Source organism: Schistocerca piceifrons, chromosome X, assembly GCF_021461385.2.
Source record: "Schistocerca piceifrons isolate TAMUIC-IGC-003096 chromosome X, iqSchPice1.1, whole genome shotgun sequence".
NCBI lineage: Eukaryota > Metazoa > Arthropoda > Insecta > Orthoptera > Acrididae > Schistocerca > Schistocerca piceifrons.
In genome coordinates this window covers 849,945,887-850,234,244 of record NC_060149.1, presented here as the reverse complement: position 1 = coordinate 850,234,244, position 288,358 = coordinate 849,945,887, and the positions used below count along the sequence as shown (strand labels likewise).

At 41.8% G+C, this 288,358-nt stretch overlaps 1 protein-coding gene across 1 annotated transcript; it reads left to right on the top strand.

The window, feature by feature from the left end:
* Positions 1 to 59,527: 59,527 nt before the first annotated feature.
* LOC124722936 (sodium channel protein Nach-like) lies at positions 59,528 to 234,064 on the top strand. Its single transcript, XM_047248097.1, has 11 exons — positions 59,528 to 59,543; positions 65,339 to 65,509; positions 106,134 to 106,358; positions 118,781 to 118,934; positions 129,740 to 129,876; positions 168,049 to 168,139; positions 174,374 to 174,650; positions 178,330 to 178,383; positions 213,397 to 213,484; positions 228,733 to 228,827; positions 233,137 to 234,064. The coding sequence occupies exons 2-11, from the start codon at positions 65,367 to 65,369 to the stop codon at positions 233,496 to 233,498; spliced, it is 1,626 nt and encodes a 541-aa protein (XP_047104053.1). The 5' UTR covers positions 59,528 to 59,543; positions 65,339 to 65,366; the 3' UTR covers positions 233,499 to 234,064.
* Positions 234,065 to 288,358: the final 54,294 nt, after the last annotated feature.

Genomic DNA, 288,358 nt, shown 5'->3' with positions numbered 1-288,358 from the left:
AGGTGATTTAAATTAATAAGTGAAGTTTGCAGAACTAACAGACTTCGAACGTGGACAGGTGATTCGGTGTAACTTGTGTCATACGTCTGTACACGAGATTTCCACACTCGTGAACATCCCTAGGTCCGCTGTTTCCGATGTGATAGTGAAGTGGAAACGTGAAGGGGTACTGACAGAGACAGCCGACAGTTGAAGAGAGTCGTAATGTGTAATAGGAAGCACGCCGGAGTGGCCGAGCGGTTCTAGGCGCTACAGTCTGGAACCGCGCGACCGTTACGGTCACAGGTTCGAATCCTGCCTCGGGCATGGATGTGTGTGACGTCCTTAGGTTAGTTAGGTTTAAGTAGTTCTAAGTTCTAGGAGACTGATGACCCCAGAAGTTAAGTCCCGTAATGCTTAGAGCCATTTGAACCATTTTTTGTAATAGGAAGACATCTATCCAGATCGTCACACAGAAATTCCAAATTGCATCAGGGTCCACTGCAGGTACTATGACAGTTAGGCGCGAGGTGAGAAAACTTGGATTTCATGGTCGAGCGACTGCTCGTAAGCCACACGTCACGCTGGCAAATGCCAAACGACGCCTCGCTTGGTGTAATGAGCGTAAACATTGGACAATTGAATAGTGGAAAAGCATTGTGTGGAGTGACGAATCACGTTACACAATGTGACGATCCGATGGCAGAGTGTGGGTATGGCGTATACCCTGTGAACGTCGTCTGCCAGCGTGTGTAGTGCCAACAGTAAAATTCGGAGGCGATGGTGTTATGGTGTGGTCGTGTTTTCCATGGAGGGGGCTTGCACCCCTTGTTGTTTTGCGTGGTAGTATCACAGCACAGGCCTACATTAATGTTTTAAGCACCTTCTTGCTTCCCGCTGTTGAAGAGCAATTCTGGGATGGCGATTGCACCTTTCAACACGATCGAGCACCTGTTCATAATGCACGGCCTGTGGCGGAGTGGTTACACGACAATAACAACCCTGTAATGGACTGGCCTGCACTTAGTCCTGACCTGAATCCTATAGAACACCTCTGGGATGTTTTGGAACGCCGACTTCATGCCAGCCCTCACCGACGGACATCGATACCTCTTCTCAGTGCAGCACTCCGTGAAGAATCGACTGTCATTCCCCAATAAACCTTCCAGCACCTGATTGAACGTATGCCTGCGAGAGTGGAAGCTCTCATCAAGGCTAAGGGTGGGATAACACCATACTGAATTCCAGCATTACCGATGGAGGGCGCCACGAACTTATAAGTCATTTTCAGCCAGGTGTCCGGATACTTTTGATCACATAGTGTATATCAAAATTTGCGCAACCTGATAACCACATTTCAACATGTAATCGATTTAATTTTGAAGATCAAGTTATAGGAGTAGATCTAAACTCTCTCCTCGTTCACAGCAGTTCCTGTTAGCCACATTTATAATTATATTATATATGTTTCATATTGTGTCAAGGGCAAATGCAAATGTGTTACTACCTCAGTAACTGTTGTGGTGTTAAGTGAACGAGTGCGCTAGGAAATCAGCACAACATGATGTTTGTTTTATATCTGTGGTATTTTATGTTTGACATGCTTATGTTCCTTGCTACCTTTTATTGAGAAACGACTCAGAATCACTGTGTGACTTACAAGTTTGTAAAAACCGTGAACGTCCGTTAAAATGTTACAAGACCCAATTATGACAGCACAGGTCTGTCGAAACCGGTAGTCAGTAAAAGGATATACAAGCGATCATGGTGTATCTGATGTTTCAGAATAATATTTGTGATTAGTTTAAACGTCTACATAAGAAACGAAGGAAATAATATAAATATACAGGTAAGGATGAAAGATTCACTTAGTTTACAAGCACTGATCTTCCCTGTTTAGAGTCCAGGCTGTTCCCTCTGTTTCCACCCCAGATGCGGCCTCTTGGTCTGCAGAGTACGTTAACTGGTGCGATACAAGTGGCAGCTATTAATTGGGAACAGCGTGGTCTGGGCGCTAGACAGCAGACAGCCAGCGTCGCTGATGGCCGGAAACTGAGCCCTGTATGATGTTGCTTCTTCAAGGGCAACTCTGAACGCAGCCGTGCGTGTCTCCGCAAGGACTAACAATAGGCCAGTCGGCCCTCCTGAAACACAACTGATTCAAATATAGCGATCTCATCTGCACCCACGCGGCTCTGTACAAAAGGGACGAATGTTGGTTACTGAAATTTGACGTTTTTATTGTAAAAAAATATCTATTCATAATATCAAAAGGAAAACACTTTCCTGCCGTTTTGCAACCTTCATTTACGTAATCACAAATCGGTTTTCGGCTTGTTATGTCATCGTCAGGTGAAAGCTTAAAATGGGAACCACAGATAAAACGCTGTGCGACTTACAGAGATATTAGCGAATCAGGGATAGAGATTTTTTACTATGATAAAGGAAATTGTTATATTAAAAAGAGACATGAGTAGTAAAGTTGATTTTATTTTTGTTGTCGAACATTCTCCTTACTGACGGGGGGAGAAGGAAATTGTGTTCTGTCAATGAAAACTAAAGTGACATTCTGTTTCATACATTTACTGATTTAAGCTATGAGTTGCGACCTGCAGTGTTACCCACAGTTAAACATTTGTTTATAAAAACGACTGGGTATGTATCTATTCCAATTTTCTTTTAGCTCATCTCAACATTCCACCTCTCCGTATCCATCCCGTCCTTCTCCCCTCTCTGTCCATCTCCTCCACTCCTTCTCTCTGTCCAACCCCCACCCCCCTCCATCTCTCTCTGTGCATCTCCCCCTCTCCAATTCTCTCTCCACGTTGTCAACCCCCGCCCAATAGGAGGCTGGTGGTTGTCACTCCCGCAGTATTTCTTTCCAGATCCTAATTAATACGTGTACTATCTTTGACTGAAATCATTCCAGGGGTTTTGTAGGAGCTATTCGTGGCTTTGAACACGTACTCACATGCCAAATATATTTCACATATATTTAGCATATTTGAGACGTGTTTTTACACATACTTCACCTATATTCTAGCGAATTTCATCCTGAACTTTCATTTTCACTTAGCTCAATCTTTGTGACGTCGTATCTCCCCGACTATATGTAGCGCAGTGATATAATATTGCAGGTACATCGAGTGATATATATGGCTAGCGTTAGCGAAATGCGCTGGATGCAGTGTAAAGCTATATATATGGATCACGTATTGACGCAAACATAGATAAATCACTGGAAGTTTGTCGATAGAGTATAAAAGGGTCTCTGTGCACAACATGGATAGCATTGTTTTTTTCATCTACATGACTCAGATTAGCACCTAATACTACGGTTCGTCGTTTGTCTAGTTTTTAAACTGTTTATACTACATTTAACCATTTTTTTTTTTTTAGATTTTCTCTCCAACAGTGTCCCTTGTGGGAAATTTACTGCTTTCGACATATATACAACTGAGTGTTTTGGAGGAGATTCAACGTACAGTGGAGAGAGAGAGAGATAGTGAAATTTATAGTCAGTGCAGATACTGTTTCATATCTCATCACCAGTCTCGGAGCACTAGGTACGTCTCAGATAAGTCGTCTGGATCGTCTGATAGTTCCATTTATCATCCTGAGATCTCCTGTCTCCATCTTCTCGCTAACATTTTCAGTCATAAATTACTATTGTTATTGATATTTAAGCACTTAATCCTTTGCTGGAAAGTGGTGTGGATGTCGTTAAAGTAAATTTCCACCATTGGTATCGTTTTGCGTAGTGTCACACATACAGAGAAAAAATCACATCCACGTGCCCCTGGTCTTGGGGTATTCTTGTTGCAGCACACACGTAGAAGAGTGTAAATACATCCGTTCTTAGAGGGTATGGCCAAAAGTGTTGTCTTCTTGAGTGCATGTTACTTGTTGTTGGTGAATCCATGTCCTGTCCATTGGTCCTAGGGTATCTGTGTCACAGCACACACACACACACACACACACGCACACATACACATACACACACACACACACACACACACACACACACACACACACACACACACACACACGCACACGAACACTGTATTTTGATTGCAAGTCCATTCACATTTACAAGTTATGACAAATTATGAACAGCGGAGCTCATGACTGGTATTGTTGTCATGATGATCTTTATCCGATTTTTTTTTTTTTTTTTGCTACTAGGGTGAATAACCATCATTTGTAAAAAGCATATTCTGTTGGTGGTCATACTGCCATGGTAAGATGCATTCCAGACTCTGTTCTACATTTTCACGCATACTAAGGAAGACTGACATGGGGTCTAAACCAGCATCTTCTAGTGAATTAAACTATTGTTGAGTTCCGGTGCTATGCTTACATTCCATCTAATCAGGATCGATAACTGGTTATTAATCTATGCTCTGTATGTCTATAGCTTTAATTATTTAGCCTGGAAATCGATGCTGTTGTGCTGATATAAAATAATGTATTCTGACGCGTTTACTACTACTATAAAGACAACATAAGTGCAGGACTAAGGACCTAAGTCTAGATTATGTGTATTATTTTATCTAAATACTTTAAACGATATCAAAGTCATCCATATGTTATGACGACATCCGATGCGAGGGTAGCGTTATCACATTCTTCTATGTGGTTGTCAGGCTTGGGAGCGACATCTCAAATTTTTGTAAATATCTGGGCTGATACTTTAATAAATATAAACCTCTAAGTACGAGGTTTTGGTGTGCAGATTAGCACCATGCATGTTGCATGACATGGCTGGACCCAGCGCCCCTTCTCCCCCACCCCCTCCCACCCCCACCCCCACCCCCACCCCATATCCCTGGGTAACCATGTCACAGCACAAACAAAGTAGTGTAATTGGATTGCATACGCAATCACATTTAGAAGGTATGACCAGAAGATCACAGGAGTGAAAGTCTTGTCAAAATGGCCTTTATCCGAAATTTTTTGTTGCTAGAGTGAGTGATCATCAGTAAAAAAGTGCATTTTCTGTAGGTGGTCATATTCCTACACTAAGACACATTCCTGTGTTTGTCCTATACATTTACAATTACTAAGATAGACTGATGTGGGGTCCAAACCATCATCTCCCTGAGCATTAAAATAAATACTGTTGACTTGCGTGGATGTGCATGCATTCCATTTAATTGGGACCGATAAATTCTACATATATAAATTCAAGTCGTCACCTCGTGTCCGTTGTATGTACAGGCTGATCTCAAACTCTCCTGTAGGGAGTTTGTTCTGGTTTTCACTAACAGATACACTGATTCGCGAGGAAGACTTTTGTATGTAATTTGTAAATATTTCATACAAATTGTCTGAATTATGATCAGTTAAACTCAAGATGTGAAAACGATGCCATTGTCACCTAGAGTACAGCCGCCATAACTCGAAAGAATAGCAGTGCCTTGAGACTGCAGAAGGCGTGATCAAATTCGCATCTGATGTGCTGCTCTAGTTGTCAGTCCTCCTTGAGCAGCGACAGCAATCAGATGTTTCCAGAATGAGATTTTCACTCTGCAGCGGAGTGTGCGCTGATATGAAACTTCCTGGCAAATTAAAACTGTGTGCCCGGCCGAGACTCGAACTCTGGACCTTTGCCTTTCGCGGGAAAGTGCTCTACCACTTGCCCGCGAAAGGCAAAGGTCCCGAGTTCGAGTCTCCGTCGGGCACACAGTTTTAATTTGCCAGGAAGTTTCATATCAGCGCACACTCCGCTGCAGAGTGAAAATCTCATTCTGGAAACATCCCCCAGGCTGTGGCTAAGCCATGTCTCCGCAATATCCTTTTTTTCAGGAGTGCTAGTTCTGCAAGGTTCGCAGGAGAGCTTCTGTAAAGTTTGGAAGGTAGGAGACGAGATACTGGCAGAAGTAAAGCTGTGAGGACCAGCCCCGAGTCGTGCTTCGGTAGCTCAGGTGGTAGAGCACTTGCCCGCGAAAGGCAAAGGTGCCGAGTTCGAGTCTCGGTCAGGCACACAGTTTTAATTTGCCAGGAAGTTTCAGCAATCAGATGTGTTTACTCCTTAGTTCCACTGTAGTGCTTCGAGTGCAGCAGTTAGCTCTTGCCGCTGTGTGTGTTCATTTATGAGTGTACTTCAGTCACAGAGTCGTCCTTGTCTATCCTTTTGTGGTGTCTTCTTTTAGTGGCGGATTCGTATGTTTATTCGTGTCCGTGATGTCCAGGATGATTCTGTGTGAAGATACAGTCAGTTTTGAGTTTGATAAGTCCACCCATAATGTGCAGCCAAGTTCCTTTAAGCTTCATGATTGGTTAGGGGAAAAGTTTGGTACTTATGAAGATCGCGTTCAGAACACATATTTTGACACTCAGCTTTATGTCTTCTTTGTAAAATTCATGAACGCCTTCCAAGTAGACGTGTTCTTACTTAAACACGACAATCGGGTTTATTTTCACCATGGCGTTGGGTCAGTTCGTATTGTCCTCTTTGCTAATGTTGATGTTGAATTTACCAATGTATAGGTTTTTCACTTACCGTCACAGGTAGATCATCAGTATCTTAACGATGTCTTGCTTAAATTTGGTGATGCTAAGGGCATACGCTGGGAACAGTGGTCGAGTCAGCATCACCTACATTGATACAGTAGTATACACTAAGATGACAAAGCTAATGGGATAGCGATATGCACATACAAAGATGGCGGTAGTATCGCGCAACAAGGTGCTGTATAAAAGTGCAGTGCATTGGCGGAGGTGTTATTTGCACTCAGATGATTCATACGATAAGGTTTCCGACGTGATTATGGCCCGCAAGACGGTAGTTGAGAGACAATGAACGCCGAGTGGTAGTTAGTGCTAGACTTAACGACCGAGAGTAGTGGCGCTTGCGTAGCGTTTCAGTGTTACCTAACAAGTGACACTCCGTGAAACAACCGCACAAATGAATGCGGAACGTACGACGAACGTATCTGTGAGAACCAAGCGGCGAGAATTGGCGTTAATGGGCTATGGCAGGAGACGACCAACGAGAGTGCCTTTCTATCAGTACGACATCGTCTGCAGCGCCTGTCCTGAGCTCTTGACCAAGTCGATTGGACCCAAGACGATCGGAAGACCGTGTCCTGGCCAGATGAGCCCAGATTTCAGTTGGTAAGAGCTGATAATAGCGTCCAGGTCTAGTGCAAACCCCTCGAATCCATTGTTTCAAATTGTCAACAAGGCGCTATACAGGCTGCAGGTTGGTGATCGCTCCATTACTGTTGCGGGCTGTGTTTACATGGAATGGACTGGGTCTTCTGGACCCACTCAACCGATAATTGTCAGTAAATGGTTATGTTCAGCTATCTGGAGACCATTTGCACCCATTCACGAACAATGGTGTAATTTTTGTGGACGCAATGCCCCACGTCACGAGACCACAATTGTTCGCGAATGGTTTGAAGAACATTCTGGACAACTCGAGAGAATTATATGGCCATCCAAGTCGCCCGCCATGGAACATAATCGAGAGGTCAGTTCGTACACAGAATCCTGCACCGGGAACACTTTCGACGTTATGGACGGTCATAGAGGCAGCATGGCTGAACATTTCTGCGGCGGACTCTCAACGACTTGTGGAGTCCGTGCTTTGTCGAGTTGGTGCATTAAGCCGGGCAAAATGAATGTCCAACACCATATTACAAGGTATCACCTCTGTGTACACTCCGTCGAGATGTACAGTCGTGCTCAAAAGTATCCGAACGACCTGAATTGCATTTCGCCTGATTCGCATTCAACCGGCATAACGCAGCAGTCTAGCAGGTTCTCTAATCGCTCCTTCGTACAGTCGTTTGACTATTGAAAATGGTTCCGACAAGTCACCACTAGAAAACACAGCTCTGTATCGCAGTAACTCAAGATGTAAAGTAATACCACGATGCTAAAAATATCAGGAAACACTTTATCACAGATAAGACTGTCTTTAAGGCTTGTAAGCTCACATTTATTACAATAAGTGATATACCTGAAATGTTACCACTCTCATTATTACGTCAGATAGGTAATGCAAGTAGTAAGTTCGTCGTATTCATGATTTACTCTTCAAAGTAACATACCGTAGTTATTATTTAACACAATATGACATTAAAAATTTAAGTTATTCACGAGCAGTTAGTTGAGAATATTTATGAACTTCAAATGACACGACGAACCGTCTCGTTCTGCATATGGATTCAAACCCAGGTCATGCAGACTAAGCAAAGATTTCGTGACTGACGCAAACTAACAGTCATTCCTGATTAGGCATACAAAGAGTGATATACCTCGATTTTAGACAGTATCGGTTAGCAAATATCAACTTTAAATTAGATAACGCAAACATTTTTAACGGACGCGAATTCCTACCCAGCATCTATTGTCCCTGTTAACGAACTACGAAAGATGTTAAATATTGCTTCTTCACAAGTAACTTACTTGCGATGCCGTGAGGTAAAGCTTTGTGTTGGACAGGGATTCGAACCCAGAACCCAATCGGATTGACATCGAAGCACAACCAACTGTGACATTATATAGCGGTTTATGAGTTCAAGCTACTATTGACCTCATAAGAGGAAACTTCGCCAGCTCTGTGGTAACTTGCTGATCTGCGAAGAAGCGTCAGTTATAGTTCGCAGTTCCAGTACCACTGACAGCAACGTTTTTATCCCTTCTGTGAAAGAGCTACAAGCAGTCAGATCAAACGCCAATAAGGAAATCGCAAGAAAATACTTTCAGCTCATAGTGCAATGGTGAAAAACTTACAATGCTGCACAACAGGTAACGACTCTTTCCACTGCTGACAAGCAAATTTAGGGTTTCTAGAAATACGTAACTATATTTATGAAATGCCACATTCGCATACCTCTTGAGTATGACACAGCATACAAATTAAACACAGACCCAATCAAAATCAAAGTGAGTAGTATTTTACTATTTCGTGTCGATAGAGGCACCCTTGTGTACAGATACTCAGTTTTATTAAAACAGACTTTCATCGTAAGGTTATCGTGGGTAGTTTTATTTCATTTCTTATAATACAGTGCACAATTTGCGCAAGGTTTCCTTTAGTGTTGTTAAAACAATAGAAAACATGAGAGAGAAATTAATCATCAACGATATATGCGAATTCTCTGATGTTATCTATAACAGTCTGACAATGCACATGCAGTTTATTGATTACATGCATGCAGAAAACTTGTTCTGAGTTAAAGCTGTCAAACAAGGTTTGAAGAGGAATAAAATGCCACTACCACACGACAGCTAATGTAGGTAATACTTTTCTGACGTATTTGGGCACGATGCGCTCTCCCTATACATAATACAAAAGCTTCGAGATGCGTCTGCTGCCGGGCTGTCTATTAAACGTGAAAAGAACAAAATGTCACAGAAGTTTGCCCCTTTTTTCACATTTTGGATTGAGAAGTGAAGGGAATTATGTTCAAAGTTCCATTAGATTGGTAACTTCAGCAGAAAGCAGAATTGCGTTTTAAAAAATTTAACAGTAAATGTATTCGATCTAACGTCATCTTATCTATGTTGCACGACACTGTTAGCTGACACACTTCTACAACAGCTCCAAAGCTCAACAACAATTCCTCCAGAACTTCTCCATACCACAGCGCTGTGAGATAATTCAAATGGCCGGGTGTAGACTTCTGAGAGAAACAGTTACAACCGTTCTTTTGCGCTGCACGACGTTTGCTACAAACAGAGAGCGCAATAGAATAGCTCAAGTGGAAAGGAACTCTTCCTATTTAAATTTCTGCATCTTACACTATTGGCAGTTCTGCGTAGGTGGCAGTTATGTGATTTTATTTCGGTGATTACAAAATAGAGTCGAAGGTATGAACTTGGTAGCCGAAGCAGCTAGTTCATGGTGATTCGGTCAACCAAGTAAATGAATTTACTGAACATGCTGCAATTTACTACAGGGAGCCTGTGTGTCAGAATTCTCATCCAGTGTGCGCAAAAGCTTTGCGATAGAAAAATGTCTCATAGGAAAGAGGATTTGGTGGTCTGTTGGACTGATGATGGGTTCTTATACCTATGGTCTGGGTTCAAAACAATGGTTCAAATGGCTCTGAGCACTATGGGACTTAACATCTGAGGTCATCAGTCCCCTAGAACTTAGAACTACTTAAACCTAACTAACCTAAGGACATCACACACATCCATGCCCGAGGCAGGATTCGAACCTGCGATCGTAGCAGTCGCGCGGTTCCAGACTGAAGCGCCTAGAACCGCTCGGCCACACAGGCCGGCATGGTCTGGGTTCGATTCCCACTTCTGTCAATGGTTTTAGATAGGGAGAGAAAGATCCCATTCTCTTCTGCTTACACCAAGTGAAGAAGATATAATGGCAGTGTGGTCTGAAATTCACATTAAAGATGATATTCCTTCTCTACCAAGTAGACGTTAGGTTGAACCACAATAAAGTCTGGAGTGGCGACATGTAGAAACTGTATCACCAGTAATCATTCTTATTCTAAGTTATTTATTTCTAGTGACGAAACAAACGCTATGTAAGGTACAGGACACTTATTCCATCTTTTATCTGAGCTTCTGTCTGTCGATAAAATTGGTTTTGAACTGAGAATGCAACTCAGACCGCACTTAACGTGGAATTTGATCCCTTCGTGACAATACAGCTCGGCTACAATTTGTTGTTTGTCCGAAACTGCAGATTCCTCAACATCTCCACATATTACACGTGAATGGGTTCGAATCCTGGCCCGGCACTAAAGATTTCAGTACGTATTATCAAGCACTAGCATGAGATCACCTATCTGATGGTGGATAATAATTCTGATTTTTAATGTATTTTCATTCGTTGTCAACACTAACGATATCTGACGTTTTTGACTCCCAGTGAGACACGGAATTATTTACGAGATCACTGTAAGTTCAAGATGTTGTTCCGAGTTGCTGGTGGAGAAAAAGTGGGTAGCTGACGTCTCTTTGTGTGTAGTCAACAAAGATATGTGTGGGGCTCTATTCCGAGTGAGCACTGAACTCTTCGTCATATTATTTCTAGTTCAAACATGCTCACATGTCGCTGCTGGTGCAACAAACCAATATTTAACGTTCGTTTTCTCTAGAATATATCAGCGATAGGTGTCGGGTTGGAGTCCTGGGAAGGAAAAAATGAATGTTTCGTCTCGTCATTTCAGTTTAAACATCTTGCTACTGCCGATAAAATCCGACATGTCACAGTTGGTTGTGCTTCGATATCAATCCGATTAGATTCTGGGTTCGAATCCCTGTCCAACACAAAGCTTTACCTCACGGCATTGCAAGTAAGTTACTTGTGAAGAAGCAATATTTAACATCTTTCGTAGTTCGTTAACAGGGACAATAGATGCTGGGTAGGAATTCGCGTCCGTTAAAAATGTTTGCGTTATCTAATTTAAAGTTGATATTTGCTAACTGATACTGTCTAAAGTCGAGGTATATCACTCTCTGTATGCCTAATCGGGAATGACTGTTAGTTTGCGTCAGTCACGAAATCTTTGCTTAGTCTGCATGACCTGGGTTTGAATCCATATGCAGAACGAGACGGTTCGTCGTGCCATTTGAAGTTCATACATATTCTCAACTAACTGCTCGTGAATAACTTAAATTTTTAATGTCACTTTGTGTTAAATAATAAGTACGGTATGTTAATTTGAAGAAGAAATCATGAATGCGACGAACTTACTACGTGCATTACCTATCTGACGTAATAATGAGAGTGGTAACATTTCAGGTATGTCATTTATTGTAATAAATGTGAGATTACAAGCCTTAAAGACAGTCTTATCTGTGATAAAGTGTTTCCTGATAGTTTTAGCATCGTGGTATTAGTATACATCTTGAGTTACTGCGATACAGAGCTGTGTTTTCTAGTGGTGACTTGTCGGAACCATTTTCAATAGTCAAACGACTGTACGAAGGAGCGATTAGAGAACCTGCTAGACAGCTGCGTTATGCCGGTTGAATGCGAATCAGGCGAAATGCAATTCAGGTCGTTCGGATACTTCTGAGCATGACTGTACATTAAACAGGACATCCCATCACATCTTCAAACTAGTGGTTATCAAGTCCATGTTGTTTAAAGTGTTCAGGCGAGAACATACTTCTTATGTAATGAGGGTGGTCACCAACATTTCAATTGTCAGAAGCGGGTTTTTGTTCTCTTCTTTTGAACATAGACAGGAATTGACGATCTCGTTCCGCCTGGTGTGAATTCTAGCAGCAATTGACAGTCGAATTTGAGTTCAGCTGCGGGCAAAGTTCCCCTGTTAAAATCGAAGACGGATTCTGTGGCGTCTGCTCCCCACGCTGATGCTCAGGTGCTGCAGCGAAACTGATGACGTAGCCAGGATGCAGATGTTCCACATGTGGAATTCCCCTCGTTATTTCCTCCTGCATGAAGTGTCTCTTTTGGTGATATAAACTGCGTAATAACCTCTCGTATTCCTGTGGAGGCTTTGGGGGCGGTTGAATTTGGCGTTCGTCCGGCCTCTGGTGTGAATCATATGGAGTCGTGTCAGAGATCGAATGTGTCTGACCTACCCCCTTCGAATCACTCCCCATCCGTCCTCAGATATCGCAGTCTGGTGACCAGCGACGCCTCCCCGTCTTTGCGTAGACCACCTTGTAGGGCAGAAGTTGCCCCCGGTTCTACTAGTTTTGTCGCCTGCTGAACCTGTTATCCCGTCGCTCTCTGTAATGACAGCGCAGCAGGTAACTTTAGTTAGTCCAGTGCTGGCAGATTCAGGTCTTGCGCTTGATCCCCCTACTCTTCCGGCTGCTGAGGCTGAGGGGATTTTGCCTCAGCGCTATCATACACAGCGTGACAAACCAGATCGTGCTGTCTCGCGCAAGAAGTCACGAAGTGAATGTTCCTGCAAGGGCGCGGGATTAGTCCCCCTCTCGCTGACTCTTCTGTGGATTGATGCTCGTAATATGGCACAGATGGATTCCACTTTCGTCCCACTTTAGTAGGTGACTCAGGCTTACACCCTTGTTACTTTGAATGTCAACGGCACTGAATCTACATCTACATGACTACTCTGCAATTCACATTTAAGTGCTTGGCAGAGGGTTCATCGAACCACAATCATACTATCTCTCTACCATTCCACTCCCGAACAGCGCGCGGGAAAAACGAATACCTAAACCTTTCTGTTCGAGCTCTGATTTCTCTTATTTTATTTTGATGATCATTCCTACCAATGTAGGTTGGGCTCAACAAAATATTTTCGCATTCGGAAGAGAAATTTGGTGACTGAAATTTCGTAAGTAGATCTCGCCGCGACGAAAAACGTCTTTGCTTTAATGACTTCCATCTCAACTCGAGTATCATATCTACCACACTCTCTCCTCTATTACGTGACAATACAAAACGAGCTGCCCTTTTTTGCACCCTTTCGATGTCCTCCGTCAATCCCACCTGGTAAGGATCCCACACCGCGCAGCAATATTCTAACAGAGGACGAACGAGTGTAGTGTAAGCTGTCTCTTTAGTGGACTTGTTGCGTCTTCTAAGTGTCCTGCCAATGAAACGCAACCTTTGGCTCGCCTTCCCCGCAATATTATCTATGTGGTCTTTCCAACGGAAGTTGTTCGTGATTTTATCACCCAGGTACTTACAAGGGGAGGCCGCCAATTGTGAAATTCAGATTCGATTCATACTGCGCATAATAAAAGCTCATGGCCAGAGGTGTAATGTGGCAAAGCACCAAGATGCACTTCTCAGCCGTTGTCGAGAAAATCGACAGTTAAAAGAAACCTTTGCGGTGAAATACTCCCTACGATTAATAGTTTCCTACAGCGTCGTGGCGCAGCGGTTAAGCGCTCGGGTTCGTAATCCGAAGGTCGCCGCATCGAATCTCGCGCCATGCAACGTTTTTTTATTATCTTGGTGCTTTGCCAGATTACACCTCTGGCCATGAGCTTTTATTATGCGCAGTATGAATCGAATCTGAATTTCACAATTGGCGGCCTCCCCTTAGAATTGTACTACACTCCTGGAAATGGAAAAAAGAACACATTGACACCGGTGTGTCAGACCCACCATACTTGCTCCGGACACTGCGAGAGGGCTGTACAAGCAATGATCACACGCACGGCACAGCGGACACACCAGGAACCGCGGTGTTGGCCGTCGAATGGCGCTAGCTGCGCAGCATTTGTGCACCGCCGCCGTCAGTGTCAGCCAGTTTGCCGTGGCATACGGAGCTCCATCGCAGTCTTTAACACTGGTAGCATGCCGCGACATCGTGGACGTGAACCGTATGTGCAGTTGACGGACTTTGAGCGAGGGCGTATAGTGGGCATGCGGGAGGCCGGGTGGACGTACCGCCGAATTGCTCAACACGTGGGGCGTGAGGTCTCCACAGTACATCGATGTTGTCGCTAGTGGTCGGCGGAAGGTGCACGTGCCCGTCGACCTGGGACCGGACGGCAGCGACGCACGGATGCACGCCAAGACCGTAGGATCCTACGCAGTGCCGTAGGGGACCGCACCGCCACTTCCCAGCAAATTAGGGACACTGTTGCTCCTGGGGTATCGGCGAGGACCATTCGCAACCGTCTCCATGAAGCTGGGCTACGGTCCCGCACACCGTTAGGCCGTCTTCCGCTCAGGCCCCAACATCGTGCAGCCCGCCTCCAGTGGCTTCGCGACAGGCGTGAATGGAGGGACGAATGGAGACGTGTCGTCTTCAGCGATGAGAGTCGCTTCTACCTTGGTGCCAATGATGGTCGTATGCGTGTTTGGCGCCGTGCAGGTGAGCGCCACAATCAGGACTGCATACGACCGAGGCACACAGGGCCAACACCCGGCATCATGGTGTGGGGAGCGATCTCCTACACTGGCCGTACACCACTGGTGATCGTCGAGGGGACACTGAATAGTGCACGGTACATCCAAACCGTCTTCGAACCCATCGTTCTACCATTCCTAGACCGGCAAGGGAACTTGCTGTTCCAACAGGACAATGCACGTCCGCATGTATCCCGTGCCACCCAACGTGCTCTAGAAGGTGTAAGTCAACTACCCTGGCCAGCAAGATCTCCGGATCTGTCCCCCATTGAGCATGTTTGGGACTGGATGAAGCGTCGTCTCACGCGGTCTGCACGTCCAGCACGAACGCTGGTCCAACTGAGGCGCCAGGTGGAAATGGCATGGCAAGCCGTTCCACAGGACTACATCCAGCATCTCTACGATCGTCTCCATGGGAGAATAGCAGCCTGCATTGCTGCGAAAGGTGGATATACACTGTACTAGTGCCGACATTGTGCATGCTCTGTTGCCTGTGTCTATGTGCCTGTGGTTCTGTCAGTGTGATCATGTGATGTATCTGACCCCAGGAATGTGTCAATAAAGTTTCCCCTTCCTGGGACAATGAATTCACGGTGTTCTTATTTCAATTTCCAGGAGTGTATTTATCGAGTAATCGAATTCCAACGAATTTCTTTTGGAACTCATGTGGATCACCTCAGACTTTTCGTTATTTAGCGTCAACTGCCACCTGCCACACCATACAGAAATCTTTTCTAAATCGCTTTGCAACTGATAATGGTCTTCAGATGACCTTACTAGACGGTAAATTACAGCATCATCTGCGAACAATCTAAGAGAACTGCTCAGATTGTCACCCAGGTCATTTATATAGGTCAGGAACAGCAGAGGTCCCAGGACGCTTCCCTGGGGATCACCTGATATCACTTCAGTTTTACTCGATGATTTGCCGTCTATTACTACGAACTGCGACCTTCCTGACAGGAAATCACGAATCCAGTTGCACAACTGAGACGATACCCCATAGGCCCGCAGCTTGATTAGAAGTCGCTTGTGAGGAACGGTGTCAAAACCTTTCCGGAAATCCAGAAATACGGAATCAACCTGAGATCCCCTGTCGATAGCGGCCATTACTTCGTGCGAATAAAGAGCTAACTGCGTTGCACAAGAACGATGTTTTCTGAAACCATGTTGATTACGTATCAATAGATCGTTCCCTTCAAGGTGATTCATAATGTTTGAATACAGTATATGCTCCAAAACCCTACTGCAAACCGACGTCAATAATATAGGTCTGTAGTTCGATGGAGTACTCCTACTACCCTTCTTAAACACTGGTGCGACCTGCGCAATTTTCCAATCTGTAGGTACAGATCTATCGGTGAGCGAGCGATTGTATATGATTGCTAAGTAGGGAGCTGGGTTACACCATGTGATCAAAAGTATCCGGACATCCCCAAAAACATACGTTTTTCATATTAGGTGCATTGTGCCGCCACCTGCTGCAAGGTACTCCATATCAGCGACCTCAGTAGTCATTAGACATCTTGAGAAGACAGAATGGGGCGCTCTGCGGAACTCACGGTCTTCGAACGTGGTCAGGTGATTGGTTATCACTTGTGTCATACGTCTGTACACGAGATCTCTACACTCCTAAGCATCCCTAGGCCCACTGTTTCCGATGTGATAGAGAAGTGGAAACGTAAAGGGACACGTGCAGCACAAAAGCGTACAGGCCGACCTCGTCTGTTGACTGACGGAGGCCGCCGACAGTAGAAGAGGGTCTAATGTGTAATAGGCAGACATCTATCCAGACCATCACACAGGAATTCAAAACTGCATCAGGATCCACTGTAAGTACTATGACACCTTTGGGATGTTTTGGAACGCCGACTTCGTGCCAGGCCTCCCCGACCGACATCGATACTTCTTCTCAGTGCAACACTCCGTAAAGAATAGGTTGCCATTCCCCAAGAAACCGTCCAGCACCTGACTGAACGTATGCCTGCGAGAGTGTAAGTTCTCATCAAGGCTAAGGGTGGGATAACACCATACCGAATTCCAGTATTACCGATGGAGGGCGCCACGAACTTATAAGTCATTTTCAGCCAGGTGTCCGGATACTTTTGATCACATATTGTAGGTCTCGCAGCTCGCTGTCACTTTAATTACAATTCCAGTGCAGATATTATATTCTTGCAGGAAGTATGGTTTATCACCTTTACTCTCCCAGCGTTTCAGACTTTTTTTTATATAGCGCCTGAAAATTCGAGGGGTACTGTTTTTCGTGAAGGTATTCCTGTCACTGGCACTGAAGTTCGCATTCTGGTCGCGGGCCTGGTTGCCATCTTTTTGACCTTACCCTATTTGTGTTTTCTGCACTGTCTGGCACGGGTCGAACAGTGGTGCGCTTGAAATTTTACAGGTAGGAACTCCATTATCTTTTTCGTGATAATCCTCGGAACCTTATGCTGGGTGGTGATTTCGGTTGTGTGTTGCGTCCTGTTGACCAGTCTCATCATTTTAATTTTAGTCGTGATCTCCATGAATTGGTTCGTACGATGCAATCAAGGGCTGTTCGGGGAACATAAATTTTCCGAAGCTTGTGAAATTCACGTTTTATAATGTGACAGCTCGTAGCAGACTTGACAGATTTTATTTCTCCAATGTTTTTTGTCATCAGATTCTAGCAGTCGACGTGATTCCTGCGCCTTTCACTGATCACTGTGCTGCTGGAATGAGTATCAACCTCGCCTGACAGTCCATAAAATATTATCGTGCTGAGTGGACGCTCAATGTTTCCCATTTGCTGATGTGTCCGTTGATGCCGTGATTTGAGCTGAGTTGGAGTTTAGCCTCCGCTCGGCAGAGCGTTACCAATCCTTATTGGGATTGTGGCCTGAGTATGCAAAGCTGCGAATCCGTAAAACACTGATTTGTTATTGTGCTGCAAAGAGGAGAGACTTTCGGAACAGATACGAGATTTATTACACCATTCTTCATGAATTATGTGCACGAGCAGGTGATTCTCCTATGAGGATAGCTGACAAGGATAGTTAATAAGGAACTGACGTCCGTGTACCACCTGCCTCGCCATGACACTCGTAGTCTTCGCTCTCTTATTGCCTCCCTCACTGCACGTGATGGCCGTCAGTGGCTGCTCAAGGTGAGACGAGTCAAGATTTACATCAGTACTATGCACATTTGTGCGCAGCGAATGATACCGTGGACCCCCGTTCCTTGCTAGTTTTGCGATCCTCGGTGGGATGATTACGTCTGACCAGAATGTTGAGTTTCTAGGAGATTTTCAGGAGGCTGAAGTGTTTGATTTTATTGCTAATTCTCACCTTCCATAAACCATCCAGACGGTCTTTCGAAAGTATAGTACTTACATTTTTGCCACCTCATTTTAAATGAGATTTTGCGGGGGAGAGCTCTCTCTGCGCGATTTAACGTGGGGAAAATTATTCTCATTTCGAAGCATCATGGCCGTTTAACAACGGCTGTAAACTGTTGCACGAACTGTGAAAGTCAGATTGTCCTTATTGCGTCGTCGTATGATTGATATACATCAAACTTGCCTGCGTGGCCGTACAATTTTGATTCCGGTGGCAGAATGCAGGGATCTCATCATTATGATTTTGCCTTCTTAGACTTTTCTAAGGCATTTGATCGCGTTAGTCACACCTATCTCGATCGCCTGTTAGAGATTATTGGCTTTGTCTCTCCCACTCGTGTCGTTCTTTCTAACATCTACAAAAACATTGCGGCATCAGTGGCGGTCAATAGACGGCTGACAACACCGGTTGTTCTCTGTCGGTGAGTGCTGCAGGACAGTCCGCTCTCTATGTATTTGTTTGTCCTGTCTCTTGAACCGTCGGTGCGGCAAGCTGCTGCTCGGGTGTCAGTTTCAAAACTCTCAGGGGAGAACCTAACAATTCAGGTGTATGTCGAGGAAGTGAGAGTCCTCCAAAGTGAGGAAGCTCCCTTGTTAAAACTGATAATCGATGGTTTTTGTGTAGTTCAGGTTCGCGCTTAAATGAAGACAACTGCAAATTCCTCAACCTGTTCGCCTTCAAGGTCGCCTTCCTGGGTACATTCAGTGGATCGGCTTACATCTCTGGAGGGTGTCGTTGATCGTTACCCACTAAAGAAGGTGGCTTTGAATTGGAAATTTGTTACTGATAAAATTCAGCGTGCCACGCTTGTTTTCACACCACCATTCTATGCGCCGCTTAATAATCCTTTTCATTATATTCGCCGAACACAATAGTAAGGCGAGAGACCGGTATGACTCGGGTTTATCACATCATTTTCGTGATTTGTGGATGTGGATGACACGAAAAGTTTTTAGCGAGTCGATTTTGATCTTTTGTGTCCATACACTACTGCAAATTTGGAGCAGTAGCAGTTCTTATTTGTGAGGGATATGTCGTGGCATTGGGTAGTCAGTATAATCCGGACTAGATGCAGTACCCTTCCCTTCAAAGGGCGCAATCCGGAGTGCTACCAGCGAAAACGATTGTCTAGTGACAGTGTTGTCCTCTGTCCTGTCTTCGTTATCCAGAACGTCAGATGGAGCTACCACACACAAGACCGATTCTAAAAGTTCGTCGGATGACGGAGGTGTGTGTATAGCCACTAGCAGACCGGTTTTAATGTTCTGGATTACATTCCAGATCCTGGTTAATGGAGTTTCTTTGCATACTGCAGAGCAGAAATTGTGCCACGATTTTCTTTTTTGTGATTGCATATTTTCTGAGCTGAAGCTTGTGCTTTCTTAAGGGCGGGAAAGTTTATATTATTAGAGAGATTTTTGTATTTTCTTAATGCCTCCCATCGTGCCTTGAGGACGGCGTCACATTCTGAATCCCACCTACAGGGCGCTTATGTCCTTTTTGAGGTATTGAGACTTCCGCTGCTAAAGTGATAAGCGATACCAAGATCTCATAGTCTCTTTCGGGATTCCAAGCTTCTACGATCGATTCCAGTTTGGCTTCCAGTGCTGTTTCGTATAAGTTCCAGTTGGCTTTGGTTGTGCTCCATTTCCGGCTGATCGCGTGTTTTACAGTCTCCCTAGGTTGTGAGTTTATTTTAATTTGAGCTGATAAGTGATCCGAACCTCAGCGGATATTATACTCAATCTACTGCCGTCGGTGCTTCATTTCTTCGGACAGTTCGTGTGGATGGGCCATCAATTACTACTATAAGGTTTTCTGAATCTAGTACATGCATAAGTACTTTCCCCATTGCGTTGGCATTTCTAAAGCCCCACAGTGCATTGTGGTCGCTAAATTCACCTAGTAGACCTAGTAGCAGAAATGGTTTTCCGAGGGAGGCAATAACTGCTGTTAACTGTTGCTTGGAAAGCCTATCATTCGGTGGTTTGTATGCTGAGATCAGAGTCACATGGAGGTTCTTAATCCGAAGACGGATATCCACTACTTGCGATGAATCCTGCTGAGTGCAGGTACTGACAACGAAAAAGTGGATATCTTGTTTTACCAACAATGCTACGCTGCCGTATCCATCATCTCTATCTTCTCTAATGACAGAGAAGTGGGAACGGTTCGTTCGGTTTTAACCATGTTTCGATGATGGCACAAATGTCTACATAACTTTTGAGCAGAAGGTGTCGAAGCCCATCTTTGTTTGTCTTCAGCGATTTTGCGTTCCATTGGATGATTTTATAGGCTATTTTGGGTTGCAAGGAGTAGGGACAACGTATTTTGGATTGACATCCGAATAGATTCTGTTTTTAGTACTGGAGTGGGCTCATTGCTAGCCTAGTGGTACGGTACAGTATTCTCCACTGCCATAATTATACTTAAAATGCTGTTAATGAGGTAGTTCCCAACAACACTCTGTTAGTTGAGTCTGTGAAACTGGCTGGGTCGGTGTTGGGATCCACTGGAGCAAGAGGAAGGCAGAGATCTCGTTGGTGCAATTGGCCCTGCAGGACTACGTTTGGGTGGGGTCCTCTATGTTCTACAGAAGTTACGCTTTTCTGGTGGAATAGTTGTGCATGCTGTATTGTAGGAGGAGGCGGTGGTATCTGCGGCGAATCCACTAGGGCCACCGTCCCTGACGTCTGCGGCATTAACGTCATGATATGCTGCGGATCGTACGTGGTGGTGCTACAGTTGCATTGAGCCGCTCGGTCGGGAGGGGCGGGAGTTCTGTACCCAGTCTCGTAACGCTTGGGGGAAAAGTAACTGCATATATAGGGTCCACCAGCTCGTTCTGAATTGTTTTGGAAAGCCACAAAAATACACTATTATTGGTTTTTTCAATATGTTCCTTCAACCTAGAATCCAGTTCTACCATCAGACTGGCCAAACCCTGAAGAATAGCAGGATTCTCTGAAATATCTGTTCCGTCATGTGCCTTCAGCGCAACAGTGCTTGATAACGACGCAATGATTTTTAGAAATATCTTTATTAAGCTCATTAACCCTCATTCTGTAAACTATGTCCGTCTAACATTTTATACCAGCTTTGCCGAGCATAGCAAACTCGATGCTACTGTCTATGTGTAGCTCACTCATATTCCGCTACACACACATGTAACAGAAGAAAGCATTTCTTATTTCGCATCCACACGGTCCGTCCGCATGTTTATTTAAAGTAGGAGTTAATTTTCTGGTAAAACTACTTTTGCTTTTGCACGCATTTTGAGCCTGTACAATGTTTAAATCAGGTCTTGGTGATCCTAAACTTTTCAGTTCCATCTTTTCTCAAAAGTGAGATACTGACTATCAAGAGTTAAAATACTGTGTCACAATATACACCATTCATTCTAAACAGGAAAACAGCACTTCACTTCGACACTAGGTTATACTTGCAAACAACCCGATGCGGCCGGCTGTTGCGGCCGAGCGGTTCTAGGCGCTTCAGTCTGGAACCGCGCGACCGCTACGGTCTCAGCTTCGAACCCTGCCTCTGGCATGGATGTGTGTGATGTCCTTAGGTTGGTTAGGTTTAAGTAGTTCTAAGTTCTAGGGTACTGATGACCTCAGAAGTTGAGTCCCATAGTGCTCAGAGCCATTTGAATTTGAATCCGATGCGAAACAACACTATTGAAGCTGTGCAAAGAAATGCTTCACTTGTCCTCCCTGCTCGTGTACTTTGCCCGCTTCGCACAGACGCCGTCCTAACCAACCCTAACACAACGCACTACCCATACCCAACTACCAGGGCCCCCACTATTCCACACGTGTCCACTGCTTGCCTTTAAATCAGAGGAACGTTTCGCTGAGAGCCGACGGTCGACCCATTCTTAAAGCGCTTATACGGGCTGGTAGTATAGGAAAATCAAACCAGTCGATTTGTGATTCACGGTTCGCATATAATACAACTTCTCCCGTGACATATTCCTCAAAAAATAGGCGTGCACCACACACACAGTTAGCTACTTGGGTAACTGCCTCCGATGCGTAGTGCATACCTGACCTATTTGGGCGGACCCTACAACTCTCAACCCACTGGCGCAAATATAGGAAGTCACAAGCCTAGCTTGTCACAGAACCCTCCGTGTCTCTGGTTAAAGCCTTCCACTCGACTTAGAACCAGGGGGCCACAATCTGTTCGGTGGACAATGCTGCAGAGTGTGATCTTGTTGAAACGCCGTGAGCAAGGCCCTTATTCTCAACCTTCTCTGCTAGTTGCTGGAATGACCGAAATATGACCACGGAGCCTAGACGACAGGCACCGTTTTACGCAACGTGCGCCACAATCTGTAGTTGGATGCACCCTGTTCCCTCAGTGGGTGCCGAACAGCCTTTTCAACATGGAGAATGAGGCCTCCAGGCATATATATTGAGTATACCTCATGTTCTTTCCCATCTCTTGCTCCCTTTTTCCTGCTATTATTCGCCGTATGTTGGAGTTGCCGACGACCCCTATCCTTTTGTGTTTGCCTCCTCTTGACACAAGTCAAAGCAGGTTTCCCCAAAACAGGTGAAGTGAGTTCCACTCGCTCAGTTTCAGTTTCGTTGAAAGACAACGCCCGAATTTGTTTGTTACAGGGGTCGGTATAACGCTTTCAGTCCAACTTCGTCCCTGTCTACGCTGTACAGAACGCCTAGACTTCATTGACACGTCATGCACAGTCAAGTGGACCAGTAATGATTGGGCTTGTATTCCCTGTGGGAGAGACAGTATCCATAGGAAAGGATAGTACTTAAGGTACTTTTGGTACCAGTAGGGGCCAACTCTTCGTGGCCGTCCAACCACATCCATTCGCAGCAGCTTCCAATCGCTTGACCGTAGTCAGAGAATTTACAGCTACTTACGAACAGCAACCAACTCATCTCTTGCCTGAAAACAGCAAATGCAGTGGGTCTGCATTATAACTGGTACAATATTTTATAGGGGAAGTAGAGATTCGTGCGTCTGTGAGAAGAGCTATACGCGAAGCATACAACAGCTATCACCTTAGCAAAAGATCTGGAGGAGAACTCGAGAAAATTCTTGTCGTATGTAGAATCGCTAAGCGGGTCTAAGGCTTCCATTTAGTCCCTTGTTGACTAGTCTGGTATGGCAGTTGAAGATAGCGAAGCGAAAGCTGAAGTTTTAAGTATCACGTTCAAGAAATCGTTCACACAAGAGATCCGCACAAACATACCGGCATTTGACCATCGCACAGACTCCCGTATGGATGACATAGTAATAATCATACCTGGCCTAGAGAAACAACTGGAGCATTTGAAAGCAAATAAATCACCAGATCCGGATGGAATCCCAGGTAGATTTTACAAAGAGTACTCTACAGCATTGGCTCCTTACCTAGCTTGCATTTGTCGTGAATTTCTCGCCCAGCGCAAAGTTCCAAGCGACTGGAAAAGGCGCACGTGACTCCAGTATACAAGAAAGGTAACATAACGGGCCCGAAAGATTACAGATCAATACCTCTAACTCAGGCTCGTAGTGATGCACCCACGTTTCATCTCCGGTGACAATTCTGCTCAAAAATGTATCACTAAGAAGGTGCTGATAGACCCTAACACGGGTGAGCTTATGTTCGTCGGTAATCTTTCTTGGTACCCACCGTGCACAGACCTTATGGAAACCAAGCTCGTCGTGGAGGATGTGATGGGCGGAGCAATGGCTGATGTTCAAAGCGGATGCACCTCACCGATAGTCATTCGCCTATTCGCCAGAACCATCTCCCGAGCTCGCTGAATGTTGTCATCTGTAGTGGAGGTTCATGGCTGTCCCACTTCATTTTCATGCGTTACACTTGTTCGACCACTTTTAAACTTCTCGATCCACAAAAACACAGTTTTAGGTGATAGTGCGCTTCTCCCATTTTGCGATGATAGTCTGCGATGAATGTCTGCCCTTTTGACACCCTCCGACCTGAGGAATCGGATCACCGCCCGTTGTTCCTCTTTGGTGCACACTTCTAATGGAGTTGCCATTCTATATCGGCAACAGAAGGAAGAACAATGGCGGAAATGAGATCAAACTATCACAGCATTACAACAACAGTATAACAACGACATGTGAAGAAGACAACGTGCGCAATGTAACAAACGTTATGGCAAAAGTGTAGACAATTTTTGACTTGCCCTCCTATTTTCCTTACACAGTTACGCGTAAATTGCTAATGTTTTAGGAACCAGCGAGAAAAAATGGTTCAAATGGCTCTGAGCACTATAGGACTTAACTTCGGAGGTCATCAGTCCCCTAGAACTTGGAACTACTTAAACCTAACTAACCTAAGGACATCACACACATCCATGCCCGATGCAGGATTCGAACCTGCGACCGAAGCGGTCGCGCGGTTCCAGACTGCAGCGCCTAGAACCGCTCGGCCACTCCGGCCGGCGAAACCAGCGATTCCCAGCTCTATGATACCGCACTTTTTTGCTGATGCGAATTCAATTTTTACCTTAGGATCGAACACCAATGAAAAAGTGGAGTACGAAAAATCTGTTTTTTTTTCGTTCTCTATTGCCACTGCAAAGGAGCAGAGTGAAATTCGGTAATACAATCTGCAAAAAATCTCTGATTTGGTATTGCAGTTTTTGTATAGACAGCACAGGTAACTTTTGACAATCATCATTTAAATGATGGAATCTGTCAAACTTCATTGGTTATTGCTATAACAGAGTAAAAGGAGAACAACCAGCCAGAAAAGCTGATAACAAGGAGCCGTTACTCTGAGTATAAACCTACAACTATTTATGATGATTTATCACTGTAACAGAAAAGTAAATCACGTTAGAGAAGGCGCCCTACGATGAAATGAGTAAATGCGCTGTAACTAGCGGGAAGCCACAAATACGCGTTCATGATTGGCCTAGAAGTCTTTTCTGTTGTTTCATTTGTTGGCTCCAGTGAATTAACTGAAAATGGCAGAAAATGTTTCGTGAGGCTGGGATTCTAATGAATGTGTAAAGAAATACGAAAAGGTTGAAATACCGACTTCTTCTGGTTTTTGGGACAAAATCCCAGAGTTATCGGCTAATAATTATTGGTATGACGTACGATACTGAAAATAATTTAAAGATCGTCTGGAAACCATGGCTCAGATTGTTGTGTGAGTATCCATAGTTGACTGCTTTTGGAATACCGAGCTATTTTGTAATACTTCGTCTACAATGCTATAGGAAGAAACTGGTGGAGAAGAAATTTTTCCTGATTAGTTTACTGTTCGTAGCAAAAAAGTGATTTCGCCTAACCACTGGATGAGCTGTGAGAGCTTCATCGAATTAAACAGTCTTGGAGATGAGGGTACACAAGATGGATACATCCATATGTATACTGCCATTAATGCTAAGATACTACATTTGTCGCCTGTTCTGCAGTTGATGTAAGGGTTTCCCGTGATTATTCTAATATTCACGGAGGGGTGTTACTTGAGCTTTGTAGGGCAGTGCTTTTAGTAGCAAAGACCAATAGGAGATACAAAATGCCAGTGAAACTGTGCCTACAGAGCTGATTAGTGAAAATGAGTAGACCATAAACAATTCGGGGGCCGTTCTCAAGTCACGGTTTACCACGTCGAGGATAGAGTAGACGTCCTAGCGCCCTGGGGGTCGCAGGACATGGTAATTGCCTTTTAGAGTGTATCAGTACCATACGGCAGAAGTATGAGATCTGTAGGGAATTGCCCAACTTATTTCGAGTGCGGAAAGACAACAAAACTTCGTTATGTTTCTGTGTGTGGGATTACAATTTATGGGAAATCCACTACGGAGTTTGTGGGTGGCGGAGTGATGGGTATGTATGAAGTCTGTGATAGTCTGATGGCCTGGTACTCTTCTGTACTCCCTCCAAACTGAGGCGACTGCGTGCTACGAAGAAATTACATCGTCAACAGAAAGGTGTAAGCATAGATTATATTACTATGATTAATTAGACTGTGAGAGGATTGTATTGTGTGTGGGATACAAAGGTGTTGATGATGTCCACGCACTGTCTGTACAGTTTGTACACATTCAAGCACCGCCTGCCCATCTATACCGACGCATTCGTATCCCCACATGTTGCTGTGGGTCGCTGTGTGTAAACATCACTCCTGGAAACTTATTTAATTTCTTTTTATTTAAGGGCTTTCTGTCATTGAGCACTTCATTAGAAAGAGTGCTCATTACTATGCTATTTAAACTTGACCTAAAAGTTTGTTCTAGCAATTACTTCTCGATAATTCTCCTATCAATATTCAGATAACCTACAAACTAAACCAGAGATAATATAATGACAGCTAAGAAGAGAAGGCTATCTACTTGATTTCCCATGCTCTTAATTTGTGTTGTTTCTGTTCACTTCTACACATTTGCTTACATCTGTCGCATTTGTGGTATCTGTCAATTTGAACTCAGTTTCACCTGGTTCTTTGATGCGAAAGCTTTACTCCTGGATTCCTGCTGCTCCGAAAACAAACCGGTAGTGAAAATGCATTCCTCCCTACTACGAGGATGATTGGGACTTGGCAACATTGGAGATTAAGTCTGGTTACCCTGAAATAGTTGACTTACTTTCGGGAGTACCACAGAATTATCGTACTAAATTTACTTTATATTGTCTTGGTATTTCAATTAAATATTATGAACGATTTGGTGTGTCATTTGTGAAATGTATTTCTTTAGTCCAAGATGGTCATTAAAGGTAGAAGCTCCAACTAATTCCTCCTTCATTGAGAATTACCTGTCTTAGCCATGACTAGGACTATGTGAGAGCACTGAATGCTGCAGTGGGTCGCTAGGTCAACGAAAACGTAGTCACATGAAAAAACAGAAGTTTCGTTGGTTCTAGGTTCCAACCTCACAGGAGACTAACGTTCTACCTATTACGGAACGGAGCTACAGCCGTTCGGATTCGTGAGGTGGCAAATAATGAGGCCAGAAAACTGTTATCTGATTTGATTTCTGCGATAGCACTCACGCCATACAGGGCACAGATGCTCGAGCTTCCTGCTTTTACCACAAACCTATGCACCAATCTCTTTTTTTCCAGGTAAATTTTGCCGTCACTGGTAGATTACATACTTCGTGTTCCCCACGTCATCTGCTACACGAATATTGATTACAACATCGTTGTTACTGCATGGTGTACACACAATTTATAGGAAATATTTCACGCGTAAGGCCAAACTACAATATTAAATGATCCTATTCTCGCCAGTGTGAGAATAGAGACTTCCGCTGTAGATCATTGGCTCAATGCACGATTCGTCGCAATCACCTGCGCTGACGCCGGCTACCGATGGATTGTAGATTGCTGTGATCAGGACGGTGTTTTGCTTTGGTTTATTTGGCCTCCAAAGTTTGTGTTCTACTTAGCCATCGAGAACACGAGTTTACACAGAATACATAATTGTACTAAGAAACTACAAAATGCGTATTTACAGAATCGAAATCTCAATCTTTTAACACAACAAATGTTTAACAAATAGACTGATAAGTAAACTAGACATATTTATGTAATCAAGTCACACTATTTCTTAAATTTAATGATAACTGATACACATAAATGAAAATATGAACCCTAGGGACTTTTCCCTACACTCTAAAGAAAACTGACCATCACAATTGATCAGGACAGACAGCCACGAGCTCTTCTTCGAAACGTTTTTTCCAATGGTTCGCTATTACTGGCGGGTTAGGAAATGAAGTAAATTATTTACCGACAATTTGTGATTTACTAAATTACAGAAGAATCAGGTTCATTATATCAAATTTTCTTTTGTACTGCGCGAAATTTACCATAAACAGACAGTGCAGCAGATTAGCTGAAGTGGAAGACAACACTTCCTGTGGAAAATTGCGCGCCTTGCAGTGTTGGCAGTTTGCTTGGATGAATGATACGTGCCGGCCGGTGAGACCGAGCGGTTCTAGGCGCTTCAATCTGGAACAACGCGACCGCTACGGTCGCAGGTTTGGATGTGTGTGATGTCCTTAGGTTAGTTAGGTTTAAGTAGTTCTAAGTTCTAGGGGACTGATGACCTCAGATGTTGAGTCCCATAGTGGTCAGAGCCATTTGAACAATTTTTGAATGATACGTGATTTCATTTCAGTAATTAGAAAATTAAGTCCAAAGTATGCACTGGGTAGCCGAGGCAGCTCGTTAATGGCGATTCGATCGAGCAAGAAATAAATCTATTGAGCAGAGTGAAATTAACTCCAGGGAGAAAGGAAGCGAGAATTCTCGTTCTGTGGTCACACCTGTGCTACGACAAAATCATGATATAGCCATATGTGGAGTTCGGCGATCTGAGGACTTGACGCTAAACTGGTATACATTTGGTCAGGGTTTGATTTCCACTTCAAGTGGTTGTTTTTAATAGGCACTAGAAGATCCTATTTACCCCTCGTTACGTGAAATGAAGAATGTACAATTTCACCGTGGTTGCAAATTCACATCAAACATGACGTCACTTCGCTACCGACTACAGATTGCGTTGGCCATGATAGAAGCGTAAGTGGTGACATGTAGAACTTTTGTCACCAGTAGCCTTCCTTACACTAGTCTTTATTTTTTATTTTTGTTAAAGAACCAAACGCCAAGTAAGAAGGTCGTAGGGCACTTATGCTCTCTTTTATTTCAGCTTGAGATATTAAATACATTTGGCCTGGTTTGAGATTCGAACTTGGATCTCCTTCCCTTTCGAGGGATTTGATCCGTTCGTGATGACATAGTGTCATCATTTCGTTGTTTGCTGAAGATTCCAAACTCCTCATGTTCTCCACGTAAAGTGTGTTAGCGTTCTAATCGTGGTTCGACACAAAAATTTTCATGATGTCCTTTCAAGCTGTAGCGTGAGCACACCTAATTGTTGGTGGAAAATTATTTTGATTTTTAACGTCTTTCCATTCACTGTCAATAATAATATTTGACTGTTGGACTCCCAGAGAGACACAAATCTTTTCGTCACATCATTTCAAGTACAAACATGCCACTTCTGGCTACTGGTGACCAGTGGAGGATACAGAAAAACCTCAAGAAGGGGACGCTAAAGATATCTTGAGCTACCTCTAATTTTACCATAATAAAATAATAATCAAGTCACATGCACATCGAGATCACTAGAATGGCCGCGACTTTTCTTGTAGCTATCTATGAGCCAGACAGAAATGTATAAAATACGATGACTCAGACGCGCGTGCTACATAGGAAAGTACAACTACGCGATAACTCGAATCAGTCGAGTCGACTGACGCGCACGCCCTGCGCGCCCCCCGTATGTAACCACCACTGCTGGTGACAGAGAATTTGATAGTTAGCGTTTCTTCGTGTGTAGTCAACGACGGTATGCGCGGGGTTCGATTCACAGTCATCGCTGTACTTTTCGTCACGTCATTAGTAGTTGAAACAGGCGTACCTCTCACTGCTGGCGAAAGAAACGTGTTGTTAATGTCTATTAGTATCTAGAAAACAATGGCAATAGGTGCCGCCTTCGAGTCTCGGGAAGGCAGAAATTATTGGATTGTCTCATCATTGCAGATCCAGCCATCTCGCTACAGGTGAGAAATTCGATATTTGATTGTGCTTACGTAATGATCAGATTAGGTGCTGTGTTCGAATCGCCGTTCAACACATACATAACGTCATTTCAAGTTTTTTACTTGTGAATGAAACCACATTTAACTTTCATGGTTGGTTAACAGGAGTCCCAGTCCAGTACAAAAACTTTCGTCGTGTATTTCCGAGTTCAGATTTACAAACTGATACCGGCTAAAAATGTCACATATCACGTCTGTAAATCGTTACTCAGCTATGACGATAAGCGCTGTAATTGAGTCTCGCTCATACTGTGCTTTACTTAGTATTGTGTTTCAGTTCATATCGAGAAAAAAAAAGTTCATCATGTCATTTAAAGTTAGAACATATGCACAACTACCTGCTCATCTTTAATGTCACTTTGTGTTAGATGTTGTTGTCGTTGTGGTCTTCAGTCCAGAGATTGGTTTGATGCCTCCTAGTCAAGTTGTGCCACAAATTTCTCTTCTCCCCAATTCTATTCAATACCTCCTTATTAGTTATGTAGTCTACCAATCTAACCTTCAACACTCTTCTGTAGCACCACATTATAATAGCTTCTATTCTCTTCTTGTCTAAACTATTTATCGTCCATGTTTCACTTCCATATATGGCTAAACTCCACACAAATACTTACAAAACCGACTTCCTGACATTTAAATCTACTCGTAAACTGGATGTTAACAAATTTCTCTTCTTTAGAAACGCTTTCCTTGCCATTGCCAGTCTACATTTTATATCCTCTGTACTTCGACCATCATCAGTTATTTTGCTGCCCAAATAGCAAAACTCATTTACTACTTTAAGTGTCTCATTTCCTAATCTAATTCCCTCAGCATAACCCGATATAATTCGACTAAATTCCATTATCCTCGTTTTGCTTTTGTTGATGTTCATCTTATATCCTCCTTTCAAGACACTGTGCATTCCGTTCAACTGCTCTTCCAGGTCTTTTGCTGTCTCTGACAAATTGACAATGTCATCGGCGAACCTCAAAGTTTTTATTTCTTCTCCAAGGATTTTAATTCCTACTCCGAATTTTTCTTTTGTTTCCTTTCCTGCTTGCTCAATATACAGATTGAATAACATCGGGGATACGCTACAAACCTGTCTCACTCCCTTCCCAACCACTGCTTCCCTTTCATGCTCCTCGACTCTTAAAACTGCAATCTGGTTTCTGTACAAATTGAAAATAGCCTTTCGCTCCCTGTATTTTACCGCGACCACCTCCATAATTTGAGAGTATTCCACTCAACGTTGTCAAACGCTTTCTGTAAGTCTACAAATGCTAGAAAAGTAGATTTGCCTTTCCTTAATCTATTTTCTAAGATAAGTCGTAGGGTCAGTATTGCCTCACGTGTCCCATCATTTCTACGAATCCAAACTGATCTGCCCCGAGGTCAGATTCTACCAGTTTTTCCATTCGCCTGTAAAGAATTCGTGTTAGTATTTTGCAGCCGTGGTCTATTAAACTGATAGTTTGGAAATTTTCACATCTGTCTACACCTGCTTTCTTGGGGATTGGAATTATTATATTCTTCTTGAAGTCTGACGGTATTTCGCCTGTCTCATACATCTTGCTCACCAGATGGTAGAGTTTTGTCAGGGCTGGCTCTCCCAAGGGTATCAGTAGTTCTAATGGAATGTTGTCTACTCCTGGGGCCTTGTTTTGACTCAGGTCTTTCAGTGCTATGTCAAACTCTTCACGCACTATCATATCTCCCATTTCATCTTCATCTACATGCTCTTCCGTTTCCATAATATTGTCCTCAAGTACGTCGCCCTTTTAAAGACCCTCTATGTACTCCTTCCACCTTTCTGCTTTCCCTTCTTTGCTTAGAACTAGGATTCCATCTGAGCTCTTGATATTCATACAAGTGGTTCTCTTTTCTCCAAAGGTCTCTCTAATTTTCCTGTAGGCAGTATCTATCTTGAAACTTCCTGGCAGATTAAAACTGTGTGCCGGACCGGAACTCGGGACATTTGCCTTTCTCGAGCAAGTGCTCTACCAACTGAGCTACCCAAGCACGACTTACGACCCGTCCTCACAGTTTCAATTCTGCCAGTACCTCGTCTCCTACCTTCCAAACTTCACAGAAGCTCTTCTGCGAACCTTGCAGAACTAGCACTCCTGAAAGAAAGGATACTGCGGAGAATTGGCTTAGCCATAGCATGGGGGGATGCTTCCAGAATGGCAGATTAAAGCTGTGAGGACGGGTCGTCAGTCGTGCTTGGGTAGCTCAGATGGTAGAGCAAATGTCCCGAGTTCGAATCTCGGTCCGGCACAAAGTTTTAATCTGCCAGAAAGTTTCATATCAGCGCACACTCCGCTGCAGAGTGAAAATCTCATTCTGGATTATCTATCTTACCCTTAGTGATATATGTCTCTACACCCTTACATTTGTCCTCTAGCCATCCCTGCTTAGCCATTTTGCACTTCCTGTCGATCTCATTTTGGAGACGTTTCTATTCCTTTTTGCCTGCTTCATTTACTGCATTTTTATTTTTTCTCCTTTCATCAGTTAAATTCAATATTTCTTCTGTCACCCAAGCATTTCTACTAGCCCTCGTCTTTTTACCCACTTTATCCTCTGCTGCCTTCACTGTTTCATCTCTCAAAGCTACCCATTCTTCTTCTACTGTATTTCTTTCCCCCATTCTTGTCAATCGTTCCCTAATGCTCTCCCTGAAACTCTCTACAATCTCTCGTTCTTTCAGTTTATCCAGGTCCCATCTCCTTAATTTCCCACCTTTTTGCAGTTTCTTCAGTTTTAATCTACAGTTCATAACCAATAGATTGTGGTCAGAGTCCACATCTGCCCCTGGAAATGTCTTGCAATTCAAAACCTGGTTCCTAAATCTATGTCTTACCATTATATAGTCTATCTGAAACCTTCCAGTACCTTCAGTCCACTTGCATGTATACAACCTCCTTTCATGATTCTTGAACCAAATGTTAGCTATAATTAAGTTATGCTCTGTGCAAAATTCTACCAGGCGGCTTCCTCTTTCATTCCTTACCCTCATTCCATATTCACCTACTACGTTTCCTTCTCTTCCTTTTCCTACTATCAAATTCCAGTCACCCATGAGTATTAAATTTTCGTCTTCCTTCACTATCTGAAAAATTTCTTTTATCTCATCATACATTTCCACAATCTCTTCGTCATCTGCGGAGGTAGTCGGTATATAAATCTGTACTACTGTGGTAGGCCTATGCTTCGTGTCTGTCTTGGCCACAATGATGCGTTCACTGTGCTGTTTGTAGCAGCTTACCCGCACTCCTATTTTTTATTCATTATTAACCCTATTCTTGCATTACCCCTATATGATTTTGTATTTATAAACCTGCAGTCACCTGACCAAAAGTCTTGTTCCTCCTGCCACCGAACTTCACTAATTCCCACTATATCTAACTTTAACCTTTTAATTTCCCTTTTTAAATTTTCTAACCTACGTGCCCGATTAAGGGATCTGACATTCCACGCTCCGATCCGTAGAACGCCAGTTTTCTTTATCCTGATAACAACGTCCTCCTGAGTAGTCCCCGCCCGGAGATCCGAATGGGGGACTATTTTACCTCCAGAATATTTTACCCAAGAGGACGCCATCATCATTTAACCGTACAGTAAAGCTGCATTCCCTCGGGAAATATTATGGCTGTAGTTCCCCCTTGCTTTCAGCCGTTCGCAGTACCAGCACAGCAATGCCGTTTTGGTTAGTGTTACAAGGCCAGATCAGTCTATCATCCAGACTGTTGCCCCTGCAACTACTGAAAAGGCTGCTGCCCCTCTTCAGGAACCACACGTTTGTCTGGCCTCTCGACAGATACCCCTTCTTTGTGGTTGCACCTGCGGTACGGCTATCTGTATCGCTGAGGCACGCAAGCCTCCCCACCAACAGCAAGGTCCATGGTTCATGGGAGGAGGGGGGGGGGGGGGAAGAGGTTGTGTTTTAGATATCAAGTACGATAGGTCGTTTTCGAATTGCTCGTAGAGCAACGTGCCATCATGATAGGTGAAATAGGTGACAGGTGAAACGTTGTCGATGGTGAGGTTTCGACAGAGCTCTTGACGCTGTTAATAATGGTTTTTCCTAAAGGGTTAGTTAGTTCATTAATCAGTTTATTCAAAAGCACTCGCTTAGTGAATGACGTTTACTATGTGGTTGGGAAACCTTTTAGACAGCAGTAATACTTCGAACTATCATAGGGATTTGGAAGTCCAGATATTCTTGAAAAATCTCTTATTCGGAAAAAAATTTGTTTTGCGTCACTTATTCTAATAAATTTGATTTTACAAGCGTTAATGACTGTCTCAGATGTGCCCTGATATTTTTAGTATCGAGGTTTTACTTTACATCTGGAGTAACTGCCATGTAGAGCAGTGTTTTCTACTAGTCCCTCGTGATTGCATTTTGTATAGTGAAGCGACTGTTCCGAAACGAGATTAGAGGACCTGCAAGACAGGTACTTTATATGGTCTGCATGTAAAACAGGCGGTATGAAATTCAGATCGTTTTGATACTTTTGAGCATCTACGCCCTTGTAACGAAGAAAGACGGAAGATTAGATTATACACCTTTCCGTGAAGAAGTAAATTCTTTCGTTGATCTGCAGAGAAATTATCACAACTGACAGCCAGATGACTAGCTACAGCGAATGGTGAACTGAATGTTTATGTTGAGAAAATGTGGATGAATTCACCGCACCGATTTACAGCACACAGAAAGCTAATAAAGTTGCGACGGAGGCGTTTAATTTCTGATATATGAGAAGATACGGTAAAGTGAATTCGAAAATATTTTCCTTCGGATCTGATCTCATGTGTTCACCGTCATTCCTGCTTCGTCGCGAAACGAGGACCAATACGATCTGCTGCTGCTTTCCGAACGTCACACACGCCATTCCTTTATAGTTAATTCATTTCACGTGTCGTGCGCCGCCACCTGTCTGTTGTTACGCACTTTAACTTTTCCAGTGTTGCTTATAAAATTTTTTGTGTTTACTATTCTTACAATATCGTCCTCTGGGAGTCTTTCTGCAGAAACTACAGTTTCTAAAACTTCAGCACGTCTCACACAAAACTGACTGGTGTCATTTCATTATTATGATTTCGAAAAAAGTATTTTACTTACCTGATTTTAAATCAAAGTCTCTTGAAACTCAAGTAAGAATCTGGGTGTCTTTGTGATATGTTAGCTACACTGAGTGAGGCTTTGTTTCTCACACTCACACGTACCCACCCCTCAACCCCCCCCCTCCAACATACGCGCTCTTTTTTCGTTTATGTAGTGTCTCCAGCTCACAGAGATGCCTTATGCAGTATCTGTATCTGTTATGCAAATCTGGTGGCTAGCTGGCTTCTCTTATAGTGGATTGCAACACCACATCTGCATAATGACAATAAAACACTTAATATTTGTATAATTTTCTTGTATTTTCAGAACTTATTGTTGTTTGCATGATTTTACTCCACTCTCCAGAAACTTTCGTACATAACCAGGAATATTAGTCCAGGTATGCAGGTATGTAACTGACTGTAGATACAAGGGACGGAGAAAGTTTACGAGCAGCACTTGTAATTTTTGATGAGGTCTCACGGTTTCTTCTGTAGCTCTCTCTACACTTCTCACATAGAGATAGTGTAGAAGATAAGGTTAATTTCGGAAGGTAAATAGTCTTTTAGATCTTCGTGGCTCCAACGTCCCATTTACAAATGAATGGAAAGCGCAGTTTACCTTAAGGTGCAAAGAAACATATCCTCTGTTACGCATTCGACAACCATGTTGAGAGACGTCCAGGCGTTATTGGATTTGTAAATGCAGAACGTAGCGTTTTTGTGTTTTGTTCCAATGCTCGATTCCTGCTGTACATTAGGATTTCTAATAATCAGTATTTGGTTACTGGCACAGTTAATCATTGCTCGTTGGTGCACATTCTGACATAATATACAGCACGTTTGCTTTTTGGCACACCAGAATTTGTATTGACGATAAACACAGAAATATTTAGAATCGTGTTCGAAATGAACATGACTTCCTGATATACGAGATATATCTAAAATGTAACATGAATTTGTTAATTTTGCGTTTTGTATTAGTCCCAGTTTTCCTCTGTTCTATTGGTAAACATGTCTCAAACGTATCTGTACAGTGTTAGCCACAGTGAATATTTATTCTGCTGTTAGCTGCAAAAACGTTACATCTGTTTTGGTAGTATCGGTGATTATTTATTTTATATAAAAATGAATCAGAGAATTTGTATTCAGATTTTCTTATAAGAATATAATAAAGTGCAGCAAACATGTAGAAATGTCAGATGTCGCTTTTGGTGAGTCTGCTATGAGCAAAACGTGGGTTTATGAGCTCTACCATGAGATGACAAACGTCATGGCATACCTCGTAACTATCATCATGTCGGACCTCCTTTTGCCCGACGTACTGCAGCAACTCGACGTGGCATGGACTCAACAAGTCGTTGCAAGTCCCCTGCAGGAATATCGAGCCATGCTACCTCTGTAGTCGACCATAATTGTGAAAGAGTTGTCGCTGCAGGATTTTGTGCAGAAGACGACCTCTCGATTACGTCTCATAAATTCTCGATGAGATTCATGTCGAGCGACCTGGGTGGCCAAACCATTACCTCAAATTATTGAGAATGTTCTTCAAACCAATCGTGAACAATTGGGCCCAGTGACAGTCGCCCACAAAGATTCCATCGTTGTGAAGTCCATTAATGGTTGCAAATGGTCTCCAAGTAGCCGAACACAATCGTTTCCAGTCAATGATCGGTTCAATTGGACCAAAGGACCCAGGCCATCCTATGTAAACACAGCCCACACCATTATGGAGTCACCACCAGACTGCAGAGCGCCTTGTTGACAACCTGGGTCCATGGCTTCGTGTGGTCTGCGCCACACTCCAACCTTATCATCTGCTCTTACCAACTTATATCGAGACTCATCTGACCAGGACGCGGTTTTCTAGTCGTCTAGGGTCCAACCGATATGCTCAAGAGCCCAAGAGAGACGCTGCTATTAGCAAAGGCAATCGCGTCGCTCGTCTGCTGCCATAGCCCATTAACTCCAAATTTTGCTGCACTCTCCCAACGGATACGTTCATCGTACGTCCCACATTGATTTCTGTGGTTGTTTCATGCAGTGCTGCTTGTTTGTTTCCACTGAAAACTCTACGCAAACGCCGCTGCACTCGGTCGTTAAGAGAAAGCCGTCGGTCACTACGTTATTCGTGGTGAGAGTAATGTCTGAAATTTGGTATTCTTGGCACACTCTTGGGACTGTGGATCTCGGAATATTGAATTCCCTAACGATTTCCAACATGCGTCTAGCTCTAACTACCATTCCGCGTTCAAAGACTATTAATTCCCGTCATGCAGCCACAGTCACGTCAGAAACCATTTCACATGGATCAGCTGAGTATAAATAACAACTACACCAATACACTGCCCTTTTATACCTTGTGTACGCGAAACTACCGCCATCTGTTTATGTGGATGTAGCTAGCACAGCACTTTTGTCACTTCAGTGCATAAGCATTTCGAACAAGGATGTGAAAACGTTGATAATGACGGGCGCTCCAACACATCATCAGCCGATGAAATGGTGGAAAGAGTGAAAGAAAGAAATATGAAATATCGGCGAATCACAATGCGAGAAGTCGCTGATGAGGCTGCAGTATCAACTGACTCGTGCCATGAAATGATTTCTGATGTTTTGGGTACGAAAACTGTGAAAGTAAACTTTGTTCCAAAATTTTGTATTTCGCACAAATTTTGCAGCAAATGCAAGTTGCTCAGGACTGGCTAGATGAAGTCAGTGACGATAGAGAACTACTGAAACGTGTCACAACAGGTGATAAAACATGGTTTTACGGATATGTCGTCGAAGCAAAGGTTCAATCACACGAGTGATGACATTCTGGGTCGCCAAACCCGAAAAAAACTCGACAAATACGATCGAATTGGAAGGTTATGTACATATTGTTCTTCGATTTTAAAGGCGTAGTGCACCTTAAATTCTTGCCACAATATCAAACAATCATAAAAAGAATTATTTACAAGTTCAATGGCGTTTGCATGACACAATCCGAGAAAAACCGCCCGGATTTGTGGCGAAACAGTTAATGTCTATCACACCACGAAAATGCGTTTCACGCAGACGCCTAGTCGAAGATCTGACCACCCAGCCTCCGTGGTTTCAGTTTATTCGGCGTTGCCCTGTCAATTACAGTACCCAGGTGTGAGTTCCAGTACAGGTATGACTGTGGGTTTTAAAAAATATCGTTTCTGCCTAAGCCCTATGTGTATCTTGCAACAAAATTTATTATCTACACTGGCCTTCAATTATATGTGAATTACAAGATAAGAATGATAAAGATAAGGAAATCATTTAACATAACGAAACACAATGATATTTATTTAAAAGAATTGTAGAAATTTCAAGACTGATGGCCGAAATAACGAAAGAAAAATTAAAAAGTACAATTTTATGCAAAAAAATATTTTCTTATGACCTCATTGTCATAAGTCACACCATATTATTCCGCTCATCGAGGAGACAAAACTGATATATCAGCACTATGTCAGCAATCCTTAGCTCAGCGCCTCATCATTATGCGTCACTTGGATTTCGAAGAACAGAAATTGAAAATCTTGTGTGTAATACGGCCCATGTGCGGAGAGTGGAAATGTATTAAATATCCTATGCATACTTTTTCATGTTTTAGCTATCGGCCGTTGTACATCTGAAAGTTTTTACGTGTATTTACGCCATACGTATTTTGATTTTTATTTCCAGATGTGTAATCAGTGGTGATTATTTCTAAATTCCTACGTTTACACTACTGACATTTCGTGTATGATTTCCACTTGTTATACTGCCTGGTCGCTGTATCCTCCTAGAGCACAGTAGCAGAATTTCGATACTCGAGTGCACTGTCTAAACAGAAAATTGTGACATTCATATTTCCCTGTAAACTCACTCACTCACTCACACACACACACACACACACACACACACACACACAACACTAACTACATGTTCTCAATAGATGATGGAACTAACCCAGCGATTTATTGAACACACAACTGTATAACCATCAGCTGATTAACATATATAGAATTCTCTTTCATTTATGCGCTACCACTCATAAACTTTGAATCAAATGTAAATTACAGCATACAATTAAAAAGCTACATCTAAACACTGTTACTTTAACAGCGAATCGACGATATTATTGTGTGGCATAAAGTTCATTTCAGTCACTTTCATCATCCTTGGTACTGTAAGTTTCAGGAATGTTGGGTAGCATTTCATCTTGTGATTGAAGCTCACTTTTTGTCCGTGGTTCCTTCCATATTTAATTACGGAAACAGGGTTCAGCACTGACCAATCACAATTTTCTTTCTTCGCGGAGATATGATCCAACAACGCAGCTAAATGAAAGGTTGTTTGTTTTGTGCCACATGCGTTTTCGATTCTTTTTATTTATGAAGTATATTCTGTGATCTGTAGTACGTGTTTGTTTTATGTATATGAGTGCATTGCATGACTATTCCAGATGAGTTACTACTGTATATAAGAGCTTTCTGTTATTCTCTTATTATACGAGCGCAAGTTTAGTAAGGTTAAATAACTGTTTGGTTCTACTTAACGGTTTGTGAGCTTGTTATACCATATGTGTCGACCTGTAGTTGTACTTAGTTGGTTTCCGTACATGAAGACGACCGATTTTCGGCTTTTTCGAACACATTTCAGTTGAGCACCTCAGTTTCAATAGGCACCGGATGTGTGTGTTTACTGTACACAGATCAAAAATATGTGGACACCAATACGTAATGCAGACTTCACCAGAAGATGACACAACAGGTTTCAGTGCCGGCCGCGGTGGTCTAGCGGTTCTAGGCGCGCAGTCTGGAACCGCGCGACTGCTACGGTAGCAGGTTCGAATCCTGTCTCGGGCATGGATGTGTGTGATGTCCTTAGGTTAGTTAGGTTTAAGTAGTTCTAAGTTCTAGGGGAGTGATGACCACAGATGTTAAGTCCCATAGTGCTCAGAGCCATTTGAACCATTGAACCAAGTTTCAGTGAATTGGGGATTCTTTGATCTCTTGCGTAAAATGACATGCAGATTACTAATTATATTGCCCCACGTTGGGTGCCAAAAATGTTCTGAATCCTTCAAAATTCTCTGTGGCATTACACAGCATGCAAATTACAGACGTGATTACCCCATCCTGGGAGCCAATAATTAAGCGACATCAATAATTAAGTGAACTGAAACAGCAAAAGGTTATGCGAGGAAGGGAGTGATGTAAAAATGGAACAGATTGATAAGATGATTAAAACATGAAATGACTGCATTTATTTCAGTACCTTTTACATAAAAAATACTAATCTCAGGGCCGATGTGTCTGGGCGTGACCACGACTCAGTTATAAAGGGGAAGGAGGGAGAAATGAATCAACTCACTGTTCTTCGTGGTCATTTGTCGTGTACTGATGTCGGCGGGAAACGCTGAGTCGATAGGGTAGGTCGCCTCGTAGCGGCAGCGGCGAATCGACAGCTGTCATCGGAAACCCGCGGCTTTACGGCGTGACCCAGGTAAGGTATGTGCGTTGTCGCCGTATGTTGCCGTAGCCGAAGTAGTGATATCACAGTCTCGGGAGGCGGATGTTAGGCAAGGAATTGCAACGCTCAGTCAAGTGTTTCGATCCCAAACACTGCACCACAAGGATTCGTCCATTGACCATGGAACAAGAAAAGAATCACAAAGTGACGATTAACATGAGGACAGGAGTCAGGATCAGATTCAAAGTCAGTAGACTAAGTCGGCTCTCTCTTGTATTCTCATCACTCTGCTCAACTCACTGACACCTCGAATTTTTCGTACCCTCAGCGTCGTCACTGGCGGAATAAATTTGCAATATCACCCAACGACTGATCGCCGTTTCATGACCACGCCTCCCAGTGCAGAATGGGGTTTTTCTATCTTGTGTGAACTGGTGTGTGACTCGACAACTGACGTCTTTCTCATGCTTCCACTGACAAGTTTTTTATAGCGTTGGTCGCTCATTGTTCCGACGGTTTCCTGCATTCCTTAGTTACTGTGAAAGCAGCCACTCAACACTTCTTTGTAACAACTATCTCTGTGTGAGGATATACAGTCTCACGTTTGTGCTTCATCTAAGAATCTGCTAGCGTTTATGATTTATAAGCAATCTCCTAACCGTCCATAAAAGAATTTTTCCACAGTTCTTTAGTTTCAAATGCCTCCCTGTGCGAATTCTTCAGCGCGAATTCTTTCTCCCTACGCTCCATCCCAATGCTTGCAGGGGTCCATTAGTTCTCGGCAGGTGTTTCGCTTTTTAAGACAGACGAAGACACGCTTCCAGGTGTGCAGTCCTGTCGCTTTTCTGTCTACGCTCTATCGTAGTGCCTGCAGAAGCCCACGGTCATCTGTACGCTTCTCTTTGTCCGCCAGGCTCTTCGCAAAGTGTCCATTCTTAAGCGAGGCGAGGATATTCGCTACACTGTCCCTTGCGTGGCTGCAGAAAGCCCCCGTATCCACGCCTCTCCCGAGCACTGAAAGGGATCCGACTTTCCCCACGTCCTGGGTTGCAGGGGCTGGAGACTGACGAAAGTGACAACTGGCGGAGGTACCACAAGGTGGATCCAGCAGTATAAAAGAAGGCTGTCAGTAGAGAAGCAGTTTGGATCAGTCAGGCGAGTTCAGTGACTTCAAAAATGGTTCAAATGGGTCTGAGCACTATGGGACTTAACAGCTGAGGTCATCAGTCCCCTAGAACTTAGAACTACTTAAACCTAACTAACCTAAGGACATCACACACATCCATGACCGAGGCTGGATTCGAACCTGCGACCGCAGCAGCAGCGCGGTTCCGGACTGAAGCGCCTAGAACCGCTCGGCCACCGCGGCCGGCCAGTGACTTCGAATGTGGGCTAGTCATGGGATGTCGCCTGAGTAACAAACACATCGGGGGCATTTCTACACTTCTAAACCTGTCCATGTTGGTAATATGATTGTGATAAGGTAACGCGAACAAACAACCAAAGTTAAATCGGGAGCAGGCAGACCTCGCTTACTTCAGGACAGGGACGGTCGAGTATTATGGAGTGGGTAGTTGTAAAAGATCTTATGCAATCAGTAGAAAAAATCATTCGTGCATACCAAAGTGTTACCAGCCGTCCAGCTAGCACAATGTGTGTACGTAGCTAGTTAAAAAGAATGGGGTACAGTGGCCAAGTGGTTCCACATAAGGTACTTGTTTCCTTTTGAAACGGCACAGTCGTCTCCGCTCCATAACCAGCAGGTTTCGCTTCTCGCTCGCAGTGGGAAATACAAACAGAGGCGGCTCAGTCGCCAATTTTATTGCACGATGCGGCCGGCCGCGGGTGCAACAGAACCCATGTGTACGGGTGGAAAGAAATGTGTCAGGCTTCATAATACGTATTTATATGTGTCGTGTATTATGGATTTCTTGTACGTGAATGTGAATCTGCACTTGAACTTTCCTAATCCTCCTCATACCTTTCCATAAAGCGTGGCCAAATCTTAGTCGGGAAGTAGTTCTGTAGTATAGTAGTGCCAACCTTACTCCTGGGTAGGGGATCAGAGAGACAGCACAGGCAGGTAAAAGTCAAAGACGTTCCAGTGTCACAAGATTTGGGGTGGTGAGGTTGGTCACGGCCGAGTGGTTCGACCATTCCCTCCACCGGGACCCAGGAAGACCTCTGGGTGCCCGCGATATTCTGGGAGTGTTACAGGAGACGGGTAAGTGAGCAGACATGCCCTCAATGCGTCTGTCTCGATGTTCACGAGTGGAAGAGAGGTATTTGAATATTTCCACTAATTCTTTTATTTCCAGTTTCGGATTGTGTAAAGAAATGAATGTTCTCGTTTAATTTCGGAAATTTGACCCCCTGTGTTAATGTATCTGGTCCCCAGTTTGCCCATTATTCTCCTCACATAGTGGATGTCCCATGTAAAATATTGGGAGACTTTGGCCAACGCAATTCCGTCCAACCCGTAGACATGTGCTTGCAGATTAGTATATAATACACCCGAGCTATAAGTTGTAAAATTGTAATATCTGTAAACTCGAACAATTGCTGCAATCGCTGTACAGTCGAGTGATAATGTGTAAAATAAATAGATAATCAATTGTCATCAATCTTTAACATACCCTAAAAATCACAAAGGTGTCAAGTTAAAGGAATTCATTTAAAATAAAAGATATAGAATGCAGGGACCCACACATCAGCGTGTGAGCCCTCCAGCCCCTTGCCTAATATCGTACAGAATAGGGCACCCTCTCTAGGTAGCGCTCTCAAGCTCCCCTCCCCAGTTATCCGTTGCGCGATTTTCATTCAGGACCTGACGACATCAATTTTCATCTGGCGTCCCTAGGCAAGGAGGTCTGACGGTAATCTTTGATATTGTCAATGCGAAGCGACGTTTGAGTTGGTGTAAAGAGCGAAGCCACTGCACAGTGGATGGCTGGAAAGAAGTGAAATGGACTGATGAATCACTCGATACTCAGTAGCAATTTTATGGAAGTGTTTTGGTTTGGTGAATGCCTGGAGAATGTTATCTGTCATCAATTGTAGTGAAAACAGTTAAGTGTGGAGGAAGGGGTGTCAGGGTCCTGGGATGTTTCTCGTGATTAGGGTGTTATTCCCTTCATGCGCTGAAGAAAACGTTAAATACGAAAGGATATGAAGACATTGTGTACTGCGTACAGTGAAGGAACATTTCGGGGACGATGGTTGTTTGTATCAATATGACAATGCTTCCTCTCATACAGCAGTATCTTTTAAGCAATGGTGTTTGGACGACAATATCCTTGAAATGGACTGACCTGCCCTGAGCTTTGACCTGAGCCCAATGAAACATCTTTAGGATGAGTTAGAACATTGACTTGGCTCCAAACGGCAGCGAATAACTTCATTGCCTTCTCTGGTTTCTGCCCTTGAGAAAGATTGTGCTGCCATTTCTCTACAAACGTTCAGACACGTCATTGAATGTGTCCTCAGCAGAGCTTAAGCTATCACAAAGGCGAAGAGGGAACAAACCCCATATTAACGCCCAATAATGGGTGTCCGGATACTTTTGCTCATGTTGTGCTCCTCAGAGACTGGATTAATGCAGCTCTTCACATTAGTCCATCCTGTGTAAGTCTCTTCATCTCTGCACAACTACTGCAACCTACATCCATTGGAACTTGCTTACTGTATTCAACTTTTGGTCTCCCTCTATAACTTTTATTCCTCACATTTCCCTCCAGTACCAAACAGTCGTTTCCTTGATGCTTCAGGAAGTGTCCTGTCGACGGATTCCTTTGATTAGTGAAGTTGTGCCACATATTTCATTTTTCCACAATTTGATTCAACACGTCCTCAAAAGTTATTCGATATACTCACCTAATTTTCTGCATCCTTCTGTAACACCAATTTCGAAAACTTCTATTCTCTTCTTGTACGAACTGCTTACCCTCTGCGTTTCCTTTAGTGAAAACTTCCTAACATTAAAATTTATATTCGATGTTAACAAAGTTCCCTTTCTCAGAAATTATTGTTTCGCTATTGCCAGTTTGTATCTTATATCCTTTCTACTTCGGTCATCGTCAGTTATTTTGCTGCCTAAACAGCAAAACTCATCGACTAGTTTTAATGTCTCATTTCTTAATCTAATTCTCTTACACTTGATAGAATTAACTTTGTCTTAATTCTGTTGATGTTCATCTAACAACCTTTTTTAAAGACAATCTACTTGAATAAACTGCTATTTCAAGTCCTTTACCGCCTCTGACAGAACTACACTGTCGCCGGCAAACCGCAAAGTTTGTATTTCTACTCCCTGTGCTTTGACTTCCTATCCCAATTCTCCTTTGCTTCATTTAATGCTTGCGTAATGTGAAGATTGACTAACACTGGGCAGTGGCTACAACCCTACCTAACTCCCTTCAGGAATACTGCGTCCGTTTCGTGCCATTCGACTCGTAACTGCAGTCTGATTTCTATACAAGTAGTAAGTAACTTTTCCCTTCCTGTATTTTACCTCAGCTATCTTTAGAATTACAAAAAGTGTATTCCAATCAATTCTGTGAAACATTTTATTAACGCCATAAACGTAGGATTGCCTTTCTTCGACTTGTCTTCTAAGACAGGTCTAGGGTCCGTATGGCCTCGTGGGTTCCTACATTTCACCCGAACCCAAACTGATCTCCCCTGGGATTGTCTTGTATCAGTTTTTCCATTCTTTTGTATATAATTCATCTCAGTATTTCTCAACTACGACATATTAAACTGATAGTTCGATAATATACACATCTATCAGCACCTACCTTCTTTGGAGTATGAATGATTACGTTATTCTTTATGTCTGAATGTATGTGGACTGTCTCATATAGCCGGCCGGAGTGGCCGAGCGGTTCTTGGCGCTACAGTCTGGAACCACGCGACCGCTATTTCAGTAGGCACCGGATGTGTGTGTTTACTGTACACAGATCAAAAATATCTGCACACCAATACGTAATGCAGACTTCACCAGAAGGTGTCACAACAGGTTTCAGTGCCGGCCGCGGTGGTCTAGCGGTTCTAGGCGCGCAGTCCGGAACCGCGCGACTGCTACGGTCACAGGTTCGAATCCTGCCTCGGGCATGGATGTGTGTGATGTCCTTAGGTTAGTTAGGTTTAAGTAGTTTTAAGTTCTAGGGGACTGATGACCTCAGAAGTTAAGTCTCATAGTGCTCAGAGCCATTTGAACCAAGCCATTTGTCTCATATATTTTGCATAGAAGTTGGAGTAGTTTTGTCATTACTGTCTCTCACAAGGATCTCAATACTTCTAAGGGAATTTCGTATACCGTAGGGCACGTTTTTCGGGTTCGGTGTTTCAGGGCTTTGTTTGTCAAATTCTTCTCGTGGTATCATATCTCCCAGCTCGTCTTCATCTACTTCCTCTCCTTTTTCTGTAATATTATGTTCAGATTTGTTTCCTTAAATAGATCTTCTACGTATTTCTTCAACCCTTCAACATCTCTTCTTTGCTTAATATTCTCGTGCCGCGTGAGTTCTTAGTACACACGTGTTCAGAAAAAAAACAGAACACCTTAAAACGACCAGAAATATGACGTCCATATTCCCAGGACATGTATATTATTATGCTCTGCATAAGTGATTAGAATTCCAGTCACCTTAGTTCAGCACGTGTCCTGTTGTGTATTAGGCACAGGGTCCGCCTTGGGTCCTGGTAACTTGTTCCATGCGTGATGGCATCGACGCGTATAAGACGCGAATGGCATCGCTGCTGCATTCACCTGGTGCTAAAGCTCATATGCGATGGTTAGCGTTGGGTCACACCACTGCACCCGCTGCTTCACCACATCCAACACACTTTCGATTCGCGACAAGTCTGGTGAACGGCAAAAAGCTAACATCCTATGACATCAGGAAGGCACGTGTTCGAGCAATAAAATGTGGTCGTGCATTGTCCTGCTGAACAGTGGCGTCTAGAGAGTTGTGCAGAAACGGTATGGCTGCGGGTCGCAGGATGTCATTCACGTAGGTCACACTAATCACACTACACCGGACATTCGCCAAATGTGATTTGTGGTTATACCTAATAGCACCCCACACAATAAGGCCTTGAGTTGGCGCTGTATGTCCTGTGCAAATGCAGTCACTGTCATGCCACAGACCCTGTCTGCGGATAACCAAAAGGCGACATTCATTTTCAAACAAACAGAACGTGGATTCGTCCGAAAACACTATCTGATGCCATTTCTGTACCCATTGACGTCGTTCCATACACAATTGCCGTCTAGTACGCTTCCGCACATTCGTCGAAGATAGGCGGAGAAGTGGACGACGCGCACGTAACGCATGCCGTAATAAACGGTTACAGACTGTCACCCCTGATAGAGCACGATGTGTTACATTGTTCCATTGTGTGCCAGAGCCGAGGAGAGCGCGGATCTGTCTTGAAATGCCATTCGGATCAGGTGTCAATCTTCTCGGGGGGTGGTCTCGATGGTACAACGTGACCCATATCGTCCTGTTCTACGGCCTTGCCGGCCGCGGTGGCCAAGCGGTCCTAGGCGCTTCAGTCGGGAACCACGCGACTGCTACGGTCGCAGGTTCGAATCCTGCCTCGGGCATGGATGTGTGTGATGTCATTAGGTTAGTTAGGTTTAAGTAGTTCTAAGTTCTAGGGGAGTGATGACCACAGATGTTAAGTCCCATAGTGCTCAGAGCCATTTGAACCATTGAACCAAGTTTCAGTGAATTGGGGATTCTTTGATCTCTTGCGTAAAATGACATGCAGATTACTAATTATATTGCCCCACGTTGGGTGCCAAAAATGTTCTGAATCCTTCAAAATTCTCTGTGGCATTACACAGCATGCAAATTACAGACGTGATTACCCCATCCTGGGAGCCAATAATTAAGCGACATCAATAATTAAGTGAACTGAAACAGCAAAAGGTTATGCGAGGAAGGGAGTGATGTAAAAATGGAACAGATTGATAAGATGATTAAAACATGAAATGACTGCATTTATTTCAGTACCTTTTACATAAAAAATACTAATCTCAGGGCCGATGTGTCTGGGCGTGACCACGACTCAGTTATAAAGGGGAAGGAGGGAGAAATGAATCAACTCACTGTTCTTCGTGGTCATTTGTCGTGTACTGATGTCGGCGGGAAACGCTGAGTCGATAGGGTAGGTCGCCTCGTAGCGGCAGCGGCGAATCGACAGCTGTCATCGGAAACCCGCGGCTTTACGGCGTGACCCAGGTAAGGTATGTGCGTTGTCGCCGTATGTTGCCGTAGCCGAAGTAGTGATATCACAGTCTCGGGAGGCGGATGTTAGGCAAGGAATTGCAACGCTCAGTCAAGTGTTTCGATCCCAAACACTGCACCACAAGGATTCGTCCATTGACCATGGAACAAGAAAAGAATCACAAAGTGACGATTAACATGAGGACAGGAGTCAGGATCAGATTCAAAGTCAGTAGACTAAGTCGGCTCTCTCTTGTATTCTCATCACTCTGCTCAACTCACTGACACCTCGAATTTTTCGTACCCTCAGCGTCGTCACTGTCGGAATAAATTTGCAATATCACCCAATGACTGATCGCCGTTTCATGACCACGCCTCCCAGTGCAGAATGGGGTTTTTCTATCTTGTGTGGACTGGTGTGTGACTCGACAACTGACGTCTTTCTCATGCTTCCACTGACAAGTTTTTTATAGCGTTGGTCGCTCATTGTTCCGACGGTTTCCTGCATTCCTTAGTTACTGTGAAAGCAGCCACTCAACACTTCTTTGTAACAACTATCTCTGTGTGAGGATATACAGTCTCACGTTTGTGCTTCATCTAAGAATCTGCTAGCGTTTATGATTTATAAGCAATCTCCTAACCGTCCATAAAAGAATTTTTCCACAGTTCTTTAGTTTCAAATGCCTCCCTGTGCGAATTCTTCAGCGCGAATTCTTTCTCCCTACGCTCCATCCCAATGCTTGCAGGGGTCCATTAGTTCTCGGCAGGTGTTTCGCTTTTTAAGACAGACGAAGACACGCTTCCAGGTGTGCAGTCCTGTCGCTTTTCTGTCTACGCTCTATCGTAGTGCCTGCAGAAGCCCACGGTCATCTGTACGCTTCTCTTTGTCCGCCAGGCTCTTCGCAAAGTGTCCATTCTTAAGCGAGGCGAGGATATTCGCTACACTGTCCCTTGCGTGGCTGCAGAAAGCCCCCGTATCCACGCCTCTCCCGAGCACTGAAAGGGATCCGACTTTCCCCACGTCCTGGGTTGCAGGGGCTGGAGACTGACGAAAGTGACAACTGGCGGAGGTACCACAAGGTGGATCCAGCAGTATAAAAGAAGGCTGTCAGTAGAGAAGCAGTTTGGATCAGTCAGGCGAGTTCAGTGACTTCAAAAATGGTTCAAATGGGTCTGAGCACTATGGGACTTAACAGCTGAGGTCATCAGTCCCCTAGAACTTAGAACTACTTAAACCTAACTAACCTAAGGACATCACACACATCCATGACCGAGGCTGGATTCGAACCTGCGACCGCAGCAGCAGCGCGGTTCCGGACTGAAGCGCCTAGAACCGCTCGGCCACCGCGGCCGGCCAGTGACTTCGAATGTGGGCTAGTCATGGGATGTCGCCTGAGTAACAAACACATCGGGGGCATTTCTACACTTCTAAACCTGTCCATGTTGGTAATATGATTGTGATAAGGTAACGCGAACAAACAACCAAAGTTAAATCGGGAGCAGGCAGACCTCGCTTACTTCAGGACAGGGACGGTCGAGTATTATGGAGTGGGTAGTTGTAAAAGATCTTATGCAATCAGTAGAAAAAATCATTCGTGCATACCAAAGTGTTACCAGCCGTCCAGCTAGCACAATGTGTGTACGTAGCTAGTTAAAAAGAATGGGGTACAGTGGCCAAGTGGTTCCACATAAGGTACTTGTTTCCTTTTGAAACGGCACAGTCGTCTCCGCTCCATAACCAGCAGGTTTCGCTTCTCGCTCGCAGTGGGAAATACAAACAGAGGCGGCTCAGTCGCCAATTTTATTGCACGATGCGGCCGGCCGCGGGTGCAACAGAACCCATGTGTACGGGTGGAAAGAAATGTGTCAGGCTTCATAATACGTATTTATATGTGTCGTGTATTATGGATTTCTTGTACGTGAATGTGAATCTGCACTTGAACTTTCCTAATCCTCCTCATACCTTTCCATAAAGCGTGGCCAAATCTTAGTCGGGAAGTAGTTCTGTAGTATAGTAGTGCCAACCTTACTCCTGGGTAGGGGATCAGAGAGACAGCACAGGCAGGTAAAAGTCAAAGACGTTCCAGTGTCACAAGATTTGGGGTGGTGAGGTTGGTCACGGCCGAGTGGTTCGACCATTCCCTCCACCGGGACCCAGGAAGACCTCTGGGTGCCCGCGATATTCTGGGAGTGTTACAGGAGACGGGTAAGTGAGCAGACATGCCCTCAATGCGTCTGTCTCGATGTTCACGAGTGGAAGAGAGGTATTTGAATATTTCCACTAATTCTTTTATTTCCAGTTTCGGATTGTGTAAAGAAATGAATGTTCTCGTTTAATTTCGGAAATTTGACCCCCTGTGTTAATGTATCTGGTCCCCAGTTTGCCCATTATTCTCCTCACATAGTGGATGTCCCATGTAAAATATTGGGAGACTTTGGCCAACGCAATTCCGTCCAACCCGTAGACATGTGCTTGCAGATTAGTATATAATATACCCGAGCTATAAGTTGTAAAATTGTAATATCTGTAAACTCGAACAATTGCTGCAATCGCTGTACAGTCGAGTGATAATGTGTAAAATAAATAGATAATCAATTGTCATCAATCTTTAACATACCCTAAAAATCACAAAGGTGTCAAGTTAAAGGAATTCATTTAAAATAAAAGATATAGAATGCAGGGACCCACACATCAGCGTGTGAGCCCTCCAGCCCCTTGCCTAATATCGTACAGAATAGGGCACCCTCTCTAGGTAGCGCTCTCAAGCTCCCCTCCCCAGTTATCCGTTGCGCGATTTTCATTCAGGACCTGACGACATCAATTTTCATCTGGCGTCCCTAGGCAAGGAGGTCTGACGGTAATCTTTGATATTGTCAATGCGAAGCGACGTTTGAGTTGGTGTAAAGAGCGAAGCCACTGCACAGTGGATGGCTGGAAAGAAGTGAAATGGACTGATGAATCACTCGATACTCAGTAGCAATTTTATGGAAGTGTTTTGGTTTGGTGAATGCCTGGAGAATGTTATCTGTCATCAATTGTAGTGAAAACAGTTAAGTGTGGAGGAAGGGGTGTCAGGGTCCTGGGATGTTTCTCGTGATTAGGGTGTTATTCCCTTCATGCGCTGAAGAAAACGTTAAATACGAAAGGATATGAAGACATTGTGTACTGCGTACAGTGAAGGAACATTTCGGGGACGATGGTTGTTTGTATCAATATGACAATGCTTCCTCTCATACAGCAGTATCTTTTAAGCAATGGTGTTTGGACGACAATATCCTTGAAATGGACTGACCTGCCCTGAGCTTTGACCTGAGCCCAATGAAACATCTTTAGGATGAGTTAGAACATTGACTTGGCTCCAAACGGCAGCGAATAACTTCATTGCCTTCTCTGGTTTCTGCCCTTGAGAAAGATTGTGCTGCCATTTCTCTACAAACGTTCAGACACGTCATTGAATGTGTCCTCAGCAGAGCTTAAGCTATCACAAAGGCGAAGAGGGAACAAACCCCATATTAACGCCCAATAATGGGTGTCCGGATACTTTTGCTCATGTTGTGCTCCTCAGAGACTGGATTAATGCAGCTCTTCACATTAGTCCATCCTGTGTAAGTCTCTTCATCTCTGCACAACTACTGCAACCTACATCCATTGGAACTTGCTTACTGTATTCAACTTTTGGTCTCCCTCTATAACTTTTATTCCTCACATTTCCCTCCAGTACCAAACAGTCGTTTCCTTGATGCTTCAGGAAGTGTCCTGTCGACGGATTCCTTTGATTAGTGAAGTTGTGCCACATATTTCATTTTTCCACAATTTGATTCAACACGTCCTCAAAAGTTATTCGATATACTCACCTAATTTTCTGCATCCTTCTGTAACACCAATTTCGAAAACTTCTATTCTCTTCTTGTACGAACTGCTTACCCTCTGCGTTTCCTTTAGTGAAAACTTCCTAACATTAAAATTTATATTCGATGTTAACAAAGTTCTCTTTCTCAGAAATTATTGTTTCGCTATTGCCAGTTTGTATCTTATATCCTTTCTACTTCGGTCATCGTCAGTTATTTTGCTGCCTAAACAGCAAAACTCATCGACTAGTTTTAATGTCTCATTTCTTAATCTAATTCTCTTACACTTGATAGAATTAACTTTGTCTTAATTCTGTTGATGTTCATCTAACAACCTTTTTTAAAGACAATCTACTTGAATAAACTGCTATTTCAAGTCCTTTACCGCCTCTGACAGAACTACACTGTCGCCGGCAAACCGCAAAGTTTGTATTTCTACTCCCTGTGCTTTGACTTCCTATCCCAATTCTCCTTTGCTTCATTTAATGCTTGCGTAATGTGAAGATTGACTAACACTGGGCAGTGGCTACAACCCTACCTAACTCCCTTCAGGAATACTGCGTCCGTTTCGTGCCATTCGACTCGTAACTGCAGTCTGATTTCTATACAAGTAGTAAGTAACTTCTCCCTTCCTGTATTTTACCTCAGCTATCTTTAGAATTACAAAAAGTGTATTCCAATCAATTCTGTGAAACATTTTATTAACGCCATAAACGTAGGATTGCCTTTCTTCGACTTGTCTTCTAAGACAGGTCTAGGGTCCGTATGGCCTCGTGGGTTCCTACATTTCACCCGAACCCAAACTGATCTCCCCTGGGATTGTCTTGTATCAGTTTTTCCATTCTTTTGTATATAATTCATCTCAGTATTTCTCAACTACGACATATTAAACTGATAGTTCGATAATATACACATCTATCAGCACCTACCTTCTTTGGAGTATGAATGATTACGTTATTCTTTATGTCTGAATGTATGTGGACTGTCTCATATAGCCGGCCGGAGTGGCCGAGCGGTTCTTGGCGCTACAGTCTGGAACCACGCGACCGCTATTTCAATAGGCACCGGATGTGTGTGTTTACTGTACACAGATCAAAAATATCTGCACACCAATACGTAATGCAGACTTCACCAGAAGATGTCACAACAGGTTTCAGTGCCGGCCGCGGTGGTCTAGCGGTTCTAGGCGCGCAGTCCGGAACCGCGCGACTGCTACGGTCACAGGTTCGAATCCTGCCTCGGGCATGGATGTGTGTGATGTCCTTAGGTTAGTTAGGTTTAAGTAGTTTTAAGTTCTAGGGGACTGATGACCTCAGAAGTTAAGTCTCATAGTGCTCAGAGCCATTTGAACCAAGCCATTTGTCTCATATATTTTGCATAGAAGTTGGAGTAGTTTTGTCATTACTGTCTCTCACAAGGATCTCAATACTTCTAAGGGAATTTCGTATACCGTAGGGCACGTTTTTCGGGTTCGGTGTTTCAGGGCTTTGTTTGTCAAATTCTTCTCGTGGTATCGTATCTCCCAGCTCGTCTTCATCTACTTCCTCTCCTTTTTCTGTAATATTATGTTCAGATTTGTTTCCTTAAATAGATCTTCTACGTATTTCTTCAACCCTTCAACATCTCTTCTTTGCTTAATATTCTCGTGCCGCGTGAGTTCTTAGTACACACGTGTTCAGAAAAAAAAAACAGAACACCTTAAAACGACCAGAAATATGACGTCCATATTCCCAGGACATGTATATTATTATGCTCTGCATAAGTGATTAGAATTCCAGTCACCTTAGTTCAGCACGTGTCCTGTTGTGTATTAGGCACAGGGTCCGCCTTGGGTCCTGGTAACTTGTTCCATGCGTGATGGCATCGACGCGTATAAGACGCGAATGGCATCGCTGCTGCATTCACCTGGTGCTAAAGCTCATATGCGATGGTTAGCGTTGGGTCACACCACTGCACCCGCTGCTTCACCACATCCAACACACTTTCGATTCGCGACAAGTCTGGTGAACTGGTGGGCCACGGCAAAAAGCTAACATCCTATGACATCAGGAAGGCACGTGTTCGAGCAATAAAATGTGGTCGTGCATTGTCCTGCTGAACAGTGGCGTCTAGAGAGTTGTGCAGAAACGGTATGGCTACGGGTCGCAGGATGTCATTCACGTAGGTCACACTAATCACACTACACCGGACATTCGCCAAATGTGATTTGTGGTTATACCTAATAGCACCCCACACAATAAGGCCTTGAGTTGGCGCTGTATGTCCTGTGCAAATGCAGTCACTGTCATGCCACAGACCCTGTCTGCGGATAACCAAAAGGCGACATTCATTTTCAAACAAACAGAACGTGGATTCGTCCGAAAACACTATCTGATGCCATTTCTGTACCCATTGGCGTCGTTCCATACACAATTGCCGTCTAGTACGCTTCCGCACATTCGTCGAAGATAGGCGGAGAAGTGGACGACGCGCACGTAACGCATGCCGTAATAAACGGTTACAGACTGTCACCCCTGATAGAGCACGATGTGTTACATTGTTCCATTGTGTGCCAGAGCCGAGGAGAGCGCGGATCTGTCTTGAAATGCCATTCGGATGAGGTGTCAATCTTCTCGGGGGGTGGTCTCGATGGTACAACGTGACCCATATCGTCCTGTTCTACGGCCTTGCCGGCCGCGGTGGCCAAGCGGTCCTAGGCGCTTCAGTCGGGAACCGCGCGACTGCTACGGTCGCAGGTTCGAATCCTGCCTCGGGCATGGATGTGTGTGATGTCATTAGGTTAGTTAGGTTTAAGTAGTTCTAAGTTCTAGGGGACTGATGACCTCAGATGTTAAGTCTCATAGTGCTCAGAGCCATTTGAACCATTTTTCTACGGCCTTCCGTGAACCATTCTGCACACACCAGTTGTACTGCCGAAACACTTGTCCCACACGAGCAGCATTTTCCCGGATGAATGCCTCTCGTTCTCTCATGATAACAATGCGCCCTCTTTCAAATTCACCGATTTGACGGCACGGTTCGGGCATACGTCTCCAAGGCATCCTGCACGTCTGCTCAAGTCACACTGATCCATTACCTTCGGTTTATGGTGACAATGGTAGCCTCAGGCATATTTTACCGGTAGGTGGTGTTGCACCGCGGTATCGATGATGACCTTGAACCCGCGGGCCAACGTGATTCAAACACTAATCATTTCTGCAGAACATAGTAATGTACTGTACATCTCCTGTGAATATTAACGTCCTATCTTTAGTCGTTCAAGTTGTTCTGTTATTTCTGAACGTCAGTGTATTTATCCAGATGCTTCTCTTTTCTCTAAGGGTCTCTTTAATTTTCCTATACGCTCCATCTGTCTTTTCCATAGTCATTCTCGCTTCTAAATCCTTGCATTTCTGGGTTAGCAATTACTGTTCTGCCTCTTTCCACTTTCTGTCAATCTTGTTTTTCACACGTCTGTATTCCTTTTGCCTGTTTCATTTGCTGCAGTTTTACATTTTCTTCTCTCACCAGTTAGAGTCAATTTGTCGTGCATTATCCAAGGATTTCTACTCTGCCTTGTCTTTTCGCCAATTTGATGATTTGCTGCCTACACTATTTCATCTCTCAAGGCTACCCATTCGTCTTCTACTGTCTTCTTGCCCCCCGTTTAAGTCAATCGTTGCCTAATGCTGCCTCTGAGAATCTCCCACAGCAGCTATCAACTTATGTATGTCATATCTCCTTAATCTCCTGCCTTTCTGCCATTTCTTCAGGTCTAAGTTGCAGTTCATCACGAATAAATTATGGACGCATTCCACATGTGCCCCTGGAAACGTTCTGCAGTTCAAAATCTGGCTTAGAAATCTCTGTCTTACACTTACGTTATCTATTTGAAATCTTCCTGTGTCTCCAGGTCTCTTCCATGTCTACAGCCTTCTTTCATCGAGAATGAATTTTTGCCCTGCAACGGAGTGTGCACTGATACGAAACTTCCATGAAGATTAAAACTGTGTGCTAGACCGCGACTCGAAACCGGGACCTTTGCTTCTCGCAGGCAATTGCTCTATCTACAGAGATGTCCAAACGCGACTCACGATGCACCCTCACAGTTCCACTTCCGCTAGTGCCTCATCTCCTTTCCTCCAGGGGTTCTAGTCCCACAAGGTCTGCAGGAGAATTTCTGTGAAGTTTGGAAGGTAGAAGATGAGGTACTGACGGAAGTAGAGTTGTCGGTGCGGGTCGTGGGTCGTGCACGTATAGCTCAATCATTGGAGCACTTCCCTGCGAAAGGTGAAGGTTCCGGTTTCGTGTCCCATTCTCTGTCAGGGAGATTCGAGTTTCATCCATGATTTTTAAACCAAGTTTTAATGATTAAATTTTTACCGGTGCAAAATTCTACCAGATGACTACCTGTCTCATTCTTCTCTCCCAGTCCATGTTCTACTACTATTTCCCTTCTCGTCCATTTCCTAATATCAAATTCCAGTCCCCAATCACAATTAAAATTTCGTCTCTCTTAACTAATTGAGTAATTTATTTTCTCTCATCATACATTCCCTCAACCTCTTCGTCATCTGTGGAACTAGTAGGCATATAATCTTGTACTACTCTTTTGGGTGTTGGATTTCTGTCTATCTTGGTTATTATAGTGGGCTCAGTATTCTGTTCGTTTCTGTTTCCGTATGCATTGTTAGACCTACTCCACCGGCCGTTGTGACCGAGCGGTTCTAGGCGCTTCAGTCGGGAACCGCGCTGCTGCTGCGGTCGCAGGTTCGAATCCAGCCTCGGTCATGGATGTGTGTGATGTCCTTAGGTTAGTTCGGTTTAAGTAGTTCTAAGTCTAGGGGACTGATGACCTCAGATGTTAAGTCCCATAGCGCTTAGAGCCATTTGAACCATTTGAACCTACTCCTGCATCACTCCTGTTTCATTTTGAGTTGAAAACCCTGTACTCACCTGTCCAGGAGTCCCGTTCTTCCTGTCATCGCACTTCACTAATTCCCAGTGCATTTAACTTCAACCAGTCAACTCCCCTTCATAATTGTTCTACACTACGTCTGTGATTTTCGCCGTGATGATATAGCGGCTCCCGCCTCGGAGATCCAGAGTTCAAACCCTGGACAGGTGGTGGTGGGTGAATTTTTCTTTGTGCCAATTCCTTCAGTACAGACAGGTCCACTCAGCCTGCTGTCAAATGAGTACTGGTGGCACCGTTCGTGGGGGTAAAAGGCGACCGGGGCGATGGACCCTCCACAATCCTCCTCCTGGTGTGTAACTGGGAAGAAAGGCTGCGCTCTACCTTTAGTCAGGCCAATAGTCCGGTCATGACCTTGCGCCTCCGACTTTATTTACCTTTACCTAACTGCGGAAGGGATTAACATTCCACGCACAGACTCGTAGAAAGCGAGATTCGTGTCTCCTGATATTCTCCGGAGTAATACTCATCCAGAGATCTAAATGTGGTATATTTTATCTCCGGAATATTTTACCCAGAAAGATGTAATCATCATTAAGCCATACAGTAGAGCTTCATGCCCTTGGGAAAAATAAACCTATAGTTTCCTCTTGCTTTCAGTCGTTCGTAGTCCCAACATAGCAAGGAATTTGTCAGTTGATGTTACAAGGCCATGCCATCAAATCATCCGGACCGTTGCCCTGGAACTGGAAAGGCTGTTGCCCCTCTCCAGAAATGCTATGTTTGTCTAGTCTCTCCATAAGTACCCTTCAGATGCGGTTGCACTACAGTACGGCTGCATGTATCGCAGAAGCGCGCAAGACACCATACCTTGAGAAGGTCCATGGTTCGTGGGGGTCATACCTCCTTAAAATCATCCACAGTGTATTTGTATTGCTTTTGGTGCGACTATAGAAAGCAGGTGGGTCCCCTGCTGTTGGAGTCGGTCAGGTTGCCTGCTTCTGTTGTAAGTGCATGCGAACACTAGATCTTGTCTGCATTGGAGAGGGATGGTCTTGACAACTTGAATCAGCTTTTACGTTGTTTCCCTAAGTAACTTAATGTGAATCTAGGAGTATTTCCTTTAAAAAGTGCATGGCCCATAACCGTCCACATCTTTATCAAATCCCAACGTTTGCTTTGCCTCTTATGAGTTCATAGGTGGAATCACACTTCCTTCACTGGTATTTGAACTGTCGTATGTGGATAACTGAAAGGAGTAAAGATAGTGTCATTAACCCCATGAGATCGTATTTAAGTACCCTACTGGTTGCTGTGAAATCGTATTTAATACAGATCAACTTGTATGATTGCTGGGTATGGTAGAATTGAAAACCACTCTTTGCACTAACATGAACTTTCGCTTCTTTTTCCTCTTGAGTAGCACACAAAACAGCGTTTCGAGACTCTTTTCCATCTTAGTTAGGGGTATGTGCATAAATAAGTGAGACCATGTTTTCGCTTGAAGACTCTTAGAGATGATATCAGCTGATGGTCGCATGCGCATGTTATTTCCTCTGTTTTGTCTTACAGAGCCTCCAGTATCTACAAAGACGTTATGGACGCCATTATCATCAGCTCAGAACTATATTCAGTTTGGACTACTGTTTGCGGCACTTCAGAAGCTGAATCACCGAAAGACAAATGACTTCTTTCATTATCACTGCTGAAAACACTGTCAACAAGCTTTTGTAAGCCTTCTTCATCATCACGAATGGCTCTTTTCACCATGTTAGTTGTTTATAATATCGGCTACTACGTGGCACACATGGCCTTTGCTTCTTTTTAGAGTACATTTAAAAGCTATGTATTAGCTAGAAATTGAACTCCCAGGGTTTATGTAGCATTTGGGATCTGAACTCGTCTTTGAATTTAAATGCCATATCAAATTCATGCGACTTCAGCTCGTCATTTGACGGGACTGGGCTACAATTTTTAACGAAATTAAGAGGCATACAGGGTGAGTCAGGTGGAAAGGTACATGCTTTGAGGGGTAATACTGCTGGTGATTCTGAACAAAAATCTTCAAATGAACATATTCCCTTTTTTTCATCGTATCCAACATACAACTGTTTGAAAATCACATGCGTCAGTCGCATATCCTTCTTCACCAGCGTTCACAGGTAAATATATTTTACTCTATTAGATTACTGTTTGTGGGGTTGGCTTAAGAGCGAAGTCTGCAAGCCCAGAGCGTACACAAAGGAGGAATTTCTCACTCTTATTTTACACGATGTGCTCAAGTAAAGGGTCGTACGAGTGAGCTCGGATCAGCAACACAGCAGTTGTCTACAAGAGCTCCAAAATGAGTTGCAGTTGACAGTGGAATTTTTTAACTACTCTTGTTAGGAAACGAACGCAATTAAACAAAACATTACATCACAGTGTTTCATTTACTATCACCTGAAGTTCTCCTGCTCCGCGTTGTTCTTATTACTTTACCAGGAAACTGCTGAGAGCAGTACATTTGTTCACATGACGTTTTCTGTTCGGGATCACTAATACTATCACCTCTCAAAGCGTGTAGCTACCTTTCCTCCTCACTCACCCTGTATAACTGTAAACCCGAATTTCAGTACCGTCCGTTTACCTGTAGACCATAACAGAGATAAAACATTCCACTATGCAATCATAGTACGAGGCTTTCAGAAGAACAAGTAAACTGCAAAAATTACTGCTTCACCAAAAAATGGACCTTAAACTGGAATAAAGAGACAGAGAGTATGACCAATCTCCTAGCATGAAACTGCGCTATTCCTCAGATGTCGGAGTTAATTCACATGCGAAGGAAAAGGACGTGTCAGTGAATAAAACAATTTTTATCGAACGTAATTTAATTTTAATGCTAGATTTATAAGAACAACGGGATCACGTCCTTTATTAGAAAAAAATTGGATTGTATTACAAAAACCTTTAAAGGAGATATATATAGTGTACTGCAGTCAGAGAATACATGTGTTTCGACAAACATTGGCATCGTACGTGCAAATGAGCAGTTTTTGAAGCACGCATGGCGTGTCGTTGTAAGGGACAAGCCCGCGCCTCAGGCCGGGCAGCACAATCATTATGTTTATGTTGCGTCACGGCAACTATCACGCAGCCATCGCAGGTATGGCCGCAGCACGCACACACGTGGCTACTCACCGCTCCGCCGTGCTTAGTCGCGTGTTGTGTAGCCGGCAGCGATTGCGGCTTCTGGTAAGTTCTGTCTCGGCGACGCTGCCGGAGCCCACTATTTATAGATTAGTAAAATAAAAATTTTTGCAAACCTCGCCTTAATCAGTCTAACACTGTTTTCAACTCCTTACGAAGACAGTTTGAAATGTTTCCAGAACGGATCCTGCTCTCTGTAACGGGTTGTGCGCTCTTTCCAAACTTCCTGACAAATTTAAACTGTGTGCCGCACCGGAATTGCAACACAGAACCCTGCCTTTCGCAGGTAATATCCTTGCCAACTCAGTTATCCAAGTACGGCTCACGTTGTTACCTTAAAAAGTAAAAGATTGGGGCTGGAAACAATCCCCTAGGTGATGGGTAACCATATCTCCCTTATGTTCTTACTTCCAGGAATGCTAATGTATTACTTGTGAGTGTGTGTGTGTGTGGGGGGGGGGGGGGGAGGAGAGGAAGGAGGGGGTGTGATAAGTCGCGTCTGCATTGCTCAGTAGGTAAAAACATTTCCCGCAAAAGATAATGTACCTAGTTCGAGTCCCAGACCGGAACACAGTTTTAATATGTCGAGAAGTTTCGGTCTGAAGTGTTCTTCGAGGAACAATGCAGACAACATTGCCTCCTGAGAGGCGATTTCACCCGCTAGAAAAGCCTCAAAATCACAACGTTTGACAATTCCCAGAGAACAGATGAACACTCCGTCAGTTTCGAAGGTCAACTGAAACGAGGGAAATGATGTAGTTCTCATACAGTAGAAGATACAATGGGCACTGTGCCTTTTTGACCGTGCTACAGATTCTTCATTTGTGTGGTCTTATTGTTGTTAGCTGCTTTATAATTATTGAAGATATTTTAAATCCGTTTCTCAAACTATAAAAAAATGTATACGTTTGTCACCAAATATGTTTCGTTTTATTGTAGTAAAACCCCGTCAGTGGCGGTATTTTATGCCCAGTTGTCGTTCGCTTCGGGAAACGCCGTCTGTTTGCACGTTTATAAGGTATTCCTTCGTTTTTCACGGTTAATTCTAGCCTAATGCGAGACCGTTTTGCAGTGCTACGTATTTATTTGCTGAAACGCAACATAAAGCAGCACCACTACTCTTGGCTTGAATCTTTCAAAAATGTAAAAGCGTTCAAAGATACAAACACTGAGTCTGCGATACAATGGATCGGATAGTAAACACTGCACCATTTGGACATAACCTCCATTTCTAGCACAACCGTACTATTTCCACGGTCCACAGGTAAAATAACAATATTCAGCTCCATTCCCATTAGGTATTTTACGACGGGCGTTCAATAAGTAGTGTAACAATTCTTTTCCTGCGTGCAGGTTGGTTCTGTTCAGGGTTCCAGTACACCATACGTGTAATTCTCCACTCTTTTTGCTACAAAACCCTAGTTTTCAACATAATCTCCGTTCAATGCGACAGCCTTACGCCACTTTACTGGAAGGGCCTGAATGCCCGCATGATACCACTATGCTGGTCGACGGCAGAGCCAATGCTTTGCTCCGTCAATAACGTCCCTATCATCCACGTAGTATTTCCCATGGAGTGAATCTTTCATTGGGCCAAACAGATGGAAGTCGAAATGTGCTACATCCGGGCTGTAGGGTGGATGAGGGAGAACAGTCCAGTGAAGTTTTGTGAGCTCCTCTCGAGTGCGTAGACTTAGGTGAGGACTTGCGCTGTCATGGAGAAGGAGAGGTTTATTTGCATTTTTGTGACGACGAACATACTCAGTCCTTTCTTCAATTTAGCACAGTACACTCCAGAGTTGATCATTCCACCATGAGGAAGGGCATCAGACAGAATAACACCTTCAGAATCCCATAAGACTGTTGCTGTGGCTTCACCGGCCGAGGGTGCGGCTTTGAACGTTTTCTTCGGAGGAGAGGTATTGTGCCGTCACTCCATAGATTGCCGTTTTGTTTCCAGTTCGAAGTGACGAACCCATATTTCATCGCCTGTGACGATGCTTGGCAAAAAATTGTCGCTTTCAGCCTTGAACCGAACAAGCAATTCCGCACGGATGATCCAGCGCTGCTCTTTATGATCTTCTGTTAGGCGGCGTAGAACCTGCAGAGCACACACTTTGGATACCCCAACTGGTGGATAAGTGTGTCAGCTCTACTAACAGAGATGTCTAGTTGTGCAGCGATGTGTTCTCGAATGAGAGTGTCCACACGTTCCAGTACTGCAGGAGTCACAACTGTGTGCGACCGGCCGCCACGGGAGAGATCAGACAGGTTTGTGCGACTTTTTTCGCTATGATGACAGATGCCTCCCCCACCGACTGACTCACCCTGCTTTCGTTCATTGCCATGTCTTCGTAGACATTCTGCAAGCTCCAATCACCGAGCGAGGTGGCGCAGTGGTTAGCACACTCGACTCGCATTCAGGAGGACGACGGTTCAATCCCGCGTCCGTCCATCCTGATTTAGGTTTTCCGTGATTTCCCTAAATCGCTCCAGGCAAATGCCGGTATGGTTCTACATCTACATCTACATTTATACTCCGCAAGCCACCCAACGGTGTGTGGCGGAGGGCACTTTACGTGCCACTGTCATTACCTCCCTTTCCTGTTCCAGTCGCGTATGGTTCGCGGGAAGAACGACTGTCGGAATGCCTCCGTGCGCGCTCGAATCTCTCTAATTTTACATTCGTGATCTCCTCGGGAGGTATAAGTAGAGGGAAGTAATATATTCGATACCTCATCCAGAAACGCACCCTCTCGAATCCTGGACAGCAAGCTACACCGCGATGCAGAGCGCCTCTCTTGCAGAGTCTGCCACTTGAGTTTGCTAAACATCTCCGTAACGCTATCACGCTTACCAAATAACCCTGTGACGACACGCGCCGCTCTTCTTTGGATCTTCTCTATCTCCTCATTCATCCCGACCTGGTACGGATCCCACACTATACTCAAGAATAGGTCGAACGAGTGTTTTGTAAGCCACCTCCTTTGTTGATGGACTACATTTTCTAAGGACTCTCCCAATGAATCTCAACCTGGCACCCGCCTTACCAACAATTAATTTTATATGATCATTCCACTTCAAATCGTTCCGTACGCATACTCCCAGATATTTTACAGAAGTAACTGCTACCAGTGTTTGTTCTGCTATCATATAATCATACAATAAAGGATCCTTCTTTCTATGTATTCGCTATACTTTACATTTGTTTATGTTAAGGGTCAGTTGCCACTCCCTGCACCAAGTGCCTATCCGCTGCAGATCTTCCTGTATTTCGCTGCAATTTTCTAATGCTGCAACTTCTCTGTATACTACAGCATCGTCCGCGAAAAGCCGCATGGAACTTCCGACACTATCTACTAGGTCGTTTATATATATTGTGAAAAGCAATGGTCTCATAAAACTCCCATGCGGCACGCCAGAGGTTACTTTAACGTCTGTAGACGTCTCTCCATTGAGAACAACATACTGCGTTCTGTTTGCTAAAAACTCTTCAATCCAGCAATATAGCTAGTATGATATTCCGTAGGCTCTTACTTTGTTTATCAGGCGATAGTGCGGAACTGTACCGAATGCCTTCCGGAAGTCAAGGGAAATGGCATATACCTGGGAGCTTGTATCTAATATTTTCTGGGTCTCATGAACAAATAAAGCGAGTTGGGTCTCACACGATCGCTGTATCCGGAATCCATGATGATTCCTACAGAGTAGATTCTGGGTCTCTAGTAATGACATGATATTCGAGCAAAAAACATTTTCTAAAATTCTACAACAGATCGATGTCAGAGATATAGACCTATAGTTTTGCGCATCTGCTCGACGACCCTTCTTGAAAACTGGAACTACCTGTGCTCTTTTCCAATCATTTAGAACCTGCTGTTCCTCTAGAGACTTGCCGTACATGGCTGTTAGAAGGGGGATAGTTCTTTCGCGTACTCTGTGTAGAATCGAATTGGTATCCCGTCAGGTCCAGTGGAGTTTCCTCTGTTGAGTGATTCCAGTTGCTTTTCTATTCCTTGGATACTTATTTCGATGTCAGCCATTTTTTCCTTTGTGCGAGGACTCAGAGAAGGAACTGCAGTGCGGTCTTCCTCTGTGAAACAGCTTTGGAAAAAGGTGTTTAATATTTCAGCTTTACGCATGTCATCTTCTGTTTCAATGCCATTATCATCCCAGAGTGTCTGGATAAGCTTTTTTGATCCACTTACTGATTTACCGTAAGACCAGAACTTCCTAGGATTTTCTATCAAGTCGGTACGCCAGCCTGGGTGGCCGAGCGGTTCTAGGCGCTACAGTCTGGAACCGCGCGACTGCTACGGTCGTAGGTTCGCATCCTGCTTCGGGCATGGATGTGTGTGATGTCCTTAGGTTAGTTAGGTTTAAGTAGTTCTAAGATCTAGGGTGCTGATGACCTCAGAAGTTAAGTCCCATAGTGCTCAGAGCCATTTGAACCAAGTCGGTACATAGAATTTTACTTTCGAATTCACTGAACGCTTCACGCATAGCCCTCCTTACGCTAACTTTGACATCGTTTAGCTTCTGTTTGTCTGAGAGTTTTTGGCTGCCTTTAAATTTGCAGTGAAGCTCTCTTTGCTTTCGCAGTAGTTTCCTATCTTTGTTGTTGAACCACGGTGGGTTTTCCCGTCCCTCACAGTTTTACTCGGCACGCACCTGTCTAAAACGCATTTTACGATTGCCTTGAACTTTACCCATAAACACTCAACATTTTCAGTGTCGGAACAGAAATTTTCTTTTTGATCTGTTAGGTAGTCTGAAATCTGCCTCCTGTTACTCTTGCTAAACAGATAACCCTTCCTCTCTCGTTATATATTCCTATTTACTCCCATATTCAGGAATGCTGCAACGGCCTTATGATCACTGATTCTCTGTTCTGCGCTTACAGAGTCGAAAAGTTCGGGTCTGTTTGTTATCAGTAGGTCCAAGATGGTTCCTTTGAAAGAAAACGGCCGACTTCCTTCCCTAATCTGATGAGACCGATGACCTCGGTGTTTGGTCGCCTCCCGCAAAACAACCCAGCAACACAAGCTCCAATGAATATCTTCCATTCTGTGGTTTTCCGCCAAAAGAAACTCAATGACAGCTCTCTGTCTAGAACACGCTTCCTTTACTGACGCCATTTTGAAGGCTACGTATAGCGCCGCCACCTATTGAAACTTCATGAAACTACAGGAGGGGAAGCGGGAATATTCTACGATGTCCCATAACAAATTCCGCAGGAACACAACACGCAAACACGTGCAATACTAATATACACAATAATGTTTACTCGCTTCATAGACAGACGGAGACTCGATTCTCCTCCCAAAAGGTAACTGATGGCTGTATTGACGAGGTGGTCATCCAGACACAGAATAAAAAAAAAAAAAAAAAAAAAAAAAAAAAAAAAAAAAAAAAAAAAAAGTTACATCACTTCTGTGTAGACGTAAAGAATCAATGCACACAAGAAAACATACAAACAAATCTACACGCTTCACAATGTGAAGACCAAAAGATAACGTAAGAACGTTCGGTTCTCGGTGTGAAAGTAAGAGTATTCAGAATATCTCCCGTCGGATCCAGTGATGTTATAAAGTTCGGAGCTGACTTACAAACAGCATTTAAAAAGCCCTGAAATGTGCAGTGAACACAATTAGAAATAAGAAAACTCAGGTTGCCAGGTGTGTCGCTACACTGGCTAAGGAAATGAACTGAGCAGCAAGTCACTCTCCTCAGATTCCAACTCTTAGCTTGGTCATTTTTCGTTTTACAGTAGTTTAATATGTGATTGCAGTGTTCAGTATATCTACACAGAACACTGAAATTTTAAGTGTCGTTTGTAGGTTCGGAGACGACACTCAGCATTTCATAATGGAAATAGCTACAAAGCCAAGAAGAAGTACCTACGATCTTCTCAAGACGAGTTGGACGTACCAAACACGACAGTTCTTCGATAAAAGCACTCTTCATGGGGTACGTTACATTAACGAAGAAGGACGACCTTTCTGTGAAAGGTAAGTACCTCACCAATTTTCGCACTTTCGCCTTTACTACATGTCTATAACCACTGTACGCATGCTTTATCCATGTAAAATTGCTTCAGAATCCATGTGGCTGACTCTAACTTACTACACTAGCACTTTTTCTGGAAAATGGTAGTCTTTTCTTTTTCAGGTAAAATGTGTTTAAAGCAAACCATTATAGACGGAAAGAATTTTGACTCTGCAGCTGAGTTTGCACTGATATGAAACTTTCCAGCAGATTGAGACTGTGTGCCAGATAGGGTTTCGAACCTGAAAAATAATCCCCAGACTGTGACTAAGACATGTCTCCGTAATATCCTTTCTTCCAGAAGTGATAGTTTAGCGAGTTTCGTAGGAAAACGTCTGTGAATTTTGGACGACAGGAGACGAGGTAATGGCAGAAGTAAAACTGTGAGAAGGGGCTGTGAGTCATATTCGGATAGCTAAGTAGGTAGATCACTTGCTCGCGAAAGGCAAAGTTCCTGGGTTCGAGGCGTGGTCCGACACACAGTTTTAATCAGCCAGGACGTTTCGTTATCACGGACTTAGCGGTTAACCCTTAGTAGGACTGAATTTTCTGTAAACTGGGGGGCAGCGAAGCCATCTTCTGAATTTTCGAAAGGAAAATTGAACTAAATTCGTAAGTTTGAATACTTCTCTGAAACTAAAAACTTTTTGCCTAGAACTTTTTTAATATTTGACTCGATTCGACCATACAATCAAAACAATACTGAAACTTTGAATGAACGTAAGGAGCGAAACAGAAGTGTTGTTGGATAATGGACGTGGTTAAAAATTTCCTGTTTTTCTGTTAAGGAAAGGATTTCCTATTTCAAACAAATGCGTTGACTTTAGCTGCCTATGCGGTTCAAATTAGTATCGAATACTAAAGATTTTCTGTAGGGAGCACATTGCGCTCATTTGGGAGCGATCTAGATGCTTGTAAAACAATAAACTGGTAGCCAAGATCGCAGGAATTCTTTTTATTCCATGATTACCGGTTTCGGCAAAACTAAAGCCGCCATCATCTGATCTTGGACACATATAGGTTACAACATCAAGACAAACAATGGTGATATTAATAGTTGCCTATAACACGCAGGCCTTACAAAATTGTCGTAAGTAGCACACAGGCGTCCAAGAGAGATGACATTATAAATGTTAAGTGTCTCCATCACATACAAGCGGACGAAGTAGTTGTACTTAGCTTGCGCTTCTGTGTGATGGAGACACTTAACATTCACTATCTCATCTCTCTTGGACGCCTATGTGCTACTTACGACAATTTTGTAAGGCCTGCGTGTTATAGGCAACTATTAATATCACCATTGTTTCCCTTGATGTTGTAACCTGCATGTGTCCTAAGATCCGATGACGGTGGCTTTAGTTTTGCCAAAACCGGTAATCATGGAATAAAACGAATTCCTGCGATCTTCGCTACCAGTTTATTATTTTCTATCCCCAATAAATTCTGGTCAGTTGTAAGGTGCATCCTGAAGTAAATTTCTACTCAACCTTTCCAGTTTTTTGCCTCCATAATATAAACAGTCCAAGGAAACGTCACTGAAGTGGTTTGCTTCTTTTCAATATCTTAAAACTAGCTGACCCGGATGCTTTCAAGTCGTCTCCTTCTACTCTTTCGTAAAATGCTTTGATTCTTCTCATTTTTTGACAGCTAACTGACCCGGATGCTTTCAAGTTGTCTCCTTCCACTGTTGCATACAGAGACCCTTTTCACCTCAATTTCGTCCCCATTCCATTAATTTATCTCGGATTCCAAGATCCCAGATAAAAACTTTTACCACATGATTTCTTCGCAGTTGTTACTGAAAACGTGTAGGACTGGCTAAACTCTTCCTCTGCTCGGCATAATCTTCCCTGAGAAATGTTGGAGCCTACTAGCCGCAAAACCCAAGTGTTGGGGTTCTTTGGCTGTGACTGAAATCTTTTCTCGACCCTGAGCTAAACCCACTTAGCTGTGTGTGTGTGTGTGTGTGTGTGTGTGTGTGTGTGTGTGTTCCCTAAATCCTTGGACTTGTTTATCTACCACACAATGCCGGTCTGAACACCAACGTGCACATGGGCTCAACTACTCTCTCGATCCGCGACGGCATGCAAACACGCACATTCTCTTTCAAACTCACCTGCGAAGAAACCACGCCACTCTTCGCCGCCTCTATACTGACTATTCACTCACAAATACACCAATGCACTATTTTGTTTAGTTCTCTAATCATCTCCTCGAATGAGACATTACAACTAATGTACGCAGTTGTTGGCCGCTTTATAAGAAATTTATGAAGACAGATATTAGTAAACAGATTTTGCGAATGTGCTTCTGACTGGAAGCTAACATATGCTAGCTTGATCTGGAAGTATTGTCGAATATGGGCCCTGGACCATGACTTATATCAAACACACGAAATTTACTACAGGCGTCAAGATGGACGACAACATTTGGAGCGACAATACAGTTACCAGACCGAAATGGCACTCCGTAAATAAGTTCACAACAATTCGCCAGTAGCACGGTCACAATCAATACAAATAAGATCCAAGAACATGAACCAGGCAGCGCAAATTTCGTTGTCAGTAATGCAGTACGGCGGATAACTTGAGTGAGTGGCGTGAACAGCAATGAGTACCGAGTGAATTGCTCGGAGGCTATTTGATCTTAAGGTAGTAATACTCCCACTGGGCGTAATGTATCTCTGATTCACTTATAAACTGTGTGCAAATGTTATAAGACGGTATTGTTTTTAAATGCGTGTGTCAGTCCCTAAAGCGTATCTTCAGGCTTATCTTGGGTGTTTTGTGAACAGAATTTGATGATTCTTGGCATAATGAGTTTATAAGGTTGTGGAGAGAATAATTTGTTTTAGCATGAAATTTGATGGTTTTCTGTGGGCGCAACGGTAGTTTTGCGGTTGTCTAAACCTTGATTGACGTGTGTGTCGGGATTATTTCAGCCAGCATTGATGATTTATTCGGAAAGGTTTGTTTCGGAAAGTCTGTAGACTATTCCGTGACAGACAGGCGTCATTGACTGAGCGCATGCCGGCTGTTGTGGCTGAGCGGTTCTAGGCGCATCAGTCTGGAACCGCGCGACCGCTACGGTCACAGGTTCGAATCCTGCCTCGGGCATGGATGTGTGTGGTGTCCTTAGGTTAGTTAGGTTTAAGTAGTTCCAAGTTCTAGGGGACTGATGATCTCAGAAGTTAAGTCCCATAGTGCTCAGAGCCATTTTTTTGACTGAGCGCATCATGAAACACCATATGGTCAGTTTTGCTACGTTTGATAGTTCATCACTTTTAAAGATCGGGTAAAACAGTAAAATGTGCCAAAACCTTTGTTGACGATACTGGTTATGTGCGATTACCAAGTCAATGTGTTACAGTTATGAGCGTAAGGTATTTGGCTGTTTCATACAACGTCAAGTCATTGCCTTCAGTAGTGAGTTGGCCGTTTGGATGCTTGAGCTTGGTAATGAACAGAAATTGGTGATTTTATCCATTAGTCTCTGGAGGTGCCTAACATTATAGTTTAGATTGCGACAGAATTTAAGTAACGCCATACCAGCAACTTACAGGGCAGTTCCCTCTGCTGGCTGATTGGATATGCCTCTCATGCAGATAGAGTACAGCACGAGTCCAGAACCAAACCATGCGGCAACCTAGCCATAATCGGTGTTAGTTGTTGCAATGTCTGAAAGAAGTGCTCAGGCCGCGGTGGCCGCTTTTAATGGCAGTATGGCATCACAGGGCACGAGAACCGTACGTGATGTGTCGTATCCCGCCGTGCCTGCTGCCAGGGGACTTTTCTACCTCTGGCCAGATATCAATCTCCCTGTTCGACGCTATGCATTAGTACTTTCATTTCCATTTAATCGTTTGCTCACATATTTATGAGAGCTAGGCTCGAATATTCTAATTTTGTAGTTCAACTTCCTGCTGCGGTAAACCTACTTCAGTTCTGTGTATTGACAACGTTAAGTTGTCTTTGGCAGCAGTCGCAGTATTTGATTTATCCGAAGCACCTAATTGTTTTACCTGATGCCACTTATAGACACTCTTTCACGTGCCTATTTAGTTACACCTGGTAGTGAAATATGCGTAGCGAGTTGGTTAGCTGTGTGTGGATGAGGTGGGGGTTGGCAGCTGACAGTAAACAGCGAGAAGCTCCACTGGCAACGACTGTTTGCTTTCAGGCTGCTGCTGCCACAAGCTATAGCTGTTCTTGGATCTCTGTGGCGACTCCTGGGATCTCTGACGGCTTTGCTCCTTCCAGGGCGCTTGATTTTACAGGTTAGTCTTCACCCAAAGGTGAATGATGAACAGTGATGGGATCGAAGATATCTGGGCGTACGACAAGTGTGGACAGAAACCACAAGGCTACCTCTGTACACCACAATAGCGGTTATGTGGTATTGACTGATGCCGATAAGTTGTCTGTATCACCAGCAGTCATTTCCTCTTTAGGAACTGGGGCCAATCTTCTTCTTCCTGAAAGAGAGCGGGACTGTACTTTGTAGGGACTTCCAATGTCAAGAAGAAGTAAGAGCCATTCAGGGAAATATCAGACAAATCGGCAAAGAAGACCACATGTTTGCTGGAGGGTCTCGTGCAAAATATGAAGGAGACTGCCGGCGACTACCGAAGGCCAGCTGCAAATCACCAAGCGATGGGGCGCAGTGATGGGACAGCGAACTCTTGTTCGGTGTAACGGCAGTTCAGATCCCAGTCTAGCCACCCAGATTTAGGTTCCCGTGGTTTCCATAAAATCTTAAATGCAAATGCCGGGATAGTTCCTGTGACAAGAACACTGCCGATTTCCTGCCCCATCCTTCTCCTACGAGATTGTGCTTCCTCTCTAACGGCCTCGATGTCTACGAAGCGTTAAACCTTAATCTTTCCTTCTTCAGCAGAAGGCGCTACAGATGTCGAGAAGAATATTGAATTGCAGCTGCTGCCCCAAGTCGTGAAGATGACTTCCTTCTCTTGTGACCACAGTCACGATTTGCAGCGGCGTCCCCAAACACCGACAGTGGGTTCTGGTTTAGAACTGAGAACAAAACATTCATCAGAGGTTTCATCGACACTCCGACGATCTCAGACCTGCGTTATCGAGTGTATAATTACAGGGTCCCCTCTCTATAGAACAGTCACGCACTACACTCCAGAAGATGTATTACGGCAGCAGTGTACGTGTGACGTACACACTACGTATTTGAGGTTATAAAAAGCTGTCTGCAGGTGTAATATCCCAAAAAACCAAGAACGGGTTACTTGTACGTGTCCTTTAAAGTCAGAAAAATCAAATTGTATCCTACTATTAGTTAAATGATGAAACGCTCAGATTAAGGTCCAAGAATTACTGTCACATGTTAACAGTAGTGCTCTGCACATACTAAGAGAAGTAGAGAGTTTGTTGAAACGTTGGAACTACATAGGCCCACCTTGGTGCAATAACTATGTTGAAAAGTTGCTGAAAACTCAGGGAGAACTGGTTGGTTGGTTGGTTGGTTTTTGGGGAAGGAGACCAGACAGCGAGGTCATCGGTCTCATCGAATTAGGGGAGGACGGGGAAGGAAGTCGGCCGTGCCCTTTGAAAGGAACCATCCCGGCATTTGCCTGGAGCGATTTAGAGAAATCACGGAAAACCTAAATCAGGATGGCCGGACGCGGGATTGAACCGTCGTCCTCCCGAATGCGAGTCCAGTGTCTAACCACTGCGCCACCTCGCTCGGTCAGGAGAACTGATTAGAACATTCGAAAGATATCGATTCTAACTTAACAAACAAACCAATCATAAGGACAGCTGTATGAGAAACATTTAATGAATTCGAAGATTAGGTCGTATCTTACTAGCTGTCAATAATGCTAAATTCTGTCTCTCCAGATTGCTTCACCAAAGAAGTCCGCAATACAGTTCCTACTTTCTGTCGTTGCAGACATGCAAAAATGACAAACATAGAGAGGAGTGACAGCGAAATTAAAAAGCAACTGACAGTTTTTATTAGAAGAAAGGCCCTTGACCTGTCAAACTCCCAGGTCGTGGGAATCTTTTCGAAACAAGTACACTCCAGGGCGACGTCATGTAGCAATACCTTCTCCTACTCCTCCTTTACCCTTTCCTTTGTGCTATCCTACCGACCATCGAACGAATCTTTTATAATCCCTGCAGCATGTTTCCTTCTGCCTTGTGGAGCTACCATTTCCTCTATCCTCCATACTCTCTTTAAAGATCCACATTTCTGTGAGATAGCTTTTGGCACTCGTGTGGGGCTCAACAAATGACGAAGGTTGTTAACGTGTGTGGCGCTAGAGTTTCAACTGTTGCCACGTTGTGTGCCCAGTCGATGTCTCAGCACAAGGGTGGAGAGACTGTGTAGCACCTTTCAGAGCTGCCTTCCGTGTATGTTAAGGCTCGAGTTTCTCCTGCATTATACTTTGCTCGTCGTCTGCATTCACGATAATGCACAGTTGCGTCCTTATGACGTCTTCTTCCTGATCATTCCGAAAGCAAGTGTGGAAATAGTAGATACTTTTTACTTTTTTACACTAAATTTTTCGCTCTAGAATAAAATTATGAAACTTCTGTTCCATGAAATATGTAACGTTCCTAGTAATTTAGTCACGTGTATAATATTAATTACAGAAATTCGCGAAGTAGGATAACTTTCTCACGTTTTCATCGTCAATTAGTAGTCTCACGTGGTGCAAAATTCACTGAAATTAAAGTACATAAAATACTAAAGTACTAAAGGCAGGTTTGAGTTGACCTTTACGTCGGAGTCATTAGAAGTGACAAAATAGCGTAAATCGAAACAGCTGGATGAAGGAGTCCGCTGTGGCCTTTCCTAGTAATCATCTCGACGTCAACCTCAACCGAGTCACAAAAAGTTATGCAGAATGACCTGACGGTAACCTGAACCCATCGCTTCTAGAATTAATCTCATGTGGTGTTCTCTGTTCAAATTGTAGTCACAGTGCACAGAGAAATAATTGGAGGGGGAGGAGATTAGTGTTTAACGTCCCGTCGACAACGAGGTCATTAGGGACGGAGCACAAGCTCGGATCAGGGAAGGATGGGGAAGGAAATCGGCCGTGCCCTTTCAAAGGAACCATCCAGGCATTTGCCTGGAGTGATTTAGGGAAATCGCGGAAAACCTAATTCAGGAGACAGGAAGCGGGTTTGAACCATCGTACTCCCGAATGCGAGCCCAGTGTGCTAACCACTACGACACCTCGTTCGGTAATGTTTCCCAGTATAAAACTAAACTACATTAAATTTCCTTCAAAAAAGCTACGATTCTTTTTTGCTCTAGGACTAATAGTTTCCACAGGACATGTGAAAATTACGGATAATTAAAAACATTGTTCTGATAGTATAAAATTAATGTTTATCTTTAGATGAAGTGGGTGAAAATCGAATATTAAATGTTTGTATCACATCTAAGTGCAGTACAGCCTTATTAAGGGATAAATTGTGTATCGGGGCTGTAAAAGGGTGAAGGGAGGACATGTGGAGGAAACGTAGGTCGCCGGATTGCGTTTATGCACTTGCCTCCTAAGTAACTACGGAGTGTTTCATTAAGTTACACGGGTGATCCACAGCGCGCCTTCTGAATCATAGGCGACGCAGTGCGTATACATGCCCGGGGAGTACCTGTTTTGCACAAAATGCATTAACACAACATGGAATGCAGAGATGACTTACTAATAACACTAACGCAGTTAATGCATATGGACAGAATCAACGTAAATCTCTACACACTGCTCTACGCTGCTAGAGGAGAAATTGATTCATAGTCACCCTTTAAGGCAGTGGTATTCTTTCGAGAACCGCAACTTCCCCCACGATGAGCGCTTCTCGCTTTTCAGTTTACGGACAATGTGCCTCCCCAGTATTTCTAGCCCAATTCTCTTACGCGAATAGACAAAATAACTTCACTGAGATCGCGATTAAACAGGGTGGTCCTTTGATAGAGACCGTGCCAAATATCTCACGAAATAAGCATCAAACGCAAAAACTGCAAAGAACGAAAGTCGTCTAGCTTGAAGGGAGAAACCAGATGGCGCTATGGTTGGCCCGCTAGATGGCGCTGCCATAGGTCAAACGGATATCAACTGCGATTTTTAAAATAGAAACCCCCATTTTTCATTACATATTCTTGTAGTATGTAAAGAAATATGAATGTTTTAGTTGGACCACTTTTTTCGCTTTGTGATAGATGGCGCTGTAATAGTCACAAACGTATAAGTACGTGATATCACGTAACATTCCGCCAGTGAGGAAGGTATTTGCTTCGTGATACATTACCCGTGTTAAAATGGACCGTTTACCAATTGCGGAAAAGATAGATATCGTGTTGATGTATGGCTATTGTGATCAAAATACCCAACGGGGATGTGCTATGTATGCTGCTCGGTATCCTGGACGACATCATCCACGTGTCCGCACCGTTCGCCGGATAGTTACGTTATTTAAGGAAACAGGAAGTGTTCAGCCACATGTGAAACGTCAACCATGACCTGCAACAAATGATGATCCCCAATTATGTGTTTAGCTGCTGTTGCGGCTACTCCGCACATCTGTAGCAGACAAACTGCACGAGAATCGGGAATCTAAAAAACGTAGGTGTTGAGAATGCTACATCAACATCGATTGCACACGTACCATATTTGCATGCGCCAGGAATTGCATGGCGACGACCTTGAACGTCTTGTACATTTCTGCCACTAGGCACAAGAGAAATTGGGGAACGATGACAGATTTCTTGCACGCTTTCTATTTAGCGACAAAGCGTCATTCACCAACAGCGGTAACGTAAACCGGCGTAATATGCACTATTGGGCAAAGGAAAATCCACGATCGCTGCGACAAGTGGAACATCAGCGATCCTGGCGGGTTAATGCATGGTGCGGCATTATGGGAGGAAGGATAACTGGCCCTCATTTTATCGATGGCAATCTAAATGGTGCAATGTATGCTGATTTCCTACGTAATGTTCTACCGATGTTACTACAAGATATTTCACTGTATGACAGAATGGCAATGTACTTCCAACATGATGGATGTCTGGCACATGGCTCGCGTGCGGTTGAAGCGGTATTGAATAGCATATTTCATGATAGGTGGATTAGTCGTCGAAGCACCATACTATGGCCCGCACGTTCACCGGATCTGACGTCCCCGGATTTCTTTCTGTGGAAAGTTGAAGGATATTTGCTATCGTGATCCACCGACAACGCCTGACAACATGCGTCAGCGCATTGTCAATGCATGTGCGAACATTACGGAAGGCGAACTACTCGCTATTGAGAGGAATGTCGTTACACGTATTGCCAATTTCACTGAGGTTGACAGATATCATTTTGAGCATTTATTGCATTAATGTGGTATTTACAGGTAATCACGCTGTAACAGCATGTGTTCATAGAAATGATAAGTTCACAAAGGTACATGTATCACATTGGAACAACCGAAATAAAATGTTCAAACGTACCTACGTTCTGTATATTAATTTAAAAACCTACCTGTTACCAACTGTTCGTCTAAAATTGTGAGCCATATGTTTGTGACTATTACAGCGCCTTCTGCCGCCGAGCAGTGTGTCAGCAGTGCGCAAGTAGCAGCATTACTGCATTTACGAGGCAGTCTTTTATTTTAATAACCGTTTAAATTTTGTGTCGAATTGTTTGTGCTCTCTGCAGATTAGTTCAGGCGTTCTTTGCACAACAGTATTTAGCATGGATAGGGACTGCGACTGCTGCGTTAGGATGCAGGCTGAGTTGGCATCCCTTCGTTCCCAGCTTCAGGCAGTGTTGGCTTCGGTCACACAGCTTGAGGCTGTTGGCAATGGGCATCACTGTGGGGGTCCGGATGGGGGTTTGTCGGGGACGGCCAGCTCGTCCCATGCATCCCCCGATCGGACTATGGCTGTGGCTGCCCGGGATACTGCCTACATTGAGGCTGACCCCTCACCCATGGTAGAGTGGGAGGTCGTGTCGAGGTGTGGCAGGGGGCGAAAGACATTCTGGAGGGCTGAACGGAAGGCCTCTCCAGTCTGTCTGACAAACCGGTTCCAGGCTCTGTCTCTGGCTGATACTAATCTTCGGACAGACATGGCTGCTTGTCCCGTTCCAGAGGTTGCCCCTCCCCCGTCTGTAAGATCCGGATGGTCGCAGAGGGTGGACTTACTGGTAGTTGGGAGCTCCAACCTCAGGCACGTAATGGGGCCCCTTAGGGATATGGCTGCAATGGAGGGGAAGAAAACCAATGTGCACTCCGTGTGTATACTGGGGGGAGTCTTTCCAGATGTGGAAAGGGTCCTTCCGGAAGCCATGAAGGGTACAGGGTGCACCCATCTGCAGGTGGTCGCCCATGTCGGCACCAATGATGTGTGTCGCTATGGACCAGAGGCTTCCGGCGACTATCTGATTTGGTGAAGACTGCCAGTCTCGCTAGCGGGATGAATGCAGAGCTCACCATATACAGCATCGTCGACAGGACTGACTGCGGACCTTTGGCACAGAGCCCAGTGGAGGGTCTGAATCAGAGGCTGAGACGGTTCTGCGACCGTGTGGGCTGCAGATTCCTCGACTTGTGCCATAGGGTGGTGGGGTTTTTGGTTCCGCTGGATAGGTCAGGAGTCCACTACACGCAACAAGCGGCTACACGGGTAGCAGGAGTTGTGTGGCGTGGGCTGGGCGATTTTTTAGGTTAGATGGCCTTGGGCAAGTACAGAAAGGGCAACAGCCTCAACGGGTGCGGGGCAAAGTCAGGACATGCGGGGACCAAGCAGCAATCGGCATTGTAATTGTAAACTGTCGAAGCTGCGTTGGTAAATTACCTGAACTTCAAGCGCTGATAGAAAGCACCGAAGCTGAAATCGTTATAGGTACAGAAAGCTGGCTGAAGCCAGAGATAAATTCTGCTGAAATTTTTACAAAGATACAGACGGTGTTTAGAAAGGATAGATTGCATGCAACCGGTGGTGGAGTGTTCGTCGCTGTTAGTAGTAGTTTATCCTGTAGTGAAGTAGAAGTGGATAGTTCCTGTGAATTATTATGGGTGGAGTTTACACTCAACAACCGAGCTAGGTTAATAATTGGCTCCTTTTACCGACCTCCCGACTCAGCAGCATTAGTGGCAGAACATCTGAGAGAAAATTTGGAATACATTTCACATAAATTTTCTCAGCATGTTACAGTATTAGGTGGAGATTTCAATTTACCAGATATAGACTGGGACACTCACATGTTTAGGACTGGTGGTAGGGACAGAGCATCGAGTGACATTATACTGAGAGCACTATCCGAAAATTACCTCAAGCAATTAAACAGAGAACCAACTCGTGGAGATAACATCTTGGACCTACTGATAACAAACAGAACGGAACTTTTCGACTCTGTAAGCGCAGAACAGGGAATCAGTGATCATAAGGCCGTTGCAGCGTCCCTGAATATGGAAGTAAACAGGAATATAAACAAAGGGAGGAAGGTTTATCAGTTTAGCAAGAGTAATAGAAGGCAGATTTCAGACTACCTAACAGATCAAAACAAAAATTTCTGTTCCGACACTGACAATGTTGAGTGTTTATGGAAAAAGTTTAAGACAATCGTAAAATGCGTTTTAGACAGGTACGAGCCGAGTAGAACTGTGAGGGACGGGAAAAACCCACCGTGGTTCAGCAACAAAGATAGGAAACTACCGCGAAAGCAAAGAGAGCTTCACTGCAAATCTAAACGCAGCCAAAACCTCTCAGCCAAACAGAAGCAAAACGATGTCAAAGTTAGCGTAAGGAGGGCTATGCGTGAAGCGTTCAGTGAATTCGAAAGTAAAACTCTATGTACCGACTTGACAGAAAATCCTAGGAAGTTCTGGTCTTACGTTAAATCAGTAAGTGGATCGAAACAGCATATCCAGACACTCTGGGATGATAATGGCATTGAAACAGAGGATGACATGCGTAAAGCTGAAATACTAAACACCTTTTTCCAAAGCTGTTTCACAGAGGAAGACCGCACTGCAGTTCCTTCTCTAAATCCTCCCACGAACGAAAAAATGGCTGACATCGAAATAAGTTTCCAAGGAATAGAAAAGCAACTGAAATCACTCAACAGAGGAAAACCCACTCGACCTGACGGGATACTCATTCGATTCTACGCGAAAGAACTTGCCCCCCTTCTAACAGCCGCGCACCGCAAGTCTCTAGAGGAACCCAGGGTTCCAAATGATTGGAAAAGAGCACAGATAGTTCCAGTTTTCAAGAAGGGTCGTCGAGCAGATGTGCAAAACTATAGGCCTATATCTCTGACATCGATCTGTTGTAGAATTTTAGAACACGTTTTTTGCTCGCGTATCATGTCATTTCCGGAAACCCAGAATCTACTCTGTAGGAATCATCATGGATTCCGGAAACAGCGATCGTGTGAGACCCAACTCGCTTTATTTGTTCATGAGACCCAGAAGATATTAGATACAGGCTCCCAGGTAGATGCCATTTTCCTTGACTTCCGGAAGGCGTTTGATACAGTTCCGCCCTGCCGCCTGATAAACAAAGGAAGAGCCTACGGTATATCAGACCAGCTGTGTGGCTGCATTGAAGAGTTTTGAGCAAACAGAACACAGCATGTTGTTCTCAATGGAGAGACGTCTACAGACGTTAAAGTAATCTCTGGTGTGCCACAGGTGAGTGGTATGGGACCATTGCTTTTCAAAAATGGTTCAAATGGCTCTGAGCACTATTTGACTTAACTTCTGAGGTCATCAGTCGCCTAGAACTTAGAACTAATTAAACGTAACTAACCTAAGGAAAACACACACATCCATGCCCGAGGCAGGATTCGAACCTGCGACCGTAGCGGTCGCTCGACTCCAGACTGTAGCGCCTAGAACCGCACGGCCACTCTGGCCAGCCATTGCTTTTCATAATATATATAAATGACCCAGTAGATAGTGTCGGAAATTCCATGCGGCTTGCTGCGGATGATACCGTAGTATACAGAGAAGTTGCAGCATTAGAAAATTGCAGCGAAATGCAGGAAGATCTGCAGCGGATAGGCACTTGGTGCAGGGAGTGGCAACTGACCCTTAACATAGACGAATGTAATGTATTGTGAATACATAGAAAGAAGGATCCTTTATTATATGATTATATGATAGCGGAGCAAGCACTGGTAGCAGTTACTTCTGTAAAGTATCTGGGAGTATGCGTACGGAACGATTTGAAGTGGGTTGATCATATAAAATTAATTGTTGGTAAGGCGGGTGCCAGGTTGAGATTCATTGGGAGAGACCTTAGAAAATGTAGTCCATCAACAAAGGAGGTGGCTTACAAAACACTCGTTCGACCTATACTTGAGTATTGCTCATCAGTGTGGGATCCGTACCAGGTCGCGTTGACAGAGGAGATAGAGAAGATCCAAATAAGAGCGGCGCGTTTCGTCACAGGGTTATTTGGTAAGGGTGACACCGTTACGGAGATGTTTAGCAAACTCAAGTGGCAGACTCTCCAAGAGAGGTGCTCTGCATCATGGTGTAGCTTGCTGTCCAGGTTTCGAGAGGGTGCGTTTCTGGATGAGGTATCGAATATATTGCTTCCCCCTACTTGTACCTCCCGAGGAAATCACGAATGTAAAATTAGAGAGATTCGAGCGCGCACGGAGGCTTTCAGGCAGTCGTTCTTCCCGCGAACCATACGCGACTGGAACAGGAAAAGGAGGTAATGACAGTGGCACGTAAAGTGCCCTCCGCCACACACCGTTGAGTGGCTTGCGGAGTATAAATGTAGATGTAGATGTAGATCTATCAAAAAGTGGTCCAAAGTGTTCCAACTAAAACATTCATATTTCTTTACATACTACACAAATGTGTAATAAAAAATGGGGGTTCCTATTTTAAAAAAACGCAGTTGATATCTGTTTGACCTATGGCAGCGCCATCTAGCGGGCCAACCACAGCGCCATCTGGTTTCCCCCTTCAAACTGGACAAGTTTCGTTCTTTGTAGTTTTTTCGTTTGACGCTTATTTCGTGAGATATTTGGCCCAGTCACGATCAATGGACCACTCTGTATAGGGGCGTTATTTTCAGTTTATTATGTAATTATTTATAGTTGTTAAAGTGATCTCTTATGTAAAATATGTTCCTGTAAAAAATGGCTGAGAAGTGCTTAATTTGTATGTGTGATGATGTCAGTGACCTATGTGAGAAAGAGACTGGACTGGTAAAAGTGGCACCTGGCTGGTGTCTATCGCTGACTGCGTATTGTAAAGCCGTGTAATTGTCTAACTGGAATAGTACTGCAAAAATGCTGACTAGGTCACTTAATAAAACGTCATCAGCTGGTGAACGAATAACTTTGATATCCGTGATAGGGGCTAACCCATCATCAGATAGCAGATACATCGAGCTGTAGCTATGAACTGTCAGAGGCAGCCCGTTATGTATGAATCATATAACTTCAGTTCATCTGTATGACTCTGTGTATCTGATATCTGATGATGGGTTATCCCGAAACGCATAATGTTAAAGTCATTCATACCCCAGCTGGTGACGATTTATTACGTGACCTAATCAGCATTTGTGCAGTACTATTCCATGGTCGCATGCCGTATACTTGTGTTTAGTCACTTTGTGGTGTATTAACGAACGACCTAAAAGTTGCTGCACTTCTCTCACCATTAATAGTGTTACTGATAGTGTGCATAAATGTTTTCATTTAGGAATTGTTGACACTTGTAGAGTGGGTTGTACTAGGTGGAGGCACTTACTACACATCCGCAGTTATCTTCCAACATGACTGTGAGTATGTCTGATGGAACGGAGCTGATCATATTCAAGTCTTGAACAGTAATCTGCTGTAACACATTGTCTGAAATATCTAAAGTTCTACAAAATCTAGGTGACCTACATGTACTGCAGATTGAGACAATTTAAGCTTCTGGGCCTGTTTGGATTTTGGGAGAGTTGGGGCTGGTGCATGTTGTACTCCTCACGCTGTGAAAAGTGTTCCAGACAGTGATAGTGGAGACAATGAAATCGACATTGTCGATTACATATTGACAGCATGTTACACATGGAGAAGACGCTCCATTTTCGTAGATGGTTGAGCTTTTTTTACTTAATAGCTCACTTAACAAATACAAAAAAGTACTCAATTAACCGTAGATTACTAAACCCACATAAAATTTACGATTGTAAAATGGTTCAAAAAATGGTACAAATGGCTCTGAGCACTATGAGACTTAACTTCTGAGGTCATCAGTCCCCTAGAACTTAGAACTACTGAAACCTAACTAACCTAAGGACACCACACACATCCATGCCCGAGGCAGGATTCGAACCTGCCACCGTAGCGGTCGCGCGGTTCCAGACTGTAGCGCCTAGAACCGCTCGGCCACTCCGACCGGCTTACGATTGTAGCACGGTATAAAACAGGACATTTTGTACTTAATTTGATATGTAACACGCCACTGGAGATCTAATAATTGTAATTAACTAATGAATAACCTACAAATTATGACTTCCTCTAAATAATATTTGGAGTAGTAAACCACACGATGGTTTAGTAGCAATGTAACATTTCCCTCACTTTAGTATCTAAGGTTAATAAACTGCAAATAACTCCGCTATACAGGGTGAAAATTATTTAAACCGACAAACGCGGGAGGTTGGTGGAACACTAAAACAAACATTTGTCTCTAATTTCATAGATACCTGTGAGAATTTTTTAATCCCGTAGAAGGCGTAATCGCTCTCAGTACTTGTGCAATTACGCGTAACAGCACACTGGACTCGCGTTCGGGAGGACGACGGTTCAAACCCGAGTCCGGCCATTCTGATTTAGGTTTTCCGTGATTTCCCTAAATCGCTTCAGGCGAATGCCAGGATGGTTCCTCTGAAAAATAGTTCAAATGGCTCTGAGCACTATGCGACTTAACTTCTGAGGTCATCAGGCCCCTAGAACGTAGAACTAATTAAACCGAACTATCCTAAGGACATCACACACATCCATGCCCGAGGCACGATTCGAACCTGCGACCTAGCGGTCGCACGGTTCCAGACTGTAGCGCCTAGAACCGCTCGGCCACACCGGCCGGCTCCTCTGAAAAGGCTCGACTGACGTCCTCCAACATCCTTCCTTAATCCGATGGGACCGATGACCTCGCAGTTTGGTCCCCTTCCCCAAACTAACCCATAACATGGGGACGAATCAGACGAAAGAAAGAAACTTCCTACATGAGCAATTGGTATAATCCAGTTGACTTACAGTGTGTGCACAACATAGAACCGGATGATTATCCACTGAGAGCACAGTTTTTGCAATGGTACCTGGAACAGTGTCAAATGCATCCTACACTTCCGTGCCTTGTCCTGTTTACAGATGAAGCAACGCTCGGGAGTGATGGGGATCTTCAACACCCACAGTTCGCATGTTCTGAGTGAGTTTAATCCACATGCTACATTTACTCGCGTCCATAATGTGCGGTTCTACGTGAATATAGGGACAGGTGTTGTTGGTGACTGACTGATTGGGCCATATATTCTACCTAGGCCAGAGCATTGCAGAGTTGCTGGATGACCCGCCACTCGCTGCAAGATAGAGCATATGGTTCCAGCCTGATCTACATCTACATCTACATGGTTACTCAGCAATTCACACTTAAGTGCCTGACAGAGGGTTCATCGAACCATTTTCATACTATTTCTCTACCATTCCACTCTCGAATGGCGCGTGTGAAAAAGGAACACCTAATTCTTTCCGTTCGAGCTCTGATTTCCCTTATTTTAATATGATGATCATTTCTCCCTACGTAGGTGGGTCTCAACAAAATATTTTCGCATTCGGAAGAGAAAGTTGGTGATTGAAATTTCGTAAATAGATCTCGGCGCAAAGAAAACCGCCTTTGTTTCAGTGACTGCCACCCCAACTCGCGTATAAGACCAGTGAAACTCTCACGCAGTGCGTAGACATGTCCGGGGAGCGTCTATTTTGCCAAAATTCGTTAACACTAAATGAAATGCAGATATGAGTTACTAATAACATAAACGCATGAATATGGAGAGAATATAGGCAAATCTCTGCACACAGTTCTACACTGCTTGAGGAAAAATTGATTCATGAATACGACACTTCCACATCATTACGAAGGGTCGTATTCATTATCTATGGAACAAGTACTAATCTAATCTAATCTCGGTACGGCAGCTGTAGTATTCTTCCGGAGAAGGCAACCTCCCCCACCATGAGCGCTGCTCCCTTGTCAGTTTACATACAGTACCTCCCCAGCATTTCCTCTCTAGTTCTCTTATGTGAGTAATCAAAATAACTTCACTGAGCTCGTGTTATGCAGGGCGAAAGTTATCTAAACCAAAAAACTCTGGGAGGCTGTCCGGGACACAAAAACAAATATTTTTCTCTAATTTTATAATTTCCTATGAGGATTTTATAAACCAGTAGAGTGAGTTTTTTCTGGTTGAAAATTAATTAAGCTAACAAACTCTGGGAGGCTGCATGGGGCAATGAGAACACATTTTCTAATGGGTAACGCAAACGAGTTTTAATTCTTTTTAATAAGAAACAACAACATTAACACAACATATTACTTCAATTACAGTAGAGGTTCAAAAATGCCTCAATTGGCCTGTAAACAGAGGTTGCACTGGTGGGTCATATTGTGTCTAACAAGGTCAAAGGATGCAGGAACGTCCTTAATTCCTACTGCTGCTGCTACTTTCTGGGCAACCAGACCCTTTTCTAATTCAACATGGGTCTTATAAACAAAGTTACACAACTCTTCACTTACAAAAAAGTCCAGAGTGGTCAAATCAGGGGATCAAATAGGCCGTAGTACAGACCACGACTGCCAGTTCCACTTTTCACGAGACTGAGACTGTCGGTTCAAGAATCGACGCACAGGACGACTAAAATGGGCAGGAGCCTCATGTGGAGTATCGTCTCAGTTGTGTGACTGGATTCGTGATTTCCTCTCAGAGAGGTCACAGTTCGTAGCGATAGACGGTAAATCATCGAGTAGAAAAGAAGTGAGATCTGGCGTTCCGCATGGTAGTGTCATAGGCCCTCTACTGTTCCTGGTTTACATAAATGATCTAGGTGATAATCTGAGCAGCCCCCTTAGATTCTTTGCAGATGACGCTGTAATTTACCGTCTGGTAAAATCATCAGACGAACAATTCCAATTACAAAATGATCTAGAGAGAATTTCTGTGTGGTGCGAAAAGTGGCAATTGTCACTAAACAAAGAAAAGTGCGAGGTTATCCACATGGGTACTAAAAGAAATCCGATAAATTTTGGGTATACGATAAATAGTACAAATCTAAGGGCTGTCAATTCGACTAAATACCTATGAATTACAATTACGAGCAACTTAAATGGGAAAGACCACATAGATCATATTGTCGGGAAGGCTAAACAAAGACCGCTTTCTTGGCAGAACACTTAGAAGATGTGACAGACCGATTAAAGAGACAGCCTACATTACACTTGTCCGTCCTCTGCTGTGCGGTGTAGGATCCTTACCAGGTAGGATTAACTGAGGACATCGAAAATGTGCAAATAATGGCAGCTCGATTCGTGTTATCGCGCTACTATTTGGTACATGCCCGCTGTTCGACTAACAACGGTCATGTACCAAATAGGTTTATCTTGTGACTTCGGTTTTACATGTGTTATGGAAAGGAATGACCATGAGAGAAGTTGCTTTTTTATTTATTGTGGCTATGATTTTATATCAGCTAGTCTGCCTCATGTATCGTTATACCCAAATGGTTTATAAATGTTAATCTACATTCAGATCCGATGATGGCACCTTTAGTGTGTTGAAACCGGTTATCCAGTAAACAGTATTTTATTTGAATTATTTCTACAATTTTATTTATTTTAGATGACCGACTTCGGAAGGTATAGACCATCTTAAGACCTAAAAACTCGCCGTCGTAATTGTTGCACGTCGTCAGCTCATTCAACACCTAGTTTAGTTGATGGCGCTTAACGGTGTTCAGACAATTTGAATACAAAGCTCGCTGTATTGTCTTCACAACAATATAATTCCGTCTCTTAGACTCATGTCAACTGCTCTATGTTTTCTTGGATTACTACAATTTTGTTATTTATTAAAGGTTTATGTAATACACTGCTCCATCTTTGCTCTGAATCACAATCTTTAGAGCGAAAGATTGCACTACCCCTAAGATATACGAGAGCTGTTCGGAAAAGTAAGGTCATATCGAAGTCGAAATGGAAACCACTGTGAAAAACAAAAATGATTTACTTTCAGCTGTTAGTTACACCTTTCAGCTACTTCTCTACATATTCACCGCTCCGATTGAGACATTTGTCATAGCATTACACCAACTTCCCAGTACCCTCGTCATAGGAGGCAACCGACTGTGCTTTCTGCCAATTCTCTACACTGATCTTCAACTCGTTCTCTGTGGCACAATGTTGTGTTCATAGCCAGCGGTTCATGTGAGCAAGGATGAAAATCAGAGGGAGTCGAGTCCAGGCTGTATGGTGGGTGATCAAACACTTCCCATCGGAAACGCTGCAGAGACCTCCTCATTGCCCCTATCGTGTGCGACCGAGTATTATTATGAAAGAGGAAATGCATGACAGTTACGTTCTGTGAGCTGCATGGATTCAAGCGAAATCTCTCAAAGACATACTAGGCGGGAGACAAGCTGCCCTCAGAAACTTGATAATGTCAAAGCTGGCAGGTGAAGATGAATATTGAAGTTAATCTGTGTGATTCCAGAAACGAAATTAGTAATGGGTATTTGATCATCGACATCTTAGATCGGCGAAAACGGTGACTTTTTAAGGAAAAAAAGTCTGTGCCACACAGTATTCTCACCCAATACTGTTGGTAGTCCTTCGAGGTATTCTCCAACAATAAGAATTATACCGCCTTCTTATTTACCTGTGGGACACAATTTGCTCCAATGGCTCATACTTGGCGGGAAACAGGCTGCCCTCCGAAAATTGGTAATGTTTAAGCTGGCAATTAAATATGAATATTGAAGTTAAAATGTATGATGCTACAAACGGAATTAGTAATGAGTATTTGAACATCATCATCTTAGATCGGCGAAAACGGTGGCTTTTTAAGGAAAAAAAGTCTCTGCCACTCAGTATTCTCACTTACTACCGGTGGTAGTCCTTCGAGGTATTCTCCAAGAATAAGAATTAGACCACCTTCTTATTTATATGTGTGAAACATTTTCCTCTAATAGCACATACCTGGTGGGAGACAAGCTGCCCTCCGAAACTTGATAATGTTAAAGCTGCCAGTTGACGATGAATATTGAAGTTAATCTCTATGATTCTAGAAACGGAATTAGTAATGAGTATTTGATCATCGTCATCTTAGATCGGCGAAAACGGTGACTTTTTAAGGAAAAAAAAGTATGTACCACACAGTATTCTCACCCAATGCTATTGGTAGTCCTTCGAGGTATTCTCCAAGAATAAGAATTAGACCGCCTTCTTATTTAACTGTGGGAAACAATTTCCTCTAATGGCTCATGGCTCATACTTGGCGGGAGACAAGCTGCCCTTAAAACTTGATAATGTTAAAGATGGCAGGTGAAGATGATTATTGATGTTAATCTGTATGATTCTAGAAACGGAATTGGTAATGGGTATTTGATCATTGTCATCTTATATCGACGAAACCGGTGACTTTTTAAGCAAAAAAAAATCTGTCCCATACAGTATTCTCAAACACTACTGATGGTAGTCCTTCGAGGTATTCTCCAAGAATAAGAATTACACCGCCTTCTTATTTAACTGTAAGAAACAATTTCCTCCAACGGCTCATACATGGCGGGAAACAAGCTGCCCTCCGAAAATTGGTAATGTTAAAGCTGGCAGTTCAAGATGAATATTGAAGTTAATCTGTATGATTCTAGAAACGGAATTAGTAATGAGTATTTGATCGTCATCAACTTAGATCGGCGAAAACGGTGGCTTTAAAAAAAAAAAGGGCTGTGCCACTCAGTATTCTCACTTACTACCGGTGGTAGTCCTTCGAGATATGCTCCAATAATAAGAATTAGACCGTTTTCTTATTTATATGTGTGAAACATTTTCCTCTTATAGCACATACTTAGCGAGAGACAAACTGCCCTCAGAAACGTGTTAATGGGAAAGTTATCAGGTGAAGATGAATATTGAAGTTAATCTCTATGATTCCAGAAATGGAATTAGTAATGGGTATTTGATCATCATCGCCTTAGATCGGCGAAAACGGTGATTTTTTAAAGAAAAAAAGTCTGTGCCACACAGTATTCTCACCCAATAGTGTTGGTAGTCCTTCGTGGTATTCTCAGACAATAAGAATTAGACCGCTGTCTTATTTAACTGTGGGAAACAATTTTCTCTAATGGCTCATTGCTCATACATGGTGGGAGACAAGCTGGCCTCAGAAACTTGATAATGTTAAAGCTGGCAGGTGAAGATGAATATTGAAGTTAATCTGTATGATTCTAGAAACCGAAATAGTAACGGGTATTTGATCAGCGTCATCTTAGATTGGCGAAAACGGCGACTTTTTCAGGAAAAAGTGTCTGTGCCACACAGTATTCTCACCCAATACTGTTGGTAGTCCTTCGAGTTATTCTGCAAGAATAAGAATTGGACCGTCTTCTTATTATCTGTGGGAAACAATTTCCTCTAATGGCTTATGGCTCATACTTCGCAGGAGAAAAGCTGTGCTCAGAAACTTGATAATGTTAACGATGGCAGGTGAAGATGAATGTTGTCCGCAGCTCGTGGTCGTGCGCTAACGTTCTCGCTTCCCATGCCCGGTTTCCCGGGTTCGATTCCCGGCGGGGTCAGGGATTTTCTGTGCCTCGTGATGACTGGGTGTTATGTGATGTCCTTAGGTTAGGTAGGTTTAAGTAGTTCTAAGTTCTAGGGGACTGATGACCATAGATCTTAAGTCCCATAGCCATTTTTGAAGATGAATATTGAAGTTAATCTCTATGATTCTAGAAACCGAATTAGTAATAGGCATTTGATCATCGTCATCTTAGATTGGCGAAAACGGCGACTTTTTAAAGAAAAAGGATTTGTGCCACATTGTATTCTCACCCAATACTGTCGGTGGTCCTTCGAGGTACTCTCCAGGAATAAGAATTAGACCGCCTTGTTATTTAACTCTGGGAAACAATTTCCTCTAATGCCTCATGGCCCATACTTGGCAGGAGACCAGCTGCCCTCAGGAACTTGATAATGTTAAAGCTGGCAGGTGAAGATGAATTGTGAAGTTAATATGTATGATTCTAGAAACGGAATTAGTAATGAGTATTTGATCATCATCATCTTAGATCGGCGAAAACGTTGGCTTTTTAAGGAAAAAATGTCTGTGCCACTCAGTATTCTCACTTACTACAGGTGGAAGACCTTCGAGGTATTCTCCAAGAATAAGAATTAGACCGCCGTCTAATTTAACTGTGGGAAACATTTTCCTCTAATGGCTCATCGCTCATACTTGGTGAGAGACAAGCTGCCCTCAGAAACTTGATTATGTCAAAGCTGGTAGGTGTAGATGAATATTTAAGTTAACCTGGGTGATTCTAGGAACCGAATTAGTAATGGGTATTTGATCATCGTCGCCTTAGGTCGGCGAAAACGGTGACATTTTAAGGAAAAAAGTCTGTGCCACACAGTATTCTCACTCACTCCTGGTGGTAGTCCTTCGAGGTATTCTCCAAGAATAAGAAATAGACCACCTTCTTATTTAACTGTATGAAACAATTTCCTCCAATGGCTCATGCTTGGCGGGAGACAAGCAGCCCTCAGAAACTTGATAATGTTAAAGCTGCCATTTGAAGATGAATATTGAAGTTAATCTGTATGATTATAAAAATGGAATTAGTAATGAGTATTTGATCATCATCTTACATCAGCGAAAACGGTGGCTTTTTAAGGGAAAAAAGTCAGTGCCACTAAGTATTCTCACTTACTACAGGTGGTAGTCCTTCAAGGTATTCTCCAAGAATAAGATTTAGACCGCCGTCTTATTTAACCGTGGGAAACAATTTCCTCTAATGGCTCATGGCTCTAACTTGACGGGAGACAAGCTGCCCTCAGAAACTTGTTAATATGAAAGCTTGCAGGTGAAGATGAAGATTGAAGTTAATCTCTATGATTCTAGAATCCGAATTTGTAATAGGCATTTGATCATCGTTTTCTAAGATTGGCGAAAACGGCGTCTTTTTAAAGAAAAAGGGTCTGTGCCACGTAGAATTCTCACCCAATACTGTCGGTAGTCCTTCGAGGTATTCTCCAAGAATAAGAATTAGAGCGCCTTCTTATTTAACTGTGGGAAACAATTTCCTATAATGGCTCATGGCTCATACTTGGCGGGAGACAAGCTGCTCTCAGCAACTTGTTAATGTTAAAGCTGGAAGGTGAAGATAAATATTGAAGTTAATCTGTATGATTCCAGAAACGGAATCAGTAATGGGTATTTGATCATCGCCGTCTTAGATTATCGAAAACGGCGACTTTTAACGGAAAAGGAGTCTGTGCCACACAGTATTCTCACCCAATACTGTGTAACGTTGTTGCTTTAATTTGCTATGAAAGCGGTACTGATAGACAATAAAAGCTGGTTAAAAGTTGTGAGCTGTCTGGGAAAGTTAACCTTGCGTTACTGTGCAACTGTTTCACAAGGTATCCAGTCTAGCTTACCAAATTCCCAACCAGACTAACATTAATTATAATCTTGTAATTGTCATACGACAACACAACACTGCATTCATAAAATAACACACGAAGAACGTTGAAACATATGCAAGAGGAAATTAACCACAACCAACCGATTCAATTTTCACCCAAAGAAGTTACGTTCGTAGCGCAATCCTGTCCGTCATGAAATTACCACACACTGGTATACTAAATTCATACTAACTCTCTGTGAAATCTTCCCGAAAAGAATAGCTGAGGGCTATTTGATGCTTACACCACATGCTTCACGTGGTCAACTTGGTTCACACAAAGAGTGTAACTCCACAATAATCTTGATAATTAAAGTAAATTACATCGAAACGCGATTTACTAAAGAAAAAACCTCGAACTGGTTACTATCGTCTTACTATTAACCTGATGGGTCAAACAATTGTATAAGCAAGTGGTACTGGTCTCACAAAGTACACCCCACGTGGGTTGAACATAAAGAAAAGTTGCTATATTGAAATATATTGTTAAAACGAGACGTTATAATCTCACGCACATTCGCATTTAAGATTGATGATCTTAGTTAGAGTTACTGACCAACACATGGTTCCACTTTACTCACAAAGTAGTGACAAAGCAACTACTGGCAGATATTCTGAAGTTCACCCTCGAAATACACTGCGTTGCAATTTAAGATAACATTAGATATTTTAGAGCTAAACCTGAAATAAAGGTGATTAAATTTTCAGTTAGGCTGAACTTAAGAAATCCATTGTCCTGCGGACTTAGCAGACACGCACATAGCCGGAGATCTTACCACTTCAGACGCTCGCTGCGGACAGACTGCCGTGGTCCCTTCCTGAGGGTGGTTCACTGAAACTACTATTAATTATGTGATTGTTACTCTTATGGGGTTCCTCACTATAAATATGCCCCATGCAAAGGCTAATCGATCACACTCCAATGAGAATGAATAGCTATATGACTGATAAAAGAAGCAATGCCACAGGAATGAATTTACGAAACAAAATATCACAAATCTAATACATCACACAAAAACAAACATTGATCAATAAAACAGCTTTGAAAGTACAATAGTCATCATAAAAAAAACAATAAATAAAACACCTGCAAAATACAAGAGTCAAAGTAAAAAAAAAAATAAATAGAACACCTGCAAAATACAAGAGTCAGTGTAATAAACACCAATAAATCGAACCCCTGCAAAACACATGAGTCAAAGTTTCTCTGACAGAAACACACGTATATGCATTGAACTAAGAACCTTATAATCACTGTTCACTGACACACTCGGTAGTTCCACTGTTCCGAGGCACAATATAAGGGGAGGGGGGGGGGGGGGTTCGTCGCCACAGCTGTCAGTAGGGTTTTTTGTCCATCTGTTGCGTGCAATACCGCCGTCTCTGCCCTCTCATGAAGTTTCTCTTGGTGGCCCGTGTCACGTACATCTCGATTTGGTTCCATGTTTGTATTGTCAAATTCGTGCGGTATCCTCGTTTGACACGCCAGGTTGATATTCCTGAGCAAGGATGACACTTAATGGCTCTTCTTTGTGCCACCCTTAGCGACCAGAGAATATCGAACCATGATTTACTGTCGCTTGACAGTGGGCATCCGTCAGGAAAAATGAAATGTCATGTGGCTAAGGCCCCCCGTCAGGTAGACCGTTCGCCTGTTGCAGGTCTTTCGATTTGACGCCACTTCGGCGACCTGCGCGTCGATGGGGATGAAGTGATGATGATTAGGACAACACAACACCCAGTCCCTGAGCGGAGAAAATCTCCGACCCAGCCGGGAATCGAACCCGGGACCTTAGGATTGACATTCCGTCATGTTGACCACTCAGCTACCGGTGCCGGATATCTGTCAGGAAACGTTGATAGGTGTCGTTGAAGTCTGCCATTTTCTCTGGACAGTACCTGTCAAAAGGCTCCACGCCCCTTTATCCCCTGTCTTCTGTCGTTTCACCGCGGCCGTCTCGTCATGGTTGTGTGCGTGTGGTGCGTTGCCAGCAGATGGATTTCCGCACGGTGGACCGCTCGGCCATCTCAGGTCATCGCCTCCACGAAGGGTCGCACTGGTGCGGCCGGCCATTAGCTCTGGGTGCAAGGGAAAGTGTTTGCCGCGTACCCTTCTTTTGTTGTCGACCGCGCTCCCGAAGTTGCCCAGTTGACAGTGTGTCCTGCTGGGAAACCCGCCTGTCTACAACTAGTCCTCCTCCTCGCTGCTCCCGTTGTCTCGTAAGAGTTTTAGCTGGTTCGCTTTCAGGTTCTCAACTGCATTCACAGAAATTGTTCATCATAGTTATGTGATTACAAAATGTCATACATAATACCACTTAATATTGTCTTTCACAATTTTTAAGAACAAAAGTGAGACTTAATTTTTTTTAAATAAAAAAAGTTAGATGAATCGACAATATAAAATTAAAAGTTAAATGACTTGACAATATAAAAAATAAAAGTGAAATGACTTGACAGTATAAAAATAAAAATTAAATGAACTGACAATATAATATCTAAATCCGCATCACTAATGTGGTTCACTTGCGTTTTAATAAATCAAATGCTACTTATTAATTCACTAAAATGAATAGGATTATGCCTTGTGGAAGTATAGGGCAGGACAGCATAGGGTTCACATGTTATTTACACACACACACACACATGCACACCTGTTGTCTATACTACAAACTAACTACCCATAAACATGTATTACTCAAAATTCTACTTCAATCCACTACTAGTTAATCCAACAAGCTACTTCAATGCTACTCCAACACAGTGTTTATACCACTACAACATTGTTCTAATTCGTCCTCTTCCTGATGCTCACGGCATATGTCTTGTCACATGATAAATATGGAGAAACTTTCCTTAAACACACACAGTGAAAAGAACAATGGTTATTTACACGACAAAACATTTATAGCAGTTGACACACCTGATAAGAGACTTGCAATTATACATTTATCATACTCATATGTTTACACACAAAACAGGAAGACAATTTCATCTAAAATTACGTTATCACAAGAATTAATCACACAGATGACTCTGAGTAGGGTAAAAATATTTTCATTATACAGGTTATACTACATTTTCTTACCCATTTCGTTCCTTCTTTAAGTTACCTTTCGCTTCCAAATCAGTTATTTCGCCTGTGGTGGTCATTCTGGATTCATTTCTTATGAATGGCAAAATTGTGGTCACCTGTATTCTGTAAAACAGTTTCATCTTAACATATTGAACTTACAACAGACACAAAAGATCCGAATCCTCCTGTAGTTTGAATGACAAATGTTTTGCTTCATCCTTATTACATTAAACCAAGCTTTCCTTCGGTCCCATAATCAAAATTATTTAATCTTCCTCTACCTTCAAGAGGGAAATATCCTCAGTACAAATCATATAGGCTGCAGTGCATCCCGCACCAGCGAAAACAGTAAGCTGTAATGCTCACAGCATCAGCAAAACACATAAACGTCGCTTTTCTAGGGCAAGTATTAAAGCAAAATAATTTTTCAGGCTCTGGCTCAACATCAATCAAGACTACAGAAAGGATCCATATTTCTGTTCCATTCTCCATTTGCTGAAAGAACTGCTCGTATTTGACTACCATAATAATATTTCAGGGCCACGTAAATTACACAAACCACAATTCTTCTTTCACCTTGAAGGGAATCAATATACTGACGAAATCCACAGACAGCACTTTACATACTCAGCTATAAAGAACAAAAAAGACATATATCATCAATATTAACATATCATCGCAACTTGGGAAGCCAATGGTTAAACAATCGTATTATTGCATCCTGTTTTCAAGATTCTAAACTTACTCATTCCTTTCTCAGAGTTCTCCTATCTTAAAATATTCATACAGCACGCATACTATAGTAAGAGATCCTCATTTATACTGACAGATATAGAATAGTAATAGATAGATAGTAGCACTGAAAGCAGAAAATCGGAAACAAGGCTTCTAACAGCTGGGGAGCTGGGATTACCACTCCCATAATACCCACAGATCGGATATTCCCCTGAGTTTTGCATTAATTCAGCACAGATCTTGCTTCTCTCAGGAGCGACTCGTTTAAATTTACACAAAAAAACATAAACAGCATTTCACTCGTTCACAAAGAAACCTTTTATCTTCACCTTTGAACCAACCTAAATCCTAATTGCACAAGGAAAGAAAAAAAAAATTTAAAAACATCACTTCAATCAATCACATAGAAACATCTTTATCATTATTTTTACCAACATATTATTCAAAATGCATACGTCACAAATTTAAACTAATCAATTCTTTCTCCTCACCGTCCTCTCTACTTCTCATTGTCCTTTCTACTCATTTGCCATGTCGCTCATTTGTTCCGATTGGGCGCCTTCTGCGCTGATCGTTTGTCATTGCCGGTTTTGTTCATTTCCATTTGCTGGATTATGTCTAGGGTTAGCTCCGCCTACAGTCCTATTCTCACCGTATTCATCGTAGTATCGATTCTCGTTGCCGTACCTGTAGCGTTCACGATCTTGTCCACGTCCTCGATCATTTCCGTTGTTCCACCTGTGTTCGCGACTGATACCCCAGTTCCTATACGGCCGGTCCCAATTATTGTTCCGTTGATTAGTACTACGGCCACGACTGCGATCGCACTGCTGTGCCCCGTAATAACTTTGTGCCTGATTAGGCGGGCATTCTGCTGTATTATATTCCAACTCTTGGAGAAGTGTCTTAAACGTTTCCACGTCCTCTTTGCATCGTCCCACAAGAATGACGTGGCGCAAGTGCATCGGCAATTTGGTGATGCATATCCTAATTAGTTCCGCAGGCCCGTATGGGTCGTATAAAAATTGATTTGCCTGCAGCATGTGGTCGAATAGGCGTGCTGGGCTGCCGAAACCAGACTGGTTCAAATTTGGCAGCATAATTATGCCATGCTTGACCCTATCTTGTACCGCTTCTGACCAATAGGCGAACAAAAAGGCTTGTCGAAACTCCCGAGTGGAGTTGCAGTGACGCGCTGCCGACCTCATGCAAATTGCCGGTTCACATTCCAAATAGCCACACATATATTCTATCTTATGTGAACTTGACCAGTCGGGGGGAAGACAGAACTCAAATTGCTCGAGCCATGCTCGTGGATGTATTCCTTTTTGCGAATTTCGGGATATATCAAACTTTCTCACCGTAAGGAAATGTTTGAAATCAACCCCCCGCATTTCCTCCCGGCGAGGCCATTGTATGTTTCTATTTTTCTCGTGTCTGCCCCTCAACATACAATCTCCCCTGTCGTCAAAACATTCCTCGTGGCCAGAGTCCCTCTCTGCACTGTTCGTACAGCTATTTCTGGTGCTATTGGCGAGTTCGGAATCACACCCCACGCGGTTTTCCAGATGCGCCACGCGTTCTTGTAATTCGCCTGTTACAGCTTTGTGCCGCCTGTTCACTTCGAACTGTCCCTTCTGAAATCTAAGAAGCGAACGCACTTCTTCGGTCTCTACGACCGCTACCAGTGTAGTATTGTTATCGCTCTCCCTCACCTTCATCGTGCCTATGATGTCCGCTAATGCCGAAATCTTATCATGTATTTGTCTGTTGTCCTCTGTCCCAGTCTCCTTCAATTGTTCCACTTGCTGTTCGAGTACGTGAATCGCTTGACTGTTGTCCGCTACTGTGTTGCTAATGGACACGGGACAATGCGTTTCCGCCTCCTGGACCCTGAAAAGTACCTGCTGGTGTTCTCTTTGGCATTCTTCTCTCAGTGCTTGGAAATTCCTAAGTAGCTGTTCTTCGCTCTTTTTCGATTCCGCATCGCGACTCCGCTTGCCCTGTTTTAAGGCTTGCAGACGATCATCGATTTGTTCAAATGTACAGCCTAATTCTTTCATAATATCGCTTTCTATTTCACTTGCCAGATTGTTTATTCTTTGTGAGATATCATCGGACACTCTCTGCATCGACTTGTCGACGTTATTTGTCTGCTGGATTAGTTTTTCGTCAATTTGTTCGCCTAGCTCGCGGATCGATTTTTCAGATTTCTGCGTCATTTGTTCGCCTAGCTCGCAGATCGATTTTTCAGATTTCTCTGCGTTTTCTTTATTTTGTTGCAATAAGGCTTTTATGAGTTCTGCCAAATCAATTTGGTTAGTTGGAAGCAAATTAATTTCTGGCTCTGCTGTGAGCCCGTTCATCCTGTTTTGCATTTCCTCTGAAGTATTCCCCATTTCATTTTCGGAACCGTCCGATGTGTTAATATTAGAAATCAAATTATCCCCTTGGTCCATGTTGCTTAAGTTGTTGGACCGCCTACTTTTAGCTTGGTTACATGTCTGCATTAGTTCAATTTATACCCGGTACGCAACACACTAATCAGAATAAATGTATCCCCCAAAAATTACGACAGTCACACGAAAGGTACCCAACCTAGTACGCACTTTTTCACACTCAAAACAAATTTTTATCTTTGATCGAAGCAGTGCAATTTACAAGCGAGAAAAAAAACACACACACATATAAAACACTCAAATATAGAAAACAAAACAACAGGACAAACAACATAACGCCACTCAACAACGCCGTGAATCATTTGAAAGTCTGCTCAGAAACAACGCAGAAGTTGTTTGAGCGCTGCAGGGAAAAAAATTAAGATTATACAACTCTCGCAATCTAATGTTTCAGAGATTCCAGAGTCTAGAGGAATCACAGAACAGGGTCGCCATGTGTAACGTTGTCGCTTTAATTTGCTATGAAAGCGGTACTGATAGACAATAAAAGCTGGTTAAAAGCTGTGAGCTGTCTGGGGAAGTTAACCTTGAATTACTGAGCAACTGTTTCACCAGGTATCCAGTCTAGCTCACCAAATTACCAACCAGACTAACATTAATTATAATCTTGTAATAGTCATACGACAACCGGTGATATATATATATATATATATATATATATATATATATATATATATATATATATATATGAGAATTTAAAATAAAAAGAAATAAATCAGTTTATATTTGGGAATCTATTTTAACATTGATCATTGAAATTTCAGCATATTAAACGTGAGTCATAACTAAGCTGGTGCTTTATTTAGGACTGTGAAAATGTGAGTTTGTAATCTTACGGAACACATCAAATATGGAGCCAAGATTGGGAGACTGCATACAACACTGCATTCATAAAATAACACACAAAGAACGTTGAAACATATGCAAGAGGAAATTAACCACAACCAACCGATTCAATTTTCACCCAAAGAAGTTACGTTCGTAGCGCAATTCTGTCCGTCATGAAATTACCACACACTGGTATACTAAATTCATACTAACTCTCTGTGAAATCTTCCCGAAAAGAATAGCTGAGGGCTATTTGATGCTTACACCACATGCTTCACGTGGTCAACTTGGCTTACACAAAGAGTGTAACTCCATAATAATTTTGATAATTAAAATAAATTACATCGAAACGCGATTTACTAAAGAAAAAACCTCGAACTGGTTACTATCGTCTTACTATTAACCTGATGGGTCAAACAATTGTATAAACACGTGGTACTGGTCTCACAAAGTACACCCCACGTGGGTTGAACATAAAGAAAAGTTGCTATATTGAAAAATATTGTTAAAACGAGACGTTATAATCTCACGCACATTCGCATTTAAGATTGATGATCTTAGGGTTACTGATCAACACGTGGTTCAACTTTACTCACAAAGTAGTGACAAAGCAACTACTGGCAGATATTCTGAAGTTCAAACTCGAAATACACTGCGTTGCAATTTAAGATTACATTAGATATTTTAGAGCTAAACCTGAAATAAAGGTGATTAAATGTTCAGTTAGGCTGAACTTAAGAAAGCCATTGTCCTGTGGACTTAGCAGACACGCACATAGCCGGAGATCTTACCACTTCAGACGCTCGCCGCGGACAGACTGCTGTGGTCCCTTCCTGAGGGTGGCTCACAAATACAAACGGAAGTGGCCAGAGGGGCAGCTTCCTATACCAACATGACAAGGGACGGACAGGACCATACTAAGAATAGAAACCTCTCTGCTTTTAGAAAGCATAGCTACCTGTTCCAACGTTGGTCCTACTGTTCTCTAGCAGACAGGCTTGTCTGCTACCCTCAAGCATGCAACTAGAAATACATTTGCTCATTCATCCTCTCACACAGAAGGGAAGGGGTATGACAGTATCTTATCATATACAGTATATAAAAGAAAGCGGATGTAGGTTCCGTATGAGACTGTGTGACATGAATTACATATAAACTGTGTTTTAAAGTGTAGTAGTGTGACAGATCGTTCTTGTTTATGTGTAAAAGTAACACGTTCCATTACTCAGTCTCCTCCCAGATAGTCAGAAACGGCACAGTAAATTTAGAAGAGGAATTTATGCCGTAAATGACAACAGATTTAAGAAATTAACATGAAAGGAATCCAGCAGAGACCTTTCAACTGTTGGTAGTCCTTCGAGGTATTCTCCAAGAATAAGAATTGGTCCGCCTTCTTATTTAACTGTGGGAAACAATTTCCTCTAATGGCTCATACTCGGCTGGAGACAATCTGCCCTCAGAAACTTGATAATGTTAAAGCTGGCAGATGAAGATGAATATTGAAGTTAATCTGTATGATTCTAGAAACGGAATTAGTAATGGGTATTTCATCATCGTCGCCTTACGTCGGCGAAAACGGAGAATTTTTAAGGAAAAAAAGTCTGTGGCACACAGTATTCTCACCCAATATTGTTGGTAGTCCTTCGAGGTGTTCTCCAAGAATAAGAATTGGACCGCCTTCTTATTTAACTGTGGGAAACGATTTCCTCCAATGGCTCATACTTGGCTGGAGACAATCTGCCCTCAGAAACTTGATAATGTTAAAGCTGGCAGGTGAAGATGAATATTGAAGTTAATCTGTATGATTCTAGAAACGGAATTAGTGATGGGTATTTGATCATCGTCATCTTAGATCGGCGAAAACGGCGACTTTTTAAGGAAAAAAGTCTGTGCCACACAGTATTCTCACCCAGTACATTTGGTAGTCCTTCGAGGTATTCTCCAGGAATAAGAATTAGACCGCCTTGTTATTTAACTGTGGGAAACAATTTCCTCCAATGGCTCATACATGGCGTGAGACAAGCTGCCCTCAGGAACTTGATAATGTTAAAGCTGGCAGGTGAAGATGGATATTAAAGTTAATCTGTATGATTCTTGAAACCGAATTAGTAATGGGTATTTGATCATCGTCATCTTAGATCGGCGAAAACGGTGACTATTTTAGGAAAAAGGTAATTTGTGTACCAACTTGACACTGTATTCCACAGCTGCATTAACGGTTCGTCGTTTCCGCGTGTTTACACAAACGTGAATACACTTATACTGCGATACTTCTGTAATATAATGTAAGTGCTGTTGTATGCAAGGCCAAAACAGCAGCTCTTCGTGCCAGTACGATCTGTTCTTCAATAATCGAACGACCAGTGCTCACGGATTGATTGGACTTACCACAACGCTTTACGGGGCTACATTACGATTCACTGGGAATATTACTTGGTCGCACTGCAGTGCTGATAGTTTGGCGAGATGGGCATAATTAAATCATTTCTGAAAATAAAATCAGGATATTACTGCTTTATTTCTATGATGTATGATGGATTCACTTGGCTAAACTGTAGTTAGCCCGTTGCAAGCGCTGCCTGAAGAAACTTCAGTGAAAACACATAAGTTCACTTACCCAAACGTAACAGTTAGATTTTTTGTGGAACTATAGAAAAACTCAGATATTTTATTAAATTCCTGACGTGGTTGGTAACTGGTAAGACCGACTGACATTGAACGTCAACTGAACATTAGGCAAGTGGAGGGGTTTCAGATGTGACGGCGCTCACCAGCTAACATCGATGGTAGCACCCGCCCTCCTGTATTTTTGTTTAAATCTGAAGATGGTCTTCTTCGACCGAAACCAGTAATTACAGTTTCAATAAACGTGATCTACACTGTTTTGTTCGTAAAACTTAAAAAAAGGTTGTGTATTCACCCTAGATGGACTTTCAACACCACGTATCGTCGCATTGGCTAGTATTGAAAGGTGTAAGTGAGGTTGTGAGGAAGTGTCCGTACTGCAAATAGTCGTACTACAGAAACAGTATTAAGGAACTAACATCGGAGTGGAATTTATTAATGGCCAAAGGAAAGTTTAAAATAGATATTCCTGACAAAGATGGTACAGTAAATTCTAAGCACTGCTGCGAACAGAAACGATAGGGAAAACATAAAACTTTTTGAAACATCAGCAATTATTAGCTCAACAAAACATAAACGAACGACCATGGCAGAAAAATTTAGAATGCAATACATTTCAAACTTCTGTGGTATGCTTCTGCGCGTTGTTTTCTTTACAGTTGACAAATAACGTCAATACAACTGTATTTTTCAAGATGATTACGTCCGTTCTTATGCACAGAGTGGGCATTTTCTTTATCCAGATACTTTAAAACTTAAATAACTTTTCACTTCAAATATTAGTGTATTCACACCACATGGAACGTGAAATACCAAGTATCATCGATCATGGGAGGCGACCTGTAAGCAAAATGTCAAGTACCCATCCAACCTGCGCAATGCGTCAAGAAGGCAAACCAGATAAAAAAAATAAAAATACAAAAACACAAATTCAATTACTATAACATGATTCAGTGCAACTAGAACAGGTTAATGTCAGCTGTAAGCAGACAACGCCACCATCACGTCAGCTTAAAAACATTCTTCGAGAGTATCGTTGACGTGACGTCGACATTGGCGTTCCATGCCGTTCCATCGACGATTGAGATGGATGCCGCCATTTGAAATATATTGTAGAATTTTTTTTCATGACGTTCCGTAAACGCTCCTTTCGGTGCACAACAGTAGTCCAAGGAATGGCGTGTAATGCCTAACGTCATTAACCTCCTCCCCCCCCCCCCCCCCCACCATACTTGTACACGATACAAAGAACCGACGGCCATTCCACATCCGATAATACACGAATGCGGCCAGTATAAACCGAAGCTTTCACTAAGACCCGTGCTTTCAAGCGAGGAAAATAGTCGTCACCTGTGCACTTCACAGCTGTTGCATCGCCCCGAGAATGTGACTGATTTCGAGGAGAAAGAAGGCAAAATACGACTACTTGGTGCAATGAACGCGTGTTATAAAGGAACAATATAAACTGAAGCCGTGTCGTTTTGACATCAGAAGTTAATATTATATGTTGTAGTGGTCTGCAGTCTGAAGTTTGGTCTGATTCATTTATCCGCGCTAGCCTTGCTTCCCCTCGATAATTTTTACTCCACCAAAATTCTTTTCATTACCAAATTGACGATTCCTTTCTCCCCAACGCGGTTCAGTATTTCCTCTTTAGTTATTCGATCAAGCCATTCAGTTTTCAACATGATTCTATGCCAAGGCGTTTCAGAAGCCTTTATTGTCTTCTTGACAGTACTTCTTATCATTCCACTCCATACGAATACGCTCAGAAAAAGACTTCGTAAAAGTTACGTATAGATTCATTGTTAGTAAATTTCTCTTTTTCAGAAACGTTTTCTTACTATTACCGGGTGTATTTCATATCCTCTATACTTTGACCATCATCAGCAATTTTGCTGCCGAAATAACAGAACTCATCAACTATGTTTAGTGTTTCATTTCCTACTGTCTTAACAGTAGCAAAGTAATACTGCGTTAAATGAAGTGTGATGTATGTTAAAAGAGTGTAGGCGGCGAAAAACAGTGGAGGAAACTTCCTGGCAGATTGAATCTGAGTGCTCAACCTTTCTTCTAGGAGTGTTGGTTCTGCAGGTTCGCAGGAGAGCTTCTGTGAAGTTTGGAAGGTAGGTAACGATACACTGGCACAATTAAAGCTGAGGGTGAGTCATGAGTCGTGCTTGGGTAGCTCAGTCCGTAGAACAGTTGCCCACGAAAGGCAAAGATCCCGAGTTCAAGTGTTGGTCCGGTGCACAGTTTTAAGCGGCCAGGAAGTTTCATATCGACGCACACTCCACTGCAAAGTGAAAATTTCATTCTGGAAACAGTCGAGGAAATTAAAAAAAGAACAAAAAGGATACTGTCTAGAGGGACATGCGATTGAGGCCTCAAAACGAATTTATCATGGCAGCACACACGGAATGTGATAAAATTTTGTGGTTATGTGGTGAAATATTAGATATTAACCATAACTATACGTATTGTTCACTGCTTATTATGCACAACTGCAGAGAAAGCTAAATTTGTTGATTTCCGTTTAGCAATGGATGCAATGACAACTCTTTCGTGGGCTATTACCGATGGCTTTAGTGAGTGCTTTCTTGTGCACTGTATGCACTTTATGGAAGGTGTAAATGGGCACTAACGTGACGGCATGTCCAATGAGGTGCTCACGGATACAGCGCTGTGAGTAACTGTTCATTTAATACAGAGGCTGAGAACAGCAAACACACAGTCTTATGGACTACCTCAAAAGATGATCCATGCGGTACTCGCTCCTCGCGACGTTCATCAACATAAACGGCTTTTCTGGTGCAAAAGGACTTCCTGTATGTCTCAGGTAACACAGTCACACCTCGTATTAAGGCTTTTATATCTGTGAAACTGATAGTGACTTGTTCTCTGCAACAAGGGGAAACATTATAGTTCGTCTTCTGTTACAAAAAGCCCATATATTTTGTAAGGATTCTTCTCACCAGTATCCACAATAACTTCCCCTTGAACGTCTTTCTACAGTTTCCGCAGACATCATATACAAAGCTGTTTATAGGTTAATCTTTCTGTGGCAGTTCTTTTAAAGGATCGTGGTTTTCCTGTACTGCACTTGTGGCAATTACGAATGAGATCACAGAACTCAATTTCAGGTAAGTGCTTACAATTATGACATGGCGAAGACCGTCCACTGAATTTTAAAGTCTTAGATGGCCGGTCCAATGGTTTCTAGATACAGCTACTTTATCAACAACAAACTTATACTGCTGCTTCAAGTCAAGCAATTCAAAAGCAAAGGTGAATCAGTTTTGGTAGAACATGGGTCCACAGTCGCGACAAATTCGTTATGTGATTCCATCACGCCTGCAACTGTTAGTTTTACTTATTTGTAGTATATTTTCATCATTAGGTCACTTTCAAGTACCCTGATAAAAAGAATCGATAAGAATTCAGTGCATAAGAAATCTGTTAAAAATTAAACACAATGATAAACCACAGTGCGATACTACTTAATAATTAACATAATTTTAAATTTATGACGTTCATACGTACAATAATCAGCCAGAGCATTACGACCACCTACCTAACAGTCGGTATGTCCAGGTTTGACACGGATAACAGCGGCGACGCGTTGTGACATTGAAGCAACCAGGCCTTGGTAGGTTGCTGGAGGGAGTTGGCACTGCATCTTCACGCACAAGTCATCTAACTCCCGTAAATTCCAGGGAGAGGGCGATGAGCCCTGACGCCACGTTCAATAACTTCCCAGACGAGTTCGATCTGGTTCAGATCTGGCGAGTTAGGGGGCCAGCACATCAATTGGAACTCACCGCTGCGTTCCTCGAACCACTCCATCACACTCCTGGCCTTGTGACATGGTGTATTACCTTGTTGAAAAGTGCCACTGCCGTCGAGAAACATGCTCGTCATGAAGAGTGTACGTGATTTGCAACCAGTGTACGATACTTCTTGGCCATCATGATGCCTTGCACGAGCTCCACTGGACCAACGGATGCCCACGTGAATGTTATCCAGCGCATAATGAAGCCGCTGCGAGCTTGTCTCCGTCCCGCAGTATGGGTGTCAAGGATCTGTTGCCCTGGACGACGACGGATTCGCGCCCTCCAGTCGGCATGATGAAGAAAATATCGGAATTCATCAGACCATGCAACGCTCTGCCACAGCACCAACTTTCAGTGCTGATGGTCACGTGCCCATTTCAGTCGTGTTTGCCGATGTCATGGTGTTAACATTGGCACAGGCATATCATCGGCTGCGGAGGCCCATCGTTAGGAGTGTTCGGTACACTGTGTGTACAGACACACTTGTACTCTGCCCAGCGTCAAAATCTGATGATAGTTTTCGCCACCTGTCCTATTTTACCAGTCTGCCCAGCCTACGACGTCCGACATCTGTAGTGATGGGTGGGCGCCGAACCACACGAGATCTGGGCGTGATTTCACCTTGGTTTCGCCACATGCTGAGGACACTCACCACAGCACTTCTCGAGCACCCGAAAAGTCGTTTAGTTTCCGTAATGCTCGTGCCCAGCCCCGGGCCATCACAATCTGCCCTCGGTCAAACTCAGACAGATCGCGTGCCTTCCCCATTCTACGCACGAACAGCACGCTCATTAATACTACATTCACCGTGCGTGTGTTTGACCAGCAGTCATTCCTTGCCAGGTGACGCTGCTATCGCCTGTACGGGTTTATATCGATAGTAGGTCGGTGATCATAACATTCTGCCGGCCGGAGTGGCCGAGCGGTTCTAGGCGCTACAGTCTGAAACCGCGCGACCGCTACGGTCGCAGGTTCGAATCCTTCCTGGGCATGGATGTGTGTGATGTCCTTAGGTTAGTTAGGTTTAAGTAGTTCTCAGGTCTAGGGGACTGATGACCTCAGAAGTTAAGTCCCATAGTGCTCAGAGCCATTTGAACCGCTTGAACCATTTGAGCCATAACATTCCAGTGCATTAATGGTGCTAATGTTACAAATTTTTGTTACTACTACGACATTTTCATTTCACTCACAAGAAGAGTGCCTGTGGACAGCCTCTTGATACTAGACTGGTTTAACATAATGTAACATCGCAGATTTTTTTATAAATCTGTTGTCCAGAAGTTTCCACAAATTTCTTATTAATCTTACCATAGTTTATAAATTACTTTGTCACCGTGTTTAATGTGTAACTGATTTATGATGCAGTGAGTTCTTATCTATTCTTTGATGGTGATACTTGAAAATAGTACAGAAGTACGACAAACAAACTAAAACTCGCAGTTGTAATCATTTAAATAATTCAGTAGAGCTGTAATTTATGAAGCAATTTCTTCCAAATCGTAAGAAACCATTAATGTGACATTAAACATTATTATTTCAAGAAAATTAGAACTATAAGCACCATTAGTAAGAAATTTTATGATAAATGAGAGGCAGAAACGACTGCTAGTAACAGAAAATTCCTGAGTCATGCTGCATGAGAAATTTGTTACCTATACAGAGTCAACGTTATGCTCGTCATGTACCATTTATGTAGCTTTAGATGTAAACGTGAATCACTGGAAACGGGAAGAGTAAAACAAGTAAATACTTCTACAAATATTACATTGGTGCATAAGTTCGTAGCGTTTATCCATAAGTTTAATAAACGCAACAGATACATGTAACAGAGAGTTTAGTCGTCAATAATATACTCTCCTTTGTAATTTACAACAGTCTTCCAACGCTCGGGTAACTTTTTGACTGCACGACTGTAGAAATGACGTGATTTTGAGGTGAAGAAATCGTCCAGGCATGTTAGGAGCGCATTTTCCCCTGGCAAGGAAATTCCTCGAAAGTTGTTCGATAGAGAGAGGAAAAGATGAAAATCTGAGGACACAGGGTCAGGTAAGTAAGGTGGTTGTGGAATGACTTCCCAACGTAACACCTCTACGCTGCTTCTGTCTATCTAGCAAAATATGCGCGGGAGTATCACGGAGTAGCAACACTTCACACAGTCTTCCTGGTCGTTGTTCTTGGACTGTCTCTGCAAGACGTCTCAATTGCTGACAATAAATGTCAGCAGTGATTGTTACACCTCGGGGAAGCAATTCGTAGTACACCACACCGTCGCTGTCGCACCAGAGGCATAACGTTATCTTTTGTGGATGCGCACAGGTCTTTGTATGGGAGATGCTACTTTCTTTGGGCTCAACCATTTCTTTCTTTTGCTTAGATTAGTACACAGACACCACTTCTCGTCACCATTAACTATACAGAATAGGAATGGTCGGTGTTCTTCACGTGCCAATTGATGACGAACAAGTAAAGATGCCCATATGGCCACCCGCTGAAAAGGTTCAAATGTGTGTGAATTCCCTACGGACCAAACTGCTGAGGTTATCCGTCTCTAGACTTTCACACTACTTAAACTAGTTTATACTAAGAACAACACACACACCCATGCCCGAGGGAGGACTCGTACCTCCGGCGGGAGAGGCCGCGCAATCCGTGACATGGCGTCTCAAACCGTGCGGCCACTCGGCGCGGCCACCCGCAGATTTTTGCGTTTTTAGCTTAGAGCGTGCGGTACCCATACATCTACTTTTGACCCTTCCCCATTGCATGCAAATGTCGCATGGCGGTGGAATGATCACGGTTCATCACATCTGCCCATTCTCGAGTACACTGACGAGGGTCATTTTGGATTAATGCGTTAAACGATCTTCGTCAGACCCCGAAGGTCTTCCTGAACGTAGATTGTCACTAACGCCAAAACGACCCTCCTTAAAACGAGAAAACGATTTTCTTGCCGTGCTAGTGACATTATCCCCATACAATGCGCAAGTGTTTCTGGCTGCCTGCACTGCTGTCACTCTTCTACTAAACTCAAACAGAAGAATATATTAGAAATCTTCCGATTTCTCCACTAGGTACTTTATTTTGTGGCGCCCACAACTCCACTATATCTAGATGACAAAATGACAATACATAAATTCAAATAACAACATTGAACTAAAAGTAAAAAAAGTGACAATCGGTAAACAAACCCAAAGCAATTGGAATACCAACATGCAAAACAAAAACGCTGCGAACTTATACACCAACCCAATAGTACAAAAGTTGTCCACGATTTCAGCTTATGTCTTAACTTTTTCTACATCACAGGTTTATGTGGTTTTGCTTCACATCTATTGGAGCCATAGCAACGCTCATTATCATCGTGTCGTTGTGGGAGAAGTTCCAGACGAATCCAACCATCACAGGCTTGGACACTGATTTTCACAACTGGAAAGTGCCGTTTCCAGCAATATCTGTTTGTTCAGAAAACCCTGTTAACCGACAAGCCGTTGAGAAGTATGTAGCAAAAATTGGTCAGACGTTCACCAGCACGTGAGTACTCTTAGTTTAGCCCATCATTTATAGTTTCTTTTTGTATTAATAAGTACGCCAGATATTCCTCTCTGTTTTCCAACACAGCACTACCTGAACGTGGGTTGAAGGACACAGGACTTTCATGGTATTTCTGTAGTCAATAACAGAGGAATATTAGATGGTTAGATTCGCAGTTAACTTTGAGCATTTGTGTAGAACCACAAAATAAAACTTGATCAAATGTATTATATTATAGTCCCTGTAACTCCATGTATTCGAAGATGACACAATAAATTTAAAGTATTCGCAAAGTCTTCCGTGGGGTTAAATTGGTTTTAACTATACAAAGTTACATATCTCTTACCATCAAAATGTTCGTAGATGTACAGAAAGTAAATATCCTACGCTGAATTAACTATTCCAGTGTTCTCAATGTTCGTATAATTTGATAATAGTAGGAACATTATATTAGCAGATAAATGTTACTTATCTTGTTACAGCTGTCTCGTTGTCTAGGGTTCTTGTTTATGCTTTCTAATTAATAGGTCTAAGGTTTCTTGTTACAGTAAAAGTCGCTCGAATATTATTGCTTTTGACATCATCAGTATTTATCCATAAATTCTTGACACTTTCTACAACGCCACTCGTTAAGTAAGTACATTATGCAATATTTCAACCCAACTCAAGGAACTTTGTGGTTACAATGACCAATCTCCGCAACAATTGAAACTATTATGACTCGTTTGGCACCTAATTTCTGTAAGTATTACCAACATAGTTTCCAGATCCTTCTAGAACAGGATGTATTTCAAAATAATTAATACTGTCTTAATTGAAATTACTTTTCAGGTATAATTTACATAATGATTTCTAGAATTAATTATTTATATAAAGATGTATGCATCTAATTATTAATAATCAAGGTTGCAAATTTTGACAGAATAAAAACTAGCAGCTTCTTGTCTTTATATAACTGTCGGCTGGATTATCGATAATGAAATTAGAAAAATTAAAAATGTAAACAGAAGTTATGTTTACATGAAATCTAAATCATAATAATATTAGCTTCACTGTGAAGTGGTTTCTGACTTATTTAAGTTCACAATAGTGATTATTAGTTTTTGTAGTTCGAGATCGATGTTGCTAAATGGGTCGATACAAAATAAAATTATATTATCAGAAAAATAGTGTTTTGGTGATCAAATATATGCAAAATTATCTTTAAATATGGAATATATAATTTAAGTATAAATAACTCAAGCCAGGCTGAAATTTATATAGAATAGAACATTTCAATTTAAATAAGAAAGTTCTGCGGAGGCAAGATTTATTACAGCTGATTACCATAGTGTAGAGTGATTCTGGGTGAGAAGCAGACGATTTTTTAAAACTAAATCATTTCACATCGCATTATGTAACATCATATTATGTGGAGTTTTTCATGACAATGGAGACAGCACTTTAGTTAGTACCATACTGTTGGTCAGCAACAGATCGTTTTTCAAATGTTCACCCTAGAAATTAATGCTCCATTTCGTATCAATAGGCAAATAAATAAAACGTTATTTACTTGATAGTGAAGCCGATGAACTGACTACATATTTGCTGCGAACTATGCTTTTTAGTTTTTTAGTTTAAACCGACTTTATAATTCCAGACTCTGACTGTTAATTGTTCATTGCTTACAGAGCTAGGTTACCACTGTTGATAAGGTTTCGTACAGTATAGCTTACCAGTCGAAGAGTGTGTTCCATACACATGCTGAACGATGCTTGGACCAGTCTTACCATCTGCGGCCTATTTGTAAACATTTCTAGATCCAAAATGAAAAATGCGGAGGCCACGTGCTGCAGTGACACCCATCTTGCCACATTTTTGTAATCTGAGTTTCTTACCGTGTTGCCAGCGATATCATAGTTTCAGTATATGTGATCAAGGGGAAGTTTGCTCATTACGGCAGCTAGTGCACTATCCTCTTGATGTACGCTCCAATGAAGATCTTTCGTATGCCACCAGTCTAGATTAGTACACTAAGAAAGATGACGCAGTCAATAGGGCAAATGACTCGCGTTCGCGAGTAGCGACTTTGGTTGCCCAGACTCGGCTTCCCTGAAGCAAAAGCTCAGACAGCTAAATTCAAAGCCATCCTTGTCTAATTCGGTCTCACTCTCCGTTTCTAAATACCTGAATGCCAATGGAATCTTACATTTTAATTGTCTCTCCTTCTGTACTAGTACAGCACTGCCATGGGGCAAGGATAAATAGAGTATTAAAGGTATTCAAATCCTGATGAAGAGTCGCTTAAACAAACGCGCTCTTCATCTGAACAAACTATGCTGAAAAACGACCTTTGATCATTTAGAATAAGAAACGTCACACACTTCCTGTGACAATGTTGTCAACTGGGACAATTCGAGCTTCACACAGGCCAATGGGCGTGGTACACCATGATAATTTTTCCGAGTGATAGTAAGCATGTGGCGTACACATTGGTAATCTGGCTTAATCATCACACTGAGAGAGTTGGCGCTGTGGTTAGACACTCGAGTCGTATTTTGAAAGAAGTACTTCAAATCCTCTTCCCGCCGTCCAGGTTTAAGTTTTCCCTCTGTAATGATGCCATTTTTCGTTGAAACTGTCCAGTAACATATTTCAGAGGTTAATATGCAAATTCAACTAGTCGTTCAGTACACTGCTCTGTGATTTCAGATTTAGATTAAAATTGCCAGTGACTCTTTTTCGCTTCACTTCTTCATTTCTTATGAAACTGATGGTGGTTCCGAAGACTGGAAAGCTCACAAGATGGATGCATAACATTAGAGAGTCTGTCAAGGCAATTTGCCTCAATAAAACTGGAGAGGGTTGGGTTGAGTTGTTTGGGGGAAGAGACCAAACTGCGAGGTCATCGGTCTCATCGGATTAGGGAAGGATGGGGAAGGAATTCGGCCGTGCCCTTTCAAAGGAACCATCCCGGCATTTGCCTGGAGCGATTTAGGGAAATCACGGAAAACCTAAATCAGGATGGCCGGACGCGGGATTGAACCGTCGTCCTCCAGAATGCGAGTCCAGTGTGCTAACCACTGCGCCACCTCGCTCGGTAGAACTGGAGAATTTAAGGCAGTGGCCCGCCGGCTTGTAGCAAGCCTGGCGTCCTCATCCCCCCGGCACGCTCAGCACAAGACATGAGGAACACACATCCCTTTGTCGAAGGAAACAATGAATTCCTCGCAGTAACCTTTTTAGCTAGATAAGAGATCTTTAAGCAGACGTAGATTCTGGCAAGGCGTGCAAATGTTCATTAATATGCTTCGGAATAATGTCCAGTTTAATTCAGAATACGGTCTCTTAATTGCCTCACACTATCATTTTCGGCAGTACTCAGGGTTTTGTGCTCTGCTTACCTGCAGAGCTTTTTATTTGTCCATCTCAGAATCACGTATGGGGTGAGAGGAATTTCTTGGCTCTGGCTGCCTACCTCTGAGCTATTGGCTGAGGTATAATATGACTGAACAGAGTAGGAGATTGTTTAACACTGTACAGGAGTCCAGTTCCAGATTCCTACAGCCTTCAGGAGAGAGCCAGGAGGGTTGCAGTGGTGAGGACCTAGTGACGCTCGAGAGCGTCAAGAAAACACCATCAACAATAACACATTTATTACGCAGTAATATAGGAATGTCTTCTCATTTGCCGCGCCACTTTCGGGTTGGCAGAGCAATGCCTCATCAGCAACGGAAGTTCGGCATGCACTCGATTTGGAGTACCTCCAGTGCAGCAAAGAGTTGGGTGCTGGCTGTTGTGTCACAGGGTGGCCATCAACCAATGGACTCAGGTAGCCTGCAGCTCTCTCTCCAAAGTGCACTCGTTGACGTCGAAGATTTGCATTCAGGAGTCAGACTCCAGGTCCACCTGAAGTATTCGTTGCCTTGCAGGGGTCGGTTCTGAGTCCCCTTTAGGAAACAGTAGTCAGCGCATTGGTATCTCCCACAGGAATGGAATAAGCAGCTGCAGTCTGAAAGACGTCACTCGTTCATGTAACTGAGTCACCTCAATGGACAATGAATCCATCACCTTCAGTGCGAATGGGCAATCACTTTTGACCTGTGAGAATCTCAAAGTAGCGAGCATGGAGGACATGGGTGGGGACTGTGGATAGGTGGCGCTATATGGGAGTGTAAGTCGTCTGGGGCGCGTGCCAAGATAGTCCCCACAACTGTGATAAATGTTATGTCTGGGTGGTGCAGTGGTTAACGCAACTGCCTAGTAGGCAGGAGATCCTGTCCGGCACACATTTTCATTTGGCACCACTGACTCCGCATAATTTGTTGAGTCCCAGACTCCTACAGTCGTCAGGAGAAAACCAGGGGGGATTCGGTGATGAGGACCTAGTTACGCTCAAGAACGCCAAGAAAATATCGTCAACAATAACATAGTTACTAGGCAGTAATACAGGATTGTCTACCAAATTGCGGCGCCACCATCAGGCTGGCATAGCAGTGCCTCGTCAGCAGCAAAAGGCTGGCATGCGCTCCATTTGCAATACTTCCAGTGCAGCAAAGCGTCGGGCTGCAGCTGTACGTCACGGAGCAGCCGTCGAACCATGGACTCCAGTGGCCTCCAGCTCCATATATTGATCTCCAAACCGCACCCATTGACGTCGAAGATTTTCACTCAGGAGACAGGCCCCATGACCAGCTGACGTACTCGCTGGCTTGCAGGGGTCGGCTTCCTGGCTCCTTTAGGAGACAGGAACCCACAGGATTGTTGTCTGCCACAGGAATGGACTGAGAATAGTGGCCTCCCTCTCACAGGCAGATGACAGACAGTATCCATGCAGGTCAAGCCTCCAGCAGAATGCAGGGTGATGGTAGCCTCTGCACTCCACCAGCTTTGCCTCTGAAGTTGACGGTGCAGCTGGGAGCATCAGCGTTCTTCCAGCTGGACTCGTAATTCCACATACGATCAAAGACAGCTATGCGTGCTCAGGGTCGACCTCCACAGCCTCCCCTCACACTGGATAGGTTCACTGGCACAAGGGCTGAGACTACACACTGGGGAGCAATCCGACATTTGTCATGAAGTGGGGGCTATTTATGTTGGCGCTTCCCGTGCGCACTGTGGCGGTGAGGAAGGCTATGAAATCATGTGTTCCCTTGCTGTCAGCTCTCCTAGTGACTTCAGACTATCGCAACTTCACCTTTCAGAGGCTGTTTTCTGCTGGCTCGGCACCTGAACACTTATTGCTGCTCAAGACACTCTGCTTTGTCACTAACATGACGGTATCTCTGGTTTTCAAGATGTCGTTATGCTTCGCTTGCAGAGTTGGGCGCTCAGTCGTTCCCCCGTGCTGCGATAGCTTCCGTGTTTGCCGCAATTCGCTCAGCATTTGCCTCTAGCTGGCAGTCTACTGTTCATTCACAAAGGCTCGGCTTCTAGGAGCTGTCAAGGTATAACTCGGACGAAATTTTAGTTTCCATTGGGGATACTATCCTGGACGTTTTCATTCGTATCTCAGAATCTCCGCTCTCACTGAGCAGCGATTTCCAGTTCTGGTAGCAAGACAGACGAGTTTCACACGGCTCTTCGAGAAAACACTTCGCTTTAGGTCTTCGTTCAGTGATGACTTTGCTTTAGGTTTTGGGCAGGAGATACGAGCCTTAATGCCGCTGGGAAGACGTCTGTACTTCAACTCTAAGTACCCAAAGGAGTGCTGAAATCATATATTCTAGTCATTGTTGCCGCCAGCCTGTTTATGTACTCACGGACCTACTAGTAAGATGGCACACATCGTCGCGCCCGCCGAAACAAATGGTTCAAATGGCTCTGAGCACTATGGGACTTAACATCTGTGGTCATCAGTCCCCTAGAACTTAGAACTACTTAAACCTAACTAACCTAAGGACATCACACACATCCATGCCCGAGGCAGGATTCGAACCTGCGACCGTAGCGGTCACGCGGTTCCAGACTGAAGCGCCTAGAACCGCACGGCCACACCGGCCGGCCCGCCGAAACAGTTTAGAAACGAATCTAGCTCGCTCTCTTCAGGAGAGAGGATCTTAAAGTCACCCATCCAGCTTCTTGCTCTCAGTGCGCATTTTTGGCAGTCTAATGGTGTTCGCTCTATATCTAATTAACAACTTAACGCAATCACTGGCCGTGTCCGCGAAGTACTAACGTAACTATGTTACATCCTGCCTACCCACCTGTGCCAAGTTAATACTTCGCGTTGCATCCCCTTAACCGATTATTAATGGTTCTTTTTTAAAAATATCAATGGGTGACTTTCATGTTCAAAGTCAATAAATCTATTTTTTATAGTGTCCATTTCTTTCTATTCATGGCTAGAAGACCTCTCCTCTCATTAATACGTCTATATGAGTGTGGTACCGATTTTTTTTCAATCTTAACTGGACCATAACTTTTCATATTCATTTAAATAAGACGTTTTCTGTTGTGCGCCAGAATCCTTGTTTTCAGCTAATTTGCATGATCATTTTGGGTCATTACTCATTCTGCTGGGCTCCATAATTTGTTTTCTGCATCCTAGGGACATGCTCCGATCACAACCGATACCTCACACATGATGTCACTAATCGATTAAGGCAAATGCCGGGAAAGTTCCTGTGAAATTGCACGGCCGACTGTCTTCCCCACGCCGCACGGGATTAGCCGAGCGGTCAAAGGCGCTGCAGTCACGGACTGTGCGCCTGGTCCCGGCGGAGGTTCGAGTCCTCCCTCGGGCATGGGTGTGTGTGTTTGTCCTTAGGATAATTTTGGTTAAGTAGTGTGTAAGCTTAGGGACTTATGACTTTAGCAGTTGAGTCCCGTAACATTTCACACACATTTGAACATTTTTTTGTCTTCCCCATGCTGAGCTTGTGCTCCATCTATAATTACTTTATCGATGACGGGACGCGAAACTCTAATCTTCCTTCCTTAATTATCACTGCAGTTTATGCACAGGGAGAGCATGTACTTGGTCTGTAGTCACGAGACGAAGAACGCTCACTAATGGCTGTAATGACTCTACCTCATCACTCGATCGGTCACCACAATGCGCACCCAAAATACAAGTGGTGCATTGCTGCACCAAAGTCTTAGTTAGATCCTTAATTTCCGTCCATCTTCTTTCTTTTCTTTTCAGTCGTCCTCCACTCGGCAATGTATCTGAATTATAGCAATGTTTCTTTTCTTTTTTCCACTTATTCAACGTAACTAGATGAGGACTTTAAGGATATCTCTTTCACTGGGCCAGGGTTTTCACAAGCAATTATTTTTGCATCATAGTTTATTTAAATAATGATAACAATCTTAATAGGGGGAAGTGTTGTACTCTGGAACACTTTTCAGACTTTCGCATCTAGCCGGCCTTGTAACAAAAATTTAATATATTTCCTTACTCCATTTTGAAATGATTGCATTCACTATATGTGTGCTACAGTGTTTTTTTGGAACTGCAAGAAATGCGTAAGTAAAGTTTTTTCCAAATGTGGAAAAAGCTGTTCCAAGGTACATGCTCATGAACCAAGGGACAAACATTCTATTCAAATTTAAAAGTGTTGTAGTCGATAAAATCTTGTTAACACCGTATTTAATAGTCCATGAATTACGTTGTTTAGTTAGCTAGTTTCATGTGCCATGGATCATTTTCTCGATAAATCGTAATGAGGTGGAGCGAGTCATTTTATACTCACATCAAAAATCATTTTGTAAATGTGCAAGTTTTTTTTTTTAATCAAACTACGAATGAGAGTTACTAATTCCTACCCAAGACCTTTTACACTTTGCAATGATAGAAATTCTTCTGCGGAATAGAAGAAGTTGTCCAGGAGAAACCTCTTCAGTTTGTTTCAAAATCTTACCTTGCTAACCGTCGGAGGCCTTGCAGTATATCACTGAGTAAGTGATCAAAAATTTTGAATGCAGCATTGTGCACCCCTTTGTGTCCAAAAATAACCTTAATGTGGAAGAAAATAAGTTATTTTTTCAGTTGGTATTGTAATTATGTACATCTTTGTTCCTTCTGAACTGCAGTGGATTATTTACAGCAAACTTCCTGGGAGAACACATATACTGTGAAGCAGTATCTATAGGATCCAACTCCTATAACAGACGTCCACAAGACGATCGTGGGCGAGCACCACACATCATTCCCACAGCACGCTTCCGAGCAATGAGGACCTTCCTTCTTAAAGATGAGCTCCTCGAGACCACTATCAAATGAAAATAAACGATATACGTCAATTTTCTGATTTCTCTCGCCCCAAGATCTGCAAAGATTCTAAGTGAAAATGCAGCTGAACTAAGTTGTTTTAGGGGTTCCAAAATGTTCTTTTTCCATTTCATATTCTCATCAATGCAAATAACTAAGAATTTTGAAGTTTATTCTTCTTCTTCTCCTTCTTTAGCGATTGTCCAACCTGGTGGTGGGGTCCATTGACTGAATTCGCTGTCTCCATGTTTTCTGATCGTGAGCCATGTCTTGGTCGTCCTTTAGGTCGCGTTCACATGACTTCTACTGCGCAGACTTTCTTTCCTATAGGATCGTCCTCTGCGCACAGCACATGTCTAAACCATTGCAGACGGCAGTCTCGCATTTTCTTCTGGATCAGTGGGACCTCAAAACGTTTCCTGACAGTTTCGTTCTAAACGTGATCCAGTCGAGTGATGGTTCGTGTGCATATAAGCACCTTTGCCTCCATGACCTCCAGTCGTCGTACTGCCTCTTTTGTAGCTAGCCAGCAGAGCCGTAGAGAGCGGTGGGGCAAATGACAGTCCTCTAGATCTTTGACTTCAGATGATCCATCAACCGACGATCGCAGATGACTCGTGTTGTAATTCGCCACTTGATCTAGCATACCTACATTCTTGCTTTGACCTCGTCTGTAAGCTGGTCATCGCTAGATACTGTAGAACAGAGATACATAAATTCTGAAGTTTCCGCCCTGTTTATTATTTCCTCACCATGTGTTGCACGTATCACTGCTATAGTGCCTCTAAATGTCCAGGTACGTCCTTTTAAAATTCGCAGAAAACGAGTAGTCAATGGTACTTTTAAGAACATTGTTTATCATTTCTTCTGCTGCTGCATGCATACTGGGACTGATTGCAATTCTAGCGCCATCCGCAAAAAGAACTAATTTTGCTTGTTGTATTTTATACAGAAGATCGTTTACATACACACTGAAGAGCCAAAGAAACTGGTACATCTGCCTAATATCGTGTAGGACCCCCGCGAGCACGCAGAAGTATCGCAACACGACGTGGCATGGACTCGACTAATGTCTGAAGTAGTGCTGGGGGGAATTCACACCATGAATCCTGCACGGCTGTCCATAAATCCGTAAAAGTACGAGGGGTTGGAGAATTCTTCTGAACAGGACGTTGCAAGGCATCCCAGATATGATCAATAATGTTCATATCTGGAGAGTTTGGTGACCAGCGGAAGTGTTTAAACTCAGAAGAGTGACCCTGGAGCCAGTATGTAGTAATTCTGGACATGTGAGGTATCGCATTGTTTTGCTGGAATTGCAAAGTCTGTCTGAATGCACAATAGATAAAAATGCATGCAGGTGATCAGACAGCATGCTTACATACATGGCACCTGTCAGAGTCGTATCTAGACGTATCAGGAGTCCCATACCAATCCAGATATACACGTCCCACACCATTAAAGAGCCTGCACTAGCTTGTACAGTCCCCTGCTGACATGCAGGGTCCATGGATTCATGAGGTTGTCTCCACAGCTGTGCACGACCATCTGCTCGATATAATTTGAAACTAGACTCGTCCGACCAGGCAACATGTTTCCAGTCATGAGAAGTCCAATGTCGGTGTTGACGGGACCCAGGTGAGGCGTAAAGCTTTGCGTCGTGCATTCATCAAGGGTATGCGAGCGGGCCTTCGGTTCCGAAAGCCCATATCGATGATGTTTCGTTGAATGGTTCGTATTCTGACACTTGTTGATGGCCCAGCATTGAAATCTGCAGCAATTTTCGGAAGGGTTTCACTTCTCTCACGTTGAACAATTCTCTTCAGTCGTCGTTGGTCCCGTTCTTGCAGCATCTTTTTTCGACCTACACTCGTGATATGGTCGTACAGGAAAATTCCCACATCATCGCTATCCCACCGTCACGCTTTATGCACCCTACACTGCTAGTGCGCCACCTGGCACTGTGAGTGCTTATTGCACGTTGACGTCGAAAGTAGGCGGTGGTCACATTAATGTGAGTGGACTGTGTATTCGTATTTGTTCAGCTCACTCTGAAATTTTGTTCCTCAATGTGAACTTTGAAGACGCTGCATTGATAGAGGACGTGGAGAATAGCTAAAGAAGAGTGACTCGTTTCGTCATGGATACAGTCTCCACGATCTCATTGCTGCTAGCATTGGACGTCATATAACAGTATCTCATTCCCAAAAAAGACGAGTAACATCACAAAAAAACTGGAAGGCAACGTTCACCGCCTAGTGCCTGCTGCTAGGTACGTTGATGGCAAGGGTATCGTATCCTTACAACTGACATGTTTTGCCTACATCAGTTTACACCAAAAGTCCTTGATTAGTCTTTATGTTTGTCTGTGCTCAGATCCACCATACTTATTTCCGCTTACTTCCAGAACTAATAGCAAGCGCCGTCAAGTCCCGATCTAAACAGCCTGAAAAACGTTTTTCGGCGCTCTCATGACTTTTGTAGTACACCTCTTTCTCAATACCCTTTTGGTCTTTCGACCACAGGAAATCGCTGTGTACAGATAACTGCATAACGGAGATCAAAATAAAGCTAAATGGCAATCGCAGTTCAGTAGAGAGCACTGTGTCTTGCGTACGTTGTCCAGGCTACCAATATGGCTCACAGGCCACTTCCACCTCGGAACGTATGCGCTTTATCACATCCGGCGCCCACTCGTGTACCCTTGATGAATGCACGACAATAAGCTTTACGCCTCGCCTGGTCACGTCAACACCGACAATGGACTGTTGATGACGATAAACATGTTGCCTAGTCGGACGAGTCTAGTTTCAAATCGTATCGAGCGGATTGACGTGTACGGGTATGGAGAAAACCTCATGAATCCATGGATCCTGCATGTCAGCAGGGGACTGTACAAGCTAGTGGAGGCTCTTTAATGGAGTGGGGCGTGTATATTTAGATTGATATGGGACCCCTGATACGTCTAGATACGACTCTGACAGGTGACACGTACGTAAGCATGCTGTCCGATCACCTGCATCCACTCATATCCATTGTGCATTCCGACAGACTTGGGCAATTGCAGGAGGACAATGCGACACCCCACACGTCCAGAATTGCTACAGAGTCGACCGAGGAACACTCTTCTGAGTGTAAACACTTTCGCTGGCAGCCAAACTCCCCAGACATGAACATTATTGAGCATATCTGTGATGTCTTGCACCGTACTGTTCAGAAGAGATCTCCACCCCTTCGCACTCTTACGGATTTATGGACAGCCGTGCAGGATTCATGGTGTGAATTCCCTCCAGCACTACTTCAGACATCAGTCGAGTCCATGCCACGTCGTGTTGCGGCACTTCTGCGTGCTCGCGGCAGGTGTGGCAGTTTCTTTGGCTCTTCAGTGTATGTCAGACTATCTTACCTTTCTAGAGGGAAATTTGAAACCTGTGCAGTATCGGGCCATTTTCCTCAAATCTATTGTCAGCTCTGCAGTCAACATTTCAGCAATGACCTCGTCTTGAAGACGGTATCGCACGAGCATACCGCGACCATCTCGCGAGCTCCTCCCTCCAGGATGCAGGAAACAAACCGAACGGGATGGCCAACAGTATGTTTTGACATGAGCCAGGTTGGGAATTGGTGGGACCATTTGCAACTAACACTGCGTCGTCATAGGAACCGTCAAATGCCCCCAACCATCCAGATTTAGCTTTTTATGAGTATCCGAAAATTCTTAAAGCGAATGGCGAAATGGTTCTTTTAAAAGAACACGGTCGATTTCCTTGCCCGTCCTTATTCAGATCAAGTTTACATGCAGCCTCTAACGGCCTCGTCGCCGACAGAAGATTAGAACCTAACCGTCCTCCTTTTCCTTTCTGTTTCCAAATCATTCACCCCACAATATTTTTCCATATCTCGTGAAAGTTGGAAATGGAAACTTCAGTGCTAGTGGGTTTGTAAATAAACTTCAGCACCAAATACTTCATTTTATTTACCGTGTTTCATAATGTACTGTGTCGATGGAACTTAAAAGTACCTCGTATTTACGTGTTATACAGCAAATTCTCTTTTAATAGAATGCAGTTTTGTTGAAGGAACTTCAGAAAATTTTTGTGAGTTATAATGTAATATGAAATCAAAATATAATGAAAAAATCACACTACACACATCCAACATTAAGGTAGATATATTTACTCTTCTAACAAATTGCTCTTTTCCTTTTATTTGTGTTTCTTGTTTTCAGGTGTAACGAAGAAACTCAGAATTGTACACAAGTTCACACCGAATATTTCACACAGATAGCTAACTTATCGTACAATAATCTATATATTATAGATGAACTTCTCTCACAACAACGGATAAACCTATCAGAGTCCATAAAAGATACACAGAAACAGGTTAGAAAATTAATTGGCTTCTATTTTTAGTCTACATTCTAGTGAATACTCAATCTCTTGTTATCAGCTACGACTCAAAAGCTTTCTGTGATCTGTTTACATTCTATGTATTGTGTTAAGAATTAGCTAATAGAGAGAATTTAGTTTTGTTTCAGAAAATAGATTATTCAGCATTTCATAAATTTTGTCCTTCAGAGCCTACGACTGAATTAGTCTTAACTCCATCACATTTTATGTAAGAAGTCTCTTTCTGAGGCAAACCATCCTATTCTGACCGCAATAATACGCTTTATACAAGTTCAGTGTATGTGTCTGCTGTATTACTAGTTCACTAACGATGGGATCAGTTGGTGTTCCATTGGTAAAAGGGCGGGGTAGCCGTGAGGTCTAGGGACGTCTTGCCACGGTTCGCGCGGCTTCCCCCAACAGAGGTTCGAGTCCTCCCTCGGGCGTGTGTGTGTGTGTGTGTGTGTGTGTGTGTGTGTTGTCCTTAGCGTAAGTTCGTTTAAGTTAGATTAAGTAGTGCGTAAGCCTAGGGACCGATGATCTGAGCAGTTTGGTCCCATAGTCCTTACCACAAATTTCCAAATTTCCATTGGTAAAAAGGACCGGTAACAACAACAAAACTTCTAGTAACTGGAACTTTCTAGTTCCGGCATGTCTATGCTTAGTATAGCAAGAGATTCATCTACGTGTGGAATTCTTGAGTCTGTATAATTTTCATTGAATCTCTTTATCTAAAACCCCTTAAAATAGTTTCAAAACTTATAAATGTTCTAGGAAATAGTTTAGCTACTACAGGGTCTTCTTCTGTAAGTCCTCAACTTCCTGGTTTTTCTTCCTGTTTTATGTAATGCGTGATCTGTCCTTTGTTTCGTTGAGTATTGTGGTGATCTCTTTAACGATGTTATTCTTCAGATGCTGATTATATTGTTAGTAATCCTGACATTCTGTAATGATAGTTCGATGGATTTTGTGTCCTAGTGCCTGATTATGTCGGTTATGGGTGCAAACTACAAGATATGCAGAAAATAGATGCATGTCAGTGGGTAAAGTATCTGTCCAAGTTCTTAACTCGAATTACAGGTGCTTAATACGTGCACCTTTTGTGATGTGGCAAACGTCAATACAAGTGTGCAATGACACGAATTGGCCAGGAAGGTGTGACAACATTCTGCTTTGGAAATCTGCTCTGTTATGTTACCTATCTGCAGGCCCGAACTAATTTAATGTGTCAACACGGAGAAGATGACTCGTCTACGTCATGGTCAATCACTGATGGCAAAACTTCACCTTGCACGCTTGCGATCCAAGGCTCGGTCTGTCTTCTCGGCTCTGCTTGATCCTTCTCGGAACTCCTCGGTGCAGTGCAACATTTCAATGTTGCAGTGTGATGTGAGACTGCTGCTTCCGGCATTTGGTGCGGCATTTTGTGGTTGTCACGAGTTTTTTCTGTTCTGCAGAATGGTGGTGTCAGCATTGTTTATCCATCGCTATCTATCCTTGGTACAAAGGAAGTTCATAGGTCCAGTGGTTCTTTGCACTAAAAGAGATAGTCTAGCGATCCACTGTCCCAAGCTTAAACAACGAACGGGAATCACAAAAGGGAAGGATGAGAATTCTCAATATCTATTATGCAGTCACATAATCGACAGGTACCGAAAATTTGGTATGGAACGATATTTCAACACCGTACAGAAATAATTTAAAGATTTAGTTGACTATGAAAGATCGAACAGCTACAAAGATCGACGGACGATTTGTATGGGATTCATTGTCTTGTACATCAAGAAGCAGTTTGTGACAAATTAGCAGGCGTGGAGCACGATGAAATTGCTGGTACGAACAGTAAATTTTCTGAAGTTTGATGCATTATTGCATCGGCAGTTGCAACAGTTTTTGATAGAACTGAATGACGAGTATGGAGACGTTATATATTACTACAAAGAACGTTGATTAAGTCAAGAGGTACGCCTGCAAATTATTTTTAGATTTAAGACACGTTATTGCTGACTTTGTGATGTAAAAAGGAAAGCATAAAAGAAAATTAGAACATCCAAAATGGATTGCAGACCTTTCACTTTAAGTGGACTTCATTGCACACCACCCACAGTAAGACGCTGCAACGTTAAAAACAACTTCTTTCTGATTTAGTGCGGGTGCATTTAAAAATAAAATCGCACTGTGGAAGAGACAACTTCTGAAAAAAGTCCATTCCTCTGAGCTCACAGGCATGAAAGAAAACGCTAATTTTGAAGAATTTATTGTGGCGTTGAAAGAATTTCAGGAATAGTTCCCACATCTCCATAATGAGGTTGCAAACGTGATAGAATGCTTCGATCAACATATGTGTGTAAAAGGCTTTTTTCTGTTAGGAAAGTAATTGAGTTAGAATAATGTGGTAGTCTGAATGACAAAAATCTGCGAAATTATCTGTGTCTGTGCGTATGCCGACAGTTTGTGCCAGATATAAATTTTATTATATCTTCAGTGCGTCAGAAGTAATTAAATACTGTTTTTTTTTTTTCCTTTGTGATCTCTATCGATATGAAATATGAAATGAGACCACACGCTAGGAGTTAATTATTCCTTGCGCAGTTACATTGCCTCTAAATACAGAGCATTCGCATTTCCTCTCTCTTTCCCCTCAGACTGGATGGAGTGTTAGTGTGAGGAGGGTGCAGCCAGGAGGCAGAAGTTAGCACGCGAACGAGAGCACTGCACCCATGGAGAGTTCTTAGTCCCCCTGGTCTACACATTCTGACATGCCAGCCCGTTAGCGTATCTACTGCACGGCGTGTATTACGATTCTAGACTTGGAGAGATACTCTATCCATTTGCACGTGTCAATTTCCTGTATGTCTCGTAGTTCTCGCACAGCCATCCTTTTAAACTCAAACAGAATAACGCTGTAGAACTGAAGGAATCCGCAGCGTTCCCTCACATTACTGCTGCCTACTCCGTTATTTGTCAGAGCAGCAACATGTACAGGACGGATCAGAGGTTTCCCAGAAACAATCATGAAGGATTCACCATCAAATAGACTTGTTTCTGTACATGCTGGCACCTCGTTAACCGAATGCCCAATATGACAAAGGTAACCAGCAGTTCTGCTCCATTGTTATAGGTATCAATGAAAGTGTACATGTTGTAGGTTGGCCGGGATATTCCACTTGTTGGTTTGGCTTTTGTTGGGTTGGCTTTTGTCTATGTTGAACGCCAGGAGCACTTCAAGGACTCGTCAGAGCAGCTGCTTTTAAGCCTGCAACACGCTGTTTTTTTATCTGCATGAACAGTAATGTGTTACGTACAGTGTGTCCATAATGAAAGCTCCATTTTCAAAGAGCTGTAGAAAGAGAACCACTGCTCAGAATGACGTCAAATTTGACTAGCATATTATTGATGCAGAGGGAAACATCATGGAGCAAGAAAAATCAACAAAAACTTTACAATAGATGGAGCTCTAAGCGTCTTAAGGTAAACGGGATTGGCTACAAATGACAAATGAATCGCACTACGACGGCTATGGTTTGAGGTGCACATTGCAGCATCCGTACTGTTCAATGTGCATGAATGCAGAAGTTCGGCAGTCAACAGTTGTGGCACTGTTAGTCAGGTAAGCCCATCCACCACGGCAATGTCGTACCATATCGAATTGAAAAATCACTTTTAATTGACCTGAGGCCAAAACCCGCATAAAAAGCAAATTGACATTAGTTTCTAATTTTTGTGAGACTGATACAAGACATGTTCAGTATGCTATTCACAGTTTTCTGCCAAAAGTTGAAATCGAGAAACACCATGCTCCACATAAGAGCGGAGTGTAGATCAGGTAAGACGTAAATGTCGTGTGACTAGCGCCTCCCGTCGGGTAGACTGTTCGCCGGGTGCAAGTCTTTCGATGTGACGCCATTTCGGTGACTTGCGGGTCGATGGGGATGAAATGATGATGATTAGGACAACACAAAACCCAGTCCCTGAACGGAAAAAATCTCCAACCCAGCCGGGAATCGAACCCGGGCCCTTAGGATTGACATTCTATCTCGCTGACCACTTTTTTTTATTTGATATCAGCTGCAAAAAGAAAATCAACAAATTATTTCCAGTACAAACAATAATTAACTTCTGAACGGGAAGACTAGCCCATATCCCACTCTTCTTCTCAGTTTCTTTTATGTACATGTGGAAGAGAAAAAGTGACAAAACAAAGCTACAAGGGAGGGGATTCAAGCTCAGGGAAGAAACAGGGATCACAGGGGAACTTAACAAACACCCTGACGGTTAAACACAAGAAAAAGCATATTCGCAAAAAGCGTTCGGTGTCGTGGCAACCGCTGCCATTTCCAATGCGCAGTTGTCAGATAATGGTGAAAAACTCGGGGATCTGAGTCATTCCCACCTTCAACGACATAGTGAACATAGTAACCCAAGAGCCAGACAATCGTGTTCGTTTTCGTCTGAGGAAAAAAGGATATGTCCGGATGTAGGAGAATGTCGTCTGGGAAGGCGGTTTCAGTCCCTCGAGTAAGGAAAGCTAATTGACGGCGGACCCAGAGCCAATGATCCCGTCCGTAAGCAACAAGCCTGTGAAGTAAGGTGACAGTCTGATGACATTCCTCACGCTGATCAGTCGGACGAAGGCCAATACGAAAAAGACGATCACCAGTAGGTATCAGACGGTGAATGACCTTATACCACGTTGAAGCAATCTCCATCGGCAATATAGGAAGACTAAGATGAGACCAGACCGTTTTTCAAGACGTTGACGGGGAAGCAAGTTCAACAGAAGAAAGGGAACATGGTGCACCCCAACGGGGTGATAGTATGTTCGTAGTAATATGCGTCATAGAAAGTATATCAGCACCTAGGATACCGATAATTAGAAAGTATTCACAAATGTGCTGCAATTTAGTATTAATCAGCCCAACATCAACAAGAGAGGTAAAGGTAACTGAATGCGAAGCCCGCGTACAGGTTGAAACATTGTGGCGGGCAAATAAGATGGATGTCTTCACGTTGATATCGGAAAGATCCAATCCTCCAAGCATTCGAGGCCTGGCCGCGACTTCATATCGGACATGAAAGATGTGGCGGCGCCACAGGAATCAACCAGACAGCTGTTTTAGTCTGCAGGCCATCATCGCGGGAAACGGGAAGACCTGCGCAACGTAATATTCTTTACTGAAGACATAGGTCTCTAAAACCCGTACCTTGTGAAGGAGGCTGAGGGAACGGCGTTCATGTTCAAGGATCGCCCCGTGAACACGACTTGTAACCTCACGCCAATTGAGTGTCGCCATTTTGATCGGATTGCGATTCACTAAGATCCCTAAGGTTTTATGGCGATTGACGACCGTCGCCCAAGGAATAACGACATGATCGAAGCCTCTCAACGGTAGGAACATGCATTTACGATCATAAATGCGAGCGCCAGCAAGACGACAAAATGAATCCAAGGTATCCTTAAGCCTCTGTATGTCTTCGATATGTCGTACTAAAACCATGACGTCATCGGCGTATGCACGGACCGAAAAAAGTTCCCCCAATATAGTCCAGCAACGTAACTGCATGGCGAGGCGCCGTAGTAAGGGTTCTAAGAACAAGACAAAAAGTGACATGGGCGGCCGGTGTGGCCGAGCGGTTCTAGGCGCTTCAGTCTGGAACCGGGCGACTGCTACGGTAGCAGGTTCGAATCCTGCCTCGCGCATGGCTGTGTGTCATGTCCTTAGGTTAGTTAGGTTTAAGTAGTTCTAAGTTCTAGGGGACTGATGACCTCAGATGTTAAGTCCCATAGTGCTCAGAGCCATTTGAACAATTTTTTTGAAAAAGTGACATGGATAGGGGACTTCCCTTGGGGAGGGGGGGGGAGGGAGGTAGGGTGACCGTTCACAATCACCGAGACACTGATACAGGTAAAAAGGCGAGTTAAGACCTGTTGAGCATGATTATTAAAGCCGACAGCGGTGAGCACTCTCGTTAAAAAATCATGGCTGTCACGATCAAACGCTTTTTGGAAATCAAGAAAAAGCAAAGCCCCTGGGATATTAGCGACAGCCGCCACCGAAATTACATCGCGACATTCGAGAACAGAAGTCAGTATCGTGCGTCCAGGCACACAGCTTTGGTGGGCGATAATAACGGTATCGAGCAGCTTAGAGAGACGTAAATTAATAGCTCGAACGACAATTTTACAATCGAAGTTAAGGAGAGTAATAGGACGGAGGGAATCAATCGCATGGCGACCTGTGGATTTCCGGAGGAGGACCAGTTTACCTTCCTGAAAAGGAGCAGGAAGTGAGACTCCCTGCATCATTTCATTTAACCATCGACGTTAAGGTGTCGCCAATGGATGGCCAAAATTGAACATAAAACTCCTTAGGAATACCGTCTACTCCAGGCGACTTGCGAGACAGAGATCCTGTAACAACATCATATATATCATCCTTGTGAAAGGGAGGCAGAAAGGCGTCATTTAATTGAGGAGTGACGACGTGATGCAGCAAGAATGTAAAGTCGTCGATGAGTTTTCAGCCGGGACATGGGTATCATACAGATCATTTAAATAGTTGTAAATAAAGTCGGAAATGTCACGGTGAGAGATGAACATGAGGCCGTCAGTGGTTGTGAGGGAGGCAAGGCACACACGTTTCCGGCGTGCCCGTAAACGGACTAGATGGTATAGTGACGTCAATTCGTCTTGTTAAAGGGAACGTGGTTGAGACCTCGTCCGCAGTCCCTCCATTTGAATGCGTTTGGCCCGCAGAAATTTGGCTTTGATGCGCAACTCCAAAACGCATGAGAGCCCTACGGATTTGTGGTTCAGCAGGCTGTGTCCACCATGCCACAAGAGACGAGTACCGGTCCATAGTACGAGAACAACTAACCCATACGTCCTCCAGGACGACACCAAGAGAGGTATCTTGCAAATAGGCTATATTGAGCATCCAGGGAGGACAAAACAATTTTACTGGTTGCTGCTCGTAATTAAACGTGATGGCTACGGCGCAATGATCAGTAAAACAGGCTGGTATCACATCAACATCCAGAAGTTGCCCACACAAGGAATCGGAAAGGTAAAAGCGATCGAGGCGACTGCTAAAAAAAATTGTTCAAATGGCTCTGAGCACTATGGGACTCAACTGCTGAGGTCATTAGTCCCCTAGAACTTAGAAGTAGTTAAACCTAACTAACCTATGGACATCACACACATCCATGCCCGAGGCAGGATTCGAACCCGCGACCGTAGCGGTCTCGCGGTTCCAGACTGCAGCGCCAGAACCGCGCGGCCACTTCGGCCGGCGAGGCGACTTGCTAGACGTGGGAGTAAAGTATGTATGTCGCACAAGTGTAGGATAGCGAGAAACCCACACGTCACGCAGGCGCAAGGAGCGCACCAGGTCGTCGAGTTCTTTACTGAAATTAAAATTAGGAGACTGATCCACCGGCCGTAGAACACAATTGAAGTCCCCACCTAAGATAATCTTTGTCGGGGATTTACGAAACAGGTAAATGATTCTTCTTTATAGAAATTCGAACGTGAATGAGTAAACTGAGATCACAAAACGTACACCCGATCCCCCTTCCACTGTCGAGTACTTCGAAATACATCAACGGAATGCATTCCCTATAAAACAAGGCAATGCGCGTAGAAAGTTTTGAAGCTACATTAAAAAAGGTTGAGAATCCAGGAATGGAAAACTGGTCAAATAAGACTTCCTGTAAAAAAGCAACATCTGCCCCAGACTGATATATAAACTGTCGCAAAGCGGCGAGCAGAAGCTCAGAACATATTCTGTTAATATTCAGAGTAAGAAATGTGTATGCTTGCATGGAACTTCAACCCAGAAAGAAGAACAAAGAACGATAGAGATCCGTCAGTTGATGGAGCAACATACAAGTAACCATACCAGACTCAACCAGAGAGAGAAGAACTACGAAACAGAACCCTTATCTTCCCACTGCTTTTTCTTCGGCCGTGATGCTGTGGCTGTTTACGCGTTTGGTCGCGTGGGAGCATCATGTAGGTATTCCGCTTCAGATTGCGAGGGAGAGGCCTCTACATCCCACTCGTCCGCAGACATGGTTTCACGGAGGGACGGTTGGTGAATAGCAACGGGATTCACTGACTCTTGAGAATCAATCAGTTGTTTCATGGGAAAAGGCTGTGACCCAGAGGAGGCGACAGAAGTCGCAGAAGAGGGATGGGAAACAGAGTCGACAGGAGAAGTGTCCGGGAGAACCGGAGAAGACACGTGGGAACCGGAAGCATGTTCCTTCACGGGCGTCTCCGAAGAGGCAGCCTCGCCAACAGGAACAACGCCAGATAAGGTGTCAGGGATCTTCTGCACAGGCGTGAAAGCACCTGTGGCGTCCTCATCCACAATTTCAGACTGAGGAAGAGGGTCCTTTACTGGAGGCCCATCGGAAGGGCGAGCCAGCAGGGAAGGTTCATCAGCCGCACCATCTTGTGTTCGGCGACGCTTGTTGTGAGAAATCACGGCGGGCACATCGGAATTAACTGCATCAACATCCCTACGCAAGGACAGCGTGAGAAAATCACGGGCGTTGTCGACACTGCGTCCCTCAGTAATAGGGAGTGATTCAGTCAGATCCCTGCGGGAAAAGAGCAGCTAAAGTCAATTTTTTACGCTGTTCGTATGTAGGTTTTTAATACCACCACACGTCGCGGAAAATTAGTACGGAAATGACTGGTTTGACTGCAATAATAACATGTTCCTTCTTGGCCACTGTAAGTAATATGGACCCTATAACCACATACCTGTAGATGAGAAGGAATATGTTTTTTGACCACCATTTCCACCGACCGTATACCACTATAGACCTGTAAGCGGTGCTGAGCAGAACAGCGTTGCTTTCGAATATGACGTATTTCCCCGTAAGGAAGCAAAAAGGGCCTCAGAAAACAGTCGTCTACCTCGGGCGGAAGGTTAAACACCCGGACATTCGTATATATCACTTCTGCATTTGCCAAGAGAACCGTACTAGTGGAACCATCACGGTGCGTGAAGGGTACTTGAGAACCGTGACGATAAAGTATCCTATCAACCTGGATCGGATCAAGAAACTTAACAAATGACACATATTGTTCGTTGTCAAAATATGCAGTATGCACCTGATCAGTAGTGACTTTAATTGTATCGACTAAACAGTCATGTATTTCCAAAGAACCGGACTGGAAGTGACGCGTGGATTTGTCGAAGGTGAAGCTGATAGTACCTGTATGCAGAATTTTCCTGGGAACCATGGTGGACATCATGGCGCAAGACAACGCCGCGACAGGAAGGGCCGCACGAACACCGAACACTAGCCTACAACCAGCGATGCGACGCGCACGGAGACCAACACGACACTAAACGGACACGAGCAAAACACGCAGCGCTACGGTAGACTCTGAGCGCTATGGGACTTAACGTCTTAGGTCATCAGTCCCCTAGAACTTAGAACTACTTAAACCTAACTAACCTAAGGACATCACACACATCCATGCCCGAGGCAGGATTCGAACCTGCGACCGTAGCAGTCCCGTGGTTCCGGACTGTAGCGCCTAGAACCGCACGGCCACCGCGGCCGGCGCTACGGTAGAGGCGGAACTAATAGCACAACCTAGTCGCCCGACGCGCAAAGCGGGAATGACCACTCAGATAGCGGGGGCGGACATTAAGATCAGGTGATCTGGACTTCCAAGTTGTAGGAAAATGAGTGCTGATAGTTCTAGCATCCACACGTGCACGCTGTCGTAGGGTTTGAATGACGTTGGTACGCAAAAGATTCTCATACTGTTTACCAGTTACGGTACAGGTAACAGGATCTGCAGGACTCAACTCCTCGTACAAACGCGGCCCTAGGATAAAAGATGCTGTCAACCCGCACCACATAGTCACATTTGCAGACTGAAGGGGTACCGGTTGATGAGTGTGCGGAATTTTCGTTGTCCATATTCTGCATATTGACATGTTCTTGGAGATGAAAATGTGCTTCGACTGTCTACAGAATGTTCCATGGCCATTTATTGTCCACTTCCAAGCGAGCAAGAAATTCCAGAGCGAATGTTTGTCTTGCTGACAGGTCAACAGGAAGCAACTTCTGAGGATGGGTGTTTCTATAGGGATAGCAATGCAGAATGATTCTCAGGATTTTATGCACCGTGCACTGCATGTCTGCACACCACGTCTCGACACCTCCTGCACGGCCGTGGCCACCCCATCGAAAGATGTTGGATCAACTGCTTTCCTCTCTCTGCCACATTGCACTTCAAAAGAACCTGTCTTTTCGAATTTTGTAATCATTTTCTCCTAATCCGTAGCAGAAACCGAACCCATGTCTTATTTCATACCGCTACTGACGCACAATAACCGATCTTGTAAAAGAGCTCTACCAGCAGTGCGAGATCCTTCATGGAGACAGTCATGTGGGGCGTCTCGGACGCAACCCGAGGAACAGCCGTGGCCCGCGCGTCTTCTGGTGTGCATACTCTGACACTTACAGTACCACCTTTTGGTCAAATTGTCTTTTTTCTTTCATGACGTTTCCCCCAACACCAATAATATGCTGTTCATATTTGACCTTATTCTGAGCAGTGGTTCTTTCTCTACAGCGTTTTGGAACTGTAACTTTAATTAGGTGTTCCCTGTAGTTGAGCGGTTAGATCCGTGATTTTTCGTGTTAAGAACAGTGCAATAAAACAGTCTATAGTTGTAACGTCCATAAATAACTTTATTTCACTTCTAAATACTCTTTGAAACTGCTAAGAAAACTGCTAAGTTATTTACTTCTTTTTTTTTCAGCTGGTGAAGAGATGTAAGGATCTACTGCAAAACTGTACATTCAAGTTGTCGCAGAAGTTCGACTGTTGCGAACGATTTTTTCCCATCTACACTGAAGGTGGTTTCTGCTTTTCTTTCAACTCACGTCATGCAACACCGTAAGTAATATTGTTTCATTCAATTACTGTAACATTTATGTCATATTTACCTTTGTATTGTAATGATCGAATCATGTAAGATTGCCAGAAAAAAAGAAAAGCTCATCCAAGTATGACTACAACTGTAAGTCTTGTAACTTAGGTGCCGGCCGGAGTGAACGAGCGGTTAAAGGCGCTACAGTCTGGAACCCCACGACCGCTACGGTCGCAGGTTCGAATCCTGCCTCGGGCATGGATGTGTGTGATGTCCTTAGGTTAGTTAGGTTTAAGTAGTTCTAAGTTCTAGGGGACTTATGACCACAGCAGTTGAGTCCCATAGTGCTCAGAGCCATTTGAATTTTTGTAACTTAGGTAGAGACGCACAGTGGAAGCCGCTCTCGTCTGTCCATTAACAGGATACGCACTGAGAAACCGCTGATTTGACGCACACCGAACTGGAGGTAAAATGCGACGCAATCACGTTCAATTTGTAAGCCAACACCATCAAACGCCGTATATAGAGGCCCTCAGACGCCAAGCAAAGTAGAGTTCAAGAGTTCGGCATAGTTCGAGAGTCCTGGTGAACGACGACAGCTTCGGATGGACGAGCCTACAGCAAATATTATTCGTATGTCAGACTCAGTTAACTTCGCGCACAAAGAAGAACTTGAAAAAGCTTGCCTTTACGTACATCTGGGCTAGGGTTATTAGTTTCCATCGTACATTTGTCTACATGGAGCTTTGTCTTTATGTCCGTTCCTTAGCAACGAGTACTAGAACGTAAAGGTTCAATTAAAGCAACATAAGCTTTCACAATTCGTGGTGTACAGTACCGTACACTGCAGTGTATACCCGAATCTTAAGAAAGTTATAAGCTGGGAAGGTAATTTGTTCTGGCAACTGACTGGAGAATCTAGTAAGCCTCATCTAAGATTCAAGAAACTAGCGGCTATGCTCTTCCGCATGTTCATTGATAACACGTGATGAAGCAAGAAAATTCAACGAGTAAGTCAACATAGAGCCTCACTTTTCCTATGTTCTCCATGCCTACCTCCTTTGCCTAACATACAAGTTGGTTGCTTGCTTTGGGGAAGGAGACCAGACAGCGTGGTCATCGGTCTCATCGGATTATGGAAGGATGGGGAAGGAAGTCGGCCGCGCCCTTTCAGAGGAACCATCCCGGCATTTGCCTGGAGTGATTTAGGAAAATCACGGAAAACCTAAATCAGGATGGCCGGACGCGGGATTGAACCGCCGTCCTCCCGAATGCGAACATACAAGTAATTGTGTACTGTCTCCAACCACTAAGACCTGAAAATTCTCAGCTTGATCCCGTCGCTGTTTCACTCATGTACGCAGCCGCTCGCGTACCAAGAAACGGATGACCAAAAATCCCGCTTCACCTGTGATCTGAGCGTGAGCTTTTATAGTAAGTAGTCGCGACCCACGTCGGGCTACGATATATAAAACTGGTGTCAGGGTTGAGGTCCAGGTTTCGATTCCTGGCTGAGTACTTTCATTAAGAAGTAAGGTGCCGTAGAGTACTGATGATAGGGTTTTCTCTTACGAAAACTAGCAAGCTCCGTCTTAGGACGAATAGGCTTGAACTTTCGAGGTAGTTCAGTTATGGTGCACAGGCAAAACAGTCCTTCATAGTGTACAGCACGAGCGAGGCAAGAAGAAGAACGCGTGAAGAAGTCCCGTCCCGTGACGAAGAATTCTGAGAGCGCAGCGAGCAGTTCTCAACAGTGAACAACAGGGTCCCCTTAGGAGCAGTTATGACACTGGAGGTCGGGGACACCAACACTTGAATCAGTGGCACGTGTATGCTGATCGCACCGAATTCCTACCTTTTGCCTGCATGGGACGACAACAGAGCGCAACGCCTGACCGAGAAACACGGTGAGTGTATAACAGCATAGTATGGAAACGGGGTCTACGCTGCGAAAACGGACGAAAAAACATCTAATATAAAACTGGTAGTGACTTCCCCGTTGAACATGTAGCTTTTTCTGACTCATTTAAGTTACTATCGAGAGCTTTTGACGAAAATGAAGAGTAACTTAGAGAGTTCGTAGACAACTGTGACGCAGCATTCGAACTAACGCCCAGCCATAGTCATAATACACTACTAATACTTTCTAAAACTAGGATTGTGGGCGCATCTCAGAGCAAATTACTTGTACGCGGTTTGACAGCTACTTGGGCAGACGTGAAAGGAATTTTATTGCAGAACTATGAGACAAAACGGACTTAGGTTACCGTACGTGTTTATTATTCTCTAGTAGGCAGAACAGGGCCGAAAGTATGACCAAGTGAGCGAATCGTATTGACACATTGCAACACCAGTTTCGAGAATACGTCCGTGGAGTGAGGAGGGAACGAGACGTTCCGGGAAGCCATGCTGTAATTGGGAAGCTGGCGTGACCAGTGTTCATACATGGAATCGAAGATGAAGAGACTAGAACAGACGTGAGAGCACGAGGAGAGGATTTAACGCCAGCACAAGCAGTAGATCTAGCATTAAGAGAAGAAGCACAGGGGATAGAATACCTCCGAGTTATCAGGGTCGATGTCGGTAACAAGAAGTTTCCACCACACCTTAAAGAAGAGAATGGATGCAGGGTCCTCCGAATAACAGAAACAGATGTGTTCCTGACCGACACGTAAGAGTACTTAGCTCAGTACTCCTAGTAGAGAGCCAAGCTGTCAATTTATACGCGGTTCTGCCACTACCCATAAAGAGAAAGGAGGACAGGTACGTAAATTTGGCTTCATAAATGGAGTATCTTTAAATAGACGATGCCGAACAACAGCCTGCTGCGTTATAACAGGATCAGCTAGATTGCAGAGCAATATTACAAGTCCAAACGATATGCAAACTCACATTTACGATTAAAACAACACGTGAGCACAAGCCCTGTGAAACAAATCTGTTCGAGTAGCCGAAAGAGCTTCCAAATACTGTATCAAGAAAACAGTATCGATCACGAATAGCATTTGGACAGCCATGTAATCGAATGAATGGATCTACATAGCGCCTAAAGAGGAAAGATTAACAGTGTTTTGTGGTAATCACGAACCAATAGACTGTGGAGGAATTGGCTAAACTGATACTCTTAGGAAAGTGTATGGGGTATGGTGAGCAAACTATACTACATACCCAATAGACAATATGAACTGTGAGAGCCCTTCTCGACATGCTACCCCATGTTAACATATTTTTGAAGGAGGTCCCACCTGAAACAGAAATACAGACAGAGAATTGCACTTCCTTGCTCTTACACACATACGTCACTCGTAGGACTTAAAAGGGACAGGACAGCAGATGCATGAATTAGAAAACAAGTCAGGGGACGGGAGGGGAGCGGAGGCGAGGAGTGGGGAAGGGAGGGGGAGTAGAGGGGAAGGGAGTGGAGGGCTGTGGAAGCGGTGGGAGGAAGGGAGGGGAGAGGAGAGGAGTGGAGGTGAGCAGAGATGTAGGGAAGAGAGGGGAGAAGAAGGGAGGGGTGCAGAGGGGAGTGGAGGGGGGGTGTTGGGAGGGGAGAGGAGGGGTGGGGAGGGTTGGGAAGGGAGGGGATTGGTGAGGATCAGGGTGGGGAAGGGAAGGGAAGGGAAGGGAAGGAGAGGAAAGGGAAGGGAAGGTAAATGGATCTCAGAAGGACAGATTATCCGCAGGGGGTCATAAACCACTTAGCAGAACAACAGGTTAAGGACTTTGATCTATCACAATTTAATTAATTTGCATATCAGTTTGATATCAAAGTGTATTGGAAACCCTGTCATCTCACTGCTCAAGACGTCTGAGCATGATTTCACCTTGGTTTCTCCACATGTTGAAGGAACTCACCACAGCACTCCTCGAACAGCTGGCTAGTCGTGCAGTTTCGGAAATGCTCGTGCTGAGGCTCCGGGCCATCACAATCTCCCCTCAGTCAAAATCAGATAGATCGCGCTCCTTCCCCATTTTACACACATACAGCACGCTCATTGATACTACATGCAACGTGTGTGCGTCTGACCAGTCAGGTGACGCTGCCATCGCCTGAACGGGTTTGTATCGATAGTAGGTCGGTGGCCATAATGTTCTGGCTGATAAATGTACATCTTAAAAGACAGTGATAGTTAAGAAATCACACGGAACCTCTACACAAAGGAATTACAGGAATGTTCTGAACCGAACGTGTTCCTTGTAGAGCGTGTCATAAGACATGGGGGGAACAGGCCACTGGTGAAATGACTTGGCTTCTCATTAAAGCAGAACAGTTGGGTGAATGCTAGCAGTTTTCTGTATAACAGGAAACGCAAACCTCAAAACACCCGGTAACGTGACATGAGTGCTAGGGAACGTATCAACAGAGTTATGGCTGCATTCTCGAGAATCTACCATTCCAACTCCATATGCCAGGATTCAGTTTTTGTGGACCTGGAACGAAACTGAGAGAGTACCGAGACCTTGGTAACAAGGGAATTAATTTACTAAACAACACAGTGAAAGAGCACGACATTGCTTACGCTACACATAAAGATCTTCGCATTGCAGACCAAATATTAGCTGATAAGGCTAGACAGATACATCGACGAAAGGATACTGGTATCAGGTGATGTATTGTTGCATTCGTGGTTGTTAAGGCAGTGCGTGCCAATCTTAAACTGGGTGCTGGAATTATCTTCAAAAATAGCATCAATCAGCGCTGACAGTGGCGAAAGGTGCTTTGAGGCAGAAAAGGGGAAGGAAAAGGCATTTTGCCTAGCGTCCTGCCAGTACCGAAGATATATGGCGGAATAATTCCGTTTCTAATCCCTGGATTTGCAAGGCTATCAGCCATTGGTTCGTTAGCTGGGGGAACTGCTGCCATAACTCAAGTAGTAAAAATGCCCGAAACGCTGAGAAGCAATTAAAAGACGCTCAAAGGCAGAATATAGGCGAGGAGGCCATCGCTATCTTTAAAGTCATATATTTAAAACCATACGGGAAACGGCATGGGTAGAAGGAACAAAAATCCATATAGATACTACCGGACAGACCGATTACAAACACAGATCTGCTTAAATTCGACAGAAAACTCAAAATCTCGAGTTTCGCAGCGTGTTTATGCGGAATGCATTACCGATGCAATGTGGAATCTAAAGAATGTGGGATCGTTAATTTAGATGTCGTGGGAGGATATGGAACTCACTGGCTTGCGTATGTTGAAAAAACGGAATACCATCTACTACTTTGACTCATTCCACGATTTAAGAGCCGGCCGGTGTGGCCGTGCAGTTCTAGGCGCTTCAGTCTGGAACCGAGCGACCACTACGGTCGAAGGTTCGAATCCTGCCTCGGGCATGGATGTGTGTGACGTGCTTAGGTTAGTTAGGTTTAAGTAATTCTAAGTTCTAGGGGACTGATGACCTCAGATGTTAAGTCCCATAGTGCTCAGAGCTACACTCCTGGAAATGGAAAAAAGAACACATTGACACCGGTGTGTCAGACCCACCATACTTGCTCCGGACACTGCGAGAGGGCTGTACAAGCAATGATCACACGCACGGCACAGTGGACACACCAGGAACTGCGGTGTTGGCCGTCGAATGGCGCTAGCTGCGCAGCATTTGTGCACCGCCGCCGTCAGTGTCAGCCAGTTTGCCGTGGCATACGGAGCTCCATCGCAGTCTTTAACACTGGTAGCATGCCGCGACAGCGTAGACGTGAACCGTATGTGCAGTTGACGGACTTTGAGCGAGGGCGTATAGTGGGCATGCGGGAGGCCGGGTGGACGCACCGCCGAATTGCTCAACACGTGGGGCGTGAGGTCTCCACAGTACATCGATGTTGTCGCCAGTGGTCGTCGGAAGGTGCACGTGCCCGTCGACCTGGGACCGGACCGCAGCGACGCACGGATGCACGCCAAGACCGTAGGATCCTACACAGTGCCGTAGGGGACCGCACCGCCACTTCCCAGCAAATTAGGGACACTGTTGCTCCTGGGGTATCGGCGAGGACCATTCGCAACCGTCTCCATGAAGCTGGGCTACGGTCCCGCACACCGTTAGGCCGTCTTCCGCTCACGCCCCAACATCGTGCAGCCCGCCTCCAGTGGTGTCGCGACAGGCGTGAATGGAGGGACGAATGGAGACGTGTCGTCTTCAGCGATGAGAGTCGCTTCTGCCTTGGTGCCAATGATGGTCGTATGCGTGTTTGGCGCCGTGCAGGTGAGCGCCACAATCAGGACTGCATACGACCGAGGCACACAGGGCCAACACCCGGCATCATGGTGTGGGGAGCGATCTCCTACACTGGCCGTACACCACTGATGATCGGCGAGGGGACACTGAATAGTGCACGGTACATCCAAACCGTCATCGAACCCATCGTTCTACCATTCCTAGACCGGCAAGGGAACTTGCTGTTCCAACAGGACAATGCACGTCCGCATGTATCCCGTGCCACCCAACGTGCTCTAGAAGGTGTAAGTCAACTACCCTGGCCAGCAAGATCTCCGGATCTGTCCCCCATTGAGCATGTTTGGGACTGGATGAAGCGTCGTCTCACGCGGTCTGCACGTCCAGCACGAACGCTGGTCCAACTGAGGCGCCAGGTGGAAATGGCATGGCAAGCCGTTCCACAGGACTACATCCAGCATCTCTACGATCGTCTCCATGGGAGAATAGCAGCCTGCATTGCTGCGAAAGGTGGATATACACTGTACTAGTGCCGACATTGTGCATGCTCTGTTGCCTGTGTCTATGTGCCTGTGGTTCTGTCAGTGTGATCATGTGATGTATCTGACCCCAGGAATGTGTCAATAAAGTTTCCCCTTCCTGGGACAATGAATTCACGGTGTTCTTATTTCAATTTCCAGGAGTGTATTTGAACCCATTTTTGAACCACGATTTAAGACCGCCTGAAGAAATGTGTCGTTACTTCACCGACGGGAAGCAGGTATTGTACAATGATATTCATATCGTGTCTCCAGCCTGAACATAACGTCATCTTGACACAATATATTGGACCTACAACTGGTCGCTATCTTCTCGTGATTAACCCGTCGCACTAACTTGCTGGAACTGAAATCAAACCGTTGCTGCCGCTCCTTCATACATCACCTGTAGGACCACGGCGCGTGCGCGAACAGAATTGCCCTCTAACACAACGCACGACAGCGCACCAGTGGTGAAAACTCAATGAACGATAAATCGCTATCCAACACTGTGCTTTTAATTACCGAAACAAGGATAGTTGTTTTTTAATATCAAACAAAACAGGGTTCCAACTCTAACTTAAGAGTTACCCCTTATCTCTGTTTATGATACTGTCAGACAGCCGCATTTCAATAGCTTCTTTTACTTCATAATCCCAATAACTTGACGCAGGGGTAACCACCTTTGTCTCATCATACAACATTTTATGCCCTTCGGTAAAATAATGTTCCGCAACCGCAGATTTTTGTGGCTGAAATAAAAGCGTGTGGCGATGATGCTCCACGCATCGAGCCTGGACCGTACATATAATTAGTCCAATATAGGCTTTCCCGAAATGGCGGAGAATTTTTTAGACACCGGGCTTCCTCAAACCTGAATCATCCTTCACTGAGCCAAGCAGCCCTCAAGTTTAGCTGGAGGACTGAATACACTTTTTGTTGTGGACTGGCAAGACAGCCAATCCACAGTGACGGGTAGGCGAAAGGTACGCGTTTAAGCTCACGCAGGCTGGCGTGAGGTCTGGAACAGTTAAAGGATTTGAGTCTAGCAAATAAAGTACGTAGCTGTTGGAATACTTAACTTTAATCCATAATTGGTGAACATCGGTCTGACGGTAGATGCATCACAAGATAAATAGCAAATGATAATGGCGCCTTGCTAGGTCGTAGCAAATGACGTAGCTGAAGGCTATGCTAACTATCGTCTCGGCAATTGAGAGCGTAATTTGTCAGTGAACCATCGCTAGCAAAGTCGGCTGTACAACTAGGGCGAGTGCTAGGACGTCTCTCTAGACCTGCCGTGTGGCGGCGCTCGGTCTGCAATCACTGATAGTGGCGACACGCGGGTCCGACGTCTACTATCGGACCGCGGCCGCTTTAAAGGCTACCACCTAGCAAGTGTGGTGTCTGGCAGTGACACCACACTTTTAATGTCAAATCTCTTAAAATTCTTCCTATTTTTGAAGATATGCTTACCACGAAAGGTAGGAACACAACCAGTTTCCTTGTATCTTCTGCCGGTTACCGCGAAGGTCCAGTCCGTAGAGCGCGACGGATCTGACTGACGGTATTACCATTCTGCTTGAACACTGTCTTTAGATGAACCAGTTCTTCTGTCAAACTATCTGCATCTGAGACGGCATAACCTCTTTGTACCAATGTACGCAGGACTCCTTTGCGTCGGAACGATGGATGATAACTTGATGCATCAAGATATCGGTCCATATGCGTTGGCTTACGATAGACACTGTGTCCTAATGTCCTATCATCCCTCCTGCAGACATCTAAAAACGGAAGTTTTCCATCATTTTCAACTGCCATCGTGAACGTAATATTGGGATGCAGACAATTAAAATGATATAGGAAGCGATCTAGAATATCCCTGCCATGTGCCAATACCATACACGTAACGTCGATGTATTTCCAAAAACAAGTTGGTCTTAAGGATGCCGTCTTTAGTGCCGTATCCCCGTATCCTCAAAATCTTCCATAAACAAATTGGTGACTATGATCATTCGAAATCAAGATGCAACGTCGTACACTCTAACTCTAAAAGAACGTTCGGCTGAATTAAATAATTAAAAGCAAACTACTTTCCTCCAACAGATCTGAGCAGGGAAGAGCTGAGTATAGCACTGATCGGTCTTGAAACACACAACATAGCTAATGTCACTGACGTAAATAATAAATGGTTCAAATGGCTCTGAGCACTATGGGATTTACATCTGAGGTCATCAGTCCCCTAAACTTAGAATTACTTAAACCTATCTAACCGAAGGACATCACACACATCCATGCCCGAGGCAGGATTCGAACCTACGACCGTAGCGATCGCGCGGTTCCGGACTGAAGCACCTAGAACCGCTCGGCCACAGCGGCCGGCTAAGTAAATAATAAACTGCATTTAGGGAGTGGCGAACTTATGGTAATATCTCCTGCCTACTATGACATTGGCGATTTAAATGCTTATATAAAATGATTTGTAAAAGGATTTGAGTTACTAGCAAACACTAATACGTTTAAAACAAAGATAAAAATATCAGAAGATACACAGGGGTTTAGTCACAAAGGTTCAGTAAGATCGGTACTATATTTCTAGGGAGGACAAGTGCAGGATAAAATTTATGAGTAGTATCAGCCAGCAGACATATTACCAGTCAGTACGATTCGTGTAGAGAGTAATATCGCGACGAATTCGCACCTCAATGACGACTAGTCCATACTACATACACAGTCTTTCCCAGTAGTCCCATATACACCATGTGATCAAAAGTATCCGGACACCTCAAAAACATACGTTTTTCATATTAGGTGCATTGCGCTGCCACCTACAGCGAGGTACTCCATATCAGCGACCTCTGTAATCACTGGACATCATGAGAGAGCAGAATGGGGCCCTCTGCGGAACTCACGGACTTCGAACGTGGTCAGGTGATTGGGTGTTACTTGTGTCATACGTCTGTACGCGAGATTTCCACAGTCCCAAACATCCCTAGGTCCACTGTTTCCGATGTGATAGTGAAGTGGAAACGTGAAGAGACAAGTATAGCACAAAAGCCTATAGGCCGTCCTCTTCTGTTGGCTGACAGAGTCCGCCGACAGTTGAAGAGGGTCGTAATGTGTAATAGGCAGACATCTACCCAGACCATCACACAGGAATTCCGAAGTTCAGCAAGGTCTACTGTAAGTACTATGACCGGCGGGAGGTGAGAAACATGGATTTCATGGTCGAGCGGCAGCTCATAAGCCACACATCACACCGGTAAATGCCAAACGACGCCTCGTATGATGTAAGGGGCGTAATCATTGGTCGATTGAACAGTAGAAAAACGTAGTGTGGAGTGGAGAATCACGGTACACAATGTGGCGATCCGATGGCAGGGTGTGGGTATGTCGAATGCCCGGTGAAAATCATCTGCCAGCATGTGTAGTTCCAACAGTAAAATTCGGAGGCGGTGGTGTTATGGTGTAGTCGTATTTTTCATGGAGGGGGCTTGCACCCCTTGTTGTTTTGCGTTGCGCTATCACAGGACAGGTCTACATTGATGTTTTAAGCACCTTCTTGCTTCCCACTGTTGAAGAGCAAGTCGGGGATGGTGATTTCATCTTTCAACACGATCGAGCACCTGTCCTTAATGCACGGCCTGCGGCGGAGTGGTTACACGACAATAACATTCCTGTTGCCATGGCGATTGTGTCTTAGGCAAAGCTGAAAATGTCTGTGGTGGAGCGCATTGGTTCTCTGCGCATGCGCGACACTGTGATGTCATCTGCTCAATGTGGGCGTTCATGCCCTGCCAAGAAAAGCGCCGTCGCGCTATCTGTTTAGTGTGAACAATTCCCCAATGTCCTTGGTGGAGCAATCGCACCACATCCTTTTGCAACACTTTGGGAATAAGCACACGCCATTGTCCATTGTCATTTTGAACTAGAACCACACCTTGTTGTACCGAAAAGGTGCCGACGTGTAAAATATCGGCGCACAGCTGAGTTCTGGATACTGTCCAATGAACGAGGCCAAAAGTTGCGAAAGTAATGCAACAAAATCTTGAGATCTTGGTCTGCTTCCGTGGCCTGCGCAATTTTTCTGTAGTTCAAGGGAAAAGATTCCAGCAATTCAGAGTCCTGCGCATCGATTTGGCAACAAGATGTGGCAGATGCATCAAATTCAGAGTCTGGGCCTATCCGAAGGCGACATGGGCGCCTGCATTGCCATGCTTTGCCGTAGGTCTGTACACAGTTTCATACTGGTACTGCAAAAGCAACAAAGCCCAGCGTTGCAATTTTTGAACAGTGCGTGTACGATCCGGCTTTGACGGATGAAACAAGTAGTGCAAAGACTTGCGATCTGTCACTAAATAGAACTTGCGACCATACAAATAGTGATGGAACTTTGTCACACCATTCACAATAGCAAGAGCTTCTTTTTCAATTTATGAATAATTGCACTGAGTTGGAGTTAACAATTTTGAGGCAAAAGTAACAGGTCTGTCTCGTGCGCCTATTCTGTGTGAAAGCACAGCGCCGATTCCGTAGGAAGAAGCGTCGGCTTGCAAAACTACTGGATTGGTAGGATCAAAATGCATTAAACATCTGTCACTAAGGAAAGCATATTTTAGTTTCTGAAATGCGTCTTGACAATCTTCAGTCCACACAAAAGGTACCTTTTTGCGACGTGCAGTGGAGCCGCAATCTGAGCGGCATTCGGTAAGAAACGAATGTCGTTTGTGGGATTAAAGCGACCAGACTGCTGCGGTCATCGGTCAAACGAATGTAGCACGTCATTTTGCCTAATACTGACTGCAGTTCAGACACATTGTGAGGAAGATGCGGGTCACGGATCTCAAGCAAATGAGACTGGAGGGGGTGCATACCCTGACTGTTTATCACATGTCCTAAGTACTGGAACTCAGTTTGAAAAAAGTCACCTTTCGAGACGACACTTGAGTCCTGCTTCTGACAACGCTCGAAAAAGAGTACGCAAATTATCAATATGTTCCTGTGGTGTACGACTTGAGACGACAATATCGTCTAGGTAGTTTGAACAAAATGGCACTTTTGCTGTCAGCTGTTCCAAATAACCTTGAAAAATGACGGGTGCGGAAGCACTGCTGAAGGGACAACTCAAATACCTGAACAGTAGTACGCATGTATTTGCAACAAACGCTTCCTGTGATTCTTCGTCCAATGGAATTTGCAAGTAGGCATCACGCAAATCTGTCTCAGAAAAGTTACGTCCTGCCCATAGCCTGTCCATAAGTTCTTCTGGGCGAGGTAACGGTTAAGTGTCAACTACTGTCTGTGGGTTGACTGTAGACGTCTAGTCTACACAAATGCGTATGCGACCAGAAGGCTTAAGCAACAAAACGAGAGAACTTTCCCACTGGCTAGCTTGAATGGGAGGAATTACACCGTTATCTTGTAATTCTTCACCGGCCGGGGTGGACGAGCGGTTCTAGGCGCTACAGTCTGGAACCGCGCGACCGCTACGGTCGCAGGTTCGAATCCTGCCTCGGTCATGGATGTGTGTGATGTCCTTAGGTTAGTTAGGTTTAAGTAGTTCTAAGTTCTAGGGGACTGATGACCTCAGAAGTTAAGTCCCATAGTGCTCAGAGCCATTTGAACCATTCTTCCAGTTCATTGGCTACTGTGTCTCTTAAAGCAATTGGAACGTTGCGGGCCCAGAAAAACTTAGGCTGTGCATTGTCTTTCAGTGTAACATGCGCTGCAAAGTTATTAGCTTTTCCCATTCCGTCTGAAAATACTCCAGGAAATTCTTTATGCAAGCTAGCGACGCTGTCTTTTCGTGCAAAAGCTGAAAGTACATTGTCTTGGGTGCTAAGGCCAAACAAATTAAAGGCATCTAAACCTCTGGATTTCAGCACAGTAAAATTTACTGTCTTGGTGTGCGATTTGTAAGTGACAGGCAAATTACACTGTGCAAGCACTGGAATTTCTTGTCCATTGTAAGCAATGTGGTGCCTGCTAGATTTAGAAAGGCGTGGTGAGCCTGACTGTTCGTACGTGGCACGATTAAGCAAAGTTACTGAGGCTCCTGTGTCTAACTGGAAGTTCACACGATGGCCAGCAATTCGTAATGTGACATTTTGTTAGAACGTCGCTGCGTAGCACTAGGGCGAGAGTGAGGCACAACCTTAATCATATTTTTTTTAGAACCTGTTGTAGGTTTTGAAAACACAGCGTTGACTTCATATGCACAAGCCTGTTTTTTTCTGGGAACGGGCAAAATTGGCGTTTTTGTGCCGTTGCAAACAAACTGCTTGGACATGAACTTTTTCGCGCACGTGTAACACGTTGCGTTGCGTGACGGGCAATCGTGTCTTTTATGGCGAGCAAAACATCTAGGGTAAATTTGTAGATCTGTTTACATGTCTATGTGGCTGACCGCGCGACTGTGTACGCGCTCGTTGTTGTGGATCTGCGGCCGACGCCGCTTGTGCAGCCAGTAGTTGTTGTATCGTCGTCAGCAAGGCAGCAGTTTGTTGGTTCTGAAACTGAAAAGATTGTGCTAGATCCATCGTCTGGGCCTGAGGCGCGTGGCAGTGGGTAGAGGGGGCAGGGTAACCATGGTTCACACAAATACGTTATACCAAAAAGCAAGCAAAGCCTCTGAAAAGGGAAATTTGATTAGCTGTGTGGCTCGCCTCCTGGAATGCACGCACGAACAAACAACAGCAGATTCGCAGAATGATCATCCCTACAAGCTAAAACACAAGAGAAGTAACCAAAATCATTGGCCAAGCTGATTAACTTTGATCTGTACTGAATTACCCTCTTCGCCACTTTGGTGTCGTCATTGCCACTGTAGAGCCTTGTACCAGGGAAAGCAAGGGAGAGGACATTATTTGGTGGTCAGTATCCTCTTTCTACAACACAACTGCACACGTGTATTAACAGGGTTCTTTATTTACAAGAACAAGAAGCTACTTATGTTTAAGCTTTCATGTGTTGTGGTACAAGCTCTTCTGTAATAGTCCGCATTAGCCTCACTGCTGGTGGAGTACAAATCCCACTATAAATACTAAACTCTTGTAGTCAGTGATGTGAACTGACAGACACCAACTAGAACAGGGACTGAGACTCTGACTCTCTGACTGAGACTGCGACTGACTGGGCGATTCCGGTCCGCGGCGGCGATCTAAATACTTGTGGTCGAAAGAGCGTTGTGGCGCGTTGCTTGCAAGTCTGTCTTTCACCTCCGTCTTAATAGCCGCACTTGCTCCAGCGCCTGCTATCGATCTTCTCACAACCTATGTGCCAACGGGTGTGCTGGCGACAGTTTATGAAAGCACAGACACATTATGACACAAGGCACTTTTGTCGCATATGCCTCAACTCTTTTACTAACCGTGAGTATTTAGAAAGACATCTGCTTGACTGCTTGAGCCAGGAACTGGTATGTGTGGAAATGCCCACTGAGAATAAAAATTCTTAGAGTTTAGGAAGGGCCATCACCAGGAAGGATGTGCCTTTGTTGTGTACACTGACTTTGAGTGTTTGCTATTTCCTGTGGCGCATTGTCAAGGAGGTCCCAACGCCTAGCAAACCACTTTCACAGAACATGTACCGTATGCGGAAGCGCATCAGACCACAAATTTGGGCCATATGTCTCAGGGATTATCCTGTGAGAAGGCTTCCCCCTGAGCTCAAAAAGCTTGCGAGGGATGTTGATGACCTATATAGCAAGAACATGCTAATGAGCAGCTGCAGGAGAACGATGCCTTCTACAAGCAGGCGGTTAAATGTCATGTTTGTGACCTGCCTTTGGACAGGAAAATTGAAATTCCATATAGAGATCACTGTCATCTGACGGGGAATTTCCGCTTTGTAGCTTGAAACACATGCAACCTGAAGTACAAAGCACCATGACACATACTCGCCTTCTTCCATAATTTGAGTGAGTGTGATGTTTACTTTCTTGCTGAGCAGTTGAGCACTTGAGCTCTTTTGGGTTGGAGTGTGATAGGGTCAGTTTCATACCTGACGATGTAGAAAAATACACTTCATTCTCCAAGCGAATGACGCCAAGACTATTGCTCGGCTTCCTGGTTTCACTCTGATTTATATAGGCGCCTCTTCAGAAACTTGGTGAGACGATACGTCAACAGATATGCATATCAGTCGATATGCATTTCCCAATGATCGAAAGTTTCACCTAATAACGAAGATGGGGTCATACGAATACCTGAATTCGATGGAAAGACTCCGCGAAACCACATTACTTGATATAACCGCATTCACCATCAAACCCACTGGCACTGCCATGCGGTTAACGTTTGGCAGGAGTTCAACGTCTCTGATTTAGAGGTTCATGCTAAATTGCACATGGAGGCAGACATGCGCTTGCTTGCAGACAGTTTTGAGTAATTCTGTAGTGTATGTCTGGGCACATACATTCTGGGTTCTGCCTTCTATAACACCGCGCCAAGACTTTCGTGGGATGCAGTGTTAAAAAAGACACGTGTCAACCTTGAAATGTTGACTGATGTTGAAATGTTCCTTTCTTTCGAACGTGGGATTCGCAGGGGACTTTGCCAGTGCGGCCACAGGTATTCCAAGGTGAATAAACCATGAGTGAGTAAGTGGGAGTACAGGTCATCTGATGATCTGAGTTACATACTTTACTTGGATGTGAACAATCTCAACGAACAGGTCATACGCCACTCTGACATGTGGAAGTTTCGGATGGTTGTCCAAAGAGGAAATCATGAGACTGAAGGAGAATATCCTCGTTGCCGCTGCTGACGTTAGTTGGGTATATGTTCTGGAGGCACACCTGGAATATTCAGCCGATTTGCATGACATGCACAGTGACCTGCCATTGTGTCCTGTGTGTGTTCCGCGAAATGATTCCGTCTCAAAGCTAATGACAACGCTGGGAAATAAGTAGAGATATATTCTACACTATGAAAACCTCTAGCGATGTCTCAAGTTGGGGATGTGACTTCTTAGAATCATCTGCGGCATCTCCTTCGAGCAGCATCCCTGGTCGAAGGAGCATATTGATTTAAACGCTAAACAGAAGGCTTTTGCAATGAAAAAGATTTTGATAAACTAATGAATAATTCAGTTTTAGGCAAAATCATGGAGAATGTTAGAAACAGTTGCAATATTCTTTTTTGTACCCCTGGGATGGGCGTTATGATGCAAAAGATTACGTCACAAGGCCAAATTTTAAGCAGGCCACAATCTTCAATGAAGGACTAGTCGCTGTGGAGTAGCCTAAGGTTTCAGTTGAGTTCACGAAGCCTGTCTGCATCGATATATGTGTCCTTGGTCTCTCCAAACTTCTCATGTACAGATTCCATCACATGTTTGCCACACCAAAACTCACTGATGTCAAGTTATCTTTGTATGCATACAAAAAGTTTCCTCTGTTGGGTGAAGGGTTGCGATCTATATGAAATAATTAGATGTAATCCCGAGGAACTCGACATGCCTGGATTTACGACCGATAATCCTTATAACGTAACACCCCAGAAGAAGAAGGTTATCGGCCTGATGAAGCACAAGGCGAATGGCTCGTATATTGAGAAGTCTGTAGGGCTCATATCGAAGATGTATGCATACCATATAGATGCAGGTGCCACCCAGGGACGGGGTAAGGATTTAGGTCAAGCAACCTCAGGAGCGAACATGATAGAAGACTATAAGGAGTGTATGGGATCTGATTTTTCTGATGATGATTCTGCTCATATGAAGCAGAAAGTAGTCATTCGGTCATGGGACCATGATGAACACTGCACTGCAACTGAAAGTCGATACGTCACGTCATGACAACAAATGATTCATCTGTGCGGATTGGATTGGAACCGTCCCGTGCTCACACTATTCGCTCAAGTGAGTTAGAGGGTGTGAGTGTGTGTGTGTGTGTGTGTGTGTGTGTGTGTGTGTGTGTGTGTGTGTGTGTGTGTGCTTGCTGTTCTTCACCTGCTGCTGCTACTCGCTATACGCTGTAAATATGGTAAATAATTAAAGAAATCATCTTAACATGCTGAATCTCTGCTACTTGATTACTTGCTGTCATATAAATAAATTCATTCTGCATTTATAAAGTCTCCTGTTTAAAAAGAAAAGTATTGTTACTGAAACTTCCTGGCAGATTAAAACTGTGTGCCCGACCGAGTCTCGGTCGGGCACACAGTTTTAATCTGCCAGGAAGTTTCATATCAGCGCACACTCCGCTGCAGAGTGAAAATCTCATTCCAGTATTGTTACTGATTTAACGCATCTCTGCTGCTGTAAAAGCATTGAATAGTTGATCAAGAGCTGTAACGTAAAAAATAAAATCATTGTGTACTTATGCAATCTCTTTTTTAAAAAATGTTTTGTTTCTCATAATAAACCATGAGATTTTATTCCGCATCTGTGTTGTTACTATTATTATTATTTGATGCTTTCACAATTAAAATTATTGTAGCGTGAAAGTAAATAAGAACAACTTTATACAAATTTTTATTGTTTTACACACAATTATTCAGCTTCAGAGTCAGGTCCAGTTAATTGTTTTCTATACGCTTTGCATTCAGCCTGAATCGTGTTCAAGCCTATAGGTGCAATTACACACGTGGGCATTCATTCAGTAAATTCAGCCTCTACTGATGTAATAGTTACAGACTCAATACTTACACTCTTTGGTACAAGACGTACTGCTCCACTTGGTCAGTATTTATAGTGTTATTGCACAAGTACTCAACAAATTCATAGTACACTACTCCCACTTATTGATTCCAATGACACAGTCTATCGGTGACAATTGATAGTGCATAATACAGGTCTTTCTTATTAACACCGAGCGAGGTGGCGTAGTGGTTAAACACTGGACTCGCATTCGGGAGGACGACGGTTCAATCCCGCGTCCGGCCATCCTGATTTAGGTTTTCCGTGATTTCCCTAAATCGCTCCAGGCAAATGCCGGGATGGTTCCTTTGAAAGGGCACGGCCGACTTCCTTCCCAGTCCTTCCCTTATCCGATGAGACCGATGACCTCGTTGTCTGGTCTCCTTCCCAAAACAACCCAACCCCCAACCCCCTCTTATTAACAACGCCGGCCGCGGTGGCCGTGCGGCTCTAGGCGCTGCAGTCCGGAAACGCGGGACTGCTACGGTCGCAGGTTCGAATCCTGCCTCGGGCATGGATGTGTGTGATGTCCTTAGGTTAGTTAGGTTTAAGTTGTTCTAAGTTGTAGGGGACTGATGACCTAAGATGTTAAGTCCCATAGTGCTCAGAGCCATTCTTATTAACAACATTGTGATGTTTTAGATATTCAGGGTGATCATAATTAAAGTTAAACTTTCATAACGCTGTAGATATAGCACCACTGGTCAGAATGACGTCAAATTACAATGGGATATTATCGGAGAAGGGGGAAAACGTATGGCAGAAGAAAAAAAAATAGCGTGAAAACTGATCGATAGATGGCGCTGTACGTGTCATAATACGTAAATGAAACACCTGCCACGCGCACGACCCATTGAAGTTGGTATAAACAAGTCGGGTACACGGCTTCTCCTCCTTTCGCGTCTGCGAAGTTGGCCATGACTGTCTCAACGCACGATCGCGCTCTGCTTGTACAGCCGTATTACAACGATGATTACTGTGCACACGTCGCTCTGCAGAACGTCCGGCACTGAAGGGTTAGAAAAGAGGCGTTGGTCCGATGACTGCCGTTGGTCTGGAGAAAATGATTCGGGAATTCGAAAAGACGGGTTCTTTTGGTGCGCAACCTGGTAGAGGGAGGAAACGAAATGATTCGACGTCAGTGGAAGCAGTGGCCATAGTTATGCAGGAGGAGACGAGTGGTGGTGTGCAAACGTGTAGTGCACGGAGAATTGCCCGAACATTGGACATACCCGTGAGCACGGTGCGTAAAATCCTATGAAACATTCTTTTCTGCTATCCATTCAAAATTACCCATGTACACGAGTTGCTTCCTGTTGACCTGCCAGCAAGAGATACCGTTGCTTTAGAATTTCTTGCTCGCATGGAAGTGGACAATGATTGGCCATGGAAGATTTCGTGGACAGACGAAGCCCACTTCCATCTGACTGGTTATGTCAATACACAGAATTGTCGAATATGGGCAACGGAAAATCCACACTTCATCCTGAAAAGGCCACTGTGTGGTGCGGGTTTACATCATCATTCATCATAGGGCCATATTTTTTCGAAGAGACAGGTGGTTTCTGTCCTGTTACCTGTACCGTCACTATGAGTGTCTTTTGCGCAACACGTCATTCCAGCTCTCCAACAACGTGGATGTGTGGATTGGATCATTTTTATGCAAGATGGCGCATCTCTGCACACTGCAAATCCAGTTAAGCAGCTGCTGAAGCACCATTTCAGAAATGCTAGAATCATCAGCCGCCATTTCTCTACAGCCTGGCCGTCCCGATCACCTGGTCTTAATCCGCGTGACTTCTGGCTGTGGGGCTGTCTGAAAAATGTTGTGTTCAGTGTTCCGATTGTAGACTTTGTTGCATTAAAGACACGCATTGCGCAACGTATTCTGAACGTGACCCCAGAAACACTTCGATCAGTTGTGGAACATGCTGTTTCTCGATTTCAACTTGTTGCAGAAAACGGTGGGCAGCATATTGAACATGTCTTGCGCCAAATTAATAATACGATTTGATTTTGATTTACGCTTATTATGCGGTTTTTGACCTCAGGACAATTAAAAACCGATGTGATTGAAGCTTTTTATGCGGTTTTTCGTCTCAGGACAACTAAGAACCGATGTGATTTATGCTTTTTATGCTGTTTTTGGCCTCAAAACAATTAAAAACCGATTTTTCCCATCCGATGTGATGTGAACTTGCCATGGTGGATGGGCTTACGTAACTAACAGTATCACACCTGTACACCCATACACGATGAGTAGTACAGTTTGTTTAACGTCAAACGTACACATTAGGCATTGTTGTATGATTCATTTGTCATTTGTAGCCGGCCACCATAAATTACGATGCTTACAGCGCCATCTATTGCTACATTTTATAACTATTTATTTTTCTTCTGCCATACGTTTTCCCGCTTCGCCGCGATAACCGACTTTAACAACACAGAAGAGAGTCTGTAAAGGTACACTGATGCTATGTGAATCATTATGGAGAAAAATAAGAAACAAGTGTCTCAATTTCGAAATGAAACAGTCTAATGATTGCAGCGACAAACCTTAAAGACAGTGTTTAATGAACTGATGATGCAGTTGGTAGCACTTTTCCAAGAATTGAGAGGAGAGTACGAACTGATATTGGCAGCCATCGTGTATGTACAAAAACGAATATTAGCACTTCGTATCACGAACCCCACAAGGGGCACCAGTTTTATATGTCGTTACCCGACCTGGATTATGACATACTTAATAGCTCGCGCTCAGATCAGAGGTGAAGCGAGATTTTTGGTCATTCGTTTCTTGGTATGTGAGCGGCTGTGTACACGAGTGAAACAGCTACGTGATAAAGCTAAGACTTTTGAGGTATCTGCGATTGGAGACAGTACAGAATGACTTGGATGTTAAGCTAAGGAGATAAATGTGGCCATGATAGGAGGAGTGAAACTCTGTGTTGGCTTACTAATCTGCATTTTATTGCTTCTTAACGCGTTTGCAGTGAATATACAGAAGAGCATAGTCACTGGTTTATAAAAACTTATATGAGGTTTACTAGATTCTCTAATCAGATATTAGAACAAATAGTCATCCCAGCTTATATTTTTGTTAAGATTCAGGTATATACAGCAATGTATGGAACTACAGACCACGAACCATGAAAGTGCCACATTTTGTTACTTTAATCAAATCTTTAGGTTCTAGTACTCGTCGTTATGGAAAGGACATAAAGACAAGGCTGCATGTGAACAAATGTACGATGGAAACAAATAACCCTAGCCCTGAGGTAGGTAAAGGCAAGCATTTGCAAGTCCTTCTTAGTGCACAAAATTGAGTGCGACTGATCACTTACATACAAGTAGTATTTGCTGTAGGCTCCTCCATCCGAGGTTGCTGTCTTTCGCTGAAACTCTCAAACTCTGCCGAACTCTTAAACTCTGCGTTGCTTGGCGTATGAGGGTATCTATGTATGGCGTTTCGTGGTGTTTGCTTACACATGGAACGTGACTGCGTCGCATTTTACCTCCAACTCGGTGCGCATGACATCAGCGATTTTTCAGTTCGTATGACCTGTTCCCGCCCATGAACCATGGACCTTGCCGTTAGTGGGGAGGCTTGCGTGCCTTAGCGATACAGACAGCCGTACCGTAGGTGCAACCACAACGGAGGGGTTTCTGTTGAGAGGCCAGACAAACGTGTGGTTCCTGAAGAGAGCAACAGCCTTTTCAGTAGATGCAGGGGCAACAGTCTGGATGATTGACTGACCTGACCTTGTAACACTAACCAAAACGGCCTTGCTGTGCTGGTACTGCGAACGGCTGAAAGCAAGGGGAAACTACAGCCGTAATTTTTCCCGAGGGCATGCAGCTTTACTGTATGGGTAAATGATGATTGCGTCCTCTTGGGTAAAATATTCCGGAGGTAAAATAGTCCCCCAATCGGATCTCCGGGCGGGGACTACTCAAGAGGACGTCGTTTTCAGGAGAAAGAAAACTGGCGTTCTACGGATCGGAGCGTGCAATGTCAGATCCCTCATCGGGCAGGTAGGTTAGAAAATTTAAAAAGGGAAATGGATAGGTTAACCTCAGATGTAGTGGAAATTAGTGAAGTTCGGTAGCAGGAGGAACAAGACTTTTGGTCAGGTGACTACAGGGTTATAAATACAAAATCAAATAGGGATAATGCAGGAGTAGGTTTAATAATGGATTAAAAAATAGGAGTGCGGATAAGCTACTATAAACAGCACAGTGAACGCATTATTGTGGCCAGATAGACACGAAGCCCATGCCTTCTACAGCGGTAAAAGTTTATATGCCAACTTGCTCAGCAGATGATGAAGAAATTGATGAAATGTATGATGAGATAAAAGAAATTATTGAGGTAGTGAAGGGAGACGAAAATTTAATAGTCATGGGTGACTGTAATTCGAGAGTAGGAAAATGGAGAGAACAAAACATAGTAGGTGAATATGGATTAGGGTAAGAAATGAAAGAGGAAGCCGTCTGGTATAATTTTGCACAGAGCATAAATTAATCATGGCTAACTCTTGGTTCAAGAATCATAAAAGAAGGTTGTATACATGGAAGAATGCTGGAGATACTAGAAGGTATCAGATAGATTATATAATGGTAGGACAGAGATTTAGGAACCAGGTTTTAAATTGTAAGACATTTCCAGGGGCAGATGTGGACTCTGACCACAATCTATTGGTTATGAACTGCAGATTAAAACTGCAGAAACTGCAAAAAGGTGGGAATTTAAGAAGATGGGACCTGGATAAAATGACTAAACCAGAGGTTGTACAGAGTTTCAGAGAGAGCATAAGGGAACAATTGACAGGAATGGGGGAAAGAAATACGGTATAAGAAGAATGGGTAGCTCTGAGGGATGAAGTAGTGAAGGCAGCAGAGGATCAAGTAGGTAAAAAGTCGAGGGATAGTAGAAATCCTTGGGTAACAGAAGAAATATTGAATTTAATTCATGAAAGGAGAAAATATAAAAATGCAGTAAATGAAGCAGGCATAAAGGAATACAAACGTCTCAAAAATGAGATCGACAGGAAGTGCAAAATGGCTAAGCATGGATGGCTAGAGGACAAATGTAAGGATGTAAAGGCTCCTCTCACTAGGAGTAAGATAGATACTGCCAACAGGAAAATTACAGAGACCTTTGGATAAAAGAGAGCCACTTGTAATAATATCAAGAGCTGAGATGGAAACCCAGTTCTAAGCAAAGAAGGGAAAGCACAAAGGTGGAAGGAGTATATAGAGGGTCTAATCAAGGGCGATGCACTTGAGGACAACATTATGGAAATGGGAGAGGATGTAGATGAAGATGAAATAGGAGTACGATACTGCGTGAAGAGTTAGACAGAGCACTGAAAGACCTGAGTCGAAACAAGGCCCCGGGAGTAGACAACAGTCCATTAGAAATACTGACGGCTTTGGGAGAGTCAGTCCTGACAAAACTCTACCATCTGGTGAGCAAGATGTATGAGACAGGCGAAATCCCTCAGACTTCAAGAAGAATATAATAATTCCAATCCCAAAGAAAGCAGGTGTTGACAGATGTGAAAATTACCGAACTATCAATTTAATAAGTCACAGCTGCAAAATACTAACGCGAATTCTTTACAGACGAATGGAAAAACTGGTAGTAGCCGACCTCGGGGAAGATCAGTTTGATTCTGTAGAAATGTTGGAACATGTGAGGCAATACTGACCTTACGTCTTATCTTAGAAGCAAGATTAAGGAAAGGCAAACCTACGTTTCTAGCATTTGTAGACTTAGAGAAAGCCGGCCTCTGGTGGCCGAGCGGTTCTAGGCGCTACAGTCTGAAACCGTGCGACCACTACGGCCGCAGGTTCGAATCCTGCCTCCGGCATGGATGTGTGTGATGTCCTTAGGTTAGTGAGGTTTAAGTAGTTCTAAGTTCTAGGAGACTGATGACCTGAGATGTTAAGTCCCATAGTGCTCAGAGCCATCTGAACCATTAGACTTAGAGAAAGCTTTTGACAATGTTGACTGGAATACTCTCTTTCAAATTCTAAAGGTGGCAGGGGTAAAATACAGGGAGCGAAAGGCTATTTACAATTTGTACAGAAACCAGATGGCAGTTATAAGAATCGAGTGGCATGAAAGGGAAGCAGTGGTTGGGATGTGAGTGAAACAATGTTGTAGCCTCTCCCCGATGTTATTCAATCTGTATATTGAGCAAGCAGAAAAGGAAACAAAAGAAAAATTTGGAGTAGGTATTAAAATCCATGGAGAAGAAATAAAAACTTTGAGGTTCGCCGATGACATTGTAATTCTGTCAGAGACAGCAAAGGACGTGGAAGAGCAGTTGAACGGAATGGACAATGTCTTGAAAGGAGGATATAAGATGAACATCAACAAAAGCAAAACGAGGATAATGGAATCTAGTCGAATTAAGTCGGGTGATGCTGAGGGAATTAGATTAGTAAATGAGACACTTAAAGTAGTAAAGGAGTTTTGCTATTTGGGGAGCAAAATAACCGATGGTGGTCGAAGTAGAGAGGATATAAAATGTCGACTGGCAATGGCAAAGAGAAATTTGTTAACATCAAGCATAAAAAAATGGTTCAATTGGCTCTGAGCACTATGGGACTTAACGTCTGAGGTCATCAGTCCCCTAGAACTTAGAACTACTTAAACCTAACTAAGGACATCACACACATCCATGCCCGAGGCAGGATTTGAACCTGCGACCGTAGCGGTCGGGCGGCTCCAGACTGTAGCGCCTAGAACCGCTCGGCCACTTCAGCCGGCCATGCGAGACACAACTTGCACTGTTCGTTATTGTGATCCAGAGTGTGGTAGAAAACGTCGTCTGATTGATGCATTCCTTGATTTTTAGAAGGCATTCAACACAGTCTCAAACTGTCGTTTAGTGACCAAAATACGAGCTTACTGTATGTCGGATCAAATTTCTGATTAGGTTCAGGACTTCCATCCAGGCAAAGTCGTTATTACTGGGACGAAATTAACAGACGTAGACGTGGTTTCGTTTGTATCTCAAGAGAGTGTTATAAAGCGAGTGTCATAAAGCCGTTACTGCGTACACTTCACATAAATAGTCTAGACTCTAGAGGATAGTGTTGGTAACTCTGTTGAGGCTCTTCGTGGACGATGCTGTTGTATCCGCTGAGGTGATAACACTCATGGATACCTCCTAATATCGTGGTGGACCTCGTTTTGCCCGCCTTAGTGCGGCAACTCGACGTGGCACGGATTCAACAAGTCGTTGGAAGTCCCCTGCAGGAATACTGAGCCCTCTGCCTTTACAGCCGTCCATAATTGCGGAAGTGACGCCGGTGCAGGATTTTGTGCACGAATTCACCTCTCGATTATGTCTCATAAATGTTCGATGGGATTAATATCTGGTGATCTGGGTGAGCAAATCATTCGCTCGAAGTGTCAAGGATGTGCTTCAAACCAGTCGTGAACATTTGTCAATGTTCAAACGTGTGTGAATTCCTAAGAAACCAAACTGCTTAGGTCATCGGTCCCTAGGCTTACACGCTACTTAAACTAACTTAAACTAATTTATGCTAAGAATAACACACACCCATGCCCGAGGGAGGACTCGAACCTCTGGTGGGATCGGCCGCGCAGTCCGTGACATGACGCCTCAAACCGCGCGGCCACTCCCCGAGGCGAACATTTGTGACTGGATGACACGGCTCATTGTCATTCATAAAACATGAAGTCCATCAACGGCTGTAAATGGTCACCACGTCAATGATCGCTTCAGTTCGACTAGAGGACCCAGTCCATTCCATTTAAACACAACCCACACCATTATGGAGCCACCATCAGCTTGCACAGTGCCTTGTTGACAATTTGGATTCATTGCTTCGTGAGGTCTGCGCCACACTAACACTGCCATCAGCTCTCATCAACTGAAACCGGGACTGATCTGACTAGGCCACGGTTTTCCAGTCGCCTATGATCCAATCGATATGGTCAGGACCCTAGGAGAAGCGCTGCAGGCGACGTCTTGATGCTAGCAGAGGCACTCGCGTCTGTCGTCTGCTGCCATAGACCATTAACGTCAGATTTCGCCGCATTGTATTAACGGATAAATTTGTCTTGTGTCCCACACTGATTTCTGTGGTTATTTGACACAGTGTTGACGGTCTGTTAGCAGTGATGACAACGCAAAAGCCGCTGCTCTCAGCCGTTAAGTGAAACTATCAGCTACTGCGTTGTCCGTGGTGAGAGGTAATTCCTGAAATTTGGTATTCTTGGCACACTCTTAGGGCTCTGGATCTCGGAATATTGAATTTTCTAACGGTTTTCGAAATGGAAGGTCTCAATGCGTCTAGCTCCAACTACCATTCCGTGTTCATAGTCTGTTAAATCCGTCTTGCAGCCATAAGCACCTCGGAAATCTTTTCACGTGAGTCACGTGGGTACAAATGACAGCTCCGCCGATGCAGTACCCTTTTGTACCTTGTGTGCGCGACACTACCGTCATCTCTACACGCGCATATCGCTATGCCTTGACTTTCGTCACCTCAGTGATGCCTGCAGTGTAGCATAACTGTTAGGGTCGGATGGCGAGCGTACTGTGGGACGTCAGTTTGAAGACGAACAGCAGTAATTGTATGTTATTTCTTCGTTATCGTTTCTGGAAGGTTCTCGGAACGTTTTATGTTTGCAATGTTCGTATATTCTGGAATATTGATATTTGTATAAACAGCAGAATTCTCCGTCCAGGAGTTCTGCTCTGACTGTGCGTTGGTGTTCGTAATAAACGTGCTTTCAGTGCTAAGTGATGAAGTTCACAGCTTTCGGATTTGGATTTTGGTGTTGTTATGGCGTGAAAATATAGAACGCCTGAAACGGCAGAAGACTGTAGTTGCTGTGGATTGGCAGGCGAGCCAACCCACTAATGTTAGAGGAAGCCGAAAGGCACGCGTTTTAGCTCACGCAGGCTGGCGTGAGGTCTGGAACAGGACAAGGAAACTAGAACTTAGAAAAACGGAGCAGATGATGGAATACTTAACTTTAATCCATTAATGTTGAACGTAGCTCTTGTCTGTACATTATTTACAATATCAATAGCAACTGATAATGGCGCCTTGCTAGGTCGTAGCAAATGACGTAGCTGAAGGCTATGCTAATTATCGTCTCGGCAAATGAGAGCGTAATTTGTCAGTGAACCATCGCTAGCAAAGTCGGCTGTACAACTGGTGCGAGTGCTAGGAAGTCTCTCTAGACCTGCCGTGTGGCGGCGCTCGGTCTGCAATCACTGATACACTGATAGTGGCGACACGCGGGTCCGACGTATACTAACGGACCGCGGCCGATTTAAAGGCTACCACCTAGCAAGTGTGGTGTCTGGCGGTGACACCACAGTAGTGAATTGTAGAAACCGTTCGTAGCGTCCTGAAGTGAAATGATCTTTAAAACTATTTGTAGGAAATCAGATGCTAGGCTGAGATTCATTCGGAAAACTTTAAGGAAATGTAATTCATCCACGAAAGAAGTGGCTTACAAAAACTTGTTCAAGTGGGTCTCGGGAATTGTTAATCGATATTGGATCGTTCCAAGATTAGATTAATAGAAGAGATAGACAAGATTCAACACCTGCCAGGGTAGCCGAGAGCGCTAACGCGCTGCTTCCTGGACTTCGGTAGACGCGCCGGCCCCAGAATGAATCCGCCCGGCGGATTGACGACGAGAGCCGGTGTGCCGGCCAGCCTGGATGTGGTATTTAGGCGGATTTCCACATACCGCTAGGTGAATACCGGGCTGGTGCCCCCGTTCCGCCTCAGTCACACAGCTCGCAGACATCTGAACACATTCACACTATTTCATGGATTCCACTAGACACAGACAGATGGGGTACACTTATTCCGTCCTGGGGGGTACAGGGTGGCGGCAGGAATGGCATCCAGCTACCCCTTAAAATTAACATGCCAAATCCGATTAACCATGGCCGACCCTGCGTAACCGCGGGACAAGGCGCAAGCGATAGAAATAGAGAAGATTCAACGAAGAATGGCACGTTTCGTCATGGAACTGTTTAGTGAGCGCGAGAGCGTTACGGAGCTGCTCAACATACTCCAGTGCCAGAAGTTACAACAGGGGCATTCAGCATCACGTGGATGCTTACTGTTGAAATACCGAGAGCGTACGTTCCGGGAAGCCTCGGGAAACATGTTACTCCTCCCGCATACGTCTCATGATGTGACCTCGACGAGAAAACCCGAGAAATCAGAGCTCGTTTGGAGGATTACCGAAAGTTGTTATTCCCTTGCACCATTCGCGAATGTAATTTCGAAAGGAGATGACGATATGGCTACCAGAATATCCTCCACCACGCACCATAAAGTGGCTTGCGGAGTTAAGATGTAGATGTAGCCTGTTGTCTTACATGCGATGCTTCATCTTCACGAACGATAATGTCCGTCGGAATCGAACAGAATAAACAGTTGACAGGTAAAAAAACCAATGCACATACGGCCATTGAAATCTCTAGATCTGAATCCTGTTGAGCACGTCTGGGACGCATTGGAGAAACGAACTGTAGCCCGTCAGCTGACACCATGGTCTCTTACATGTATCCATACAATTCTTTCTCAGGAATTAGATCTACTTGCAAACAGAGCTCTTCAAAAATTTTACTTTTCCGTTTTCATTATAAAAAGAAATTTTCGTAATGCAGAAAACCTACTGAAACCTTCTTTATATCAAAGTCACTTTGGTGGGTGTCCTTCGTTACAAACGTAAACTATTCCCGGAATTATCTCTGGTGTGCGTTTAAAAAACGTTTTGAACAATACGTAATCTACACAATGGCGAGGTACTATGGAGGGCGTCTCTCTTCTAACTAAGTATACTTTTTCACAAACTTCTCACAAAATGATATGTCGTTGGCGTCCTTGTCCTATTCGACAATAGTATGAGGGGGGGCGGATCATTTCCTAACTTTCACAAAATTTTCTCGCTGTGGTGAGCGTCTATAAAAATGATATATTTTCGGTACCTACTTTTCGATGAAACAGCATGGGAACTTCTTTTCCGTTTACTCTTACACCAATTCCGCACCTTGAGTACTTTATAAACATCGACGTCCTCTCATCTGTCAGGTACAAGTGTCTCACGAGTCCGGTTTACATAATAGGCTACCTGCAAAATACAATACGTTTAAGCCAAACAGTCATTACTTTGCTTCCTGCAAAGAAGAATGTTATACATGTTTCTTCCAAAATACGTACACTATATGTTTTTTATCATAATCGGTACATTTACAAAGACAATTTTCTGGCTTTCATTGACTTTACATACCCAGTAGTAAACTTACTTCACTAAAGTATAATTCAGTGTAAATTCTTCAGAAAAAATATTTTTCAGTAAAAAGTGAAATAATTTTTAGTAATCAAAATCAAATGGTACTGTAACTATAACTTGCTGAAAAATATCTCTCTTTACTTCGTACGTTCTTTGCTTCTGATAATAAATCTTCTGTCTTCAATACTAGTAAACACATTTAATAACTTTTAGAAGATCTCTACGTATTAAGCCTAGCACCTACTATTGCATAAAGCTTTACCTAATATATACAAACACGCAATGAAAGAAAAATTCCTGAAAACATTTACAATAGCTGCCTCAGTTTGTAGTTGTCATGAAATACACAACCTCTTCACATTCATCTCAGTACAAAATATCTGGGCTTTCTAGATCGTCAATCATAACAGTACTGTCTCTGTTCTGAAGCTTTCACATAAACAGATAGAAACACATTTCATCTCAGTTACATTTTACACTACCTTATTCTACAAAACTCTACTCCTCACTCACTCCTCATCCACTATTTAGTATATTAGTACAGTTTTTTAGTAATTAAATTTGTCCAAAAATAGTTTTTAGTAACTCTTTACCTCCTACGAAACACAATGTACACTGTATACACCACATATTGAAGACAGAACAGATAATAGTAAAAGTTCTGAATGAAGAAGAAGTAGTTTGACAATACGAAACGGAAAGGAAATAATATTGCCAACAACTCGGAATGCCTAGTGTTCGTCAAACACCTGACATCACAAAGAAAGCGCGCCCCTGAGGACAGTTAGTTACTACTGCCTCCATTATCTTTCTGTATATACTTTTCCTACCGCTCTCCACATTCATTGTAACCTACGATATCCTCTTTTTTCCTGCAGCAACGGATAGGTACATCAATTGTTCACCTGCCGGATATCGCTTTCTTCCTGTAAATGGCACTGTCAAGTGCTTTCCATCTACGATGATGGTAGATAGCCTCGTAATTCCCGAAATCGACCTTCACGTTGTATTTTTGCAAAAAATCTGCCCCTACCAACATCTCCAGACTTAACCAGAAAATTATCAGGAAGTTCTGGTACAATTGCTCACCCTGAATCTTTATAGGTAATATGACCTCGTGAGTTACTACTTTCTTACTTTTACCTGTGGCTACTACAACGTTTATTCTGGAGACGGGCATAACAACTGTTTCTTTCCAATTGGAAATAATATCTACAAAATTTTTTGACACTTCACATACATCTGAACCACTATCAAGTAAGCAAGGGAAGTTTTCATAAAACCTGCAACTTCTATTATCGGTTGTTCTGATGATTCTTCAACAGTTTCCGAATCTCGTTCTTCCAATAAATCCCGCACTACCTCACGTCTGACGAATCCTATACCTTCTGCGGAAATAACACACTTTCTTATTGGGTCTTCTTCTTCTTTAATTGTGGCAGCTTTAATTAATCTGTCTACTAGTGACAAGTCAAAACATTTCTCCAAAAATTCACCTTCCCTCATCTGCTCAGATTCTGTGAGACTTCCCTCTATGTTGTCAGAACTTTCAAAACAACCACCAGCGTTATCTATTTCTGTAGCTGCATCACTATTCGATGAGCTTTCTTCCACTCCACCTTCTTCGACATCTGAAACTGTTCCTTCACTATCAGGCAGAAGCTCCTCTATTCTACTTAAAATTTCATCTGTCGGTATATCTTCTTCCTCCGCTACACTTTTACCATATACAGTGCTTTCTTCCACGTTCCCTACAGGATAATCTATAGTATTGCAGTACTCAGTTAGACTACGATTCTGCTTCACAATTTTATCAGATAACTCCTGTTCCTTGCTAACCTGGTTCCTAGATTTCCGATTTTCATCCAAACTTTTCACAAAATTCTGCCACGTTTTCCTGATAAGTAAATATTCTCACTTCCTCTCTTTGCTCCGTTATATTTATAGTACCTGTACCACTGTGTTGTTGTGTTGGTTGCTACCTTACAAAGGGCTTTGCTAGCGGTTTAACCTACCTTTGGCAGTCTGCAACGCTAGCACCCTTACAGATGCTATTAGTTTTCCTCGTCGTCCACTCTGCCATTAGCAGTAGCGTTCCGTTCATTCGGCTGTTGATCCCGGTGGAGGTTCGAGTCCTCCCTCGGGCAAGGTGTTTGTGTTTGTCCTTCGGATAATTTAGGTTAAGTAGTGTGTAAGCTTAGGGGGTGATGACCTTAGCAGTTAAGTCCCATAAGATTTCACACACATTTGAACATTTTGAACATTCGGCTGTCTGTAATGCTGTTCTGCTCTCTCAGCTGATTGCAGATTCAGATATATGTCATTCCTGTTCCTGTCGTAATTTCTAATACCAGTAAAACCCCCTCTGCCGCTGGACCTTCATCTGTGATTGTTAGCCCTCTGCACACCTATTCTGTTTACTTGCACTTCATTTTGCCTAGTAGGAGCCCTCTAATCACTATTATTATTTTCCTCTTCTTTCAAAAGATTCTCTACCCTTTACAAGTAACCAACTAACTTGTTAATGTTCTCTCTGGGTGCAGAAATTAGTTTATTTCGCAGGTATAAAAGCAATTTGTTTTCTCGCCCCATTATAATTTGTTCTGCTCCTAATTTGGTAGTCATATAAGACAATATAGTTTCCCACTTCTGCACAAACCTCTTCATAGTGTCTTTCTACGGGTTAAACTTTTCACCTGACCAAAATCTGTTTAATTCTTCCATCCGTTTTCTTTTTTCCCAGTATTCATCAAAGAAGTCTGTTTAAAGCTTTCCACATTGCCATACTTGTCTACAGCTAAATTTGCCCAAACACGAGCTTCTCCCATAAGATTAGATACCACAAATCCTATTTCCTGTTTGTCATTTCATGTCCTAGGCAACACAGCCTCAAAATCCCTCCAGAACTCTTTGGGATGCACACTCTTACTGGGACCAAATCTCAAAAACTGTCTGTGGTTAACATAGGCAATTTCAGATGGTTCTGCAACACTATTTATTATTACATGCCCACTACTGTTATGCTCTTGTAGGTAACCATTTACTGCTGTACAAAATTCTGACAAGTTAGTTTCTAAAGCAGTTATTTGCTCGCACTTGCCCTCCAAACAGTTTACATTTGTCACTTTCCTCCTTAATTTTATTACCCAGAATTTTATAATTCTCATTACACTGTTTTTCAGTATGATCTACTTTGGCCTGTACTTTAGTCAAGTCAGGACTAGCTGTTTACTACCTTCAGCAGCTTGCTTTATATGGGTAGTTCGTTCACCTATTACTGTTCCAGTATTATTCTTACATTCTTGTTTCGCTTGGCAAATTTGCCCTTCACGCTTTCGTTACGCTGTGGTATCTCATTTTTTACAGTATCATTTAAACCTAAAATTCTGTGATCGATTTCCCTCTGAATTTCCTCTTTAAAATTTTTCAGTTTATTTTCAAACACTTCTGACTGTATTATAAACCCCTGATTAATTTCAGAAACTAATCCACTTATTTTACTATCCACATCATGCCCAAGTTCATTTATTTTTGTATTCCTATTACCCATATCCATACCCAGTCCACTTATTTTACCATTCACCCCATTCATAGTAATGCTAATACCTCCCATTTGTATCATAACCTTTAGGAACATGATTGCAATGCTACATTTCTACTCACCAGCCTCCGATGCTGTCTCTACTTTCGCTTCAGTGACTGTAAATAGTGCTAATTTAACATTAGGACCAGGTGTTTGTTCCATTCTTATTTTTTGAGTAGGAGTACTTATATATATTTTTTCCTCAACTTCAGAACTTGACTCCCTTTTATTTCCTTCACAAAATCTGGTGCGAACTTAACATCAGCTTTAACTATGTCTTGCCCATTAATTGACCCTTAAGTATCAGATACTGATTTTGGATAGCCACGGTCATTAATTTTACACACATTAAAACTAAAATTTCCTCTCATATTGTCATTTGCAAGTACTGAATTATCAAAATCTATAACCTTCTTCCTTTCACTTATTAACGGCACATCACTTTTCTCCATGTTGGCAAGTTTCTTTCCACACTCACAAACCAAACGAAGCAAAACACTACTTACCCTTTTCTCCACGTTGTGTGCAAGGCATGAAGCTACTGCGGATCCGTCCGCCACAGGCTGCAAGCTGCGGTCCAATTCCTGGGACCCCACAGCACCGTCCACGGCTGCCAACTGCTCCTGCTGCCGATCTGCTACCGACGCTGCTGCCAGCTGCTCCCGTCGGCGTTCCTGTATTTCGCTGTCCTCTCTGCTTGCTGTGTCCTGTCCCTCCGCTAGTATTGTTCACAGTATCTACACTTTGTTTAAGCCCTTCCTCTATCGCTTCAGTTCAAAAGTTTATCTGCACATGCGTGGGTCTTTCTGTCACGGGTTTTACACCACTGCTTTTAAAGTTCGTTCGACACTGAACTTTACTTTTCCAGGCCGCTAAATGCACCAAATGAGTCAGAGCGGGTTGCACTCTCACTATTAATTAAACAATCTGTCCATCTACCTGGATAGGTTTCAGGTTGTTCGCCCATTCACTCTGCGATGGTAGATACTGGTTTAGCCGACAAAAGCAGCTTCGATGAAAATTCGACTAAATACCTACCACGCAAAAGGCTCAATAACGCCGTCTATCTAAAAGTTAGTTAAACTTTCGAATGTTCGGGATTCTTGTATGTTGTTGTTGTTGTTGTTGTGGTCTTCAGTCCTGAGACTGGTTGGATGCAATTCTTGCATGATTAATTCGGGAAAAAAGGTAAAAAGTTCCTTTTAGTTGGTTTATTGTCTTTAAAACAAATAAACTGGCTACCGAGTCCGTATCTCGCATCCCGAGATCAATTACGCAATGTTGCTGGCTGATTTTGTAACGTCCGCAGCTCGTGGTCGTGCGGTAGCGTTCTCGCTTCCCCCGCCCGGGTTCCCGGGTTCGATTCCCGGCGGGGTCAAGGATTTTCTCTGCCTCGTGATAACTGGGTGTTGTGTGCTGTCCTTAGGTTAGTAAGGTTTCAGTAGTACTAAGTTCTAGGGGACTGGTGACCATAGCTGTTAAGTCCCATAGCGCTCAGAACCATTTTTTTTTGTTTTTGTAACACCCAAAAGCAGCCAGAAGATATTTAGCAAGACCCGATATTTTAAACGTCCTAAATAGCCACTGACCCACGACTACTTGCGAATTAACACGTTCAGTCGTTCAGGCTTCTTGTAAGGAAGTGCTCGCCAGGTCTTGTAAGCTGTACGAGTTTACGCGGAGTTTATATACGACATGAACGGTTCACACTCAAATATCTCATAAAATACACCACTCATAATGTTCAAACTTCCACAAAATACACAATACTATAGTCGCTTTTCGGCAAGGACACGAGAACCGCTCAGACTCGCGAATTCCTTCATTTTCGTACAAATTTTATCAACGCTGTGTAACATAGGTGTTTACCACAAGACGGCTTCCGAGCGACTCTCTCGACTCATAGTTTTAAGGCGGGAAGACATGATTTCCTATTGGCTAGTATGTTAAGCAGTCAATCAGATCATCTCGAGCACTTCTACACTCGCGGTATTTCTTATGTCAGCCAATCAGATCACCACAAGTAATTTAAACTATAAATCTCGTAATTATGAAACTAAATAAAGTATAATGAAAACAAAATACGATTCTTTTCCACAAAAGAAATTACTAATAAATTTAAAACTGAACTCCCCTTCTGGCTGTCTTTTACAAAATCGAGCTCACTCGGACATACGTCACAAATGCCCCTACTGCACAGCAGCATTCTTATGCCTACATTTACATAGTTTTAATGTAATATCACATTCTCACTTTACATATGTCCTCCATCCACTCTCTCAGTCTCTCCAAAACACTCATACAACCAAAACACGACGAAATAATAACTTCCAAACTACTTTTAATTATGTCAAAAATCTGTAGTAATTAAACTAAAGAAAATTCCAGAAAATAGGATTACATCAACTTACAGTTTCAATTGATACTATAGATACATATATTTCAGTCCCTAATTCCGTTTCACAATGCCACCACGGTTATTACGTGTTTTAGGCAAATATGTGTATCTCCGAAAGTACTGAAGTTATTGATTTGAAATTTTAGCAGTATGGTTGTGTTAGCCATAGAATTTGGTACACTAAGTATGAAAAAGATCAATTAATATTTAATAGTACTTCTTCAAATTTATAGAGAGTATGTGTAACGTGTTGCACGCTGCATTAAGCAAGTATATGACTCGCGCTGCTCGGTAGCCAGCCAGCGTCAGCTGTGCCAGCGTGAGAACCAAATGTGCTCTCCTGGCTGCACGGCAAGCTTCACTTCCAATGCAAGATGACAGCTCGTGATTTTTTGTCCATCAAATGTACTCTCATTTCTTGATTATGCTTAATTGGTGCACTGGTACACATAGATGAATTTATTACAAGTAAGAAATGGTGCTATTAGGGCGTTTACACCACAAATTCAACTGTTGACATACCTCAAGACCAAGCTTTTATATCCTTATCATTCGGCCTAAGTCACTGTCTGTTCTTCTTCAGCAAAGGCGCTTGGCTAAAAGTGCCAGCACGCACCATGCACCGCAGCAGTACATCTACATCTTCATCTACGTGATTACCCTGCTATTCACAATAAAGTGCCTGGCAGAGGGTTCAATGAACCACCTTCAAGCTGTCTCTCTACCGTTCCACTCTCGAACGGCACGCGGGAAAAACGAGCACTTAAATTTTTCTGTGCGAGCCCTGATTTCTCTTATTTTATCGTGATGATCATTTCTCCCTATGTAGGTGGGTGCCAACAGAATGTTTTCGCAATCGGAGGAGATAACTGGTGATTGAAATTTCATGAGAAGATTCCGTCGCAACTAAAAACGCCTTTGTTTTAATGACTGCCACTCCAATTCACGTATCACATCTATGACACTATCTCCACTATTTCGAGATAATACAAAACTAGCTGCACTTCTTTGTACTTTCTCGATGTCATCCGTCAGTCCCACCTGATGCGGGTCCCACACCGCACAGCAATACTCCAGAATAGGGTGGACAAGCGTGGTGTAAGCAGTCTCTTTAGTAGACCTGTTGCACCTTCTAAGTGTTCTGCCAATGAATGGCAGTCTTTGGTTTGCTCTACCCACAATATTGTCTATGTGATCGTTCCAATTTAGGTTATTTGTAATTGTAATTCCTAAGTATTTAGTTGAATTTACAGCCTTCACATTTGTGTGAATTATCACTTAATCGAAATTTAGCTGATTTCTTTTAGTACTCATGTTAATAACTTCACACTTTTCCTTATTCAGGGATCAATTGCCACTTTTCGCGCCATACATATATCTAATCTAAATCATTTTGCAAGTCGTTTTGATCATCTAATGAAGTTACAAGACGGCAAATGACAGCATCATCTGCAAACAAACTTAGACGGCTACTCAGATTGTCTCCTATGTCGTTAATATAGATCAGGAACAATAGAGGGCCTATAACACTTCCTTGGGGAACGCCGGATATTACTTCTGTTTTACTCGATGACTTTCCGTCTATTACTACGAACTGTGCCCTTTCCGACAGGAAATCACGAATCCAGTCGCACAACTGAGGCGATACTCCGTAGGCATGCAGTTTGGTTAGAAGATGCTTGTGAGGAACAGTGTCGAAAGCCTTCTGGAAATCTAAAAATCAATCAATTTGACATCCCCTGTCGATAGCACTTCATGAGTATAAAGAGCTAGTTATGTTTCACAAGAACGATATTTTCTGAAATCCTGCTGACTGTGTGTCAATAAATCGTTTTCTTCGAGGTACTTCATAAAGTTCGAATACAGTATATGTCCCAAAACCCTACTGCAAATCGACGTTATTGATATAGGCCTGTAATTCAGCGGATTACTTCTACTTCCCTTTTTGGGTATTAGTGTGACTTGAGCAATTTTCCAGTCTTTAGGTGCGGATCTTTCTGGGAGCGAGTGGTTGTATATAATTGCTAAATATGGAGCTATTTTATCAGCATACTCTGAGAGGAACCTGACTGATATACAATGTGGACCGGAGGCCTTGCCTTCATTAAGTGATTTAAGCTGATTCGTTACTCGGAGGATATCTACTTCTATGTTTCTCATCTTTGCAGTTGTTCATCATTGGAATTCAGGAATATGTTCTTCGTCTTCATTGGTAAAGGAGTTTCGGGAAACCGTGTTTAATAACTCTGCTTTAGTGGCACTGTCATCAGTGACTTCACCGTTGTTATCGCGCAGTGAAGGTATTGATTGCGTCTTTCCACTGGTGTGCTTTATGTATGACCAGAATCTCTTTGGGTTTTCTGTGAGAATTCCGTTGTGGAAATTATTAAAAGCGTCTCACATTGAAGTACGCGCCATATTTCGAACTTCTGTAAAACTTTGCCGATCTTGGGGATTATGCGTTCTTTTAAATTTGGCATGCTTTTTTCGGTGCTTCTGCAACAACGATCTGACCCGTTTTGTGTACCATGGGGGATCAGTACCATCACTTATTAATTTGTGTGGTATATATCCCTCAATTGCTGTCGATACTATCTCTCTGAAAACATTCCACAACTTTTCTACAGTACATGTGTGGAAACAGCTGATATAGCAGTCAGTAAGCGATTAAAGGCAGAAGCCTTTCCACACCGGCAGTTTCTGCAGTGTCTAGAACGCATGCCACAAGACACAACAAAGCCCAAGCAAGAGCAGCCATTCTGTACTAAGGTCTCTCGTGTTAGTACCGTATCTCTACTACCACCGGGCTGTGTCGCTTGGAGCACCATCCGGAACGCTGTTCGTGGACCACAGTTCGGTTCTGTGACAGGGCAATCCGTTCTGAGACCACTGGAGTTAAGGCCACCGTCACATCGAGCCAGCAGGGTCTGAGACGCAGTTTGCTTCCCATAAACGCTGGGGAGTGGCTCACTGCCGTCAAGTCACCTACTGGACAGCGACGGCAGCTAGAGTCGTGCCACCGAACTTGCAGCCGTAGTTGCCGAAGCCGCCAGGACTAGAGTCGTCACTGCCAGAGGCGGTTGTGTCATGTGCTGCTGCTGGGGTCGGTGTTACTGGATGAGGCCGGAGCCTCAGCACTGTTTCACAGTGGGGAGCCGCAGTGAAACAATCTAGAAAATTGCCACTGTTTGCCTGGCTCTGCACAGCGTCCCCCCTGCACCCCAATTCGTCATCAGTCTTCTTCATATCATACCACAGTCCATAAGTATAAGCTTATAAAGATACAAAAGGAACTGCCATTCTAATCTCCACAGACTGATGAAGGAATAATGAAAGATGCTCGTATTCGTTATGAGAAAGAAAATCTAACCACAATTTTTCCTCTGATTTGAATTACTTCGAAAGAAGTAGACTGTGACACAAATAACACATATGATGCTACATATATTTTGCATATCGTTACGCTCTATTATTCTATCTTTAAAATTCACTGTACCTTTTTTATCAGTACTGTATTTTAAGAAACCTACTCATAATCTATATGCTTCATATTATTTGTTCCTCTTTGCAGAGGCAGTTTCGAAGTTGAAACTATCAGAGAAACAGATGAAAAATGGGCCCTTGACATTGCAGTCAACGCTGATGAAGGAGAATTAGTGAAGGTGAGCCATGTCTCCATTAGTACGATTTCGTACCGTATCACGACGGTAACGACCAGATTAGCAGCGCTATTTCAGCTTGGTGTTGCTGATGATTTCTTTGGTATATGTGATGTTAGTGATATGGAATAAGGAAATCTAAAAACAGATGAATTTACTTTTGGCCGCATCTCCTTAGGAATTTCAGTTCTCACCGCCAGCAGTTTCCTCAGTAAGAGATGCTACCAAAAAAATTTTCAGTTACAATATTTGCGGCCTTTGCAGAACTATTTTGCAATTAGATGTTTCATAACTCTGGAAGCCTGATTTACTTCTCTCTGTAGGCCGGGTTGTTTTCTCAGGTAAGCCGGCCGGAGTGGCCGAGCGGTTCTAGGCGCTACAGTCTGGAACCGCGCGACCGCTACGGTCGGAGGTTCGAATCCTGCCTCGGGCATGGATGTGTGTGATGTCCTTACGTTAGTTAGGGTTTAATTAGTTCTAAGTTCTAGGGGACTGATGACCTCAGAAGTTAAGTCCCATAGTGCTCAGAGCCATTCAAACCAATTTTTCTCAGGTAAATCTGTCCATTAGATGAAAATGAATTTCTAGAATCGCGAGCCTACCATATTTAGCAGACTTGCTTTTCATATTGTGTCGAAATGGACATTTCCCTCTAAACGTAAAAAGATGTTCGTCAAAAGTTACGTCAAAACCTGGACTTTATGTGGAAGAAAGCCTTGCTCAAATTTCTCTACATGCAACCAGTTTATCATGAATCCTATGAGCTGCCCTTGTCTCCTTATTGTCAACTCTAAGAAAACGTATGAAAGCCTTATCTTATTCCTCGTTCCGCTGTTCACTTAAGTCCTCCCTCCCTGACTGTTGGCTCCAGAAGATATAAGCAAACCAATATAGACCTCTAATTCTTCCCCTGCTAGTTACTTCCACACCTTATGTATACTATTAGGACAATCTTCATTCCACTGTACACACACCGAGCCTCTCTGTTAGGTTCCCTTACCACGACGGATATTATTTCTGGAGTAATTAAGAGGTGTAAGGCTTATTTTATTGAACTAGCGGGTGCCGCTTTTTAACCTGGTTTATCCCAAATTATGAGATGGAGTTTGGCACTTAGTTGGAGGCTCTTTCTACCAAATCATTCCCTTTTTTCCGATGAAATAATATTTCATAGTGTTCTCATTACTAACTATTACATTATGACTATGATCTTCCTCTTTCATTACTTCATTGCTTTCCTCCTCCTCGCTGTCTGTGGGCAAGTATTCATCATCATTCAGGTAAAAAATATTTCTGTTAACGACATGAGCGTCATCTTGCATCTGAAGAAGAATCTTATCAGCCTCTTCAGGCCGAATAATCCTAAACAAAAAACTAATCCTATATTTAAATTCTAACCTAAGTTATTAGACAATAGTTTTCCCTGAAATTCCTAAAATTTTCATAATTCATGGCTTACTTAAATCATCTCTTTTTTTGTATGAACAGTGTCACACATATATGAAAACTGTACGGTCTGAAAACAAGTACTGAGCTTCCCATCATCTGCATTCCTCACATCACAATGCTGTCTAAGGCTCAACAAATGAGAAGCCCTCATTGTTAATAAATTCTGTCAACTTCAGCCATTTGCTGGCAACTTTGCGTTAGTTAATCCGGCTTATGTCCTTAAATACCCCAAGCGCCCACTTTCGTTTATTCAGAAAGTGAATCATCATAAATTAAAGAAATAGTTAATTAATGGTATTTTTGCATAGTGGCCATTTAGATGATAGCTACAAGAGAGATGTCAAGGACCATGAGCATTGCAGGATCAGTAAGTAATGAACTGCATAAAGTATAAGTGTTATTGATCTCAAAAAAAAAACCACGTGCCCTGTGGAGGATTTACCTGATCTATTATAATTCAAATATATACAGTCTTAAAGACACTATTGTAGTTGTCTGATGTTTGCATCAAAGAAATTGCGTATTGGTCAGTAAACCGAAAAAAATGGTTCAAATGGCTCTGAGCACTATGGGACTTAACATCTGAGGTCATCAGTCCCCTAGAACTTAGAACTACTTAAACCTAACTAACCGAAGGACATCACACACATCCATGCCCAAGGCAGGATTCGAACTTGCGACCGTAGCAATGGCGCCGTTCCGGACTGAAGCGCCTAGAACCGCTCGGCCACAGCGGCCTGCCAGTAAACCTATTTCTGCTCTTTTGTCACCAGGTAAAATCCGTTCCCTTCTAATGTTGCTCATAGAAACCTATGCATCATAATCACCGCAGTTTTTCTCGCTAGAAAAGTCACTTACTAAAGCACTGCGCGCGAACCGAATGGGGTAGCGCAATAGTTACTCATGAGACTAGTCTGTGGAAGGGGCGATGTTCAAATTCCGTCTGACTCTCCCGATTAAGTGTGTCACGATTTCCATAAACTGCGTTAGTTTAACTGTTTCGTCGAAAAGGCTGCGGCAGACTTTCAGCTGAGTTCAAGCTTTTCCTCCAATTCTTATGACTCAAACACACACAGTCTACGTTGAACGTTAATATCCCTCTCTCTCTCTCTCTCTCTCTCTTTCTCTACTTCCGCGTTCATTTAGGAAAGTTCATTAATTTAGACAACATTGTCTATGGAATGAGCAATCTGGTGCTATACTTAGATTCAAATCAACAGTCAAGATCGCAGTAACATTTGTTTATTGACCGGTTTAGACTTATGGTTTGACAAAAGCCAAGACCGATATTTCCGTACCCCCTATATATAGATGTAGATGTTGAAAGATTTGTCTAGTGATAGGCTCAGAAAATCAGCTTGGCAGTTAGAATAGTTTGCTGTCGTTCAATGACAGAGTTTGACCGTCAGGTTAAACTTAAACTTTACGAGACGCTTTCAACACCTGCGGAGATTTGGAAACATTTTTGCTGCTTTCAGTACCAGACTAGAGTGTAGTTCCAGTACATTAACATTTCGCGAGTAGGCTATAAGATACCGTTATGAAATTCTGAATTGTTGGACTTTAGTGAAGCTGAGGCGCTCCGAGACTGTTCATTTAAGCAATGTTGAGACAGACGGTTGTTTAAGGGGATCCGCTAGCACTTGTTCGCCTAAGAGCAAGATTTACTGCACTTGTATTATTTCGTATTTTGAGATGGCGTTCCACTTGAATCCGATCATTGGAACAAGGTTAGATCACTACTCATAATTTTTACCACTATGAATGAAAATAAATAACTGCCTTTAATTTTACAGCTACATTTTCTATTGATTGGCGACTTCATAGGGTCATTTTTACATATTTTTATTAGCTACCATCATAAATCTGTTGTAACTGCGACCAGGACGGTCGCGGGGTAGCAATGACGGAAAGCGCGGCGGGACCCGCGGAGAGGCCCGCGAACAACACCACAACGGGAGAGGACGGACACGACCAACAAAGGACAGAACGAAAACGACAAGATCGAACAACGGAGTCACAAGGAAAAAAGGAACAAACACGTCCACTCGTACACAGAACAAGGAAGAAAGCTGTCTAGCGCGAAACGAGGTGTAAACCGACGTACGCGAGATTAGACTGGCTGGCTGAGCTTATTTTTTTTTCTTTATTGAGTTTCGATTCCCCCCGAATGGGATGGGCTGGCAGCAGCTTAGTATGCCGCTCTTCAGCCTACAGACTTTGTTTTAAAAAGGTGAAGATAATAAATAATGAAAACAGGTGATAAAATCGGAGACTTAAATGGTAACATGGCGAAAAAAATCGTGGAACTTAGAACGTAGAACAAAGGGATGATGATGCTAATAAAATACATATGAAGCAGACAGGCAAAACAATATACAGTCTGGCTTCTGTTCGCAAAAGACATAAAATTCACACCCAGCGACAGCATGGTTTCTGTTCGCAACACTTTGGAAAGACAAACAACACTGAACATTCATTTGAACACTGCACTAAAATTTGGCAAATATGACATAACACAGCCGAGAGCAGGTGGGGGGGAAACTGGACAGATGATGGGAAAATAAAAAGGGGCAGGAGAGGAAAAACGAAGGGCGGAGGGGGGAAAGGAGCCAATGGAGGATGAGGACCCATAAGAGGGGTGGGGGGTGCTGGGCAGACGCGACAGGGAGTGGGGAAGGCAGAGGAGGGGAATACAAGGACTCAGGGGGGCAGAAGGGAGGTATGGATAGGTTAGGTGGGGAGAAAACAGTATGGAAGGGGGGAGAAGAGGGAGCCCAGGAAAAGGACAGAGGAAAGGAGGGGGGTGAGGATCAGAGCTGATAGGAGGGACAAATGGAGGGAGAGAGGGCATCATCCGGGAGGGGGAGTTGATGGAAGCCACCTTGGGAAAGGTGATGAAGTGTGTAGAGATGGAGGGTAGGGGGGACACAACAGTGAAGGCGTGGCAGGGGGTGGGGATGGGAGAGGAGAGGAGAGGAGCAAGCAAGGGGTGAGGGGGATCAAGGCAGCGGGAGGTGTAGAGTATGTGTATATGTTTGAGGAATAGGAGCAGATGGGGGAAAGGAATGAGGCCGTAGGGGATCCGCATGGGAGACGGCAGGCATATAAGGAAGGCGAGGCAGAGTGCATGATGCTCAAGGATCTGGAGGGACTTATAGAATTTGGGGGGGGAGGGGGGCAGATATTCAGGTTGGACTGGCATAACAGAGGATGGGAGGAATTAAGAATTTGTATGTGTGGAGGATGGTAGAGGGGTGCACCCCCCATGTCCGGCCAGAGAGGAGTTTGAGGAGTCGGAGGCGGTTGTGAGCTCTGGATTGGATGGAGCGGAGATGAGTGATCCAGGTGAGGTGACGGTCAATGGTGAGGCCAAAGTAGGTGAGGGTGGGAGAGAGGCGGAAAGGATGGGCGCAGATGGTAAGTGAGAAATCCAGGAGCCGGAAGGAGTGAGTGGTACGACCTACGATGATTGCCTTGGGTCTTGGAAGGATTGATTTTCAGGAGCCACTGGTTACACCATGCGGCAAAAAGGTCAAGGTGATTCTCGAGAAGGCGTTGGGACCGTTGGAGGGTAGGAGAGAGGGCGAGGAATGCACTGTGATCGGCATACTGCAAGAGGTGTATTGGAGGGGGGGCAGGGGGTTGGGCATATCTACCGTGTACAGGAGGTAGAGGAGAGGGGAGAGGACAGAGCCCTGGGGCACACCGGCTGAGGGGTAGAAGGTGTGGGAATTGGCATTATGGATGGCTGGCTGAGCGCGAGGCAAGCCTTTAAGTACGCTATCGGGGGCGCTGCTATTGGCCGCTGGGACCAAGTGTTCCACTGTCGCGCCCTCACACTAAAAGCGGGACAGGAAGCGCGCGCCGCCACAGCTTACGGCGCGATGATGTAGAGACCTCTATGGGTCTTCGACGTCCATGACGTCTGGCGCGGATTCAAATTCCGCGGCGCGCGGTATCAGAAAATCCTCCTTATATTTCCAGAGAGAACAGCTGTGAGACACGTAGGTAAGACTGTGCTACGCACCTTTAAGACAAAGTATGAAGAGATACTATAATTCAAAATCACTCATCTGTCCAATCCGACTCAGCTGATTGCTAGATGCTGTCGTTCGTAACAGTCATCCAGGCAAGTGGCAAGTAGATTGATGGGGACTTCACAATGTCTGAGATTTGGCTGATCGACAACTTGTTGCTCAAGACGCTCCAGCACCCACTGTTGATACTTTGTGGGCTTGCATAGAGGTCACTGGAAGTTCGATTCCCTAGGAATATTAGGAACATACCCAGGGCACTTTACATTCCTCGTCTAACGTTTAGGGACTCAATTTGCGAAGTGTCGGCCTCTCGCACCAAATCGGACTGTCGAAGTCAGTGATCGTGTACAGTTCTGTAATCCCCATGATTTGTGTAATCGCACGGTACCTATCATGTGGAATGAAGTTCGATTCGGCCATGTCTCGCCTTCTTGATGATGCAGTTTTGATAAATGTTAGTGCAGCCCGGGATTAGCCGAGCTGGTCCCGACGGAGGTTCGAGTCCTTCCTCGGGCATGGGTGTGTTTGTTTGTCCTTAGAATAATTTAGGTTAAGTAGTGTGTAAGCTTAGGGACTGATGACCTTAGCAGTTAAGTCCTATAAGATTTCACACACATTTGAAGATTTGAAATGTTAGTGTAGTAACAATATCTCGTTTATAGATGTATTGAATGTACTAGCGTAGCTGGGTGCAGAGACAAAATTTAAGTTCAACCAGGATTGTGTAGTATGGTGGTCTGTCCCACAGCTGTACATCCACAGCAACGACGAGATCCCGGTACTGGACGTGAGCCCTCAGCACGAGTGGACGCAGAAGATCAGCATGATAGCGTTCTCTGCCAAGGAGACGTACACTACAGAGGACGCGCGCCAGTTGTCCATCCGCCAGCGCCGCTGCGTCTTCGCCGACGAGATCAAGCTCGAGACGGACTCCATATACACGTACAGCGCTTGCACCAGCCAGTGCCGCATGCGGCTCGCGTTCACCCTCTGCAACTGCGTACCCACCTTCTACCGGCCCAGCAGTGAGTATGACAACCGCCTGCTGGTACACAAGCTGCAAAGCACTTCGTCCTACATCCTGTTAAGTTCGCCGGACAAAATTTTACTCGCTCCCTTAAAACAGCACACTGGTCAATTTGAAGTGCTGCAGTTGGTGCTGAACTGGTGCCAGGGGGCCATGTCACTCTTCACCGCCGACATAAGCCATGACAGTGAAGTGATGTTTATGTCCCAGTCGGTAAGGTGCCATCAGCGTAGTGAGGCTGGCCGAGGGACCAGATGACGTTGTCCGAATGTACGGTATATCAGCTTGGTGTATCCAATGTGTCTACAACGGCTGGTATACCACTCGCAGTTACGAACCTTATGCGCAAGAACTACACTACTGGCCATTAAAATTGCTACACCAAGACGAAATACAGATGATAAACGGGTATTCATTGGACATATATATTAGACTAGAACTGAGATATGATTAAATTTTCACGCAGTTTGGGTGCATAGATCCTGAGAAATCAGTACCCAGAACAACCACCTCTGCCCGTAATAACGGCCTTCATACGCCTGGACATTGAGTCAAACAGAGCTTGGATGGCGTGTACAGGCACAGCTGCCCATGCAGCTTCAACACGATACCACAGTTCATCAGAAGTAGTGACTGGCGTATTGTGACGAGCCAGTGGCTCGGCCACCATTGACCAGACGTTTTCAATTGGTGAGAGATCTGGATAATGTTCTGGCCAGAGCAGCAGTCGAACATTTTCTGTATCCAGAAAGGCCCGTACAGGACCTGCAACATGCGGTCGTACATTATCCTGCTGAAATGTAGGGTTTCACAGGGATCGAATGAAGGGTAGAACCACGGGTCGTAACATATTTGAAATGTAACGTCCACCGTTCAAAATGCGGTCAATGCGAACAAGAGGGGACCGAGACGTGTAACCAATGGCACCCCATACCATCACGCCGGGTGATACGCCAGTATGGCGATGACGAATACACGCTTCCAATGTGCGTTCACCGCGATGTCGCCAAACACGGATGCGACCATCATGATGCTGTAAACAGAACCCGGATTCATCCGAAAAAATGACGTTTTGCCATTCGTGCACCTAGGTTCGTCGTTGAGTACACCACGCAGGCGCTCCTATCTGTGATGCAGCGTCAAGGGTAACAGCAGAAATGGTCTCCGAGCTGATAGTCCATGCTGCTGCCTGCAAACGTCGTCGAACTGTTCGTGCAGATGGTTGTTGTCTTGCAAACGTCCCCATCTGTTGACTCAGGGATCGAGACGTGGCTGCACGATCCGTTACAGCCATGCGGATAACATGCCTGTCATCTCGACTGCTAGTGATACGAGGCCGTTGGGATCCAGCACGGCGTTCCGTATTACCCTCCTGAACCCACCGATTCCATATTCTGCTAACAGTCATTGGATCTCGATCAACGTGAGGAGCAATGTCGTGATACGATAAACCGCATTAGCGATAGGCTACAATCCGACCTTTATCAAAGTCGGAAACGTGATGGTACGCATTTCTCCTCCTTACACGAGGCATCACAACAACGTTTTATCAGCAACACCGGTCAACCGCTGTTTGTGTATGAGAAATCGGTCGGAAACTTTCCTCATGTCACACGTTGTAGATGTCGCCGCCGGCGCCAACCTTGTGTGAATGCTCTGAAAAGCTAATCATTTGCATATCACATCATCATCTTCCTGTCGGTTAAATTTCGTGTCTGTAGCACGTCATCTTCATGGTGTAGCAATTTTAATGGCCAGTAGTGTATTAAGTTCACCGGACAAAATATTAGGCGCTCCCTTAAAACAGCACACTGGTCGATTTGAAGTGCTGCAGTTGCTGCTGAATTGGTGACAGGCAGCCATGTCACTCTTCACCGCTGACGTAAGCCATGACAGTGAAGTGATGTTTATGTCCCAGTCGGTACGATGGAATCAGCGTAGTGAGGCTCTTGGACGTATCCATGACCAAATGACGTTGTCCGAATGTACGGTATATCAGCTTGGTGTATCCAATGTGTCTACAACGGATGGTGTACCACTCGGAGTTACGTACGCGGCGTAAAAACTATGTTCGTAAAAAGGCCGTTACTGACTGAGACCGGACACGACTGTCACGCTTTGTCAAAGTCAATCAGTTCAAAACACAACTTAATTTGGTGCTGACAGTCGATGCTGGTCAGTCTCAACCAGTTTCCGAGCGTGTGCTACGAAGGTAACTGCGTGTCAGGTCATTTGGATTCCAGAATCGCGCAAAAGGCCATTTCTCACAGGGTCACATAAAGCTGCACGTCATCAGTGGATCGAACACTACAAAAGCTTTACAGTAACTGACTGGAGCCATATAGTGTGGTCAGACGAGTTGGGATTTTGTCTCTTTTCAATTGATGCAAAGTGTCGAGTGCACCGACAGTCTCCGAGGCGTTTAAGTCGCAGTATATGAAGTTTGTAATTCAGGCCGGAGGAGGGTCTGTGGTGTTTTGACTTTCGCCAGCTCGCTCATGTCACCGAGAACATGAAAGAAGAAAGGGCAACATTTGGTCAGCGAGAATGCTGAAACAGAAATCTTCGTTCATGTTGACAGTAACCTGAACGAGGATATTTATTTCAACCTTCTTGTTGACCAAGTGTTGCCCTTTCTTCTACATTTTCATGAGATGCCGTGTGTACTCCCACCTTCCAAGATATCAACAGCTGATTCACACGGCTGCACGTATGCGTCCCTGCTTTTGCGAGTATTCAGTCACCCTATCACATCCCGACTGATCCACTAAATCAGCTGATCTTAATCCCATAAAAATGTCTAGGATTATTTGCAACAACGTGTGAAACATAGTACTTTACATCTCCGTAGCCTTCTACGACTTTATCATCAATGACATGCTTCCCTGGATATGGCATAACTGAAGACACTTGTGCACTCTTCTTTGTCGCCGAATTGTGGTAATTTACTGGCTAGAGACGGTATTGGCTAGATGTCTCCTGGAGGGAGGAATGTTTGTCCGATGTGCTTATCTTACACACGCTCTTTTATATGTTTCAATACGAGTGGCCAGCACTCTAGATACGCAAATGACTGGACGGCGGTTCAAATCCCCGTCCAGTCATCGAAATATGTTTCCCTAGTTTCCTCAAATCTCTTAAGGTGAATGTCGTTACAGTTCCTCTGAAAAAGACACGTCCGATTTCATTCCCCTTCCATCCCAAGACCGAGGTTGTGCTGCATCCCTATTAAACTACAGCAACTAAAGTTTGCCTCATACTACCTGCGACAGAAGGTTAATATTTCAACTTCAGTCACTTTCGACACACGACAACGGTGCTGTTGAGAACAGGTGGACTTTTTTTTTTTGGGCTGTGGTGCTCGGGAGGGGGGGGGGGAGTGATGCATGTTACGGTACGACTGCCGTATAATCATCGTGTTTCTGGTACCATGGCTCATATAACTGGATGCTGGTAACCAAATCTATACCTTGTGGATACATTTATCTCAAGTGTCTGAAGATGAAACGTTGATCTTCCGAAACCGATAGCCTTTAATGCAAGAATGTGTGATACAGGCAAATTTTTTACTGGAATTAATAATCTCCACGGACCTGGCTTCTAATCTGTTATTATTTATATAACATTAACTTTCCTTAGGCTTGTGAGTTTAGCTTTTGATAAATTTTCTGTTTCAGAACCATACAAATCCTGTGACGCGGAAGGACTTAAATGTTTAGCTCATCATTACAGTGAGTATGAAATATTGAACATATTAGACTCATATTTCGTTAAATAGCGAGGGAAAATCATTTAATAGCAGGAACTTTGTTATAAGTTTTTTACAAAGATACTTACAGAAATGATTTTTGGTTTATTCAGCTGACATATTCCTCTTGCTACGCCATTTATATGGTCCGCCTGTCTACAAGCTTAATGAAATGTCTTCCAGGAAAAATGAAAACTTGAATGTATCTCACAGGGCAGTGAAGTGTGTACTGGTTTGAAACTTTCTGTCAGAGAAATTTTTTTATAGGACCTAGAACTTTGTGTTTCACCAGCAATACTGTTATTGGCTGAGCTGTCCTGCTATGACTTACAATCCGCCCAAAATACCCCACTTTTGTTGGAAAGTAGGAGATAGGTACCTGCGCAAGAACGTTTGTTATGAGGTGTCGTGAGTCATGTGTGGATAGCTCAGTCGTGAAGCTAATAGCCCAGGAATGCTGAAAAGTCCAGTGTTCGCGTTGGTACACAATTTTAATCTTCCCGGAAATTTCAAAAACGAATCTTAGGTGTGATCACCGCGCACCTGTGTCTTGATCCTCATATACCAGCTTCTGATCCGGCAGATTTTCTTTCAGAGGGTGTGAATAATCAGGGCTGTATGTATGGGCGTCCACATAAATCTATCCAAGAGGAGGAAAAAAGCCATTATTTTGGTTCAACGGTCGAACAGTGCTTCTTTCTTATGATTAAATCCATAGTATCCAACGAGCTATTACAAAAAGTTTGTTTGTTCATGAACCAGTAATGTTAGATTACCACCGAAAATTAAAAATAGCAAACAGATAAGATCTTCATAAAGATTGATAAAATCTTGTTGGATAGGAACAAAAATAGGCAGGGGAAAATATCAAATTATTACTCTCCAAAGCGTAGGAATGGAATTACGCTTTAGAAATCACAATTGTGTTTTCCTAAATTGTAGAAACAGAATTAAACTTTAAAAATAACATTAATTCCCATCGTGCTCGGCAATACTAAACCTACGATTTAGCAGAACTGCAGGCAATCATTGCTAGAAACGTATAAATGTAACGTCTATACCCTCAGATTCCAAATGGGGGCAAGAACTACCTCTCCCCCCCCCCCCGCACCCTCCCTCCCAATCTTGTGGACGCCTATGGTTGTGTGTTGGATGTTTCAACACGCTAGTTTCAAATTACGTATTGTTACTTTTCTAGGGGCAACTGTGTAAGGACGAACGTGGTCATGGGGCAGCAGTGTATGATTGTAGAGACGTTCCTAATGTTGCGCTTGCATGACAGAACGTAGCAGTCACAGTTTGACCCCTCTTGTGGAAGTGTGAAACGTCTCTGCCCGCTTTATAGCTGACCGTTTCATGTAGATCATTTTCGACCACCGTTTAAGATTTATTCGGCCAACAGTTCGATGTAACATTCAGTTATAACAAAAATAATTGCGATATAACAAATAGATAGTACACTCATCCAGCCCTTTTCTGTTTAGTTTGATGTACATCTTATAATGGTGATGTAGGAGCAATATTGATTTCACTAATGTAATAAAAGTTGTGCCATGTAGCGACGATAGGGTCTGCATTGTCATCCCTTTGTCGATTACTTTCGAAGTCTCCAGGAGAGTGGGAGCCCTGGAGTGGACCTCCGGCACAAACCACTCGACGGCGGCGGCGCTGTGTGTCGCTTTTGTTGGCTACGTGCGAAAATTTCTGGACAAAGGCGACTTTGAAAAGGGGTGTCACCTACCACGCATTTCGAGGCGATTGTACGGTGTCTTACCTTGACGTTACGTGTCTGAGGTACGGTCCCGGGCAATGGCTCTGCGACAAATTGGTGCCTTGCATAGTCGTTGCACATTTGACTGGCCCGCTAGTTCAAATTCTCGCTAGAGAGGGGGAATTCGTAAGCGTAGTCTCCGCTCGTTCTTGAGAGGAGCACTGGTCGTGGACTTTGATAAGCCGATGACAGTTTGGGTGCGCTGCTTTCTCAGGTACGCCACAATAGAATGGGGTTTAGAAACGGTAATTTTCTCTAATTTGATAGAATGACAACCAGTCACGGGTTTTTATTGGACGATAACTACTTTGTCGGGCTCCGCTTATTCCATAAGAACGCCTGAAGTCGAAAGAAAGAATTTTTCTACTCACTCTTTTGCGAGCTGTTCAGGGAGACACTGCTGCAGACTCCGCTCTGTTCTGCGGACGCTGCGGCGAGACTCTGGGTTCAGACTTGGATCGGAACAGTACATGAATCTATGGCTGCGACTCTGGCGTTGCATAGCTGGGCATCTTCTGCTTCGCTCCGGTGTGTCTAGGATGGAGTCAGTCAGGTATCGGGTCTTTTTCACGATCGTCGTGCTAACGTTTTACTTCACTTAGTACCATTTTTCATTATTTTCTTATTCATTTACCGGATGTTTATAAATTAGTTGTGCTCGAGTGTCTTCCATTTGAGTAATAGATGAGCCTGGTGTTTCAGATCGACCAGCATCGTGTGTCGAATGGCCACCAGCACGGAACTTGTTGTAATTATATATCCATATCAGAGTCGAGCTGGAAAGGGTAAATAGCTTACAGAAGTGTTTGATGCTTCGCTGAATGCAGCATATATTCAAGGTTTCTTCCACAATTGTGTGCCTCCACATTTTGTTCATTACAGTGCCAAGTGCCTGTTTTTAGGTTCTTGTATATCTGATTAGTACCCCTCCTTGTAGCCTGGATAACATGATTAACTGCGTCATAGCGGTATAAGTAGGTCCCAGCGTAATCGCTGGAGGTAATACTTTTCGCTCCATCTTCCCTTATTCCTCGTGATCCACCTCGTAAGTGTATAAAGTATGAATTACATAGTTCACTGCCTTCACGTGTGTATTGACAGTTTTTTAGAACGTATCAACTTCCTTTTGCTATAAGGGGTGGGGAGGGGGGCGGTCAAAAAGCTTCCGTCTGAGGGCGTTGCTGCAGCGTATATGCAACGCTGCTCGAGTCTGATGTGAGTATGTAATTACAACAGGTTCCGTGCTGGTCGCCATTCAACACACGATGCTGGTCGATCTGAAACACCAGACTCATCCATTACTCAAATGGAAGACACTCGAGCACCCGGCCCATAGTTCTGATCCCTCCTGTGCTATTATCATACTTTCGGTCCCTTAAAAAACGCCTCGAAGGGTCGACGATACCCGTTAGACGAGGATGTGCAGCAGGCACCTACGGACTTCATGCAGCAGGACACGGTGTTTTATAAAACCGGTATCTCTGACCTGTTGCGTTGATGGGTTGATTGCCTCGGTGCACACTATGATTTTGCCCGATTGACATATCGATTCTGAACTGTACAGCTGATGAACGGAAAGTTTTTATTCGCCCCTTATATTACAATGAAGCGCCAAGGAACGGGTATACGCATGATAATTCAATTACAGAGATATGTAAACAGGCAGAATACGGTGCTGCGGTCGACAACACCTATATAAGATAACAACTGTCTGGCGCAGTTGTAAGGTCGGTTACTGCCGCTATAATGGCAGGTTATCAAGATTTAAGTGAGTTTAAACGTGGTGTTATAGTTGGCGTACGAGCGATGGGACAGTATATCCGAGGTAGCGATGAAGTGGGGATTTTCCCAGAGACCATTTCACGAGTGTACCTGAATATCAGGAATCTGGTAAAACATCACATCTTCGACATCGTTGCGGCCAGAAAAAGATCCTGCAAGAACGTGACCAACGACGACTGAAGAGAATCGTTAAAGGTGACAGAAGTGCACCCCTTCCGCACATTTCTTCAGATTTCAATGCTGGGTCATCAACAAGTGTCAACGTGCGAACCATTCAACGAAACATCATCGATATGGGCTTTCGAAGCCGAAGGCCCACTCGTGTACAATTCATGACTGCACGACGGAAAACTTTACGCCTCGCCTGGGTCCGTCAACACCGACATTGGACTGTTGATGATTGGAAACATGTTGCCTGGTTGGGCGAGTGTCGTTTCAAATTGTATCGAGCGGATGGGCGCGTATGGCTGTGAGACAACCTCACGAACCCATGGACCCTGCGTGTCAGCAGGGGACTGTTCAAGCTGGTGGAGCCTCTGTAATGGTGTCAGGCGTGTGCAGTTGGTGTGATACGGGACCCCTGATACTCTTTGATAGGTGACACGTACGTAAGCATCCTGTCTGATCACCAGAATCCATCCATACCCATTGTGCGTTCGGACGGATGTGGGCAATTCCAGCCGGGCAGTGCGACACACTGCACGTCCAGAATTGCTACAGAGTTGATCCAGGAACAGTCTTCGGAGTTTAAACACTTCTGCTGACGGCCAGACTCTCCAGAATGAACATTATTGAAAATATCTGGAATGTCTTGCAATGTGCTGTTCACAAGAGATCTCCAGCCCATCGTACTCTTCTTACGTATGTATGGACATCCCAGTAGGATTCATGCTGTCAATTCCTTCCAGAACTACTCCAGACATTAGTCGAATCCATGCCACAACGTGTTGAGGCACTTCTGCGTGCTCGCAAGGGACCTACACGATATTAGGCAGGTGTACCAGATTCTTTGGCTCTTCAGTGTATTTCTCTAGTTAAGTAATGTCTGCCACTGTTGATTAGTGATTCTGCCAGATCAATCAGCCATTGTTCATGTACGGAGATCATTCTTCTTCAGTTCCATTCCGCGAATCTTAATTCACGTATGTGAATAGTGGAGAACACCCTGATTGCCGAAAAGTCCAGCCAGCATCGGACGTTAACAGACAGTCATGCCGAAGCTCACGACCGACACCTCGCACCTGCAGCAGTATAGTACCACTTAACCCAAACGAAAATTAACATTTTCCTAATTGACGCCTGCATCATGAGCGTTTTCTCATCGGAGACTATGTGTTGTCGCTTATTTTCTGGTTGGTAATGATTTACCCATCTCCCGTCACATCTCGATCGAAAATAACCGTCAGCTTCCCGCACAAAGCCGTTCAAGTGCTCTTGAATCACATATGTGATCAAACGACGGCCATCTTCGTACCCTTCAGCTATAAACTTTCCTATACCCAAGGGAATCGTAGATGAAACTACGTGTAACAAGATCTTGTTGAATTCTACGGTAATTTGAACACCAGTGACGGATTCTGTGGTCAGTATGTGTTTTCATTGTTTCAGTTGGGACACAATCAGGTGTTCTACTAGGCTGTCCGTCTCATAACTCTGTACCCCGTACGCCACCATACTGTGTGTCGAAATTTACTTAGGGTGCTACTATCATTTCCCTCTTTCCAGCGACTGTTGCACTATCTCTTTACTTTAAATTTTTCTGAATACTGGATTTTCGTTCTGTCACAGACTATAGAGGGTCTCCATCTGACCACAAAAAGATACTGACACCTCATTCACAGACGATGTACACTCTTTGACATAAAACTTGACCGGCGGCCGGCCGCTTCAGACGCTAAGTCCGCGCCGATCGCGACATGGGACAATAAAACTGGCCACCTCGCTATTTCTCTAAGTCCGGTAAGCTGCACAATCTGGCAACACTGTAGACTGCGGCACTTCCTGGAGGAAAACTTGTCCCATGATGGAGAAACTATAGGCTGATTGCACCTGTGGTCTAGCGGTAGCGTGCGTTGTTTCTGTTCATAATGTCAGTGGATCGAGAGCAGCTGGCATAAAATATTTTTATAGCCTCTTCTGCCTGAATACTGAACACGTGAATGTAATAGTAGCGCAGATTCAATCTATTTCGCTTTGTGACACACCGATATCAAAATTTTGTCCAGTAACCATTTTGCGGCAGATTTCCTGCAGACTGTCCTCCTCTGGACGCCGTAATCGGCAAAGCTCCGGGATCCACTTGCTGGCTACCGGCAGTGGCCGTGGCGACAGCTGCGGCGTTGCACTCCCCCGTTCTTTATCGAAAGCGCTGCTACCGCTCATCGCTTCTGATGATTTAAAACGCTTTATTATTAAATGTTGCTCCACAGATAATTTCTACGATTTCCATTCACACTCAAAAGAACGGAGACAGACGCCGTGATTAGTAAACGGGTATTATATTACATTAATCGGTGAGAGCGGAGTATGACCCGAAATTAAGTTTATAGACTGGGACGAAATTAAACCACGCCATTACATTCGATCAATTAATAACTGCTTCATACCTCGTTTCTTTTCCTTTCAAAGTCAATTATTTGTGCAACTTTTGGCCAATATTCGGATGTTTTCGTCAAGCCAGAGTGAGCGTCTGTGGTGTAAAGTGTATTACAGTCTTGTTTCATTCCTTATGGTAAGTCTATGTGATAAATTGTGTGAATACTTTGCAACGCATGCTCTGTAGCAGTGCAGGAACACTGCACATTTGGTGTTCCATATATGGTTTCATGAACTATTTAACGTTGATCGGAAGTGATATATGACGAACAAAGCTCAAATTCGTATCGTTGACAGTCAATTTGAATCTTTTCAGGAACCATTTTACAGTGAAGCATCTTGGCATTCGGAAAGCAGACATCCATGATATTAACATAATTTACTAAGTTGAAATTGCACGAAGATTGATGTGTAAAGGCATTGTTCAGATTTCGTATAAGGAATTTTTACTAGCAGTTTGCAACTCCATTAATTAAAATTGAAAAGTTGTACTCAGCAGCTTTCATCGAGATTGGAACTGCAATCTCATATAGCCCAAGCATCGCAGCACACAAGGGAACCATTTTTTTTTTTTTTTTTTTTTTTCCCACTGAGCTAACGACACACTGCCGGCAACAAGCCCACGATAGTCATTGCGATATTGCCTGAGCCTGAAAACGCAACCTTAAACCCACAAACAGGTGTTATGTATGTGATGAACGCCGTTCTTGGAGTCCAGAAATTAAATACACTTTATAGGTGTCTCATCTTACAGTGAATTATATCGTATGAGTCTTCGATGTGGAAAACGAATGTCAAGTGAATTTAGCGAAGTAATGCCGGGCTACACCCGGAAGTAAATGCTCTATCACAGTGTTGACAAATACTTGCTACGACGGTGCCAATTCTCGCCTCTCTTACGAGGCAGCTCTTCAGCGAAATGCTTGCCGTGATTCTCCGATACGGTTCTTCAGAGGGGAGACGCGCGTGCACGTTCGGTTTTCCTGCGGCGTTCTCCCCTGACAGTTTCTGACGTCGCCTTGTGGGCTATGTATACATTTGAGGCTTTCAATCATCATTAATCCAGAATGATACACGTTTCACCCTCCGGCGTGGAAGAAGGCTGTTGACGCTGACATATCATTTCAACGTTGGGAAAGCAAAACGGATGGTTCAGTGTTCCTCATTCAGCGTAAAGCATGTGAGATAATTTTCCGTAACGTTCGTAATCACCTCAAAATTCAATCGAAGTAAAAATACATCGGAAGAGTATTTGAACGGAATATAATGTAAGATATTAAACGCTTTGCTCCTCGATGTCGAATGTATCCACGTGCAATCTTTTGCAGCAACGTATAGAATGTCATGATTACCACGACAATGAAGAAATATGTTGGTAGGGATGGAAGCAAGAAGAGACTCAGTCAACAAATATTCGATTCCTCATGGCATTCATTTCATTTGACACGTAAGAAGAGGTAAAACGGGATATTACTTTCGTTAACGCGAAAGATATACCAGACATATGGATAACGAGAAAGTATGCGTCTTCATACGTTTCCTCCTTGAAATCTGTATGCTCTATTATATACTAAGTAGCTTGATTATTGTTTCCATAATGTTACGCTCTTGTTTGGCCCTTAAAGATGAACAGGTTCCTAATGCGTGTCTCTGCATGAAAGTAGTTGTTTGAACCCTTCCTGTATTGTTTGTGTTTTTTGCTTGGAATTCATGAAGCAGACCACTGTGCCTTCTCCCCTCGAGGGTTAGGTCTCAAAACTAAACCGTTTTTTATCCAATGGCATAATTTATTCAGACAACATCAGCACAAGACTATCAAACAAAGTCATCCATTTACAGTTGCAACACTCTAACCAGCAGCTGACCGAAGGGTAATCCACGGTCATGGTCCGAAATTAGCAGCTCTCTGCTACTGTGGCAAAGTCCGTACTACATTTTCGATTCCGCAGCACCTGTTTATCTGGTAACGCTGTGTTAAAACAACAGGAATAATTGCAGAGTTGTGCCAGCATATCTGTCCTCCATTGTCAACTTTATGTATCTCTTTTCTCCTGTAGCGTTGATCACGAGAAGTAGAAGTAAATGAGTGTATTCTGCATAACGTAACATTCAGTATTCCCTTCTTTCATAGCCACTCTTCATGTGCATCGATAGCAAATAGGGATATGAAAACTCTTGCGAGTGAGAGAATGACAATAATAATCGTAACAAGAACAAGCAAATGATGAATGAAGTTTATTGCAATGCAGAACGAGAATGGCTGTGAAAATAAAAATCTATAAAAATAGGTTGATCATTGAGTTGGCACAATGCAAAATCTTCTTAGCATTTTGTTACTGAATTTAGTTCTGGATGTTTGCAGAAAAAAAGGAAAAGTCGATACTTCTCGCTAGTGTAATATAATGTGAACCTTAGAACACGACTCAACCAGGTCTCCAAGTAGCTACCAAGGCAGTGCTGCAGTCTGTTCCCTGACACTGCTCTGATGACGGTTAATGCAGATAGTTCCGATTATGAAATACAAAACGTATTGCAGGTTACTTGTTAGGATCGTAACATTAAATTTGCGATGTAGATGGCACATGAACGTGACGACTATCCAGATTACTTATCAATATAAAAAGACAATATTATTTGAATGGAGCAGGATTACTCAACATGAATTTTGAAATTGGGTTACTGACCGCACAGGTGCTAAACGTCGTCAAGAGTATACCAAGTCCCAATCGCACTAACAGTATGAAGCTCGCGGCTTTCACATTGCTATCTGCACCGTACTCCAGAGAGCCCTCGGAGGAGCTGCACTAAGTTGCCGATGTAATGGAAGACCTTCAAACCGATAACAGATCACATATTGAAAAATACAAGCGAATTCTCTTGCAGCTTAAGCTTATTGTAACTAATCTAAAATGATTGGAGAGCAACATTGTCCTATTCAAAAAAAGTAAAATGTTACACACTGTTGACGTCAAACGGACATTATATACGTCCCGTCTTGTGTCCTACTCATCTATAATATCCGGTGTACTATCAAAATGATTATATATAATGGATGCTAATGTAATTCATCGATACCAGATGGTGGGTTCACAACACTATTGATGCGAAAATAAAAAAGCAGTTCGCAAAAGCGCAGCTGTACTTTTTCGTACGTTTTCACCTCCAGATCTACCACAGATAATGTATACTGACAAACTTAGTCATTGTCCCTGTAGTTTTTTCCCTCTTGTTTCAGACCAAGTTGATTAAAAAAAGTACAAATTCGTGACTCTTACAGATGCTTCGAATCTGTTCAGTAATTTTGTCAGTAATTTTGATGTGACTTAAGATCAGTTAGGTCTACGATCATGGTAACCTCTGCGAACTTGTTAGGACACACTTACATGTGACAGGTATCACCTGATTTAAAATTTACTGAAAGGAATTGATCCATCGTTTGCAGCAAACCTGGAACCGGAGGCAACTACCATTTTATAAAGTCACTACAACTACGCTGCCAAGGAATTCCAGCATAAACACTCTCATTGCCACAATCGCGGCTGCAGTATATAACTGATAAACTCGCAAAATGAAAGATGAGACAAGGGGTAGCTTCTGCATGAAATGACCTTGTATTCACAAAATATTCAGAATATTTCATAGAGAAGACAAGAAAACGTCAGGCGAATTTAGCAGAATAAATCTGTCCCACAGCTGCAAATCATTGTTATGCCTACAGGATTGCCAAGTGATGCCTACAACGTTGCAGTCAGGACCACGCCGACAGCAAGAAGAACGTGTTTTCGTAGCCTGAATATTTCATGATAGGATCCAGACATCCAATCTGTCGCGAGAGATTCTGCTCTCCAAATTTTTGGCCATGTGCCTACAATTTAGTAATAACCCTCTGATGGCTATTCCCACTGATGTGATTTGGATGACGAGAAAGCCCTGCTATGGGTTATCTATATGTTTACTGAAAGCAAGCGACATTACATAATAGCAGGACGCCTGTCATATACTTTCAGATAATGTTTCCTGAACCTCAGACATATATCATTTTAGCATCCTTACCCCATCAAAAAGGATTTCTTGTTATTGCATTTGACATACAAGTTACAACTGAAGGCCTCAGGTGTCTTGCTTCCCACATAGCAAACAATGGTTACCACTCTCACTGTCGCATGTCATACCCTAATTCCTTCAGCATCATCTGGTTTAGTTTCGACTACAGTTCGTTATCCTTAGAAATATGTCCATATTTCAAAAAGTATAAATATCATCTCTATGTAATGTTCACTGTGGGGTTACTCAAGAAGCTTTTCGAATAGAAGCGAAAATCGCTTAGCGGATGAGAACTTTACTTCGTGGTACACCTCAGAACGAAAGAAACAAAATAACAGGAAGAGCAGCAGGCTCTTCATACTGAGCGTGGGCACTGTCAACGCAGCGCCCTTAATTTGGCCATATTCCTCCGAATTTACTTCCCGATAACCCAAAGGCGCTGTCACTACAAAAATATCAGCATATTCACACAGGAATTACTATCCACATGTAATTGCTAGAATACCTTGCTACGTCAGGTATCAGGTATGTGTTATCAGACGCTCGATCTGAGCTGTTAATTTTTATTGAATCAACCTGCTGTGTTAAGGAAATTGATCAGAGTAACTGAATGAGTTTATTATTTTGGTATAATGTATGAAAACCCACTTTTCCCACTTATCGTATCCTAAATATACGTCGACTGGGTTGAGAGGACGGCCGGCGAGGCCGTGCGGTTCTAGGCGCTTCAGTCTGGAACCGCGTGACCGCTACGGTCGCAGGTTCGAATCCTGCCTCGGGCATGGATGTGTGTGATGTCCTTAGGTTAGTTAGGTGTAAGTAGTTCTAGGTTCTAGGGGACTGGTGACCTGAGAAGTTACGTCCCATAGTGCTCAGAGCCATTTGAACCATTTGTGAGTGCTCGGAACCATTAGTTTATAAGTAGGAATGTGTTGATTTACCATAATTTTTTAGTAATGGTCAATTTCAATTCATGATTTTGGTTAGTTTGTATCAAAATCTGATCTGGAAGTGCAGGAACATATTAACTCGTGGCTTCAACTAATCGAGCTGCTACGAGAAATTCATGGTAGAAAGTAATGTTCTTAATTTTGATCTGAAAAAATTAATTTTCAAAGAAGCCATTTGTAGCTTGCATGTGTTTCAATTTGTATTTTGACGGGGTTCTGAAATTCATGGATGAAGGAAAGGTTGCTAATTTAATATGAAAGAATAAGAAGTCACGTTTTGTGAAATGAGTCAGTAGAAATTTACGTGTGAAGCTGATTTTGAGAACAACAGGATTTGAAAGATACGTGGGAATCAGTGAGACCGGTTTCCTGAATTAAATAAAGGGGAACCAGCATAACAGTAATTCGTGTAGCCATGCTATGCAATCTATACACGAACTGTAAGTATTGTGAAAAGTTCTGTGTGTGTATTTATGTATCTTTTGGAAGGGAGGTTTTGGATGGTATATTATTTAATGGTCTCGAGATATTATTAGGAAATCAGTCTAAGTAACTTGTGGAGGTTTTTTTTCAGTTGGAATAACGTGCCGCTCACGAATATGAGCGGAACGTAAATTTCAGAATCGCGACCGCGCGAACTTTCCAACCACGCGAGACGTAGTTAACATCGAGGCACATCGATAAGTGAGAGGTGTTTTTGGGATGAGACAGTGATTGAAGAAGTTACAGAATTTTTCTAGAACTAGTCCGCGTTGAGATACGATCATTGCTTTGTCCAATGGTAATAAGAGTGATAGTGTGTGGCTGTGACATTATGAATCAAGCATTGTGGGCTATCCTTCGTTCCTTCCCGTAGGTGAGACAATGGTTATCTTCGTAAGAAACCATAGGAAGTAGAAATATCTTTATATGAGCTGTTACAAGATCATCTGTTAGGGAATTTAATCCTGTATGTTACTGGTAATACCGTTATTATGTTTTGAGAGATGAAAGTAAGACAGAATGAAACGAAATAGATTGTAGAACGGAGGAGGAGTTGTTATGCAGGTCCAGTTACGATTCCGGTTACTTACGCTTTTTCTTTAAACACCGTCAGGTGATTAACAGTGTACCAAATTTGGGGTTAATACTACAAAATCAAACATTTATCCGTTGTGCATACATTTGTTTATTTATTTCCTTGAGTAAAGAATTTAATTAGTAGTTGCTATGTGGAAGAATCACGCAGTGACACATTTAATGAGAATACACAGGGACCATTTAGCTTTAGTAGGTTTCCGGAACACTTTAGAACCACGCAACTGGTTTGACCTTTATTTTTCTTTCAGTACCCTACCCATCCTCCCTCGTTTTCTATAATTGCTCGAAGGCGTCTGGGAAGTGATAAGGCTAAATTCCCCGAGAGGTTGAGATGATCGTTGATCTCCCACCATGTATTCTCCCACAGAGTTTCCGAATTCCTTGACCCAGGTGGTAACGACCTCGTAACCTCCGCCCACATATTTTCAATGGGGTTGAGGTCTGGTGATTTTGGCACGAAAGGAAGAAGTTTTATTCTCTGCTGATCTTGGAACCAGTTCTGGACTGCTAGGCTATTATGAATCGGGCTATGATCCTGTAAAGAAATGATCATCCACTAATTTCGAAATTCAGTACTTCTAATACTATGAATACTTAATTTCCATACTGTGAAAAAATTCGACAACTGCAATGGCTGTGTAGTCTAAGCTACAGGTCTATAAATCATTCGGAGGATTCCACAGTCCAAAATACTTTGCTGATAGCTGTTGACAAAAACCTATGCTGACAAGGGGAGGGTGCTGGGACGGAGATCAGGATACAGAGCGAATGGTAATACAGTTTAAGGCGCCAGTTATAACACACAGGTAGGCCTTCTTTCGGAATATGGTTCAAATGGCTCTGAGCACTATGGGACTTAATATCTGAGGTCATCAGTCCCCTAGAACTTAGAACTACTTAAACCTAACGAACCTAAGGACACCACACACATCCATGCCCGAGGCAGGATTCGAACCTGCGACCGTAGCAGTCGCGCGGTTCCAGACTGAAGCGCCTAGAACCGCGAGACCACTCCTATGCTTTGGTAATGATGAGGTCGAGTGTAGGTTGTTCAATACAGTGCAGCAGTCTGTTGAACTGTTAGACTCGTTGCATGGTTGTAAAGCTAATCTGCTTCGCTTATTCAAAACGATTGATTGCCTTCACTATAGAATTCTTTCTTCTGTACATCCACTGTCAAAGATATATAGAAGAAAAAAATCTGTTTTATAGTGAGATATTCTCTACGGACTTTACACGTGCTCGTTCGCTCAATGTGTTGCATTTACGGAAGGCGGCCGTGGCCGCTGACGTCACCTGTTCACACCTCGTGCTAACGCGGCCCCGCGCTCGGAGTAAACGCCTGCAGTTGAGGTAAATGGCTGATTTCAGGAATGTTAATAAAATAATCTTCCCTTCATGTTAGTGAGAACTAAATATCACTACGAGTACGTATCTTTATGTAATGCTCATTTCTCAAGAACAATTCGTGTATGCAACGTTGCTGTTATGACTAAGATCAAGAAATCTGCAAATCGTAACCCAATTCATATATTTGCATGCACCTACGGAATATGAAACATGAAAACTGTTTGTTTCTTTGTCATATAATTTTTAATCAAGGCAATGCGGGCAGTTGCCAGCTGATATCAAAACTGAATGTAAAGGATGAATAATGAAAAAGATATACAAGAAACAAATCTCGAACCCATGAACAACTGTGTACTATCCTGGAAACGTGCTGATCCGGCTATCACACAATTTCAAAGGATGAGAAAACCATCCTGTCCACTTTTCGGGGACGATATTTCCTGACAGAAAGCACACTAGGGTGAGCGGCTTTAGGTTGAGACACAAGGAACCTCAAACTACGTCACCAGTACGTTCACTCTCCGATTCCTAGCCCCGTCACCACGCACTTCCAATGTCAAAGTGGCTGGCAGAAACCAGCGCGAACGACCTGGGATTTGGTGATACAGGCCTCGTCTCTCCTGTTTGACAGATGTGTTATCATTCACCCATGCCAGGAGGTGAGGAAATGCACTTACGAAGACGTTGAACACATTTTAATTTTACATGTGGACTTTACTGCGCAGTTATATTCTAAGTTACGAGAAGTGACCTGGAGAAAAAGAGTGTATACCTTGGGGGAAATGTTATAGATCATGACTGTAATGTTAGTAAAGTACTGTAAAGTATATTTTATCTCATGCTTAACTTTAAGAGAAAAATCAGTCAAGGCAGTCAACAGTGAAAAGTTCAGCATGCCTCCAAGAAACGTACGAATATCGTACTATTTTAATAAAAGGAAATATAGATCGGTTTATTGGGGCAGGCCAATTCGGGAACAAAGTAAGAACAACCAAATCAGTTACAGGTTCGTATGTGCTGCTAGTTAAAAGAGAAGAAATGAACCGATAAAGAAATAATGCCTTCATTGATTTAGGAATGGTTCGAAATGGAAGGTATAATTTTACTATTATAAAAAACTGGCCTGGATTGAGTTGATTAGCTCAATAATCAATACAAATGGAATAAAATGGGAATATGACGTCTGGAAATGAGTAAGCGAGGACGTCCTTTGTCTACATATCTGCTTCGAATATAGGGTATTAAAAACAAGAAATCCATATTTCGAGAGCTGATAGGATGGACAGAAATAAGACAAACATATTCAGTAAACAAGAGCAATGAGTCTGAAATGATTATCTTAAGAGCAATGAGCACTTCCTCACCTTTACCACTGTGAAAAACATCTGTCTTTCTACTTAAAACACTTTTCTTGTACAGAAGAAGTGCGTGTAGCTCTTACGATATGCAGTTTGTCTTGTTTTAGTCCATACTACCGACTCGCAAAGTATGGAAAACCACTTTCCTTAACACCGTGTATATATATTACAGAAGCAATACAAACAACGGAACAGTTAACATTAAAAGTTAAATTCAATTGTGAAAAGATACGCTGCATCACATTTGTTAACAATTTCCTAATCATTCCAGATTTAGAAACAAAATGAACAACATTTTGCAGGTATTACCCGAAAATCGAGAAGATAATAACACTGGAATGTAAGAACAACCACCAATGGTAATGGCAATGAGAAAAAGTAATAAACATAGGAACACAGCAATAAAAACTGATGGCATTAAAAGTATAGCACTTCAGCCACGCCAGGACCAGAATGAGAGAGAAATAGATGCTTAACAAAAGTAAAGCGAATAAAAGTGCTAGCAAACCATTTATGTTTACGAATAATATTCTTTCAAGTAAACATACAAGTGATAGAAACATAGAAACACACTGCAAAATGGACGATGTGGAGTACTCTTTTCTTTGGAAGTGAAAGACTGAATCTGAAAAAATAAAGTATAATCCGCCTACAGGTAACAGGATACTGAATGTTGTGGAAAATGACCAAAACAAGGTAGACGGAGATAGAAACGAATCGCAGAGTCGTGTAAGAAGTAACTGTGGAGAGAAGCCTAAGAAGAGAAAAGGTAAGTAGGAAAATTTATGTATATCAGTTTTTTATACACGGCGTCTTCCTTACACATACAATTATCGAACGAGGCACTAAGAAAGAGACTAAGATGATGCCCGGGAAAGCTATATTTCACGGCCATCAATATCAAAGCAAGGTGGAGATATCAAAATTATACGTCGGACAAAGTAGATTAGTCGCTTCGATAAGAAGTAGAGCCTATCAAAGTAATGAATAAATCGTAGGAGAAACCGGAAATACTCTTAATTGTTCCACACGTCCACTGTTCACACCTGCAGAAGATATATTTCACCGTCTGGGTACAGCATTTCAGCACTCGGCTTCATAATGGCATTCAGTATGTTAATGTAGGCCTCTCCGTTGAGAATTCCTTCTATTCTCCAGAGAGGACCTGCCCCATGAGCCGAAGTATAGCCCCATACAGCTACAGAGAACCGTCCACTTCTTTGTCTTTTGTTAATATACATTGGCTGGAAGTGTTGTCCTCGTCGGCGGTATACCTAACGCAAAAAACATTTGCGTGTTAATGCAAATATTCACAAATTCAGGGGTTACAATTACTTATCAGATGAGGGATGAACTACTAAAATCATGATATAGGGAACTGTTTATATTTATTATTTTGTGCTTACTACAAATGTAATGTCACTAACAGCATAAACTAATAACTTTATAGAGAAAATTTCGTGTCTCACCTGAACAGGGGCGTCGCTACAGGAAGAAAATATTTTTTCATCCGAAAAGATGACTCTGCTCCAGTCAAAGTCGATATGTTGTGCGGCAAAAACCATGCGGTCAATCCTCTGATAGTCGGTCAATGACTGCTTTACAGCAGCTCTCCGACAATATAATCCGGCGTCTTTCAGTCTCCTCGCAACAGTCTTTCCGCTGCCGGGAAACTGAGATAGCTCTTTCAGGCCACGGCAACTGAGGAATGGATTAGCACGCATATTCTCCAAAACACGATGATCATCTGCTGCAGTAGACACACGGCGCCGGCCACTTCCTCTTTTCCGCCCTATATAGCCCCTTTCCTGGTAGTCTTTCCACCAGCGTCTAGCTGTTCTTGCCGGTACTCCACACTTTTCTCCAGCTTCTGATGCCGAGTAGTTGCCATGCTCAATCAGTGCAACCACGCGCACCCTACTCTCTCGATTCCACTGCGACTGCATTGCGACTGTCGCCCTTGTGACGTTACCATGCGTTTCATAGAGAGAACCATTTACAATTCAGTGGAGAAACAACGACTGACAAAATAAAAGAATATCTTTTTTCAGTTATCTGACACACAAAAATATAAACTTCGTTAAAATGCTTTGTCGTTTCTTTCTTAACAGTGATTCTTGACAATCATTAGGCAAAATATTAAACGATGCTGTTGTTCATTTAAGTCAGCCCACAAATAAGCAATGAAAGATAAATTAAGGTTTCTGTCCCACTTATAATATCCATGTAATCTATTTGACTTATTACTTGAGTAACATGTTGAAAAAACACTGCGCCCTCTTGACACTGCCACTCGCAGCATGTGACGTCATGAGCAGTGGGCCCAGACACGTGGTGTTTGTGTTGACGAAACAGGAACGCTGCTGCAGCCACCGTGGTGTGAAAATAGCAGTCGGTCTTGACCATGATCACATCACTCGACTACCCAGAAACTGACTCCCATTCTCAAATCCAACGAAACTAGTGAAATCTGCGTTACGCGACTTTTCATCATGACAAAAACACCCTTCCCATACGCTACCAGACTCGAAAGCATTCAGTAAATGAATTTTTCGAAATGTATATAAATCACTTCTGTATCTTGTGACGTAAAACATGGGCATTGATACTGCCCACAGTGCTGCTGCCAGCAGGCCCTTCTTCAGAAGTGGTCTTTTGTATTTTCGAATCGCTGCTCAATTTGATGCTCTAAAGCAAGCCAGAGCTTTATGGGTGTCTAACTTACGGTGTGACTAACACACGATATAACGCTTTAGGAATTATCTGAGGCCGGAAACAATGAAAAAATGTGCGTCATCAAGGAATGGGCTGAAATTAAAATCAGTGATGGTCGCAAGCGAAACGTTACCTAACGTGACCAGGTATTCTATCAATTACACGTCGGAAGGAGCTCCCATATGAGTACACTGATGCTTTTGTATCAAGATCACATTTTGTTCTATCAGGAACTAAATTCGATTGAAACTGGTCCAACTTCACGGCACTACATCAAACCCTCCGGACGCTCGCTATGGTCAACTTGCTCCTCTTAATATTATTTTGTTTCACTCGGTCTGGAGTGTGCTGCAAATTGAAAGGCTCGTTCAGCGGTTCTGAGCACTTTTATAAGCACAATTTTTTGATTGCATCACGGTAAACATTGCATGTAGATGTTATTTCTCTTTCCTTGATGTATAGCCTTTAATAAAAGGGTAATGAGCAGCAGTAAAATTACGTAAGGCTATGCAGAATGTATTAGGTCAGGAAATGAGACGGTGGTAGTCGTAGGCGTGGTTTCCCATGTGGGCAGCAAAATAACTGCTGCGCAGAAGTAAGAAGGATATGAAATGTTGTCTGGAAATAGAAACAATAGCTTTATTGAAAAATAAAATCTGCTACATCCAAAAATGAATTCAAATATCAAGGCGTATACTCCGAAAGTATTTCTCTCCGTTTCTGCTGTTATTTGATGATGTAGGTAAGCACGAACAGTGGTAATACATGGGCTTTAACCATGATACGAGTCACAGACGTGGGAATATTACTCAAAGGGTTAACAATTAGGTTTTCTGCTCTTTTTAGACATGTAGGCATACCGCCATACCTGTCATTCGGACTGCAATGCATCCGCATCCGTTCGTGAAGAATTCCTGCTAAGGAAACGGAATCTTCTTGCCACTAACGTAGTCAAGGACTCACAACGTCGTACACCTTTGTTGGCAACTGTGTTAGTATGAGAATGATTTGCGGTTGTGGGGCTACATTGTATCTGCTACATCCATTTAATATTTTCTTGTCATCTCGATCAAATATTGTCAATAATTATCACAGAAGGAGTGGTTTTGAGTTAGGAAACGTATTTCAGTTCAAAATGGTCGCTTCATGCGAAAGGTGGTCGTACTCTTCATGTTTCACGTTGGGAGCTGTATACGTCAGCTACGATTATGGTAAGGGCAGTATTTACTACTGTGCGAACAAGGCACTGCTGCAGTAAAGTGCTCAAATTGTGTAACCATAGCTGCTTTTTTTTTTTTTTCATTAGTTCCAGTTGTTCTGCAGAAGCTTGATCTTATCAATTCCTTCCGCTAGTGCTCTTTTTTAAGTTCTAATGACTAAAGGACCAAACTGCTAGGGTCAACAGTCCCTAGACGTAGAAACTACTTACACTAACTTTAACTTATTCGAAGGACAACACACACATTCATGCCCGGGGGAGGACCCGAACCTCCGGCAGAAGCGGCCGTGAAATCTGTGACACGTCGCACTCGACCGCGCGGCCACACCGCGCGGCAACTACTATTCTAAAGGTCAAAACTGAGAGACTATTCTTAGCCCTCCGTATCGTATGTGTTTCGAAAACCTCTCAGGATTTGCGACAGTAGTATTCTTCGCGAATGCCAATCTACAACAACAACCAAACAAGCCTAAGTCCCTGAAGAGACTAGAATTATCTGTCAGGGACCCGAATTTGTGTTGTTTACATCATCTCGGTGTCAAACAAGACGGTAACAGTCACTGAAGCAATACACGAGGTTATTATTGATGTGCCCGCAGCTCGTGGTCGTGCGGTAGCGTTCTCGCTACCCGCGCCCGGGTTCCCGGGTTCGATTCCCGGCGGGGTCAGGGATTTTCTCTGCCTCGTGATGGCTGGGTGTTGTGTGATGTCCTTAGGTTAGTTAGGTTTAAGTAGTTCTAAGTTCTAGCGGACTGATGACCTTAGAAGTTAAGTCCCATAGTGCTCAGAGCCATTTGAACCATTTGAACTATTTAACACAAAATGACATTAAAAATTTAAGTTATTCACAAGCAGCTAGTTGAGAATATGTATTAACATTAAATGACACGACGAACCGTCTTGTTCTGCATTTGGATTCAAATCCAGCTCATGCAGACTAAGCAAAGATTTCGTGACTGACGGACACTAACAGTCATTCCTGATTAGGCATACAGAGAGTGATATACCTCGATTTTAGACAGTATCAGTTAGCAAATATCAACTTTAAATTGCATAACGCAAACATTTTTAACAGACGCGAATTCCTACCCAGCATCTATTGTCCCTGTTAACGAACGACGAGAGATGTTAAATATTGCTTCTTCACAAGTAACTTACTTGAAATGCCGTGAGGTAAAGCTGTGTGTTGGACACGGATTCGAACCCGGAACCTAATCGGATTGCTATCGAAGCACAGTCAAATGTGACATATCGGAATTTTGCGGCAGTAGCTAGATGTTTTAACTGAAATGACGAGACGAAACATTAATTTTTTCCTTCCCAGGACTCCAACCCGGCACCTATCGCTGTTATATTCTAGAGAAAACGAACGTTAAATATGGGTTTGTTGCACCAGCAGTGACATGTGAGCATGTTTGAATTGAAATAATATGACGAAGAGTTCAGCGCTCACTGGGAATAGAGCCCCACACATATCGTTGTTGACTACACACAAAGATAAGTCAGCTACCGAATTGTTCTCCACCAGCTGCTCAGAATAGCATCTTGAACGTACAGTCATCTCGCAAATAGTTCTGTGTCTCACTGGGAGTTAAAAACGTCAGATATCGTTAGTGTTGACAGCGAATGAAAATACATTAAAAATCAAAATTATTATCCACCAGCAGATAGGTGTTCTCATGATAGAGCTTGATAATACATAATTAAATCTTTAGTGCCGGCCAGGATTCGATCCCATTCACACGTAATATGTGAAGGTGTTGAGGAATCTGCAGTTTTGGACAAACAACAAATTGTAGCCGAGCTGTATTGCCACGAAGGGATCAAATTCCGCGTTAAGGGCGGTCTGAGTTGCATTCCCAGTTCAGAACCAATTTTATCGACATACAGAAGCTCAAATAAAAGATGGAATAAGTGTCCTGTGACCATACATAGCGTTTGTGTCGTCACTTGAAATAAATAACTAGTATAAGAAAGGTTACTGGTGATAGAGTTTCTACATGTCGCCACTCCAGACTTTATTGTGGTTCAACCTACCGTCTACTTGGTAAAGAAGGAATATCATCTTTAATGTGAATTTTCAGACCACGCAGCCATTATATCTCCTTCACTTGGTGTAGCCAGAAGAGAATGGAATCTGTCTCTCCCTATCTAAAATCATTGACAGAAGTGGGAATCGAACCCAGACCATAGGTATAACAACCTACCATCCGTCCAACAGACCACGAAATCCCCTTCTCTGCGAGTCATTTTTCTATCGTAACGCAGTTGCGCCACACTGGATGAGAATTCTGACACACAGGCTCCCTGTAGTAATTTGCAGCATGTTCAGTAAATTCATTTACCTGGTTGACCGAATCACCATGAACTAGCTGCCTCGGCTACCCAGTGCATACATTCGACTATTTTGTAATCACAGAAATAAAATCACGTAACTGCCACCTACACACAACTGCCAACAGTGTAGGATGCAGAAGTTTAAATAGGAAGTGTTCCTTTCCATTTGAGCTATTCTATTGCGCTATCTGTTACTAGAAAACGTCGCTCAGTCCAAAAGAAAAGCTGTAACTGTTTGTCTCTCAGAAGTCAAGGCCTGGCCATATGCATAATCTCACAGTGCTGTGGAATCCAAAAGTTCTGGAGGAATAGTTGCCGAGCTCTGGAGCTGTTGTAGCTACGTGTCAGCTTGTAGCATAGATAAGATGTCGCGAGTTCGAATACATTCAGTGCCACATTTAATAAAACGCAATTCTGCTCTCTGCTGAAGTTATCAATCTAATGGAACTTTGAACTTAATTCCCTTCACTTCTCAACCCAAAGTAGTCGCATGTGGAAAAAGGACTAACTACTGTGACATTTTGTTCTGTTCAGGTTTAATAGACAGCAGGCAGCAGATGCATCTCGAAGATGTGTAGGGAGAGCGCATCGTGCCATAATATGTCAGAAAAGTATTTTCTAAATTAGCTGTCGTGTGGTAGTGATATTTTATTCTTCTTCAAACTTTGACAGCTTTAACTCAGAACAAGTTTTCTACATGCATGTAATCAATAAACTGCATGTGCATTGTCAGACTGTCATAGGTAACATCAGAGAATTCGCATGTATCGTTGATGATTAATTTCTCTCTCATGTTTACTATTGTTTTAACAACACTAAAGGAAACCTTACGAAAATTGTGCACTGTATTATAAGAAATGAAATAAAACTAACCATGATAACCTTACGACGAAAGTATCTGTACACAAGCATGCCTCTATCGACACGAATTAGTAAAATACTACTCACTTAGATTTTGATTGGGTCTGTGTTTAATTGGTGTGCTGTGTCATACTCAAGAGGTATGCAAATGTGGCATTTCATAAATATAGTTACGTATTCCTAGAAACCCAAAATTCGCTTGTCAGCAGCGGAAAGAGGCCTTACCTGTTGTGCAGCATTGTAAGTTTTTCAACATTGCACTATGAGCTGAAAGCGTTTTCTTGCGATTTCCTTATTGATGTTTGATCTGACTGCTTGTAGCTCTTTCACAGAAGGGATAAGAACGTTACAGTCAGTGAGACTGGAACTGCGAACCGTAACAGACGCTGTTTCACAGGTCAGCACGTTACCACAGAGCTGGCGAGGAGGTATGGGTCTCAGCTTCCTATTTCGAGGACAATAGTACCTAGAACTCGTAAACCGCTATTTAAAGGTCGAGATTAGTTGCGATTTCCACCTGCAACGACTTTCCTGGGCTGAAAACCGTAAATTTTCAATCTTTTGTTACCCTTCAAGCGATAATAACTCAGATTATTCAATGGAAATGACAGGTAAAATCAAGTGAACTTTGAGGCTTAATTCCGTGCACACCAGGAAGTAACTCGTCGATCACAGAGTTGCCAAACATACGTTGCCTTGTTGCCAAATCTCAGTTACAGTACCAGCAGGAAGAAGACGAACCGATGTGATCCTACAGCGGTCTGGGAAGTGACCATAGCTGGTGTCTCCAAGTCACGGCTGCTACGGCCTGGAATACGTAATGCGTCTGATTCGCTTTCTGTAACTAGGTTTAGGGACTGGAGCGTAGTTACTAATAATACTCAGAACTGACTGCAAACTGAGCATCATAAATCAGTAACTCTCATTGTTGTTTTTATATTTCTTTCGTAAGTGTACTCAAAACTAAGAAAGTCATTCACAGGCGTTTTCGTGCCTCGCCGATAGTCGAGCACAACAAACAAATAATAAAAAAAAATGTGTGTGTGTGTGTGTGTGTGTGTGTGTGCGTGTGTGTGTGTGAGAGAGAGAGAGAGAGAGAGAGAGAGAGAGAGGGGGGGAAATAAAAAGCAATGAGAGAGAGTGTAAAAATTGTTGTAAAGAAATTGAATCATGGTATTTAAAGAAATTTTTCATTAAAATGACACGTTCCACATCATTACGAAATGTCGTATTCATGATCTATTGAACAAGAGGTAATCTAATCTAATCTAATCTAATCTAATCTAATCACATCATATTGATGATTAGCCATGAAGAGTCATGAATTACCGAAAGTTTTGCCAATACCAGTAACCAAATCTAAACTTGAAAATAAAAGACGACAATTTTTGTAATAAACCGTGACTCCTATCAAGACCCTTTCGTCCCTGTTATCTAACCACGAAAGATGTCTGATATACCTCCATTCTGAAGTAACAAAGTGTGCATGCATTTAAAGATGAAGTGCATGATGTGAAGTTCTGTGACGGAGATACGAACCCAACACGTAATCCGATTGTTAACTAAGAAAAATAAAATGTTACGTATCGGTTTTTCTTACGAGCCGCTAGGTGTCTGAATCTAAAATAAGGATACAAACTTTTGTGCCTAAGCGACAATCGAACTGCACACCTATCGTGCATCCACGAATATAGCATAAGTATCAGTTGCTTACTCATGAACAGTAAGATGTGTGCGTGTTTGACCAGAAATAACGACACCTGTTGCGATTGTTGGCAACACATGAACAGACATTGAAATTGCGCGTTAATTTTCACTAGCAGGTCGGTGTGAACTTGATAAAGCTAGAAATGAAATTATGAATATTTTTGTACTGGATCAGGTTTCAGACCCACATACTTACCTTTGGAGACCTAGAGAAGATTGCAGTCTTGGGAAAAGGAACGAAATGACTGAACTATACTGTTCCGAGAGATTCAGATCCTCGAAAGAGGAGATACGAATTCGAATCACAGTCCAGCACCAAATTTTTAAACGTCTCTAGTTCAATCAAGTACAAGTAAAATAAGAGCCCTGTCCCTTTAAATGGCTATCGGTTCACCAAATAAAATAAAATTTGCTAATGTAAGTAAGCTTACTGGCGACTGTATTTCTGTTTACCATGATTTCCGCTGTGTCATTTCCCAACGTAAACCGGCTCTGCCCAGTCGGTAATGAAGGAACGTGATGTTTAAGGCGGATTCTGGATTATAACGTCTTTCTCTTGAGGTTACCAGAGGTAAAATAAATATGTTTGTGCCTCTTAAAAGTAAATGCCTGAACCCACGCATTGCACCTGTGATAGCTCGTTCCACCAGACCATTGTGGTCACATTACCCAGCCCCAGGAGTGTGCTGTAACGGATGATGTGCTTAGCTTACAAAATTAGTCACGGTGGAAAAAATGCGAGTCTATTAAATGGTCAAGTAGAAGCAAGCTTCTGACGCAGAGATTATGCTATTCTCATGTCAGCAGGATGTAAAGACTCTTCTAGGCATCATAGGCTGGATGTGAAGCCATTTTGATTTTTCACAAATTCAGCAAATTTCGTAGTTCTAGAAAATCCACTGTGAAGTGTGAAGTTGCCGGATAATTCGATTATTACTGTTATTATTAATATCATTTTATTCATACCGCTGCTGGAACACGACCGTAGTCTTGAGGTAAAACGCGAGACCAGCTAATATGACGTCTGGCGACCGAAAGCACATATCGACAAAATTTTTATCGCCCCTTTCCTCTCGGTGCTGAAGCTATGAGTGTAATACAAGCGAATCTACAATATCATATTAGCTGGTCTCGCGTTTTACCTCACGACTACGGTCGTAGTCAAGAGTAATGTACTAAGACTGGAGTCAAGACTTCCTCTTGGAAGTGCCGCAGTCTACATGTTGCCAGATCGAGCATATTGCCAGACATAGAATTCTGAGAGGAGCATGACTGTATTGTCCACCTTACGTGAACGACTCGGCGGTCAATTTTTTGGTCTGAGACTGTATCTACAACACATATTGTACGCTTAAGACCCAGAAGAATTTAAAACAAAATGTATTTTTTAAGAGAGCAACGTTAACCATACCGTTCGAAGTATTCATAGTATTGTATACGTCTGTGTAAACGCCTTCCAATGACCACTCAAGAAAGACAAGGATACACAGTCTAGCTTCAATATTATAAATACGCCTCAGTTTGTGGATGGACTCAGACTTAGGTTGATAATAATTTTGAAAATTTAGCAGCCCTGTACCCATTGGTGTTAAACTCGTTTTCAACCAATGATTCCCACAGCTACAGGGATACTACTTGTGATACCTCTTAGACAGGATACTTAAGCAGTGTTATCAGACGAAAAGATCAACCTGACACAAACTGTGGGAAGTTTGTTTTACAACTTTCGTACCTGGATATTCAGCTTTTTCCTATTTGAGATATCTGTGAACGTTGCTGCTTAAGACAATTTAAGCAGAAACTAAATTCCCTCAGCTTCGACAATGTTTAAAGAAATCGTCTTATCGGCACTAAATCGTGGTTTGTGAATTGTTTACCGGCCGTACTCTTCCGTATTTTGCCGGTTGGAAGGCGAAAGCTTACTGACAAATTTCACACAGAAATTACTGTTACAGTGTAGTTATGGAGCCAAATGAGTGAATTGCGTATTTTCCGGTGAGAAAGAGCACTGGCAAACAGTCTTCGCTACATTAGGTTATTTAAACTGGTGTCACTCTGAGCTAGACTTTATGGTCAGCGACTAAGTGTAAGGTCAACGTTTCGGATGCGAGTTTGCGACTGCGAAATACTTTCCTACATTATAGAAGCGAATATTAAATTTGAACTAATATTGCGAAAATTTTGTACTTGGACAGCTTAGAATGAAAATACTTCTGTTTATTGCAAAGGGAAACAATAGATTTTCTAAAACACTGTCTGTCATACACTACTTGAAACAGGTCATGTCGACCACATCATGTGGAAGAACTAACAGCAACGTATATCGGAAGGCAGTAAGATCACTTGCCTTTTGGTTTGTCAGTACTCGATAGCCATTTCTAGGCGAAAGTAAATGAAGAAAGGCAGTGCGATTTTGTTACCACGTAACGTCTTCGTCAATTACTTTAGTTTTAATGTAATCTACGACTAATTGCTGGTGTTTGATATTAACATGAAAAGGATTCCGTAGACAGGGAAAGAAACTGTTCATGGGAAACTACTTCTATAGTGACCAAAAGGCATTAAATGATGTTCAAGCACTTGAGTTCCAGCAGCGGTATAATTAAAATGATATTAATAATAACAGTAATAATCGAATTATCCGGCAACTTCACACCTCACAGTGGATTTTCGCGAACTAAGAAATTTGCTGAATTTGTGAAAAATCAAAATGGCTTCACATCCTGCCTATGATGCCTAGAAGAGTCCTTACACCCTGCTGACATGAGAATAGCATAATCTCTGCGTCAGAGGCTTGCTTCTACTTGACCATTTAATAGACTCGCATTTTTTCCACCGTGACTAATTTTGTAAGCTAAGCACATCATCCGTTACAGCACACTCCTGGGGCTGGGTAATGTGACCACAATGGTCTGGTGGAACGAGCTATCACAGGTGCAATGCGTGGGTTCAGGCATTTACTTTTAAGAGGCACAAACATATTTATTTTACCTCTGGTAACCTCAAGAGAAAGACGTTATAATCCAGAATCCGCATTAAACATCACGTTCCTTCATTACCGACTGGGCAGAGCCGGTTTACGTTGGGAAATGACACAGCGGAAATCATGGTAAACAGAGATACAGTCGCCAGTAAGCTTACTTACATTAGCAAATTTTATTTTATTTAATGAACCGATAGCCATTTAAAGGGACAGGACTCTTATTTTACTTGTACTTGATTGAACTAGAGACGTTTAAAAATTTGGTGCTGGACTGTGATTCGAATTCGTATCTCCTCTTTCGAGGATCTGAATCTCTCGGAACAGTATAGTTCAGTCATTTCGTTCCTTTTCCCAAGACTGCAATCTTCTCTAGGTCTCCTCCAAAGGTAAGTATGTGGGTCTGAAACCTGATCCAGTACAAAAATATTCATAATTTCATTTCTAGCTTTATCAAGTGCACACCGACCTGCTAGTGAAAATTAACGCGCAATTTCAATGTCTGTTCATGTGTTGCCAACAATCGCAACAGGTGTCGTTATTTCTGGTCAAACACGCACACATCTTACTGTTCATGAGTAAGCAACTGATACTTACGCTATATTCGTGGATGCACGATAGGTGTGCAGTTCGATTGTCGCTTAGGCACAAAAGTTTGTATCCTTATTTTAGATTCAGACACCTAGCGGCTCGTAAGAAAAACCGATACGTAACATTTGATTTTTCTTAGTTAACAATCGGATTACGTGTTGGGTTCGTATCTCCGTCACAGAACTTCACATCATGCACTTCATCTTTAAATGCATGCACACTTTGTTACTTCAGAATGGAGGTATACCAGACATCTTTCGTGGTTAGATAACAGGGACGAAAGGGTCTTGATAGGAGTCACGGTTTATTACAAAAATTGTCGTCTTTTATTTTCAAGTTTAGATTTGGTTACTGGTATTGGCAAAACTTTCGGTAATTCATGACTCTTCATGGCTAATCATCAATATGATGTGATTAGATTAGATTAGATTAGATTAGATTAGATTACCTCTTGTTCAATAGATCATGAATACGACATTTCGTAATGATGTGGAACGTGTCATTTTAATGAAAAATTTCTTTAAATACCATGATTCAATTTCTTTACAACAATTTTTACACTCTCTCTCATTGCTTTTTATTTCCCCCTCTCTCTCTCTCTCTCTCTCTCTCACACACACACACACACGCACACACACACACACACACACACACACACACACACACACACACACACACACACACACACATTTTTTTTTTATTATTTGTTTGTTGTGCTCGACTATCGGCGAGGCACGAAAACGCCTGTGAATGACTTTCTTAGTTTTGAGTACACTTACGAAAGAAATATAAAAACAACAATGAGAGTTACTGATTTATGATGCTCAGTTTGCAGTCAGTTCTGAGTATTATTAGTAACTACGCTCCAGTCCCTAAACCTAGTTACAGAAAGCGAATCAGACGCATTACGTATTCCAGGCCGTAGCAGCCGTGACTTAGAGACACCAGCTATGGTCACTTCCCAGACCGCTGTAGGATCACATCGGTTCGTCTTCTTCCTGCTGGTACTGTAACTGAGATTTGGCAACAAGGCAACGTATGTTTGGCAACTCTGTGATCGACGAGTTACTTCCTGGTGCGCACGGAATTAAGCCTCAAAGTTCACTTGATTTTACCTGTCATTTCCATTGAATAATCTGAGTTATTATCGCTTGAAGGGTAACAAAAGATTGAAAATTTACGGTTTTCAGCCCAGGAAAGTCGTTGCAGTTGGAAATCGCAACTAATCTCGACCTTTAAATAGCGGTTTACGAGTTCTAGTTACTATTGTCCTCGAAATAGGAAGCTGAGACCCATACCTCCTCGCCAGCTCTGTGGTAACGTGCTGACCTGTCAAACAGCGTCTGTTACGGTTCGCAGTTCCAGTCTCACTGACTGTAACGTTTTTATCCCTTCTGTGAAAGAGCTACAAGCAGTCAGATCAAACATCAATAAGGAAATCGCAAGAAAACGCTTTCAGCTCATAGTGCAATGTTGAAAAACTTACAATGCTGCACAACGGGTAAGGCCTCTTTCCGCTGCTGACAAGCGAATTTTGGGTTTCTAGGAATACGTAACTATATTTATGAAATGCCACATTTGCATACCTCTTGAGTATGACACAGCATACCAATTAAACACAGACCCAATCAAAATCTAAGTGAGTAGTATTTTACTAATTCGTGTCGATAGAGGCATGCTTGTGTACAGATACTTTCGTCGTAAGGTTATCATGGTTAGTTTTATTTCATTTCTTATAATACAGTGCACAATTTTCGTAAGGTTTCCTTTAGTGTTGTTAAAACAATAGTAAACATGAGAGAGAAATTAATCATCAACGATATATGCGAATTCTCTGATGTTACCTATGACAGTCTGACAATGCACATGCAGTTTATTGATTACATGCATGTAGAAAAATTGTTCTGAGTTAAAGCTGTCAAAGTTTGAAGAAGAATAAAATATCACTACCACACGACAGCTAATGTAGAAAATACTTTTCTGACATATTATGGCACGATGCGCTCTCCCTACACATCTTCGAGATGCATCTGCTGCCTGCTGTCTATTAAACCTGAACAGAACAAAATGTCACAGTAGTTAGTCCTTTTTCCACATGCGACTACTTTGGGTTGAGAAGTGAAGGGAATTAAGTTCAAAGTTCCATTAGATTGATAACTTCAGCAGAGAGCAGAATTGCGTTTTATTAAATGTGGCACTGAATGTATTCGAACTCGCGACATCTTATCTATGCTACAAGCTGACACGTAGCTACAACAGCTCCAGAGCTCGGCAACTATTCCTCCAGAACTTTTGGATTCCACAGCACTGTGAGATTATGCATATGGCCAGGTCTTGACTTCTGAGAGACAAACAGTTACAGCTTTTCTTTTGGACTGAGCGACGTTTTCTAGTAACAGATAGCGCAATAGAATAGCTCAAGTGGAAAGGAACACTTCCTATTTAAACTTCTGCATCCTACACTGTTGGCAGTTGTGTGTAGGTGGCAGTTACGTGATTTTATTTCTGTGATTACAAAATAGTCGAATGTATGCACTGGGTAGCCGAGGCAGCTAGTTCATGGTGATTCGGTCAACCAGGTAAATGAATTTACTGAACATGCTGCAAATTACTACAGGGAGCCTGTGTGTCAGAATTCTCATCCAGTGTGGCGCAACTGCGTTACGATAGAAAAATGACTCGCAGAGAAGGGGATTTCGTGGTCTGTTGGACGGATGGTAGGTTGTTATACCTATGGTCTGGGTTCGATTCCCACTTCTGTCAATGATTTTAGATAGGGAGAGACAGATTCCATTCTCTCCTGGCTACACCAAGTGAAGGAGATATAATGGCTGCGTGGTCTGAAAATTCACATTAAAGATGATATTCCTTCTTTACCAAGTAGACGGTAGGTTGAACCACAATAAAGTCTGGAGTGGCGACATGTAGAAACTCTATCACCAGTAACCTTTCTTATACTAGTTATTTATTTCAAGTGACGACACAAACGCTATGTATGGTCACAGGACACTTATTCCATCTTTTATTTGAGCTTCTGTATGTCGATAAAATTGGTTCTGAACTGGGAATGCAACTCAGACCGCCCTTAACGCGGAATTTGATCCCTTCGTGGCAATACAGCTCGGCTACAATTTGTTGTTTGTCCAAAACTGCAGATTCCTCAACACCTTCACATATTACGCGTGAATGGGATCGAATCCTGGCCCGGCACTAAAGATTTAATTATGTATTATCAAGCTCTATCTTGAGAACACCTATCTGCTGGTGGATAATAATTTTGATTTTTAATGTATTTTCATTCGCTGTCAACACTAACGATATCTGACGTTTTTAACTCCCAGTGAGACACAGAACTATTTGCGAGATGACTGTAAGTTCAAGATGCTATTCTGAGCAGCTGGTGGAGAAAAATTCGGTAGCTGACTTATCTTTGTGTGTAGTCAACAACGATATGTGTGGGGCTCTATTCCCAGTGAGCGCTGAACTCTTCGTCATATTATTTCAGTTCAAACATGCTCACATGTCACTGCTGGTGCAACAAACCCATATTTAACGTTCGTTTTCTCTAGAATATAACAGCGATAGGTGCCGGGTTGGAGTCCTGGGAAGGAAAAAATTAATGCTTCGTCTCGTCATTTCAGTTAAAACATCTAGCTACTGCCGCAAAATTCCGATATGTCACATTTGACTGTGCTTCGATAGCAATCCGATTAGGTTCCGGGTTCGAATCCGTGTCCAACACACAGCTTTACCTCACGGCATTTCAAGTAAGTTACTTGTGAAGAAGCAATATTTAACATCTCTCGTCGTTCGTTAACAGGGACAATAGATGCTGGGTAGGAATTCGTGTCTGTTAAAAATGTTTGCGTTATGCAATTTAAAGTTGATATTTGCTAAGGAAACGTATGAAGACGCAGACTTCCTCGTTATCAATATGTGCGGCATGTCTTTCGTGTTAACGAAAGTAAATTCCCGCTTTACCTCTTCTTACGTGTCAAATGAAATGTATGCCATGAGGAATAGAATATTTGTTGACTGCGTCCATTCTTGCTTCCATCCTTACCAACATATTTCTTCATTCTCGTGGTAATCATGACATTCTATGTGTATGCTGCAAAAGATTGCAAGTGGACAAATTCGACATCGAGGTGCAAAGCGTTTGGTATCTTACATTATATTCGATTCGAATAAGCTTCCGGTGTATTTTTACTTCGTTTGTATTTTTAGATGATTATGAACGTTACGGAAATTTATCTCACATGCTTTATGTTGAATGAGAAACATTGAATGATCCGTTTTGCTTTCCCTACGTTGAAATGATATAATGTCGGCGTCAACAGCCTTCTTCCACGCCGGAAGCTGAAACTTGTATCATTCTGGATTAATGATAATTGAGTGTCTCATATGTATCCATAGCCCACAAGGCGACGTCAGAAACCATCAGGGGAGAACGCCACATAAAAACCAAACGTGCGCGCGCGTCTCCACTCTGAAGAACCGTATCGGAGAATCACGGCAAGCATTTCGCTGAAGAGCTGCCTCGTCAGAGAGCCGAGAAATGGCAGCATCGTAGCAAGTATTTGTCAACACTCTGATAGTGCATTTACTTCCGGGTGTAGGTCGGCGTTACCTCGCTAAATTCACTTGACATTCGTTTCCCACATCGAAGACTCGTACGATATAATCCACTGCAAGATGACACAATTAGAAAGTATATTTAATTTCTGGACTCCAAGAACGGCGTTCTTCACATAAGTAACACCTGTTTGTGTGTGCATTCGGGAGGACGACGGTGCAATCCCGCACCCGGCCATCCTGATTTAGGTTTTCAATGATTTCCCTAAATCGCTTCAGGCAAATGCCGGGATGGTTCCTTAGGAAGGGCACGGCCGATTTCCTTCCCCATCCTTCCCTAATCCGAGCTTGTGCTCCGTCTCTAATGACATCGTTGTCGACGGGACGTTAAAACAGTAATCTCCACCTCCTCTGTGTGTTTAAGGCTGCGTTTTGAGGCTCAGGCAACATCGCAGTGACTATAGTCCGCCTCTGGCCGCCAGTGTGTCGTTAGTTCAGAGGTTCCCTTGTGCTTTGCAGTGCTTGTACTATAAGACATAGCAGTTAGAACCACGGTAGAAGCCGCTGACTACAACATTTTACTTTCCATTTTAATTAATGGAGTTGCAAACTGCTAGTAAAACTTTTTTATGCGAAATCTGAAGAATGCCTTTAAACATGAACCTTCGTCCGATTTCGACTTAGTAAATTAAGTTAATATCATGGACTTCTGCTTTGCAAATTCCAAGGTGCTTCACTGTAAAATAGGTCCTGAAAAGATTCAAACCGACTTTCAACGATATAAATTTGAGCTTTGTTCGTCATATAGGTCTAACATGTCAGAAGGTTGTTTATGAAGTGCACATGTTCATTAATATAGTTCCCTTCTTCTAAATTTTTGCAATAGCATTTAACTGTAGACGTTTTCTAACACCGGCGTTAGTAATTCCTTTCCGTTCTCTGAAACCTTCAAACGACAAATTTTTCTGGTTTAAATCTGATGACCTTAACTATCACTTCCGATCAACAATAAATACTTCATGAACCCATACATGGAACTCCAAATGTGCAGTGTTCCTGCACTGCTACAGAGCATGCATTGCAAGGTATTCACACAGTTTATCGCATAGACTTACCATAAGAAATGAAACAAGAACTGTAATACACTTTACACCACAGACGCTCACTCTGGCTTGACGAAAACATCCAAACATTGACCAAAAGTTGCACAAATAATTGGGTTTGAAAGGAAAAGAAACGAGGTATGAAGCATTTATAAATTCATCGAATGTAGTGAGGTGGTTTAATTTCGTCCCAGTCTATAAAATTAATTTTGGGCCATACTCAGCTCTTGCCGATTAATGTAATATAATACCCGCCTACTAATCAGGGCGTCTGTCTCCGTTGCTTTTGAGTGTGAATGGAAATCGTAGAAATTTTCTGTGGAGCAACATTTAATAATAAAGCGTTTTAAATCATCAAAAGCGATGAGCGGTAGCAGGCGCTTTCGATAAAGAACGGGGGAGTGCAGCGCCGCTGCTGTCGCCACGGCCGCTGCCAGTAGCCAGCAAATGGATCCCGGAGCTTTGCCGATTACGGCGTCCAGAGGAGGACAGTCTGCAGGAAATCTGCCGCAAAACGGTTACTGGACAAAATTTTGATATCGGTGTGTCACAAAGCGAAATAGATTGAATCTGCGCTACTATTACATTCACGTGTTCAGTATTCAGGCAGAAGAGGCTATAAAAATATTTTATGCCAGCTGCTCTCGATCCACTGACATTATGAACAGAAACAACGCACGCTACCGCTAGACCACAGGTGCAATCAGCCTATAGTTTCTCCATCATGGGACAAGTTTTCCTCCAGGAAGTGCCGCAGTCTGCAGTGTTGCCAGATTGTGCAGATGACCGGACTTAGAGAATTAGCGAGTTGGCCAGTTTTATTGTCCCATGTCGCGATCGGCGCGGACTTAGCGTCTGAAGCGGCCGGCCGCCGGTCAAGTTTTATGTCAAAGAGTGTACATCGACGATGTAGCGGTCATATTGTTCAAACAACTGCGCAAGTGGATACTTCTCGAACACAATACCCATAAGGCAAATTGTTAAGGAAATGCTACTGGTCGCATATTTATAATATTCTGTCGTGAGAACCTCAGCATTAGTTAGGCTGAAATTCCCGATAATGAACAATTTAGCATATTAATAAGCGTAATCAGGCAATGACTGTCACTTTAAAGAATTACTTGGTGACAATAACATCACTCCAAATCTCACAGATAGTTGATTTTAAATATTTAACATATATTTAAATAAGTGTATCAGATATGGACCGTATTCTGATGTAGGCGTTTTCACTCTGAATTATTACACAGTTGTGCATGAAAGGCAGTCTTGAGAACGTGAGGCAGTGAAGGTTAGGCAAGTTTCCTGTATTCATTCCCTCAGTGATTTTGATGCTAAAGCAGAGAGACGGGATCAAAGTTAGATGGGCGATCACTTCAAGAAACAACGTGGTACATTCATGGACGTTGCATGATGCTCCATTCGCTGTAACAGTTATTTTATGACCTAATTCATTAGAAAGTGAAACTTATTTAGTCGCAGTAATTTCGGTATAAAAAAGAACAGGATTAGTTAATTATTTAAGGAATTGATTACTGATTTACGAGTTCCGTAGCTCAAATTTGCGACAACTCGCTATGATGTGGAGCTTGTCAGTAGGTTTTTTGATAAGATATTTACTTTCTTTCTGAGACATGGCCATACGCTTTCCATTAACATAACAGTATTTTTGCTCCACTCTTAATCCTCATTAAAATTTGATAAATGTGACCTAACCACACCCGGAAATGATCTCTTCAGTAGATCGTCTACGAAGAAGGAACTATCAACTACAAATGATTTCAGACTAGCGTTAAGACATTATTTTAAATATTAAGCAATTTTACCACCATTGAGAAAAAGACTCTCATGTGAGTTCAAGTAATTAGCCTGTTGCAACGTAACAGTGCTATCCGTTTTACGTTGAATGTGCATGCTAGATATCAGTTCATTAGCTCAGTACAGGACAATATGCGGTTTTAGTGTTCTTTATTTGCAGAAAAGTTCCTGGACAAGAAAAGACACTGCCACTGCGAACTGGGCTGCATGAACACCGTCTATGAAGTGGAAACACTTCAGGACCAAACGTAAGTATCGTAGAAGTTGCCTTTATATTACTCACTGCGACGTAGTTATACGAAGAAAACCAAAATATAAAATCACGCTTTGTAATATCTCTTTACTGAACTAAGATATATGAGAAATGGAACAAAACTCTTTCTCCATACAAACACTTTTTCTGCGTTACTCATTTTAGTAGCTTCAAAAAAAATTTTTAACCACCTTCGCGCACGAAACGTGTACCTTATCGCCATTTTCCTATCCTTCTGCAAGCTTCAGTGTTACGCGAACGTAATGTGATTTTGATGATGAGATACCCACTTCTATGTGCTCTCATTTCTCTTTCTCTCATGTTTTTACAAGTAAGAGGTCATCAACGGTGATGTGTTCGTTTCCTCGCTAATTAGGTCATCCAATTTGCAGAGATAGTAGCTGTGCAGATTTTTAGCGTTTTGTTGAATTAGTTTGATTATACCTCCAGTTGTAGTTACTGACATGAATTATGATTCCTGTCACCCACTTCTTCAGAGGAACTGAATGGTAATGAGGAATAGAAGTGCAGTGGCCCATAGGGAATTTTTAAATCATTGTCATAGATGTTTACTTACTGAACTACTAGTTCAGGGTTGAATATTTCTCTATGAAAAACTCAGTTATCTTCAACATTTTATTAAATTAGTTGCTCATGTGTTATCCCTACTTGTCATGATGAATTAGTGGCAAACATACAGCTGACTGAACTCATAAACGCCGTGATACAGTTGTACTGTCGTGAACTGACTCAGTGAGAAACAGTTGAATATATAACTGACGAACAGCGAAGATTTTGCAACTAGTAATATCTTAATTTGTCTGCTTTATACCCAATTTATAGATACGCTTATGTAATTAAATATTTTGTCATGTGCCCGGAATCCGCACGGAACTCATCTCACAAATGTATGCTCAACTCGCAGCTTTTCTTTACTGTAAGAACATATAACACTAGGAAGACAAAAGTGTTTAGTAAAAGATGTTTAGTAACGACCATAATGAAAAGACTTAGACTTTGAAATTTACCTTTTCATTCTATAAGCGAAAAAATGCTCTCTCACATTGAAAATATCAATCTGTATGCATAAGCTTCTATCCATGGCCGATTTTACAATACACTACAATAAAAAGATTATTTAACACATATAACCAAGGTCGGTCACATAGGAATGTCTGCACCCTATCACAACTAAAATAAAATAGATGCCACGTAAAGTCGCTATGCGCTGTCGGGAGGACAAATCAGACGAGAGTCGCAAATAGTTTAAATCAGGCAGAGATAAGAAGTCTGAGTCTGTATCTCTCTACTTGCGTCATATTACTTATTGTCTTTGGTTGCTACTATACATAGTTTATTCATATCAATGTTCGGGGCGATGAGGATTGCCACATATTTTTATTTTTTTGTAGACACGTTAAAAAATAATTTACCCTATTTGCAAAATCTTCGCTGTTCGTCAGTTATATATTCAACTGTTTCTCACTGAGTCGGTTCACGATAGCACAACTGTATCACGGCGTTTATGAGTTCAGTCAACTGTATGTTGGCCACTAATTCATCATGACAAGTAGGGATAAAACATGAGCAACTAATTTAATAAAATCTTGAAGATAATTGAGTTTTTCAAAGAGAAAGATTCAACACTGAACTAGTAGTTCAGTCAGTAAACATCTATGACAATGATTTAAAAATTCCCTATGGGCCACTGCAGCAGAAGAAACGTTTAAAATAAATATATTCATTACAGAATAGTTTCAAAATTTTTACGAGAAATGTTACGAGAATTGTTAGTTCTGAGATGCTTTGAGTTTTACACGGTGTTTGACGCCAGTTCGCTCAGCCAACATTTATGTTCATTAGAGTTCGTTCATTTCCGTTTTTTCCGTCATATGCGCTCTAGAATCAATTGCCTTTCAGATTAGAAGTGGTACAGGCACATCTCGGCATTCACACGTTGTCTCGAAAAAAACCTACTTAAACTTTGAGTGTGAGATTTTTCATTGGCTCATTGCTTGTTATGTTACACAGGGCGATTTTGTGGACCACGGAATGGATTGGTAAGCCAACGGATATTTGGTTTCAAAGACGCAGTCCGCATACAGCAGGCTGAGAGTAAGTGGAGTCTCCAAAATGAGGTAGACTCAAGAAAATGAAAGAGTTCAAAACCAGATGGTACGACAAGCACTAGTAAGAAAATAACACACTGCTTTTCCTGCAAGAGTATGTAATTAGTATAGGTTTATAACTGAGGATCTGGTATGGACAGAGGTACTGCGTGGAACAAAATACGCGAGAAGAGGTGACACAACTCAAACAAATACAACTGTGCGCTTGCGATATTCAGACGTGATTCTTGTGATAGTCCTGAAGTTCAAGTGTGAAATTTAATCACAAGAATTCACAGAGCTAGAAGTTGAGTCCAGTGTCCCTCAATCGATGAGTGTACGCAGTTTTTAAATGGTGTCATTATTCAGTTCATGCACCTATCAGTTCACAACTATTTCAATTTCAACATGGTGCGACTCTTGGAGGTGTGGTTGTGACGCAGCATCTTCGTTCGTTTGTCATAAAAGACCGATGAGAGCGTGGAAACAGTGGAGACATCCAGTGGCAGTAACGCGAAGTCCATGCAGTCACATGAGACGTCACAAGATGGCTGTCGTCCCCATGTCAGGGCTAAGTCATGGCAACATTATGACCAGCCAGCAGATGGGTCAGATAACACCACTCAGCCACTCGTGTAGTGATATTTACGTTATCCACAAGCGTCAACAGAATTCACTAAGGGTGGCACCCTTTGACCAGCAGCGTCGCGTATCTGGCGGGTCGACTGACGTACAACTACCAGTCAACAATGTACTCACTCGATTTTCTACACAATTAAGTGGTCTAGTTCCGCTTTTAGGCTTTCTTCATCGGAGATCACACGAGTTCTGTGGACCAGCGTGTTTAGCACTCCTGCCCCAGAGGCGTGAAGATAATGGTCGGTGTGGGGTTTCTTCCAATAGATGTTATGTCCTGGTGTTCCATCCAGTTTTCTCCATACCAGAACATTCAAGAATGGCAGCTGACAGTTTGTTTCACCTTCACTCGAAATGAATTTGGTGTGAATAGAATTCAGGTGTTGCAAGAAAACTTGAAGCTCATCTTTCCCCTGAGGTCAAATGACAAATGTATTGTCAACATAGCTGTAAAAGACCGTCAGTTTTAATGGTGCTGAGTCTAGTGCCTTATCCTCAAAGTCTTCCAGGTGCATAGCGGCCACCACAGGGTCGGAGTACTAACCATAGGCACGCCATTAGTCTGTTCAAAGTAATGTCCGTCAAAAACAAAATATGTGGATATGACCACGACACGGAAAAGTTTAATGAATGAGGGCCCAAATTTCTTTTTCAATAAGTTCCAGCGACTCCTTGAGCAAGGTTCTTGATGTGAAGCTCACATTTGCCAACCTACGGAATCAAAACTAATGTAAAGTGTTAGTGTTAGACAAGCTGGAACGTTGGCACTCCTATTGCACTAACTATTGGTCTCAGAGGTGTGACGTCTTTGTGTACCTCTGGAAGCCCATAGAGCTTAGGTTGTGCAGCAGCACATGGCTGAAGTTTATTTGCTGTCTCTTCTGTAAAACTACTTCGGAGAAGTTAATTCGTCTTGTCCGCATTCGGCTGGTGGGATCCATCGTCATCATCTTGGAAGCTACTTCGTCTAAGAGTTTGTACATTTGTTCTTTGTATATTGTGACTGCTAGTTTGATGCCCTTATCTGAGGTGAGGACGACAACGTCTGGATCGTTATGCAGAGAACGCAGAGCGGCTCTTTCCCATCTGGAGATGTTAATGGCTCGGCCTCGCAGACCTGGCGACAGTACGGCACGTTTCTTGCCGTATCTCCTCCGCCGTTTTGGGTGGTAGAGTGTAGGCAACATGCTCCACTCTACTTATGAATTCTGCTGCAGGTAGTGCTGCTGGTGTTGGGACAATGTTTAAGCATTTCTCAAGGACATACAACACAGTATCATCAATGGTTTTCTTCTTAAGACTCATGACAATTCGTCTAGTCTCTTTTTTTGGCTGTTTCGACGATAGTTGGGTGAATTTTGAAGAGTGGTTCATACATGTATTTCATTGTGCCATGTCTGATTGCGCCCAGGTTCTACATACACATCCATACTCCTCAAGCCACCTGACGGTGTGTGGCGGAGAGTACTTTGAGTATCTCTATCGGTTCTCCGTCCAATTCCAGTCCCGTATTGTTCGTGGAAAGAAAGATTGTCGGCATGCCTCTGTGTAGGCTCTAATCTCTCTGATTTTATCCTCATGGTCTCTTCGCGAGATATACGTAGGATGGAGCAATATACTGCTTGACTCCTCGGTGAAGGTATGTTCTTGAAACTTCAACAAAAGCCCGTACCGAGCTACTGAGCGTCTCTCTTGCAGAGTTTTCCACTGGAGTTTACCTATCATCTCGGTAACGCTTTCGCGATTACTAAATGATCCTGTAACGAAGCGCGCTGCTCTCCGTTGGATCTTCTCTATCTCTTCTATCAAACCTATCTGGTACGGATCCCACACAGGTGAGCAGTATTCGACCAGTGGGCGAACAAGTGTACTGTAACATACTTCCTTTGTTTTCGGATTGCATTTCCTTAGGATTCTTCCAATGAATCTCAGTCTGGCATGTGCTTTAGCGACCATTAATTTTATATGGTCATTCCATCACTCCTAATGCCTACTCCCAGATAATTTATGGAATTAACTGCTTCCAGTTGCTGACCTGCTATATTGTAGCTAAATGATAAATGATCTTTCTTTCTATGTATCCGCAGCACATTACACTTGTCTACATTGAGATTCAATTGCCATTCCCTGCGCCATGCGTCAATTCGTTGCAGATCCTCCTGCATTTCAGTACAATTTTTCATTGTTACAACCTCTCGATATACTACAGCATCATCCGCAAAAAGCCTCAGTGAACTTCCGATGTTATCCACAAGGTCATTTATATATATTGTGAATAGCAACGGTCCTACGACACTCCCCTGCAGCACACCTCAAATCGCTCTTACTTCGGAAGACTTCTCTCGATTGAGAATGACATGCTGCGTTCTGTTATCTAGGAACTCCTCAATCCAATCACACATTTGGTCTGATAGTCCATATGCTCTTACTTTGTTCATTAAACGACTGTGGGGAACTGTATCAAACCCCTTGCGGAAGTCAAGAAACACGGCATCTACATGGGAACCCGTGTCTACGGCCCTCTGAATCTCGTGGACGAATAGCGCGAGCTGGTTTTCACACGATCGTCTTTTCCGAAACCCATGCTGGTTACTACAGAGTAGATTTCTAGTCTCCAGAAAAGTCATTACACTCGAACATAATACGTGTTCCAAAACTCTAGAACTGATCGACGTTAGAGATATAGGTCTATAGTTCTGCACATCTGTTCGACGGCCCTTCTTGAAAACGGGGATGACCTGTGCCCTTTTCCAATCTTTTGAAACCCTACTCTCTTCTAGAGACCTACGGTACACCGCTGCAAGAAGGGGGGGGGGGGGGCACTTTCCTTCGCGTACTCTGTGTAAAATCGAACTGGTATCCCATCAGGTCCAGCGGCCTTTCCTCATTCGAGCGGTTTTAATTTTTTTCTATCCCTCTGTCATCTATTTCGAAATCTACCATTTTGTCATCTGTGCGAGAATCTAGAGAAGGAACTACAGTGCAGTCTTCCTCTGTGAAACAGCTTTGGAAAAAGACATTTAGTATTTCGGCCTTTAGTCTGTCATCCTCTGTTTCGGCACCATTTTGGTCACAGAGTGTCTGGACATTTTGTTTTGATCCACCTACCACTTTGACATAAGACTAAAATTTCTCAGGATTTTCTGCCAAGTCAGTACATAGAACTTTACTTTCGAATTCATTGAATATTCAACCCACTCCCAGTTACTGGGACGAGCAATGATACCAATTCTGGATGCAGGTAAAAGTTTCAGCGTCCTATAGAGGCCAGCTAGCGGGGTGTGTCTTTGATGATGGCATGTTACACCATCGAAAATTCGTTCTACAACGATTAGTTAATACAGCTGCGTGCCCAAGAGGCTTTCGAGTAACACATTCGCCAGGAAAACCTACACAAACACGCAAGTACAGCTTGCGAAACCTTTTTTTCTCCCAATACACCATTCAACTAGGGATCTTTAGTATTTGTTTTCTGTTACTCCAAGCATAAGTTTGCATGGTACACTATTATTAGATATATGACGTAGGCAATTCATAGCTTCCTCAAAATTGGACACATGTGGAAATCACGAACTGTGTCTACTATAACAATAAATTCCGATTGGTCTTCTGCATTTACAGACGATCTGTGCAGCGAGATTGGTTTTTGGGTGGTATTTTGAAATTAGCACAGGGCTTATGTCTTATTTTTTCATGAACTGTTTCTCTTTACAGCCTGTGAATGCACGTACTTCTATTGCCTGGTAAAATGGATCTGTGATTACTGACTTTGGGTATAATATCATTCAATACACGTTTGATAATGATCTCCATTGTAGTTGTATGAGTACCATACATCCTTTTACATCATAAAGAAGTACTCAATACCTGTTCTACTTTGCGGCAACGATCGCAAACATCAGTGTAGTGCCTTGATCAGTGTAATCGGGTGTAACTCTCCTGTCATGAAGATATTCTGTGGCTTGGTGTTCTGACACATGAGACAAATGCGCAAAAGCTTTTTGACTTTCATGCAGATCTTTGGAAAGTAACAACAGTCTCCCAGTTTCTTCACACATTTTAACACACTGAACTGTCCATAAGTGGGTTTATGAGATCAACATTCTTCAGCCATAGCTGGAATTCAGACACATCACGTACCTGATCCTGGGTGATTCTGATGTTGCAAGAATAATACGCCACTGTGTATCTGACAGAGTGCTGTCAGGACTTCTATCGGGTTGTGTAGCAATGGTTCTTTATTCCCTGCCAACGTTCGTCAGCGTCTTGCATATCTGCTATATTCTAGCACAAGTTCAGGAAATACCGCTAGTTACTGTCGACCTTCATAAGGTATATTCTGACATGACATAGGCGCTTGATCGAGGTTCTCAGACAGTCATGAACCTGCATTAGCTACTACGTTAAATTTACCTGATATGTAAAAGATAGTGAAGTTGTATTCCTGTAACACTGATGACCAACGTTCTAAATATGCATAGAGTACTTTAGTTTTTAACAGTAAGATCAAGGCTTGGTGCTTACAGTATACAATTGAATGACAGTTAATAGTGGAACCTATTAAAAGTCCACACAATGGCAAGTACTTGAAACTCAGTGATGTAATATGACAACTACCAGTTGGTTACTAAGCGACTGACGAAACCTATGATATGTATCACTGGTCTGCTTCAGTGTTACCAATCTGCGACAAAGATGTCTCACAGCCAAGATCTGACACATCTGTCGACAGACAGAAGTCTCTGTTCATGTCAGGATAAGCAAGAGTGTTTCAACTACATGAAGTTTGCTTTATGCAGTCAAAGTCCTTCTGACAATCATTTCACCAGCACCAGTGTGCATGCAAACTCGACAGAACTGCGCTACTGAGTAGGTGATTCGGCAGAAACCTCCAATAGAAGGATACAAAACCGAGAAATGATTTAAAGTGTTTCATTGTGTTGCCAACAGGAATGCTCTTAACAGCAGTCAGTTTGCTTTGGTCAGGTTGTATATCCTCCAGTGAATTAATATGTTCCAAATAGTTGATATTGCATGTAGCAAATTTTGACTTCTGATGATTGACGGTAATTCCAGAGTCCTTGAATCATAGTAGAACCTTACACAATAATGCGAGATGTTCCCATCACGTAGCCATTGCAGTAAGCATATCATCTATAATGACTCTGATTTGATCTTGTAAGTCAGGGCCAATAACAGTGTCCAAGGGAGCTGTAAACACACTAATAATAACATTTAACCCAAACAGCAGCGCCTTGAATTGGTAAATGTGGCCAGCAAATAAGAAAGCAATATATATATGTGACTTCTTTTCCAAGGAAATCTGCCAGTATGATGTAGCACGTCAAGTCTGGTTAACAATTTGACACCATAGAAGCTCTGAATCTTTTATTTGATGTTTCCTGGGTGGGTCTGTACAGGAACAAGAATTTTCTTTATTGCTGCGCCACAAGTCTGACACTTCTGCCAGGTTTCAAAAATATTAATGCTGGACTAGAGTATGGGTTCTGTGAGAGATGCTAAATTTCCCAAGATAGCATCTTCCTGATCTTCTTAGTAACAGCCAGCCACTTGGTGCAGGGGACGCTATACAAAACCTGAAAATATGCTTTTTGAGGACAGACATGCAGTTTAGATTCATATCTGCACAAGACACCAGGTGTTTCTTCAAATACTACTTCAAATTCTTCCAAAACATATGTGAACTCACTTCTCTGAGTGTCAGATTCTACAAAATGGCTTGATTCATGGCAAGTGGTTTCAGTGCATTCAGCAGTTTATCGTAAGTGAGCTTGCCAATGTATTGTAGTTTTACTGTTTGGCAAACAGGCCCATGGCTCACACCACCATGATTCAAATTGGTGATGATGTGGTCATAACCTACTCTCAAACTTAGGTGGCCAGCACAGAGGTCGACCCTAGAATCTTTCTGGTCTAATTCCTACGAAACATTTTTGCTGTCAAACCATTTACTACCAGGGACGAATGCTCTAACTTCAATTCCCGTATCTCAGTTTTTATCATCGCCTGTGACTTCACTGGCTTATATCTGGGGCTGGCATCCATTCACCAGGAATGCTGATACCTTTGGTGTTCACAATTTCTTCCTTGGAAACCCGCCAACAGGGCACTTAATTAAGTGTGTGTGTCCATGACTGCAATTACAGGTATTCTTGCAACCATGGCATATACAGCAGATTTTACTTCAGATTCATAAATCTTTGTACAATTAAACAAGCTCTTTGGCTCGATTGCCATTCTAGTATATCTCAATCTACATCAACTTGACTACTCTGCAAGTCATACTTAAGTGACTGATAGTTGCTTCATCTAACAACTTTCACACTGTTATTTAATCCGTCTTTTTTATACTCAATTTATAGATACTTTTATGTCATGAAATATTTTGCTGTGTGCCCGCAATTGGCAGAGACCCCATTTCACAAATGCAGGTGCAACTCGTGGATTTTCCTAAATATAGGAAATATTAAAACAAGGAATACAAAAGTGTTTAGTAAATCATGTTCAATAATGACCATAATGCAAATACTACAGGAAAAATTGACTAGCGTCTGTAAGAGACTCTAGTTCTTATGTAACCACATATTATAGGCTAAGATACAATCCACATGAAGAAAATGTGGTGTCCCAAACTCGTTTCTTATCGTTGCAAATTACGCTTTACACAGTGGACAGTAACAAACCTAACAAAAAATTAAACTGCATATTGTTACAAGTAATGCAAGACATACGATAATGACGTTTGTGCAGTCGTGACATTGGTTAATAACTGACTAATCACTAGTGACTTATGTTGTGCAGCAAACGTGTTGCGTATTGTAAGTTACAGTTTATGCAATACACAATATTAAACACAGTACACGATTAAAATACACAATAGTACAGTATTACAAATTACATTGTTAACATGTTCAAGTTTTTGAGGTAAGCACGGTAAGGAATTTGAAATTGTATTGCTATTTTTTGTGTAGCAGTATGTATCATTGTGACAGTTTGTGTGTATGTGACTGGTTGTGTGCATCATGTGAAACTTAAAAGTAGGGATGTGCTCAGATGTATTTGGTCATTTAGAACCAGCTGGCAATTTTTAGCTGAATTTCTGTTTACCTCGAATTCTTCTAACAGACTTGGTTCTCTTCCTTTGTTGACTATATGTAGCACTTCTGTTTGGACTTGATATCTGTGTCCTTCATTCAGACACATTTTTGTAAAAGGTGAATCAGACTTACGTAATTTCCATCTGTGTTCATATTCAATCAGTCTAGTTGTTATAGCCCTGCCTGTTTGACCAATATACAGTTAGTTGCTGTCGTTTCAAGTTATTTTATATGCATCACTGTTACATAATAAATCTGTTTTGTCCTTGCTGTTGAATAAGATATGAGCAGTAGTCCCCCTTACATAAAATGAAATTTCATAACTGTAGGATTTGATAGTTTGGGCTTATTTGTCCGATAGCTTTTCTAAACACAGGATAGTACACCAGTTTCCGTTAGATATGAACGTTGCTGTATACACATAGTGCAAAATTTTTCTTCTTTGTTTCTTGTGTAGAATGTTCTAAGTTAAGTCAGGGATATAGCCATTGTTGGATGCAATACATTTAATGGTATCTAATTCTGTCTGAAAATTCAGTATGACATTGGTACGAATGTAAGACGATGTACGTATGCAATCACGGAATAGAAGGCAGCATTTCAGTGTGTTATTGGGTGTTTTGAACATGAGGGTATTACCGCATCTGTTGTTGTGGATTTTCTGTAAATTTTGAAACTATACAACAACAGATATGGTAATACCCTCATGTTCACAACATCCAGTAACACAAGAACATGCTACCTTCCATTCTGTGGTGCATCATCTTACGTCAATAACAATGTCAAAACAGAATTTTCAAACAGAATCGTACACTATCATATGTACTGCATCTAACAATGGCTACTTCCCTGACTTAATTGACAATATTGGACACAAAGAGCAAAGTAGAAAAATGTTGGACTGCATGTATGCCCCCTTTGCAACAACAGTCATATCTATAACAAACTGGTGTACTATCCCATATTTAGGAAAGCTGTCCAACAAATTAGCTAAAACTCTCAAATCCTGCAATTATAAAATATCATGTTATGTTAGAGGCACTACAGCTCATATCTTATTCAACAGCAAGGACAAAATGGATTTATTAAAAACAGTGGTGCATATAAAATAACTTGCAATGACTGCAACAAACTCTATATTGCTCAAACAGCCAGAGCTATAACAACTAAACCAACTGTACATGAACACAGCTGGAGATTACATAAGTTAGACTCAGCCTTTGTCAGATATGTGTTCAAGGAAGGACACAAATAGTAAGTCCATACAGAAGTGCGACATATAGTCAATAAAGGAGGAAACCTAAGATTGATACAATCACTTGAGGTAAACAAAAATTTAGCTAATAATCCCCAGCTGGCTCTAAATGATCAATTACAGCTGAGAACATCCCCACTTGTAAGTTTCACGTTATGCAGTCAACCAGCCACATACCCAGAGCCTGTCACACTGACACATACTGCTACACAAGAATAAAAACACAATAGAGTTTCATATTTCTTAGCTTGCTTACGTCACAAACTACAACATGATAACAATATAATTTGTAATACTGTAATATTGTGTATTTTAATCAAGTACTCTGTTTAATATTAACCATTGTGTAAACTGTAATTTACAATGTAAAGCTTATTTGTTGCACAATGTAAGTGAGTAGTGCTAAGTTAGACAGTTATCAACTAATGTCACGACCTCAGAAACAACAGCATTATCACCATATAATGGGAGATACTGTAATATTGTACATTTTAGCCATTTATTGTGTACAGTATTGTCCATTGGGTTTAACAAAATTTACAATGCTAAAAACATGTTTGGTGCATAACATAAATGAACATTCTCAGTTTGACAGTTTCGCAACCAATATCACGACCTCTCAAACTTAAGCATAATATAGCATGCATAGCATATAGCATGCAATACGCTAATAATGTGTAGTTTAATTATTTATTGCGTTTATTACTGTCCATTGTGTAAAGTGTAATTTACAACCATAGAAAACAAGTTCGGTGCACATCATTCTGTGCAAGTGGATTGTATATTTTATTACATTATTTGCTTAACTAAGAACTATTGTTCCTTAAGGAAGCTAGTCACTTGTTTCCTAAAGATGGTTCAATAAACCGAAAACTAGTTAGAAATAAACAAAAACAGTTCACTCATTACTGAGGCTTATAGAATAGATTACTTAACACACATAACCAAGGTCGGCTACGTAGGCATGTCAATGCCCGAGCACAGCTGAAACAGGAGAGAGAAATCACATGAACTCACTGTACGCTGCCGAGAGAGATTAGATGAGCGTCGAAAAGAACTGAAATCAGACAGCGATAAGAAACTGAGCCTGTATCTTTCTACTTGCGGCATATTACTTACTGGCTTTGGGTGCTACTAGATATAGCTTATTCATATCGATGATTAGGGCGAAGAGCGTACTACGGTGGGTATTAGTACACCAGTTATTTCCATAAAAAATAACTTTTTTTCATAAGCACAAACCGCTTTCTTTATAAGCATTTTAACATCTAATAATAACTGTAAATTGCTTTATGCAATTAAATACTAAAAGAACACAGGAGATGTTCAAATATCGGAGATATAGGTATAGGTGAAGAGTTAAAGCGAAACCACCTATAAGGAAATATATGGCAAGTCCAACTAACGGCATAAACAACTGTAAAGTACATATCGTATACCTCTAGTTACAATAACATCAAAAATCTTTTAAGGAGTATAAGGAACAATTCTGAATAGAACTGAAAGTAATATGAACTGCACATACATTTTTAGAAATATATATGTATAAATAAAATCAGGTAGTTACTTAATTTTACTAAATGGGCACGTGATGGTATTTACACTGCCGAGGTACAATATGAGGAAGACCCATCACAAACTGCTGTGCTAACGAACAAATCCAAATGCGGTTTATATTAATTATTGAAGAGTGGGAATTGGCCTCGTCAGTATAAACATGAGGACGCCCTAAGGAACCTTCAACGTATAAATTTTTTCAGCGTTTCTTCTCAGTAGATTCATTTACGGTAATTTATTTTGGTTTAAAGGCATGACAAGCATGCCAAACGTCACATGACATAACGCAGATCAAAAAGGTATCTTTTTAGTTAAGAGCAGTAATCCTCGATTCTGTATTTAACAAAAACTGCCTGAACACTTACTGGTTCGTAATTTGAGAGAAATAACCTGCAACCTGCAAGACAAAAGAAAACTGGCATACAACCTAATTATGGCATATTAATCGTTCATGTGACAGCATTGTGACTGGCTGCATTTCTCGTCTAGTATCTGCTTTCTTCACTGTAATTCCTTTATTCCTTTAACTCTTGATCGATATTAAAAGATATTTTAAAGGTTTTGCATCTCTTCCATCGAGTATAATTTGCTTATTGTTGTCATTGTGTAATTAAAATGATAATTGTTATGTTTCAAAGTTGTGATACTTTGCCCACAGTATTTCGTAATCTTATATTTAACAAAGAAGATGAAGCAGTTGACGTCATGACCTAAACACCATTTGTCACGTTAGATATATTGATAATCGGCTTTCCCCTGAAACAAGGGGTTTTGAGAATCATGGCTAGCACGTTCCATAATCTTATTGACCACTGAGGTATAGAAAATAAATTTGTTTTTCAAGCCAAATTAAGCTTTTTTGCCACGAGAACATCAAAGTAAATAAAATATCTGTTTTTTATATATGATAAAAATTATGCCACGAAACTGCATTTACTGTTTTCTTTTTTTTACGTCTATCCCTTTCTCGAAGGTAAAATACCTATAGGAGTTACTTGAAAAGTTGTGTACTGCTCTTCGCAAGATTTGATGAAGTGCAGTAGGGCTTATGTGTACGTCGATCATGTCGTTTGGTAGGTAATGCAGCATATTGTTCGGTTGTTGGTACACGATATTTCATTACTGAATAATTATTAATCCGTATATCATTCAGTTTTACAACGGTTTTTCCCAACGAAGGATTTGTTTACAAGGTATTAAATCATGTATATGTAAACTAAATATACCGTGAACTGTAGAACTAGATGAAATATGGTCTGCAAGAAAATGCTGTCCATTTCCCCCCAGCTGCGTCAATACTGTCAAAAAGTTTCGGCATACTGCAAATTTTGCGCCTTAGAAACGAGTACAAAGTTATAATGCCAATGACGTAGCAGAAGTAGCTATTCTTGCCACTCAATCCTCACCGCATCTCTCTTTAAATCAAAGTGACGTACTCCTTCCCCACCCTAAGCAGATCTGTTGTACCAACACACTGAATTATTCGGAATGTCAAACCAAAACTCATTAAGAATTTCCTCCTTCGGTTAAGCATTTTATAGTTGAAAGCGGCATTAGTTTACACATCGCAAGAATTATTTCTTAAATCTAAATTTTAAATGCATGTTTTCTCCATGATTTCATCTCAGACCTCCAGACTACTGCGTTTTTACCATTCAGAACTGCTAATCAGAAGCCAAGAGACAACAGAAAACATAGTTTGAAAAACTCTAATGTCTTTGGTTTAACTTAATTTCATCCATGAGTTGTCATGTTGCTTCCGTGACTGTATGACTTTCTTAAAATAAAAAACAAACAACCTTTCTTTACAAATTGTGATCTTTATTTCAATCACGAAGCAGTTTCGAGCCCTGGGTGATCATCTTCAGTTGCTTCATCAGTCAACATCTTGTTTCAATTTTAGCTTAATTCTGGTCCTGTTATGATTACGTAAATATGTTACAAAGTGGCACATTGTGAAATCAAGTTTTATGATACTACAACATTGAAAAAATGGTTGCTGTTTCCAGTAGTGGTTACATGTAAGTAACCAATACTAGTACAGTATGAGTAATATATGTCTACAAATATTTCAACTTATCTTGTGCTTCAAAACTGCGTAACCACTACTGGGACCAATGAGTAAGTTTTCGATGTCGTCTTAGTTTCATAAAACACGTATTCATGGTGTGCCACTTTGTAACATACTTATGTAATCTTAAGAAGCGCAGTATTAACCTAAAATTGGAAACTGATGCAGAATGATCAAGCACCTGGAGATGAGCCCGCAGGCCTCGAAACACGTCATGTACTGAAATAAAAATAACGATTTGTGACTGAAGTCGGTTTTTCTTTATTTGTGAGTAATGATACAATATTTATGAAACCCTTGAGATAATTTGCGTAAATGAAAACAAATTCCCTACAGAGGTAAAAGGTCAAATTGATTTTAAGGTATACTGTATAAGTATGATTAACCGTGAAGTTGCATTTCACCATCTAACATCACTAATCATACAGCAGGACTAACATGTCAGATGGGTCAACCACAGTAATTATATAATTACGAACTTTTGTTTCATTTTTGCAGTGGAGCTGCACCAGGGCATATAGACATAGGATTTGTGTCGTGGCCAATGGTGAGATATAAGAGGGAAGTGCTCTTCGGGTGGGTGGATCTTCTAGGTAAGTTTCTATGGTAGCAACATGTGAGATTATCTTAGTTATGAACAGATATTGTTCTCCCACTATTATGTTAGTGGCAAACTTTGTCACACTCTTCAAGATGCGCCATATTAATATATTTTGAAATTAATGTAAAATAGTATTATGTATTTATTCTCTCATACTTCGTATACTTAACACAATTTCTTCTTCTACTTACGTTGGATAGCGAGCGAATTGGCACAGTGGATAGCACAATGGACTCGCATTCGGGAGGACGACGGTTCAAACCCACGTCCCGTCACCCTGAATTAGATTTTCCGTGATTTCTCTAAATCGCTTCAGGCAAATTGCGGAATTACTCCTTTTAAAGGGCACGGCCGACTTCCCTCCTCATCCTTCCCTAATCCGATGGGACCGATGACCTCGCTCTTTGGTCCCCTCCCTCAAATCAACCAACCAACCTTACATTCGGTACAACAGGGCAGACACTTGCCGGACTTCTCGTGACGGTGATACTGTGTTTTACGATGCTGTTGTTGTGGTCGTCAGTCCGAGGACTGATGAGATACAGTTCTCCACACTACGTTGTTTCACGCAAGCGTTTTCATCTCTGCATAATTCACCCACTTGAACCAGCTTATTGCACTCAACCATTGGTCACCCTCCACTGTTTATACCTCCTACACTCATTCCTATTACCAAAATCACAATTCTTTGATCCTCAGCATGTGTTCTGTCAACCAGTCCCTTCTTTTAGTCAGGTTGTGCATTAAACTTTTTCTCATACTATATTGATTCAGTACTTCCTTATTAGTTATTCCATCTACGCACCAAATATTAACCATTCTTGTGTAGCATCACATTTCAAAATATTCTGTTCCTTACTGAGCGAAATGTTAGTAGTCCACTTTTCGCTTTCGTACGAGGCTACCTTCCAGATTAACACCTTTGGAAAAGTCTTCGTAACACTAACATTTTTATTGGACGTTAACATATTTCCATTATATTCGCACCTGTCAGCAACTGCCTTCTTTGGAATAGGAATTATTACATTCTTCATTATGTCTGAGGGTATTTCTCCTGTTTCATGTATCTTGCATACCAGGAGGATTAGTTTTTGTCATGGTTGGCCCTCACAGGGGTCTCACTCATCCTGAGAGAATGTCATTTACTCCAGGGGCCTTTTCTTCACATAGACTTTTCACTGCTCTGTCAAACTCATCAGGAAGTATGTCTCCCATCTCATCGTCATCTACTTACGCTTCTTTCTACTTAACATAGTAATTGTCTTGAAGTTCTTTTCTCTTCCACATACCTTCTATATATTCCTTCCACCCTTCTGCCTCGCCTTCTTTTCTTACTGCTGACTGGCCACCTGAGTTCTTAATATTTATGTGGTTGTTCCTCTGTTCTCCAAAAGTATCATCCTCAGCACACATGCGTCACTAGATGCGGATATGGAGAGGTATATGGTCAGCGCACCACTCCCCCGGCCGTTTTGCCCGTTTACGATTCCGGAGCCGCTACTTGTTAATCAAGTGGCTCCTCAGTTTGCGTCACAAGGGCTGAGTATAAGGTGCTTGCCATCAGCGCTCGGCAGACCGGATGGTCACCCATCCTAGTACTAGCCCAGCCCGACAGCGCTGAACTTCGGTGATCTGGCGGGGACTGGTGTTACCACTGCGGCAAGGCCGTTGGCTCTAGTCATTCCTCCTTCACCATTTTGCGCTTTCTCTCGATCTCATGTTTTAGACATCTGTTGACCTTTTATCTTTTTATGAATTTTTATATTTGCTCCTTTTCTTAGTTAATTTAAATTCTCGTGTTATCCAAGGATTCCTACCGAGCTTTGTCTCTATGCCTGCTTCATAGTTTGCTGCCTTCACTATTTCGTCTCTCACACCCATTCACCTTTTATTATATTCTTTCCCACAGCTTCAGTTGATCATTGTCTAATGTTCCATTTAAAACCCTCATCCATTCAAGGTTCTTTCAATTTATGCAGATCCCATTTCCTTAATCTCCTATCTTTCTTGCAATTTCTTCAAAGAAATGGTTCAAATGGCTCTGAGCACTATGGGACCTAACATCTATGGTCATCAGTCCCCTAGAACTTAGAACTACTTAAACCTAACTAACCTAAGGACATCACACAACAACCAGTCATCACGAGGCAGAGAAAATCCCTGACCCCGCCGGGAATCGAACCCGGGAACCCGGGCATGGGAAGCGAGAACGCTACCGCACGACCACGAGCTGCGGACGCAATTTCTTCAGTTTCAGTCTGTAGTTCATAACGAAAAAATATGCTTAGTGTTCGTAAATGTGTCTTCTGTATCTCTATTGTTTATGATATCATAGAGAATGGACAAAAATGTGGAAACAACAAAACACTAGACATTACGTAGCCTAATACGGCGTAGGAAAAACGTCGCCATTCAAAAGAGTTTCCAGTCGTCTCAGAACGGATAAATACGGGTCCTCTATGGTTTTCAAGGGAATCTCATACCATGCTTCCCGTAAAATAGTGCCAAGTTCAGGTAAAAAATAGTCCAGAAAAACGCAATAATATTAAGATCTACCGACTATGGTTGCTAGTGGAAATGCGACACTTCATCGACGTGCACACAAAACCAATCCTGGACAATGCAAGCTGTGAGAACAGGGGTCCTATCGTCCTGGAACATACCATCAGCTTTGGGGAACAAACACTGTACCATGTCATAGACCTGATCAGCCAAAATGGTCACATAATCATTAGCAGTAAGGCAACATTTCAGAGTAACTATTGGACCCATGGAATACTACAGTATAGCTGCCCAAATCGCCAGTGCTATATTTCACTTTTGGGTACCTAAAGTCGACCAGAAGGTGGAAACAGTGTGAAGCAAGACTCATCCGACCAAATGACGTTCTTCCATTGCTCCATAGTCCAGGTTTTATGGGATCGGCACCGCGTTTTCATGTTACTGTCATTTGCATCACTGATGAGTGGATGTCGAATTCCAGAACGCCCTGCAGTTCCCTGCTTATGGAGCTCCCTTCGTGTTGTTTTAGTACTGACAGGGTTCGCGAGTGCGACGTTCAGTTCTACAGTGACTTTTGCAACTGTCGCCTCTATCATTTTTTATCACAATCTTCCGTCACGATCACTCAGCTTACACATTCGTCCTCGTTGTGGTTTAGTGAACGATGTTTTCTTGCTTGCCCTGCATCCGGTATACATCTTCGACACGGCGCCTCTTGAAACACCAAACACTTGGGCTAAGTGACGTTGTCTGCTAAAACGTGAAATCCGCACCTGCTCCGCACCTCAATATATTTACTCGTTGTTGATGAATTTGTCGTGCGTTGTCTTAACTGCCTCATCCTTTATGTACATATACATACAGTATTGTATCTAAGCAAAATGAACAAAAACTGCAGTCAAATGAACCGATAATAACGAAAGAAATCATTGTGTTTTGGCTGTTAACCATTAATACAACTGAACAAATCTGTAGCAAAGTACAGTCCAGAAAATGTGTGTTTCATTCTAAGACTACTTTCAACACATTAGAAAGAAATGTGACAGAACAGAAATAACGCCAAATGCCCTTACCTGAAGCGTAATCAGGCAATACCTAAAATTTTCGTATACATTTGGTGGCGCACTGCTAAGACATTCGGGAGAAAAGCGGTTCAAATACCCTTCCGGCCATCCAGATTGTAATTTTCCGCTGTTTCACAGATTAATTAAGGAAACTGACATTTTGGCTCTGTTGAAAAGCGTATAACCCATTTCATTTCCAACGCACTCCAATCTGAGCTTACACTCATTTTACGTGGACGCGACGTTTAACGCTGATTTCCCTTTCATATCGATTTTAATAGCTCCTCCAGAAGTTAAATTAAATTATATAATGACAATCTAAGTAGTCTTGTCTTTTTTTTCTGTGTAGGGAAAACTCGGATAAAACAGTACAGAAAATAAATTTTAATTGGGAACTATATTTACTGGTCTCTATTTCTTAAGTTAATGGCAAATGTTAGTAATAGTTTGGCTCAAATTAAATTTATGTTGTAAGTATCCCCTTTGTCAGTGCTAGATCATACGCTCGAAGTCTATTCGTGATCTCTGATTAGGCTTTTAGGCCCAATACTTGAAAACATGCAATAGACACTTTTCTTACCTGTAACACGAATGAATTGTTCTAATAAAAAAATCAATTGCATAATTCCATATTTGTCACTAATTTTATTATTTTATTGAGCTGATTCTCACTAGAAAATAAACAGTGGCGCTTAATTCAATTATAAAAATTAAGTAATGTTTTTCCAATTACAGTGTCGTTTGGAGGTATCGCCGGTCTGTTTCTGGGATTCAGTCTGCTTTCTGGAGTGGAGATGATCTACTATTTCACGATGAGAGCCTGCTGCATGGTACTGCGGAATGAGAGCGAACTCTTGGAACTTCAGCGAGAGTATGAAAAAGAGAAGCACGCGGCGGTTGACCTCAGTCTTACGCCTTATTTCATGAAGACGAATCAAAATGGAACCAGCGGTATCACAAAAATATCTCCGGCGAACCAGACGTCTCAAACTGGAAGCACTGGCATCACAAAAGTTCCTCCAGCCAACCGCAGCTATCCGGACAAGGGAGCTCATGCTGTTCTGCAGAGGATTTATGTCATAGAATTCCTCCCTTAAACAGCATTTCTCACTCTATATAACGTTATTTCATTTAGTTGTTTAGATGTAACAGGCGTTAAGCGTGAAGTCCTCTTCATAGAGATACATTTTGTATGAAAGTTTTAGTGCAGCTGAAATAGCGGGTCCTCATTGAGACATGATTTTATGTTATCAAGTCCTTCCTCTGTATGTTACACTGCGGGCTGCAACAACAGTACTGATTTACACAACACATGCTGTGATAGAACGTCTGTGAAACTCTGCTGCTCTTCAGGATATGACAAATATGCAGTCGACAGTTAATGGAATGAAAAAAAAAGTGTTCTGTAAGTAAATTAATATTTACAGTTTAACACTTCATGTCCATTGGACGTTACGCTTCTTACTCCACCGCAAAGCCCATTTCTAAAAGTTGTCCATCCCACTTCATGGGTGAGAATCAGTGAGCCAGGTCTCGTTTTGTTCATTGGAGAGCGCTAGTTTTTCTTCAGGCAGAATCTTTGTCAATGATGTTCCGAATGAGTCAGAAATATTGATTACTATTGACAGTTACGTGTCAATTTTAAAAATTCTGTGTATTTTCCAATTCCAAAATTTGTTTAATTTTCAGCTGTAGAAGAGCTAGAAGAGACAACACTGTAATTTTTATCACTTTCTGCAACGTAATGTTCAGTTAATATTCCCGTAGACACTAACTCACTTTCGTTGACTCGCATATAATTTGCTGCAAAACTCATTCTGGCTTGTCCTCAGGTGCATCTATCCTCCTTTTGCTAAATGTCACGTTCTTACAGCTTTGCCTTCAGCTGATTATGATTATCCGAAAACAGATTTTCAATTAACTTGTTCTTCAACTCATTCATATAGTTTTCATTGATTTCTATGGACATTGTTGTAACTATTGAAACTAAAGCATTGCATTACGTATACCACTACCATAATATCATCAGGAAACATCAGATTAATTCTAGGTAAGTAGTACTGTATCTACGTAGATAAAACAGTTGTAAGATGAACTAAATTGTCCCTCATAATAAAATACTCCGACATAAAATGTAAAATATTTGCACTGATGTACAACGAAAATGTAAATATGGAGAGCGGTATAACCAACAGAAGGGCCAACGTTATATAGTCTGAATAGTGTAAAAAAATTATTCATGTTTAAATATGCCCATGAAAAGTGTAATATTATAAATAATAAAACAAGTCCGCAATGCCACAGAAAAAATGTAGTTATTGTGATCGCATTTGAATTTACAGATTTAAAAAACTATTTGTTTCACCAATTACCTATACTCGAAAATCTGAGACAGAATACTGGCAGTTCTTAGAACCTCATGAATGAGCGCGAAACATATACTTTGCTCTACGAGAAATCAAGTGTATGCACTGGCTTCTGATAATATAGGATGACACTGATGCCAACGTCATCAAAAAGAAAAAATAGCGGAAGAAATTAGTAGTTTTGTGTCCTATTCAACTTTATTTCAGGTTTGACATCTTAGCCGGAGCACGTAGACGCGCAGTAGAATTCCCACATCCCAAACGGAGCAAGTTCCTAAACTGTCATTTTATTCAACTCGTTCACTATTCAGTGTGCAAAGATGGAACTGGTGTCAGTGCGTTCATAGAGACTTTTACACTTAGACTTTAATTTTATGTATTGAAACAAAGTTCATCCAGCTACATGAAAGGTTTACGAAAATGGATTGGAAAATTTTGGAAATTTATGGTAAGTTCCCATGGGACCAAACTGCTGAGATCATCGGATCCTAGGCTTACACACTACTTAATCTAAGTTAAACTTCCGCTAAGGACAACACACACACCCGTACCCGAGGGAGGACTCGAACCTCCGACGGGGGGAGCCGCGCGAACCGTGGCAAGGCGCCTAGACAGCGCTTCTACCCTGCGCGGCTGAAAATGGATTGCCTATTGAAATTACCGAATTTCAATATGCTAGAAATATTACAGTTTATGTTTTTGTGTAAACACAATATGCAAATTTAATCTTAAGAATAAGCCATTTTCAACCCATAATTTCATAGATATTTATAATACAAAATAATTAGTTACGTTTTGACTCATTCACGTACTACTGTGTTCTCTAATATTTTCCAGAACTTCTCTAGGACTAGCTGGTTGCCAGTATTTTGTTGCTCTTCTAGCACCATCCAGGAGCCATGTACAGGGTAATGCATTTTATACTGTCTAGAGGAAAAGTGCTATATAAAAACTTCTGCAAGTCACCCAAGGCTAAAAATCTAATCCCTGAAATGTTCAGTAACCAATGGTTCCTAGTACTACTAGGTAACAAGATGAGTTCACAGATTGAGCTAAAGGCTCTATCCAGGCTCCTCTGGGGCTCAGTTTGTACAATCAGTGACAGAATTCTCGAGACACCTCGCCTTATAGTCACTGTGAACTGCACGGTTCTACTGTCCACTACACAGAATAATATGCAAGGTAACAAAGTCCTACGAATACATTGTCTACAGACGTGAAGACGAAAAACTATCGGAGCATTGTCAGACTATTTCAGGTAATAAGTGGGACTACATTATTGCTGATTGATTTATCTGTTATGTTGATCCGTTTTGCTCAATAAACTTAGGAAAAAACGCTACTTCTAGTGCAGTGTACTAATAAAAATGAATTACAACTTATCACGATAACATTATGAAAAATTCTTTCATAATGAAATAAAGTATCCCAAACTGTCACGAATTAGCAGGATAATACACACTTTCGGCTTCATAACGGTCTGTGTCTATATTGGGCACAAAGTCATATTACGGGAAGGACTACAATGAAAGTATTCAAATGTGGCAGTAGGAGTAGATACATTATGAAATCCAGTTAACAAACCATCCAGAGCACGATTAAGTTAATACAACTGCACAGTAGCAGAAAAGCAGGCCTTGACAAGTGTGCAATTCTGCAGACTTTTACCTTCAGATCTGCAGAAGGAAGTTAGCTAGAAAATTGACAGAGGACAAGTTGATTTAATATTTCTTTACTGATTGGCGATTTGTCTACTAGCGACTCTTCCACAGAAGAGGTAAAAATCTTGTCTCCAGCAAGATTATAACCGAAAACTAACATCGACTTCTCCTTAAAGGCCGAACACTTTATCGCTGAGCTAGCATACAACTATAGCCTACAGCGATCACTTGTTGCCACAGTGATCGCTACGGCCGAGAATTTGCAACGTAACTGGCGAAGTAAGCAGTAGTTTCTGTTGGAGAGAGTTTTCTGAATTCAAAACCATAAATTTACTTCCTCTATGTCATCCCTTATATTTACCGAGCGAGGTGGCGCAGTGGTTAGACACTGGACTCGCATTCGGGAGGACGACGGTTCAATCCCGCGTCCGGCCATCCTGATTTAGGTTTTCCGTGATTTCCCTAAATCACTCCAGGCAAATGCCGGGACGGTTCCTCTGAAAGGGCACGGCCGACTTCCTTCCCCATCCTTCCCTAATCCGAAGAGACCGATGACCACGCTGTCTGGTCTCCTTCCCCAAACCAACCAACCAACCAACCCTTATATTTAATCTAAATTACAGGGAAATATCGAGTGAATCCTCCCCCCATGAACCATGGACCTTGCCGTTGGTGGGGAGGCTTGCGTGCCTCAGCGATACAGATAGCCGTACCATAGGTACAACCACAACGGAGGGGTATCTGTTGAGAGGCCAGACAAACGTGTGGTTCCTGAAGAGGGGCAGCAGCCTTTTCAGTAGTTGCAAGGGCAACAGTCTGGATGATTGACTGATCTGGCCTTGTAACAATAACCAAAACGGCCTTGCTGTGCTGGTACTGCGAACGGCTGAAAGCAAGGGGAAACTACGGCCGTAATTTTTCCCGAGGGCATGCAGCTTTACTGTATGATTAAATGATGATGGCGTCCTCTTGGGTAAAATATTCCGGAGGTAAAATAGTCCCCCATTCGGATCTCCGGGCGGGGACTACTCAAGAGGATGTCGTTATCAGGAGAAAGAAAACTGGCGTTCTACGGATCGGAGCGTGGAATGTCAGGTCCCTTAATCGGGCAGGTAGGTTAGAAAATTTGAAAAGGGAAATGGATAGGTTAAAGTTAGATATAGTGGGAATTAGTGAAGTTCGGTGGCAGGAGGAACAAGACTTCTGGTCAGGTGACTACAGGGTTATAAACACAAAGTCAAATAGGGGTAATGCAGGAGTAGGTTTAATAATGAATAGGAAAATAGGTACGCGGGTAAGCTACTACAAACAGCTTAGTGAACGCATTATTGTGGCCAAGATAGACACCAAGCCCACACCTACTACAGTAGTACAAGTTTATATGCCAACTAGCTCTGCAGATGACCAAGAAATTGAAGAAATGTATGATGAAATAAAAGAAATTATTCAGATAGTGAAGGGAGACGAAAATTTAATAGTCATGGGTGACTGGAATTCGAGTGTAGGAAAAGGGAGGGAAGGAAACGTAGTAGGTGAATATGGATTGGGGCTAAGAAATGAAAGAGGAAGCCGCTTGGTAGAATTTTGCACAGAGCATAACTTAATCATAGCTAACACTTGGTTTAAGAATCATGATAGAAGGTTGTATACATGGAAGAACCCTGGAGATACTAAAAGGTATCAGATAGATTATATAATGGTAAGACAGAGATTTAGGAACCAGGTTTTAAATTGTAAGACATTTCCAGGGGCAGATGTGGACTCTGACCACAATCTATTGGTTATGACCTGTAGATTAAAACTGAAGAAACTGCAAAAAGGTGGGAATTTAAGGAGATGGGACCTGGATAAACTGAAAGAACCGGAGGTTGTACAGAGTTTCAGGAAGAGCATAAGGGAACAATTGACAGGAATGGGGGAAAGAAATACAGTAGAAGAAGAATGGGTAGCTTGGAGGGATGAAGTAGTGAAGGCAGCAGAGGATACAGTAGGTAAAAAGACGAGGGCTAGTAGAAATCCTTGGGTAACAGAAGAAATATTGAATTTAATTGATGAAAGGAGAAAATATAAAAATGCAGTAATTGAAGCAGGCAAAAAGGAATACAAACGTCTCAAAAATGAGATCGACAGGAAGTGCAAAATGGCTAAGCAGGGATGGCTAGAGGACAAATGTAAGGATGTAGAGGCTTATCTCACCAGGGGTAAGATAGATACTGCCTACAGGAAAATTAAAGAGACCTTTGGAGATAAGAGAACCACTTGTATGAACATAAAGAGCTCAGATGGAAACCCAGTTCTAAGCAAAGAAGGGAAAGCAGAAAGGTGGAAGGAGAATATAGAGGGTCTATACAAGGGCGATGTACTTGAGGACAATATTATGGAAATGGAAGAGGATGTAGATGAAGATGAAATGGGAGATATGATACTGCGTGAAGAGTTTGACAGAGCACTGAAAGACCTGAGTCGAAACAAGGCCCCCGGAGTAGACAACATTCCATTGGAACTACTGACGGCCTTGGGAGAGCCAGTCCTGACAAAACTCTACCATCTGGTGAGCAAGATGTATGAAACAGGCGAAATACCCTCAGACTTCAAGAAGAATATAATAATTCCAATCCCAAAGAAAGCAGGTGTTGACAGATGTGAGAATTACCGAACAATCAGTTTAATAAGCCACAGCTGCAAAATGCTAACACGAATTCTTTACAGACGAATGGAAAAACTAGTAGAAGCCGACCTCGGGGAAGATCAGTTTGGATTCCGTAGAAATACTGGAACACGTGAGACAATACTGACCTTACGACTTATCTTAGAAGAAAGACTAAGGAAAGGGAAACCTACGTTTCTAGCATTTGTTGACTTAGAGAAAGCTTTTGACAATGTTGACTGGAATACTCTGTTTCAAATTCTAAAGGTGGCTGGGGTAAAATACAGGGAGCGAAAGGCTATTTACAATTTGTACAGAAACCAGATGGCAGTTATAAGAGTCGAGGGACATGAAAGGGAAGCAGTGGTTGGGAAGGGAGTAAGACAGGGTTGTAGCCTGTCCCCGATGTTATTCAATGTGTATATTGAGCAAGCAGTAAAGGAAACAAAAGAAAAATTTGGAGTAGGTATTAAAATCCATGGAGAAGAAATAAAAACTTTGAGGTTCGCCGATGACATTGTAATTCTGTCAGAGACAGCAAAGGACTTGGAAGAGCCGTTGAACGGAATGGATGGTGTCTTGAAGGAAGGATATAAGACGAACATCAACAAAAGCAAAACAAGGATAGTGGAATGTAGTCGAATTAAGTCGGGTGATGTTGAGGGTATTAGATTAGGAAATGAGACACTTAAAGTAGTAAAGGAGTTTTGCTATTTGGGGAGCAAAATAACTGATGATGGTCGAAGTAGAGAGGATATAAAATGTAGACTGGCAATGGCAAGGAAAGCGTTTCTGAAGAAGAGAAATTTGTTAACATCGAGTATAGATTTAAGTGTCAGGAAGTCGTTTCTGAAAGTATTTGTATGGAGTGTAGCCATGTATGGAAGTGAAACATGGACGGTAAATAGTTTGGACAAGAAGAGAATAGAAACTTTCGAAATGTGGTGCTACAGAAGAATGCTGAAGATTAAATGGGTAGATCACATAACTAATGAGGAGGTACTGAATAGGATTGGGGAGAAGAGGAGTTTGTGGCACAACTTGACCAGAAGAAGGGATCGGTTGGTAGGACATGTTCTGAGGCATCAAGGGATAACCAATTTAGTATTGGAGGGCAGCGTGGAGGGTAAAAATCGTAGGGGGAGACCAAGAGATGAATACACTAAGCAGATTCAGAAGGATGTAGGTTGCAGTAGGTACTGGGAGATGAAGAAGCTTGCACAGGATAGAGTAGCATGGAGAGCTGCATCAAACCAGTCTCAGGACTGAAGACCACAACAACAACAACATCGAGTGAATTTTCCAGGATAATTCTAAACCACTCCATCAAGTAAATCGATGGTCACATAGTGGCCAAACGTATTCTATAATGTGGTCAATTTTACATTAGACTAATGACAGGAAGAATTCGTTTGCTCAGCTGATGTGTTTGTCTAGCTGGCTAGCACTGGGGAAGCTCCTTTTTCAAGGGCATGGTAGCACTCGCTGCAGTCACGTTGACTGGGAGAAGAAATGAGTTTTGTTCGCTTTCCCATAGATAGGATTTGGGTCTAAAGCTTGGTTATGAATAACATACTTAAGAGTCAAAGAAACTGGTACACCTACCTAATATCATGTAGGGCCCCAAGAGTACGCAGAAGTGCCGCAAAACGACGTGGCATTGACTCGACTAATGTCTGAAGTAGTGCTGGAGGGAATTGACACCATGAATCCTGCAGGGCTTTCCATAAATCGCTAAGAGTACGAGAGGGTGAAGATCTCTCCTGAACAACACGTCACAATGCATCCCAGGTATGCTCAATAATGTTCGTGTATGGAGAGTTTGGTGGCCAGCGGAAGTGTTTAAACTCAGAAGAGTGACCCTGGAGCCATTCTGTAGCAATTTTGGAAGTGGTGTCGCATTGTCGTGCTGGAATTGCCAAGCCCTTCAGAATGCACAATGGCCACGAATGGATGCAGGTGATCAGACAGCATGCTTACGTACGTGTCTCCTGTCAGAATCGTATCTAGGCGTATCAGGGGTCCCATATCACTTCAACTGCACATGCCCCATACCACTACAGAGCCCCCACCAGCTTTAACAGCCCCTGTCTGACATGCAGGGTCCATGGATTCATGAGGTTGTCTCCATACCCTTACACGTCCATCCGCTTGACACAATTTGAAACGAGACACGTCCGACCAGGCAACATATTTCCAGTCATCAACATTCCAATGTCGGTGATGACGGGTCCAGGCGAGGCGTAAAGCTTTGTATTGTGCAATCGCCAAGGTTGCACGAATGGGCATTCGGCTTCGAAAGCCTATATCGATGATGTTTCATTGAATAGTTCGCACGCTGACACTTGATGATGGCGCAGTACTGAAAGCTGCAGCAATTTCCGGGAGGGTTGCGCTTCTGTCACGTTGAACGATTCTCTTCAGTCGTCGTTGGCCCGTTCTTGCAAGATCTTTTTCCGGGCACAGAAATGTCAGAGATTTGATGTTTTACCGGATTAATGATATTCACGGTACACTCGTGAAATGGTCTTACGCGAAAATCCCCATTTCATCGCTACCTCCGAGATCCTACGTCCCATCGCTCATGCGCCGACTATAACACCAAGTTCAAACTCACTTAAATTTTGATAACCTGTCATTGTAGTAGCAGTAACAGATCTAACAATTGCACTAGACACTTGTCTTATATAGGCGTTGTCGACCGCAGCGCTGTATCTCTGTATTTGAATTCGCATGCCTGACCCAGTTTGTTTGGCACTTCAGTATATATACATGCACCGACACCAATTCAGTCATCATAAATAAAGAGCATGGAAAATTATTTGGCCACTCTCCTCTTCCGTAGTTGCTTAGGTGTTTCTACTTTTCTGCTTTAAGCAAAAAAAACCTCATTCAGTGGAAGTGGTTTACTTCCATTGAATAACATTGCAGTAAATAACATCCATTTTAATACACGTGAAAAGAGTTTCCATTGTGAATGTTTTCAATTGCACCTCCTCCACTGTATAATAACATCGTCACTGTCACTTGGCACAATACTGAATGTCAGTTTCACCTTGTAATGTACAGTTGACTATAAATTTTGATACAGTTGTGAATTCACAACTCTCACTGCTGGATCTGAAGTAAGACGAAGCAGATGTGCTGTGCTCTGACGTAAGTAATCTGCCAGCAGTGGTGCCGTATTGAACCTCTTGAGGATGCCTACTCTTACGTTTCTGAATCTCTGTTGCATCAAGCAGCGACTGGCGTTACTTGTGGTTTCATTGTCCGGTACCGACGTTCTTGGGACAACACGACATACCACAACCACCCTACCCATTTTTACGTAGTGACATGTCGTGTGAAGACGGCAAGGTGGAGAACTGAATGACAGACGTAGATGAGGAGACAGGGAGGGTAATGAAGGTTGGTGCCAGCTCCTGTCCACACCCTGGTATCCACATTCCGAGTGACTGGGAACACCAGCCGAAAACTCAGCCACTCATTACACGCCCCCGTCGCAGACACTGTGGTCAGTTGAGGAACCCCAGCGGTATCGTGATGGCTGCCCCTGGGGCAGCGTCTCCACAGACACAGGCTCAGGCTGCAGAGCTGTCGACGCGTTGGTACCACTCCGCGATGGGCGGACAGGCGGAGATGACCGCTGCTGAGGACACCAGTAGCGTATTGAATCTGTGGGCAAAAATTCTGTGACAGAGTCATTGACATAAGAGCGCCGTCCCTGGTTCTGGGGACGTCGGTTCAACCCAGAGGAACGTTGAAGCACGTAAGACGAACAACCCAAGACTCATGTCATGACACAGTGCTCCAACGCTGTTTCTTGCCAAAAACTTTAAAGGAAACCTTATCCTACGACTGAAACTTTATCGGAGCCGGCGGAACAAACTACACTACTGACCATTAAAATTGCTACACCACGAAGATGACGTGCTACAGTCGCGAAATTTAACCGACAGGAAGAATATGCTGTGATAGGCAAATGATTAGCTTTTCACAGCATTCACACAAAGTTGGCGCCGGTGGCGACAGCTACAACGTGCTGACAGGAGGAAAGTTTCCAACCGATTTCTCATACACAAACAGCAGTTGACCGGCGTTGACTGGTGAAACGCTGTGGTGATGCCTCGTGTAAGGGGGAAAAATGCGTACCATCACGATTCCGACTTTGATAAAGGTCGGATTGTAGCCTATCGCGATTGCGGTTTATCGTATGGTGACATTGCTACTCGCGTTGGTCGAGATCCAATGACTGTTAGCAGAATATGGAATCGGTGGGTTCAGGAGGGTATTACGGAATGCCTTGCTGAATCCCATCTGCCTCGTATCACTAGCAGTCGAGATGACAGGCACCTTTCCGCATGGCTGTAACGGATCGTGCAGCCACGTCTCGATCCCTGAGTCAACAGATGCGGACGTTTGCAAGACAAAAACCATCTGCACAAATAGTTCGACGACGTTTGCAGCAGCATGGACTATCAGCTCGTAGACCATGGCTGCGGTTACCCTTGACGCTGCATCACAGACAGGAGCGCCTGCGATGGTGTACTCAACGACGAACCTGGGTACACATTGGAAGCGTGTATTCCTCATCGCCATACTGGCGTATCGCCCGGCGTGATGGTATGGGGTGCCATTGGTTACACGTCTCGGTCACCTCTTGTTCGCATTGACGGCACTTTGAACGGTGGACGTTACATTTCAGATATGTTACGACCCGTGGTTCTACCCTTCATTCGATCCCTGTGAAACCCTACATTTCAGCAGGATAATGTACGACCGCATGTTGCAGGTCCTGTACGGGCCTTTCTGGATACAGAAAATGTTCGACTGCTGCTCTGGCCAACACATTCTACAGATCGCTCACCAATTGAAAACGTCTGGTCAATGGTGGCCGAGCCACTGGCTCGTCACAATACGCCAGTCACTACTTTTGATGAAATGTGGTATCGTGTTGAATATGCAGGGGCAGCTGTACTTATTCACTCCATCCAAGCTCTGTTTGACTCAATGCCCAGGCATATCAAGGACGTTATTACCGCCAGAGGTGGTTGTTCTGGGTACTGATTTCTCAGGATCTATGCACCCAAATTGCATGAAAATGTAATCACATGTCAGTTCTAGTATAATATATTTGTCCAATGAATACCCGTTTATCATCTGCATTTCTTCTTGGTGTAGCAATGTCAACGGCCAGTTGTGTATATCCTCGACGGCCGCAGAAAATGCAACGAGATGCGGCCACGACGACCGTGTAATAATTCTGCCAGCGATTTCCCGTCACAGGACAAGAAGTTGTTGGATGACAGAAAAATGTTAACGGCATGCTCCCGTGTGTGGGAGGAACGGAGTTTCTCCATGTGACTTTTGAGAATATGAACGAACCGTTCAGTTTCACTGTTTGACTGAGGGTGAGAAGGAGCGGTAGTTACTTGGTGTATGTCGTTGTCGGCACGAATCTGCTGAAAATCGGCTGACATGGGCAGCTGTTCATTGTGCCAGACAAAGACCGCAGGAAGACCTTCATGCCAAAAAGTAGAAGATAAAACCGATACAGCGCTAGAAGTAGTGGTGGATTTTATGGAAGCTACAAAAGGAATTTACTGTATGCGTCAATCACCAACAACCATCACGTCCTCCAGAACGAACCTGCGAAATCAGTGTGTATAGACTGCCACGGGCTGGACGGACGTGGCCACTGAAAAAAGCGTTGTGGCAGAGCGGATTGAAGCTCCGCACAAACATCGCAATGAGAGATCATTTGCTGAATCTCGGCGTCCATGACCTGCCAAGTACAGTGACGTCAGGTAAGTTGCTTTGTGGGAACTACGTTCCATTGACCTTCATGCAACAAAGACGTAGCTTCCCACTGAAGGGAATGAGGAAACACAACCCGTGTATCGTCCTTCTCTGTACGCAGTAACAGAGCACCTGACAACAAGAATAGCGCGTGACAATGTGAAAAATAACGACGCGCCACTGGGTGGCTAATTCCTTTCAAACTACGTGGCTACTCATGGCGCATGAATTGCAAAATTACCTGAAGAGGTGGGTCAAAAGCAGTTGCTCCAGCTATACGCCGAAAGTCAAGAGGAAACAGTTGATGATTTTCAAAATCCTGAGTATCGATTTGATACCATGAATCCTTAGACAAAGCAAATTCTGTGTCGGTACCAGCCGTAACCGAGAAAAGCCAACATTCGAATATTGTGCAGTGGGCCTGTAGTACAACTAGTAGGTTGATTGGTTGATTTGGGGAAGCGGGCCAAACAGCGAGGTCATTGGTCCCATCGGATTAGGGAAAGATGGGGAAGGAAGTCGGCCGTGTCCTTTGAAAGGAACCATTCCGGCATTTGCCTGAAATGATTTGGGGAAATCACAGACAACCTAAATCAAGATGGCAGGACGCGGGTTTGAACCGTCGTCCTCCTGAGTGCGAATCCTTTGTGCTACCCACTGCGCCATTTCGCTCGGTCAGTACAACTACACTGAAGCGCCAAAGAAACTGCCAACCCGTAAGGTATGCGTATTCAGATACAGAGGTATGTAAACAGGCAGAATACGACGCTACGGTCGGCAACGCCTATATAAGACAAGTGTCTGGCGCAGTTGTTGGATCAGTTACTGCTGCTACAATGGCAGGTTATCAAGATTTAAGTGAGTTTGAACGTAGTGTTATAGTTGGCGCATGAGCGATGGGACACATCGTCTCCGAGGTAGCGATGAAGTGGGAATTTTCCGTAAGACCATTTTACGAGAGCACTGTGAATATCAGGAATCGGCTAAAACATCAGATCTCAGACTTCACTGCGACCGAACAAAGATCCTGCAAGAACGGGACCAACGATGACTTAAGAGAATAGTTCAACGTGACAGAAGTGCAATCCTCCCGTAAATTGCTGCTGATTTCAGTGCTGGGTCATCATCAACTGTCAGTGTGCGAACCATTTAAGGAAACATCATCGATATGGGCTTTCGGAGCCAAAGGCCCACTCTTATACCCTTGATGACTGCACGACACAAAGCCTTACGCCTCGCCCTGGACCCGTCAACACCGACATTGGACAGTTGATGTCTGGAAACATGTTACCTGGTCGGACGAGTCTCGTTTCAAATTATATTGAGCGGATGGACGTGTGCAGCTATGGAGACAGTCTCGTGAATCCAAGGAACCTGAATGTCAGCAGGAGACTGTTCAAGCTAGTGGAGGCTCTGTAATGGTGTGGGGCGTGTGCAATTGGGGTGATATTGGACCCCTGATACGTCTAGGTACGACTCTGACAGGAGACACGTACGTCAGCATCCAATGGACTTGGGATATTCCAGCTGGACAATGCGACATCCCACGCATCGAAAATTGCTGCAGCGAGGCTCCAGGAACACTCTTTTGAGTTTAAACACTTCCGCTGGCTAGTAAACTCTCCAGACAAGAACATTATTGAACATATCTCTACCCGCTCGTACTCTTACGGATTTATGGACAGCCCTGCAGGATTAATGCTGTCATTTCGTTCCAGCACTACTTCAGACATTAGTCGAGTCCACGCCACGTCGTATTGCGGCACTTCTGCGTCATCGCTCGGGCCCTCGACGATATTAGGCAGGTGTACCAGTTTCTTTGGCTCTTCAGTGTAGTATTGATAATTAGACTACAAAAGAGCTCAACGTTGCAATTTTTGCGCTGCCTATGACGGGACAGGCCTCGAAGGATTGAACAAAGCTGTTAAACGCCAATTATCCGTAATCAAATAGCCTACAAATACTGGTGTATCTTGGTAATACCGTAGATAATAGCGAGCGCCTCTTTTTCAAGTAGACTATCGCACTGCACATTGGTTAAAGTTTTCGAGGTAAATGCGATGAGCCTATCAGGAAAAAACCAATTCTATGGGAGACCACACCTTCATCCATGTAAGAAGCTGCATCCTCAGCTAACATAACGGGCTTAGTTAGATCAAAATGAATCAGACAATGACGACTTCGCAATGCGTCTTTCAACTGCTGAAAGGCGTCCAAACATTCGTGAAACCGCACAAAGGGAATACCATTCTAGTGCACCCGGTTCCATGGAACAGCGTTTGCAATAAACGTATTGTAATATGTGAGCTTGCCCGTGGCGGCCTGTAGTTCCTCGACGACAGGGGAGCCAGCAGATCTGTAATCGCCGACAATTGCGAATAAGCACGATGAATACACTGGACGTTCATGACGTCCTAAATATTCGAGTTCTTCGTGGAAGGAGTACTTGTTAAACTTTAAGCCAGCCACAGCAAGAACTTTAAACAAATATTCTAAATTAGTCAAATGTTCAGCAGGTGTATGATCCGCAACAAAAATATTGTACAGATAGTACATGAAGGAACTTTGGCTGTTAATTGTTCCAGGAACCGTTAAAAAATAGCAGGGGCTGAAGCACTTCTGAACGGTAGTCTTTGCTACTGGAACAAACTCAGGTGAGTGTTAATCACAAAATATTGCTTGGACTACTAGTCCTGTGGTAACTGTAAGTATGAATCATGTAAATCAGTCTTGGAAAAGAACCTGCCATGTGCCAATCTGTTAATTAATTTCTCCGGCCGTCTGAGAGAAAATAATCCATGACACTTTGTGGGTTAACTGTTGCTTTGAAATCAACATAGAGACATAACCCCCTAACGCCTTTTTAATATGACCAAGAGTGATGCCCACTGACGTACAGAAATGGGTTGCACACCCCATTGTTTTTCCATTGTTGGAGTTCCGAAGCAGCCTGCTCTTGTATTGCATGGGAGACAGTCCGAGCACGACAAAATCGTGGTTGGGCCTTGTCTTTTAACAGTAATGTGCACCTAAACATCTCTAAACTTTCTTAATCCTGATTCAAAAGTTCATTGTACTTATTGCATAAGTCTTATTGCATAATTCTTGTATGCAAAGGCTGAACAAATCAAACAAGTACAAATCAAAGATGTTTGCACTGTTCTAGAACTGTGGACATGAAATGAAACACTCTTTATAAAGTCACGAAAAGTTACGGGCAATCTGCATCTTCCAAGCACTGGAATTTAATGTCCGTTATATGCAAACAAAACAAAAGTATGCTTTTGTAACCGTGGGCTACAGATCATTTCATAGGTGTCCTTATTGATAAGGGAAAAATATGCACCTGCGTCTGACTGAAATGTAATTTTCTGTTGAGCCACTCTTAATTGGGCAAGAAATTGGTTCTTCTGTCTGCGAACTAAAGAAGATTTCCGCGAAGCAGAAAAGCGAGCCTTCGGTGGCGCCGCCTGTAACGTTTGCGTCAACACGACATTCATTCCCTGAAAACTATGCTGTAGCCGCACTCGCGAGTTGTACCTACCCTGGCTACTTTGTAAGAAGGATGTCTGGATATGACCTTGTTTATCATACTGGAAACGCTTTGCATCACGAAAGGACAAGCTTTTCTATCATTATTTTAAAAACACCGAGCACAAGACTTCCTCACCTTATTCTCAAATACACCTCATATACCACATGACTGAAAGATTTTGTCTTTAAGTTTATTGTTAACCTGAGTCTTGTTTTTATTCACTTTAACATTAGCATGAACTGGAGACTAAGTGTCTTGTGCACTATGATCGAGAGAAACAGACGGAGCCACAAATTCAGCTTCAGTTGCGTCCACCATACTTTGAGATTCTACAACTGACGAAACTGTTTTCAGATCCAGATCAGGCAATTTTAGAACAACAGCACGAATGCACGTGTCTGAGACATTTTGGGTGATTGAATCATGTAACATAACGTCACTATAACTTCATCCATAAGAACATTTGAATGAAAAATCTCTAGTTAGCCCTCTAAGTTCAGCAGTCCACTGTTTTAATGACTGTTCAAGCTGCTGCTTTAGAAAAAGAGTTTAAATCTCGCCATAGCGACACGAATCTGTGATTCATAACGTTCACTGTGATTGCAAACGAGTTCCTTATATGTAGGCAGACCAGTCCGGACGACAGTCAGGACACACTTTAAGAGTCTACAAAGGTCGGCTCCGACAGTTGATAAAACATATCAATGAGTGCCATACCTGTAATGTTGTATGCAGTGATCGAAACTTGGGAGCAGCAACAGGCTGCGGAGCTGCATGTTGCAACAGCAGAGTTGTCATATTTCAGACGCAGAGCAGCAGTCGATCAATCTGCTGCGCTTGAAACTGAACAGCTTCGTTTAGGGACATTTCCCGTGCGGGTTCAGACACAGCTAAACACATTATAGTAGACATAAAAATATAGTAATATGAGTTTGGCTTCTGTGACTAGCGGAATTTAAAACATTCTCAGGGCAGACCAGGGCGAAATTCAATGCACTGGAATACGACAGCAACCATCCTTGTCACCACTGTAATGTCGGACGGGAAAACACTCGAGACATTCGTGACGGCACTGTGCTGGGTTCCAGCAAGCCTCGATTTACTTCTGGAAGAAGTCTAGTGCGTACTACAACACACACAAAATATTGGCTCACTTCATCAAACTTTGAACAACGTAAACTGCACCAATGTCTATGTATTTTATACTATGACTGTACTCCAAAACTTATCACTTGACACAATACTGAATGATAGTACCATCTCTTAATGTAAACCAACTATAAACTTCGATACAGTTGTAACTCTTAATACAACTCTCGCTGCTGGATCTGAAGTAAGACGATACACCGGCGCTGTGCTCTGACGTAAGTAACCTACCAGCAGCGCTGCCGCATGGAATCTCTTCAGCGCGTGTCTATGACTACGTTTCTCACTCGTTGCTGCATCAGGCAGCGACTGTCCACCCCTGGTGGCTGAGTGGTCAGTGCGACGGAATGTCATACCTAACGGCCCGGGTCCGATTCCCGACTGGGTCGGAGATTTTCTCCGCTCAGGGACTGGGTGTTGTGTCGTCCTTAACATCATCATTTCATCCCCATCGACACACAAGTCGCCGAAGTGGCGTACACTCGACAGACTTGCACCAGGCGAACGGCCCTAGCCACGCGGCATTTCCATTTCCATCAGGCAGTGATTACTCTGGCTTGCAGTTCCGTCGTGAGGTACCAACTTTGACATGGGACCTCGTTCTTCAGACGACATGACAAGATCCGCTTTTAACAAAATTTTTATTTATTCTAAATTTGAACGAGAGTAATAAGTTATTTGCCTTTAACCGAATTTTTAATTTGTTACTTTAAATGAAACATGAGTACATCACAATAAATTAATTTTTAGCAGAAACTTATATGTGCAACAATGATCATAACCGAGGCAAACAGTGAAATGAAGTCAATTCAATTTTGAATTAGGTTAACACATTGGTTGAGATTAAGGCTGTGAGAGGAACCCTGTGGATGGAAGACTGCATGGGAGCTATATGACAAAGATAATCTTATCTGTGCAGCTCGTTGATACAAGATTAAAGAACCTAAATTCAAGATGGAGTTAAGTCAGCAACGTGGGTTGCACATCAAAAATATATGAGAAGAGTTGCTCAGACTGCGGAACGCGCTACCGTCAATTTCAAAACCTATCTCTGTTCCAAGACAGCAGAGTGGTGCAAAACAGCCACAGATGGCCAGTCGCTCTCACCTCTGGCGATCAGGGCCCACGTCACTTGACAGTGCTCTCACGACTCTGCTGAAAAATTCCTTCCTCTTGCCCAACTTCTGACTTCTCAAAAATCACAGGTAGAGGGGTATCTCTATGCTACTGCCAACATGCCAGCTAACAAATACCACAAAATATTCGAGAAATCGGGGAAAAGACAACAAACTTCGGTATCTTTGCGTATATGAAGCAGATTTAACCTACATGAAGTTGGTACTGGATTTAAACCAAATTATTTTCGATTGGCCTTTTCGCCTTGTCTAATGCTAGGTGAACTGACAACAATTCCTTGGCTCAATGAAAGTTTCGGAGCGGTCCTCAAAATGCATGCACAGAGAAGCGTGATTACTGACGTCACTAATTTCCAGGGAGAGGCTCTCGACGCCGCTCGCCAACACAACAAAGGCGATGGTGCGAGGCGTTCAGACTGATGCCAAGCTTCTGCCACCTACCATGGGAACGTGGTTCACACAGTGAGATTTAACGACTGCCCTCTGTTGCTACAATCGGACCCTCAGCCCACCCCATGTCCGCTGGCCGAATTCGAAGCTTTTCTTCCAACATACAGTCCACAAACCAATAATGGAAAAGCAAAAATATTCTGGCCCTGAAACGAATACGTATTGCATAGAAATGTGTGACAGTACCGTCACAGCACAAATGAAAAGACAACATAACATTGATTACAAAATGCGAAATATACAAGGAAATTTCATAAGCTACAAATAACACAGTTTTATATCAGGAAAGCAAACTGTGATAGGAAACCTTTCGTAATGAGCGAAAAATGAGAAACAAAAACTGTGAAGAAAATTAACTAGTGAATGACTGTATTGTAAGTTCGATTCCAGCTCTGATTACGTGAAAGGAGGAGCAGTTCTGATGAGAAAGTGAAACTAGCAGAAAGAAGAGCCGACAGTAACTCCTCGAATAAATCATTCTTAAGCAAAAATGTCATTCATTTTATAAAAACCAAAGGGACGGAAAGTATGGTTACTTGTAACGATCGCAATATACACTCATCAGCCAGAACATTATGACCACAGACCTACTATCGATATGAATCTACCCAAGGGATAACAGTGTCACCTAGGGAGGAATGACTGCTTGCCAGACGCACGCACGGTTCATGTACGAGTAGTATCTGTGAGCGTGCTGTCCGTATGTAGAATGAGGAAGGCGTGTGATGTATCTCAGTTTGACCAAGGGCACATTGTGGTAGCCCAGAGGTTCGGCACAATCATTTCGGAAACTGCACGACTTGTCGGGTGTTCGAGGAGTGTTAGGTGAGTGTCTTCAACACGTGACGAAACCAAGGTGAAACCACGTCCAGACGTCGTGGGGTTGGGCGGCCACCCTTCATTACAGATGTTAGACATCGTAGGATGGGCAGACTCGTAAAACAGGACAGGCGGCGAACTGTGGCGGAACTGACATCAGACTTCAATGCTGGGCAGAGTTGAAGTGTGTCTCAACACACAGATCACCGAACACTCCTAACAACGGGCCTCCGCAGCCGTCGATTCATGCATGTGTCAGTGTTAACACCACTACATCGACAACTACGCCTGAATTGGGCAGACGACCATCGGCACTGGACGCTGTCGCAGTGGCAGAGCGTTGCACGGTCTAATTAATCCCGATACCTTCTTCATCATGCCTATGGGAAGGCGCAAATCTTCCTCTTCCAGGGGAACATCTCCTTGACACCTATACTACGAGATGGTTCCATTATGCTCTGGGGAACATTCACGTGTGCGTCGATGGGTCCAGTGGAGTTCCTGCAGGGCACCATGACGGCCAAGGAGTATAGTACACTGGTTGCAGGCCACGTACATCCCCTCACAACGATCATGTCTCCCGACGGCAGTGGCATTTTTTAACAACATAATGGGCCATCTCACAAGGCCAGGAGACCAGGAGTCTGATGGACTGATTCGAGGAACACAGTGACTTCTAATTTATGTGCTGGCCAGCCAACTCGCCAGATCTGAACGCGATCGAATACATCTGAGATGTGACTGAACGTGGCGTCAGAGCTCATCGCCCCTTCCCCCCCCCCCCCCTCCAGAATTTATGGGAATTAGGTGACCTGTGTGTGCAGATGTTGTGCCAACTCCCTCCAGCGACCTACCAAGGCTTCACTGCTTCCATGCCACGACGCATCGCCGCTGTTATCCGTGCCAAAGGTGGATATACCGGCCATTAGGCAAGTGGTCATAATGTTCTGGCTGATCAGTGTATCTGATTGTGATACTTTCCCAATAAAAGCGAAAAGCGCATGATAAATCAGCTTTCTAATTTTCAGACAACTTAAGATGGAGAGAAACCAAAGATATAACAAGACGTTACCTTAGATGAGCGGGCTTGGAATTTTTATGCAGTACCTCCCAGCTGGCGCATCTTGCTCGTAGTTTACTAACCTGTTGTTTCACACTAACGACGTCCCTAAGCTATCGCAACATCCATAAGAGAATTGTCGAAGTATAATTGTTAAAACAGACTGCTATGTTTAATTTTATGGTGCTTGTGGCTACCTGTAATTTCGTTTCTTCTTCTAGACTCTTAGAAAGTCTTAGTAATGCTTTAAAGATGGAACCTGTGCTTGTCGACTTGACTTCTGATACAACTGGTCATCGTCTCGCTCTTGGTTACATAAAAAGATGAGGTTCACCATAACTAGGGCAAAACCAGAAGGACAAATACACATGGAGACTAGACACCTCACTCTTTACATCACCATGGAAAAACTTGAAAAATTTGTAGCATTGGTAAGACGATGAAAGTAGATGAATTGAGATTAATTAAATAAATTAAACGTTTTGAGATGAATCCTACATCAGTTCTTCCTTAAATATTATCATTTGCACTACACAGTTAACAATCGCCAGATACAAGTCACTGATGTTGCCTTCAAGTCATTTTATACACTTTGATAAATCAAAGTGAGGAGTGTGCATCCCCTGATCATCTAGTCGTGGTGTAATGCAACCCCAACTGGCATCTGGAATTTCATCAAAAAGATCAGGAATGACATAGTTTCTGGAACAGAGTAACAGAAGAAATTAAAAAAAGAAAACACACGCAGATCCCAAGAGATGAAACACGATTGCTTCCAAGGTGTCAATATGGCTTAATCCTACTTTAAGAAGCCTAATATAATCTTACTAGCCCCGAGTGGTGGAGAATGTGGTGATTAATTTCGATAGGGTACTAATTTGTCGCCGGCCGCTGTGGCAGAGCGGTTATAGGAGTTTCAATCTGGAACAGCACGACCACTACAGTCGCAGGTTCGAATCCTGCCTTGAGCGTGGATGTGTGTGATGTCCTTAGGTTAGTTAGTTATAAGTTCTAGGGGACTGATGACCACAGATGTTAAGTCCCATAGTGCTCAGAGCCATTTGAACAATTTGAACTTATTTGTCATGAGAGATAAACCATAGGAAAAGGCCGACCGATGTTTCTGGTGTGGAAATGCTGCAAGCACTCCATGTTTAATGTAAGTAGATACATTTTGCCAGTTCTAGGACAATAGGACAACATAAAACTAAATTCTGTATTATATAAGTAACTTAAATGATTTTTTAAAAATTCAGTACATTCAATTAACTTAATCGATTTTAAAACATTGACTAAATACCTAATTTTTTCAATAATACAACTAATTATAATAAACAACTGATTTCTAACTTTATTATTTCATTTACAGCACGATTTTAACACAATAATATGTAGTAGTTAAAGAACATAAGTTATTTTTAAAAATTTTACATTGTGAACATAAGTAAATAAATAAAATAAATTAGTTAACAAAATTAGGTTATTTTTTAAAAATTTTACATTGTGAATTTAAATAAATTAATTAAAATATATTAGTAAACAAAACACATTATTTTAAAAAATCACATTGTTAAGATAAGTAAATTATTTTAAAATGTATTAGTTAACAAAAGTAAATTATATTAAAATTTTCAGTTTTTATTTTTTCTGTCCATCTTAAAATGTTTCAGAAATGTGTATAAGCTTGAAGTTAACATTTTTATAGACTTTTTAAGCTTTTCATTCATTTATATAGAAGCAAATATTAATAATTAATAAGTAAAAATTTTCAGCAAGTAGTCTATGATGAACATCATATGTGAGATTCTTTTTACCATACATAACTACATAAGCAAGTGTATCATTTGGAATTTTATCATTAAAAGTTGCACAAAGTTTCATATTTGTTTTTTTTGCATAGTTATAACATTCTTTCAATATGTCATATTGATTACATGAATGGGATAATTATTTATAAAACTAAATGGATTAATATCAATACCTGATTTTAGTAAAGTAATTCTTTTAAAATCTAGAAATGCATCATATGCTTTTACAAAATTATTTGGTGGATTAATTTTCCCCATTTCTTGAGGAAACATTTCATTTTTACTTTTATAAAAATATATTTTGTAGTTTAACATGATCAAATAATGATGAATAAACTAACTGATTATTTTTACGATTTGTCTGAAATACAACAAAAACAAAATATGGCATATCAAATTATGTAGAGTTTAGTGATTTGTTATATCTAGTTCAAAATTGTTTTTACCAGATAATCTAGCACCTTCTTCTGTTTGAAGTCATAAAAAGAAATAGGAATTTTAGGATTCTTAAAATATTCTCACATTCTTCAAGTTCATAATTTGGTTCATATTTAACAACTGGTACATGTATTTCCATAGATCCTATACCTATTTTACCTTCTTTAGGAAGTGCATCTTTTACTTCAACACCAGCATCATTTTTATCAAACCAACATAAAACTGCATCTCCAGAAGATGAATTACATGTAAAAACTACAGTTAAGTTTCTTTCAAAAACAATTTCATTATAATCTTTAAACAATCCACCAAACATTGACAATTGATAAAGCACTGCATCTTTTTTACTGCACTACTGGCCATTAAAATTGCTGCACCACGAAGATGATGTGCTACAGACGCGAAATTTAACCAACAGGGAGAAGATGCTGTGATGGCAAATGATTAGCTTTTCAGAGCATTCACACAAGGTTGGCGCCGGTGGCGACACCTACAACATACTGACATGAGGAAAGTTTCCACCCGATTTCTCATACACAAACAGCAGTTGACCGGCGTTGCCTGGTGAAACGTTGTTGTAATGCCTCGTGTAAGGTGAAGAAATGCGTACCATCACGTTTCCGACTTTGATAAAGGTCGGATTGTAGCCTATCGTGATTGCGGTTTATCATATCTCGACATTGCTGCTAGCGTTGGTCGAGATCCAATGACTGTTAGCATAATATCGAATCAGTGGGTTCAGGAGGGTAATACGGAACGCCCTGCTGGATCCCGATGGCCTCGTATCACTAGCAGTCGAGATGACAGGCATCTTATCTGCATGGCTGTAACGGATCGTGCAGCCACGTCTCGTTCCCTGAGTCAACAGATGGGGACGTTTGCAAGACAACAATATTCTGCACGAACAGTTCATGGACTATCAGCTCGTAGACCACGGCTGTGGTTACTCTTGAAGCTGCATCACAGACAGGAGTGCAAGAGATGGTGTACTCAACGGCGAACCTGGGTGGATGAATGGCAAAATGTCATTTTTTCTCGGATGAATCCGGGTTCTGTTTACAGCATCATGATGGTCACATCCGTGTTTGGCGACATCACGGTGAACGCACATTGGAAGCATGTATTCGTCATCACCATACTGCCGTATCAGCCGACGTGATGGTATGGGGTGCCATTGGTTACACGTCTCGGGCCTTTCTGGATACAGAAAATGTTCGACTGCTGCCCTGGCCAGCACATTCTCCAGATCTCTCACCAATTGAAAACGTCTGGTCCACGGTGGCCGAGCAACTGGCTCGTCACAATACCCCAGTCACTACTCTTGATGAACTGTGGTATCGTGTTGAAGCTGAATGGGCAGCTGTACTTGTACACTCCATCCAAGATCTGTTTGACTCAATGCCCAGGTGTATCAAGGCTGGTATTACAGCCAGAGATGGTTGTTCTGGGTATTGATTTCTCAGAATCTATGCACCCAAATTGAGTGAAAATGTAATCACATGTTAGTTCTTGTATAATATATTTGTCCAGTGAATACCCGTTTATCATCCGCATTTCTTCTTGGTGTAGTAATTTTAACGGCCAGTAGTGTAGGTAGAAGGACAGAGATACTGCCACTAAGTGCTGAATGGCTGGACGCCCACGACTCTTCACAGATCATTGGGGTCAGAGGCTTGTCTACTCTGTAAATTAGTATAGATCTGTGGTATCTCTGCTGAAAGAGCACAATGCTGGTGCATGCACAACTGTTTCAGAGCACACTGTTCATCGTTCAATCGCGAACATGGAGCTCCACAGCAGACCACCCCTACATGTTCACATGCTGACCCACAACATTGTCAGTTACGACTGCAGTTGGCACAATCGAGAGACAATCGTCGATCAATGGAAACGCATCTTTTTTTTGGATGAATCTCATTTTGGCTACTCTAGGTCGATGGTCGTCTCCACAAACGTCACCATTGAGGAGAACGACGGTTCGAAATGTGCAGCCAGGCTGGTGGGAGCGGTATTATGCTATGGGAGACATTCTCCTGCACTTGCATGGTACCTGTAGTAGTAATCAAAGACAAGCTGACATCTGCGAAACACCTGCATCTCTTCATGCTTGATGTCTTCCCCGACGGCATTGTCATCTTTCAGCAGTATAATTGTCCGTGTCTTGGAGACAGAACCGTGCTACAATGGTTTGAGGAGCATTACAGTGAACTCACGTTGACCATGGGGAAAAAATTCTCTTTGCTGATGACAGCAATATTATAGTCACTGAGAAAAGAAGACGAAACTTGCAGAGAAAGCAAATGAAACTCTCAAGGAAGTTTACAATTGGTCAATAAGCAATAAAGTGACATTGAACATAAAGAAAACAAATGCCATGAATTTCAGTTTGGAGAGGGGAAAATAACAACGTTAAATTAAATGTAGGTGGCACCCCTATAGACTGTGTAACAAATGCCAAATTTCTAGCAATGAATATTGATTCTCAGTCGAAGTGGTGTGAACACATAAATGTACTTGGAAACAGAATTTCATCAATATATTATGCCCTTAGAATTCTATCATCAGTGTGCAACATACTGTGTCTTTTAGTTACATACTATTCATATATACACTCAATTATTAGCTATGGCATTTTTAGGGGAACAAATGCACAAAATATGAACACAATTTTCAAACTCCAGAAAAGAGCCATAAGAATAATAACCAAAATTAATAGTCAAGCTCATTGTAAAGAGCTGTTCAAACACTGAGGATATTAAGTGTTCCGTGAGAATGTATTTACCAGTCAGTTGTATACATCAAAAATAAAATTGGTAATTACTGCACAAAAAGCTATGTCCTTGACCACGGAACAAGAGCTAGATTCAACTTCCATTTACCAAGAAAAAATAAACATTAAACTCAAAACATTGTTTTCTACTAAGGAATAAAACTGTACAATAAATTACCAAAAGAGATTAAAGAAATAGTAAAAATACACTTATTTAAAAAGCCACCTAAAAAGTACCTGTTATGCAATTCATTTTATACATTGAAGGATTACTTAGATAAAACAGAGTAGGGGTTTGGTAAATAAGAGTTATACAAATAAATAATAATAATGATGATTGTAAAACATCCATCATTCCACATAACACCTTTACACTATGTTTTATCCTTCTTTTTTTCCTTTTCTAGAAAAACTTTCCTTCAAGCTATGCGTAGCACAATATTAACACCTCTTCCTCTTTCTGAGCTCAACATCTCACTCATTATAGACGGATGCTCAGTCAGTTTTTCAGGATAGCAAATGGGAAGTTGCGGTGCAGATAATGGACTAGAGATCACCAGTGTGTGTGTGTTTGTGCGTGTAGTGAGTGAAGTGTTATGAAACAATGTATGTATAGTGTGTGCAGTAATAGTGAGATATGAATGAACAGTGCGGCATTACATTATTTAATAACTTATTTGTAAAAGAAGTATTGTAGACCAGGAATAAATCTAATCATTGTCTGTAACTAGAATTCTGTAAATGTATGAGTATATGAATTAGCTAATTTTAAATTGGTCCTATATCCTTGTAAAAAGAGATCTATGGATGAACAAAGCTACTACATGAAAACAAACACTTCTACTACTACTACTACTATTACTAGTCTGTGAGAAAATGGTCAAAATCTTTCAGTCAGTATACTCGTGTAGAGTTTGACGAAGAAAACAGTCTCAAAAATCGTACATATTCTGCATTACAGATGGAGAAACTTCATTCAGATTGCTGCATTTTCATCAGTTTATTTTGGATGTAAATATATTTTTTACATTACTAAGTTTTTAGAAGAGACAAACTGTAAACAGCGTGCAGATGTTAATGTGAACACTCATAACAAGATTAAAAAAGAATATTCTGCACACAAAAATGAAATACGTTGCTTTATTAATTTAACTGGAGCATGCAACAATGCCAACTGAGAATTTAATTATCAACTGCTTCCCCTTGTGTCAACTGCAGAAGATTGACAGAGATAAGAAGATGTGGCTTGTTAGCTAGAGGCACTGCCGCTGCCGCATGTGTGTTGGCAGTCTCACAGAGTCAGGAGCAACTGTTGTGTTCTACAGCTCGTAACTAAAGTAAGAATATTAAATTCTGTAGAGTTATAATAATTTGTTATATCTAGTTCAAAATTGTTTTTCCCACATAATCCAGCAAGTTCTTCTGTTTGAAGTTCATAAAAAGAAATAGTAATTTTAGGAATTTTTAATATAATTTCACATAGTTTAAGTACAAAATTTGATGCATATTTAACATAGGTACACGAATTTCCATTGATTCTATAACAATTTTACCTTCTTTAGAAAGTGCATCTTTTACTTCAACACCAGCATCATTTTTATCAAACCAACATAAAACTGCATCTCCAGAAGATGAATTACATGTAAAAACTACAGTTAAGTTTCTTTCAAAAACAATTTCATTATAATCTTTAAACAATCCACCAAACATTGACAATGGATAAAGTACTTCATCTTTTTTACTGCACTACTGGCCATTAAAATTGCTGCACCACGAAGATGATGTGCTACAGACGTGTAAAAGCTACAGTTAGTTTCCTTCAAACATAATTTCTTTATAATCGTAAAAATATCCCACAAGTAATTACAATGGATAACGTACTTCATTTTTTTACTATTTATTTTTCCTGTATTCAGAATATGTCCTTTCACACTTATCTTGTCAGTAAAAGATGAAATTAGATGTAGTAAAACAGAAGAAGAAATAAAAGGATCATCAATTCTAGACGATATATTATTTCCTTTTTTTATTGTTATAAAGTCAAACAGTTTAGCTACATAATTATCAATCAATTTTGTGGTTTGATTTTCCATCATAAGTTCGATAATCTGTACCACCATTTCCTATAATACTAAAATATATATATAATTGTGCATGATTTGGATGAAGCCAACCATCACCAATGTTTATTTCAATTTCTGTATCCTTGTTAGGAACATTTAAATTATTTTTAAGTTTTTCCATTACCAGGAAATGAACAAAACTGATAACTTTCAATTTTATTCATGATTGCTTTAGCAATAACTTATTTATTAAGGAAAAACTTTATTAAGATATTTCTAAAATAACTGTTACAGTAGCACCATTAAAGTCAGTTAAATTATCATTTTCTTCATCAGTTATGGTAACTTCCAAATCTTGAATTGTATTCAAAATATAAACTTTTATAGGATAATTTGGTTCATAATAATTCATACACCAAACTCTGCATTATGTTTAAATGAAGAGATCAAATTAGTTTTTTTATGAAAATAATAATTATGTTTTATATACATTCCATCAGTAAGATTAAAATTTATATTGATTAATTCAAAAGGAATAATTTTAGGAACATTTTTAGCTACAGCTTTTACATTATTTTGAACAATTATTAAAACCATGTAAACTTCCAATACTATCTCCCATATCCACATACGATTTTACATCAGTTTTAGTAAGAATTCTGTATAAAAAATTTTCTGCTTTAATGTGTATATTGGCTTTTTTCAAATGTATAATTTTTTAATATTCCAAACTATATTGATGCACATGAATTTCTGTTATTTCTCCATCACAACAAAATTTTGTTATTTTGTTGTTGTAATATTCGGAGCTAAAAAAGTTGAATAAAAACCAACCAATGGAACATTAGTATAATTATCGCGTAATGGAACAGTTAATCTTTTCTAAGTGTAGGAGATTTATCCCTAAGATGAAAAAAATCTACTAATTTACTACTGAAAAAATTATTAATAAATGAAAAAATTATTAATAAGTGAAAGAATTACTAATAAAAGATAAAAATTATTATTGATAAAGAAAAAATTTAATAAATGAAAAATTATTAATAAATGAAAAATATTAATAAATAAAAGTAATTGTTAATAAATAATCAACACAGATTGGGAACCTAAAGTAAGAATTCCAGAAACCAAATTAAAAAACAAACATGGTATTCTACTACAAAATTCTATAAGATATGCAATTATTGGACCAAGTGGTTATGGCAAAACAACATTAATGATAGAATATTATAATTTTACTTTAATTTGGAATAAAATTAAACTTTTGTATGTCTGTCAAATAGTTTACAACAACCAAAATATTAAGAAATTAAAAAATAATTATAAAAATTGAGACAAATATAGTAAACAAATTGTTAGTTTTATTGAAAATAATGAAGAAATAATTCCATTAGATGAATGTGAAGAATATTCAGTTGTTGTATTTGATAACTTTGTTGTAGAAAATCAAGATATTGTTAGAAATAATTTTACTTTGCTTTCATTTTTCTCAATCGTATTCAAAAATATCAAAACACTTAGAGACAATTTAAAAATTTTTGGAAAATTTTTACACAAGATGATACAAATTTAAATCATATTTACCATGAGTTTGTTGGTAGAGATTTAAAAACTGGAAATTTTATAGAATTGCGTAGTAAATGTTCGAATGGTGAATTTGGTTTGTTAACAATAGATAGGTCTAGAAAACCAAATGAAGGTATGTTTAGAAATAAAATACAACATTTCTTAACAACATATACGTCAAACAAAACCATTAACAATAACTCTAACTTAAACTTTATCTTTAACATTAACTTTAATCTTAAGTTTAAGTTTAACATAAATGTAAACATCAATATAAACATAAAATTAACATAAGCACAATTAATGATTTTCCTTCATTAATGAATGTTTGCAAAGTTTGATGAAAAAGTTGTTAAACAAGATAAACAAAATAGAAAGGAAGTTGTAGAACTAAAGAACAATTTAAGCTTTGGAAAAAACAACCAAGAACAGAATATAAGTAATATAAAGAGGAAGATAACCTTTTATTGAAAAAGTAAAACAAGGTATTGAAAGCTTAGGTGATGAAATTTTAAAAGCAATTGATGAAAATGGGGACATTCCTGGAAAATATTATTATACACTAAAAGAAACAGACATAAAAAATGTATTAAAAATATCAAGAAGAAAATGAAAATAAAAACATATGTGGTACTAAAAAGATAAATGTCAGTGAAAGAATGTTAAAGTTGTTAACCATAGTGAAGATATAGTATTTGGTTTAAAACCTGTTGGTATGTTTAAATATGTTGATAATTTACCTGTGGAATTCAATACTGATAAATTAACAATTGGTAAAAATCATGTGAAGGTATTGATGGATTAATGAAACTTTTATCTGAAAAACAAATTACTATAGATGAATAAAATGACAATTTTAATGTTGAAGATTTTTTAACTTATGAAGATATATTATATAATTCAGGAGCATTGTATTCTGATAATAATCCTAATAAAATAAAATTAAGTAGAGATGATAAATAAAATTACTGGTTAAAACCAACTGTTGATGATTATTCTCCAATCTTAAGAAGATAATCAACTATAGATTCTTCAAAACCAAGTTCTAATGAAAAACAAAAAATAGGTGAAGGTATAGTTAAAAAATATACAGATAAAGGAATTGAATACGTTTGGTTGAATTATGTTAGACAATTAATTGATAGATTAGCAGTATTTCATGGTGAAGAACTAGCTGGAAATAAAAATTATCATAATGAAAAAGTCAGTATTGCTCAAATGATAACAAATAAATTTAGTGATTTTATAATTGGTAATCCAAAGGAATACCATATTTAATATGATTTTTAAATAATCTTCCAAATACATTTTTCAAATGTGATAAATATGGAAAAGGATTAGTAAAAACTTTAATTAACTAATTACCAACTGAAATTCATCTTCCATGTTATAAATTTTGTGGTCCAGTTACAGAAATAGAACAATGATTAGATGAAGGTGATAAAGGCTTTAATCCACTAGATGAACGTTGTAAAAAAACATAGTATTACTTACAGAGATATTAAAGATCTAGAAAAAGGTCATATAGCTAATAGAGAACTTCAGTTACCTGCAAAAGAAAGAATGTGTGCAAATGATGCTTCAATGGTGAAAACGTTGCATCAACAGCTCTTAGAGAAGTAATGTATGCAAAAAGAAAATTAGGTAAGGGAATTAATGTTGATGAAAATGGTTGGGGATTATATAAAAACTTATAAATTTTTTAACTACATAAAAAATCGTTTTACTTTTTTAAACTAATTTAAAAATCCTTTATACACTTTTAAAATATATAAAATACTTTATAAAATTTTTATCTATGTAAAAAATCTTTATAAATATTTAACTATATTACAAAATCTTTATTAAATTTTTAACTATATAAATTATTAACTTTACTATTCATTATACGTCGCTACCTAGTGGTAAATCTAAACAAAGGCAAATAAATTAAAGATAAATAATGAACAATGAAATGCATATACACCATTTTAACTAATCCACAAAAACTTAAGAAAGATTAAAAAACTGGTAGAAATTTACTTATTACATTAGGTATTCCTCTTTTAAACAATTACTGAATATTTGACAAAAAAGAAAGATGGTAAAGAATTAATGCAACAAAAAAGTGGATTTTTACAATTATTATTAGCTGTATTAGCATATTTAGTAATAATTGGTTCTTTAAACGGAAAGAAAAATGATAAAGATTAAGAAGAACAAAAAAGATATAACTTAGAAATGGAAAATAAGTTGGTAATAGAATAAAGAAACCGAAAAATTTCAGAAAGTAATTAATAAACATCCTAATGCATTTAGTAATTTTGTATCACAAAGCTTACTAAATAATAAAAAATTAACCATTTTCGTGGTGTATACATGATGAAACATTAAATAAACCATTAAAAACTGAATTTGATTAGTAAATTTAGATACATCTGGTAATCCCGGTACACATTGAGTTTGTTATTATAAAAATAATGATAAAATAGTAGTTTATGATTCTTTTGGTGGTAATACACCAAAACAATTAGTTAAGTATTTAGGAAAAAATGAACTATACAACAATACAGAAAAAAATACAAAATTTTGATTACGTAAAAAGGAATATTACAAGACGTTTCTTTCAGACTTAAAACAGGGAAATGGTATTATTGATAGTATATTGGAAGATTATAATAACGTGGTAATCGACATGGACAGAAATGTACTTAAGGCAATAGCTATAACTGATTCACTAGAAAGTAAATTTAAAACATTAGAATCACAAATTAATAAAGGCTTTCATAACAAAGAAGGTGAAGACATAGAAGTTATAGATTATATAACGTTGTTCCATTAATTTTAATTTAATTTTATTTCTTATCTATATAAATTTTTCATCTATATACATTTTTAAATATTACTGGAAAATCTTAAATCACATTTAGCTCTTAAAGACGCTCATATTTATTGTTTGCAAGTAAAAAAGTTTACTGAACAACATAATCCACATAGATTAACAACTAAAAGTGAAAGACAAACTATTCAAGGAATTTTTACAATTCGTAAATCAAAAAAAGGCAAATTCATTAAAAAAATTTGTAAGGTTTAAAAAATAGTCGTTAAAATATAATTAATGAATTAAATAAACCAATTTAAAAAAGTGAAGAAATGTTGTTTCCTTTTGTATAGATGATTAACGGTAAGCTGATGTACTTGAATTGGACTCAGGTGATTTAAAAGGAATTTCAAAAATAAACAAAGTCTTAAATATTTATTAACAATTATTAATGTTTTTCAAATTATGCGTTTGCCGTTCCTGTTAAAGATAAAACAGTTAAAAATGCAGTTGATGCTTTCACAAAAATTTTAATAAATGGAAAGACAAATAATTCACAAACTGCCAATTGAAGAATTCTATAACAAAGAATTTATGGGTTTATTGAAGAAATATAACATTAATCATTATCAACCTATTCATAATTAAAAGCATCTTTTGTTGAGTGATTTAACAGAACACTTAAAGAAAAAATGTAGAAGAAATTTGCTTTACACGGAAATTATAAATGGTTAAATTTAGTTAAAAATCTAAATAATAACTACAATGACACAAAACATTCTACAATAAAAATGAAACATTATGTATACTGCAATAGCTAAATTTAAAAAAAGGTGATAAAGATAGAAACAGTAAACTTAAAAATCTTTTTTAAACAGGATATATAACTAACTGATCAACAGAAATATTTGAAATTGAAAATGATATTAATTCAAATCCAATTACATTTGAATTGAAAGACATAAAAGGAAATTTTTATGAACAAGCACTACAGAAAACAAAATATCCAGATGTATACTAGGTTCAAACAGTTTTAAGAAAGAAAGGTAATCTAGTTAATGTTAAACAAATAGACATTGATAAATCTCATAAGAGATGAATAAATAAAGAAAAAAGTGATTTTATATAGAAATAGTTTACTTTTTTGTTTAACAATCAAATTGCAAAAAAATTGTTTTTTTAAAGGATTAATTTACTACTTAGTTTTACAATTAATTACTTTTTAAAAGAATTACTTCACTATTTAGTTTCAAAATCAATAAGTTTTTAAAACAATTAATTTTAGAAGAATTTGTTTAATATTTAGCATTACAATCAAATAGCTTTTAAATATATATCAAGTATTACCACCAAATTTTGAAGTTCAACATCTTTTGATTTAATTATTTCATTTCTTACTTTAAATCGTTCATTTTTCATTTTAATTTTATAACTCTTTGTTGTAATTATTTCATTGTTTATTTAATTAATGTTTGCAGTTTTCGTTTACAAATTCTTTGTTTGATTTTATCTTTGTTAAAAGTTTCCATTTAAATGGAATATTTTATTACATAAAGTTTTTTAATTTATTTATAAATAATATTATTAATTTAATATAGAAAAAATGTTATTACATTTTTAAGAACATATAATGACCATATGGTAATGTATCTATTTTATTTTCCCATACATATATTATCATGAGAACATAATGCTCTTTTCCTTAGTTCAGTTGCAGATATTTCATATCTTCCTCTTTTAATTAAATTAATTTTTCGGTATTTTCTATATTGATAAAGAAACAAACTTCGTAATCTTCTAAACTTATATTCTTTTTAAAGACACATTTCTTAATTCCTTTAGATTTTCTTTCTATATCATCACTAACTTTATAAACATACATTTTTGCTCTCAAAACACAAAATTCTTCAATTACTTTTCCATTAGATTCATCTTCCACTTAATCAACAACTTTTTTGTTTACTTTTGGAAAATTATATATAATATCTGTTGGATAATCACTTGTATCAAGAAATCAATTATTGATAACATATCTTCATAGAAATATTCAGTTTTAATATTGTAAATTTAATTATCTGTATCTTGATACCATAATTCAATATTTTATCCATATTTATAGTTCATAACTCTATAGTCAAAACCATATATTAATTCTTTAGATAAATCAAGTATACTTAATCCAACATAAATAGTTTTATCAAATGTAAATTAGTTTTATGATATGAATAGCAGAAGATGTTCATTAAATACAGATCAACATTTAAAGTTTGGTTTAGCTACAAGTTTATCACATATTTTACTATTTGAAACTAATTTTATATATTGTCTGTTTCTTATTTTATCCATTGTTTTTCCAAATACGGAATTATTCTTTAATTTAAAGACATCTTTTCCAAAATTATTTGTATCTTTAATTTTTAACTATGTTTTTAAATCTATATATTTCTTTTACCAATTAGTATGTTTAAATTGAAAAATTCATGTACTTTTTTAAGTCGCATTCCTAAAGATAAATATTGTTTTACATTTCTAAAATGTACTACATAATTATGTTTTTATCTGAAGTAGTTATTAATTTACTTTCATTTGTACCTGTAACAAGTTTTGATTCAATAGCTAATGGTAAATCTTTATGTAAATCATATGAAGTTTTTTGGATATTCTAAATCTAATTCAAATATATAAGCATATTCACAATTGTTTAAAGTTTCGTTTATTTTTGTACAATTAAAATTATTTCGTTCATCACCTTGAAATCCATATGGTCAATAGTTGGTTCATAGCATAACCATATATGTTATTTGCGTCTAGATATCTTATGTAATTTGATATTTCTTTATTATTAAAATGTTTTGAATATTTATTATTTGCTTTTGCATATCTTTTACACAATTGTGAAATTCCTGCTCTTATTGCTTTTTCAACCATTAAAAGTATTTCATAATCATATAACAATTCAAAGTTTTGTTCAGTAATTTTTAAAATTACATCCCTTGATAAACCTGGTGTTGTAAAATATCAAGAAGGGTCAAGATTATATGTTTGTATACATGTTTCTCTAATATTATCAAATACATCACTTAACAATAGTTCATCAGTTTCAAGATACAAATCATGATATTCACCAAGAGTTTTTATACTGGATTTTTGCAAAACTAATTCTGCAGGTTCATAATTTTCATCAGTTATGTTGCAATCATTTAGTTCATTGACAAATTTCTCTTTTCCTGGTAATTGTGTTTCATCAATTTTTTCCAACAAATAATTATATGGATAAACACCTTTTCTTATTACTAAATTTAATAATTCTGGAGAAAAATTCTTTATAAAATTTTTTAATTGATATTTTGTTATGTGAGTTGAAAGTCTGTCAAGTGAAGTAGCCATAAATTTAAATGTATCAACAAATCGCATTTATAAACTTTTTGTTATGTTCACCAAAACTCATGTATTTATTTTCATTGTTTGGTATCAGTTCTATTTCTTTTTATCATAACCAAGTTCATTTACAAAAAGATGAGAATCATACCCAGATAAATTATGTATCTAATAGGTACAAAATCACATTGTTGTCGTTATCAATTGGAATTATTACACAATGGAGCAATATATTTTTCAGTTAGATGATCATTATAATGAATTTTTTTATTACTTATTGTATAATGATAACTAAACAATGCACAATATTTAGAATTATTATCTAATGTAAGAAGTTTCATTTCTTCAATTTCAGAATGAATTTATCCGATTTCTTCAACTTTTTGATTTATACATTCAATAAATTTTTTACGACATTTTGGTCCTCTATAAACAACTGCATCTTTATAATTTCCATATTAATATATATATTATGTAGTAACAAAAACCACTTGGTTTATGTTATTGATATTTCATTGTATATAGTTTTTCTGGATTTGGTTCACAATTGACCATATTTAAAGTAAACTTTCAAAATCAGCATAAAAAACAAATGGAACTTTTTGTGTATATTGATAATTTTTTAAATATACACATTTTCCTACACTTGGCATTTCAACTTGTAATGGTTTCTAAGTTAAACAATTTTTTCTTTACTATTGAAATGTAGTAAACATAAATCACAAATATATTTTACTTTTTGTGGTATATTGATTTGACTTGATACAAGTCAAGATAAATTTCTTATGAAAAATAGTGTGAATTACCATCTTTTTTGAAAAAAAGTAGATTTATATGTTTCTTCTTTCTACATTTTGTAATTTTTAATTCCTATACTTGATAATTTTCATCATCATCATCAAATGAATAAACATGAAGAGATACATTAATTATATTTTCTGTCCTTGTAATATAATCAACTAATACAGGTGATTCAATATTTTCAAGTTCTTCATCAAGATCAAGACCAACAATTTTATATTCTGTTATTCTTTCAGAATGTTCATCTACAGGAAACAAGGCTGCTTTTAAAGAGCATAGAAAATATGTTTGATCATTATTTTGTAAGGTGTCAGGCAAATCCAACACCTTCCATGAAATCCCTGACATGATAAGCAAATCCAGTACAATGTCACATAGCTCCGAATAAATAGTGACATTAAATTAACCAAAGTAATACGAGTAACGAGTGAGCAAATGGAATACTACAGGCTAACACAAGAATGCCTAAATGCATGTCGTACCTTCCCACCATGAGACAGACGCAGTTCCGAGGGGAGAAACGAGAACAGAAGCCGAGAGCAGACCTGTGCTAAGCTAGAAGGCCCTATGATAAGGGACGGACACCCACGTCGCCAGCTAACCACCAGGACCACCCCCCAGCCCGTGTTAAAAGCTAGAGCCCTCCGGAAGAACAGTAGAGATCTTACGATAACACAAAAAGGGCCATACCAGCTGCAAGTTTCGGCGTGAGACTTTTTCGCGTCTCTGTTACGATGCAAACCTAAAAAACATTGCCCCACCACGAAAAGTAACTCCTAGGAACACCCCCCAGCCCATGTTAAAGCTAGAGTCCTCCAGAAGAACAGTATAGATCTTACAATAACACAAAAAGGTGTAACCTCCCCGCAATATTTTTAATAAATGTTAATTTGAAATGGAGCCTAGTGTAACCTTCCACCAAAAATAATGTTTAATAATTATGCAAAATGGAACCAAGCTTAAATTCGCCACAAAAATTAAGGAATGAAAGTTGACCAAAAACCACACAATAATATTAATTAAATAATGAACCATGAACCAAATGTAACCTCCTAACAGAAATAATAATATCTGGTAAATTTTATAAGGACAACAGCGCTGACCTTCGGCCCTGTATTCTGAATAACAATAGCAAAAATTCTTACCTCAATAAAAAATGCAACTATATCTGCTCTTATTTATCAACACAGCTTCGTGCAATGCTGACTTTTATATATATATATATATATATATATATATATATATATATATATATATTTATCCTTGGAAGGAATGCATAGGAAAAATTCTTTAAATTTTAATGAATACTTTTCTTTAAAAGAGTTACTTTATCGAAAAATTATTATTGGGGCATTTTTTCTGAACAAATTAAATTACAATTAACATACATTATTAAATATGAGCAATGCTGCTTCTTTACCTTCTACAACAATACTCATCCTCCAGAGTCCTGACCAGAGTCGCGACCAGAGCACACAGCCGACACATGCTGACTCCCTACTACCGTATCCGACTACAACTGCAGACTCCCGCAGACAAGTGCAGACTCGCGACAAGCAACAACTAACGATAAACTACTCTCTGGTCAGAGATTCTGTCATGCCTCGCCCACCGCCGTGTAATGGTTTCTAATGGTAACATTATTCCTATCTTGCCAAAGGTGTTTATCGTCTTTCCACACGTTGTCTTTACTCTGCTCTTGTGCTATGTCTTGCAATGACGACGAAATGAAATTTTCAAATGCAACTTGTTGAATGTACATGATGCTGAAATTTGCTTTTCAGAAGTTGGATGCGATGTCTTGCTGATTGTTGCTGAGAGAACGGGATAGTGCGTCTGCTACAATATTTTGTGTGCCGGGAATGTGAACAATTGTAAAATTAAATTCCTGCAAATAAAGTTTCCATCTACTTACTCTGTCGTCTGTAAATTTAGCCGAAAGTAAAAATTGTATCGCTCTGTGGTCTGTGTAAACGGTGGTATGTCTTCCATAAAGATAATGCCGAAATCTGGTAAAAGCCCATACAATGCATAATGTTTCAAGTTCTGTAACAGAATAATTACGTTCAGCAGGTGACAGAATGCGACTCGCAAAGGCGATGTTTTTAATTACTGTAGAACCATCTTCTTCAATTTCCTGAAAAATGTGTATGCCTAAAGCGGTGTTAGAACTGTCGGTGGCAATGGAAGAATTTCTAGTAAGATCTGGGTGTGATAAAAAAGGTGCATTCAACAAAGCTTCTTTCAGGTTCACAGATTCTGAATGTGCTTGCCTATCCCAAGACCAAATAGTGTTTTTACCTGTCAATTGACATAATCTAGGGGTGTCTAAAGCAGAGTAATGAATAAATTTACGAAAAAAGTTAATTAAACCCAAAAAACTGCGTAGTTGTTTCTTCGTCATAGGAAAAGTAATGTCACGTAAAGCTTGAAGTTTTTCTGGGTCAGGCGTAATGCCATCTGCTGAAATTACATGTCCAAGAAATTTTATAGAAGTTTTACCAAAGTGCGATTTACTGAGATTAACTGTGAGTCCTTGTGCACGAAAAGTTTGTAACAGTTGTTCAAGAATCAGATTGTGTTCAGACCAGTTAGCTTCTGCAATAAGAATGTCGTCTACATACATTGTAATTCTGTCTTTAAGTTCTGTCGGAAGTATTGTATTCAAACCGCGAATAAAAGCTGCTGGAGAAATGGTTAAGCCAAACGGTAATTTACAAAATTGAAACAGTCACCAAAACAGATAAATGCTGTGTACTTTCTACAATTTGGATGGAGCTGAATTTGCCAAAATCCCGATTTCAAATCTAATGTGGAATAAATAGCAGTACCATGAAATTTCTGTAGAAGTTCTTCTAGTGTTTGAGGGCGATCTGTTTCATTAATAATAATGTCATTGATGTGACGCGAATCAAGTACGAGGCGAAGTGAGCCATCTTTTTTCTTAACAATATGGAGCAGGTTTATGTACGGACTAACTGCCGGTTCAATAATTCCTTGGTCAAGCATAGCTTGCAATTCCTTCTTAACCTGTTCTCTATGAATATACGGAATGGGACAATGCTTGGCTTTAAATGTGTCGTGCTGTTTAACTTGAAATTCATACATGAAACCGGACATAGTACCAGGAACTTTGTCAAAAACTGGAGCTTGCTGTAAAAGAATATTGCGTAGTTGAGTACGTTCGTCGTCTGTATTTGCACTGCTCTGTTTAACTTTATCAGAAATCGTCTGTATAACGTCATACTCGGCTTCGTCTGCACTATTATAGTTGTGTATGTACGTATCTGTGAACAATGTGGATTTACAGTCTATGTTACGTGATGCGAAAATGACCTCTGTACGATTAATTGTTTGTTCTTCTGCAGAAAAAGAGTGCTGAAATTCTAAAGCTAGTTGTACATTTTCATCCTTCAACATTAAATAGGAATTTTGAAAGTCAATAATAGCATCGTGTTGTACCAGAAAGTTCGTACCTAAAATAATGTCTGTCGTCAATAACGGAATAATCCAAAAATTTGAGTGAAATGTATGACCTGCAATACAAAATGATAAATGTGTCTGTAATTTTACAACTACTCCTTTACTCGATACTGCTCCTTTTACTTTTGTTTTACCTAATGGTAACGTAAGATAGGTATTCTCTTTGTTACACTCGTTGAAAGTTTCTTCATTAATAACTGCCATAGGTGATCCAGAATCGATTACTGCTGAAAATTTCGATGATCCAATTTTAACTTCGATGACAGGGTGTGAAATGTTTTTTTGAACAACTGGTCTTTCCTGCAAAAGAGTGTCTCGGATGTCGTCAAAAGTAATAACATTTTCGTGAAAAAGATTCTGTGTATCTGAAGTATTGCTTACGTTGCTGGAAGATGCAACCTGTACTGTATCTAGTCAAATTCTATCTGACGTGATATTATTTTCAGGAGGATTCTGTGGCATTTCGATTATTTGAACTGTTCTGTTATTTCTTCCAGACGTACTATGCTCTGGATGATACCTACTGTCTGGTTCATTCTTGATAATGTGTTGTTGCGGATGTTCTTGCTGCTGATAAGACCGACTCTTATTAAACGTATGCTGAAAATTGTGACCATTATTTTTATGTCTGTCATGATAGTCATTTCTACACGGTGCATTCCGATAGGAATTGAAATAGTGTGTTTTCTGTACGTACTGATTTCCTTGTTGCTGTGTGTTAATATTTGTTGGAGCTGAGACTATACGCTCACGCGGCGAAACATTAAAGCTAGGTTGACCTTGTACATTACATTGTTGGTTAGGTATGCTAACCAGTTGGTTTTGTTGCTGTTGTTGGGAAAAACCTCTATTCTTACCAAAACATGGTTCCTGTTGCTGATAATTTTGACAATACTGATAATTAAAATTTTGTCTGTTATTAAAGTTCTGGTAGTTTTCGTTCCTGAAGCGTCTATTGGCTTTGCTATTGAAATTGCGTGGCTGATCATAATTGCTGTATGTTTGTTGACCTTGGTTATTATATGAAAAATTTTTATTTATAAAGGAATAATCCGATTGCTGTACTTCCAAAAGCTGTAACAGATCTCTGAATGCCGAAATATTTTCTTTTTGCTGACCCGTTAAAAGTGACACTCTTAATGATCATAGCAATATAGAAATACATAATTGAATAAATGCGGATTCACTATATGGTTCACTTAAGTTCTGGTTTTGTTGGACCATGTGCTCAAAAAATTGCGTGACACTGGGAAAATTTGAGTTCTCATAATTTGGTAAACTAATTAGTTGATCTTTAATTCCACGCTGTGTTGTCTTCGACCAATACGCTGACAGAAAAGCATTCTGAAATTCTTCTACCGAATAGCATTGTCTCGCGATCGGTCTCATATGAGTTGCCGGTTCGCCTTCCAAAAAACTGCAAATAAATTCAAGTTTGTGCGTTACAGGCCAAGTCGGTGGAAAAGCAAAGCTAAATTGTTGTATCCAATCCAACGGGTGAATCTGTGTTCTGTCATTTTTAAATACTTTAAATTTTCTCACTGATAGAAAATGTTTGTAATCAAAATTATCGTCTCTGTATGTCTGAACAGGTTCAGGATTGTATGAAAATCTATTTGCCTGTGACTGTTCGGAATCTAAGTCACGTACTCTCTGTAAATTACCCAAATTATACTTGCTGTGTGATTGTGAGTAATGTTCGGAATGTGCAGTACGCTGTGACGTGTTATTAACTGAAATATCTTTTATCTCTGTCACTTCTTGTTGTAAAGTTGACAATTTTCTACGCAATGTATTATTAGACGAATCTATCTCACTGATCGTCTGCTGTAAATTTTGGAATTCAGATGTTTGATTAAACAAAATCGGTGAAGTATCGTCTGATTTGCTGTCACTATTACTTTCAATAACGTCAATATGACTGGCCAATTCATCATATTTTTCAGTCAGTATTTTTACCTGATCATCGTTTTTAGTGTCAGAAGCATTAATTTGTTTTTGTATTTTACGTGTGGTTTCGTTCAGTTTTTTAACGTCAGCTTTGATGTCATCGGAATCCTGTGTTAGTTCTAACTGTTCGAGTCTGTCTGTCACTGTCTGAATATCTACTGTCTGTGTATCTGTTTTTGATTTAAGATCAGAAATTTCATCACGCAATTCTGTGTTCAACTGCTTGATTGTATTAATTTCGTCCGATACTGCAGCAATATTGTTGCCTACGTATGTTTTTGCTTCCGTAAACAATTTACGTTTATCTTCCTGTCTTTGTGCGGTAATTGTTTCCATGACTTGTCGTTTTACTTTATTCTGTTCCTGTATAAATTTACGTAAACGCGTTTCACTGTTTTGCAGGTGATGATTAAAACGTTCGTCAATTTGACTATTCTGTTGGTCGAATTTCGCGTCTACTTTTGCATCCAGTGTGCGCGAAAGTACTGCTATCATTAACTTAAACTCGTCGCGTAACTGTGTTGTTTTTTCAGAGCATTGTTTACCGACTGCACTAATTTCGTCTCTAAGTGATTCTGTTGCAGCTGTTTGCATATCCCTTAATTCTTGCGCAACAGATATAATTTCTTCGCTACTTTTCCTAACACAAGCCTCAATTTCCTCACGTAATTGTTCTTTAGTATCATGACACTGCGCGGCAACAGCTGTAATCTGTTCACTAAGCTGTCTGGAATTGTTGTCAAATTTTTCATTAAGGTTGTTTTGTTTTTCATTAAGTTGTTTGATCTGTTCACTAAGTTGTTTGGAATTGTTGTCTAATTTTTCATTAAGTTGTTCGTTCTGTTCACTAAGTTGTTTGTGATTGTATTCTTGTTCTTTTTTCGATTGTTTAAGACTTTCATTAATTTGTTTGACATTGTCATTAGTTTGTTTCATTAATGCTATAATTCGATCCATGTCAAAATTAACTACTGTATTCTTTGTGATGTTTAATGGCGTACCTGCAATTGTCACGTTTTCTGTAACCATTTGGTTATTTTGTGATTCTTGAAAATGTGTGCTAATCAGATGTGCACTGTTAGTCACTACACCGGAATTAAATAAATCTGTCGTACTCTGATTAAACTGATCTTTTTCATTAGAAAAATTTGTCTGTTCATTACGTAAATTCCGCAAACCGAGTGTGTCAAGCTGGGCAGCGCTCATTGCAACAAAACGCCCCGTGTCATCAGTTGTCATTAAATTAACAGAGGACACAATTGAATTTGTTTCCTCATCATTAGCAATAAAATCATTACCGGTGATTAGCACGCGCTGATTGTCCGTAAATGGGGAACTGTCATTATTACACAGTGTGTCGCAAGTACAATCGGTCAAATTATTAGAGTCGGTTATTTCACTCATTGTACATCATGATGTACTGTTAACAGTTTTTCGCGGCATTTATCACAAAACAAATTATTCACAAATGAAACAAAGACAATACAAAATGCAACAAACACAATTATAACAAGGAGCAACAAATTTCCGATGATCTGTGGAAGAAAGAGTGACAATGCATTGCGCCAAATGCTAATTACATTTAAGTAAATAAGAGCAGATATATGACTACTTATCAGAAGATTCCCAAAGAAATACGATCCTGGTCGGATGCCGCCAAGTGTAACCTCCCTGCAATATTTTAATAAATGTTAATTTGAAATGGAGCCAAGTGTTACCTCCTCACACAAAAATTAATAATTGATAATTGACCATAAACCAACAATAATATTAATTAAATAATGAACCATGAACTAAATGTAACCTCCTAACAGAAATAATAATATCTAGTAAATTTAATAAGGACAGCAGCGCTGACCTTCGGCCCTGTATTCTGAATAAAAAAGCAAAATTTCTTACCTCAATAAAACTGCAATTTTATATCTGCTCTTAATTATACATTCTTCGACACAGCTTCGTGCAATGCTGGCCTACATATATTTTTTGGATTCTTGGAAGCAATGATAATGCATTGGAAAAATTCTTTAAATTGAAATGAATACTTTTCTTTAAAAGAGCTGGCCTATATATATATATATATATATATATATATATTGTATTCTTGAAAGGAGTGACGATCCGTTGGAAATGTTCTTTAAATTGAAATGAATGTTTTTCTTTAAAAGAGTTACTTTATAAAAAAATTATTATTGGGGCATTTTTTCTGAACAAATTAAATTACAATTAACATACATTATTAAATATGCACAATGCTGCTTCTTTACCTTCTACAACAATACTCATCCTTCAGAGTCCTGACCAGAGTCGCGACCAGAGCACACAGCCGACGCATGCCGACTCCCTACTACCATATCTGACTACAACTGCAGACTCCCGCAGACAAGCGCAGACTTGCGACAAGCAACAGCTAACGATAAACTACTCTCTGGTCAGAGATTCTGTCATGCCTCCCCCATCGCCGGCGAAGCATACACCTTACAAAGGCCCACACCAGCTGCAAGTTTTAGCGTGAGACTTTTTCGTGTCTCTGTTACGTTGCAAACGTTAAAAACATTGCCCCACCACGAAAAGTAACTGCCAGGACCACCCCCAGCCCATGTTAAAAGATAGAGCCCTCCAGAAGAACAGTATAGATCTTACGATAACACTAAAAGGGCCACACCAGCTGCAAGTTTTTGCGTGAGACTATACACGTCTCTGTTACATTGCAAACATTAAAAAACGTTGCCCCACCACGTAAAGTATAACGTTTCTCAGTGGATAGACAGAATTTTTGTAGGCGGAGCTTAAGGTTAACATTGAGACTCTGATTGGTCACTTGAAAACACAGCCAGATGTCTTTTTCTTAAACCCATTTCAGTAAATTGTAGTAAAGAGAAGTTAGGGAGAGTTGCTTCCGAGACGGCGAGGTGTGTGGAGCTGCGCCGCCCAACACTCCCTGACGCTGCCCAAGCACCGACAAGGTAATGAATGCACACGATGCCGCATAAGAGCGCATAAGGCTTCACTCAGAACTCCAGAAGTCTCATCTGTTACATCCCCTTTTTACGTAACACTAGTGTCGATTGTCAATTGAAGCTCATGGTATTCACATTTGCTACGTATATCAAATCTGAAATGTGATGATTTTTCTGTTATATAATTATTGAGAAGCCACATCAGCCACTGTAATTTACGACAAGTTAGATAAGTAATTGAAAATAATTGAGGGTCACTGTACACCATTTTGATAGTTTTCTCTTTTGTGAAACTTAATTTAAACCTAGATTATAGATGTGATATGGCATAGGTCATCCTTTGATCCATTGTAGAACTTGGAAACACATTCAGGGAATATTCATTCACATTTTTGTTGAACGCAGTTGGTTTTTATCATACTGTATTAAAACATTTCCTTTTATCAATAGTGCAATTTGTAAACAATGTTTTTTGAGTAGAATAAAATTTCCAATGGTAAACTTAACTGCTTTTTCGACGTTATTTTACCAGCTAACTAAAAATGGGAAACCCTTGAACCCCTTCCACTAAATTAGTTAGTATTAAGATTCTTTTACAGGGAGTGCAGTGGAGTTGATGCTGAGATCATTAAGTATTTGGTTATATCATCGCTAGTCTCACTGAACTCTTCTGAACTCTACATGTCATGTGTGGTCTGGCGTCTCCTTACCAGCAACAGGTCCCAGGTTCAAACTAGTCAATTCCCTAAAAAACACGCTCAGAGCGTCGTTGTGCAAAAGCGGTAGGGAGACACGACTTAGATCAAACAGAAACAAAGCAGAATGTTAGAATTTTTTACATTAATACAAGCTTGTTTGTATTTTATTTTTTTGGTAAATCAATGAAAGATGATCCCTTTCGTGGAATGTATTTGTGAATTGCTAGCTACAAATCAATAATTCTATTTAATGTGCTTGAAAATTAGATATTTTGTCTAAAGTTTTTCTTTTACCTTGTTGAAATTTTTTACTAAAATCTTTTTCTGTCATAATAGTATAGTTTCGTGTCTGTTGGCCAAATTCTTTAACTTTTTTGTTTCTTTCATTTGTTTATAGTTTATATTCACAATATAAATTAAAATTTATCTGTAAACCATTATGTATTTTCAAGTAGTCTTTAACAATTTAAAATTTTTTTGTTCTTACTGCAGTTAAAAAATGATTAGAATCAAGTATATCTAATGTATTTCTAAAATTTGTAGTTTGTAATCTGTTTTCAAATGCATTTTCAACTAAGTAATGTTTAATTATATTTCTATCTCTTGGTTTCAGTTTTACAAGTATATTTGTAGAAAATGGAATTTTTTAATGGTTTATCTTCTTTAGTTAGAAAAACATCATCAATATTATAATATGGTAACTTTTTCCAAAGATTTTCATTCACTTCAGCGACAGCTGTAGCAGCCTTAGAACTGCATTCAGGTGAATAATTTCTAACAATATTTGGTAACTGTTTCCAAAACTTATCACTTACTTCGGATGTAAAATTTTTAACAATATTCGTATTTTCTCATTTACTTCAGGTGTATAATTTTTAGAAATATTTGGTACCTGTTTCCAAAAATTATCACTTAGTTCAGATGTATAATATTTAGCAATGTTTGTATTATTTTCACTTACTTCAGGTGTATAAATCTTAACAATATTTGTGTAATTTTTACTTACTTCAGTTTTATAATTTTTAACAATCTTTGTGTGATTTTCCCTTACTTCAGGTGTATTATTTTTAGCAACATTTATATTATTTTCACTTACTTTTCCACATACACAAAAAATTCGTGTTTATTATAATTTCTTACATGATATTTATTTATACATGGTCTACATATAGTTCTAAAACCATCTTTTGTGTATTTTTGTAAAGTAAATTTTTCAATTGATTTTCTCTGTATTACAATATTTACAAAATTTAGAATTCGCAGAAGACTTTTGTTGAACTTGCTCCATTTATATATAAAAAATTTATTAGATTTGTGAAAAAGTAAATTTTTATAATTTTTATAATTTTTAAAATTTAAATATTTAATTATTCAGAATGATAATAATATGCTGGTTCAACATAATATGCTGCTTCATATTGATCATCAAATATAGCATAAATATCAAGTATTTCAATTTTTCTGGTACTTTATTTTTAATAATAATTCTACAAAGTGGACAGTTTCCTTTTCCCTTTAACCATTTATCAATACATTCTTTATGAAAAATATGATTGCAATTTGATTTAACAAATTGGATATTATTTTCATTACTTAAACAAATAGGACGATGAATATCTTTTTCAGATCGCTCAAATAGTTCATAAGCTTCTTTTAGTTTAGTTTGCATTTCGTTTAGGTTCTCCATGCATAAGAAATAGTCTTTATTAGATTATATAAAAATAAAAAAGAATAATTTTCAATTAATCATTTAGCTACAAGTTCAAAATTACAATTTTATAAAAATGTGTAGAATACAAACTACCAATTTATTTTTGTAAAACTAATAAAACAATTTTCTATATAAATGGAAACTACTTTAATCAAGAAGTATTTCTAAAGTAATTAAAAAAGTAAATGAGGTAGAGGTAAATATGCAAGTTGCGTTCATTTTTGGAAGTCTTGACTCTTGAATTCCCTTTTTGTAATAGTTCACACTTGTTTATTTGCTGTTTTCATTTCTGCTCTCACTTTTCATCACAAAAAGAGAGCAAACATTTCAATGACCGGATGGACAACGTTCGTTCTGCCCCTCTTCATTGTTGCCAGATTTATTCAAGATGGAGGATCCAAGATGGCAGTGATAGATGTGGCAATGTTGCAATGACATCAGGGCAGGAAATTCAAATTTTGGCAGGAAAATAGGTCGACTGTGGAACCTCCACTATCCTAACACCCTCTCCTTCCCCCTACCCTGTCCCCTCCCCACCCCTCCCTAACAAGTTTGGGGAAATTCTTGCAGGGAAAAGGTCACTTGGGCTACCTCCACTAACCTAAGGAAGTGACAGGAAAATTTTGGGCGAAAACTGGTCAATTGGGCTACCTCCACTATCCTAAGTCATCCAACCACCACCTCTTCATTGGAGTTGGCCGGAAAAGGACTCAGTCTGTGACGGGCAGCTGGATAGGATGGATGTAAGTCTTTATTTTGCAATGCATTGTGTATTTAAAGAATTTGAGTTGTCATATGCAGTAGCTCCATCCTGTGTGTTCACCATGAGGACCAGAGTCGAACTGACCCAGTACACAGTACTACCACCAGAGGGCGCTTTCGTCCCTTTATTAAATAGCCTACTGACCTGCAAACTGCTCGTAAATTACCGAAATAATGCAGTACATTGAGGTACAAACATGCAAAAAAGTTGTTAATTGTCAAAATATTTCATTAAAACACTCTGGAAACACATTCACAAATTGTAAACTGTTTAAATAATGCACTGGCCAGCCTACAGACATGTTCACAAAGTAATACAGTACACTGATATGCAGACACGTTCTCTACGCATAAAATCGGCAAAATAATACATATATAACACTCCGCAGACGTGCTCACAATGCTTAAACAGCCAAAATAACGCAGTGCACAGCACCCATTGCTTGTAAAATCGCTTTAGAACTATTGTTAAGAAATTCGACCAGGACATATCAGCGAACTGTTCCCTACAGAGGTCCAAGGCAGAATGATGACCGGATGTGTCCGGCACACACACCAGTCCAGCCTGTCCCATATGCAAGATGCATCTATCCGTGCACGTGTTTACCTGCCCACCGTTGCTGGTGCACTGACACATCATCTTTGTACCTGCAGGTCCAGTGCCAGCCTAATTGCTGAGGGAGGTGTTTGCCTAGTGACCCACCCTCGCAGGCACAGCTAAAAGGTTGTCAGTATTATACTGACATCTCATGTCTATGTAAATAACAGCCAAGTCTCCCTCTGGACATGCTATAGAAATCTTTTGCACTGAGACTTATTGCGAACATATCCCATAATAACACATAATGCATTCTTCCCAGCAATCCTAATGGAACAGCCTGTCCATTACATATCAACTCTTCCTGGAAATCATAAAGTGCCACAGAAATAGTTTATGGTCTCTTTTGTTATTGTAGGAGCTTGTCTGCATGGAAATACTTGTCCTAATGGGACCTGTTTACGAAAATATCCCAGAATAACATTGAATCCGTTCTTCCTGATGGTCCTAACGAGGCACCCCACCCATCACATGTTACACTTCCCGGAAATCATAATGCCCTGCTTTCAACATATGTCTTAGAAATGGTAAATGTTCACTCATGTTCTCACCTCTAAAAACCGTCATTATGTCTGTGTATGCTTGTGAAAACACTGTTAATCATAAAAGCATTCTTGTTGTTTGGAAAGAGAGAACTGTCAAGCATAGACAGGAAAATCAGAATAATTATGCAAACAGAATTCGAAATACTGTCTTAAAGAAGAGAAAAATGGCTGGAATTTTCGGTGTCCTACAGCTACTGGTCTGGAGATGTCCTAATGTCACAATGGCTGATGAGGGACAGCATACAGCCAGAGATGGACGGTCTTCTCCAGCTTGTCTTTGAACACTTGAACAAGAAAGACATCACATTACTATCAGAACTTTCCATAGATACTTTGAGCCCATCTTGTTCAAACCAGTCTGTGGAGGCTCCTATGCCACAGCACAAAGGATGTCTTGTGAATGAATGGAGTATTCTGATTGGCTCTTACCGAATTTACCTGTCAAACTGCTTCTGCAGCTGGTGTGAGAGCACTGTCCGCCACTTGTCTGCAGATGATACTTTCAGCAGCAAAATTATTTCGAACAGATCGCCATGTTGCACTGACAGTTAAACACTGCAGAAGTGATCTACAGCTCATGAAATACAGAAAGTCACATCCTCAATTACGCTGCTCTGCTACTGTCGAGGAAAGGTTGAATATTTCAGTGTGAAGTTGATCTCCAACCCGACTATATCACCACATACCATATCGATATATTAAACACAAAATTCGTATCCTGCACCATTCAAAATCACACTTCTGCATCCTGCATATAGCTATCGACCGCCAGCGACTCGTACATATACCACGAAGACAGATAGCATAAGCACATGTACTGTGTATACTCCTCGCAGCACTAGATATTTCCCGCGAGGTCAGGAAGACATCCACCGCAGCTGACGGTCACAATCATCTTCCTCCGCACACACACTGGCCCGCCACATGATCAGAACACCCTCAGCGGACCAAGGTCACTCTCTGAGCTGTTGTACAAAGGCTGGTTCGGTTCTAGCACCGACCTGCTTGCTTACTTTCTACACCCATCTCCAGACTCTGGGATTACAGGAATATATGTATTTTCATATGGTTTACCAGAATATCGTACCATTTACGAGATACTTCTCAATCTCAAGCACATAACAATACCCCTTGCATAGCAATATCGCTTGCAAAGTATAATTCCGAATATATAGACTGGAAATTATTTCTCAAGAATCCAAAAACTTAAGCGAGATGTAGCAGGGTGGAACACGCTATAAACGACGGCGAACGACTAACTTATCTCGTCTGTGAAGACCTTTACTTGATATCTTGGGTATTAATATTCGCTTCAGCTGTCTTTTGGTCCTTTATTACTGTACCACTACCAGGTTCGTGGCGTTAAAGCCACATCTTCAGGAGACAGATGATGAAAACATTAGAGCAGAAAACTTCGGAATCTTTTTTCCCAACATTCGTTGTCTCTCAAATAGAAAACACCGCTAAAACACAATATATCATAGATTGAAAACTGCCAAATTGGTGATATAACAGATTCCCAATTATCCTTTTAATTTACAAAGTCAGCTAAGGTGTTTCTCATACCTAGAGAACCAGGAAACGCGTCTTCCACCTGTCTTTCATCTTCTAGATACACACACCACAATCGATGTTCTCTCAACCAAATAAAGACGGGAGGTGTGCAGAAGCAGTCAAGAGGACAGTTTACATGGAAGGGAATAATACTCCAGCGCAAATACACGTCCATATAGAATCTTCAAAAACTTCCACGGAGAACACACACGATCACGAAGGCTCTCCATCATATACTGAGTATTAGTTGGCTATTCAGCCGTTTAGAGGGTGACACGGTTAAGTCTGTTATATTCCTGTACCCCAACTGGCCTTTCCATTCGGACAGCTCCTGCCATAAGCCATAAACGTGAATAGTCCCCGCCACAAGCCACCGCCGCCATGCATCACGCACCGCAGACAGAATCGTCCTAGGAAACTGGGCACATATATATTTGATCGCTGTATTTACAATTTAATACTACGATTGCAGCCTCAATAAGACGACATTCGACAATGAGTGAAGTATCGGAAATCTCCCTCTTGACGACTGTGGCTCTGGAAATAGATAAAAACTTTCATTCCCTTTGCGGCTGTGGCAGTTTCACACGTCAAATCCATACCTTCCCTTACGACAGGACGTATCCAATTTCTTTGCACATGTCGGAACGCACACACATACTTTATAAGCCTGATGCTCAATCCGAGTCTTTCACACATCCCCTACTACTAAGTATAATACTTCGCCAATAACTGATTGCTGGCGATACGAAACAATACTGAGTGAAAATCAACGATGGGTGGACATGTCTCGTACGCTTTTCTTGCGAGTGGTACCACTGCGCCTTGAAAGAAAAACGTTATCGTCTTACAAATCGCCAGATGTTAAAAACATGATCGCATCTACTATGCTACTGTCACAATCGGTCTTGGTTCTACAGGTGCTCACAAGTATCGCTAACGATATCCATATTAAAACTATACAAGCCTTATAAATCGAGGTATGGCATTAGAATACAGACGGTGATCGCTGGAGTGTGTATTAACAGACCAAACGTGCTGTTACACGTCACCGACGGTGTAAGCTCATAACAAAATCGCCAAATTTAGGAAGTGATTCGGCTAAGGAACGTGGTATAAAGCCAGTATTTACAACTCTCTCATGTCGCCACTAGATATTCCTCCAGTATTATTAACACATTCTCTCTCAGTGCCATAAAATACATGGTTTCCAAACTGCTGTCCGAAGGTGACTGACGGCCTCTACATTTAAACTCATCTTTCACAGTGATGGAATAGCTGATGGCTCTGTATTCCATTTCAATTGATTCCTCGCATTGTAGTTATGCACGCGAGCACTGTTTCGGGCTAGCCATTCCCGGAAGGTGTTGCTCCTCCACCAAGACTCTTTCTTCATCTCAAACAAGCGATGTCAGTGAATCATTATGTGGTAGCCAACAGCCTACCAGTGGACTGATAGGATGGAAAAGACACCACCAATGTACTGTAATAATAAGCATCACAGTTGATAGTGCGAACAATTTTAGGAATTTTACCATAATTTCGACACTGACCATTGACACGGCAGCATGCTTCCCAGACTCTGTATCATCGCTGAACCACCCCTCCTCTACTTTGCGAGTACCACTGAGAATTTAGATAGATGACTGTGCAGTACGTCCATTCATTGTTAATTCTAAAACATATATAGGGTAATTATAATTAATGTTAAACTTTCAAACCACTGTGGGAATAACACCACTGGTCAGAATGACGTCCAATTGCAACGGAGAAGGGGACAAACGTATGGCAGAAGAGAAATATATAGTTACAAAATGTAGCAATAGATAGCACTTTAAGCATCATAATTTAATAGTGGTCGACAACAAATGACAAATGAATCTTACGACAATGCCTAAGGTGTACGTTTGACATTAAAACAATTGTACTACTCAGTGCGCATGGGTGTACAGGTGTGACACTGTAAGTTATGTAAGCACATCCACCACAGCAAGGTCATATCACATCGGATGGGAAAAATCGGTTTTTAATTGCCCTGAGGCCAAAAACCGCACAAAAAGCATCAATCAAATCGGATTATTAATTTCCGTGTGAATGGCGCAAAATATGTTGAATATGCTGTCCACCGTTTCTGCAACAAGCTGAATTCGAGAAACAGCATGTTCCGCAACTGATCGAAGTGTTTCTGGAGTCACGTTCAGAATGTGTTGCGCAGTGCGTGCTTTCAATGCAGCTAAGTTTGCGATCGGAACACTGAACACAACATCTTCCTTATAGCCTCACAGCCAGAAGCCACGCGGACTAAGATCAGGTGATTGGGACGGCCAGGTTGTAGAGACTCATAGTGCTTACCAGTGACGGTATAGATAACAGGATTGAAAGCACCTGTCTCTTCGAAAATATATGGCCCTATGATAAATGATGCCGTAAACCCGCACCACACAGTGACCTTTCCAGGATGAAGTGTACTGGTATATTTGGGTGTGAATTTTCCGTTGCCCATATTCGACAATTCCGTGTATTGACATATCTTAGTCAGACGTAAGTGGGCTTCCTCTTTCCACGAAATCTTCGACGACCAATCACTGTCCACTTCCATGCGAGCAAGAAATTCTAAAGCAAAGGTCCCTCTTGCTGAAAGGTCAAAAGTTTGCACACAACCATTCGTCTGCTCCTGCATTACTGTGGCCACTGCTTCCACTGACGTCGAATCAATTCGTTTCCTCACTCTACTGGGTTGCACACCAAAAGAACCCGTCTTTTCGAAGATCCGAATCATTTTCTTCAGACCCACGGCAGTCATCGGACCAATGCCCTTCTTCCAACCCTTCAGTGTCCGGACGTTCTGCAGAGCGACGTGTGCACAGTCATTTCTTGTAATACAGCTTTAAAAGCAGAGAGCGATCCTGCGTTGATACAGTCATGGCGGACGTCGCAGACGCGAAAGGAGGAAAACCGTGTACCCGGGGTGTTTATAACAACTTCAATGCGTCGTGCGCATGACAGGTTGTAAGTAGGCTGTTTAGGTTTTTATATTGGTAACGCCACGTCGCACTCTGTATGAAAATCACTGGCTGTGCTGTGTGCAGTCTGTGGCTGGGTGGCATTGTTGTAATATTCGGTATTGTAGTGTTGGGCTGTTGGCTGTTAATAGCGCATAGCGTTGCGCAGTTGGAGGGGAGCCGCCAGCAGTGGTGGATGTGGGGAAGTGAGATGGCGGATTTTTGAGATTGGATGATCTGGACGTATGTCCATCAGAAGCAGTACATTTGTAAGAATGGATGTCATGAACTGCTATATATATTATGACTTTTGAACACTATTAAGGTAAATACATTGTTTGTTCTCTATCAAAATCTTTCATTTGCTAACTATGCCTATCAGTAGTTAGTGCCTTCAGTAGTTTGAATCTTTTATTTAGCTGGCAGTAGTGGCGTTCGCTGTATTGCAGTAGATCGAGTAACGAAGATTTTGTGAGGTAACTGATTTGTGAAAGGTATAGGTTAATGTTACTCAGGGCCATTCTTTTGTAGGGATTTTTGAAAGTCAGATTGCGTTGCGCTAAAAATATTGTGTGTCAGTTTAGTGTTGATCAGAAGAGGTAAAGAGCGAAATGTCTGAGTAGCTTCAGTTCTGCTCAGCTGTTTGAAAATCAAATAATGTAAGAGATTTATCAGCACAGTAATTCAATGATTTTTGTAAGGGGACGTTTCATATATCGACCCTTTAGCCGAGAATACCTCACTGGAATCTTCTGATTTTTTTCTTGTACTTTGTGTAATTAGTGTAGCTATTGTTTTTTGCTAGCATGTAATCATAGAGAGAATTTCCTTTGTAGTTGTAGCTTTTCATTGTTGTACAGTAAAACAGTTGTGGCATGCATGTAGATTTGCACCAAGTATTTCGCAACAGCCCTTGCAATTAACTAGATATTATTTTCAGTGCTATGTTAATGTGTTTTCTTATTTTGCTCTTCAAATTGTGTTTTTCTGTGTTATCGTGTGAAATATTGTGACAATAATGGCGTGTGAAAGACGTAACCCTAGGCTCCAAAGTAAACTGAGAAATAATAGTGACGACGAGCGTAGCTTATCAGCACCACTGTGTAATGAATTAACAGACATTCAAAGTAGTAATTTGGTAATTGTGCATAGGGAAATGGAGCGGGCGGCAAATAATGGCGTAGATAGTGAAACAATTAGTGAACAGGGAAGCATTATCGATCGATCGGTCGGCAACAGCTCGCCTCAGGAATCCGAAATGACAGGACACAGTCTCGCAAATACTGTAGATTCAGGTTTTGGGTCCTCACCGTTTTCTCAAATAAGTCAAGATACATTTTCTGCTTGTCAAAATGTGAATGTTGCCGGTGCAAATTCACTGCCAAAAAGCACCGAGGAACATGATTCAGACACCAGTGCATTGTTATTACAATTAACGCAACAAATGGGACAAACACAGCAAAAGCTTCAAAAGTTAGACACAATGGAACAAAATCTTCGAAAGTTAGACACAATGGAACAAAATCTTCAAAAGTTAGACACCACGCTTGAACATGTAAAGATTTAACTACTGAATTACATAAAATCGAATCGAAATGTCAAAAAGTCTGTAATGACGTAAAAACACAAATTTGTGAGCGTTTCCAACCTATTACTTCGCGGCATGAAAATACATTACAGAATCACGAAGCAGCCATAAAAGAACTATTGTTCATGAATATCATGAGACCTTGCAAGCTAAGATTGACTCAGTTGTATCTACCGATTCAGTTACGCAACTTGCAAAAACTCAGGAAAACTTAAAGGACACAGTAGATACGATTTCAACACAAATGGACACTCTGAAAATTGGTTCAGAAAAACACACTGAGGAAACCAGTTCACTATCGGAGAAAGTAGCCGAACTTTCGGATCAGTTCACTAACTTATCTACAAAGCTAGATGATGATCTGAATGACACAAGACCTGTAGCCTTCACTGACACAAAAGAGTAGGAACAAATTAGGAAATTCAAACAAAATCAGAAGCAAATTAATACGCAACACCAAAGAGAATCCAAGAAGTACAAGATCAGTTGACACAGGTAATAGAAGAATTACATATTTCAGAGGACACATGCGCTCCAATACGGGAAGAAAGACATAGAAATACGGAACAGCCACAAAATAATAACACAGGGCACTTCGAAAATTATGAAAGAAATTGGCAACGTACACCAAATTTTGAGATGGGACCGCCAAAACGACGTAACAGTGACCGACATCCGACTAGCTGACATGATGATTTTGACTATAAGCTGTTTATTACTACACGTAAATTCGAAACATTTAAGAATTCCGGCAACGACATTCATCCACAAACATGGCTTCATCAATTCTCTCATTGTTTTCCTCCCAATTGGTCATTAGAGCACAGATTAGGATTTATGTGTGGCTACTTAGAGAATGAACCAGC

Excerpts from the sequence above, each read along its gene's own strand:
- LOC124722936 (XM_047248097.1), top strand. The coding sequence starts at position 65,367 with ATGGAAATAGCTACAAAGCCAAGAAGAAGTACCTACGATCTTCTCAAG. Across the intron at positions 65,510-106,133 it reads GGACGACCTTTCTGTGAAAG|GTTTATGTGGTTTTGCTTCA; the intron begins GTAAGTACCTCA and ends TCTACATCACAG. Across the intron at positions 228,828-233,136 it reads CGGGTGGGTGGATCTTCTAG|TGTCGTTTGGAGGTATCGCC; the intron begins GTAAGTTTCTAT and ends TTCCAATTACAG.